Source organism: Schistocerca gregaria, chromosome 8, assembly GCF_023897955.1.
Source record: "Schistocerca gregaria isolate iqSchGreg1 chromosome 8, iqSchGreg1.2, whole genome shotgun sequence".
In the NCBI taxonomy this organism is placed as follows: domain Eukaryota; kingdom Metazoa; phylum Arthropoda; class Insecta; order Orthoptera; family Acrididae; genus Schistocerca; species Schistocerca gregaria.
This window is the reverse complement of record NC_064927.1, coordinates 224,150,296-224,438,653: the sequence shown is the minus strand read 5'-3', so window position 1 is coordinate 224,438,653 and position 288,358 is coordinate 224,150,296. Positions and strand designations below refer to the sequence as shown.

The 288,358-nt window shown below is 40.3% G+C and overlaps 2 protein-coding genes across 5 annotated transcripts; both read right to left on the bottom strand.

The window, feature by feature from the left end:
* Window positions 1-69,915: 69,915 nt before the first annotated feature.
* LOC126285118 (jerky protein homolog-like) lies at window positions 69,916-70,576 on the bottom strand. The gene is made up of 3 exons (XM_049984441.1): window positions 70,570-70,576; window positions 70,362-70,435; window positions 69,916-70,215 (listed from the first exon to the last, which is right to left on the bottom strand). Exons 1-3 carry the CDS (start codon window positions 70,574-70,576, stop codon window positions 69,916-69,918), a joined length of 381 nt encoding a protein of 126 aa, XP_049840398.1.
* Window positions 70,577-71,008: 432 nt separating this feature from the next.
* Window positions 71,009-223,331, bottom strand: LOC126285411 (uncharacterized). 4 transcript variants are annotated; one of them, XR_007551644.1, is made up of 5 exons: window positions 223,270-223,331; window positions 208,504-208,609; window positions 107,548-107,625; window positions 97,849-97,930; window positions 71,009-72,177 (listed from the first exon to the last, which is right to left on the bottom strand). XR_007551644.1 is itself a non-coding variant. In XM_049984772.1 (5 exons), exons 3-5 carry the CDS (start codon window positions 107,617-107,619, stop codon window positions 71,377-71,379), a joined length of 951 nt encoding a protein of 316 aa, XP_049840729.1. In that variant the 5' UTR covers window positions 107,620-107,625; window positions 208,504-208,609; window positions 223,270-223,331; the 3' UTR covers window positions 71,009-71,376. The 4 variants fall into 4 exon arrangements, 3 of the variants coding, with proteins under 3 accessions (XP_049840729.1, XP_049840731.1, XP_049840730.1); XM_049984772.1 differs by having other exon boundaries at window positions 97,853-97,930; XM_049984774.1 differs by lacking the exon at window positions 208,504-208,609 and having other exon boundaries at window positions 97,853-97,930; window positions 223,270-223,330.
* Window positions 223,332-288,358: the final 65,027 nt, after the last annotated feature.

The following is a 288,358-nucleotide window of genomic DNA, read 5'->3' as shown; positions in this document are numbered from 1 at the left end:
CAAGTCCTTTGTTATCTCTGACAGAATTACAATGTTATCGGCGAACCTCAAAGTTTTTATTTCTTCTCCATGGATTTTAATACCTACTCCGAATTTTTCTTTTGTTTCCTTTACTGCTTGCTCAATATACAGATTGAATAACACTGGGGAGAGGCTACAAACCTGTCTCACTCCCTTCCCAACCACTTCTTCCCTTTCATGCCCCTCGACTCTTACAACTGCCATCTGGTTTCTGTACAAATTGTAAATAGCCTTTCGATCCCTGTATTTTACCCTTACAACCTTTAGAATTTGAAAGAGAGTATTCCAGTCAACATTGTCAAAAGCTTTCTCTAAGTCTACAAATGCTAGAAACATAGGTTTGCCTTTCCTTAATCTTTCTTCTAAGATAAGTCGTAAGGTCAGTATAGCCTCACGTGTTCCAATATTTCTGCAGAATCCAAACTGATCTTCCCCGAGGTCGGCTTCTACCAGTTTTTCCATTTGTCTGTAAAGAATTCATGTTAGTATTTTGCAGCTGTGACTTATTAAACTGATAGTTTGGTTATTTTCACATCTGGCAGCACCTGGTTTCTTTGGGATTGCAATTATTATATTCTTCTTGAAGTCTGAGGGAATTTCGCCTGTCTCATACATCTTGCTCACCAGATGGTAGAGTTTTGTCAGGACTGGCTCTCTCAAGGCTGTCAGTAGTTCTAATGGAATATTGTCTTCTCCTGGGGCCTTGTTTCGACTTAGGTCTTTCAGTGCTCTGTCAAACTCTTCACGCAGTATCATATCTTCCATTTCATCTTCATCTACATCCTCTTCCATTTTCATAATATTGTCCTCAAGTTCATCACCCTTGTGTAGACCCTCTATATACTCCTTCCACCTTTCTGCTTTCCCCTCTTTGCTTAGAACTGGGTTTCCATCTGAGCTCTTGATATTCATACAAGTGGTTCTCTTTTCTCCAAGGGTCTCTTTAATTTTCCTGTAGGCAGTATCTATCTTACCCCTGGTGAGACAAGCCTCTACATCCTTACATTTGTCCTCTAGCCATCCCTGCTTAGCCATTTTGCACTTCCTGTCGATCTCATTTTTGACACGTTTGTATTCCTTTTTGCCTGCTTCATTTACTGCATTTTTATATTTTCTCCTTTCATCAAGTAAGTTCAATATTTCTTCTGTTACCCAAGGATTTCTAGCAGCCCTCGTCTTTTTACCTACTTTATCCTCTACTGCCTTCACTACTTCACCCCTCAAAGCTACCCATTCTTCTTCTACTGTATTTCTTTCCCCTATTCCTGTGAGTTGTTCCCTTATGCTCTCCTTGAAACTCTGTACAACCTCTGGTTCCTTCAGTTTATCCAGGTCCCATTGCCTTAAATTCCTACCTTTTTGCAGTTTCTTCAGTTTTAATATTCAGTTCATAACCAATAGATTGTGGTCAGAGTCCACATCTGCCCCTGGAAATGTGTTACAATTTAAAACCTGGTTCCTAAATCAATGTCTTACCATTATATAATCTATCTGAAACCTGTCAGTATCTCCAGGCTTCTTCCATATATACAACCTTCTTTTATGATTCTTGAACAAAGTGTTAACTATGATTAAGTTGTGCTCTGTGCAAAATTCTACCAGGCGGCTTCCTCTTTCATTTCTTCCCCCCAACCCATATTTACCTACTACGTTTCCTTCTCTCCCTTTTCCTAATACCGAATTCCTGTCACAAATGACTACAGAATTTAATCTTTGTTCACCCTTCGGTATGCTTTCCATACAATTGGCTTTGTCAGTTTGTCCCTGGCTAGTAGCTAGAGGGTTTTTGAGCAAGAGGAAAGACTAGACTATTTATAAACATTTCTTAAATGTAGCAGAAAGCATAGGGAGAAATAGTTCAAGAGCAAAATCACAGCAGTATATAGAAAATGTGGCTCTTGTATGAGTGTATCACCAACTTCTCCTTCTGAAATTAAAGAAAATATACATTTTTTTCAAAAATAAAAGCTCATTTTAATTTTTTGGTTGTTGTGTACATAGTTCTGCGCGTACACAACTTTCCCAATAGAGCACGCCCCACTAAGCACAACAGCTCAGGTGCAGTGCTCGTCCGTCTCCACACTATGAGATGGCACTGTCTTAGAGATGGACCAAATTCTGCTTCCGCCGATTCAGGTATTAATATGTAATGCAGCCAATGAGATCGCTGCTAACGTAGAACCATTTCTCCTCACGGATCACAGTCGCGCAGTGATACATGAACACACGAGGTATTATAACGAGTGTACATACCTCTGTCAGTCTGGATTAGTCTGTACCAGTCTGCATTAGTCTGTACCAGTCTACAGTCAAGTTTCAGTCGGTACCTAATAAGATTACCATATTCCTGTACATAGCCATGAAGATAAATGACTAGACACTTTGTCAAGTATCAGAGATATGTGAGAATAAGATTAATGTACCAAGACCAAAGGAACTTCAGATTGTCAATTGTAAATAGCATCCAGAATCAAGTTACGTGAAGTCTATGCTTTTTATTATTTTAATAAATGTGTGTTAAAATTAATCAAATTCTGTTTAAAGTTGGTCACCGTCAATCTGCTACTCTAAGCGTGCAAGTGGCATTTCTATCGTCTGACCTAACGGCAGAAAATAAACACGCCACGATAAGACCACGAGACATGTTGCTGACACTCACCTACTTCGTTAGAGCGACAAGTCAAATAATCTGATAGTGTGTACCGAAGGTCTTACGGTACGCACACCACAATGGTGTTCCCAACAGAGTACTAAAGATTTGTTCTCATGTAATAAGCTCAGACTTATCCGAAATATGTGATGTATGACTGACTCAGGAGAGTTTTTCAGAGAGACTGAAGCATGTGATTGTTAAACCCCTCTTTAAGATAAGTAATAAGAGAGGTTACAACATCTACCTTTTTTTCCACTGCTGACATCATTCACCAAAAGTTTTGAGAAGGTGATGTATTCTAGAATAGTTTCTCACCTTAACAACATCCTTAGCAAATCACAGCTTGCTCTACTGAGAATGCCATTTCCATGTTCATTTACCAGATTTTACAAGCATTAAATAATAAAATAGCACAAGGTGATATCTTCTACAAACTTTTGAAGGGCATTTGACTGTGCGAATCACAATATTATCCTAGATACATTTACATGTCTGAGACTGCCAAACAATGCATAAAGTCATATCCAACCAAAAGAATGCGGAAAGTTGTACCTAGTAATTCAAGAAATGTAATCCAAGGACATAATTCTGAATCAGGAGAAACCATGTATGGAGTTCCCCAAGGTTCAATCTTAGGTCTCTACTGTTCCTCGTGTATACAAGGTGGTCCATTGATAGTGACCAGGCCAAATATCTCACAAAATAAGCATCAAATGAAAAAACTACAAAGATCGAAACTTGTCTAGCTTGATGGGGGAAACCAGATGGCGCTATGGTTGGCCCGCTAGATGGCGCTGCCAAGGGTCAAATGGATATCAACTGCGTTTTTTTAAAAATGGGAACCCCCATTTTTTTTAATTACATATTCGAGTAGTACATGAAGAAATATGAATGTTTTAGTTTGACCACATTTTTCGCTTTGTGATAGATGGCGCTGTAATAGTCACAAATGTATAAGTATGTGGTATCACATAAGATTCCACCAGTGTGGATGGTATTTGCTTCATGATACATTACCTGTGTTAAAATGTACTGTTTACCAATTTCCGGAAAGGTTGATATCATGTTGATGCATGGCTATTGTGATCAAAATGCCCAACGGGCGTGTGCTATGCGTCTTGCTCGATATCCTGGACGACATCATCCAAGTGCCCGGACCGTTTGCCAGATAGTTATGTTATTTACGGAAACAGGAAGTATTCAGCCACATGTGAAATGTCAGCCACAACCTGCAACAAGTGATGATGCCCAAGTAGATGTTTTAGCAGCTGTTGCGGCTAATCCACACATCAGTAGCAGACAAATTGAGCGAGAATCAGGAATCTCAAAAACGTCGGTGTGAGAATGATGCTACATCAACATCAATTGCATCCATACCATATTTCTATGCACCAGGAATTGCATGCTGATGACTTTGAACGTCATGTACAGTTCTGCCACTGGACACAAGAGAACTTACGGGACGATGACAGATTTATTGCAAGTGTTCCATTTAGCGATGAAGTGTCATTCACCAACAGCGGTAATGTAAACCAGCATAATATGCACTATTGGGCAACAGAAAATCCATGATGGCTGTGACAAGTGCAACATCAGTGACTTTGGCGGGTTAATGTATGGTGCAGCATTATGGGAGGAAGGATAATTGGCCTTCATTTTATCGATGGCAATCTAAATGGTGCAATGTATGCTGATTTCCAAGATAATGTTCTACCGATGTTACTACAAGATATTTCATTGCATGACAGAATGGCGATGTACCTCCAACATGATGGATGTCTAGTGCATACCTCGCATGCAGTTGAAGGGGTATTGAATAGCATATTTCATGACAGGTGGATTGGTCGTCGAAGCACCATACCATGGCCTGCACATTCACCAGATCTGACGTCCCCAGATTTCTTTCTGTGGGGCAAGTTGAAGGATATTTGCTATCATGATCCACCAACAATGCCTGACAACATGCGTCAGCGCATTGCCAAAGCATGTGCGAACATTATGGAAGGCGAACTACTCGCTGTTGAGAGGAATGTTGTTACATGTATTGCCAAATGCATTGAGGTTGAAGGACATCATTTTGAGCATTTATTGCATTAATGTGGTATTTACAGGTAATCATGCTGTAACAGCATGCATTCTCAGAAATGATAAGTTCACATAGGTACATATATCACATTGGAACAACCGAAATAAAATGTTCAAACATACCTATGTTCTGTATTTTAATTTAAAAAACCTACCTGTTACCAACTGTTCATAAAAAATTATGAGCCATATGTTTGTGACTATTACAGCGCCATATATCACAAAATGAAAAAAGGGGTCCAACTAAAACAGTCATATTTCTTTATGTACTACACGAAAATGTAATAAATAATGGGGGTTCCTATTTTAAAAAATGCAGTTGATATCCGTTTGACCTATGGCAGTGCCATCTAGCAGGCCAATCATAACGCCATCTGGTTTTCCCCCTTCAAGCTAGACAAGTTTTGTTCTTTGTAGTTTTTTCATTTGACGCTTATTTTGTGAGATATTTGACCTGGTCACAATCAATGGACCACCCTGTATACATGATTTTCTGTCTAATATACAACAAGCAGAATTAGTTCTTTTTGCAGATAATACTAGTACTGTAATCCATCCAAGCATACATACAGAATCAGAAAAAAATGGTAAACAACGTTCTTAAAAATATCATTGACTGGTTTTCTGTGAATGAATGGTCTCACTCTCAATTTTAAAAGACACAACATATTCAGTTCTGCACATCTAGGGGTTCTGCACCAATGATAACTGTCATATATGGTGAGGAAACTTCAAAATTCTTTGAGTTCTAGATTGATGAGTATATAAATTGGAAAAAATGCATTTTGGAAATCCTAAAACGACTGAGTTTCCACATTTTCATTTAGAATCATTGCAAATCTTGGGGAGAAACAAATAAGGAAGTTGACATATTTTTCATATTTTCATTCAATAATGTTATAGAGAGCAATGTTCTGTGGTAACTCATCTTTAAGACAGAAAGTCTTCAATTCACAAAAATGTGCTGTAAGAATAATCACCTTGTGGACATCTGTTCAATAAGTTTGGCATTCTGACAACTGCATACAGTATATTTATTTCCTCATGAAATTTGTTGTAAATAATCCTCTGCAGTTCAAAAGGAACAATGATGTACAGTGGGTTTATTATTAAAGTTAAACTTTCAGAACACTGTAGAAATAACACCACTGGTCAAAATGACTTCAAATTGCAGTGGAATATTTTCAGAGAAGGGGGAAAACGTACAGCAGAAGAAAAAAATAGCTTGAAAATTGAGCAATAGATGGCGCTGAATGTGTCAGAATACGTAAATGAAAACACCTGTCATGTGAATGACCCACTGATGTTGGTATAAACACGCTGGGTACATGGCTTTTTCTCCTTTCACGTCTGTGATGTTCGCCATGACTGTCTCAATGTAGGAACATGCTCTGCCTGTAAAGCTGTATTATAAGAATGATGACTGTGCACAAGGCACTCTGCAGAAGTTCCAGACACTGAAGGGTTTGAAAAAAGGCATTGGTCTGATGAACTGATTCAACGTCAGTGGAAGCAGTGGCCACATCAATGCACGAGGAGATGAGTGGTGGTGTGAAAATGTGTAGTGCATAGAGAATTGCCCAAACACTGGACATACCCATTAGCACGGTGCATAAAATCCTATGAAACATCCTTCTTTACTCTCCATTCAAAATTATCCACGAGCACGAGTTGCTTTCTGTTGACCTGCCAGCAAGAGACCTTTGCTTTCGAATTTCTTGCTCACATGGAATTGGACAATGATTGGCCATGGAAAATTTTGTGGTCAGACGAAGCCCTTTTCCACCTGACGCGATATGACAGTACACAGAATTGTCGAATATGGGCAACGGAAAATTCACATGCAAATCAACCAGTATCACCACTTCATCCTGAAAAGGTCAGTGTGTGGTGTGGTTTATCATAGGGCCATATTTTTTCAAAGACACAGGTGGTTTTGGTCCTGTTACCTGAACCATCACTGGTAAACACTATGAGTGTTTTTTGCACAACCACATCATTCCAGCTCTCCAACAGCATGAATGTGTGGATGGGATCATTTTTATACAAGATGGTGTACCTCCACACATTGCAAATCCAGTTAAGCAGCTGCTGAAGTGCCATTTTAGAAATGCTAGAATTATCATCCGCCATTTCCCTACAACCTGGTCATCCCGATCACCTGATCTTAATCCATGCGACTTCTGGCTGTGGGTCTATCTTACAGATGTTGTGTTCAGTGTTCTGACTGCAAACTTAGCTGCATTGAAGGCATACATTGCACATCACATTCTGAATGTGACCCCAGAAACACTTTGATCAGTTATGGAACATGCTGTTTCTCAATTTCAACTAGTTGCAAAAAACTGTTGACAGCATATTGAACATGTTTTGCGTCAGTCACACAGAAATTAATAATCTGATTTGATTTTGATTGATGCTGTTTATGCAGTTTTTTGTCCCCAGGACAATTAAAAACCTGTTTTTCCCATCCAATGTGATATGACATTGCCATGGTGGATGGGCTTACGTAACTAACAGTATCAAACCTGTACATCCATGCACACTGAGTAATACAGTTTGTTTAATGTCAAACGTACACTTTAGACATTCTTGTATTCTTTTGTTATTAGTAGCCGACCACTATTAAGTTATGATGCTTACATATAATCTATTGTTACATTTTGTAACTATTTATTTTTCTTCTGCCATATATTTTCCGCCTTCTCCAATAATATTCCATTGCAATTTGATGTCATTCTGACCAGTAGTGTTACTTCTACAGCGGTTCGAAAGTTTAACTTTAATTATAATCATCCTTGTCTTGAGTACAAAAAAGGGTGCACAATGCTGCAAAAAATTTTTTTGATCAATTACCCAGCGATATAAAATGTCTGAAAGACAGCACAGTAAAATTTGAAAACAAACTGGGAAGTTTCTCCTTGATAACCCCCTCTATTCTGTAGAAGAATTTCTATTACTGTAATGTGTAAAAGGTGGTGAGTATGAATTACTGACTCACATCTGCACATCTTTTTTGTATTTCTAATAAATAAAATAAAATAAAATAAAAAATAAAAATCTTATAAATGTTTAGAATGTAATCATATGGACAAATTTATTTGCAATGTGAATGTAAAATGGCTTAATCCACATCATTAGGATTTCTCATGCAAAATGATCCATGGAACATGCAACTAACTAATTAGTGTTGTCGCACGTTATGAAACAGTTAGACTGAAGAAGAGTTTATATGCACTAAAACAAGTTCCAAAGCCCAGAAATGAGAAATTCTCAAACTATTTGATGAGATTAGGATTTGTTAACAATGATGATGATCCTTGTCTATGTTATAAGAAGATAAAAGCATCATTGTAGCATTATTTGTTGATGATAGACTAGTTACTGGAGGAACAATAGAGAGCATTACTGAAGTTTTGAACAAGCCAAATCAGTTGTTTGAAATATCATTTAACAGGATATTTCAAAATCAAATGTCATCGAAATTATAATAAATTCACAGGGAATTTTTGTAAATCAATCTACATACACAAAGAAAATCTTAAGATAGTTCAAGTTCGATGATTTAATTACTAGCTACACTTATGGAGCATAGAATGGGAACAGATAAAGAAAATCTTGCCAATGATGAGCCATTGGAATGAACTGAACTCTTTTGAGAACCTATAGAGATATTACTGTATCTTGCAACAATATCCTGTGCAGATACCTGTTTTGTTGTTAATTACTTAAGCAGATTTAGTGATAAACCAACAGTTATTCGCTGTAAGATGGTGAAACTCATTTTTCCACACCAGTACCAAAAAGGAACCCAGCGCTGCTTGCCGATGCTGATCCTGATTATGGAGATAAACATAAAGAACACAAATTGTATGTGCTTCTGGCTGAATAGAAAACATAATGATAATAGATAAAAAATTATTGATGTTGTATTAAATGTGTAATGGACACCAAATTCTTGGGGTTGAATCTACTGTCTGCTGACATGGACAGAACATAGAAAAGCTTTAGCAGAGAGACTGCCCACAGCATCTTATGCTTTGCGAATACCCAGTCTGCAAGGTTTCATGCCTAAAAGAGAGCTATTTTGGATGTATACACCCAGTCATCAGTTATGGAATCATGTTTTTAGAACCAGTGCCAGGGATGTTCAAACTGTCTTCAAGGTACAGAAAAGGGGCATAAAGATAGTAACAAATATTAGTAATAGAGCCCATTGTACTGATCTGCTCAAAAATCTAGAAATTCTAACTGTCCCATGTGAATACATTTTTTCAGGCTAAAATGTAAGAAAATATACTCATCTGTATACTACAAACAACTCAGCGTATGGCCATAAAACTAGATTCAGTCACTATTTGTATCTGAGCAGGAAAAATAAGCTGAAAACACAGAACAGAATGCTATGTAATGGCTTAAAAGTGTACAACAGGCTCCCACAGGAAATTAAAGGTGTAAATGAACTTGATACCTTTAGCCAAATTCTAAAAACATATTTATTAAGTAAAAGCTGTTACACTGTAAATGAATATTTAGAATAATTATATATAGTCACTTAATATTCAGGAGTACCCCATACATTAAACAACACAATATGGCATAATTATAAATACTGTAAGAATAATTATAAGAACTATAAAAATTATAAGAATCCATGTATGTTTATTAAATAAGAAAGATTGCACAAACAACTGATGGCACAAAGAGTGAATAAATCTGTCAATCAATCTGTTAATATCTAAACTACATCCTCTACCAGTGGAGTGGAGTTCTTATCATGCAAGGAGGACATATACTCTGGTACACCCAAAAGCAACATCTTATGGCAACTTCAACAGCTGAAGCAGAATACTGAGCTACCGTCTCTTCGATCCATAATATGTCGTGGATATGACGCCTTGGATAAAAATGTGCAATTCCTGGTTTGAATCACCTGAAAAAACTGTGTATTGACAATCAAGCTACCACAGATATGTTGAAGAATACCTATGAAGGAAAAACAAGAAGAGGCAAAAAACATATTGAAATTCCACAAAAATTCATTCAACAGCATATTGAAATAGTTATAAACTTGAAACATATGGAAAGTTGAAGTCAACTTGTTGACATACTGACAAAACCAGTGATTTGAAGTGTTTGAAGAATTAAAAAGAAAAATAATTATGGAGGAGTACAGAGAGTTAATTATTTTTCTATGTCTTATTGTGTGAAGTGTTCATATACACATATACTCCATGCTTTTTGTTATCATACTGTAGTAATTACTTTTTTCTCAGTCATTTGTTTCTTATACTATCATGTTGCATGTGAATAAGTTATCTTACAGTGTACTCCTTTAAATGTCACCAAATGATTACTTAACATTAAAACCAGAATTGATCAAGAGATAGTTATAAACATACATAGATGTTCACTTGTAGGTGACTAAGCAGGTAAAATTGGTCAGTAGTATGGAGTAAAATATTTTGTTTCAAATATATTGACAACTTTAGCAGGAGAAATGGTTTCTTTTAAAATCTGTCTTCAACACAACACAATGTTTTTTGATCATATGACCCATTTCGTTACCCATCTGGTACCTTCTACAGGCTTCACTTTATGTCTTAATTTGTGTTGCTTAGATCTTAAATTTACAGAATATCATCCACTGGTAAATTATAAATTGGCAGCATACTGTGTTTTATAACTGTAATACATTTTCCTCCTTTGTTGATATGTAAGATGTGTTTTGTGCATAGTTTTTTTTGCCCTTATACATCTCATTTTTATCTTGTTTCCATAATACAGACTAACAAAAGAATTAAAAAAACTTTAGACCACACATTCTAGGAGTTATTTCAGTACTGTTGCTGCTCTGCAAAGGACTTGGAAGAGCAGTTGAATAGAATGGACATTGTCTTGAAAGGAGGATATAAGATGAACATCAACAAAAGCAAAACCAGGATAATGGAATGTAGTCGAATTAAGTCTGGTGATGCTGAGAGAATTAGATTAGGAAATGAGACACTTCAAGTAGTAAAGGAGTTTTGCTATTTGGGGAGTAAAATAACTGGTGATGGCCGAAGTAGAGAAGATATAAAATGTAGACTGGCAATGGCAAGGAAATCGTTTCTGAAGAAGAGAAATTTGTTAACATCGAGTTTAGATTTAAGTGTCAGGAAGTCATTTCTGAAAATATTTGTTTGGAGTGTAGCCATGTATGGAAGTGAAACATGGACGATAAATAGTTTGGACAGGAAAAGAATAGAAGCTTTCGAAATGTGGTGCTACAGAAGAATGCTGAAGATTAGATGGGTAGATCACATAACTAATGAGGAGGTATTGAATAGAATTGGGGAGAAGAGGAGTTTGTGGCACAACTTGACAAAAGAAGGGATCAGTTGGTAGGACATGTTCTGAGGCATCAAGGGATCACAAATTTAGCATTGAAGGGCAGTGTGGAGGGTAAAAATTGTAGAGGGAGACCAAGAGATGAATACACTAAGCAGATTCAGAAGGATGTAGGTTGCAGTAGCTACTGGGAGATGAAGAAACTTGCACAGGATAGGGTAGCATGGAGAGCTGCATCAAACCAGTCTCAGGACTGAAGACCACAACAACAACAACATAGGAGTGAGGAAAATTTAATGAGACAGCAGATTAATTTCAACATGAGACTATGTAGAGCCAGTTTCCTGAACTTTTAATACCTAAGATCAACAATTAAGAGTGATTTAGTGCTAAGAAACCACAAGGCCAGAGACTGGCAATGTACTATATCTGGTTTAATAAGAAAATACATGTTCTGATTGTTCTCTCCACCTAGTTCAGACAGATTTCTTGTAGAGTCTTGTACCAGGAAAGCAAGGGAGAGGATGTTTTTTATGGGTGGCTGGTACCATCTTTCTACAATACAAATACACATGTACATTAACAAGGTTCTTTACTTACATTAACAGGAGGCTACTTATCACCAATGGAGTCCATGTGTTGAGGTACAAGCTCTTCAGAAATAGTCATCTTGCAGACAATATCATTAATCTGGCTATTACAAACTTTAGCCACAGAGCTGGAGAAGTACAAGTCCCACTATGAACACTAATCTTGTTGCAATGTACTGACAGATGCCAAACTGAGATGTGAGTCAGTGAGTCCATGACTGAGTGACAGAGCTAGTGATCCGTGACTGAGTGACAGAGCTAGTGACTGAGTTACTGCCAGTGAGCTAATGACTGAGACCCTCCAGTCAGTAGTGACAGCCTAGACACTTGGAGTCTAGAGGGCATTGGCAGCATGTCGCTTGCGAGTCCGTCTTTGGCCTCTCTCCTGATAGGCGCGCTTGCTCCAGTGCCTACTGTCAATTTTCTTGCTTCATCTTTGCTGTGAGCTTGTGACGGGTTATGCCAGCACAGTTCTCATCCAAAAAAGAGCAATGAACAGCAGGAAGACAACAGATATATGCAGAAGACTTCTTCTTCCATTACTCACATATTTCACACCTTAGCAGTGTCTACATATTTAGATCATCTGAGTGCTTTGGAAGAACCAGTAACAGAAAAAAAAATTAACACCCATACTTCAAGTATGAGACATAAAATTATTTACTATGTTCATACAACATAGACCTTGTAATTATCAAAATAATCCTTTTGATCAAGGAATTCAGATATTAAACTTGCCAACATAAATAATACATACGCAACAATGTTCTGCTCCTACTTGTTCTGTGTGCTTTGTGGAGATATTTTATCATTGTTACATAAGTGTAAGCATAGGATTCATGACAGACAAGATTAAAAACAGTTGCAAGATTTGGAACTGCAAACATAAGTAGATTATCACATTTGTCCAACAACATTGCATTACCCAAATTTAACTACAAGTTACCCAAAAATGATGTCTTTTTGATAGATTTTGGATGCATCACTGTATCTAAGCATGCGCTTTTCATCTACATTTACATTTACGTAGATACTCTGAAAACCACCATACAGTGCACAGTGGAGGTTACCCTGAACTGCTACTGAACATTTCCTTTTCTGCAGAATGAGATTTTCACTCTACAGCGGAGTGTGTGCTGATATGAAACTTCCTGACAGATTAAAACTATGTGTCGGACCAAGACTCGAACTTGTTCTGCCAGTATCTCATCTCCTAACTTCCAAATTTTACAGAAGCTCTCCTGCGAACCCTGCAGAACTAGCACTCCTGAAAAAAAGGATATTGCAGAGACATGGCTTAGGAGAAGGAGAGCTTCTGTGAAGTTTGAAAGGTAGGAGACGAGATACTGGCAGAAGTAAAGCTGTGAGGATGGGGTCTGAGACGTGCTTGGGTAGCTCAGTTGGTAAAGCACTTGCCTGCGAAAGGCAAAGGTCCCGAGTTCGAGTCTCGGTCCAGCACACAGTTTTAATCTGCCAAGAAGTTTCATTTCCTTCCCTGTTCCACTCACAAGTAGAGTGAGGGAAAAATGACTATCTATATACCTCCATATGAGCCTCAATTTCTTGTATCTTATCTTCATGTTCATTATGCACAATGTATGTTGGGAGCAGTAGAATCATTAGGCAGTCAGCTTCAAATACTGATTCCCTAAATTTTCTCAATACCATTCCTCAAACACAACATCACCATCCCTCCAGGAACTCCAATTTGAGTATCCAAAGCATCTCTGTAACACTTATGCGTTGTTTGAACCTTGATTTGAGTATCCAAAGCATCTCCATAACAATTATGCGTTGTTCGAACCTACCGGTAACAAATCCAGCAGCCTGCCTCTGAACTGTTTCCATGCCTTCCTTTAATCCAACTGGTATGCATTCAAACCACTGAAGCAGTCCTCAAGACAGTCTCCTTTTCAGATGAACCACACTTTCTTAATATTCTCCCAATAAATTGAAGTCAACCATTTGCCTTTCCTACTACAGTTTTCACATGCTCTTTCCACCTCATATCACTTTACAACATTATGCTGAGATATTTAAACATCTTGACTGTGTCAAACTGGACACTAGTAATAATGTATCCGAACATTACATGTTTGATCTTCCTACTTGTTCGCAAGGTCCCGGGAGTAGAACAACATTCTATTAGAACTACTGATGGCCTTGGGAGAGCCAGTCCTGACAAAACCCTACCATCTGGTGAGCAAGATGTATGAGACAGGCAAAATTCCCTCAGACTTCAAGAAGAATATAATTATTCCAATCCCAAAGAAAGCAGGTGTTGACAGATGTGAAAATTACCAAACTATCAGTTTAATAAGTCACAGCTGGAAAATACTAACACGAATTCTTTACAGACGAATGGAAAAACTGGTAGAAGCTGACCTCGGGGAAGATCAGTTTGGATTCCGTAGAAATATTGGAACATGTGAGGCAATACTGACCTTACTACTTATCTGAGAAGCTAGATTAAGGAAAGGCAATCCTACATTTCTAGCATTTGTGGACTTAGAGAAAGCGTTTGACAACGTTGACTGGAATACTCTCTTTCAAATTCTGAAGGTGGCAGGGGTAAAATACAGGGAGCGAAAGGCTATTTACAATTTGTACAGAAACCAGATGGCAGTTATAAGAGTCGAGGGACACGAAAGGGAAGCAGTGGTTGGGAAGGGAGTGAGACAGGGTTGTAGCCTCTCCCCGATGTTATTCAATCTGTATATTGAGCAAGCAGTAAAGGAAACAAAAGAAAAATTTGGAGTAGGTATTAAAATCCATGGAGAAGAAATAAAAACTTGGAGGTTTGCCGATGGCATTATAATTCTGTCAGAGACAGCAAAGGACTTGGAAGAGCAGTTGGACAGAATGGTCAGTGTCTTGAAAGGAGGATATAAGATGAACATCAACAAAAGCAAAACCAGGATAATGGAATGTAGTCGAATTAAGTCGGGTGACGCTGAGGGAATTAGATTAGGAAATGAGACACTTCAAGTAGTAAAGGAGTTTTGCTATTTGGGGAGCAAAATAACTGATGATGGTCAAAGTAGAGAAGATATAAAACATAGATTGGCAATGGCAAGGAAAGCTTTTCTGAAGAAGAGAAATTTGTTAACATTGAGTATAGATTTAAGTGACAGGAAGTCGTTTCTGAAAGTATTTGTATGGAGTGTAGCCATGTATGGAAGTGAAACGTGGACGATAAATAGTTTGGACAGGAAGAGAATAGAAGCTTTCGAAATATGGTGCTACAGAAGAATGCTGGAGATTAGATGGGTAGATCACGGAACTAATGAGGAGGTATTGAATAGAATTGGGGAGAAGAGGAGCTTGTGGCACAACTTGACTAGAAGAAGGGATCGGTTGGTAGGACATGTTCTGAGGCATTAAGGGATCACAAATTTAGCATTGGAGGGCAGTGTGGAGGGTAAAAATCATAGAGGGAGACCAAGAGATGAATACACTAAGCAGATTCAGAAGGATGTAGGTTGCAGTAAGTACTGGGAGATGAAGAAGTTGCACAGGATAGGGTAGCATGGAGAGCTGCATCAAACCAGTCTCAGGACTGAAGATCACAACAACAACAACAACAACAACTTGTTCGCATGAACTTCCATTTTTCCACGTTTAGAGCTAGCTGTCATTCGTCACATCAACTACAAATTTAGTCTAAGTCATCTTGTATTCCCCTACAGTCATTCAACTTTGACATCTTACTGTACACAACACCATCATCAGCAAAGAACACAGATTGCTGTCCACCCTGCCAACTCAATCATTAGTATATACAGAGAACAACAATGGTCATAGCTCACTTCCTTGGGACACTCCTGATGAAACCCTTGTCTCTGATGAACACTTGCTTTGGGGACAATACTGGGTTCCATAACTTAAAAAGTCTTTTATGCACTCACATATTTTTGAACCTATTTCATATACTCATTTCTTTGTTAACAGCCTTCAATGGAACACCATGTCAAATATAGAAACATGGAATTTGCCTGTTGACCTTCAGCCATAGTTCACAGTATATCACATGAAAAATGGGCAAGCTGAGTTTCACACAAATGATGCTTTCTAACACAATGTTAATTTGTGGACATCAGCTTCTCAGTCTCAAGAAAATTTATTATATTCAAACTGAGAATATGTTCAAGGATTCTACAAAAAAGTTAGGGATATTTGTCCATAATTTTGTGTGTCCATTATTTTATGTTTCTTAATTATAGGAGTTAATCGTGCTTTCTTACAGTCACTTGGGACTTTGCACTGCGTGAGAGATTCACAATAAATGGAAGCTAGGTAGGGCACCAATGCTGCCGAGTATCCTTTGTAAAATTGAGTTGGGATTTCATCAGGACCTGTAACTTATTTGTTTTCAAATCTTTTAGTTGTTTCTCTATTCCAGGTTGCTTATACAGGAGTCTGTCCAATGGTCAAATTATAGTATGTTTCTACATTTCTCCTGTGTGAACAATTTTTTGAACCCAAAATTTTAAACTTCAGCTTTCATTTTGCTGTCTTCAACTGCCATAGCAGACTTGTCAAGAAGGGACTGGATGGAAACCTTAGACTCACTTAGCGATTTTAAATAGGATCAGAATTTTCTTAGTATGTAAACTGCAATATGAAAATTGCCAAATATGGTATTTTAATTTTGGAATGATGCAATCCAACATGATGTAAAAACAAATTGGGAGTCAGACAATAGAGCACCTATATAAGTGCCTCAGTTGGAAACTAGCACCACAGGTGACCAAGCAATGAATTTCCAATCAGAAATGGGACAAGAAGTGTTTGAGAAATATAGAATACAGGTTTTATACATCATTGTAGCTGTGCATACACAGTAACACTTATTTTCTGGTGGTGGAAAGTAGCCCTCGGGCAGCTGCTTAGGAAAACCTATTGTCACACAATCTTGTAGAGGAAACAGCGACAGCTTTCCACCTAGAACAAGTCCCACCCATCCAATGCCCTCCAACTACCCCCACCAGAAAACTAGTTGAAGCAATTGAGTGAGGTTTCTGTTTTATCTCCCTTCTTTAGCCTTGATAAGGTATATAAACAACACAATTTTTATGTGAAACACTAATGGAAGATTTAAAGTTATGAACGATCCAGGATTTGAATACAGATACATGATTTTTTAAAACAGTGGACTCACCAGCATTACTGCTTTAAAGTTCCATTAATATCTAAAAAACATTTCACACTCTGCTGCAAGATGAATGGTTTTTTCTTGAGACAAATGAAAAATGTATTTTTTGAAATGCATGACACACGGCTGTTTATCTTTTATTACATTACCAATTTTGGTATTATACCATCATAATGACTTAAAATCAATTGTTAGATATATATCATAATATTGCATTGTAATTGTGATTTCTTATGGGCAACATTACTTTTTTCATCAAGCTACCACTTGTGTTTTCTATATACGTATAGCAGCTTACCCGACGCAGCTATAGATGCTGTGACATGTTACTAACAACTGAACTTCTATACCATGACAATGGTATAATACTGAAACCAATAGGGAAATAAAAGACAGTGAAACAGTTGCTTGTTATGCATAAAAAAGTGTTTGTATCTATCATTTACAACTTTCAGGTACAGTGTGAAATATGTAATCATGACACAAGTTACAATACATGATTCACACAGAATTTCCAAACATATACAAGTTGTGGAGTGGTGCTTGTACTGTGGCACAATAAATTTCTGGCATATATAAAAGTAAGTATTTTGAAACCACATATGTTTAAAACCAAACTAAAGACATATCTTGTTAGTCATTCTTTAAAGTTATTAGCAGTGGCGGCTCGTAGGTATATAGTCCAGGTGTCCAAAATTTTTTAAATGGAGGTACATATGAGAGTGCAAACATAACAGTTATGCTTATCAACACATTCATGCAACTTCAGCTGCTATCAATAATAACAATAATAATACGCACAAACTGTCTGAAAAAGAAAGTATTGTTTTTGTGGAATTTTGTTGTTTTATACATAATTAAGTACAGTTTATGGTATTAACAAAATAATGTATAGGCTTTTACTACTCTCAATTTTACATTTTTCTGGAAGTGGGAGTTTTTGTGCTTTTTTATTTTATTTTATTTTTTTATGGACAAATGAACAAGATCCCTAATACATGTATTAGTTAATGAATTAACTTCCAGGCTGAAAATCAGACATTCTGACATTGCACTCACACAGCAACTTATGCTAATTATAAACTTTTTTTGTTAAATGTTTGCTTGCAGTCACACTTATCTGATTTCGCCACTTTCTCAGACAATGGATCTAGACTGAGAGGCCCTAAATTTTCTTTTCTGTTAGTGCTTAATACAAATTCAACAGAGTTCATGTTGACACTGCACAGGAAAGCTGATTCCTACAAAGTAAACAACTAACTCCATACACAGACTGCCATTTGTGGAAATTATTAATCCTTTAACTGCTCTGGATGTGTTAACGCGTGCAGCTTTGTACCTGTCCCTGAATGTGTTTACATGCGTCACCAGTCCTTCTACCTGGTACTCTGAACATTCATAGTGCCAGGTTGAAGGACTGGGTGCGTGCATAAACATGTTCAGAGCACACAGGGACAGGTACAAAGGTGCGCGCGTTAACATGTCCAGAGCAGTTAAAGGGTTAAATCCTAGCTACCAACGAGGTCACTTATCTAGAATTCAAATGAGGTGCTGAGAGCAATAAGGACCAAAAGCACTCATCTTCAACCCCCTATATTTAAATGAATACCAAATAAACCAGAAAGACAGCTTTTCATGAATGTTCAGATATACGTACAATATGAGCCTACAGTACAGATAAACCTGACACATCATAAGCTCAACAAATGTCAGAAGCATGAATAAACGCTACAGTCTCACACTCAACAATGATGTGCTTCATGGTTCTCAGTGCCTACAATGGATTAATTGAATGTATCCACTTATGCATTTACAGATATATGTACAGCAGCCTAGAATACTTAGAATAATACATTAACAGCATCTGAAATGTGATACCTGGAAAGTAAGCAGCTCTTTCGAAAGTGGTAGCTTCAATGAGAGCAGAGGTTGACATTCAACTAAATTAGTTTCCACAGGATCATTTTAGATCAGATGGGTTGGGATGGGGGAGTATTTGCTTGATTCTGTGAGGAATGTGATGAACTCAAGCATTAATTGGTCATTTTAAGTAAACAATACAATCTGCCAGGAAGTTTCAATACAAAAGAAAACATTTTCAAGTTAAACATCTCTGATGTCTTTCACATTTGCTACATTCAGTCATCCGGGTAAGAGATAAAAAAACCACCAATCTTTAGAGGCATATAATAAATCTGTGGTATTACAGATCTGTAATGCTTGGTAACTGAAATTTACACACATAATTTACACATAAACATCTCAAGATAATTGACTACAATTATGGTTCTAATCTAGATACCACAATGGAATACGCACTGGAAAATAAATTATCAGGGCTTTACACCATATATGCAACATAGCCTTACTTCCTCCAGCTATTCCTTCCTCCCTTTACCTCCCTACTCTGACACTAACTAATTGTCAAGGTGACCATGGTGTGGTGTATCCTTGGCTGTTATCAGTGTATTGTTCCTGGTATCTTCCACAAAATAACAAGTAAGAATGTATGATAGTGGCCACTCACATTTTCACCTGTACAACAAAGGATGGGCTATTTTCACGGAATCATGTTCTGGGGTATATAAAACATACAATAATAAATTCATGTGGCTGTAATTTTTAGTTTGCAATTGTAATATACACTGATCAGTCAGAACATTATGACCACTGATCTACTAATGATTTAAACCCATTCAGGCAATAGCAGCATCACCTGGTAAGGAATGACTACTAGTCAGACACAAGTACAATGCATGGAGTATCAGTGAGCATGCTGTCCATGTGTAGAATGGGAAAGGCATGTGATCTATCCGAGTATTCCTGAGGGCAGATTGTGATGGTCTGGAGGCTAGGCACAAGTATTTCAGAAACTGACCAACAAGTCAGGTGTTTGAGTAGTGCTGTGGTATCTTCAATAAATGGTTGAGCCACATCCAGACATCGTGGAGTTAGGTGGTCACCCCTCTTTACAGATGTCGGACATTGTAGGCTGTGCAGATTGGTAAAACAGGACACATGACAAACTGTGGAAGAACTAACATCAGACCTTAAGACTAGGCGAGTACAAGTGTGTCTGAACACACAGTGCCTGAACACTTCCAACAATGGGCCTCCACAGTAACGAACCATGCATGTGTCATTGTTGACACCACGGCATCGGCAACTATGACTGAAATTGGCACATGACCATTGGTACTAGATATCGGCACAGTGGCAGAGCATTGCATGGTCTGTTGAATCCAGATACCTTCTTCATCAAGTCAGTAGGAGGGCACGAATCCATTATTTTCCAGAAGAACATCACCTTGACATCTTTACTGCAGGACAGAGACAAGCTGGATCTGGCTCCATTGTGCTCCAGGAACATTCACATGGGCATCCATGGATCCACTGGAGCTCATGCAAGGCACCAAGATAGCCAAGGAGTATCATACGCTGGTTGCAGACCACGTACACACTTTCATGGTGATCATGTTTCCTGATGGCAGTGGCATTGTTCAGTAAGATAATCCCCCAAATCGTCAGATCTGAAACCGATTGAACACACCTGACATGTGACTGAATGTGGCATCAGAGCTCATTGATCCCCTCCCCAGAATTTATGGGAATTAGATGACTTGTGTGTGCAGATGTGGTGCCATCTCCCTCAAGCAACATATCAAGGCCTCATCAATTCCATGCCATGACGTGTCAATGCTGTTATCAATGCCAAAGGTGGACATACCGACTATTAGGTAGGTGGTCACAATGTTCTGGGTGATCAGTGTAGGTGTTTTTAAGCTTCAAAATTATGCAAACCAACCTCCCATCATACACTATGAATAGCACTTTGTCATATTTAAGTTCTGAGAGCACCCAGTGAGAGACGAAAAAGTGACAATGGCTAACACATGTACTTGTTTGCTGAAACTGCTGCGAAGCACACATGTGCAATTTACTAGTAATTTAAGTTTGTAAAAAATGTATTTTAAGTCAAAATTGTGTAATTGCAACACATTTAATGAAGATCATTTAGGTGGAAATTGAGGAATGTCATAAATGAATATTAAATAAGTATCATACTGGAAATGAAGTCCCATGCATCTTGACAGAACGTAGGGGAACAATGCGGGAGACCCGTAGCACCGGACTAGCCGAGATCCTAATGGAGATGGTTTGCCATTGCCTTCCTCCAACCATAATGGGGATGAATGATGATGATGATGAAGATGATACAACAACACCCAATCGCCTCAGGGCAGATGAAAATCCCTGACCCCGCTGGGAATTGAACCCGGGACCCCACGCTCGGGAAGCGAGAACGCTACCTCGAGACCACAAGCAGCGGACAAGTATCATACTAGATAAATTTCTTTTTAACAAAGTTAAATGATGGGTAGTACAAAACCCATCATCACCTTCTGAATAGGTCTGAGCTACTGACTAAGAAACAAACTAATTAACTAACTAACTAAGCAAGATACTGCCACAGAAAAAAAGGTGAAGATTTGTTTGGCACCAGATATTACAAAGGAGTCTTTAAATACAGGTGCTCTGTATTTAGAGGTATATACTACAAAGAAATAGACTTTATTGTGAGGAAAAGCACTGAATGCAAAAATTGAAAAATGTAGCCTGTGTTAGACCATATGTATGTGGCCGACCTGTAAAAGAATAACGGAAATAACTTAGAGAAAGTAGAACCACAGTATAGTTGAAAGGTAAATTTCAGAATTGAGACAGCATATGTGACAAAATAGAAATTTTGACTGTACTTCCAAAGGGCCACCCATGCTGTTTGTGACAGAAGAGTACAGGAAAAGAACAAATGTTGCCCACTTTTTTTCAAAAATGAGTTATGCATGCCAAGAGATGTAGGATTCTTTATTGTTTAATACAGTTAATCGACCAGTGTGATAATATGAATAGTCAACATTCTATAACCTATTTTAGATTATGCATGCAGGGAAAGAACATGATAATGTCTCTTAACTACAGGGAATAATATGCTTTGCCAGTCTTGTGTATTAAGTTTTAGATTCCTTTTGAGTTGGCAAACAGTGTTGCAGCAAGAAACACACAATTTTGCTTTATTGTACATTGTTCATACTAGTGAAAACCATTGCTTTAATTTGAGAGATTCTGTTTAGTAATGCACGTGTTCTAAGTGATTCATTTCAGTTTTAAAAGATTATTATTTGCGCTGAATGATGAGTACTTAATCTGAGGATGAAAGACAAAGCCTTCAGATTCTAACAGCGGTAGGAAAAGGCAAGTACAAGAATGAATGAGTACAATCATGAAGAAATTAAGGATTCAGTCGAATGAACCAGGAGAAGACTTCAACTGTAAGTTACAGTGTTTTAAGGTAATAAGTGCTAAAGAAAGATCAAACATTATATGAAAGTTTATTGATATGGTAGACTGGAATGAACAATAATTGTATTTGACAGGCTTTGTTACAATACTTCCACGTCACAGAAGTAGATCAAGGGAGAATGAAGAAACAGGCACAGCTTCAAGAGTGTAATATCAGTCGCAGAGTAAGATTTGCAGTGACACGTGTGCATATTTCCAAAAGGCCACACATGCAGCAGTGCTATGTCATCTGCAGAGGGTGCCTCAGATCACTGCCCGACACCACCACAAGCCCCAGTCTATTTAAGGCTAGCCAAGATACACTCAGCCTCAGTTCTCTATGTGTGTTGCTACTGCTCTTTGCATACATAATTGCTTCCTGTTGAATGTTACTTAAATACTGTGTTCAAGTTGTTAATGCTTCTGTGGAACAAAGTTGTGTTCAGTTTACTGGACATGTTGTACTTGTATCAAATTACAACATAATTAGTGAAAAGTGTGGTCCTGTTCTCCATGCAAATTTCAATTCTGGTTGGTCTTGCATTTATTCTCAAGATGGCTCATGGTGTTACAGAGGACATTTTATATTAATTATTCGAACATCAAGAATCACTCATTACAGTATTGCACCACCAATCACAGGTGCTGGAGAATCAAATTCAGATACTTCAATCATTGACTCCTGTCTTGTCTAGTCAGCATGTTCCCCAGTCTCTGTTATCTGCTGTTTTGCCCTCCATGGCCCCCATGGTTTATCCACCTCCCTTTTCTAAATATGATGAGTCCATTGAGAAATAGGAAACATATAAGAAATACAAGGAAACATACAAGAAACATCTGCAACAATACTTTCAAGTCTTTAGGATTACTGATGCTATTTTATGTCATGCCTTGTTCCGTTCATGGACATCGCCAAGAATGTATCAAGTCCTGTGTCAGCTCGCCCCTTTGCTGGATCATCTTCTTTAACATTTGACCAAATGTGTGAACTTGTTTCAAAATACTCCTGTAAGTGCACCCATGTTATTGCATCCTGGGTTGAGTTTGATCATTGTAGCATCAATCTTATCGACCAAAGGCAGCTGAAATCCATGGGTTAACTCATCACTGCCATTTTGTATCTGATGTGTATAAATGGCTGTACGCCAATAAGATGTGTTTAGCTCCGGATTGTATATGCTGTGAAGAAATTCCTCTATGGTAGTAAATACCATCTGGTCACCGATCACAGACCATTGGTTTCCTTATTCAGTCCTTCTGCATCATTACAAGATAATGTGGCACATCACATTCAGTGTTCACCTCTTTTCCTTTCATGTCATAATTAAGAGATTAATTTCTGACCTACGAATCAACACACAAATGCCAATGCTTTGTCCTGCCTGCAGGACAGTCCAGACCGAGGATTTGATCAGAAGGAATTGCTTTGTTTCCACATCGATGTCACCACACATTTGATGGTTTTCCTATAACTAGCACACAGATCATGTATGCTGTAGCTTTGGATCCCATTTCGCTGAAGGTCATACCATATGTACAACATAGCGGGCTGGTCAATTCTCTGTTGAGTGTGGTGTTCTGCTTTTAGACATGGATCATGCAGCCCCTTGGATAATGATTCCCTTAGTACTTTGTTTGGATGTTCACCATTTATTACATACAAATCATTGCGGTGTATCATACACAAAAGTGTTGACCCATTGACAAATGTTTTGGCCTTGCCTGGACAATGACATTATCCTCCTGTCCACAGTTTTTGATGCACCAAGCAGCTCCCTAAGCATTGTTTTCTCCTTGGCCAATGCTATTGCATGCATGGGATCCACTTTTTGGTTGTTGGTTATTGATACATATTCTCATTTTCTGTATGTCACTCATTATGTTTCCACATCCTCAGCTGCCACAATTGCAGCCTTGTCCAAAATTTTGTCACTCAAAGGCTTGCTACAACCTTAATGTCTGATAATGCTCCAAATTTTCTGTGCAAGAGTTTGCGACATTTTGCAATTCCTGTGGTATGTCACATCCTCACCTCACTACTCCATCCACAATCTAACAGTGAGGCAGAACACCTCTTGCAGACATTCAAAAGTCTGATGAAAAACTATATCGCTACCTCTTCATCTGACATTGCCTCAGTTCAGTTTCACTCCTCGTACTGTTACACGTTATTCAGTGAGAAGAGCTCGGCGTAGCTACTTCATGGGCGCTAGCTGAGGACACTGCTACACCTCCTGCATCCTCCATCTGGACATCAACCCATGCAGCCATCGGGTCTCTTCCGCCTGGATTTGGCTGCTTGGGTGCGCAATTTCAGACATTGCCCTAAATGGATTCCAGCTGTCAGGGGCAGCATCTCTGAGACACACACATGGAGGACAGCCTCTGTTTGAGTCAGCATAATCAGTTTTGCTTTGCACAACCTGCTGGGCACTCCTGATGTCACACCATCACCTCTGAGCCCATCCACATCGGGCATCACATCACCTGCTTCCTCAGTTGCTGAACGAGCAGTTCCTCTATTGCTTCTGACACCATCATTAGAAATTCTGTCACCAGTTCCTGAGCAACTGCTGATACCAATATCATCAGAACCATGAGCACTATCACCAGATCTGATGTCTGAGGCTGACATGGAAACAGCCATGGCATCACTGGTGTTGCCATGTGATTTGACACAGGAAGGTGGGCACAGAATGCACCTATGCCCAAAGTACTTCAAACAGCATGCCATCTCAGCCAGAGCCCAGCAAATGAGAAGGACAAACATGGCTATCTCAATAATCCGTGATCTCCCTAAGAGAGGAGGAATGCACCTACTATCAAAAGGCCACACATGTGGCAGTGCTATGTCAGCTGCAGAAGGTGCTTCAGACTTGTGTGTGTGAGATCACTATTGTAACCTGTCAGGGTCCCCAGTGTATTTTAGGCTATCTGAGCTACACTCACCTCAGTTCTCTATGTTTACAGGCACAACTCTTTGTGTATGTAATTGGCTCCAGCTAGATGTCACTTAACTAATGTGTTCAAGTTGTTCCATGAAATAAATTTGTGTTCAATCTACTGGTCATGTTGCACTTATACATAGTTACAACACGAGTGAAAGGTGTTGACATCATATGTGAAATTTCTGTATGCAGAAAAGTCTTCATGGAGTGACAAGGCAATGATTAATGATAGTTCAGAAATTTTTGAAGCTGTGATAATCTCTTAGCCTATTTCCATGGAACTAGGACATCCAAAATTAGGGATGAAGTAGGAATGGCAGTTTATGATAACAACCCAGGTTATGAAGCAACAGGCAAAGGAAAACAGGGAAGGTAGCAAGGATGGAGGCATGGTTGTCTGAGGGAAGCCAAAGATATTCTACTGCAGGTACTGTGCCAGCTTCAACCAAAGAGGATGCATACAGAAGTAAAGAGGTGTATAGTATAAAGATGTAGGATGGAAAGATGCATGAATGGCTAAAGAGGAAAGGGAAAGAGGAGAAGACTGAAAAGTAAATGGGAGTGAGGTTGTTTAACGTAGGTTTAGTCCAGGGGGATGGCGGGATGAAAGGATGTGCTGGAGTGCAAGTTCCCATCTCCGCAGTTCAGAGGGACTGGTGTTGGGTGGGAGAAGCCAAATGGCACATACAGTGTAGCAGGTTCCTAGGTCCCTAGAATTATGCTGGAGGGCATGCTCCGCTACTGGGTATTGGACATCTCCTAGGCGGACAGTTCGTCTGTGTCCGTTCATGCGCTCAGCCAGTTTAGTTGTTGTCATACCGATGTAAAAGGCTGTGCAGTGCAGGCATGTCAGCTGATAAATGACATGTGTAGTCTCACACGTGGCCCTGCCTTGAATTGTGTATGTTTTCCTAGTAGCGGGGCTGGAGTAGGTGGTTGTGGGGGGATGCATGGGGCAGGTTTTGCAGCGGGGTCGGTTACAGGGGTAGGAACCGCTGGGTAGAGAAGGTAGTCTGGGAATATTGCAGGGTTTAACAAGGATGTTACGCAGGTTAGGGGGACGACGAAAGGCAACTCTGGGTGGTGTGGGGAGAATTTTGTCAAGGGATGATCTCATTTCAGGGGTTGACTTGAGAAAGTCATATCCCTGGCGGAGTAATTTATTGATGTATTCGAGGCCAGGATAATATTGGGTGACAAGGGGGATGCTTCTGTGTGGTCTGAGGGTAGGAATATTGTTGTTGGACGGGGAGGAATGTATTGCTCGGGAAATCTGTTTGTGGACAAGGTCTGCAGGATAGTTGCGGGAGAGGAAAGCACTGGTCAGGTTATTGGTGTAATTGTTGAGGGATTCGTCACTGGAGCAGATACGTTTGCCACGAATACCTAGGCTGTAGGGAAGGGAGCGTTTGATGTGGAATGGATGGCAGCTATCAAAGTGAAGGTACTGTTGTTTGTTGGTGGGTTTGATATGGACAGAGGTGTGGATGTGAGCTTCAACAAGATGAAGGTCAACATCCAGGAAGGTGGCTTTGGTTTTGGAGAAGGACCAGGTGAAATTCAGATTCGAAAAGGAGTTGAGGTTATGGAGAAAATTAAGGAGTGTTTCTTCACCATGAGTCCAGACCACAAAGATGTCATCTATAAACCTATACCAGGCCAGAGGAAGCAGCTGTTGGGTCTTCAGGAAAGCCTCCTCCATGCGGCCCATGAAGAGGTTGGCATAGGATGGAGCCATCCTGGTTCCCATGGCAGTTCCCCTGATTTGTTTGTAGGTCTGGCCTTCAAAAGTGAAGTAATTATGGGTGAGGATGAAGTTGGTAAGTGTGATAAGGAACGAGGTTTTTGGAAGATCTTCGGGTGGGCGTTGGGAGAGGTAGTGCTCAAGGGCAGAGAGACCATGGGTGTGTGGGATGTTTGTGTAAAGGGATGTAGCATCTATGGTGACAAGAAAGGTTTCAGGTGGGAGAGGAGTGGGAATGGATTTGAGGCATTCTAGGAAGTGGTTTGTGTCCTTGATGTAGGATGGGAGTCTGCAGGTGATAGGTTGGAGGTGTTGGTCTACCAGAGCTGAGATACGTTCTGTTGGGGCTTTGAAGCCCCAGGATGGTTCTCTTTGTGGATTTTGGGTAATAGGTAGAAGGTGGGGGTACGTGGCTCAGGTGGAGTGAGTAAGTCTATGGAAGCCATTGTGAGGCCTTGTGAGGGACCTTGGATTTTTAGGATTTTCCAGTCTGAATCTACATCTACATCTACATCCGTACTCCGCAAGCCACCTGACGGTGTGTGGAGGGAATGGGATCCTGGGTAACAGCTTTGTAGGTTGAGGTGTCAGAGAGTTGACGCAGTCCTTCTGCCACATACTCCACACGGTCAAGTACCACAGTTGTGGAGCCTTTATCCGCCGGAAGGATTACAATAGAGCGGTCTGTTTTCAGCTGCTTAATGGCACGGGATTCAGCTGGGGTGATATTGGGGGTTGTCGGAATGTTCTTCAAGAAGGACTGGGAGGCAACACTGGATGTGAGGAATTCCTGAAACGTCTGCAAGGGATGGTTTTGGGGGAGGGGAGGAGGATCCCTTTGAGAAGGCGGTCGGAACTGTTCTAAACCAGGTTCAACACTGGGACTAGTATTTGGGGGCTGTGTTTGACAAAATTCTCCCCACACCACCCAGAGTTGCCTTTCGTCGTCCCCCTAACCTCCGTAACATCCTTGTTAAACCCTGCAATATTCCCAGACTACCTTCTCTACCCAGCGGTTCCTACCCCTGTAACCGACCCCACTGCAAAACCTGCCCCATGCATCCCCCCACAACCACCTACTCCAGCCCCGCTACTAGGAAAACATACACAATTCAAGGCAGGGCCACGTGTGAGACTACACATGTCATTTATCAGCTGACATGCCTGCACTGCACAGCCTTTTACATCGATATGACAACAACTAAACTGGCTGAGCGCATGAACGGACACAGATGAACTGTCCGCCTAGGAGATGTCCAATACCCAGTAGCGGAGCATGCCCTCCAGCATAATTCTAGGGACCTAGGAACCTGCTATACCGTATGTGCCATTTGGCTTCTCCCACCTAACACATCCTTTCATCCCTCCATCCCCCTGGACTAAACCTACGTTAAACAACCTCACTCCCATTTACTTTTCAGTCTTCTCCTCTTTCCCTTTCCTCTTTAGCCATTCATGCATCTTTCCATCCTACATCTTTATACTATACACCTCTTTACTTCTGTATGCATCCTCTTTGGTTTGAAGCTGGCACAGTACCTGCAGTAGAATATCTTTGGCTTCCCTCAGACAACCATGCCTCCATCCTTGCTACCTTCCCTGTTTTCCTTTCCCTGTTGCTTCATAACCTGGGTTGTGAGTAACTAAATCCACTTTCCCTTCTTCCCTTTCTTTCCCCTCTCTCCTCACTGATGAAGGAACATTTATTCCGAAAGCTAGGAGCTTAAATTTTCGGTTGTTTTTTGTGTTTCTATCGGCTGTACTGAGCTGAGGTAAGTACTGGCCAGCCCCTCTATCTCTTTGTTAGTAATTGTTTCACATCTTTATATGAGATTTTCCATTAATTAGTTTATGATAACATTCATTCATTTAATGGTAGATCAAGTCATTACAGCAACAACAAGACCAAGAAGTCATATTTCACAGAGGAATTTTTGGTGGAAAAATTGCATTAATTGATCCAAAGAAAATACCAGTATTTTAACATTTCATATGAAATGCATAGAACAGTATCCTGTCTCAGACACAACACAGCTTTTGCATATCCAAGGAATGATAAATGCTCAACCTGTCATAAGTATGCTGTGGAAACGAAAGTGCTGGATGCAGTATCATCTGAAAATTTAGATGATGACCTGAAGAAAAGCTAAGGCTGAAACATTTGACTCTAGAAAGAGAAATTTTCATTGAAGAAGTCAAAAGCCTAATTAAACAGAAACAATCTGCATGGACTACCAAAAATATGTGTGCTTGCCAGTCTTAGGTACTAATGATATCTATTACAAAAGGCATTTGTCTGTTCACTCTTTCAATACTCAATAGCTTTCAAATGCAACTTCAATGCTCTACACTTACACTGAAAATATTGGAAGAATGCGGCCAACAAAGTTGTTTCCTTTTTAAATCACTTTGTGACAGAGTTACTGCACGAGGAAGTCAAACATCTTGAAGTTTTTTTTTTTTATTCATACTCAGCCAGAACATGAATTATGCTGTATCAAGGTATCTTAATTATCTTACTGAAACTTTTGGAGACAGTGAAAGTAACTTCCCCTATCAGAGGAACCTATTTTATAGATTGTGATAAGAATGTGGGACTGATTAACACACAAGCTGCAAGTTCCAGTGGATAGGGTGTGAATCATGATTTAAGCTCAATGTAAACCTAATCTTCTTGATGTTATGATGGTCAGTCAAGATATGATAAAAAAAAACTGGGGGTCATTTCTGAAGAATAAATATTTGAGAAAACGTCCTTTCCCAACAATGCCCATCACAGGGGTAGTCATCACAAAAACATCCTTGTCTCATTCAACAATGAGTAACTTATAATAGATCTTGGATTTTATTGGTGATGAGAGTTTCATACAGACTTCAAGAGCAGCACTATGGAGAATATTCATCCCTTACTTACAGAGGCAAAATATAAAAATATAATAAACTATTTCTTTTAGAACAGCTTTATGGCATAAATCTAATAATACCTAAGATCATAATGAACCATGGCATGGACCTTGCCACTGGTGGGGAGACTCGCTTGCCTCAGCGATACAAATAGCCATACCGTAGGTGCAACCACAACAGAGGTGTATCTGTTGAGAGACCAGACAAATGAGTGGTTCCTGAAGAGGGGCAGCAGCATTTTCAGTAGTTGCAGGAGCAACAGTCTGGATGATCTGGCCTTGTAACATAAACCAAAACGGCCTTGGTGTGCTGGTACTGTGAACAGCCTAAAGCAAGGGGAAACTACACCCATAATTTTTCCCAAGGGCATGTAGCTTTACTGTATGGTTAAATGACTATTGTGTCCTCTTGGGTAAAATACTCCACAGGTAAAATAGTCCCCCATTTGGATCTCCAGGCAGGGACTACTCACGAGGACATTGTTATAAGGAGAAACAAAACTGGCATTCTACGGATCAGAGCACGGAATGCCAAATCTCTTAATTGGGCAGGTAGGTTAGAAAATTTAAAAAAGGTAATGGATAGCTTAAAGTTAGTTATAATGGGAATTAGTTAAGTTCAGTGGCAGGAGGAACAAGACTTCTGGTCAGGTGAATACAGGATTATAAATACAAAGTCAAATAGGAGTAATGCAGGAATGGGTTTAATAATGAACAAAAACATAGGAGTGCGGGTAAGCTACTACGAACAGCATAGTGAATACATTATTGTAGCTAAGATAGACATGAAGTCCATGCCTATCACAGTAGTACAAGTTTATATGCCAACTAGCTCCTCAGACGATAAAGAGATTGAAGATATGTATGACGCAATAAAAGAAATTATTCAGCTAGTGAAGGCAGATGAAAATTTAATAGTCATGGGGGACTGGAATTCGACAGTAGGAAAAGGAAGAGAAAGAAAAGTGGTAGGTGAATATGGAATGGGGGTAAGGAATGAAAGAGGAAGCTGCTTGGCAGAATTCTGCACAGAGCATAACTTAATCATAGTTAACACGTGGTTTATGAATCATGAAAGAATGTTGTATATGTGGAAGAGGCCTGGAAACAATGAAAGATTTCAGATAGATCATATAACGGTAAGACAGAGATTTAGGAAACAAGTTTTAAATTGTAACATGTTTAAAGAGGCAGATGTGGACTCTGACCACAGTTTATTGGTTATGAACTGTAGATTAAAACTGAAGAAACTGCAAAAAGGTGGAAATTTAAGGAGATGGACCTGCATAAACTGAAAGAACCATAGGTTGTAGAGAGTTTCAGAGAGAGCATTAGGGAACAATTGACAAGAATGGGGGAAAGAAATACACTAGAAGAAGAATGGGTAGCTTTGAGATATAAAATAGTGAAGGCTGCAGAGGATCGAGTAGGTAAAAAGAAGAGGGCTAGTAGAAATCCTTGAGTAACAGAAGAGATTCTGAATTTAATTGATGAAAGAAGAAAATATTAAAACGCAGTAAATGAAGCAAGCAAAAAAGCATACAAACATCTCAAAAATGAGATTGATAGGAAGTGCAAAATGGCTAAGCATGGATGGCTAGAAGACAAATGTAAGGATGCAGAGGCATATATCACTAGGAGTAAGATATATGCCACATACAAGAAAACACCTTTGCAGGAAAGAGAACCATCTGAAAGAATATCAAGAGCTCACATGGAAATCCAGTTCTAAGCAAAAAAGCAGGAAGGTGGAAGGAGTATGTCTATACAAGGGCAATGTACTTGAGGGCAATATTATGGAAATCGAAGAGAACATAGATAAAGATGTAATGGGAGATATGATACTGTGTGACGAATTTGACACAGCACTGAAAGATCTAAGTTGAAACAAGGCCCCAGGAATAGACAACATTCCATTAGAACTACTGATAGCCTTGGGAGAACCAACCATGGCAAAACATTTTCATCTGGTGAGCAAGATATATGAGACAAGTGAAATACCCTCACATTTAAAGAAGAATACAATAATTCCAATCCCTACATTCTTCTAGCAACTGAATTTCAGACCTGCACACACAAACATGTGATGCACAGTAGTTAGGATTCTATCATCCCACACTCGCTTCTAAAATATCATGTGTTGAAGACAGTAGAAGGTTGAGTGGTTCTAGAATTTCCGCAGAAATTCTTGAAACACTACAATAGTGTCCAATTATCAGTACGAGTGGTTGTACAGGACCACTGCCCAACATTCGAACACCTGACTTATTTCAGTTACCACTCAGTACTTCATTGGCACACTAAATGAATTCAAGCATCACAGCCTCCTAACAGCCCATCTTATATGGATGCTAGAAGACGTTCTGCTCCAGACCAGGAGGAACCTGGGATACCAACATGATGACTGTGCAGATCATAGTGCATGAAGTACTACAGCATGTCTTCACAAATTGTTTCCAAATCACTGGATTAGACACAGAGGACTTGTTCCTTGGCCAGGCCATTCACCGGATTTGATGACTGTAGACTTTTTTCTATGGGGAAAGCTGAAAGATGTTGTCTACAAGGACATACCAAGTACACCTGATGAAATGCAATGACTTATTACTGTAGCCTACTTGGACATCAACACTGAAATGCGACCACATTTGAATCAGTCACTCCATGCCAGATGTGAGCATTATTGCTGCTGCTGGTGATCATTTTGAGTACAAACTGTGATGGTCAATTGTCTCTTTACTGGTCAGGATCCACATAACTAGTGCTTATTTGTTCTTTAATGAATGCTACTACAGATATTGTACAAGTATCAGTGTGGGAACGTTTCAAAATATGATATGTTGCAAATGACTTGCATTAGAACCCTGCAACCAATACCACTTGCTTTCTAATTTACCCACTGGAGTATTAAGACCAATCTTCCTTCCTTTTAACCGAGCGAGGTGGCACAGTGGTTAGCACACTGGACTCGCATTCGGGAGGACAACGGTTCAATCCCGTCTCCAGCCATCCTGATTTAGGTTTTCCGTGATTTCCCTAAATCATTTCAGGCAAATGCCGGGATGGTTCCTTTGAAAGGGCACGGCCGATTTCCTTCCCAATCCGTCCCTAACCCGAGCTTACGCTCCGTCTCTAATGACCTTGTTGTCGACGGGACGTTAAACACTAACCACCACCATCCTTCCTTTAAATTTATCCTATTTTTAGTTTGTTAATGTGAATAGGCATTGCTTCATTAAAAAAGGTGTATGTTTGCACAAAATAACACTTCCTTAGTATTATTAGAATCTGTTTATTGGCTAATGAGCCCCTGACTACCAATCCATTCTTTGAAAACTGAACATAAATAGCACTTTCCATTTCCATAATATTTGTGGTGCAAGTATTAGATGTATCACCCTGTGTATCCTTGACAACAATTTGTTGTAGAACTTTGAAACACATTGTCAGCTCAAACTGGATGAGTGTTGTGCCAGACAAAACTATACTTGCTGGTACAGTGATGCATTTTTTGGTTTCATCAGGAAGGAGACTGTGTGACACTGTAACACATAGAATATTAGTTCACTTTATTACAATATAAATATGAATATTTACTTAATGTGGTACAATTGATTTCCACAGGAATGTCCTGGGTGATTGCAACTGTGTCTGAATATTAGTCTCGCTTGATACAGATAAATTTACAGGACTCTTCACTTGAAGTATAACTGACATAATGTTAACACTAAGTACTATCTAGGACATTTAATACACTGACAATCTTTCTAAGATGATGTTCTTGTCCTTACCTGTGACTGTGAAATGGGCCGAGCATTCCTCTGTGAAGCTGTAACTAGACCATTAATTGTGGGATGGAGAATATATGGAACACTTGCCTGAGTCAGGCCACTTCCTTGTGTGATTGGGCAAAAGCTGATGTGCAGATCAACTGCAACAGGGGCAAGAACATTAATTTTCCCCTCTTCTCTCATCACTTGTTTCCTTCTGTTACATCATCTAGATGTTAGATTACACTTTCATTTAACTGGCTGAAGAAGTTGATAGATAATTGCTAAGATGTTGACATCTACTGGGATATCGTACCACATACATTGTACAAGAACAAACTGAAGTTTTCCCACATATTCGATCCACAATGAGCATGTCAGCTTTTTCTGATTTAGAAAATCCCATCATCCACTCACAACATACTGTTTGGACAGCCACATACTACTTGACTAGCAGGTTGCAATGCACTCACAAGCATTCTGTAAGCAAAAATAACAACATTGTACCTAGTAACTATGCTGGTTGAATGGCACAAACAAGTGTTGGCATGGAAACTTTCTAAAATACGATATCTCATAAAAGGTGCGCACTAGACTCCTGCAACAAACATTCTAATTTACCCTACTTTTATTTTGTTAGTGTCAATAGGCAAAAACGTATTATTCGAATCTGTTTATTGGCTAACAAAATGAACCCAGACTAACAACCCATTCTGTGAAAACTGCACATCAATATCACTTTCCATTCCTGCAATAATAGTGGTGTAGGTTTTAGTTGATTTTCCTATCAGGTCTCTAGCCAGAAAATAATGTCATCCTGACAAAATATATTGGTGACCCACCTGGTCACCATCTTCAGGTGAGTAAGCCATTGCATTAACTTGCCAGAACTGAAATCAAACCATAGTGGTGGCTCCTTTATACACTGCCTGCAGGTCCACCATGCATGTGCGAATGTAATTGCCCTTTAGCACAAAGCACAACAGCATACTGGTGGTGAAAAATCATGGAAATCATAAATTGATACCAAACACTGTTGACAGCTTTTGATGAACCAAACAATGACCATTGTGTTTTAATGTCAAATGAAACAGGGTTCTAATTCTTACTTAAAGAATACCCTTTATCTATGTTTATAATATTGCCAAATAGCTGGATTTCAATAGCTTCTTTCACAGCCCCAACAATGTGATGCAGGGACAACCATTGGTCCTGGTCTGTAGGAATCATTTGTCCAATATAGGCTTCCCAGCAGTAGGACACCAGAAATCCTCAAGCCCAAATCATCCTTAATGGAGCCAAGCATTGCTCTAGTTTTAGCTGGCAGACAGAATACACTTTTAATATCAAATATCTTTAAAGTGCTTCCTATTTTTGAAGATATACTTCCCAGTAAATGTAGAAACACCACTGATTTGCTTGTATCTTCTGTTGGCTCTTGTGAAGGTCCAATCTGTTGAGGACGACAGATCTGATTGTTGGTATAACCATTCTGCTTGAACACTGCTTTTAGATGATCCAGTTGTTGTGTCAAACTATCTGCATATGAGATGGCATAAGCACTTTTTACCACTGCATTTGGGACACCTTTGTGTTGGTACTATGGGTGACAACTTGATGCATGAAGATATCAGTTTGTATGTGTGCACTTACAATAAACTCTGTGTCCTAGTGACCCATCATCCACCCTATAGACCAAGACATCTAAAAATTGAAGTTTTCCATGCTTTGCAATTTCCATTGTGAATTTAAAATTCAATTGCGGACAAGTAAAATGATATAGGAAATGACCCAGAGCATGCTTCCCATGTGGCCATACTATAAATATACCATACACCAACAAGTTGCTTTTAAGAAAGCATGCTATCATGTTCTGGGGGAACCAACCACTTGCAAAAAAGGTTTTCACCGTCCAAAAAAAAGCAATCAGAATAATGTGTGTGGTCCATCAAAGACACACTGGCAGGCACTTGTTTCGAAAGATAGGTATCCTAACAACTGCCTCACAGTATATTTTTTCCTTGCTGACCTTTGTGTGCAAAAATTATTCTATCTACCAAGACAACAGTAAATTCCATGGCTATAACACCAGAAACAAAAACAATCTACATGCCGAAATGAAACGTCTCACTCTGGTACAAAAAGGAGTTTACTACTCCAGCATTAAGCTGTTCAATGCTCTTCCACTACATATCAAATGTGTTCATACAGAACTGCCAAAATTTAAACAAGTTCTCAAAGAGTACCTGACAGAGAGATCTTTTTATACTGTGGATGAATATTTGAAAGAAAGTGTACATCATTACTAAACTTAATATGTCTAGAACTAGTTCAATTGATTTTATTGAGCATTTGAGCATTATCACAGTTTTTGCAACAACAAATTGGCTGTACCTGTATTTACTCGTGTAGGCCTAATGTCTCATTTAACCTTGTGCTCTTATTTGTAACCTTTATTTGAAACTTTTTTCTGTTAAATAGTTGTTATGTTATTTAGCTGACATTGTATATATTACTGCATTTATAGTATGTCTTACTTAGACTATGTACAATTTGGCATCGAATTGCCCTTGTATTGATTGTAAGTTTAAATTGAAACCTGTACAATTTGACACGTTCCATATCCTTGTGATTGACTCACTAACTGGATCTACGGAACATGAAATAAATAAAAATAAATAAATAAATGAATAAATGTCTTCAGTGCCTTGTCCTCAAGATCTTCCATAAACATTTTGGTGGCTATGGGAAATTATGGACCCTCAGTAGCCACACCCTCAGTTGTTCAAAGAGCTTGTCATTAAGTAAAAAGTACGTTGATGTCAACACTTGGTGACAAAGTTTAGTTGTTTCTTCGACAAATTTTTTGCCACTTAATCTTCAAGAGGAACCCTGGTAGAAAGTGTCACAACATCAAAAATAATGAGTAATCCTTGGGACTGAGACACAAAGACTTCAAATGCCAAATAAAAACCAGTGAATTGGTGATGTGATGTTCACATTTTATGACATGGGGACTGAGAACGGATGTTAAATACTAAGCCAAGTTGTAAGTAGGAGCACCCAAATTGCTAACAACAGGCCAAAAGGAACCCCTTTCTTGTGTACCTTAGGTAAACCATATAATCTTGGTGAGATTACAGCGTCAGGTTAAAGTTTCTTAAGAACATCATCAGATAATGAACTCTTCTTCAAAAGTGAAAGCATCTTGCATTTTCTAAGTTCAGTTGAATGATTCTGGAAGCTTCAGTACGCTGAGTCTGCAAGTAAATTATCAATTTTACATAAACAATTGTCCCATGGAGAAGAACCATTGCTACCATTATTATATCAGAAATGCTGATTTACTATGAAATATCTTATGCATAAAAATTCAGAATACACTGTTCTTTGGCAATAACTGTAAATCAGTAATACTGATTTGCTATGAAATAACTTAACTACAACCAGTGCTTGAGTTGGAAAATATTTTCGGGGGGTACTCACCTCTACAAAATTTTCTATTTTGTCTTGCACTGAACATCAATGTTCGGTAGACATTTTCTGTGTGTTGTTTCTTCTGCTATCCTCTTGCTTCCTTGTAGCCATGACCTGACATGTGGAGCAGGATCAAAAACATCAAGCAGTGGTATCACACATTTTATAAAAATAAGATTACTTGCATGTTGCACATGAAGACTGTTTCTTTCCTTTATTAACTCTTCATTCATAGCACTGAATGACCTTCACACTCAGATGTGGTCACTTGATGTGGCTAGGGCCTCCTGTCAGGTAGACCAGTCACCTACTGCAGGTCTTTTTAGATTATGCTACTTCAGCTACTTGTGTCTCAATGAAGATGATATGATGATGATGACAACACAACACTCAGTCCCCAATTGGAGAAAATCTCCAACCCAGCCATGAATCAAACCCAGGCCCATTGCATGGCATTCTGCTGCATTGACCACTCAGCTTTGGAAGTGAACATGGTTTCAAAGGAAGGGGTATCACATTTGTGTCTGTATACTCCCTGAATCCATTTATGTACTTCCTCTTGTCTGTTAAGTCAGAAACATCACAAAGATTGTTTATACTTCTGTCATCTTTAGTAATGTATTTCTTCAGGTCAATGAGCTGTCACATTTTTCAAGTCTTCGAATAGTGCTTCCATGAATGGGTTTGGCTTTTAAAGAAGTAAGATATGTAGCTTGGCTTACATTTAGCTCTAAGCACTGGTTGAGATTTTCTGCCAAGCTCCTCAAAAATTGCCCACTGTGAATTTATATTACTCTATTATTGCATTGCAGAATTTTTATTGTGAACAGGTGAGATTTCACTGCGCAGTGGGCTTGCTCTAAATATGGACCTGGATGATTTATCATTGAGCATACAACATGTATTGTGCACTTAATTGCCTCATATGCACCTAGGAGTGTGATCTCTGTTTCTTGTAGGTGTGAGGATAAGTCAGAAAGGTATGTTAGAGTATCATACAGTAAATCTAAATTTTTAATAAATTCATTACCAGTCAGAACTTTACATAAACCATTGTATTGCTTCTTTCCTTGTCATCTCTTTTAGGATCATTTGCAGATTGTGAAAAGTGCTTTACTAAGAGCCTATAACTCTCCCGTACTGCTTTGACACTTCTTAGTCTCAATGCTGCCCACCTTATGGTAAATATCTTTCCTATCTTGGATAACAATTACTAACAAAGAGATAGAGGGGCTGGCCAGTACTTACCTCAGCTCAGTACAGCCGATAGAGACACAAAAAACAACCGAAAATTTAAGCTCCTAGCTTTCGGAATAAATGTTCCTTCATCAGGGAGGAGAGAGGGGAAAGAAAGGGAAGAAGGGAAAGTGGATTTAGTTACTCACAACCCAGGTTATGAAGCAACAGGGAAAGGAAAACAGGGAAGGTAGCAATGATGGAGGCATGGTTGTCAGAGGGAAGCCAAAGATATTCTACTGCAGATACTGTGCCAGCTTCAAGCCAAAGAGGATGCATACAGAAGTAAAGAGGTGTATAGTATAAAGATGTAGGATGGAAAGATGCATGAATGGCTAAAGAGGAAAGGGAAAGAGGAGAAGACTGAAAAGTAAATGGGAGTGAGGTTGTTTAACGTAGGTTTAGTCCAGGGGGATGGCGGGATGAAAGGATGTGCTGGAGTGCAAGTTCCCATCTCCGCAGTTCAGAGGGACTGGTGTTGGGTGGGAGAAGCCAAATGGCACGTACAGTGTAGCAGGTTCCTAGGTCCCTAGAATTATGCTGGAGGGCATGCTCCGCTACTGGGTATTGGACATCTCCTAGGCGGACAGTTCGTCTGTGTCCGTTCATGCGCTCAGCCAGTTTAGTTGTTGTCATACCGATGTAAAAGGCTGTGCAGTGCAGGCATGTCAGCTGATAAATGACATGTGTAGTCTCACACGTGGCCCTTCCTTGAATTGTGTATGTTTTCCTAGTAGCGGGGCTGGAGTAGTTGGTTGTGGGGGGATGCATGGGGCAGGTTTTGCAGCGGGGTCGGTTACAGGGGTAGGAACCGCTGGGTAGAGAAGGTAGTCTGGGAATATTGCAGGGTTTAACAAGGATGTTACGGAGGTTAGGGGGACGACGAAAGGCAACTCTGGGTGGTGTGGGGAGAATTTTGTCAAGGGATGATCTCATTTCAGGGGTTGACTTGAGAAAGTCATATCCCTGGCGGAGTAATTTATTGATGTATTCGAGGCCAGGATAATATTGGGTGACAAGGGGGATGCTTCTGTGTGGTCTGAGGCTAGGAATATTGTTGTTGGACGGGGAGGAATGTATTGCTCGGGAGATCTGTTTGTGGACAAGGTCTGCAGGATAGTTGCGGGAGAGGAAAGCACTGGTCAGGTTATTGGTGTAATTGTTGAGGGATTCGTCACTGACGTCAGTGACGAATCCCTCAACAATTACACCAATAACCTGACCAGTGCTTTCCTCTCCCGCAACTATCCTGCAGACCTTGTCCACAAACAGATCTCCCGAGCAATACATTCCTCCCCGTCCAACAACAATATTCCTAGCCTCAGACCACACAGAAGCATCCCCCTTGTCACCCAATATTATCCTGGCCTCGAATACATCAATAAATTACTCCGCCAGGGATATGACTTTCTCAAGTCAACCCCTGAAATGAGATCATCCCTTGACAAAATTCTCCCCACACCACCCAGAGTTGCCTTTCGTCGTCCCCCTAACCTCCGTAACATCCTTGTTAAACCCTGCAATATTCCCAGACTACCTTCTCTACCCAGCGGTTCCTACCCCTGTAACCGACCCCGCTGCAAAACCTGCCCCATGCATCCCCCCACAACCAACTACTCCAGCCCCGCTACTAGGAAAACATACACAATTCAAGGAAGGGCCACGTGTGAGACTACACATGTCATTTATCAGCTGACATGCCTGCACTGCACAGCCTTTTACATCGGTATGACAACAACTAAACTGGCTGAGCGCATGAACGGACACAGACGAACTGTCCGCCTAGGAGATGTCCAATACCCAGTAGCGGAGCATGCCCTCCAGCATAATTCTAGGGACCTAGGAACCTGCTACACTGTACGTGCCATTTGGCTTCTCCCACCCAACACCAGTCCCTCTGAACTGCGGAGATGGGAACTTGCACTCCAGCACATCCTTTCATCCCGCCATCCCCCTGGACTAAACCTACGTTAAACAACCTCACTCCCATTTACTTTTCAGTCTTCTCCTCTTTCCCTTTCCTCTTTAGCCATTCATGCATCTTTCCATCCTACATCTTTATACTATACACCTCTTTACTTCTGTATGCATCCTCTTTGGCTTGAAGCTGGCACAGTATCTGCAGTAGAATATCTTTGGCTTCCCTCTGACAACCATGCCTCCATCATTGCTACCTTCCCTGTTTTCCTTTCCCTGTTGCTTCATAACCTGGGTTGTGAGTAACTAAATCCACTTTCCCTTCTTCCCTTTCTTTCCCCTCTCTCCTCCCTGATGAAGGAACATTTATTCCGAAAGCTAGGAGCTTAAATTTTCGGTTGTTTTTTGTGTCTCTATCGGCTGTACTGAGCTGAGGTAAGTACTGGCCAGCCCCTCTATCTCTTTGTTAGTAATTGTTTCACATCTTTATATGAGATTTTCTATCTTGGATAACCTCTGTCCTAAAGGAACTGCACAGTCATTAGGTTGTATCTGATTCTTAGCAAACATGTATGTGTTATACGAATTATTAAAAAAAAAAAATGATGAAAATCAGCAACACCCTCTCCTTCAATTAGTGTATTGTGAAGAGCTAATTCTAGTCTATGATGCCATATTAGTATATGAGGAAAGAGTTTTTTTTTACATTTCTGTTGTGACACCTCTTTTCTTGCCAAGCATTAAGAAGGCACCATCACAGGTAAATCCAACTAGGTTTTGCTTCAAGGTAAGTTGCATTTAGATTATGTGAATCCAAATTCTTTAGCAGAACTTCTTTAATTGGAAATGCTGTTGTGTCAATCAGCTCTACAAAATCGCCCCAAAAAAGTTTGTATTGGACCACTAACACTCATGGCCACGTCAAACAAATTATTATTATTTTTTAAATGAACACACCATCATTTGACCATATTGGTATTTATTCAATTACAATCTAGGTTTCAGCTTTTTATGCCATTTTCAAGTGATTGCGTTTTATCACTTGAAAATGGCATAAAAGGCCAAAAACCTGGGCCATAATTAAATAAACAACAATACAGCCAAATGGTGGTGTGTTCATTTAAAAATTATTGTATGACTGTTACTCAGCAACATCAACAAATGTCAAACAAATTACTGAGACAAGTTTATTACTCACATTAGTTGGTTCATCTGTTAGTATACTAAGTTTAAAATCACTATACACAAGATGTTGAGCTATTTTCTGCTAGTGATCAATAATGTTCACACGACTAAAAGTGGAATTCAGGACTCTTCCATTATTCATCACAGTAATTTCTTGAAGTTGAATGTGCACAGGAAAATTTGTATGAGATCTACTCAAGGGCACCTGTGCAGCCAGTGCAAAGAAGGCTGGTGGTTGTCTGAAGGTGGCAACTGGTCGTAAGGTGAACGCCTCCAAGAAGGCGTCTGTGGCATCGGCCACACCCGCGGGTGCAAAGAAGGCATTTCTGGCCGAGCCCGCCTAGGCCACATTGCCGTCAAAGGTGAAGAAGGCCGGCAAGGTTCCCACCAAGAAGCCGAAGGCAGTGAGCCTGAAGAAGGTGATGACACCACCAAAGGCAAAGGCTTCATCCAAGAAGGAGTAAGGGGTTGGTGCTTTATACCGTACCACACCCCCCTCCCCCCCCCCTCTCCCGATCTAATTGCGTGCAACAAATGCATGATGGCACAGCTGTTGTGTCTGCCTGCCATGTGTGCAGCTTTGTAGACAGTTCTTAAAACTCTTTTAATAATCTCCAGCCTGTGCATGTTCATTCTCTCAACACCTGCTTCCATTCCATTTTTCTTTGACCTGTCTAATATTGAACTGCATTTCAAATGTGTTACAATTTTCCTATGCTCCACAAATTTTTTTCCAGACTTAACTGCTGTGCCCAATTAGCACCACCAAAAAATCTAATCTCACATTGTACCCACTCTTTAGCTGGCTTTACTCCAATTGCATTCCAAGTTTATACTGAACAGACCAACTGACTATTTTTCACATCCAGTCAACTGTTTCCTCTTAAAATAATTGTTCTGTTTCTGAAGTCCAGCATGTCAGTAACAAAGGTCCAGCCTCATCGGCCATGTGAGTTTCAACACTTTCACTGATACTACTAACACTGGTATTTGAACACACATAACATACTCTCTTACCTCCACCAGAATAATTGACATCCTCAGTTGCTTATTTCAATGCATTTTTCGACGACTTCAAAATTTATAACAATGGTCTTTCTCTACAAATATTATACATGGTTTCAAACTGTTAGCTAGATGGCCATAAACACATGCACAATACCACACAGTATGAACAGAAGGCAAAGGCAACAACTGGCAGGAGCATTACTTGACTCCAAATATACTCAAAGTTTCCACAGAAGTAAAAATGAAAACTGAAGCAGCCGCCCATAACCAAAGACTGGGTCTGGCCAGCCAGCATGTAGTTCAAATAAAAAATAATCACTGAAAATTAAGATGCATATATATGGGCAGTTAAATAATGATTTGTCATTATTAAAAAATATATTCTCATCTTTAATCAGAAATTTAATATTTTATGATAATGTAATTTCCTGTACTGCCTGTATGATGTACCAGAGCTCACATTTTCCCCAGTGCAGAAAGAGGAAAATCATTTTACACCAGTATGCAATACCAGTGCGTAACAGACCAACTAAAAACAGTGTCCACAACACTCATAACTTACAGCAATTTTCAAAGCTGTTCTTTTGGATGCATCCAGAATTTCTCAAAAACAAACAGGTTTCTCATGCAGTCATATAACAAGTTAGGGTATGCCTACTTTTGTCAAAAATTTGTAAAAGAGCACAGTTTAAGTTTAGGCCTACAGTTGACATGGTATTATGAGTTTACAGAGGTACTCGCAAATATTCAAAATTCAAGAGGATGCAAAAGTGATGCAAACAGTAAACTATTATAATTTAGAATTGTGAATTTGCATACAAATATGATACTTGCAGTCTCACACAAAGGAAAATTTGCAAGTCAGCTTTTATATATATTTAATGTGGGAACTGCATGGACTTCTTTACTTAGCTGATTCTGTGGTATCCTCCTACACTAACATGCTGAATATAAACACTGCAGGATTAGTTTATCTCCGTCAAATCTATGAAAATAGTGCACCACCAACAAAGCACATCTTCTGCTTGGTGCAGGTAGACTAATCAAGTGTGACAATACCAGTTATCCCCGGTCACTCAATGAACCAGCAGCATTCTTTGCCTCAATCTTCTGCCATGAGGACAGCAAGATCATCTGCAATCGTAGCAGCCACCTGTAGATGTTGGCAACTACCACAATGGCAGACAAGTCATTGAGGTGAGTGGGGCCTGGCTCCATTGACAATGTCTTTGGACTGATAGTAGTGACTGCTGACGATAACAATCACATTGTCCAGGCACCAGGCTGACGGCAACATTGGAGTAAACAGCTATGTTCATGAGACTTGACATACAAATTGGTGAATTTTACGGTAAGCAGCAGTCTGTATTTTCCAGCACTGCTGATGTTCCTACCTGGATTTCCATTGTTTAGTAATTATTTTCATGTTTCTCTAGTGAGGCTTGTTGCTATTTTGTCTTTTAAGTCTCATATTATTTTCTTGATTCTCCTGAAATTAATGCTATGGCCATCTTTTATCTTGTGGACTGTTTTTAAAGTCAAATACCCTTGCTGTCTTCACTTCCAGCTCATATTAGATGTATACTTACTTACTGCTGAGTTGTTTTCCTGTTCAACATTATGTTCAATTAATCAATTGTTATGTATCTTTTTTGTATTTTTGTTTGTATGTTACTTTAATCTTAGTTTTTGAGTGTAGTACACCTATTTTATGTTGCTGTCTTGTAATTCTCATAACAGATCCTTTAATAAGTGATCACGACATCTGCTTTGTAGCAATTTTCATGACATGGATTTTCTTTGATATTGTCTTCTGTATCCCACTGTTTTGCCTCTCAAGTTGAACACTATTTTCCACTAAGTTGAGCCAACTTCAGATATGTCTTTAGTATTGTCTTACAATGTGATTTTCCTTTGCTATTGTGTTATGGTAATTGTGTGGGTAGTTGGAAATTAACACATCATCGAGGCATAGGAAGGAAAAATGCAGTATGGGTGGGAACATCAGCTTGGTTTTTCAAATGGTAACATTAACTTCACCCACCCTGAGAGAGAATGCTATTTTGGAAGCAAGGCAAGAGGTCATTGCATGAGGGAGATGGCCAAAAGCCGAACCAAAATTGAGGAAACCATTGGTGTGTTTAAACTCTAATGGACACTTCTCCCCATCAATTGACAGAGTAAGCAAGTTTTCAACATAAGATAGAAGTCCAGTGAAAAAAGGTCCGAAAAATGTATACTCCCACACAGTCCATGAATGGAGTGCTTCAAATCCACCAGACATCTCCCTACATCTATCTGCAACTGAACCCTGTTTGAAGGGAGATGAAGGTGGCCAAGTGTGAGAGAGAGACAGAGGGTCACTGAATTGTAAGCCTTGGGGTGACCAAACATTTTAAAATCTAATGAGCCTTTACAATCTACCTTTGGATGCAAAAGTAACACTCACAAAAGAGGGGGGCAGCAGACGGCACAGTAAGAAATAGATTACGTCAGGTAAGTTACAAAAGGTGGGAGAGGGTATATTAACTGTCAAATGTAATACATTTCGCTTTCCCCCATTCCTAAGAGCTGCAGGATGACCCAACATGTGCGGGTGAGTCCAGGGCGGGTACATTGAATGTGGAACATTGACAGGTGGAGGAGATGCAGGTGGAGGAGATGCAGGTGGTGCTGGGACATCTGACTGCTGTCAGTAAGCCCACCAAAGCAAGTGTGTGACATCTCCTGTTGTTCTTATGAGCACTGAGTCTAGGCCATGTTCCCATCATTTTGTTATGCTTATTTGATTCAGTAAAATCTGATACGACATCTTATAATGACTTTGGAGGCAACTGCAGAATCCACAGTGGTCTGTTCAGCACTAGGCTGTAATTTTTCCTTACTCTGCTACCAGTGTTTGTAATAGTGGTGGTTTGTTTATTTATTTGGTGTATTTATGTATCACAAACAAATATTATTACACTTGTCTAATACTACAACTAATATTCTGGGCAAGAATATTGTCTATTGACCCCTCCATCATCACCAGGAATTCTTTTGGATCACCAAGGAAAGATCTCAGAGGACATGGTGAACAGTCTGCTTTTCAGTGACACAGTCACAACTTGGTGAAGTTATTTTCTTCTGCTTGTGCAAAGAGTCAGCACACCTTCCAGTGTTCATTCTTATTCACTTAAGAATGACTAGATCTTGCATGGTACTTCAAAGCCAGGTGGCTTGGTTGATATGCCTGCCATCTGAAATTGTTCTGTTGTAGCATTGCTAATTTTATAATAATATGCATCTAACAGCTAACAGCCAAATCCAAAAACAATGTTAAGAGATTCTTAAGTGAGTAGTTTTCCTACTCAGTAATAAAAATACTATGTAAAATGTGCTAATTTTAATTGACATTTGTGAATTTAGCTGTGAGCTAAGTAAAATTGGTTCCTTATCTCAGGGGTAGAGGGATAAATAGCACAGCAGTTTAAAATTCTTATTCCCTGTACTGGTGGATTTTAATGTCATGAACACGGTTGATCACTGTCAGCAACTGCCAGTAATTTTATTTGACGAAGGAGTCAGTAACAACCACCAGTTGTGACTAGTAAATATATATTCTTCATTGGTTTCTAATATACATTTTCATTTGTAACAGGTCTTAAATGTTTAATAGCTTCTGAAGAAGGATAAAATAGTTATATCTGAACTGGTAAGGAATAAATGCCATTTGCGACTGTTGGCTGTACCTGACTCTTTCATTGAACCAAAAGTATACTAGAAGAATTATTGTAAGCACACGAAAAGTTGGTCAGTCAACTCAGGATTGAAGGTGGGTACAGGGGCAAATTGATTTATCATTGCAGGGTGAGGGGCCATGGTAGAGGGAATATTTTCTTGTTTGTCTTCCAGCACTGGCAAATCATGGACACATCTGTCTCGTACTGATCAGCTACTATGGTATGGACATAGCACTGTGCATTATAGAGACAGTGATCTTCAAATGCAATACATTTTTGTAATAAGAAATTAAATTAAGTCTGTTGTAATGTAACAGGATGAGTAGAAGAAAAATAACATTGTAATAGCTATAATAGTACACATTAGTGACTGTTACTATAGCTAATCTTTTGTGGGTGGGAGATCATAACACACTAATTAGTAATGAGATTGGTACTTGTGTAGCCCAAGGTGCTCCCCGACAATGTCAGTATCGGCTCTTGAGCTAAACATTTTGATGACCAGAGCATTACGGGGACCATGCCTTGTTGCATAACGTTTTGGTGATCATTCATTGTTTGTGATCTTGTCCTGGAGTTGGTCATGTGTTTTAAACTAGCTGATCATGTCTTACAAAATAAAATCATTTGTGATGATAAAGCAAACCACCAGTCTCCTCCAGGCCATCTTCTGCCGCATACCTGGTAGAATTAATTTCCACTATGTGGTTTACTATCTGGGCTGCTATTTAACTGTTTTTCCTAATTTTTAAAGCACCAGGGAAGGAAGCTAGACTGGAAGTATATGCATATTAGAAGCTATTTCAATCATGTTAGATACTTGACAAACACACTTTCAGTTATGTTTTCATATCAGGATGAGTATTAAAGCAAAATAGTAAACTTTCAAAGTATCCGGGAGAACAGGTTAAGATCAGCAGTGATTATGTACATATTAAAGGTACAGTCCTTATGAGTTATGAAATCATAAGGGATTGGGTAGATAGTGGCAAGGGTTAACCCAAGTTTAGGGAGAAACATGATGAAGATGAGACGGTCTGTTGAATCGTTTAGGAGTGGTTACAGGAGGAGTGGGCGGGAGGGGGAGGGGGGGGGGAGAAGGTGTATTCTGGAGATGGATGATGGCTACACTGCCACGGGCAGTAGGATTGGGATTACGAGTGTCATACGGGATGTATGGAGACATGTGCATGGGATTGTGTGGCTGGATTTAAGAGGAGGGTATGGAAATTTTGTTGTCTGAGGGTAAGGTTACGAAGAAGTCTATTGGAGTGGAGAGAACAGATATTCTGATATAGGATATCATATGTATGCTGCATCATTTTATCAGGGGGAAAGGTGTTTCAGGGTTACATTTAAATCACAAAGAAATGAACTCCATTTCCAGAATAGGTGATGTGTGTATTGAAATACAAAATGTCAATTTTGAGAAGGTTTATTTTTAATAAGATGTGATAACTTTCAAATAGGTGGATATTTTGGAGACTAAGGTTAAAAAACAGATTCAGTGGTGGGTGGAGAACAGAGTTGTTTGTTTGGATTGGCCTTATCAGCTATGTCAAATGGTGTGGTGAACTCAGGATTTTGAGGAGAGGGTTTTGATTTGCAAGTGTGCGAGTAGGTAGGATGAGATTAGTGCAAGTGTTGCAGGTAGGTGAGATTTTAGGTTTGGCTATTGCTTGCGAAGTTTTTGTTGCTTGCAGTGAAGACAGACAAGCAAATTTTTGCAATTTTTGGTCATGTTGTCATCATATTGTAGGCATCACTGACTTCAGTATGCTTGTGTTGTTGCTCTAGATGTTTCTACTAATGTTTCCTATGGTGAATAGCCTCCATTTTATATAAATTTGCCTACGGTGTGACTAAGTTTTCCTGACTAATTGAGTATTTCTTGATGTTCCAGGATTGCAGCTGGATTTCAAAAATCTGGCCACAATATTTCAACTGACAACCATTTCCAAGTGAGTTATACACTGTATACTTTTAAAAAGTATAAACTTTACAGCATAAAACTCACCTGATAATGGCTGGATGCTTGCCAGCTGAAAAATCGTGGTAAGATGTCAACTGACCTCATGGAATTTTTCTATGTGCCAGGTTATTCTGAAAACACACTTACTAAGTAGTGAAGTCTATTAACGTACCAGACATGTAGTGCCTTTTGTACAGTTATCTTTCAATTTCTTTGTTGTTGTATTATAAATCAACCCCTTTACTTACCAGTTCATTTTCCCGGAGTTGCTTGGCTGTGATGTTTGTTGTAATATAAGCTAGTCTCCTAAGCTGTTCCACATTTGGATTACTATTCAGTATTGTTGTGTAATCCAGACATAATATTTTCTTTTCTTTCTCTTCAACACATTATTCATTTACAAACAGATTAAATTACAATGGCCTCATTACCAAAATTTTTGTGACATGCTGGATTTGATGGCTTTGGTGTGTGTGTTCCCCATTCATGTATACTGTTTTTTCTTGCATAGATGTGATTGTATCCCCAAAAGCCACATTTTTTCCAATTTTTGTATCATTATTTGATGGACAAGGGTGTCAAATCCTTTGCAGAGATACAGAAACATTGCTGATACAAAATTTTTTCCATCTAATGATGTATGCCAATCTACCCTTTCTGAAACCATGCTGTGATGATACAAAACACTTTTTATTTGTAGTTTCAGGAAAACCTTTGGGGTTTGATAAAGGTTGTTTAACTGCATCAATCTACAGTGGTCCACATCCATGTACATGAGAACTGCCAAATGTGTTGAACTGTGATCATTCCATCACCAATCCAAAAGTCTTGCCACTTTGGTAACACCAGTTCCCACCTGATCATTGAAGTTAAGCAACATTGGACTCATTTAATATGTAGATGGATGACCATCCAGAGAAAATTGGATGCCATGGGCTGACGGATATGGAAGTCACTGATGTGGTGTCCAACTGAAAGGCTTGCTCCAGGCTGGTGTGCCACGAGACTTTATCATCATTATTATTCCATCATTGTGTGACATTTGCATGTCGTGGGGAAGATTCAAAAATCAGGTCCATGGGTACCACATATTTAAATACAAAATCACAAAAATCAGCAGGTGGGAATATGTGCATTTCTGCTCGCCTGTCTTAATTGGCTCAAAAGGAACATCGATAATTCCTATCCTGTATCATTACTGGTGATGAGAAATGGTGTCTTTATGCTTACATAAGGAAACGAGAGGAATGGTTGACTCCAAACACAGCAGAAACTCTCCATACAAAGACCTGTGCATACTCAGAAAAGATAGTGTTATGCATCTGGTGAAACAGCGATGGTGTGGTGTACCAGGTATTGCTTCTCCGAGGTGCAACCATTACTGCCGACACTTACCGTCAAAAGCTGAGATGTCTTGCAGATGCAATCCAAGAACAAAATCCATGACGACTGCACGAAGTGATGCTACTCCATGATAACACCTGCCCACATTCTGCTAGACTGGCAATAAACACTATACAAGATCTGGGTTGGGAAGTCATTCCACTCTAACTTCATTCATCTGATCTTGCAGATTTTCACCTTTTCCATTCTCTGTCAAAGAACCTACAAGGAACTTCCATTCTGGATGAAAATGTTCTCTGAACTTGGCTCGATGAGTTCCTCATCTCAAAACTACATGATTTCTACAGTCACAGAATTCAAAAGTTACCCTGGCATTGGCAGATTGTTGTAAATAAGGAAAAAGAATGTAGTATTGATGACAAAAGGCTCTGTTATGTGTATCTGCTGTGGTGTTTAAATTTATGGAAAAATGCTATGAACTCATGCACCAACCCAACATAGGAGCATTTCCAGGATTTTTGAGAAACTGAGTATCAGTGAAAATTTTTTGTAGTATTGGGTTCAGATGACCCCCTTTCTTGTACACTGGGACACAATCCAACTTACTTTCAGTTTTTGTGGAAAAAATCCATCTCTGAAAGAGCTATTTGCAATGTCCAGGAAAAAATTAATCTCTGAAGGAGTTATTTGCAATGTCCAGCAATGGTATGATTATTTGTTCATTTATTTGCTGGATTGTGTGATTTGATATTTCATCATCAGCTGGTTTTTTGGTCGTAAGTTTCTATAATTTTTTTCTCATTTCATCTTTTGTTACAGGTTTCACTAATGTTGCACTGTATGATTTTTTGTTAACCTTAGTAGTGTTCTTTTTTTGGTTGTTTGTACCTGTTTAAGTTCTCTGACATGTGTATATAATTATCACTGAATATGTTTGTTATTTCTCTACCATCTGTAACAATAATGTCTATTTTCAGTGATTTGATCTCTGCTTCTTTGTTTGGTCCATCTTTTTTCTTTCTTTCACCATTAATGAGATTCCAAGCTGCCTTAATCCTTTTTTCTAATAAAGGCAGTGTTACTTGCTCTTGCTTTTTTTGTCTTTTCCTGTGATAATTAATAGGCTGCACCTTGCCCATCCATCTTGGTTTCTGAAATTTTCTACACTGTCCTATGTTGTACCTTTTCTCATCTCTGTACTTTAGTAACTGCTATAGTAAAATGATAGTAGTAACAAATGAAGCATACTTTTCATTTACATTTTGTTCCTGTAGCGTTAATGTCTAGGGTTTCCTATATAGTATTATTCTAAATATGGCAATACCTTGCTCATCAATGATTCTGCTTCATTTTTAATTCTGATGTTCCATCATTACTCGTGCAAAAGCAGACCAGCTGTCCATGATGATCAGATATCCTGTTTGAATTATGTGTGACTCTCCTATCTATTAATATTAGCAATGATGTTGTCAACAACTGCCTGACTTTTGAGAACTCACTCTTGTAGGTGGTGATAGTGTAACCTCTACATTATACTGCATTAACAATTCTTCAAACTCTTTATCTTGTTTCTAAGCCTTTTCCCATCTCAGTACTGAAGTCTCCATATATTACAATATTTCTCTTCATATCCATTCATAATGAGGGAACATTTTTATTCTTTTTTTTCAGAAAAATGGTAGTCTTGTCATATGGTGAATTGTATACAAAAAACACTTAAATTATATGTCACTGCACCAGCAATTTCAAAATAATTTCTTCTGATTCTAGTATTGTGCTCCTGAATTACATGTTTCATCCTATATTTACTCTTCTTAATAATCACAAATGCTACCAAGTAGTAAATGCACTGGCATGTAAGTGTAAAAATCCTTACAAAACGGAAAAGGATTCTGTAACATGTTAGGCTATAACCTTTTGCAATAATATTACTGTATACATTTATGGAATAAATATTTCATTGACCTTGGCTGCATTGCTCCACAAGATTATGCAACACCCCAGTGTTGAGTGAATACAGAAATCTCATTTGCAAGTCAACTCAATAAAAGAGTTTTCCAAGTGTAAAGCAGGCACAATTGAGCTTTTTGTTTAACTAATCTGTTGCAGACAGGCAGGAAATTAACATGAGACACAATAGCTGACTGAAACAAGAGAAAGATATACCAGTAAAAGCAGAAGACAAATGAATTGCTTTGAGAGATGGACATGTGAAGGCAGCAGAGGATCAAGTACACAAAAAGACAAGGCTCGGTATAAATTCTCAGCCAATGCACAAGAGACTGAATTAAACTGATAAAAGGATAAGATATAACAATTCAACAAATGAAGCAGGCAAAATGGACTACATATATCTAAAAAATAAAACTGATGAGAGGAGCAAAATGATAAATCAGAAATTGCTAGAGCTGTGGAATCATGTGTGAATATGGGAAAGATAGATTCCATCTACAGAAAAATTTAAGAAACCATTAGAGAAAAAAGAAGCAACTAAATAAAGTTTAAGAGCTAAGGTCATAAACTAGTACGAAACAAAGAATGGAAGGGTGAAGGTGGGAGGGACATATAGAAGGCTAGTACAAAGGAAATGTGTGTGAAAACAATAAGGAAGGAAATGGAAATAGATGGTGATGCAACAGAAGAAACAATATTGCAAGAGGAATGTAACAGAGTTGTGAAAGATGTAAGTTAAATCAAGGCCATTCCTTCAGAATTACCATGACCCTTGGGAGAAAATACTACGACAAAACTATTGCATGATATGCAAGATAACTGAGATAGTTGAAATGGCCTAAGACTCCAAGAAGAATGTAATAATTCCAATACCAAAGACAACAGGCACTGAGAGATGTGGACAGTACCAAACCATCAGTTTATTACCTCATGTTTGCAAAATACTGACATGAATTACTTATAGAAGAATGGGAAAACTGATAGAGCCTGCTTGGAGAAAGATTAATTTAGGTTTTGGAGAAATGTGAAATGTAGGAACATACCTATGACTTATATGAGAAGATAGGTTGAAAAAAGGCAAACCTAAGTTCACACATTAATATTATGAAAAAAAAAAAAACTGATTTCTACTCATGACATAAGGAAGGCATTGGGTTGCAGAATGCTAAATATTTAAGCCTTTGGACAAAGAAGTCTTTTTTTTGAAAATAGAAAACACACACACACATTTACACAAAGCACAACTCTCTCTCTCTCTCTCTCTCTCTCACACACACACACACACACACACACACACACACACACACACACGTAGAGCCTGTGCCACTGCGGCCAGAGACTGTGTGTGAGTCGTGCTTGTGTGAATGTGTGTGTTTTCTATATCCAAAGAAGGATTTTGTTTCCGAAAGGGTAAATGTTCAGCCGTCTTTTCATTGTGCCTGTCTGTGACTCTATGATTGTTCTATGTGGAGAGTCGCAATCTATCTTTTTCATAATATTGTTGTGATTCTACCATGGTCTTTCCTTGTTCATACATTTCTAAATGTAGAGAAAGCTTTGGATAATTTTGAATGGATTACACTATTTGAAAGTCTGAATGCAACAGGGATAAAATACAGGAAGTGAACAAATCTACACTTGTTAAGAAATAAAACTGTAATTGAATGAGCTGAAGGCCACGAAAGTGAGGCAGTAGTTCAGACAGTGTTATTTAATCTGCACCATTGAGCGAGTAGTAAAGGGAAGCTAGGACAAATTTGGAAGAGCTACTGAAATAAAACTATAAAGTTTGTCAATGACATTATAATCTTGTCAAGGGTGGCAATAGACTTGGTTCATCAGTTTAATAGAGAGGGGGCAGTGTCTTGACACACAAAAAAGTAAAATAAGGTTACTGGAATGTAGTGATATCAAATGAGGTGTGCTAAGGAAATTACATTAGGTAATGTGGCACAAAAAGTTGTAGAAGAGTTCTGCTGTTTTAGCAGCAAGACAACTAACAATGACTACAGTAGAGAGGATATAAAATGCATACTGGTAGTAGCAAGAAAAGTTATCCTGAGAATAGAAATTTGTTAACATCAAGCACAAATTTAGGTGTAAGGAAGTATTTTCTGAAGTGTAATCTTGTATATAAAGTTATTATAAAAAGGGAATAATTGCTTTTGAAACACTGTTCTATAGACGCATGAGGGAGATTAGATGAGTAGACTGGATAGCGAACAATCAGATACTGAACTGAACTTCAAAGAAAAGAAATTTAAGGTATAACATGAGTACAAGTAGAAATCAACTGATGGTATGTAGATCCTCAGACATCAAGAATTGTCATTTGGTACTGGAGGGAAGTGGGAGGGGGGTGTAAAAATTGTAGAGGGAGAACAAGGCATGACTACAGTGAGCAGTTCAAATGAAAATATGTTGCAGTAGTTATTCAGAGATAAAGAGGCTTCCATGGGACAAACTTGTGTGGGGAGCTGAAATCAAACTATACTTTGGACTGAAGACCATAACATCTGTAAGCTGGTGCCATCTCATTCTGTTATACATCCAGATGACTAGGAACTTCACACATGGAGCTTCATCCAGTGTCTGCCCACTGATACCTACTTCTGAGACCATGTGAGCCACATTTGTTTAGAACTGTATAACACAAGTCTTCATAAGATTAAGGTTTAAGCTGTTTGCTGTGAACTAGTTGTAAGCCTTATCCATTATTTTCCTGGCTGTATCTGTTAAATCACAGCTCTACACTAATGGGCGAAAACATTATGATTACCAGCTCAATAGCATGGATTTTATAAGTCCTAGATAGGTTTCTGGAGGTAAGTAGCATCAGACAGCTATACAAAGGTTATGCAATTCCTTAAATCAAGGGTCAGGAGTTTTTGGTTACATTATTGGTGTCTAAAAGTGTCTCAGATGTCTTCTATCAGGATCATATGATTTTAGTAGTCTTAAAATTTGTGTTACAAATACAACTGATCAGGTGTCCTATTGGTTTAAAGCAAATGTATTCTTGCTGAATGAAAACATAACACAGCCAATGGTTTTTAGTCTAAAAGACAAGCTTCCATCAGATGAGCCACATTATGTTAAATTTTTGGGGGTATATTTAGGTGATATACAGAGTCTGCCATAAAAATGTATACACACTTTAAGAAACAAAAAGTATTACTTATGTGTTTATTTTACATCTAAGATTTGATCACACATGTCGTACAACCTTCAGTTCAGCACATCAGGTACCACTTGCTGATACCATTTGCAAAATAGCATTCAGCAGTCAGGATCATCATAATTAATCGCATGCAGTAATTGCGGAATGTAAACCTTCCACTTTGCAGCTTTCAGACTTCTTCATACATTTTTATTAATAACCCCACTTCACATGCACAATGCGTAGCAGACTTTTGTGGAGCATTAACAAACGTTTACAACATGAGAGCCGATGAAGCAGGACTTATAGCTGTATGCTGTCTTCCAAATCTTCATTTGAGAATATCACAAATCGTTCCATTCAATTAAACTTGTCAATGATGCGTTAAATTGTTAGGCAGGTTAGTGGTTCTGTTTCAAACTCCTGGCTCCACTGACACTGCACTTCAACAGTATTATCAAACTTGAAAAACCACTTCACAATACATTTTCATTGCTTGAATATTGAGTGTTCTCCAGCCGTTTTGTTTTCTCAGTACCAAAATGAAAGTACTAACATCTGTTCAGCCAAAAACCATACTACAACACACTCAAAACTCAAACCGAAAGACAATAATGATGTCTCGATAGAGCCTGAAAAAGAGTGTATACATTTTTCTGGCGGACTCTGTATATCTTGGGGTCAACATGTACATTATATTGGTGACAAATTGTTAAGAGTAATTTATTTGTTAAGGTGATCTAGGAATTGTGTACCTGAAATATATGACAGATCATCATATTTTTCATTTTTCTAAAGCATAATATCATATGGTATTATCTGATGGGATAACTTTAGTTGTGTACATGGCATCCTAATACTGCAGAAGAAAGCTATTAGACTATTTACTGGTTCCTCATATAGGGCACATTGTAAACCTTTTGTTTTGCAAACAAAGAATATTGACAGTAATAAACTTATATACTATGTTTTAATTTATGGGAAGAAGTAGTACTGGAAACACAATGCAGAGAAAATATACACCATTACAGCACAAGAAGCAATACATCTATTTATACTCTGACCCAAAGACTTGTCAAAGTCACTTAACAGCTATGAACTCATGGTTCACAAATTATTTAGTAAGCTTTCACAAACTGTACAAGATTTACTAGAACAAGCATTCACACTAACTGTGCATGACTGGTTAGCAGCCAATCCATTCTACAATGTAGACGAATTTACGAACTGTAACATAAAACTAATGTTAATGACTACCCTATTTCTTTTAAATTATCATCTGTATTGTATTATCTGTATGTGGTGTTATCTATTGCTGTAATAATAATAATAATAATAATAATAATAATAATAATTAGTATTAACCTTATTTCTACAAACTGCTACTGTCAGATAACCTTTGAATTATCAGATCAACTAATCAGTGTCTGTACTCACAGAGAAATGAGCACAACTTCAACAGTTTTGAATACCAGCCACATCTCTATTCAAGCAGGTTGCTATGTAGCATCCAACATGAGAAAAGCATATATCGTCTCTCTATTCTACAACAGTTTCCACTTCTGGTCATTGTGATGGTATTTCTTTAGCCAAGACAGATTAAGGATAGCGATTTAAAAAAAATACAATTTTGAGAATTTTTTATAGTTTAACAAAAATTATCAATTTTCAAATAAAAAGGCAGTCTCTGTTGCAGGTATTTATTTTAAAACTTATGCATCTCACACTAGTGGCACATCTTCAGAATGTCTGTAAGTTAATAACACAACACATATTAAACATTAAATGGAACATAACTAGAGTCATCAAATATATAAAAGGAAACCTGAAAAGTTAAATACATTTTTGCAAAATGTTTTTTTGCAAAAGTTTCTTCTAAAACAAATAACTACTAGAAAGGACTTTCTGTATCCATGGATACAAAGAACCAAGCTGGGACTTACTAGACACTAATACTCACAAGTTAATGGAGAAAACTAATGTGTGTACAGGCTTGCAGTGAACAGGCATATCACACAATAGTAAACAATGACAACAACTGTGCTATGCCGCACGACGGTTGCGACAGCGAGCCGCTTACTGAAATAACATGAATGAATAGTTTACTGCGAGTGCCATTTATGAGCACTAGCTGTGCCTGGTACGTGACCACCATTTAGATTCAGATTCTTTATTCGTCATTCAGCTTTACTACATGTAATAGACTTCATCAGTTCACATAGCCTATTAATTTTACAAAATAAAATTTTACATATTTAAGTTGATATTGGGCATTTCTAAAAATTCTTCTAATGAATAGAATGGATTAGTTAACAAGAAGTTATGTACATTTTGTTTAAATTATTTGTCAGGCTTGATTGGTGCATTCTTAGACAATTTGTTATATATTTTAATTGCCATATACTTATGGCTATTGTTAGTTTTAGCTAATCTATTTTGTGGCAAAGGCAGATAAGTACATGTTCTTGTATAGGAGTCATGCCTTTAATTTGTTACACTTAAATTGGGTAGTTCAGCAAGTATGTAATTAAAGCTGTCAAAAATATATAAATTAATAATTGTAAAAATTCTATATTTAATGAACAATGGTTTACAATGTGTTCTATTATCTACCTTAGCCATTACACTGACTGCTTTCTTCTCGATCACTATAATTTCATTTACTCTTCTGCTGTTTTGCCAATTTCATACCGCTTACAAGGTTATCAAATACATGGTTTACAGATAGGAAAGTTGTATCATCTGCATACATCTACATTTCCTGGTAAGTCATTTATGTGTACAAGGAAGAGAAATGGTCCCACTTTGGATCCCTGCAGCACTCCATGTTGAACCTCGAGTGTGTTTGACAGATGACTTCCTGAACTCACCACCGGTTTCCTTTTATTGAGGTATGATTTGATGAGTTTTAAACTTTTATTACGTATTCCACAGTACTCAAGTTTAGAGAGCAAAAGTGAGTGGTCAACACAGTCAAAGGCTTTGCTCAGATCACATAATTATGTATGATTTCTTTCAATAGATTGTTTGAAATATTGAAACTATCTGTACTGTATGACTTTTCATTTCTTTGACTATTTTAAGAACTTCATGTTGGCCTACCTCTTTAAAGTGTTTCAACAATGATCTGGCCCTATTATGATTTAGGTTTGCACTCTTTAAGATAATCCATATATGTTACAATGGGTTTACTGATCAACTTTTTGATATCATCACCACAGCTTACAAAATATTTGTTGAATGTATCTTCTGGTATTGGGACTGTCCTGTCAAAGTTTCTGACTTCATCTTTAACAGTGTTAATTACTGAGCAGGCTGTATTGCATTGGTTTTTACTATCTTTTATGAGATTTCTGTTGTATCTTTGTTTCGCCAATTGTAACTCTTTCTTATACAGTTTCTTAGTGGTTTTTTCAAGATCCTTAATATCATTAGAATTATTTATTTTGCCAAGGCACTTCAACAGCAGTAGCTTATTTTTTAGATTCTCCAGTTCTTTGGTGTACCACAATTTACCCTTTCGTGTTTCGGGATATTTCTTTTGAACAAGATGGGCTTTTAAAGTATCTATTAAGTAATTGTGGAATGTTTCATAAGCTTTTTGGCCACTGGAATCACAGTTTTCAAATAATTTGTCCCAGTTACTTATGCTCAGCTGGTGTGTTAGTTTTCTGAGATTGTGTTTTGTTAATATTAATGAATTAGATTTTGTTAACTTTTGTGCAGCCTTGCTCTCATCCCCTTTTATAAAATGTCTGTTAACATGGAGTGGTCTGCGAAAACAAAATTCCTTTACCTTGGTGGAGTGCATATCATGAGCAAAGTTGACAAAAGCATTATCCAAGCATGCTTTTAGTCTGGTTGGTTCTGATTTACATGATGGAAGTTGTGCTGCCTTAGCATATTCAGTAACTTATTTACACTAGGTTTGTTACAAGTTACATCAGAGCTTGAATTAAAATCTCCCACAAGTACAGTTACATATTGTTTGTACTTTGTTATGTAGCAGACTACACTGTCTAAATTATCTAAGAAAGTTTTAACATCTGAGTCAGGGGAATGGTAGATATATACTATGACAAGTTTCATTATATCACATATGATCCCGGTAATTTCAAAGTCTCTCTCTACAACTAAGATCTAGTGCTCTACACTCTATTTCATTTGAAACATAGATAACAGAACCACCATTATGGAACTGAGATCTGCAAAAACTGTTTCCATGTTTATAACCTTTTGGTACTTAGTATTGTATTTGTTCTGGTTTAAGCCAATGTTCAGATAGACATAAGAGAGAATACTTATTCTGTGGCAATGACTCCTCCAGAATTTCAGCTTTACTTTTTCTTCTTGGCTTGAAACCATAAAAAAATTATCACTGAATGACACAGATGTGTTTTTCCTTTGGCTCCTCCTTAAGCATTGCTGTGTTGCTGCTCCAGTTGTTGTTGCTTCTGCTACTGCTGCTGCTGTTCTTGTTGCTGTTGCTTCTGATGATAATGATGGTGCTGCTGTTGTTTCGTTTATTTCTGGTGTTTGTTATTCCACAACTGCTATGCCTTTCTGTGAATTATTAACATTTGGGGTGTTCACTTTCATTAATAAAATTTCACATTTGTCTTGCAGAGGTGTAGCTTCACTGACTGCAGATTTCACATTTGAGTCTCCAGATAACACACACACTTTCTGTCCATGAGAAGTATGATTTTTCATCGTCAAACTGCACATTTGAGATATTATTTACTAGTTCTAAGATTTTTATTACTATTATGTTTTTTCCAAGTACATTTAGATGAGAATACTGTGTTGTGTGAAATCTTTTTCCTAAAATGTTGGATGTTCACAAATGTTACATTTTCAAACCTCTTGCAAATATTTTACATCTCTTTACATGCAGTTTCAATTTCTTTATTTACACAGGACCATTCTATCAAGTCGTACGGTGTGGCACTGAAAAAACAATAACATTTGTTCCTCTCAGCTCATACAGTTTTCCTTTTAGTGAGATTAAGAGATTGTTTTTTTTCTTCTTTTTTTTTTTTTCGTTCCTAGCGACATCATTTGATCCCGCCAGGAGGATGGAAAAGTCTTTTTTGCTCAATGAGGAAATCTTTTCTTGACTCATTGACGTAACAGCACTGAATTTTGCTCCTGGTTTTATTGTGCAATTAAAATTAAAATTCTGACTGCTTGTACGCTGAAACTCAGTGGCTATATTTCGCCCGTGGCTAGCGGCACACAGTTCAATTTTACCGGTACTTCCCGTTCCGAGATTACCTGTTTTCTGTCTACTTTTGCAGTAAGCGAAGTCTTGTTTGGTACTATTTATTATGTCTTTTTTGTTAACACATGTCAATATTGTCCCAGTAGAACAGCTAAACTGTGGAAGGTTTTTTGTGAGCACTTTTGCATATGATCTTTTACTTAGCTGCTGCTGAAATGTTCCATGTTTTACCTCATTCACAAAGTTGTTTGGTTTTCCACATGTTACAATCGGACTGTTAACAACACTGTCACAATCCGCAGTCGAAAGAGCTGGAAAGTAATTTTCGTTCACTACATTTATGTTTCTTTCACCGTTTTCTGTATCTTGTATTATCTGTTTCTGTCTTTTGTACTTCACTTCCATCTAATTCTCCGACATATTTGTACTTTCATGCCGCAATTTTGTCATGTTACATTCATTTTTTTTCTTTAAGTTTCTTGATAAACATCTTCAAGGAACTGATAATAAATTTTAAACTAGACACACGTTCACTGAGCTTTGTAATTTCATCCTTACAACTGTCACAATTTTTCTTTTTCACAGAAAAATATTGATGGATAATTAAAAACAACTGTACAAGAGAGTGCCAGAAGTATGTAATTTAAATAGATTAACAGTTATTTAATAATGCCTTAAAAGTAGTCAAAACAAATATAAAATTGAAAATCAAAGAAGTAAATATGAGGTTATAGTGGTGGCTGACAAATGGCAAGCCTACTGGTGGTTACTTAGTCACAGAGGAACTGGCTAGTGAAATTTTTATAAAGTTGTCATCACAGTATCATAAATTTTGTTCCTAGTGACAAGTTGTTCACTGAGACTCAATTCTTCAGAATGTTTCAAAAATGTTATTCCAGATTCCTCTAGTAGAGTTAACTTTTTACCCTTAGTTCCACATGAAGAAACTGTTGGTGGTTTGGCATGCCTGCTAACCTTCTTATGCTCCACAAATGAAGTTTAATTTTTCACAGCCCCTTCTTGTAAGTGCTCATGAAAACAAACATCTTATCTGTCTGAAGTATGCATGAGGGCACTGGATGGATATCAATTTGTAGACCCCACAATTAGCCAAGCAATCTTTACCATGTAGTTCATTATGAACAAGCTCCTTTTTCAGGAGATCTGCAAGCCTTTATGATATGTTACCCACAAATGGCAAAGTGATGTAAGTACACTCAGTCATAATATGAGAATAGTGGAGCATATTATTCATATTGGCTAATTTCATATAGTGCAATGTATCTACAAGACTGGGGTTATAGCCATTACAGTAAGCAATGTATATCAGTTATGAATTTTTAAAACTTGAAATGGATGATTTGAAATATATCACATAGTCTAACAACCTGCAAGAGAGACCACTTTTTATTTGAAAATTTGACTGCTGTTACTGAAATAGGCTGGAAATGAAGAGGATGAAAATGACTGACTTATGAAATTTAACAGAAGAAATGCACACACCCACGTGTGCATGCACCTCATAGTCACCCAACCCCTGTGTTTGCGGATGTACTACATTTGCCATACATCTTCACAACTCCCCCCCCCCCCCCCCCCCCCCATAGAATCAACAGCCTAAACAGACCCACAACCTCTGAAAACTTTAAGTGTCACAGAAGTACTGATCCCTTCCAAAGGCCTTATCTGTTGTCTCTCTCATAAATTCAGTCATACTGGGCTTACAAGAGACCATCTCTCCTCCCAGTCACTACAGTGCAAATACTTTTTGTCACCAATCCTACCAGTCAGACTCAATCCTACCAGTCAGACTCAATACAAAACCAGTACTGAACCCTGCCTCAGTGACAAGTTTGCTCATCAACTTACGGCAACTGTGATCCCCCCCAGATCATTGCCCAATAACTTTAGAACTTCCTAGCCTCAAATCTTGCCTTTTCATCATTCCCCAAATGCCTCAACATGGAAATCGACCATGCAAGCATGCGCACATGTGTGTGTGTGTGTGTGTGTGTGTGTGTGTGTGTGTGTGTGTGTGTGTGTGTGTGTGTTTGTGCTTGTTTCTACATATGGAAAAAGACTCTGACAGCTTACGGTATCTAACTAGTATCATTTCAATGTAACTGCCTGCCACTCAACACCTCCGCTATGTGATCAGTAGCAATGTACCATACCAAAAAATTGTTGTAATTATTTTTAGTAATTTAATTTTCTTCAGTTTATTTTATTAGGATTCTGTGAATTAGATAATGACTCTTTCCATGACCAAATAGATTTGGTTCACATGGTTCCACAGAACCAGAGGAAAAATGTAGCATAAAGTAAAAAGGATGCAAGAAGAGAAGGTCTCAGTCATGAGCAGAACTCACCTGTCACCAGGGAAAGTTCTAGCAGCTACCCTTTGTGATTCAGAAGGCATGTCATTCACTGATGTTCTTCATGACTGAATGACAATGACTGCAGCACAGTACTGTAAGTTATTGGTTACAGAAACACCGAAACAAACATGTCAAATTCAAACAGACACAAAATCCCCTAGATTGGAGGTCTTTTACAGAAGCTCAAAATTTAATGTGGACTTCAATGCAGGATGCTTATAATAGTTTCTACAATGAAACTTTGCCTCGAAACCTGGCAGAAAATCCAAAGAGATTCTGGTTGTATGTGAAGTATGTTAGCAGCAACAAACAATCAATGCCTTCTCTGCACAATAGCAATGGAGATACTATCGAAGACAGTGCTGCCAAAGCAGGGTTACTAAACACAGTCTTCTGAAATGCCTTCACAAAAGAAGATGAAGTGACTATTCCAGAATTCAAACCAAGAACAGCTGCCAACATGAGTAACATAGAAGTTAATATCCTCGGAGTAGTGAAGCAACTTAAATCACTTAGCAAGTCTTTTGGTACAGAATGTATACCACTTAGGTTCCTTTCAGAGTATGCTGATGCATTAGCTCCATACTTAACAATCATATACAACCATTCGCTTGATGAAAGATCTGTACCCAAAGACTGGAAAGTTGCACAGGTCACACCATTATTAAAGAAAGATAGTAGGAGTAATCCACTAAATTATAGGCCCATGTCATTAATGTTAATATGCAGCAGGATTTTGAAACATATATTGTGTTCAAACATTATGAATTACCTAGAAGAAAATGGTCTATTGACACACAGTTGACATGGATTTAGAAAACATCGTTCTTGCAAAACACAACCAGCTCTTTATTCGCATGAAGTGTTGAGTGTTATTGACAAGGGATTTCAGATTGATTCCATATTTCTGGATTCCTGGAAGGCTTTTGACACTGTACCACACAAGCAGCTTTTAGTGAAATTGCCTGCTTATGGAGTATCATCTCAGTTATGTGACTGGATTTGTGATTTCCTGACAGAAAAGTCACAGTTCGTACTAATTGACGGAAAGCCATAGAGTACAGCAGAAGTGATTTCTGGCATTCCCCAAGGTATGTTATAGTCCCTTTGCTGTTTCTTATCTATATAAACGATTTGGGAGACAATCTGAGCAGCCGTCTTAGGTTGTTTCCAGATGATGCTGTCGTTTATTGACTAATAAAGTCATCAGAAAATCAAAACAAATTGCAAAATGATTTAGAAAAGATATCTGAATGGTTCGAAATTTGGCAGTTGACCCTAAATAATGAAAAGTGTCAGGTCATCCACATAAGTGCTAAAATGAATCCTTTAAACTTTGGTTACATGATAAATCAGTAAAATTTAAAGGCCATAAATTCAACTAAATACCTAGGAATTACAATTACGAACAACTTAAATTGGAAGGAACACACAGAAAATGTTATTGGGAAGGCTAAACAAAGACTGCGTTTTACTGGCAGGACACTTAGAAAATGTAACATACCTACTAAGGAGACTGCCTACACTATGTTTGTTCATCCTCTTTTAGAATACTGTTGTGCAGTTTGAGATTCTTACCAGATAGGACTGATGGAGTACATTGAAAAAGTTCATAGAAGGGCAGCACATTTTGTATTACTGCGAAATATGGGATAGAGTGTCACTGAAGTGATACACGATTTGGGCTGGACATCATTAAAAGAAAGGCATTTTTCATTGCAACAGAATCTTCTAATTAAATTACAATCACTAACTTTATCCTCCAAAGGCAAAAATATTTTGTTGACAGAGACCTACATGGGGAGAAATGATGACCATGATAAAATAAGGGAAATCAGAGCTTGTACAGAAAGATATAGGTGTTCATTCTTTTTGCACGCTATACGAGATTGGAATAATAAAGAATTGTGAAGGTAGTTCGATGAACCCTCTGCCAGGCACTTAAATGTGATTTTCAGAGTATCCGTGTAAATGTAGATTGGTTGAAATGGACGCTGACTATTGCAGGAAAGAACTGGGAGAGCATTCCTCACGTCTGCTTCAGCATGACAATTCTAGCCTCATAAAACTCGCTGGGCATTAAAAACACACCTTACAGTCTCTTTTCATTTGAATTCACATAGATGAGGAAAAAACAAGCAACAGCAGTTGTCTTCATTACTTGTGCAGTTCTCTAAGTTGTATTGTGAAGGGATTAAGAAAATACAGTAGAGTCCCACTATTCCGAAAATCTGCCTATGCTGAACAGAGTTCAGAAAAAATACCAATTTTTTAACTTAAAAACAAGATAAATTAAGATGTTTGGGAAAAACATACATTTATTATTATAAAAAGAAGTTAAACAGAGACATACATAGGGCCTAAACTTGGTGAAAATGCCTGAAAACTTATTGGAATGAAAGCTGGTTGCTTACAGTACAGTACATAAAGTACACTTTGGCTCCATTAATAAAATTCTTTGGAATCATTTTCAATAAGTGCTAAACACAGAAGAATACTATTTACACATTCTTAAGACGTAAAGTTAGTCATTTTCTTTTGACAAAGAGCTCTGAATCAACTTGAGGATGCAATGTTCTTCCAGTGTAGCATGAACATATCATCATTTGGTGCTCTATCATCATTTGGTATTTGTTCAACATAGCATAAAGCAAGGTTAAGAGCATTTGCCACAAATGTGTGTGACATAACTTCCATTTGAGTGTTCATCTCCTCCATGTTTTCCTCAAAGTCGATATCAGCTGATGAGCCCAGCACCATTGCTATGATGTCTTAATCTCCATACTCCTGGTGACCATTGATGTTGACAGATTAGATTAGATTAGATTAATACTTGTTCCATAGATCATGAATACGACACTTTGTAATGATGTGGAACGTGTCAGGTTAATGAAAGATGTCTGTACAAGATATTACATTACACAAAATATTGCATGACACTAATGTTTAAGTTAGTTTTTTTTCCCTCCCTTAATTTATATCTAAAAATTCAGCCAATGAGTAGAAGGAGTTGTCATCTAAAAATTCTTTTAATTTATTTTTAAATGTTGGTTGACTATCTGTCAGGATTTTGATGCTGTTTGGTAGGTGACCAAAGACTTTTGTGGCAGCATAATTTACCCCTTTGTGCGCCAAAGTCAGATTTAACCCTGCATAATGAAGATCATCCTTTCTCGTGGTGTTATAGCTATGCACACTGCTATTACTTTTGAACTGGGTTGGATTATTAACAACAAATTTCATAAGTGAATGTATACACTGTGAGGTTACTGTGAGGATCCCTAGATCCTTAAATAGATGTCTGCAGGATGACCGTGGGTGGGCTCCAGCTATTATTCTGATTACACGTTTTTGAGCAATGAATACTTTTCTACTCAATGATGAATTACCCCAGAATATGATACCATACGAAAGCAGTGAATGAAAGTAGGCATAGTAAGCTAATGTACTGAGATTCTTATCACCAAAATTTGCAATAACCCTAATAGCATACATAGCTGAACTCAAGACGTTTCAGGAGACCATCAATGTGTTGCTTCCAGTTTAACCTCTCATCAATGGAAACACCTAAAAATTTTGAAGATTCTACCTTAGCTACAGACTTCTGTTCAAAGTCTGAATTTATTACTGGAGTTGTGCCACTTACTGTACGAAACTGTATATACTGTGTTTTATCAAAATTTAAAGAGAGTCCGTTAGCTGAGAACCACTTAATAATTTTGTGAAAAATATCATTTACAATTACACATCACTTAGTTCTTGGTTTTTGGACATTATTACTATACTTGTATCGTCAGCAAAAAGAACTAACTTTTCATCTTCATCAATATGGAATGGTAAGTCATTAATGTATATCAAGAACAGTAAAGGACCTAAAAACGAACCCTGTGGGACCCCGTACTTGATAGCCCCCCAGTTTGAGGAATCAGCTGTTGTTTTAACATTACATTAACCACTTATTTCAACTTTCTGCATTCTTCCAGTTAAGTATGAATTAAACCATTTGTGCCCTGCCCCCCTCAAACCATAATGATTTAGCTTATCTAAAAGAATTCCATGATTTACACAATCAAAGGCCTTTGAGAGATCACAAAAAATACCAATGGGTGATGTCCGGTTATTCAGAGCATTTAATATTTGATCAGTGAAAGCGTATATAGCATTTTCTGTTGGAAAGCCTTTCTGAAAACCAAACTGACATTTTGTTAGTACTTTATTTTTACAAATATGGGAGGCTACTCTTGAATACATTACTTTCTCAAAAATGTTTGATAGAGCTGTCAGAAGAGAGATTGGGTGATAGTTGTTGACATCCGACGTATGCACCTTTTTATGCAATGGTTTTACAATGGCATATTTCAGTCTATCAGGGAAAACACCCTGCTCCAAAGAGCTATTACATACGTGGCTGAGAATCCTACTTATCTGTGGGGAACAAGCTTTAAGTATCTTGCTGGAAATGCCATCAATTCCATAAGAGCTTTTACTTTTCAGTGAGTTTATTATTTTACTGATTTCAGAGGGAGAGGTTGGTGGAAATACAGTTATTTCAAACTGCATAGGTATGGCCTCTTCAATTAGAAGCCTTGCCCCTTCTAGTGAAGATCTAGATCCTATTTTCTCCACAACATTTAAAAAATGATTATTGAAAATATTTCCAATTTCTGATTGTTTGTTAATACACTTGTCATTCAGTTTTATGGCACTAAAGTCTTCCTGTGCTCTTGGTTGCCCTGTTTCTCTTTCAATAATATTCCAAATTGCTTTAATTTTATTATCAGAGTTACTGATCTCAGACATGATACACATGCTTCTGGACTTTTTAATAACTTTTCTTAGTACCGCACAATAGTTTTTATAATATTGAAGAATTTCGGGGTCAGTACTCCCTTTTGATGTTAGATACAGTTCTCTTTTACAGTTGCAAGATATTCTTTTTCCTTTAGTTAGCCAAGGTTTTTTATATGTTTTCTTGGAATTATGTTTAACTATTTTCTTGGGAAAACAATTTTCAAATACCCTTAAAAATGTATCGTGAAATAAGTTTGCATTGGGTTCCATATACACTTCATCCCAGTCTAGCTGCTTTAGGCTTTCTCTAACGTTTGCAGTATTTATATTGTTAACTGAATGCACTGCTTTGAAATTCTGATCTTATATACTGCATGGAGCTATATCATGTACTGTAACTAGCCGTGAGCTGTGCACCATGATCTGAAAGACCATTCTCAACAGGATAAGCATTTATGTCCTTAAACTTATCTTGGTCTATAAAAAAGTTATCTATCAATATCCTGCTGTTCTTTGTTATCCGAGTAGGAAAATCAATGATGGAGCTCAAACTGAAAGAACTGAGTAATACTACAAGGTCATTCTTCCTATTACACTCTTTCAGGGAATCAACATTGAAATCCCCACAAATGATAATTTGCTTCCCGCTGTCTGACAGATAGCACAATAAAGCATCCAAGTTTTCTAGAAATAGCTGGAAATTCCCTGAAGGAATTTGTACCCATTGATGCTACCCTTTTGCATATCAGTGACAATGTGATGCTCAGACAGGCATAGTACATCTATTACATTCTCAGTTTCTATATCTTCTAAACAATTTTATTCTTCAATCCCCCAATATTTTGATGAAATATACTAACATTATTTTTCATTTTACTTTTGTGAGTATCTTGAACTTTTTTAACATCTTTAGTACTTGCCTGGCTGAGTTTCTCACTGTACACTGATCTTACACTAAAAAAAGAGTTACCACCATGAGATGTAGTTCCTCCCCCCTTTAAATTTCCTGCTATCAACCCAGCCAGTTTACACTTCCCCTTCTTGTTGAGGTGTAGGCCACCTACAGAGTGAATCAACAGGAACCACACCAATGTGTGACCCTGCATCAGATCCAAGTAGCCGTTCCAACTCCAAATTAACTCTCCTGACAGAAGAGCTCAAATGAGGCTGGTCGTGGCACTCCAGAACCGACACAAACCCAACACTGGTATGACTTGATGCCGATGCAATATTTGCCAGGTCACACTCTATGCTGTACCCCGGATCTCTGTCAATACTGTTGCCTGGACCACCCACAATAACCACGGTATCACCCTTAGTAAAGGCTCTACATAGTGAATCTAAATCCTCTATAACCTGCCCCAGTCCAGCACTAGGTTTGAAAAAAATTGTGACCTGGTATTCTGACCCTAATTAATCCTGCACAAGTTGGCCCACACCCCTAGCATGCGAACAACCTAGCAACAAGACTCTCTTTCTCTTTGCAGACTTCCCTACCTTCTTATTCAATTTGCTGCTGAAAGCTTGTTGAGCCCTGTCTACATCTACTTCTGTGAGATGCTCATCAGTTTCTGACTGAGGCAACAGGTCAAACCTATTTTGTACATTAATAACAAAGCTGTAAGAAGAATTTCTTGGCCTGTTCCTTATGCCTGTTGCCACTTCCCACACCTGTTTACCCTTCTCCCCCCTTAACCTGCCCACTTCTCACCTAGCCTCATCTAACTCAGCCTGAAGGGCAGCAATTTTCCCCTCCTGTTCCACAATCTTTCTATCTCTACTGCATAGCCTACAAAACCACTGATGAGTCTCGCTCATTTTCCCAATTCCCACGCCACTACAATGGCCCCAATGAAAAAAGTTACTACACCCATCACACTAGTGTGATTCTACGGCATGTCAGGCACTTTACACTCATGGTACAAATCGATTTTAGTGACAGAAAGACAGTTAAGTTACCGGAAAACAGTGAAAATACGTGTACAAAAAATTAGTCCTACTTACGACAATGTAAACAATGGTTCAGAAGTTTATTACTGGAAATTACTTAAGAGATAACGATACTCTACAGATATAAAGGGGCAGAAAACGTATTTAGCACACTAAACTATCAGTAAATGCAATTAAAATTGCGGTATGAAGTTTAATCTGAAAGCTCAAAAGTTCGGCCTGGCCACGATATGTAAACAAAACGAACTTTGCGTGATTACTGTGAAAATACGCGAATAAGATAAAAACTTTTAATGGTACGCTTGAAGAGCACTATAATTAACATAATAAATTAGTTTAAAGTGTTAGAAACAGTTTATTACTACTAAAATTACTTATCTTGCACGGGAGCTGTGATTCAAACGTCCGTATAGCAGGTGCAGGACTACCAACATTGACAGTAGTTCACTCCTCAAGACAGCGTTATTCTGTGTCCACTGCCACAGTTTTTCTTGACTAGTGAAAGAAGTCACAGTCTTTCACTGGTGTAAAAGTTGTTTCAACAAATTCTAATGCAGGCCAGAGATTTTTCCCTAATTTTTGTAATGCATCTTTAGCAGTGTTATCCCATGCTTCAGCCAACCACTAAATCACAACTTTCATTGTAATTTTCGTACGTTTTGCAGGATTATGATTTCATTTTCATCCTCTTCAAGTATGGTGTGAAGTCGCATTTTTCTGTATTTTTGTTTAATGGCCTGCAACATGCCCTGGTCCATAGGCTGAAGAATTGAAGTTACATTTGGTGGCAGAAAAACTGCTTTGACATCACTACAAACAAGTTTCATTTGTTCTGGGGGGATGGAGCATTGTCTATATACAGCAGAACAAGATTAGACAGTCCATTTTCTCTACTGAATGCAGTCACTTAGGAACTAATTGGTGCTTGAACCATACCTTGAACAAGTCACGCTCAATCCAAGCACTTTCTTGTCTCTTATAATACACACAAAGCAAATTGATATTAATGTTTTTGAACACTAATGGTTCTGCCAATTTGCCTGTTACCATCGAAAGGAGTTAGTTTGTTGCCGAGGCGCTGCTGCAAGCTAAGACAGTTAGACATTGTTTGCCCATTTTAAACCCTGGGGCAGATTTCTCTTCTTGTGAAGCAAGACTTTTGATAGAAAAAGCCTTAAAATTTAGTCTGGTTTCACCTGCGTTGTAAACTTGCTGTGGTGAGCAGTTTTGAGAAAAAACAAGATCTTTAAATTCTTGTAAGTAATTGGCAGCTGCTTCATTGTCAGCTGACAGCTTCTCCCCAGTAATCGTGACCTGTCTAATTCCGTGTCTTTTCTTCCAAAGATCCAAAAAACTCAGCTAGATGAAAATGATTGGTCACAATCCATAAGCTTGTTCAGTTGAAGTGCTTTTTTTATACCAAAGACCCAGAAATGAGGATTCCTATTTGTCTTTCTTGAGTGAACCACAAGAATAAGACCTTGTTAAGTTTTTCATATGATGACAGTTGTTTTTTCCCACTTTTCAAGAGTTATTTCACTTGAAGCAGAACACAACTGCCCAATTTTAACGCGATTTCCTTCAAGTCACTAATTGTTGCTTTCTGACACCATATTATTTAGTATCACTTTCTCGCTTGTCCAGTCTTTTGAACACCTCAAAGTTTTAGTTTTAGTTTTAGTTTTAAAGTACATGAAGAATGACTTTGTTTACTTGTCATGTTTAATGTTTTATGATTGATGTCAAGGTCTACAAATATAAATAAAAAAATGCAGAGTGATTCAGTAAAGTAACTCAATACTCATGGAACAAAGCTTAGCAACAAATTTGCAATAATGTTTTTAGAAAGCGGGAGGAAGAGGGGTAGGTAGGGCATCTGTGCTATAAATCATTGAAGATCACTAGCAGATGTCCCCCCCACTTAATTTATGCCTTAACAAGTCAATGTGTTAATATTATTTATGAGATCTGCCTATTCAGATTGCCAGCTAAACCGAACAGTGTTTGGTCTCAACTAGCTAGGAATAGCAGAACTCTACTGTACATGTCTGATAGATAAAAATATGTTTTTTTGAAGGTAACTTTATACAAAATAATATATTGCTGTTGTAATTTTATTTATCACAAGCAACTTTATAAAAACATATCCCTCAAAGCTGTTTGCCAAATTAGTTTTTGCATCCAACACTGAAATCAGTAGAAATCACATAAAGGACGTAAGTCTAAGTGCAGTCATTAAATATCAAGGCCCAAATATTAACAATTTACTAACTTTATTTTTCACAAACTGTAATTTATTGCATTTTGGAGTTTATTGGGTTTTGGAATTATTTTTACCAAAAGTTTAAGGAACTTATACATTAATGTAAGTGATAAAAACAGTACAGTTTATCATACTGTTTACTGAATTCTGCAATCAGCATCACCTTTCTATTCACTGAAACACACATGGAATAAATCATTTCAGTAATATTTGAAAACTTATTAGAGTCTTTTAATTCACCATTATGATCAAAATGTTTATGTTGAATGCTGTAGCATATTATAAGGTGGAGCACTGAGTTGTAGAATGGGTTCCTCATAAATCTCCTGGATTAAAAATGAAACATCTGTTCTTGTAGAATCTTCTGAGAACTCAGAAGTGGTAGATGATCCATTGTTGTCATCTTTGACCAATGATATTAACTGGCCCTTCTCTATACTGTTTTTAAAGTTCTGTTGCTCATTACATTCTTCTGCATTTACAGCACAATCCTGTTGTAACTGGTCAGTATATTCATTCAAGGATCTGGAAACCTCTGTACCTTCATCTGTCTTTTTGTTGTAAATATATTCATTACACCTATTATGAAAACCTGAGATGCTAGCCTGTTGTATGCATTCCTGTGATGATTCTTTCCGACATTCCAGACTGTGTGAGTAGGCATCACTCTGAACAACAGTACGCTGTTCTTCCCCATGCTCTGTGATTTCATCACAACTCTCTACCCCTCCTGTTGAATAGGGGTGTGCAGACTGATTGTTTTGCTGACAGTTAAAGTTTATGAAAGTTGGGGCTGAATCTGTCTCCCGAACGTCAGATACAGAAGAACTTGTGGGTTCTAGGGTGCTAGATGTATGTGACTGCCTGTCAGAAACAAAATTGTTTCCTTTTTGCTGTTGTAAAAACAACTGCTTGATTATGTGTAAATCAAATTCTTTTTCTGAAAGTCTCATTTGTTCAGCTTCCACACCCAAATCCTTTGCACAGAAGCTGTTATCATTACAATGATATTTGGAGCCCCTGTCCTTCAGCAGCTCCTCAAGCTCCCAAATTAAACCCTGAAAATAAGAGAAGAATGTCAAGTATAACATACTTACAAGTGAACTAAAATACAAGGGTAAAATATGCCATCTTTTTAGGCTGATTATTAAAGCACAAGCAAAATAAAATAACTAACAATATTCGACACTTCAGCAACACCTTTGGAGCAAAAATTTGATAAGGAATGAAAAAAACTCGTGCACATAAAAACTATGAATACACGCAACATTACTCAGAAGAGAATCAGAAGTGTTCATGTTCTGACATAGCCACAAATGGCCAAGCAATTAAAAGTTGGCAGCTGCTAAATAGTAGCCTGCAATATTGACACTCATTAGATAGTGGAAAGCAAACAGTTTCAATAAATACACTGCCCCTTCTATTATTATTGTTTTTTATTTAATGCCTCATAAAGCTTTTCCTGTGTACAGACTTAGCTTGTAACAGAGCAAGATAGGCCCTTGTGCTGTTTTCATATCACAGCCAACTTTAATATAATTATTTTTTCTTTGCTTTATATCATCCTTTTAAGAACACATATACAATAGTTACAAAAAATGCAGTTAATTTTCACTACTGCACTGTTTCATTAAAACTGCTGTTCACTGGATACTTTTCAAACTACTGATGATGATAGTACATTTGGTTCTTATAGAATGGGAGGAGACAGTGGTCATGTGTGCATGAGGTGTGCTTGCTTGTGTGAATGTGTGTGTGTGTGTGTGTGTGTGTGTGTGTGTGTGTGTGTGTGTGTGTGTGTTTTCCCCTTTTTCCTTTCTGAAGAAGGCTTTGGCTGAAAGCTCAATGCATAACCTTTCTTTCTTTTGCTTGTCTCCATTTCAGTGTGTCGTCTTTATGATGAGTAGCAATCTATCCTTCCCATAATATTGTTGCTATTCCACCCTGGACTTTTGATTGTTTGATCTTGCCATATATGTGGAGATATGAAGAAATCATGAGAAACAGGGAATAATACTTCACTGCTGCTTTTTCTGATAGTAAAACAAAAGACTACAATGTGTTTGTAAACTGAGAAGAAAATTGTATTTTGGTGGGTTATTTATACATGAACTCCATACTCTGCTCAGCAGCAGTATATTTAATTTTGTGGTTTTAATATCATTCTTATAGCTCTTACTGCAGACACAGAAATGGATAGATGACAGGTTAAAACTAACAAAACCTCAACGAGCTGGAGGAAATTATGTTATAATAAGAGACCAGTCCCAAAGATGGTAAACATAATAAATGTAGAAGGAGTGTCAGAAGAAGAATTCTGTCACTGACTGCAATGGACTGGATGGCATAACTGAAAAATGATTTAATGATAGTGATGGACGAAAAGTCAAAATCTGATGACACATGTTTGATGGACTGTTTTCTGCCAGGAAAAGATGGCATGCAGATGATAATTTGATGATTTGTAATGGAAATAGTGCAGTGTTAGGTACCACCACAATAGTGACATGTGAAGTGCAACAGCTGATTTCAACCACATCCAAAGTCACATATAAAACATGCATTTACTAAATATTGATGTCCAGATATGAGATATATGTTGAATTTACTAGCAAATACATGTAACTATAGATGCAAACAATAACAAAGGACAATAATACAAAACAGCCAAATATGAGTAAAAATCACCTTAAGCAAATACTTTGGAAATAAGAACTATGTAATAATGTCATATGTATTGAAATGTGCTGCTGACATTGGTAGGAATGAATGTTATTAGCTGTCTCTTTTGTAATTTGCAAAAATATAATCACAAACAAGGAATGATGCAATATAATTTATCAGACATTACTGTGGTCATATTTCATTGTAATATTAACCCAAATGTATTACTATTAAATGTTCTTAAGCTTTTCATGTGTTCAAAGCTACAGAAACAAGTTAATTTGTAAAAACTGTACATTTCATGATGAGGGCATCATTAGGAAATATGTAAACAAATGTAACTTCCTGATAACCAAGTTTTGCCTCTATCATGAAATTCTATACTTAATTTCATCTCAAAATATATTTGGTAGGAACTCTTTATTAACTAGTTTGGCCATAAGTAAAGAAAGAAGTAACTGAATTGTTAAATTCAACGTCTCTTAATTCACTATGAGAACATAAAAGTTACTGTGACCTCTGTATTTAAAAACATTTACTTGTAAATTAGAAGTATTTTGCCATCCAGTTTGTCAGTTCAAAGCAAAAATTTTAATTCTAACCCCACCTGATGAATTATTTGTAATATTAGCTGTTTTCACGAACAACAACAAATTCTTTTACACTTCAGCAGACTTTGAAGTGTTGTTACATTTAAAAGTGGTGGAGGATATGGGATTCTGAATAAGACAGACTGCAGTGCTGATATATATTTCAAGTTTTAGGTGTATCAGGAAACCCACAGAGAGACAGGAAATATAATCTCCATGAGAAACTGATGACAACATTTGTTTGGAATCTGCCAACATCTAACTACATACAACCATGTTACCACAGCTAACTGCAGCCTTAGCTGCACGCCACGGTATTCATGTATTGGAAAACAGAAGACATTTCGAAACACATTTTGTGAGTAACAACAGCGGTGCAAATATAATAAAGTTAGGAAAAAAAATTCATTTTGAGTAGTACAAAACTATCATGTGTGACAAAGTAAATAGTGAAAAGCAAATTGTTTACTCTCCTTTTCATTGGTTGACTAATTTGTAAGTCACTACAATGGTGGAAATAATTTAACTGAAACAATAGCCAAACTTATTAATGGGACAGCCTCCAAACAGTGTCAAAAGATCGATCAGCAGTGTCAAAAGCTTGATCAAAAGATTAGAGAAAACTTTAGAAAATCAGAATGAGGGTCTTAAACATTTTAGGAAGGAATTTAATATTGTCAAAATTGGTATTAGTAATTCCACTGATTGAGTTTGCATTTGAAAAATTTGTTGATTAAATGATGACCTTTTAGCTGCAGTTGACAGGTAAGATAAAAATAACAGGGAAACTGACTTTCGCATCACAGGATGCCTGTAGGTCTGAAGAATGTTTTGTGTAATTAGGCTAATACAAATGGCAGAGATAGAGGTAGAGGTAATCATAGGGGAAAATCTCATAATAGGAACTACAGATCATATCGGATAAATAAAATCTACTTCAATAGAGAGTTTTGAGAGGAAGATTTACCTAGTATAAACAGGGAACTAGATGCAGATATTTATATAAATTTACTTAATGAAACACAAAATAGTATTAAGTTATGAATAATGATAGCTTTGAAAATACTCACTGTGATTTTTGAGAAAAACATGCACTGTTCAGCATTTTCGACAAGCCTATGCAGCCAGCTTTAGCAAAACTTGCTTTACTTCACGCTTACAGAACAGACAATACAGACCATCTTTGCAAAACTTGCCTCATGCATCTGTAGGGGTATTTTCAAAACTTACTTTATGCTACTTAGTTTGCCACAGATGTTAGAAGTATTCCCGAACATATACTCTGAAGACCCAGTAAAAGTTGTCTTTGACATCCAACAAATTAATCTCTGTCAAAGCTCTCTATTGGATAAGTCTTTTACACATGACAGGTATGGTTCTATAACCTGACTGTGGTTATAGATGAGCATAAACAAAGTGTTGGTAACACTATATACACTCCTGGAAATGGAAAAAAGAACACATTGACGCCGGTGTGTCAGACCCACCATACTTGCTCCGGACACTGCGTGAGGACTGTACAAGCAATGATCACACGCACGGCACAGCGGACACACCAGGAACCGCGGTGTTGGCCGTCGAATGGCGCTAGCTGCGCAGCATTTGTGCACCGCTGCTGTCAGTGTCAGACAGTTTGCCATGGCATACGGAGCTCCATCACAGTCTTTAACACTGGTAGCATGCCACGATAGCATGGACGTGAACCGTATGTGCAGTTGACGGACTTTGAGTGAGGGCGTATAGTGGGCATGCGGGAGGCCGGGTGGATGTACCGCCGAATTGCTCAACACGTGGGGCGTGAGGTCTCCACAGTACATCGATGTTGTCGCCAGTGTTCGGCGGAAAGTGCACATCCCCGTCGACCTGGGACCGGACTGCAGCGACGCACGGATGCACGCCAAGACCGTAGGATCCTACGCAGTGCCGTAGGGGACCACACCGCCACTTCCCAGCAAATTAGGGACACTGTTGCTCCTGGGGTATCGGCGAGGACCATTCGCAACCGTCTCCATGAAGTTGGGCTACGGTCCTGCACACCGTTAGGCTGTCTTCCGCTCACGCCCCAACATCGTGCAGCCCGCCTCCAGTGGTGTCGCGACAGGCGTGAATGGAGGGACGAATGGAGACGTGTCGTCTTCAGCGATGAGAGTCGCTTCTGCCTTGGTGCCAATGATGGTCGTATGCGTGTTTGGCGCCGTGCAGGTGAGCGCCACAATCAGGACTGCATACGACCGAGGCATACAGGGCCAACACCCGGCATCATGGTGTGAGGAGCGATCTCCTACACTGGCCGTACACCTCTGGTGATCGTCGAGGGTACACTGAATAGTGCACGGTACATTCAAACCATCATCGAACCCATCGTTCTACCATTTCTAGACCGGCAAGGGAACTTGCTGTTCCAACAGGACAATGCATGTCCGCATGTATCCTGTGCCACCCAACGTGCTCTAGAAGGTGTAAGTCAACTACCCTGGCCAGCAAGACCTCTGGATCTGTCCCCTATTGAGCATATTTGGGACTGGATGAAGCGTCGTCTCACGCGGTCTGCACGTCCAGCACGAACGCTGGTCCAACTGAGGCGCCAGGTGGAAATGGTGTGGCAAGCCGTTCCACAGGACTACATCCAGCATCTCTACGATCATCTCCATGGGAGAATAACAGCCTGCATTGCTGCGAAAGGTGGATATACACTGTACTAGTGCTGACATTGTGCATGCTCTGTTGCCTGTGTCTATGTGCCTGTGGTTCTGTCAGTGTGATCATGTGATGTATCTGACCCCAGGAATGTGTCAATAAAGTTTCCCCTTCCTGGGACAATGAATTCACGGTGTTCTTATTCCAATTTCCAGGAGTGTACTTGATGTGAAACAGAAGTTGGAACTGGTGCAAATGAAATCTTAAGTACACTACAATATTTTCTTCTACATTATTTGGAAGAGAAGTTTAGATGTCACTGGATCATGTATTTGGTAGAGCTGAGAAGGAATTTCAGAAGAAAGAAGAGGTATCACCCTGTGAACGCAGGAATATTCTAGCATAGTTTGGCGAGGTGCTAGTGTGGGGAGAAGAATGGCTTTCCTACAACTTCTAATGAGTTTCTAAGGAAATACTTTAGTCTATCTTGCCTCTCTAAATGATGGATGTACAATCAATAACACACAGACAATGGTAAGACAATGTGCTGTTAAAACAATGTATTTATTTGGATCAGAAGTATGTTGTGACATTTCAAGTAGAACATTCCTTCATTCAAAGCCAAGAAATGAGCTGTGATTATTCCCAAGATAAACATTGTGAGTACAGGAAAAGAAGGATATAAAGAGGCTCATGCATTTCTTTACCATTCCTAACGATGCAGTAAGTTTCTACAGAGATATACTCTCTGCAAATGGTGAGGAGTATCAAGATCATGACAGTTGTCTACTAATTATAAAATCCAGTCTAAGTGCCAAAAATAAAAAAAAAAATCATTTTATTGTCTAAATATGGCTTATGTGTCCAACTTTCATCAGTAAAAACTGGGGTATCTAGTAATCAGTGTGGAAGTGATTTAAAACATTGCCACCAGAATGTGCCAGCTGCTAAGTGCCACCTGTTCTGAAACACAATCCGGACTATGTGCCCATGTTGCTGTTTTTAGTTTGAGGTTCAATTGTGTTCAAGTTGCAGTGATTAGTACTGTCTTATGTGATGGATGAAACAAGAAACCTTCGGAAAAGGGGTGAAGGTAGAGTTTCAAAATAAATAAGAAGCTAAGAGCCAAGGGAAAACCATATGAGAACAATAAGAAAGTTACTGTACCTCAAAAACAACCGCACCTGATGAGATAAGCATATATAGTAACTTCAAAACCTTAGGACTAAGGCTTTTTTGAAGAACTGTGCTTGATTATGATTTTTCTGTGGCATTTTAAGCTAACCTATGTTTAGATTTTGCAGACCATGTTACATTATGTTTGACTTGGTTCCTGGACTGTAGTAGACATACTAACTGTGCAAAGTAGCAAACAAACAGGTTATTTGTGGCAGTTACAAATTACTTAATGCCTCTAATTCCAGTGTTTGTTTGTTGTAGGTTTCATGCAGGTGCTGCTATCAATGTAGAGACATTGCATTTGAACACAAATTAAACATATTCAATCAGTTCTACAAACTAGGTGATAATGTTAAGCAAAACTCCTATTTGATGGGAAATTTAAGTGTATGTAGTATTAGAAGTTGTCATCTTGGTTCTTACGAAGAACCTGAGGAGAATCGCAGACAGGCTAGTGTTTTTTACACAGTTCCTGATGACAAAGGCGGACATTTTCAAGTTTGCAAAAAAACCTTTCTGGGAATACGCAAAGTTAACAGGTGAAGAGTGGAAACCTTGGTTGTGATGTTACCTACATTGAACGTAGGGGAAACAAAAACAAAGAAAGGAAATATACAGCTGCTGATCTAAAACACATTGTTGAACACATCGAAAGTTTTCCCAAGGATGAAAGCCATTACACAAGGGCTAAAAGCTACCTTCTATTCTTAAGCCAAGATTTAAATTACAGCAGAATGCATGAGAATTCTGTTATGCTTTAGCCAAACAGAAACATTAGATATTTGTACTACAAAAAAGTATTGAAAGAACACTTTCCCAAATAGATTTCACCACCCAAGGAAAGATACCTGTACCACATGTGATCTGCTTAGACTCAACCAATAGAGCTGTACATCGTACTTCACTAGAATTTCATCACAGATGCACTGAAAAAGCTAGCAAAGAGATGAAATGTGATCACGTACATTCTACCACTCCTACAAGTCATGCATGCACAATATCCAGAGATTTACAACAGGTTTTCTCTTCGCCAACATTGTCACACTGCCAAATGTATTATTTATGTCATCTTTCTTGTTACAATTTGGGATTGCATATGGCAGATAATAATGAAGGTTTTTTGTTTTTTTATTTGGCATGAGGGCAGGGGAGGCAACGAAATAGAGGGAGACTAAAAGTAAAATTACCCAGAAAAAAAGTTAATAGTGTGGTCTGACAACAGATGCGGCCAAAATAAAAATCAGATTTTATTGTTCCTATCAATATACTTGGTCTGTAATGATTTATTTTACAAAGTTCACCACGAGTATGTTGTCCTTGGATACTCATACTTAACCTGTGACCGAGACTTTGCTCTAATTGAAAAAAGAAAAAGGGTAGAAAAATGTGAAGTTCCTTTGGATCTCATGAGAGTTTTGTGTAATGCCAATAGCAAAACTTCTTTTCTATCCACTATGATGAACGATGATGACCTTTATGACTGCTAAGTAGCTATAGAACATCTCATCACAAAAAAGTTAGAAATTCCCAAGGCCGTTTGCTTCAAGTTTCCAAAACCAACCCGGCGGGGAGGGGGATACCAATGATGTTGAAATGTGGACACACACAAAAGTATTCAAAAAAGGTGTGAAGATGGAAACCATAAAAAGCTTAGATCTACCCCGGCTTGAAGTAACAGCCAGATTGAAAACTGGGAAGGAGGAGGGGTTTAAAGGGATGATACTTTATCTTAAACAAGAAAACAAACAGTTTTACCAAAATCTGACTGAGTGAACACAGCAGCTGTTTGTAAGACTGTAACATTGTAATTTTTTTTAAAAAAATAGTGGTAAATTAAATCAAAATGTAACTTTTTAAACTTTGTAAAATGCATTTATTTTGAAATAAAAGTTGTAAGAACACAGTAACATCCTAACACAGCACTTCTCCAGGTCTGACTGACTTTTCATAAAACTGTAACAGTAATTCCCAGATTTTTATCATAGTAAAATTATTATTATTATTATTATTATTATTATTATTATTATTATTATTATCCTTCCCACACCCCTTTATTTACAGATGCAAGTGGTAGACTTACCCCAGTTTTTATGTTAATGAGGTTGGCACATAGCCGTGTTCTTGTTTTGCTCCATCAACAATTTTGTTGTTGTTGTTGTTGTTAAATGTTTTGCAGTAACTTTACTTTATAATGTTTGTAGATTAACTGTCTTCATTTGTTTGGACTATAAAAAAATAAGGCCATAAAAAAAGAATGCTTCCTGGAAGTTTTTTGCGATTTCCTCAAAATAGCAGTTGTGGTACTTAACCATGGATTTTATGATTATTTGACAGTTTTATGAGGATGAAGAGCCCTTGAAGTTGTGCATAGGAGAAAAAAGAAATATTATTTTAAAACTTTAATGTAAAAAAGCGCATTCAATATTCATGTATCACTGATCAAGTTTGAGCATAAAGTGAGCTTTGTAAAAGAAAACCATTTTCCTACTCTCAGGAGCTGATAAACTAACAAAAATTTTATGTATATGCAAAGCCTGCCTTAAAACACATTCAGAACTGTACGAAATTTGTACTGTAAAAACATTTCCCCTCGCAACTCGCTTCTTAATGAAATAAATGTCTCTCTTGCTTTCTTTTTTTTTTTTTTTTTTTTTTTTTTTTTTTTTTTTTTTTTTTTTTTTTTTCCCCCCCCTCCATGAAGCGAGTTTTGTCATCAAAACGGTCCTCATTTATGAATTAGTGTTAGCTGATATGAAAGGTAATGAAAAGGTAAGTCATGCACTTGGGGGGTGGGGGGAATTTATGATATCAATGATGTTTTTAGTGATATTTGAGATGCGTATAAAGATGGCAGTGATCTGAAGTTGTTAAAGTTGATGATGATGGTGATTTGCTATATGAGGAATTAAATGAGGTAAATTATGCCTAAATATAAAGTGGCAATATGAATGATAATGGGAGTACCATTATTGGTCTTAATGATGATGGAGATACAAAGAGGGAATACATGTTAATCCAATCATTCCAGATGATGATAGTGAGTATCCAAATGTCCAACGTCAAAAGAGAGGAATTGGTGAAGAATAGATTAAAGTAGCTTACTACAGAGTATTTTGATGAATTTAAAAAGCTAATGAGGAAGAATGGATAGTGCATGTAACTTGTCAGGATTTTAGACCAGAAGGTAGAGCTAATTATAAAACAAATGTTGAACACAACTGCAATATCATAGTTGAAAGTTCACAGCCTAATGAAATTAATATCCCTGTTGAAAATGTGAAAGATGTGTGTTTCAGGGAGATTGAGGATGACTTATTATATGAGAAGTAAAATACAGGAAACAATGAAAGGGAGCTGCCTGCAAATACTGAGAGTCCAACTTATGGGATCTCTGGAAAGTTGAGAGATAAAATAAAAGGAGGTATCAATTTTACTGAATTCCCTGTAACTGGGGTTAAACTAAAGTGTGTGAGAGGGAGAAACAGTAAACTAATTACAAAACATGTTCTTCTGTGCTTTAAAATTAATGAGATAGAGTTCATGCAAGGATGCCTAGTGAAGGAAGACCTGAATTAATATCTTAATATTACGCATAGCATGGATAAAAAAAAGTCATAGTTCAATTTGCATGGAATGATAAAAGGGTTATATTTATTGACCCAAGGACTCGAATTTCCATATCTCGGGGCTAAGAAGTAGTTTGAGTTTCAGGATATTATGTGCAAGAGGGAGAGTGCATTAATGATCCTTTTGATACCAAATCTTATAGTGAACTACTTAAGAGCAAAGAAGAGGAAGCAAAAGCATTAAATATAGAAGACAGAACTTGAGGCATTTCATGTGAAAATTGTGATGGTTTCAGGGAAAGACCTGGAAGGGTGAAAGATTATACACGCACCTAGAGATTAAAACTCCATGACAATTTCTTTATAAAGCCCTACAGTATTCCCATTTGCGAAAGAAATGAGGTAGACAGAGAGCTCCAAAAACGAAAAAAATGGAAAATAATAGACTGCATTTGCAGCCAGTACAACAACCTGCTGGTTGTGGTATCAGAGGCTGATGTGGGTATGCATGTTTGTAAAATCATTAAAACTAAGGGAAACTTATATTTACTGGAGGGGATGTAAAAGAAAAATCCCTGTTAGCTGAAAAAAAAAAAAAAAAACTGCTAAACAATGTTTACGAAAATGGAATATGTATGCTTAATACTATCAAAACAAGCGAAAATTCTTATTTGAGGTACTGGAATATAAATGGCTTAAATTTGAAATCTTCCAGAGCCTAAGAACAAACTTTATGATTTACAAATTCTTCTCTCAAAATGTAAAAACAAAAAGAATTATTTGTTTTGCGTCTATATATGAACAAGGAAAAAGTTCCCGGGTTTATCCCGTATATCCCAGTTAAAAATACACTTTCTCCCAGGTGAAAATACACTTTTCCGTGTTAAGTGACAGTATACTTTTCCTTGGAACTGTAAAACTTATTAATCCTTTGAACGGTTATGGTTTTATACACCAGTGTACAATTTCTCAGCAGTTTAGGGGAAAAAAAACTTTTTGGAAGATGTTTGATGTGCAGCAACATGTACACTGCATATTTTCGTGTTTTGAAAGCATAAAGTCGAATTCCACCAAATACCGCATCTTACTTTCCGAAGCATTGAAATAGAGATTGCGTTGCGCTTTTGTAAGCCAGGCACAGCTCATGTCACATGATCTCGCCAGCTGATATTCAGATCGTAGTACAAGCGATCATGTCAGCCAATAGCAACATCACTTAAGTAGTGTGAACACACAAACAGGGAAATTTAATGACTTCAATTAATACAAATGGGGTTGCTACAAGAATAGAAAAGCTTTCACATATAATATTGGTCTCCAAGATTAATAAGCTCCAAGAGAAGCCACAGAAATCTGTTTTGTTTTCATTTGACATGAGCAATAAACAAAGAGGAAACAGCAAAATCACTAAAAGTAAACACAGGTCACGTGGAGACTACCCACCTCCCCACTACAACTTGGACTACTATGTGCATCAGCCCTGGATCTATGGTATTTCCAAACTGGGGCAATACTAGATACTGGCTTAATGTTAGGAAATAGTTTCACATTTCATTCATACGCTCCAGGTTCTTAAACATGAGATCGAAAAGCAGTGGTACGAAATTTTTATACAAATTTGGAATCATCGTATTCTTCCCTAATTTGTGTGATGTCCCCATTTTCTCTCCTTCCTTATTCTAACATACAATCTTGTCATCACTAATTCTGTAACTCTTTCTGCCAGTGTCAAAACTTATTCTCCAGTTAACTTCACTAACCCTGCCACAATCACCAGTTTAGTTATCCCCATGTTTATTCTCCGGTTAGGCGTTATTACGTGTTCGATCATTCGCAAACCTAGTCAACCACATAAACAGCGATTGGCATTCACCCGTTCGGCTTTATTCCACTCATCTCGTATAACACCATCCCCTTTTGTCTGTAGGAAAGTTTATTTCTAGATGTGATGAGAATTATCATACCAGTGACATCACATTACACTATGCATGCATTAAAAAATCAACTTATGATTCATTTGGAAATCAACTTAGAATGTGTTAAAAAATGTTCATAAACCATCAGGGATGCATTTCAACATGATATGAATAATCGATAGATCAATATGTGCTGGGTGCTAGGCACTTTGTGAAGCATGTTTTCTTTTCCTTAAAAAAATATGAATTTGCCACCACAACACCTCCCACACCCCTTGAAATTGCCGCCTGGTGCACGTACCCTGGTTTGCCCCCACCCCCTGGATCTGGGCCTGTTGCGCATGGCGAATCTGGCAGCTTGGGCACACCAGTAAAATTTTTCCTGGGTGCATCTGGCTGCTTACTGCTACTGCTCATACAGCTAACAGCCACCCTTCTGTAGCCAGAAGCAACTCAACTGCACATGTGCATGAACTTGCTCACAGCTGCTTGAATGGATCTAATGTAAACAGTTGTGACTCATCAGCAGCAGTTTGTTGTTATGAAGCATGAAGCATTTGATACATTTTGCTGTTGGCAGCTGCTTGTATGAGCACTGTTTTGTTGTTGTATATGGCGCATTTCGTTTGCAATTTAATTTTTATTTTTGTTTTTTCTCTGGTTCATGTTTCATTGCTGCACTACTATTCTTCAGTAGCGGGATACAGTAACATCCTTTGTTAGAGTATTGGTTCCTACAAGTCAAAATTACAAAAGTTTAACTGAAAACTAAAACAATGAAAATTCCTGGGTGTTTCCCAGTTTTCTCACTGATGAAAAAATTCCATGATTTTTTCTGGATCTCCCAGTTGTCCCAGGTCATATACACCCTGGCTTAGCTCTAATACAATAAATATTTTAAATAAAATTGAAAATTTCAATGTTGCAAGCAGCTATCACAGGGAGAAAAATCTCACGGAGAATGCTGCATACTCCTGGATTCTTCTATAAACTATGAAGTGAAAACAGATTTTAATTGTTTAGATGAAGATTGTATATTCGAAAGCTGTTGGGCAGAGCTTGAAGACCTTAATGTATTCAGTCATTTCAGTTCATAGAATTTCAGAAAGAGCATTAGTCATACCATTCCTCTCTAAATTCCAGTGCTTGCTAGATAAACTAAAGAAAGAAAACAAGAAAAGGGTTGTAATAGCACCTGGTTTCAATATAAACACTACAAATGACAAAGAATCACACCCAGCAACATGCACTGATAACACTGTAACAAATTACTAATTTCAAAATGTATATACATTCTATACAGTCTATCTATCTACACTTATGACTTTCTGATCACTCAGCCTTGTTTGACTCAGTGCCAAAAACTGATAAAAATAATGTGAGAAAACCTTATGTTAAAAGAAGTTTCAATAAAATAAATATTGAAATATTCTTTGAGAAACTAAGTGAAGTTAAGTGGTCTCTTAGGGATGATATTCAACAAATGTAAACTTTAGTACATTCTTGAACATTTTTCTTGAAGTGTTTAATGAAAATTTCCCACCAAGACCACATAGCAATAAAACATCAAGCAAGATAAAATGGATCACACCAGGAATAAAACTTTCCAGTGAGAGGAAAAGGAAGCTATACAATCAGCTGAAGTACAACAAAGATTCTGATTTTGTAAAATGTTAGGAACTATAAAAATATTTTTTTAAAAGTTGTGGAAGCTTGAAACCAAGTGCCAAATAATACATTCATTCTAGGGCAAGAATGAATAAATAATTAAATCAAAGGCAGTATGGTCTGTAGTTAAGTCTGAATTAGGTGTCAAAAATCACAAATGAGACATTTTAAAAATCAAACCTAAGGAACCATCTGTTGTAAATCCAGATCAAATATCTGAGTGCTTAAATGATTTAGATGTAGTAAATTATCAGTGGAAAGTAAATAGTTTTGGATCAAAAGGCAATATCAGTAAACGTCTTAAAAATTCAGCAAAGTCTCAACAAAATTTGTTGAAAATGTCATACTCTCCTTAAAAGACAAAGACTCTGGAGGTTTGGAAGAGATACCCATCAAAGTGATTAAAAAATTTCACAACACAACAGCTCATCCCCTTTCTCTCTCTCATAATAAACAACTCATTTGAGGAGGGTTACTTCCCTGATCTCTTGAAACACAACATTGTTGAGAAAAGGTTCAAAAAATGATATGAGAAATTACTGACACATTTCTATACACCCAGTCACATCAAAGATAATTGAAAAAATTGCTGCTTTACAGATACAATGCTTCACCACCATATCATGCCAAATAACCCATTTGGCTTCCAACAAGGGAAAAACTCATTAGATGTAATAAATAAGTTTATTGAAAAAATTACTTCATTCATTAGATAGGAAAGCTGAAATTGCAGGAATGTTCTGTGATCTTACAAAAGCATTTGATTCTGTAAACCATGCCATGTCGCTTTTCAAACTCAACAGGTATGGAATCAGGGACACTGCTTTGAAGTGGTTTGAATCATATCTCAAGGAGAGGAAACAAAGGGTAATAATCACTTCAAATGGAGCAGATTACTTCTCAGAGTGGAAATTGTGTCACAAGGCATTCCTTAAGGCTCAATCTTTGGACGAACTTTACTCCTGTTCTATGCAAATGACTTGTCTCTAAATATAAATACTCATTTGACCTTGTTCATAGATGATACTTCTACCCTAATTGAAAATCAAAATTCTGACAATATACCACAGAGTGTCATGAAAAAATCAAGAAACATGGTTCTACACTCCTGGAAATTGAAATAAGAACACCGTGAATTCATTGTCCCAGGAAGGGGAAACTTTATTGACACATTCCTGGGGTCAGATACATCACATGATCACACTGACAGAACCACAGGCACATAGACACAGGCAACAGAGCATGCACAATGTCGGCACTAGTACAGTGTATATCCACCTTTCGCAGCAATGCAGGCTCCTATTCTCCCATGGAGACGATCGTAGAGATGCTGGATGTAGTCCTGTGGAACGGCTTGCCATACCATTTCCACCTGGCGCCTCAGTTGGACCAGCGTTCGTGCTGGACGTGCAGACCGCGTGAGACGACGCTTCATCCAGTCCCAAACATGCTCAATGGGGGACAGATCCGGAGATCTTGCTGGCCAGGGTAGTTGACTTACACCTTCTAGAGCACGTTGGGTGGCACGGGATACATGCGGACGTGCATTGTCCTGTTGGAACAGCAAGTTCCCTTGCCGGTCTAGGAATGGTAAAACGATGGGTTCGATGACGGTTTGGATGTACCATGCACTATTCAGTGTCCTCTCGACGATCACCAGAGGTGTACGGACAGTGTAGGAGGTCGCTCCCCACACCATGATGCCAGGTGTTGGCCCTGTGTGCCTCGGTCGTATGCAGTCCTGATTGTGGCGCTCACCTACACGGCGCCAAACACGCATACGACCATCATTGGCACCAAGGCAGAAGCGACTCTCATCGCTGAAGACGACACGTCTCCATTCGTCCCTCCATTCATGCCTGTCGCGACACCACTGGAGGCGGGCTGCACGATGTTGGGGCGTGAGCGGAAGACGGTCTAACGGTGTGCGGGACCGTAGCCCAGCTTCATGGAGACGGTTGCGAATGGTCCTCGCCGATACCCCAGGAGCAACAGTGTCCCTAATTTGCTGGGAAGTGGCAGTGCGGTCCCCTACGGCACTGCGTAGGATCCTACAGTCTTGGCGTGCATCTGTGCATCGCTGCGGTCCGGTCCCAGGTCGACGGGCACGTGCACCTTCCGCCGACCACTGGTGACAACATTGATGTACTGTGGAGACCTTACGCCCCACGTGTTGAGCAATTCGGCGGTACGTCCACCCGGCCTCCCGCATGCCCACTATACGCCCTCACTCAAAGTCCGTCAGCTGCACATACAGTTCACGTCCACGCTGTCGTGGCATGCTACCAGTGTAAAAGACTGCGATGGAGCTCCGTATGCCACGACAAACTGGCTGACACTGATGGCGGCGGTGCACAAATGCTGTGCAGCTAGCGCCATTCGACGGCCAACACCGCGGTTCCTGGTGTGTCCGCTGTGCCGTGCGTGTGATCATTGCTTGTACAGCCCTCTCGCAGTGTCCGGAGCAAGTATGGTTGGTCTGACACACCGGTGTCAATGCGTTCTTTTTTCCATATCCAGGAGTGTATCTAAATGGCTTAAGGCTAAACATTTCAAAAACCCACATGATGAGTTTTGAAACCAAACAAAAAATTTAAGAAATCTGATTTACTCACAATAATAAAAAATGGGAACAATTTGACTCAGTCAGATTCCTAGGAATAAACTTAAGACAGAAATTAGAGTTGGAAGTCACATATAGAATCTCTCTAGCAAATAACTTAAACAGCCTTGCTTTTGCAATGGAAATTTTAGCCAGTGCCATTCATATTGACACCAGGAAAATAAACACACTTTAGCTACTTTGAATCTGTTATTAGATAAGGCATAATTTTTTGGGAAACTTTGGAAACATTACATGAACTTTAAAGTTGCAAACCAGAATCATTCATAACATGTGCACTACACAGCCAAGGGCATCATGTCAACCATTATTTAAAGATATAAAAATATTAACAATCCCCTCTTTATATATCTTTGAAATACGTTCTTCACAAAGTAATACAGTCAATGTAACAAAATTTCATATAAGTGAATTGTAACCTTGACATTTCTACTGCACATCAGACATATGTTCTGAAATTCTGTATGTAATGAGATGAATGAAACACACATTTCACAAAGAATTTTTTAGAACGTGAGACTGATTATCCTTAACAAGTCTGACAACGTAAAATACATGATTTGCCTCTACTTGACATCTGGGTTCCATCAGATTAAATAGGAAGATGAATCCAGAAAATTTACTGCCTTTCTCTTCAATGGGAAGAGGTACCAATATTATATAGTGCCTTTGGCTTAAATTTGTTAGTGGCAGAGTTTAACAGGAAGTCAGATTATGTACTGAGACAAGAAATACTAGAAATCTGATTATATGTAGACCACATTTTAGTCTCAGCCAAGACTTGGAAATAACATACAGAAATTTTGTGGGAAACTGTGACAAAATGAGAGAGGGCAGAATGACATAGAAGCTATCTAAATGTAAATTTGCTCTAAAACAGCTTAAGTTTAAGGGACATACTATCACTTAAAGTGCAAACAATTTCTAATTTCCCTCCTCCTAAGACTAAGAAGTAACTTAACTCATTATTTTTGGTTTAGTAGAGTTATTTTGCAAATATGCAGAAACATAACCATTAAATGCACCATACCTCAATAAACTGCTTAAAAAAATAATTACTGGGAATGGGATGATGAATGCCAATCTGCATCTGATTACATCAATGCATAGTTAGTTAACAGTGAGATATTACACAGACCAAACTTATCCATCCCTTTTTGCCTTACAACTAACAGCAATGATTTTGGATACAGGGTTCAAGTGTTCCAAGAAAAACTTTTAGCTACAGTATGGGAACATCAAAAATTTAGGAATTACTTATTAGCTCACCGAGTAGAGATATGTACAGACCATAAAGCCTTAAGCTATCTTCAAGAAAAGAATATTAGAAGAATTTGCAGTCAACTCAGACATAATCAGAACTGTGATGACAAATGGATATTAGTAAAACATTGTTTGGGGAAAAGGGAACATGGAAAAGTGCAATAGTATCAGGTTTTCAAGGAGATTCTTTTTTACATGTACCGCTGTGACAGGAATAGGTGGAAGGTTTGCTGGACTGAAGAATACACATACACCTTAATACTTTACACTCATACCAGTTTTGGTCATTGTGGGGCCATAACATGTGCTCAAAAAGTACAGGACTGTGTCCATTTTCATAATATTGCCCACGGAGTAACAAAGTGCCTTACATTCTGCGACAGGTGCCAATGTTGATAATTATATCAACAGGAGCCACTTACAGAGTGTAACACCTCATAAGCAGATGGACGTAATGGGCATTGACTTCTAGGGCAATTGCCCAGAGCAAAGAGGAGGAGGGGGGTAGGGGGTCGTCATTGCCACATTTTTCTAATGGTGGACCTATTCTCAAAGTTAAAATGTACCCCATAAAGAAAGCAACCAGCAAGAAAATTATTCAAAAAAATAACACAAAACTACTTTTGTAAAGTCGGTACACTGAAAGACTTACTTTCAGGTAATGGAAGCCAATGACATCCAAAACCTGGAAGTCATTTACAAGCGAACACAACATTAAAGATATTCTCACCTCAGTGTAATCACCAGCCTGTAATCCAACTGAATGATACATGCAGGAAATAGGTCGCCTGTGCAGGACCTATTGTAGGAGGACCATACCAACACTGAAAACTTTTCAGATGTCCTAAACAGTCTGCAACATACCACCACAGGATTCTCAACCTCAGAAATTATGTATGATAAACAACTTGCATATCTGATCAATGAGTTAATGGTATTTCCATTGTGCAAATGCACCTCAGCAGCAGAAGGGGAGGACACTGTTAGGGAAACTATGAAGCAACATAGCAACAAAAGAAAACATGGACATGGTGGTAGGGTGAAACACCCCATATTAATGTTGGCGACTTAGTCTTAACAAAAAGGTGTGCAAAATCTAAACTCATAAACAAAGAATTCAAAAAATTCTTTGCCATACACATTGGCCCCTTTGAGGTTGTGGGAAATGTTCATCCTAATGCATACCGGCTCACCTACTCCAGATCAAGAAAACTGTTTGAGTCTGGAAGTGTGACTCAGCTAAAGTTTTACAAATTTACTAATTAATGTGAACACTGATGTCCACTTTGTTTTTACTTAATTCATTTGTGTTGCGACAATAGAAGAAATTTTTAAGATGAGTTTCATTCTACCTCAGTGGGGTGTTCATTCTTTATGTGTCATGTACATGGCATTCACAGGGGTCCAACCATGTGGCATTTTCTTACATAGCTACACAGATGTCACACAAACACCTTTACTAGATTGTCAGTTGTTTACTGTATGTCTACAAACCTTATTTATGTGTTTCAGATGTCACATTAGACACGCTTACCACACTTTAGCTATATTTAATTTTATATACCCTCTGATGTCATGATGGTTCAGCTATGGGAAAATTCACTGACCCAGCACAAAAAGCTTCAATTTCTTACAAAAACTGAAATTTATTTTAAATTTATGATGCTTTTATGATAGTAACACACTATCTTATGACGAAATATTGTGTTGTGGTCCATCTAAGGCTCCAACAATGAAAAAAGAAAGATGATTATAAGCAAATGTAACAATTTCAGTTAAACTGGCACATTTCAAGGAAATTTTGACTAAGCTCATAAAGATAATACACACCTGTTTCGGTGTTATACGCTTTACACTTTTACTTCTCAGGTTCGCATCTTCAAAAGTGTGTATTGCCACCTCTTGTGTGGGTTATGGCATTCAATCTTTCAGGTATGCTCCTAATTAATGTGGTAATGTCCTGTTGATGAATCATACCTCATTCTTCTAGGAGGGTGTTCTGTAGGTTCTGCAGGGTGTCCAGATAGTGCCGATGGGCTCTTTTCCTCAGCCAGTTTCAAATGTGCTCAGTAGGATTAAAATCAGAGCTTCGAGCAAGTCAACACATAGCATGAATCCCTGTTTCATCCAAGAACTCGTGCACAATTCTTGCAACATGTGGGCGTGCATTGCCACACATTAGTGTAAAACCATCATCAATAAATGGAGTAAGAGGCACAACATGCTCCAAAAGGATTTCCTCCACATACTAATGCGCAGTAAGGTTCCCATGTTCCACAAAGACCAAATCCCTGCTTGCAACTGTATTGATTCCTGCCCACACCTTCACAGGACTACTCTAAAAAGGTGTCCTGTATAAGACTGTGCAAGTGGAATACCTTTCCCATGGCCTTCTCCAGACACTCTCTCTTCCATCAGGTGACCAGAGGCCAAATTGTGACTCACTGGTGAACAACACTTAATCCCATTGTTGTCCTGTCCTGCCAAGATGTTCTCTTGCAAAACACAGTTGAACTGTGCAATGCTCTCTGTGGAGTTCCGGACCTGCAGCAGGTCTCCTTGACAAAAGATTGGCTTCTTCTGGTCTCTTCGAAGAGTTATCTCACTAACATTGATCTCTCAAACCTGGTGGAGTCAATTTTGTGCTACAATAGTGGTGGTGTGAAGATTGCAGAGGAGTTGAAATTATAAGAAGAAGTTATTTCTTTCCAATGTTGCTCTTCTCGGACCTGTACCTAGTCTCCTTGCAGTCTCCAGTTCCCTGAACCTACATAGAGTTGTGGAAATAGTAGAAGGTGTAGCCCTTAACATTTTGTCCACACAATGCATGCTGCAGCTATTTTCAATAAAGGAAAAGCTTTCACAGCTTGTCCAGGGCTTAATGGCATGTGTACTCCAGAAAAATGATTATGACAATCACAAAAAGATCCTATAAACATGTGCGATTGAAAGGGGAACAATTCAATGTACAACAATAAGCACTACATGAGCGGGAAACCATTATTCACGTAACTGAAGCTAGTGCAACAATCAATCAATCAATCTACCTATCAACACTTCATTGTTTGCCTGCAAAGCAATGCCAATAACATACCCTGCCTCAAAAAATTTGTTGTGGTGTTTCACTTTGATTAAACAGATAATTACACAATGATTACACATAATTTATTGGGTGTTGCATTTTTTGTGCCAGTCAGTGTAATTTACTTGATTTATGAATTACATTATTATGGTATTTTGTAAGGTTAGTTTTACAAGAACATTTGAGATTGGGTAATACATAACTCTGACTGTATGATTGTTGAAGGAACTTACTGAATATATTTTGCCATGTGTCTGGCAAGTTATTTGGATCATCTGTTGATGGTGAAAATGCTTTACTTATTTTATTACTGTCCTTGACATTATTTATGCTGTGTGTTGAAGGAGAACACACTTTTTAAGAATTTTATGCCTTAGTACATTAACACATCACACAATTTACTTCTGATCTCATAATACCATTGTTGACTTAAAGAGAATGTGAAAAGATTGGTTTATTTATTTATTCATCCATGGAACAATAAAGGATAGGAAGAATAAATTTATATTTCTGGAAAAAAATACCACACTTTGAGTGTCTATGACTTATGCTACAACACTATGACACTACAAATGTTTATACTTGGAGTTACTGATGTTTGCTGAGTGACAGAAAAAAAAAAAAAAAAGAGTTGCTTCAGGGCTACTGATAAATAACCTTGTGACTTGAAATGAATACTTCGATGTACAGTTATACTGTTAAATCCATACATAGTAATACAATGATAGGAACTTTGAAGAAGTTGGAAATTATTTTGAGGATGTAGACATTTGGTATTACTGAAAAACCCCCATTTGAAGAGATTTTGTTACACAGCTGTACACATTGATTATATTAAGTTGAGAAGAGGTAGGATGAAATGCTAAAACTTATGCTTTCTACATTAGCTTTAGCTTGTGATGAGATGAAGTGAGAGTAAGAAGTGACTGGAAGTGAAGTTGTAACAGTTAACATGCCTAATTTTACAACTTTTTCTTATACTAGCCTTGCAAATGGAGAAGTCTTTGGGAAGACACTGTTGTCGTTATTTGACAGACTACACAGCTACACATGAGGACAAACTGATATTACCTTTATTTGCCATGAATAGTCTCTGCCAAAGCTATTGGCATTCTACCTCTTTATGTGAGAAAGGAAACCTTATCAGATGGATTACTTTTTTTTTAGGATTGGTGAGGAGTAAGATTTCAACTGTAAATTTGATACTCTACTGCTTTCCATAAAAAATATGAATCAACAATACTTATGTTTAAGAGAGAAAAGACTTTGCCTTTCAGTTTCAAACTATTTAATTTAGCTATATTCATTTTGTTTAATTATGTACACATTTCCATACAAGAAAACACACTAACTAAAAATAGGATTGATGGGAATATATTTAAAGATTTCTATGTAAATATGTTTAAAATTTAAACAAATGAACTGATGCTCTGAGTCTGAGACAGGATAGGTGGTTTATTACACAATGGATTGATCCTCTGAGTCTGTGATATGTAAGAGGTTTACTGAGGTAAAGACAAATTTTCTGAGTTTATGATAAACTAGGTGGTTTATTAAGGAAGAGATTGATTCCCCAAGTCTGTGGTAGGGTTAAACATAAACCGATTTTTCAAATCTTCGAAATGTGCAAACTCAGAATAATCTTTTAGAGACATACCTTGAGTTTACAACTGAACATAAAACGCTTGCATCCTAAGCAACTTTGAAAAATCAATTTTGAGGAAAGAACCCACATGCCAACACCACTCTCAGTATTTATTATAATAAAAAAAGGAACCAATCCAGAGTCATGGCGTAAGTCTTTTTGTACTTTCACATATGTGGTTTTATAATTTACTCTATGTCATGCCAGTATTTTGAAGAAATGGTATTCTGTATTTTACTGTATATCTTTCTACATTGTATTAGATGTTTTTTTGCTAATTTTTCCTTATTATGTAGTACTTTGATGACAAGATACTCTGATCTTTAACACATCTCGTTCTGAACTTTACTGCATGTTGTTTCACAATATTTTCTATTTAACATTGTATCTTTTAAAATTTATTATTCTGTTTGGAGATATATTGTTTGCATGTATGACAGAGTGTCAAAAAATAACCGGATTTTTTTTTTTTTTTTTTTTTTTTTTTTTTTCATTTTAATGTGCCCATGCTTGAGTACTGGACAGATCTGACTTTGAATGATGTAATACCATACAAATCAGTCACCTGGTGGTCTGCAGTTGGAGAGAGGCAGAGAATGTGTATGGGTGGTTTATTGTACCAAACACGGATATTATGTTGCAGCAGTGCAAGTGAATTAGATTTTGCATTCTTCTTGACAAAAATCCATCACAAATATTGAAAATATTGCAGCAAGCCTACAAAGAGCAAGCCTACGGGGAAAACACAAGTTTTTGAGTGGCATAAATGATTTAAGAAGAATAAAAATGAGATGCTCCATGCCCTGAAAGGCCCTCAACTTCAATGACTGAAACCAATGTCAACACAACTCATGTCACGTCATGGAAAGACCATCATTTATTGTTAACAAAGATTGAAGAGATTATGAATATATCCTATGGAACAGTTTAACACAATGTACAAAATATTCTAGGACATAGAACAGTTGCAGCAAAGTGGGTGCCTTGTGTGATAAGTGATGAACATAAGACTCACCATGTGATGGCATGTCAACAAAGGAAGGCTTCACCGAGAACCAGATTTTTGTGGACAAGGTCATCACAAGCAACAAATCCAGGTTTCATCATTATGACTCAGATACAAAACAGGACCATCAAGTCCAAGACCCAAAATGGCCATAGGTCAACCTAGTGCAGAAAAAGTCATGCACATTGTTTTATTTGATAAGAAAGGCACTGTGCATGATCACACAGGGGATGAGCAATGTACTGTTACTGCGAGTTACTACTGTGATGTACTGAAGGAGCAATTAAGGAGGAAAACTGCCACATACACCTTATTCACTGTACATAGCATCATGTGACTTCCACCTATTTCCTGGAGTGAAAAAAGAGCTTCAGGGTCATTATTTTCAGAGTTATAGAGAGCTAAACAATCAAATTTCGGGTGAATTCAACAGACTTTCAAAAAGAGGCTTTAGGGGGTGTTTTGGACATTGGACTGAATGCTGGAATTATTGTATTATGTCCAAGGAAGTTTACTTTGAAGATCTGTAATGGAATTTGAATAAAGGTGAGTGCAGATGCAAACAGCACCAAAAGTTACAAAACAGCCAAACATGAATAATAATCACCTTTGGGGAATATTGTGGAAATTAATAATGTCCTACATATTGAAATGTACTGCCAACATTGGTAGAAATGAATATTATCTGGCTCTTTTTCAATTTATCAAACATTACCGCAGGCATATTTTAATAACTCAAATATATTTCTATTAAATGTTGTTAAACTTCTCATGTGTTCAAAACTACAGAAACAAGTTAACATGTTAAAACTACACAATTCATGATGAGGTCATTATAAGGAAATGCAAACAATATAACTTCCTGATAACCAAGCCAGATATGTAAGTTTTGCCTCTATCATGGAATTCTACACTTAATTTCATCTCTCAATATATGGTAGGAAGTCTCTCTCTTAACTAGTTTGGCCTTAAGTAAAGAAAGAAGCAATTGAATTGTTAGACTGAACATCTCATATATGCAAAGTTAGTTCTTGAAGATGCAAAGTTAGTTCTTTTTGCTGATGATACAAGTATAGTAATAACATCCAAAAACCAAGAACTAAGTGATGTAATTGTAAATGATGTTTTTTACAAAATTATTAAGTGGTTCTCAGCAAACGGACTCTCTTTAAATTTTGATAAAACACAGTATATACAGTTCCGTACAGTAAATGGCACAACTCCAGTAATAAATATAGACTTTGAACAGAAGTCTGTAGCTAAGGTAGAATCTTCAAAATTTCTAGGTGTGTCCATTGATGAGAGGTTAAACTGGAAGCAACACATTGTTGGTCTGCTGAAACGTCTGAGTTCAGCTACGTATGCTATTAGGGTTATTGCAAATTTTGGTGATAAGAATCTCAGTAAATTAGCTTACTATGCCTACTTTCATTCATTGCTTTCGTATGGTATCATATTCTGGGGTAATTCATCGTTGAGTAGAAAAGTACTCATTGTTCAAAAACGTGTAATCAGAATAATTGCTGGAGTCCACCCACGGTCATCCTGCAGACATCTATTTAAGGATCTAGGGATCCTCACAGTAACCTCACAGTATATTCACTTATGAAATTTGTTGTTAATAATCCAGCCCAGTTCAAGAGTAATAGCAGTGTGCATAGCTATAACACCAGGAGAAAGGATGATCTTCACTATGCAGGGTTAAATCTGACTTTGGCACAGAAGGGGGCAAATTTTTCTGCCACAAAAGTCTTTGGTCACCTACCAAACAGCATCAAAAGCCTGACAGATAGTCAACCAACATTTAAAAATAAATTAAAATAATTTCTAGATGACAACTCCTACTCATTGGCTGAATTTTTAGATATAAATTAAAGGAGGGAAAAAAAACTAACTGAGGCATTAGTGTCATGCAATATTTTGTGTAATGTAATATCTTGTACAGACATCTTTCTTTAACCTGACACGTTCCACATCATTACGAAGTGTCGTATTCATGATCTATGGAACAAGTATTAATCTAATCTAATCTCACTACGAAAACAAAAGGAGTACTGTGACTCATGTATTTAAAAAATATGTACTTGTAAATTAAAGTATTTTGCCATCGGAATTGTCAGCTCAGTGTAAAACTTAATTGTAAGTGTTTATAATAGTTAACCCATTTTAGTGTTTATTATAAATATGGGCAGATTTTTGTAGCCAGCATGTCAGTCTCCTACCAGATTTTGAGTTGAAATCTATGTGTAACTAATCTGCCAAAGACTGGGGAAAAAAACTAAATATTATGAATGATGGATTTGTAAACAGGAGCCTGAAAAATAATGCCGTGAAGATTTTGATTTTTAAATATAAAGTGTTTTACTAAAAAGCTACAGAGGAATCTGTCATCTCCAACTTACCCTAAAGGAAGGTAACCACATATTAGCAGCATATAATAATAATTGAAAATGTTCAATATGCCAACTGCACCTATGGTATCTCTCATATACTCGCTAATGAATTATATATGCCAGCAATATTCTTATAGTTCTCTCTACTAGCTCATAACAATAACTTATATATTTTTAACACAGTATCTGCATGGAGCTTTGGGATGTGTATGGTCTGGTATTGCATAAAACTTTGCCTAGACCAAAAGATATTTTTTAAAATTTAACCATACAGCACTGAAGAGTTATGCCTCTTCTCATGATTGTATGTTTTCTTGACTACAATGTTATTAAGACGAGGGAGCACTAATTCTACTAGGTGGAACTAAAAAAAGGAATAGACATTATTGAAGGAATCATCCTGCTGCTCACTAGAACTATCAGAAATGTGATAATAACACTACTAGTTCATGTAGTGTTTTACAGAGCTACAATTAAGTAAAAGATAGAAAAAATACTTGCTGCAAAATAAGCGCGTGGCTCCAGGAGGCGCAGGATTTGTGTTGGTGGAAGATAATGACCATAAGCTATTCTGTACTCCTGAAACAGAGTGTGACATCAATTAGTTTACTATAGATAGTAATAAAATATGATTAGAAATAACAAACAACAACAAAATACTAAAGCACATGTTTTCATTTATCTTTGTATTCCTCTATCATTTAATTATTGTTGGGAGTACACTATGAGCACATCTTATATCAAAGCTTTATCAACAGATTTTTAGTGACCTAATAAAGCAATGATATACGATGTGCTCAGCGTTTATGTTGTGGTCGCAGGCCTCCTGCAGACTTTATGTCACAACTTAAGTTCACTGTCGGTGTCAGTCTTTCCATCATTTCCTTGCTAATAGCAATATTCTTAACCCACTGGTTGATATTTATAAACCTTATACTTTGTATGCAAAACTACATCCTTCTTTCTATATTTCTATTCAGTTTTCTTATTAGGTGACCTATAGCTCTCTTTGGCAACTTAATTTCTGCTGTTTGTAACCATTTTATTTTTATTGAATTAATATCTCACTTTCATTTACAAAATTATTTAAGAGGATGGATAAAAATCTACACACCTAGTGGTGGCAGAACACACAAGACAGTTTTAACTGGCAAGCTTTCGAAGCCAGTGACTCCTTCTTCAGACCGAAGGCTGTACCGTAAGTCTCCCCTGACCCACAGTTCTGGGTAACTTTCCCGAAATCTTTTCCTAGCTCTCAACCAGCCGTTTTCCTTCACCCCTCTTCCTTGCCCTTCAACCCTTCTGCTTGAAGAAGGAGCCACTCACTCTGAAAGCTTGCCAATTACAACCGTCTTATGTGTGTGTTCTGCTGCCGCTTGGTGAGTAGATTTTTTATCTATCGCAATAAATAATTTTGTCAATCACTGATTCTTTTTACTTCCATGTATGAAACATGAAATTTTCTACTTTTTAAAGATTATGAATAATCTTCTTCCCCACTTTTTTGTATTTCTGGAAAGAATTTTAATATATAATTGAGAAATTTTTGTTCCTTATATCCAAAATATACGTAATTTTGAAAGCAGGATGAACTGGCTCCTCGTACCCACTAATAGTCAAAGACTGTTTACACATAATGAGGTCTGGTCCTGTAAATGCCAGTCATTTGGTCTTGTCAGTCAAAATACAACTACCACTGCTTTAGTATCACTCTCATTAAACTCTGATAAACTCTTTATATGCAGTTTAGAAACTACAAAACATATACACAGTATATGAGGGTATATAGATGGAATAGGATAGCAGTGTTACATTTCTGGGATCAAAAGTTGGCAAAATTCACTTTGGTGGAGCAAACAATAGACCTGATGAAACATCTAAACAAGTCCATTGTTTACTGGCATTTGATAATGTTTTACGTATTATTTTTTTGAGTAACAATCATACTATGAAAATGACAGATTGCTACTCACCACATTGGACATGTTAAGTCATTGGGGGAAAAAAAACCTACTATACATTTCAACACTCAACTGAAGGGCCCCTTCTGAAGTAGAGAACACATACATATTCACAAGAGCACAACTCACATATACATGACAAATGTAGCTAGCCACTGTGGCTGGACTGAGTTGTAACTGTTCCTGATGGGAGCAGTAGTCCAGTGATGGGAGTTAGGAGAAAGCAGGGCATTGAGGGGGGGGGGGGGGGGCAGGGGTAGGCAAGATGGGATAGAGGAAGACGTGGTACTGCTTGTGGGATCATGCAGAGAAATGCTGGGGATGTGGTAGGAGCTGCTGGGAACAGTCAGGTATTTGGGGAGGGGAGTGGAAGAGGAGGGAAGTAGAGAAGTTGAAAAGCACTAGTGGCTGAGTTGATGAAATAGAAGCCTGTGTTGTGCTGAAGTGGGAGCACAGAAGGGCATAGGTAAGTCAAGAACAGGGCCTAGCAAAAGCTTGGGGAGAGGGGAGGTGGAGGGCGGGGGGGGGGGGGGGGGGGGTTAGGAACCTCCACTAGGCCCTGTCCTTCACTTACCTATGTGCTTGCTTACATCTACTCCACCACAGCACAGCCTTCCAATCCACCAACACACCTAATAGTCCTCTTTCCCTTTTCTACTTCTCTCCTTTTCCACTCCCTCCCCAAACCTCCTAACTGTACCTAGCACACTCCCATAGCAGCACCATGTCTTCCATTACACCATCCTGCCTAACCCCCTCTCTCCATGCCACCTCCTCACCCCACCAGCAGATTCCTGCTCCCATCAGGTGTAGTTATGACTCCTTCCAGCCACAAAGTATGGTGAGTAACAATCTAACTTTCTCACTACACTTTTGTTATTCCATCCTGGATTTTCTGTTGTTTGATATTTTTGAGTAAATTATTAAACCAAGCTATAGCTTTCTGGCTCCAAGTGTGTGCACTGTGAATTGTTTGTGGTGTCAGTTCAAGAATGTCTGGTAAAAGCTGTTCAAAAAACTACACATATCAACAACTGCTTCTCAGTAAATTTATTTCTTAATGAAGTTTGTCATGAATAATGTCCCTTTTTTACAGTCTAACAGCTCAATCCACAGAAAAAGTACCAGCAATAACAACAAACTTTATAAGGCCGAAGTTATTCACTTTCATCCAGAAACACATTCATTATTCAGGAACAACCATTTTCAATAGCTTCCAAAAAAGAATAAAAAGTTTAGGTACCACTATAGTACAGTTTTATAGTAGACAAAATAATTAATTTGTAATCAACTTCTTCCACACAACTGACGAATTTCTTAACAAAATCAACCCTTGTACTCATAATAACTATTTTTCATATCATGAATACTTTGTAATACATGGCATAGTACAGCTATGGCACAGTAACGCAATTTATGTAAATAAGCCTTGTAAGCTTTTTCTTATTTTCACAGTGCTTGGTCACAAGGACCTATGAATTATTAAAGCATTTTACCATATACACATTTAAATGTCTTTGGTAAGCTTGTAATATATGATTCCCAAGTGTATTGAGGCAAGATTTTAATTGGGGCACGGATTTTATTCCTCTTGAGTCTGACCTGATAGCTGGCCATGCTGTGGCATCATTCCCTTGCTACTAGTGATGCATCCATCCCTGTACAGCTGTTGGCAATTAATTTTATCAAATTATTTTATGTAATCTATAAATAGGTGCCCAGAAAATAAATTTATGAAGGCGATATAGTATTTCCAGGAGAAAAATGTATTTATTTAAAAATGTATGCTTTAGAATGTCCAGCACTCTTGTCAGTACCATTTCTGAACATACTATCCTGAAGACTGATCAAGATGAGCTTATTATATGCTACAAGCATGCAGTGTCACTGCTTATGTCAGTCATCGAAATATAATGCACAAAAATAGAATTGTCATCCTAGATACCACTTATCACCCACACCAACAAATTAATTTTCTTTCTTTGCTCATAAACATTAGTGACGAGGAGTAAATGACTAATCAAAGAGACACGACAAAGATGGATGTGGATTGTGCTCATGTGAGGAGCAGAACAGGAAATGGGCAAAGGCAGAAGGGGGAGAGGGGGGAAACATGCAGAAAGAAAGAGAGATGGGCAGATAGACAGTTAGCTTACTCTATTAATGAGAATTCCAAAATGATGGGAAAGAGGAAAAGATTCACAATGGACCAAAAGTTGCAGGAAATAAAAAATATGAATAATGATACAAAGGTGTGCTGTGATACAGACAAATACAACCAATCCAAAACCTCTCAAATAGCTTTCTCATTTTTTGAGTTGACCAGGGAGTGTGATGAACTAGGAATTACATCAGGGACCTGATACTGACAACCATGGTGAAGATTGCGAAACACTGTTCTATATAAGCAGAATGAAAAAAAATCTTGTAGAAATCTGTGTTTGGTGTGTGAATTGAAAGCCCACCAATACACTGATGAGACAAACCATCATTATCATCATCGCTCCCCATGATATTGACGCCTCTTGGAGGTATTGTGGGCACACAACATGCTAAGTGAATAAGCAGCACACAGATGAGGGGAACCATTTAGTGACAATATGGGCCACAAAGAGAGAAATCCAATGACATAAGTGAGTTTGACAAAGCACAAATTGAAGAAATACGCAGAAAAAGGGGCTAACCATCAACTGCAAAAACTTAGGAGGTACATGCTGCCATCTGTTGCTGGGTGTGGGAACTACTGTATACAAGAATTTTGAAGCTCATTGTTACTTGGACATAAGAAATCATGAAACAACTTTTCCTGTGTACCTGCAGGTACAATATCAAAGCATTTCCTTGCATTGACACACTTGGAATGTCATGATTTTGCCCTTTTCACTACACCCTTATACACTACTGGCCATTAAAATTGCTACACCAAGAAGAAATGCAGATAATAAACGGGTACTCACTGGACAAATATATTATACTAGAACTGACATGTGATTACATTTTCACGCAATTTGGGTGTATACATCCTGAGAAATCAGTACCCAGAACAACCACCTTTGGCCGTAATAATGGCCTTGATATGCCTGGGCATTGAGTCAAACGGAGCTTGGATGGTGTGTACAGGTACAGCTGCCAATGCAGCTTCAACATGATACCACAGTTCATCAAGGGTAGTGACTGGTGTATTGTGACGAGCCAGTTGCTCAGCCACCATTGACCAGACTAACAGTCATTGGATCTCGACCAACGCGAGCAGCAATGTCGCAATACGATAAACCATAATCGCGATAGGCTACAACCCGACCTTTATCAAAGCATGATGGTACGCATTTCTCCTCCTTACACGAGGCATCACAACAATGTTTCACCAGACAAGGTGCACATGGTCGGGAAGTGCGGCCGTCTTATCGCAGCATTCACTAAAGAACAATCTCGCTGCACAATTTTGGTGGAAAGGGGAAATGAATATTCTTTCTGTGGCATGCACGTCCTTTTAATTTTTCATATGTATTTCGAAACATACCGTCCTGAAACTGGTTAGAGATGTGAAAGATGTTCTGTACATGCTCCACAAGCCACTTTGCGGCGAACATTCAATCTCCCCTCACAGGTGATAGCGTACCCTGTAAATGTTAAGCTGCTTGCCATGGAGATATACCACAGACCCCAAATGAAGAAATCACCAGAAAAGACGTTTGAAGACTATGTGTTGTGCAACATGGTTGTTAAACTTCTAGATAATCATGTCATTGCGCGGACATGTGGCTAGAAACAACTGAAACACTCGATATTGCAGACTGTGAATCTACAGAAGGCGAAGACACTGACGAAAGTTGCACTCATGAAGACTCTTTGACAAATAGTGCCATGTACCATCATCAATTATCTCTGAAAGTAACACCAGCAACTACAATTACCTTATTGGACAAAGAAAAAACGGTGACGTATTGTTTGAACGAAAGTGGTAAGAAACGCCTACGTGTCAGCACTGTTCAAATTAAGTATCGCTTTGTCCGTTCTGAACGTGAATTGTATAGATGGAAAAAGGAAGTTGCTGGACGACGTAAGAGTCGACTGGAAATTGCTACGGAGATTTATGCGCGACTTTTTGAGCTATTTACCGATGCCAGACAAGTCATTTAGTGTCAGTGACACAACTTTGCGTGATTGGGCGTTAGAGATTGCGAACGCGATAGGCGCTAAAGAATTTACAGCTTCTCAAAGTTGGATTAGTTGCTTCAAAAGATCACATAAAATTGTGGCAAGAAAAATAACAAAATTTGTATCGAGAAACAGGTTGGAAAATGAAGTGACACAAATCGAAATGATAGAAGCTTTTCTCATGAATGCAAGAAATAAGATCGCTGGTTTTTGTGAATCGTACGTGTACAATGCAGATCAGTCAGGTTTTCAAAAAGAAATGCGCGCGAAAAGAACACTGCCATTCAAAGGGGAAAAACATGTTGAGGCGATTGCGCAGTCCACGACTGCACTCACCCATTCATACACTGTAATGCCCATAATTAGTCTGGATGGTTCATTGCTGCCTAAACTATATGTGTCTTCAAGAACCAACTGGACGTTTTGGACAATGTGTCAAAAGAACAATGTTCTACACAAACAATCTTGTGGTAGACGCATCGAAGTCTGGAAAAATGAGAAATGAAAACGTTACACTTTCCATGCGTCATGCTTTTCTTCCGTTCTGAGGGAGACTCGTGGTCAGATCATAAAAGGTCTGATTCATTAAAAGCCCACCCTGAGAAAGAAGTAGAGATACTTCAAATTCCACCCGGCACGACAAACGTTTTCAACCTTTAGACAGACTTTTTCCGTAAATGGAAGGCATTTTGCAGAAAACTAACAGAGAAAATTATTGTGAGCAGATCACTGCAATTTCCTGTCTATCACTGTGACAATATTCTCAAGCTGCAATCAGTAGTACATTATCAATTTTCCTCCCCACATTTTCAGAATTTGATTAAATATGCGTGGCACTCCTCAAAATATACTGATACTATGCCTGATTCAAACGTAACACCAGACCAGTTTTGTCTGCGGACATCTAACAACGTCTGTGATTCGCAGGGCTGTCATATGTCGTCTTTACTTGTATGTTCTTGGTGCACAAAAAACCTATGTTTTGAACATTGTATCAATATTTCACATTTTTGCACTAATTACAAGAAATAAAATTTGGACGTGTTTTAAACTGTAGGCTATATTTATTTGTGTCTATTTCATAGCTATTTGGAAAGAATGTTGTAGATAACATATCAGCCATATTTGTCAACGAATGTTTAATTGTCATACGATCGCTTTCACTGGGGGGAGAGGGGGGGGGGGGGGGGGGAAATCAGCTCTCTCACTGCTGTGGTAGCTAACACCACCTTGTCCCTAGATGGCGTTGGCATAACGTACCGAGAGAGGTCCGGGTTCCACAAGAGGCAGTTATAAGCACGGAAACTATGCGACAATAATGTCTTACTTCATAAAATTGTTTACAGACTTCCAGGTCATGTCAGCAACTAAAATTCTACATACAGACTTCTGGCAATGTTAACTCACAGTGGTAAAAAAAGCAACACAGGTTTCGACATGACAAGTCTGACCATTCCCTTGTAAGATCATCATAATTGTACTTCTTTCTACATTGAAGCTGTAATATTTCTTTAGTGTCCTACAACACTGATGTTATCTCAGAGGCAGATACTTTAGCTGTATCTGAGTCAATGCTTTCAGATCACAGTCAGGCTAGGTGACTGCAGCAGGTAAGCTGGGCATTCCCTCCAATGAGAGAGTGCTACACATGCACTGCCTCTGGTGAGTGACAAAGTTTCATGCAGCTCCCCTAGCCAACATTTGTTGTCTGTCTATGAAGCTATTGAATATGCATCATTACAGTCCCAGTATAATGACTTGCCATTACTATGTAAGACTTCACTTAGGAAATTTTCAATCTACTAAAGCTGGCTGGAATGCATCAGCTCAGGCTTCTCATGCTGCTGTAATTTCTCTGCTTTAGCTTGTAACTTCACAGCTTCACTATTCCACTCTAGCCACTAGATACAAATGTGACTAACAGAAAAACTTGAGACTAGATTAAAGTGAGATACTTACTGCATAACAACGGAACTTGTGAAATATTATTAAATACTGAAAAGTATTACTGGGACACGGAGAACCACACAAAGTATGTATAGTGCCATATCTTTAAATCCCCATATAAGAAATGTGACTGTTCTCACATATGTACATTATGAAAACTATCAGTTTGCACTATATAGAACACTGTAAGGTCTGATATTACACCCCATGACAATGATCACAGACATACTGGAACCTCAGAATTCTGTCAGAAATGAAACAGCACAAGTAGACAATGTCCAAGCAAGACACCTACATTAGAAACCAAGTTCTGGAAAAGCATTTATATCACAGTATTAATATTATTATTATTTCAAGTATTATTATTTTGTCCAAACCCTATGTATCACCAGCTACGTAATTCTGCACCAGGAAAATAATTTTCTTTAGTGATCAAACAATGGAAACTCCAGGTAGGAATATCAACAATGTAGGAAAAGACTGGTTGCTACTTACCGTAATGATGACACGGCAAGTTGCAGACAGGCCCAAGATGCTGGTTGGCGCTCATGTATTTTGTGCTTGCTTTTGTGTGTGTGTGTGTGTGTGTGTGTGTGTGTGTGTGTGTGTGTGTGTGTGTGTGTGTGTGATGGAGGCTGTGGCCAAAAGCTAATGTCAGTGTCTTAATTGTGCCTGTCTGCAACTTGACGTGTCTTTTTTACGGTGAGTAGCAATGTCTTTTCGGACATTGTTGATATTCCTTAATGAGCCTCCTAAGGCAGTTCATTCAGTGTCCTGTCTGTGCAAGTGCACAGGCAGTGTAAAACATGAATTTAAAAAGTGAATGAAGGTACGCAACATTTTACTAAACAAAATGTATTCATAGTTGCGAATATGGACAATCATCAGCTATATATAGGAATGACAATGAAAATGATTGCTGGACTGGGACTCGAACTCAGATTTCCTGCTTATTGCAAGTGATCCTCTCACCATTAGGCTACCTGTGCACACTTCATGGTCACATCCAGTCTTCCATACATTGTTAACCAAACATCTACAACCTGCACTCACATATCCATATTATCATGCAGGGAGACATTTGCAATGAATGTTGCTTGTGTTGGCAGATAAATATGATAATGCAGTGCCCGAGTTGTACAGATGTATAAAGCAATGTTCTTTTGGGCATGCATGCAAGTCTAAAGGAACATTCGTTGTACTTCTGAACAGCACAGGATTTCAATGTCATAATATGTGGCTATTCCTAAAGACGTCCAAATTCACTAGAACTGTCTGCAGCAGAGGAAAAAATAGAACTCGATAACTGTATCAATCACTGCAAATTAAAGCAAATGTACAGTATTTAAGGCACAGAAACAATTGAGTCTCTAGCACTGAAACTAATTAATACTTTATTTGCCACAAGGAAGGAACAGAAACGATAAAATGAACTCTCAATGAAGACAAGGAAAAATCACTGTTTGCTTCTCAACATTACTTTTTATTATTTCTATTATGCACCTCTTCTTAAAATGTTACTTCTCTTTTGTCTTTAATATTCTTAATATCCATTTCCGGAAAAGGTGAACGAAAGTTGAACTAATAATGCAGTGAAGGTCATAATTGGAACTAAAATACAAGTTGGATATTAAGAATTAAAAAATTTTAAACTGCTTAAAAAAGATAGCATGTAAGTGAAATGTTAAACTATGTTACGTAAATAGTTTGTATTTGGATCTGTTTGTTCAAATCTTTATCACTTTAATTATCTAATTCACACAAATTGCAACATACTTCTTACTCAGTATTGTCATTCTCATAATCACATCAGCATTTAGCTTTTGAAGTGACGTAGTATCACAAGCTGTGTGGAATAAAAGCTTTAATAGGTTCTCTTTTTTTGTGCGGGATGTTTTTATATGAACAAGGCTGACAAAATTGAGATTATTTTTAAAATAAGAAATTAATTCTTTGCAAAACAGAACATACGAGAGGCAGAGGCAAGCCAGGTAGACAGAGCTGGAGAGGATAGATCAGAGGGAAGAGAGACAAGAAGGGAGAGAACTTGAAGGAAAATTTATGTACAATGCAAATAAATAATTGTATAAAAATCAATACAGCAATGTAAGCAATAAAAACTAATCCTACCTTAACCTCTCTGGCTGTAATTGTTTCAAAATTGTCTGGTATTCCATTAGCCACAGGACTATTAATTTCCATTTTTATCTAGACAAAAAGACATAAAATGAGATTCATGTACTCGCAACAGAAAAAATTCATACCATCAACATACATACTTTCCTAAGCATGAGCAATAGAAAGTGGTAATCAAATAAATCATCTTAAAGGTGTCCATAATGCATTATCTAACACATTTATTGGATCCATTAAACAAGTTAAGAGGACTTGTGTTACTCTAAAATTCAGCAGGAAAAAAAAGACATTTTTTGACAAGATGAACTTTTCTCACTCCTGCATCTATTGCTGTTGTGGCACTAGTGTCACGGAAAGAGCAACATATATTTGTAATTTTAAGAAACAGTCAAATATTACATTTAGTGTTATCTGCATTAATTAATTTTATTTCAAACAACAACAAAACCAATTATTCTGACTGACATATTCTTCAAAACAATGACAAAAAAGTTTGCTATACACTACAGTCACTTACTTTGTTTCATATTCAGAGGAATTCAGAAGTGTGAAAGCCATGGGTGAGAGGAGATATTGTGAGGTAGTGGTTAATATACCTGACTGTTTAAAAAGATTGTGACATGATGTTCTTGTAGGAACACTATACATAATTTGGACTACTTTTTTCTGGCTTACAAAAAAAAATTTTTTTAAAGTGGTGAGATGCCCTAAAAGATTATTCCATAGCACATTACTGAATGAAAGTAGCCAAAATATGTAGACTTTGATACATTGATGTCTCCAATTTTGGAGATTATTTGGATGGCAAATGTTGCTGAGCTAAGCTTTCTTAGTGTTTGCTGTATATGGAATTCCCAGTTGAGCTGGCTATCTATGGGAACACCTAGGAATATTGTGCACTGAATGCTCTGTAACTGCTAGCTCTCATATGCAATGTTAATCTCTTCTGGGCTTATGTAACTGGATTGGAATTGTGTGTAATTTGTTTTACTGAGGTTTATTGCTAGAGAATTTGCTGTGAACCAGTTCAGCGCATTAGCAAGTGCTTGGTTGGCATTTAACTCTATGTCAGTGGATGTTTTGCTGGCTGTCACTATACTTGTGCCATCTGCAAACATTGTGATATTGCTAACACTGTTTGAGGACAGGGGTAGGTCATTAATATATATAATAAATAGGAGGGGACCAAGGACTGACCATTGTGGAACTCCATGATGTACTGTTCCCCAGTCAGACTCTACTTCTCCTACTTGTAGATTGTTAACACCTAATACAATTTTCTTTTTGTCTTTCTTCTAGATATGATCTGAGCCAGTTACCCATTTGTCCACAGATTCCAAACTGTGCTGCTTTCCCTAAAAGTATTCTGTGATCAACACAGTCGAAAGCCTTAGTCAGGTCACAGAATATGCCAATGGGTAATTTTTTCTTGTCTAAAACATTATTTGTTAGTGCGTAAATTGCTTTGGTTGTAGATATACCTGATATGAAAACAAATTGTTGTTTACTAATTAGTGCAAATTTTTCAAGGTGCTTTACAATCCCAATATATATTAATTTTTCAAAGACTGAAGAAAATTCTGTTACAAGAGAGATAGGATGATAGTTGGAAACATCTGTGAGATCATCTTTTTTGCAGAGGGGCTACACAGTAACACACTTCATTCTGTCAGGGTAGATACCTTGATTTAGAGAGGCATTGAATATATGAGCTAGAACTTTATAGAGAATTGATACAGCTGGCTTTTAGCAGTTTGCTGGAAATATTGTCTACACCCAATGAACTTATTTTTTAGAGAAACTATGGGTTTTCTTACTTCTTGCACAGTTGTGGGAGCCATACCTATCATGTCTGCAGAGTTAGGGAAAAGTTCTTTCAGAGTTTTAATTGCATTTTCTGAAGAGCCTTTGCATGCTGTTTTCTCAGCATCAGTTAGAAAGTACTCATTAAAGATTTTAGCTACAATATCTTGATTTTGAACTAGCTTACCTTCATTGTTAAGAGCAATATTTTGGGTCTTGTTGGAGCAATTTGCACCAGTCTCATTTCCCATAAAGTTTGATTTTATTTGTGGAGTTATTAATTTTTGAGCACAGATACAGTCCTGAATGACTGTTCCATATTTTACAGTATTTTTTATAGTTACTTAAAAGGTTAGGGTCATCTGATTTTTTTTAAACAATTACAGTACCAAGCACCATCATCATGCCTTCCTCAAATGTGTTTCGTTACAATGTTCAATTAAAATGTCCCTTAGGAAAGGTTTTTATAAAATAAAGTAAAAATGTGACTGCACACTAAAGTGAACAGTTTTTTTCTTATTGTGTAGATCGCTGCTCCGATTAACAGTATGTCAGGAATGTGTGATTTATTCATTAATCTGACTTTTTGTAGATAATGAAGTTAGTTGCTTTGAAGTATTCAGATCGCGATAAGACTCCATGGCAGTACAAAGACTAGCAACTTTGTTTTAAATGTTAACCAGCATACTTCACAAGATACAGAAAAGTGTTATCCTATGACAGCAATATCGATGGGTCACTAACCAGCCAACTCAAAAAAATACCTGAGTGTAATAATGTGTAGTGATATGAAATGGAAAGATTACATGGACTTGTAAATTTGCCAGAATCAGTAATAAAACACTGACTGCCACATGCCTAGAGGTGGATGTTTCATCACCACACCCCACTAGACACACAGCATTAGGGCGAGGCTCTGCTGTAGCCACCAGTGGCCACAGTGCAGTCAATGTGCTAAGAAAAGAATCAACAGATTTTCTTCATCTCTATATGTATTGCTTCCCACAGCAACCATGAAGACAAGACTTCAGGGTGGTTGCAAAGTCAATATCTATTTTTAATTTTGATTCTCTTAGGAAGTAGCACATCACCTATTGCTGCCCTGTAATAACATTTATTAATATGTTTACCATTTATGATTCCAGAGCTTGGTTGAGTGAAAGCCAAAGAATTGCTGGTGTACTCACAGCAGAAGACACAGCTAAGATTGACAGCAGGTATGAAGTTTGGCAGTGAGTGGTGCAAGTTCAGAGATTGTGGAGGCCAGGGGCACTGACTTACAGAAAATATTGGAGGGGGGGGGGCAGCATCCTGGGAGTCTTGCCCTGGGAAATTTTCTAAATTTTAGATGAAAAATAGTAAGTTTTAAAGCATTTTAGAGTCATGTGATCAAAATTACAACCCTGAAAGCTGGACTCTCGATAACTCGACACTCCAGGAAACTCTACAAGCCTGACACATTTTTTGGCTTTGAAAAAAGAAACAAAACATAAACACACACAGTATTTTTCATAAAAAGCTGATTTAATTTACAGTAATAATCATGCTTATAGATTATTACAGAGCAGTGAATATATAGCTCTGAAAAGACTGAAATTATATTTAAATAAATCCTAAACTATCATTAAAAGAGTAAAACATAAAATATTGCTGTCGCACAGTAATAGCACTTTGATTAGTAAGTGAAATAGCTAATTTAAGCTTGCTTGAACAAGGCTCAGGGCTCATTAAATAAAAACAATATCTCAAAGTTAATGCTTTAATACAGTTAATAAAGTTAATGCAGTATGCATAATACTTTCAGTCAAAAAGAATGTAAGTAGCAGGTTTTAATTGGGACTTACACCCTAAAAATATTTAAGTAATTGAAAATAACTAATACAGTAGTATAGTATTATAGTAATACAGTACTAAACTAGTACTAATATTTCGAAACCGAAATTTTAACATTGTGTGTGTATTTAATACTCTATTTTATAAAGATTTTTAATATTGCTCTAAAATGCGATTATTAAGGCTAGAGTGTCTTTAGAAAGGTGCAAATGTTGACCGTTTGACTGTATTACTAAAGATGAAGTCGATGACTGGTCAGATATACACTTCATCCAAAACATCTCAGTGGGCATGAAGAACAGCCAAGGTGTTCAATCGCTTCTGTCCCATTATTGATCAGAGATATGACTTCAAATGTCTAACGGCACTAAATGACCTTTCTGCTCTTACTGTCGTGATTGGAAGTACTTGGAGAAGATTAATGCACTTCACTGCTTCACGTAACATTTCTCCAACTGCAGTCTCTTGTGTAATGTACTCTCTTACATCATGCATGTTTGTTAGGACCAGTTGTTTTTTATTAGCGATATCGGCTGACATATTCAAGTGTAAGTGCAGTCTCTCGATGTCTTCGTCATTTTTGAGAAACTCAGTTGATTTTTCCAAATTTGCTTCACCTTTGTTTACTAATAGCAAGCACTGTTGTTCAACTGCAATGGCCAGTGTGAGTCCAGTTGAAGCAAACTGTTCAGTAATGCAAGATTACACCATTTCACAAACTTCAATGTAAATAGCTTTGTAGTATTTCTTTGGAGTTTTGAAAGTGAGCAGTAAGCTGGCTTCATTGTTTTCATACTTCTTTGGTATATTTCGATTCCGAGGAAGCGATGTATCATCAACTTGTGAAGGTTTTTCTTTTAAACAAAATTCCCAAAAGTGTTCAAAACACACCTTCCATTCAATATAAAAATCAAGCCCTCATATTTTTTTCCAGATCGGCAACACTTAGGTGAGGGCATTGAGTATTTTCGTTGACATGCTCCACAGGGTTCATTGCATGGCAATAAAGACATAAAAAGAAATAAATCTTGAATTGTAACATTGACTCAACGTAGCCTGCACATTTGTAACCTGCCTCTGTTTTGTCCTCTGCAGAAAATGTTGCAAAAAACTGTAGAAATTCTTCAAAGTTTTTCAATATTGTCAAGATACTAGAAGCTCACATAGCCCATCGAGTCAGGAAAAGGGGTCGTTGGTCACTGGTGCTCTCAGAGTGTATGCTTCTGAAAAGTCCCATCCTTTTGTTGGATTCCCTTACGGTGTTTATTACGTCCTCATAGACATAAGATGATGGAGACTGTCTACAACTGCCAAGTTTAAACTGTGAGCAGTGCAGTGCACATAACGTGCGTTTGGTTGTATATCCAAAACTAACTTTTTTAGTCCTTTGAACTTACCTCTCATATTCGAGGCACCATCATAGCACTGTCCTCTTAAGCTATCCATTGACAAATCAAGACGAGCAAAAACGTCTTTTAAAACACTAAACAGAGTTTGTGATTCAGTGTTGGGGGTCTTGTATAAGCCAATAAAGTTTTAGTTGATGATTAATGAATCATCGACAGTACGAATACAAATGACACTTGTTCATGACTTGAAGAATCACTTGTTTTGTCAATCGTAAGAGAAAAATGTTCAGTCTTCTTGACTGAAGCCAGTACCTTTCTCAACACAGACTTTCGTAGTAGATCAATGATCACATTTGGAATATTGTGGGACATCCACTTATACCATGAACGCCCTAACTAATCTTTAAACTCAGGCACGATATGTCATTCCTTTGGAGTTCCAACAATTGATAAAAAATTGAGTTTACATCTTCGTGCCCTCTAATCGCTAGTCATTGTCGGCATAGAAATTGCACGGTAGTAAAAATTGTCTCTAGAGCTAAACGGCCTTTCTTCATAACACTAACTGTTCATTCAATTGGGAAGCCACACTTCGGTTAGTGATAAGAGTTTAATTTCAAAACACCTTCTTTATGCGTATGAAGGTGGAATTTTTCGAAAGCCTTTTTCCAGTTAGAAAACCCTATGGAGGTAAATGCATTTTTTTTAAGAAAATTGTAATAGATTTTTAGCATCTGCCTCTTTGCACGTTTTGCAGAAAACTTTTTCGGTAGATTCTTCATATTCTAGCCATGTATATTTGATCAATCAAGACTTCTGAAATGATCTTCCCTTACCGGATAGTCCAGGTTTTGGCTGTGAACGGTTCTCACCTGAAGACGACGAAGCAATTGACGACACAATAATTGTTGGAGGTTGACTTGCAGTATCACCAACTTCTAAGTGCGCCTTTTGGTAACAAATTTATCCATTGCAAGCTTAAGTCACGATACATTAAGAGACTAAAGTAAATGAATAAAATAAGTCATATAAAATAGTCCACTAGACACTGAAGTCCGAACACTAAACACGCTTGCAGCATGCACTAAACGAAACTATTCACACTGAATTCAGTGCATTAGTATTTGTAAAATGACTCTTTCATATAGTGCTCATTAAAAACTGACGATCATTCCACTTGGGACCTGTGGAATGGTACATTAGCTTATTTGTTTTAGTTGTAAATATTTGTCATGTATTGTTGTTTTTCTGACATGTTCCACATTCTGGAGGACCTCCTCACTACGGATCAATTGGAATGAAAGTAAATCTAATGTAATCTAATCTGAATGACTGCGGCAGCAGTGTGTGCTTTATATAGACGAGGCGTCGTAATGTCTCGAAGCGCCAAGGCGACGCGAGGCGGAGGGTTCCAGAGGCTTCTGCTCCAGTCCTTCAGATGTCACCGCGGCCGCAGCGCTGGCCCACCGGCGCCGACTTCACCCAAAGGTTTGCGCACCGGGACACATTCTAAGTGTGTCCGCAACACCGTAACATTATCATGATTCAGAACGCTCGGTTTCAGTTAATCTGCTTACTACCGTAATAATTATCTGTTTTAACTCAATAAAACAGATTTAAAAGGTAACTATCGTCAAACAAGGTAAATAAAATATTCCAACATAATTTTGTGATTTTACAAAGCATAATGTAACAAATAATTTTCTTAAATTACTGGAGGGGGGGGAGGCTCCGCCATCCCCCCACCCCTTTCCCCCGCCCCAAACTAATTTTTGAGGGTGCACGGGACCCTCAGGCTCTGTGGTGGAGGCTAGAGTGAGGTAAGAATGGAACACTAAACCCTAAGACAACAAAAATCTCTCATAAGAAATTAGTGACAACTGGCAGTAGGAAAGATGCAAGTCAATTCTGCTCTGGGAGACCCTCAACTTTCAAATCAGAAAACAATATTGTTCCCAGAAGTAAATTTTCACTCTACAGCGGAATGTGCGCTGGTACGAAACTTCCTAGCAGGTTAAAACTGTGTGCCGAACCGAGACTCGAACTCGGGAACTTTGCCTTTCGCGGGGAAAGTGCTCTACCAACTGAGCTACCCAAGCACGACTCACGACCCGTCCTCACAGCTTTAATTCCGCCAGTACCTCGTCTCCTACTTTCCAAAAGGTATGCAGAAGAGCGTCTGTGAAGTTTGGAACGTAGGAAACGAGGTACTGGCGGAATTAAAGCTGTGAGGACGGGTCGTGAGTCGTGCTTGGGTAGCTCAGTTGGCTGCGGCACGGTAGCTCAGCGTGTTCCGTCAGAGGGTTTAGCTACCCTCTGAAAAAAAAAAAAAAAAAAAAAAAAAAAAAAAAAAAAAAAAAAAAAAAAAAGTGAACGGATCAACGAACAACCTGAACGAGTGTCATGGGACGTCCACCACGAACTAAGTCAACGAACAATATAAAACAAAGGCAGAGCACTTGCCCGCGAAAGGCAAAGGTCACGAGTTCGAGTCTCGGTCGGGCGCAGTTTTAATCTGCCAGGAAGTTTCAATATTATTGTTCTTGAGGTCATCTTTGGACAGAGCCCCTCAAAGTCAGCAAGTCAGCTGCTATGGAAATGGAATTGTCACATCCCACAGTAATGACCAATTTAAAAAATGAGCTATTTTTTGGGCCTTGGAAGCCACATTACAAGCAACACCTGTTCAGCGAGAGCTGGAATTCTGCAAGTTTATGCTTGGTTGGGAAGACGATTAACCCAATCTCTACAACAATACCCTATGATCTGATGAGGCGGTATTTCATGCTGGGTGTTTTGTGAGCTGTCATAATTGTCATTATTAGACAAATTTGGATCCAAATGTAATGTCTGAAAACATGCAATCAAAACCATGGGTAACCGTGTGGTGCAGGATTACGTCAAGCAGATTCACTACCCAATATATAGAGCACACTACTTCAAGAGGCTTCGAACATGTTTATGGCATGTGATTCGAGAATGGTAAAATGGACGGGAATTACTGTTTGTGTAAGATGGAGTTCCACCCCAAAGTGCAATTCCAGTGGCAGAATGGCTTGATGACCGTTTCCATGGCAGATGGATTGGCCATTGAGGAGCGACAGAATGGTCTGCACGCACCCCCGATATAGCCCCATGTGACTTCTTCTTTGGGGCTGGGCTAACAAACAGGTACACAAGTTAAAATGAAAGGATATTAACAGTCTTAAACAAAATATACATGAAGTATTTGAAAAATTCCCAGCTGAGATTTTAAGAAAAGCTGTGGATTCTGTTCCTTAAAGATTCAAGATTTGTTTGGAAAATGAAGGTGCATACATTTAACTTAATAACCAAATGGTACACCCTAATAATGTATTCAATATTAATGAAGCTGCGATAAGTTGTATACTTTTTGAAATATTCATTGTTTCAAACACGTACTGACTTTACAACCACGCTGTAGACAAGAGGGCTTCAAACTTTTTTGATCAAGAACCAAAATTGTCGTTGTGGTGTGGCACCTCGCCCGCACTAGTACCGGTCTTATTAATTGGCAGTATACATAAATTAGTATATGTTCTCACATCATCTAATCTCGTAGCGGCTGCGCTACTTATCACTCTGTCCATGAGGTATGCGTCCAACTTTACTTAGCTCAAGGTCGAATGCGCTAACGTCAATTAAGTCCAAGCACGTCTTAAAAAACTGCTGTAGCGTATCCGGTGACCAATATTCAACTGACTGTAGGCTTGAATAAAGTTTGACACACACAGCGCTGTCTACCGACTCTTCAGGAAACTACTGCAGTGTTGCTTTAATACACGAGTCGTTTGCTAGTCGGTGAGAGCAGATCGTAATGGCCGAGACAATAGCAGATCGCGTCAGTTGTGAAGAGTGCAGATTTTTGCTCGCAAAAGGATCTTCAGGCCTGAAATCTATCGAGGGGTTATGCATAGTGTATGAACCTGAGTGACAAACAACTTCGAGAATGGTGTCGAGAATTTCAAAATAGCCGCACATGTGTTCACAATGAACAATGGGAATGTTGGACCAATTTGTTCTAAGACACCGTTAATCAAGTGAATCAAAAATTTCGAAGTGATCGACCACTGACTGTTAGTAATTCGGCTAATGAATACCAAAATGTTGCTCCAACCTCAGTTTACAGGGTTACCACTGAAAGCATTGGATATCAACGAGTACTATAACAAAGGAGGGTAAGCTGAAAAGTGAAAGAAGTATACTGAGGGTCTATACACGGGAGATAATCTTGAAGGGAATATTACAGAAAGGGAAGTGGACACAGATGAAGATGAAATGAGAGATATGATATTGCGAGAAGAATTTGACAGAGCTCCGAAATATTAAAGTCCAAACAAGGCCCTGGGAGTAGATGATATTCTGTCAGAACTAATGATAGCGGCCAGCCATGACAAGAGCTCTTCCATCTGGTGGGCAAGATGCATGAAACAGGCGAAATACTCTCAGTCTTCAAGAAGAATATAATAATTCCAATTCCACATAAAGCAAGTGCAGACAGATGTGAAAATCTTCATTGAAAATTGGAAAAACTGGTAGAAGACGGGCTAGGGGAAAATTAGTTTGGCTTCCGAGGAACTGTAGGTTAATGAAAGACAAACCAATGTTAATAGCATTTGTAAACTTAGAGAAAGCTTTTGTCAGTGTTGACTGTAATACTCCCTTTGACATTCTGAAGGCAGCAGGGCTAAAAAACAGGGAGTGGAGGGCTATTTACAACTTGCACAGAAACCAGGCGGCTGTTAAGATAAGTCGCATGGAACGGATGCAGTGGTTGAGAAGGGAGCGCGAGAGGGTAGTAGCCCGTCCCCAATATTATTCTCTCTCTACATTGAATAAGCAGTAGAGGAAACCAAAGAAAAATTCGGAATGGCAATTAAAGTTCGGGGGGGAAAATAAAAAAACTTTCGAGGTTTGCTGATGATATTTTAATTCTGTCAGAGACGGCTAAGGATCTTGAACGGGTTGAACATTTTCTATAAAGGAGGATACAAGATGAACATCAACAGAAGCAAAATAAGGACAATGGAATGTCCTGCTAAGGGAATCAGATTAGGAAAAGTGACACAGTTAGAGAAGCAGATTGAGTTTTGGTGTCTGGGTAGCAAAATCAGTAATGATGGCATAATCAGACAGGATATAAAATGTAGACTGGAAACGGAAGAAGAGAAATCTGGTAACATCGAATACAAATTTAATTATCAGAAAGTCTGGAAGTGAAACATGGACGATAAACAGTTTATACAAAAAGAGAATAGAAACTATCGAAGTGTGGTGCTACAGAAAAATTCTGAAGACCAGGTTGCTAGATAACGTAACTAATGAGGAAGCACTGAACAGAATGGGGGAGACAAGAAATTTGTGCCAAAACTCGAACAAATGAAGGGATCGGTTGATAGGACATCAGGGATCACCCATTTAGTACTTGAGAAAGTGTGGGGAATAAAAGTTGTATAGGAAGACCAAGAGATGCATATAGTAAGCAGATTCGGAAGGACGTAGGTTGCAGTAGCTATTCGGAAATGAAGAAGCTCGTACAGGATAGAGTGGCATGGAGAGCTGCAGCAAAGCAGCAACGGAACTGGCTTGAATAAGGTGCAACGTAGGCACCTCAGTCTGCTTTACGATCGTCTTTTATGGAAGTTTCGATGAATAGGTAAGGAGCTATCAGTTTTCTTTAAAATGTATGCTACAGATAATAGCGATTTTAATGTTAATTCCATCATTTCTTCCACACAGCTGAACCTACAGATCACATGTCTTTGTGACAATTGTGATTAGTTTTCTGATTATAGTTTTTACATACCGCCACAACCTAATTCGGCTCTATTATCAAGAAGAACGAAAAACTCGATATACCAGAAAAATAGCAACAACACAAAACTGCCCGAGGCTTCTCGACAATAACGTACTGCGCAGAACAGAGGAAAATCTCGGTTCTGCGCACGAAAATTGACCCCCCTCCCCTCGCCAGAGTTTGACTAGGCACCTCTAGCTGCCTTCTACGGTCTGTGGCGCAGAGATTTCAACGTGCACCACGACTGTAGACAACATACCTGCAAATCAACAAAATGTTGATTATATAATGTTATGAAAGTTCCTGGCAGATTAAAACTGTGTGCCGGACCGAGACTCCAACTCGGGACCTTTGCCTTTCGCGGGCAAGTGCTCTATCAACTGAGCTACCCAAGCACGACTCACGCCCCATCCTCACAGCTTTAATTCCGCCAGTAAAGGTGTGAGGACGGGTCGTGAGTGGTGCTTGGGTAGCTCAGTTGGTAGAGCACTTGCCCACGAAAGGCAAAGATCCCGAGCTCCAGTCTCGGTCCAGCTCACAGTTTTAATCTGCCAGGAAGTTTCATATCAGCGCACACTCCGCTGTAGAGTGAAAATTTCATTCTATATAACTGTATGTTTCTTGGTGATAATTAAAACGTCGAGAGTCGTCCTCGTAGTAAAGCATTGTGGTTCTCAATCCCTTTTGGATTGAGGAGAGTACCGGTAACCTTTATTTACGAGACAGCGGACACACTTTTGAGCGAGATAACATGGCCAACTCGGCTAGTAACGAGAGCTAATAACTATCAATCAATAACGCAGAAGACAGCGGAGAAATCTCAGTGCAAATGCGTGCTTTATAGAAACCTCTCTTCCTGGCATAATTCCAGATAATGTTAATCCAGACAAAAAATTTTAAAACATCGTCAAAAACTGAAAACGAAATATGAGATTGAGATTTCAGCTTAACAGGGCTAAAGAAGAAGGTACATACACAAACTGAACTGACTGTAATAAAAGGGTAAAGATATTTATGGACCACCTCTGAATTGGCCAGTCATGAATTATACGTTATCGATCAATAAAATACAGCGCTGTTACGGTTTGTAGCTCTTGTTGCCATTTTTCCGTGTTTGCAAATTACATTTGATTTTTAAAATCTACGCCTTTTGCAAAATACAACGGTTTTCTTAGTCTTAACTTGACATGAACCATGGACCTTGCCGTTGGTGGTGGTGGAGGGAGGGGGGGGGGGGGGGGTGGCGGCTTGCGTGCCTTAACGATACAGATAGCAGTACCGGAGGGGTATCTGTTGAGAGGCCAGACAAACGTGTGGTTCCTGAAGAGGGCAGCAGCCTTTTTAGTAGTTTCAGGGGCAACAGTCTGGATGATTGAGTGATCTGGCCTTGTAACACTAACCAAAATGGCCTTGCTGTTCTGGTACTGCGAACGGCTGAAAGCAAGGGGAAACTACAGCCGTAATTTTTCCCGAGGGCATGCAGCTTTACTGTATGATTAAATGATGATGGTGTCCTCTTGGGTAAAATATACCGGAGGTAAATAAGTCCCCCATTCGGATCTCCGGGCGGGGTCTACTCAAGAGGACGTCGTTATCAGGAAAAAGAATACTGGCGTTCTACGGATCGGGGATAGGTTAAAGTTAGATATAGTGGGAATTAGTGAAGTTCGGTGGCAGGAGGAACAAGACTGTTGGTCAGGTGAATACAGGGTTATAAATACAAAATCAAATAGGGGTAATGCAGGAGTAGGTTTAATAATGAATAAAAAATAGGAGTACGGGTAAGCTACTACAAACAGCATAGTGAACCCATTATTGTGGCCAAGATAGACACGAAGTCCACCCCTTCTACAGTAGTACAAGTTTATATGCCAACTAGCTCTGCAGATGACGAAGAAATTGTTGAAATGTATGGTGAGATAAAAGAAATTATTCAGGTAGTGAAGGGAGACGAAAATTTAATAGTCATGGGTGACTGGAATTCGATAGTAGGAAAAGGGAGAGAAGGAAACATAGTAGGTGAATATGGGGTTCAGAAATGAAAGAGGAAGCCGCCTGGTAGAATTTTGCGCAGAGCATAACTTAATCATAGCTAACACTTGGTTCAAGAATCATGAGAGAAGGTTGTATACATTGAAGAACCCTGGAGATACAAGAAGATATCAGATAGATTATATAATGGTAAGACAGAAATTTAGGAACCAGGTTTTAAATTTTAAGACATTTCCAGGGGCAGATGTGGACACTGACCGCAATCTATTGGTTCTAAACTGTAGATTAAAACTGAAGAAACTGCAGAAAGGTGGGAATTTAAGGAGATGGGACCTGGATAAACTGACTAAACCAGAGGTTGTAGAGAGTTTCAGGGAGAGCATAAGGGAACAATTGACAGGAACGGGGGAAAGAAATACAGTAGAAGAAGAATGGATAGCTTTGAGGGATGAAATAGTGAAGGCAGCAGAGGATCAAATAGGTAAAAAGACGAGGACTAATAGAAATCCTAGGGTAACAGAAGAAATATTGAATTTAACTGATGAAAGGAGGAAATATAAAAATGTAAATGAAGGCTGTAGAGGTGCATATCACTAGGTGTAAGATAGATATTGCCTACAGGAAAATTAAAGAGGCCTTTAGAGAAAGGAGGACCACTTGCATGAATATCAAGAGCTTTGATGGAAACCCAGTTCTAAGCAAAGAAGGGAAAGCAGAAAGGTGGAAGGAGTATATAGAGGGTCTATACAAAAGCGATGCACTTGAAGACAATATTATGAAAATGGAAGAGGCTGTAGATGAAGATAAAATGGGAGATATGATACTGCGTGAAGAGTTTGACAGAGCACAGACGAATGGAAAAACTGATAGGAGCCGACCTCGGGGAAGATCAGTTTGGATTCCGTAGAAATATCGGAACACGTGAGGCAATACTGACCCTACGACTATCTTAGAAGAAAGATTAAGGAAAGACAAACCTACGTTTCTAACATTTGTAGACTTATAGAAAGCTTTTGACAATGTTGATTGGAATACTCTCTTTCAAATTCTGAAGGTGGCAGGGGTAAAATACAGGGAGCGAAAGGCTATTTACAATTTGTACAGAAACCAGATGGCAGTTACAAGAGTCGAGGGACATAAAAGGGAAGCAGTGGTTGGGAAGGGAGTGAGACAGGGTTGTAGCCTCTCCCCGATGTTATTCAATCTGTATATTGAGCAAGCAGTAAAGGAAACAAAAGAAAAATTCGGAGTAGGAATTAAAATCAATGGAGAAGAAATAAAAACTTCGATGTTCGTCGATGACATTGTAATTCTGTCAGAGACAGCAAAGGACTTGGAAGAGCAGTTGGACGGAATGGTCAGTGTCTTGAAAGGAGGATATAAGATGAACATCAACAAAAGCAAAACCAGGATAATGGAATGTAGTCGAATTAAGTCGGGTGATGCTGAGGGGATTAGATTAGGAAATTAGACCCTTAAAGTAGTAAAGGAGTTTTGCTATTTGGGGAGCAAAATAACTGAGAGGGGTCGAAATAGAGAGGATATAAAATTTAGACTGTCAATGGCAAGGAAAGCGTTTCTGTAGAATAAAAATTTGTTAACATCGAGTATAGATTTAAATGTCAGGAAGTCGTTTATGGCGCGCAGTCCGGAACCGTGCGACTGCTACGGTCGCAGGTTCGAATCCTGCCTCGGGCATGGATGTGTGTGATGTCCTTAGGCTAGTTAGGTTTAAGTAGTTCTAAGTTCTAGGGGGCTAATGACCACAGCAGTTGAGTCCCATAGTGCTCAGAGCCATTTGAACCATTTGAAGTCGTTTCTGAAAGTATTTGTGTGGAGCGTAGCCATGTATGGAAGTGAAACGTGGACGATAAATAGTTTAGACAAGAAGAGAATAGAAGCTTTCGAAATGTGGTGCTAAAGAAGAATGCTGAAGATTAGATGGGTACATCACATAACTAATGAGGGGGTATTGAATAGAATTGGGGAGAAGAGGAGCTTGTGGCACAACTTGACTAGAAGAAGGGATCGGTTGGTAGGACATGTTCTGAGACATCGAGGGATCACCAAATTAGTATTGGAGGACAGCGTGGAGGGTAAAAATGGTAGAGGGAGACCAAGAGATGAATACACTAAACAGATTCAGAAGGATGTAGGCTGCAGTACGTACTGGGAGATGATGGTGCTTGCACAGGATAGAGTAGCATGGAGAGCTGCATCAAACCAGTCTCAAGACTGAAGGCCACAACAACAACAAACTTGACATGTTTCGACAACTATGCTAATCTTCAGTGTGTCATTTTATTTCTGTGAAATATTGTACAAACTTCTGGTTGGTTCTCTATTTTGGGTCTGAAAACTACAATGGTTCAAATGGCTCTGAGCACTATGGGACTTAACTTCTGAGGTCATCAGTCCCCTAGAGCTTAGAACTACTTAAACCTAAGGACATCACACACATCCATGCCCGAGGCAGGATTCAAACATGCAACCGTAGCGATGGCGCCGTTCGAGACTAGAACCGCTCGGCCACTTCGGCCGGCCCTGATATCTATAATGGGCACCTTTTATGTTATGTCTGCGATTCTGAAACTACATTAATGTTAAGGTCGGCCTACTTTTGTCCTCCGTTCCGTAGAAAAATGATTAGTTGAAGCGATACAAGTGCTTGGGGGAAGATATAAAGAAATAAAACGATAAAACTCTAACGGTACGAGTAGATGTCTAGTGTGCCGTTGTTGACATAATTTTTTCCATGTATTTTTAGTATATGTAGCGCAAGGCGTTTGTATATATGTTCCAGACATTTTTTTAAAATAGTGTTGTAGTAGTTAATCTTTGCTCAGTCCGTTATTTCTTCTCATATCATGTTGTGTATGAGAAAATTGAAGCGTACTCCTTTAAACATCACCAAATAGTTACTTGTCATTAAAATAAGAATTTATCAGTTTTCAAACTGCTGCGAATCTGGGAACAGTAGCAATATGCAGATGAGAACAACAACTGTACGTAATGTTTCTAACATAAGTATGACAGCAGTCAAGTAAAACATGGCATGAAAAATTAGCACATCAGAACGTCGCATATGGCAGAGACGTACGAAAAATAAATGGCACTGATTATACTGATGACAAATAAATATGTATTTGATGGTTGTATCTACGCCAAACAATATCGCAAATATCATTCAACAAACGCGAAGAATTCGGAAAATATTCTGGATGTAATTTATGTGGACTTCGTTAAATGAATCACTTATCGTTACGAGGCGCAAGGTGTTTCTTGTGATTTATATATGATTTTTCTTATTTACTAACTGTTTATTTTCTGAAAACGAAAAATTGTGCTGTTTCCAAACTATCACGTTGGTGCATAAGTTCGTAGCTTTTCTGTTTTGCATGTTGGCATTCCAGTTGCTACAGGTTTATTTATGGAGTGTACTTCTTTTTTGTAGTTCACTTTGCTATGCGAGTTTACATACTGTCATTTCGAGATAATGATTGGATCTGTGGACGCTACAGAATGGAGTACCAAGTGGAGAAAACCGAACACTTCCGTCATATTCTTCCGCTTTGAGTTCAATAACTCTCAGGAAAAGAAAAATGTGTCTACGTCTTACGTCTACATCTATGGTTTATACTCTGCAAACCACCGTGAGGTGCATGACACAAGGTACTTCCCAACTGTTTTTACTCGTTACAAAATTATGATCTTTCAACACAAAGACCATTCAAAATTTGAGCGCTGCTCACCGCCAAACGGAGAGAGGCGTGCTGCAAATTACCTGGAGAGTTAGGAAAGCAAATAAATGGATTAGGAAACAGAATAGAATGCATAACTATGATAGTAATGAAAAAAGGGGGAACTGGGCTGGACGGTACCCAGGAAGATGGATGACAGACGACCAAAGGAAGTTATTTTCTGGATGGGAAGAAACATGAATCTGACAACACCAACCTCCGATAAAAGGTAGGCAGATGACATTGGACGATATGCAGGAGCAACAATGAATCGTAGATCCGGATCGCAGTGCATGGAAACATCTATAGAAGAGACTTATTCAGCAGTGGATAATATAAGAGCCTACCAAAATTTTGATACTAAAGATTATTTTAAGAATAATAATTTAAAGTGGTCACTAAATCTTTATCAAACCCACTTTGTTCTTACCCCTCAGAAACTTTCATTTTACTCCATAGGAGTAATTACCCGGAGGTTGTAAACCAAAATTTGCGTAGGAAGGAACAATTTAGTTTACCTTGGGTGAAATGTGTGAGTACTGAATTTAATAATATTTTGCAGCTCCAGCTTTCCTTGCATTCGCTCAAAATTTCGCAAATATGTCGGTTAACACTTTTCGCTGTCTTCTCATTACGACTGAGGAGGAAATATGCAAATGGAGGCATTTACATTAGTGATGTTTCGCAGTAATAGCTGCTATATTTCAGATAGTTTCTGATGTCTCCAGTGACATGAGAAGAGCTTCAAAGATTTTGTTAAAGTAAGTTTAACGAAGAAGGGGCCTTATTTTAGCGCCAAAGCGCAGTGACGTGTCTTAATCCTGCTCGTAAATTGCACGGAGAACATAACGTTTTCGAAATTCTTAGCCTGTTCGAGATAAAGCACCTTCTCTTCCCATCCCTAACTGTGGTAGGTCCCTAATGATCACGCCGTAGACTGTATCATAAGCCCTAACATTTCTTACTGATTAAATTATTTTACGCAAACATCGAGGTAAATGACTTAGCTCCATACTGTGCATAGCTCCTAGCCACGTAACAGTCACCGTCAAACACCTATCAACCACACTTCGACGGTTTGGCAGCAACGTCATTGTAGTTATTTTACATATTGTTGTCTTGCTCTATTTAGATACGAATAAAAAAGACACTCCTTGAATGATGAGAGCTGGGACGAGTCATACGAAGTAATATTTCTTGAAAGGAAAAAGAAGCAGACAGGCTATTGAAGACATGGACCTACTAGAACTTCAGGGCGATAAATAGATTTCTTTCACTTGTTTTCAAAAGGCAGAAACACACAGAGAATCCGTTGTTAGCATTTGTAACAAAATGAGACTTTCTACAGATCAGGCAGTTGTTGGAAAATAGTTACAAGAGGAACATTTAAACAACTGGAAACTTATAACCAATGTGCCGAAATTTTTCAATAACATGCATCCGTCGCGATATTAGAATCTGTGCCCTCTGATCTCCCTGTTGAACAACAATTACCGCAGACCTCTATTAATGTTTCCTAGTACCTTGTGCGGAGGAAGCGAAGCGTTCTTTCGTCTGCACGAGATGTTCTTCATTTACAGCTGTTATCTCCAGTAAGTATAATATTTAATATACATTATTCACCTTAATTACATTAAAAATTATTTGAAGCAGTTTACAATCGCAAATGGGGTTTGCAAGATAAACTACGAGAATTATATCTATCCGAAGTAGTACGACAATATTCTAACAATAATTACTGGTGATCATTTATAAATGAGATTTTTATTTATACTGCGATATGTTTCTGAAATTTTAGCGTTGTGTGGTTGCTACAGGTTTAATGCTGAGTGGTAGAAGCTACGATTGGTAAAAGACACCCACTATCCCTCCCCTTCTTTATTATTTGTAGTTTATGTACGATATATGTACATGAAGTTCAGCAGAATATTCGTCACGACTTGTGTGTTATCTAACACTCTAGTACAAGTAATTCCATAATGACGTGGTTTCCACTGTACACTTTCCGTAATTTCATTCACTGCAGTATTTAAAGTGACGTTCTTCAAGTGATGTGGATATCACAACGATTCTGAGTTTGAAGACGCGTAGCTATGTAATAACCTAATTTTTAAAATGTATACGGTTTTGCTCGTTTCTATCAAATAACGAAGTCTTACAATGTCGTATCTTGGTAACACAAAAAACTAAATGCATTTTTAAATAAGCAGTTCTTACAACTATTTGCATATTAATATTTCATTTTAGCCAACGTTCACTCGTTTTAAATATTATATGTCCACAATGTTCGTTTACAGTGATCATAAGGAAGAGTTAATAATGACGATGCCCCCCCCCCCTCCCTCTCCCTCTGGTGTATTTGGCCTAGTTTACAGGTCTGCAGAACACAACAATTATCTTTTTTCTCTTTAAGTAATACCTGGGAAGACGCTTATTCCATGTAGACGATCAGCTGTCTCTAGCCATAGAAAGATCTTTCTGTTTGACGAGACATGGATATTCGAGAATGTGACGGAGTTGGTGTTTTATGGAAACGGAACTTTGGTATGATTTTATCCCCACTTTGATCCTAATCTTCGGAAGTTCACATTTTCGTATTCGTTGTATAGTCTGTACGCGACTACTTGTCTGTTTTATTTCAGACACTTTGAAGTCCCAGTTTCTCTAAGTTATCTGTTTAAATCTTTTGGCAGTGGGAGCCATACATTATGAACTACAGTCGCTAGAAAGCGGTTTCAGAAAATACGTGGATGAGAAAAGAAAAAAAAATTGATGAAGAGATAGTAGCTGTTTGGTTTTAGAGCGTGCAACACCTACATTATTAGCTACCACTGAAACTGGGTGCAGAGTAGAATCCAGGATTTTGGTCGCGGGGTCTGGTGTGTGTGCGGGGGGGGGGGGGGGGGGGAATGGGTTAGCTCGTGGAAATTTTGTACCACAGTGTCGTCTCCAAATTCTCTAGAGCAAACAAAGGGGTTTTCTTAATACCTTATAATACTAAATACAATAGCAGCCCACCATTCCTGCCCTCACCTCTGACTCGATAAGTTTTTAATGCTAAAATATTAGAAAGTTCGACGTTATTAGTAATAAAATACTAGAAAGTTTGGAGTCTTTAGCGTCCGGAACTCCGCAAGTGACATTTGTTGCTAAATTGGTTGGTTCAAGTAGTATTTAGCGTATCTGACACTAGTGTAAAGTAGGCAAATAATTCCTTACTGATAGTACACAGTTCTTTAGTAGCGTGTACACTGCAATGGACCATTGCAATAAAATTGTGTGCCAGACAGAAACTCGAATCCTGATGGTTACTTTTCGAGGGTTGCACCAACTGATATCCTAGGTTTTGAACTCTCAAGGAATAATTATAGGCAGACAGCAAGGGTGTATTCCGGCTTCCCACGCGAAGTCAGGCTGCCTGTAGTCGCTATACTGCTACAACAATCATTCAGGTCATTTTCAGTTCCTAGTGCGGCTCTCTGTCGTGACACTACTGGATCCTTTCCCACAAGACGCAACTGGCGTCACATAGACAGTTACTACAATCGCGGAGATCGGCTTACATTAGATAAGCAACAAAGCGATAGTGGTGTTAGTTCTGCCGTAATGTCGACCGCCGTTTTCTCGGACACACTGCACGTCACGAGTTTTATTTAGATTGTCGTCTGCTGCAGTTCAGCCATTGGCCGCTTAAAATCAGTTTGCGACAAAGTATCTCGCATTTCCTACATACCACGCAGCGGCTGCTTGCAACATTGCTTCGCGTTACACATAAACCGCCTTTGAGAGGTGATCCGCCGTGTTGTGTATCGCCGAGCAATAGCTGGCAGCCGATGCGGAAAATGTGGCCGATGTGTAGTGGTGAAAGACAGACCTCAACTATCAAGTAATTTTCGTTGGACTGTAATCGCGATTAGGGATGGACGATTATGACTAAGAGAATACTAATTTGACTTTTATTTTATTTAAATGAATCATGTGTATCTCAATAATAGATTATTCGATTAATTGTTGATTTGCGTCTTTATTTTAGGTCCATAAAACATTCCTCTAAAATTATTTTATTATGATTAGCTTTGTTCTACGAAAATTAAAACTCTCTCACGGGTATATGTGTATATTTCTCCTATTGCAACTAGTACAAATGTTGCTCAGGTTTATGAAATACATGATACCATTTTTTATGTAAGCAGAAGCATACACGTATTAAACATTTGTAAAGCTAATTAGTATCATTGTTTTTAACACGGATACTGCAATGAATACGCTTATTAGCATCAACCATTTTCATATGGTAAACTGAGGAATACTAATTTATGTAATCTTTCTCCACTGACAAAGGGAGGCCGCCAATTGTGAAATTCAGGTTCGATTCATACTGCGCATAATAAAAGCTTATGGCCAGGGGTGTAACGTGGCAAAGCACTAAGATGCACTTCTCAGCCGTTGTCGAGAAAATCGACACTTAAAAGAAACCGTTGCGGTGAAATACTCTCTACGATTCATGCTTTCCTACAGCGTCGTGGCGCAGCGGTAAGCGCTCGGGTTCCTAATTCGAATGTTGCCGGATCGAATCTCGCGCCATGAAACTTTTTTTAAGTATTTGTTTTTTGTAATATATATATAAAATTCTCGGCAATCAGTTGCAACAATTATGCATATAATAAGTTGTTGAAAGTCGTTTGTCGTGGAAAAACTGGGCGACTTCGAACATGATTATGTTTTCCGCAAACAAAGTTGTATTTCACAAATGTTATTAACTGTCTTCATAATGTTTACACGTGTAGTTAACGGAAGACGTAGAAACGATATTCCGAAACGAATACGTACAGTGTAAGTCAAACGTTCGAATTAGAGTAGAGACCCCACGATATATATATATATATATATATATATATATATATATAAATTTAAAAAAATTGCATGGCGCGAGATTCGATCCGGTGACCTTCCTATTACGAACCCGAGCGCTTACCGCTGCGCCATGACGCTGTAGGAAATCATGAATCGTAGAGTATTTCACCGCAACTGTTTCTTTTGAGTGTCGATTTTCTCGACAACGGCTGAGAAGTGCATCTTGGTGCTTTGCCACATTACACCTCTGGCCATGAGCTTTTATTATGTGCAGTATGAATCAAATCTGAATTTCACAATTGGCGGCCTCCCCTTGTGAGTCACGAACGGTCGGATGCTGCTGTGTCCCCTTCAATAAAAGACAGTTTTTCAAAATGGGCAGAAGAAGCAATTAATCCAACATATTTATGAGCCACACACTGGATGACATAATACACTTTCCCACTGTCTTCCCGCAATTTCAGGAGATGATTTTTGGTTAATTACAGATTGGTGTAAATAGAGTCGAATTTCAGAGACTAAATCCTGGCCATTTGCTGTTACTGTGGTAGGGCTCTCTGCTCCTGCTGAATGAAACTAATAGGCTATCTCATAAATGCTTCACAAATCATCTTCTGCAGTAGCCTGTAACTGTATTTGTGATTCGTCGACTTGGGCTAGTTTCTTTGTTTGTTTTATCTGAACAACTGCGTTTAAAGTCACTGCCAAGGGACCTTCAAAATGTAGCCGCTTAAAGCATTGATCTAAAGTGGTTGCATACGCTTCCGGGAAATCTGGGAAAATCCCGGTAATTTTTTCATCCGGAGGTTCAAAATGGTTCTGTGCACTATGGAACTTAATATCTGAAAATCGGGGAGGGGGGGGCGGAGGAGGCATGAACTCTCCAGAATTCGAAATTTTTCATTGTTTAGGTTTTCAGTTACATTTTTGTAATACTCTAATAAAGAATTTTACTTTAATCCGCTACTGCTGAATAATCTTATAGCACTAAAACAAACGACAGAATGACATCAAAATCTCTAGTTGCAAAGAAAATGACCCATTTACAACAACAAAATAAAGACAGCAGTGTCAAGGACTAAGCAATACTTTGTAGCCGGCTTGTGTGGCCGAGCGGTTCTAGGCGCTTCAGTCTGGAACCGCGCGACCGCTACGGTCGCAGGTTAGAATCCTGCCTCGGGCATGGATGTGTGTGATGTCCTTAGGTTGGTTAGGTTTAAGTAGTTCTAAGTTCTAGGGGACTGATGACCTCAGGTATTAAGTCCCATAGTGTTCAGAGCCAATACTTTGTAGGCCCCGTTTCGATGCGCGAGACATCACAAATGTTTAGATTTGTAGGAGTCGCGGGAAAATACTGCTGATGGGCGTTTGAGAAGCATTACTTTCAAAGTAAATTTCCTTTTCTGCAAGACGGATTATGTCAGTGTGACAATGTGCGATGAATATGTTAAATCACTGAGCTAACGCTCACTGAGGACCGACCTCATTCAAAACTCAACACTGAGGACCGACCACTTAGAAAAATTTCTGGCCCAGAAGACCAGTCATTTACGCTATTATTTAAATTCTAATGGCACATTTGTGTTTCATGTGTCTTAAATGGTAGCGCTCGGTAAAAAAGACTTACGTTTCAAGAGGAGTTTTTCATATTTATTATAGTTCTTTCATATATTAAAAAGTATGCAATAACGATGGAAATAGAAAAGTATAATTATCCTTTAAAAGAAAGTGCGAAGTGAGTTCTTGATCAATTTCACAGGTAACTGGCTTTTCTACAGGAAAGTATAAGTGCTCTCGACGGAACATGTAATCAGGGAAGTAACCCACAAAATGTTCGTCGTACAGCAGTAAAAATTTATAATTGTGGTTATCAGAAATATTCAGCTGTAATTTAAACTGTGCGAAAAAATTTTCTCATCGGAAGATTGCAGTTCGGGATAGTAGACGAGAAGCCATCGAGTGAAACAAGAGCGATATTCTGGCGTTCCCCAAGCAAATGTTATTGGGCCCTCTGCTGTTTCTATGACTAAGTTGGCAGAAAATCCGAGAAGCCTTGTTACATTGTATGAACTAAATGCTGAGAAGATCAAAACCAATTGCAAAATATTGTAGACAAGTTATCTGTATAATGCGAAGAGTGGCAACTGATTCTAAACAATAAAAAGTGTGAGGTCCTCCACTTTAGTACTAAAAGGAATCCGTTACAACTTTGCTACACTATAAATTACTAAAAACTTAAAGGTTGTCAATTCAACTAAATACCTAAGGATCACAATTACGAACAACGTAAATTGCAACTCACATATAAAAGTTTGGGACTGTGAACCAACGACGACCTTTTATTGGCAGAACACGTACAAGATGCAACAAATTTATTGATTACACTACCTCTCTACGCTTGGCCGTCCCATTCTGCAGTAGGCATGGGATCCTTAACCGAGATAGGATTGATGCACGGCATCGAAAAATTTCACATACTGTAACTAAAAGGTTTTCTTGGAAATTTCTCGGATTTTCTCCCAACTCAGTTATATAAATTAGGAACAGCAGAGGGTCCAATAACATTTGCTTGGGGAACGCCAGAATATCGCTCTTGTTTCACTCGATGGCTTCCCGTCTGCTATCCCGAACTGCAATCTTTCGATGAGAAAATCACGAATGTGTTCGCACAACTGCGACGACGATACTCAACAAGCACGCAATTTCAACAGAAGTAGCTTGTGAGTGACGATGTCAGAAGCCTTCCGAATATATGGAATTGATACTCTGTTGAGAGGATTTACTACTTCGTGTGAATAAAGAGCCAGTTGTCTTTCAAAAGAATGATTTTTCCTGAGTTCGTGCTGTGTGTCAATAGATTTTTTTTCTCCCGATATATTTAATCATGTTCGAACACAGTATGTGTTCCAGAAACAATTGATGTCCGTGATATGGCTCTTTAATTCAGCGGATACTCTTATTTCCTTTCCTACTGGTTTTTCTTAGTGTGAGAACAAAAAGAAAGTCGGTAGTCGGAGTGCCGACTCGCCGCGGCTGTTATTCGCATACGGGTGCACAGACAACGCTGATATAGTCAAGGTGCAGCAGCGACGTTACGGGTAGAACGTTACGCGCGCCCTGTTAGCTCTGTAGTCTTTCTCACACAATTTTACATAAACTCTTACAATTTACAGTATTGTATTGAAAAAATAAAAAAAACATAGCTTCCGCTATATCGCCGTAGATAAGGAAGTTCCCTATGTTCACAATATAGCAAAATATCTTCTATTTGCATGGTATCTACATTAATTCCATTTTCTCCAGATCGGAGACAGTCTAAAGTCTAAAGAAAAATTCTGTATCTTAGCTAAATTTCATTTGCAGCAACAAATGGTAAAATATGTTTGCGTGAAACGTAAAATCATAGCGAGATGCGAATATCACTTTGTGCATTACCATTATCGAAATTTTGGGCACTTCACCACGAAGTGTACGTACACGGCTATAATTAATGTGATTTTGATTTTTTTTTTTCGGATTAGTTTCGGTAAAATCGTTTGAGAAATATTGAAGGGCGTGCGATTCCGTCACCCCAGCGCTTCGTCAACCGGTGCGCCGAAAGCGGAAAAAGAATGTCTGGTTCATTTCGGCTCGCTGGCAGTCGGAGCTCTGCGCCACCCGGCTGCCGTTGTGTACTGCCTCTAGGGATACCAAGGGAATATTTTCCACGCTGTGACAAGCCGCCTCGCTGGCTCCCCTACACAGGTAGCCCCTTTCTTTCTGAGCACACAATTGGGTTCGGATATTTCGTCGAACGAGTGGCTGTATATAGTTGCAAAATACGGAGCTTTGCAACAGCATACGCCGAAAGGAAGCTAACTGCTATACAGTTTCGATTGTTGCAGAGCTATCGGGCATGGTCATATGGAGATAAGGAACCAGCAGTGGTTAAGCCACCATGGACCATAGCAAAACGTTTATAGAACTTTTCATCAGTGCTCTGATGTTCCATATAAAACGCAAACTACGCTAATACAAAGTATATTGTACTTTTAACGCGATTAAACTAGCACACCAATTGTATTACACAATAAAAAGACATATTAGTAATTCTCTAGAACATGTATCCATTCCAAAAACTTTCAGGCAGACTGCTATGAATTTCATCAAAATTTACACACTGTGACAATGGTGTAAAATCAGATTTTTTTTTATATGATGTGTGCTACAGCTGTGAAGCAACAATTTTACTACCGTCATCTCCATTGCCCCGGTAATGCACAGCTAAACTGCGAAGCTTATAACTAGTTTGATTTTATAGTTATAGCAGAAAAACAGACTTAAATGTGTAATGATAAGCCGTGATAAAACAACAGTTTTTCGAGTTGTTTGGACTTTATCTCATTTCCTAGTCATCAAGTCTTCTGTTATTCCCTTCTCCAGACAGTAGTAAATAATTGCAGAACATAATAAAAGATGTTACAAGGCGTATACACTATGGGACAACTGGGATATCCGGGAAAAACACGGGAATTTTTCTACCGGGAAAAACCCGGGAATTTTTAAGAATTCCGCGAATTTTTCGTTCTTTTAGTTTTCAATTTAATTTTTTTACTTTTTACTGGTAATACCTGATACTCTAACAAAGAATTTTGCTTCAGCTATACCGCAGTATAATACTAGAGCAATAAAACAAACAAGGAAAAAACAGATAAAACTTAAGTTGCAAAGGAAATGCGCCATTTACAGCAACAAAACAGCGCGCACACCAGCATCTGCCAACAGCAGATTGTGGCAAAGGCTTTAGGACGAAGACTATGCAATACTTAATAACAAACTGTTTCCGATGGGCGTTGCGACACAACGGTTAACGTAGATTCGTTTGAGCAGTTGCCAGAGGGCTTGTGCACATGTTGAGTCGCGTGTGAGAATTACCTTCTCCCGCTTCTGGCTTCTACAAGTGCGAACAGGTCAAGAATTTCGAGAACGTTATATTCTCCGCGCAATTTACTAGCAGTATTAAGACACGTCAATGCGCTTTGGCGCTAAAATAAGGTCCATTCTTCGTTAAACTTACTGTAACAAAATCTTTGAAGCGCTTCTCATGTCACTGGAGACATCAGAAACTGAGATATAGCAGCTATTTCTGCGAAACAATCAGTAATGTAAATGCTTCCGTTTGTACATTTCCTCCTTAGTCGTAATTAGAAGCCAGCGAAAAGCTTTAACCGACATACTTACGAAATTTTGAAGGAACGCAAGGAAAGCTGGAGCTGCAAAATATTACTAAATTCAGTACCTCACACATTTCACCCAAGGTAACTAGACAACGAGCTTTATCAGCAGTAGCAATAAACAGCCAGATGCTACCCGGAAACATTTTTCTAGCGCACCCAAGCTGCCAGATTTGTGCATGCGCAGAGCAGTCTGAGTTTTAGTGGGATGAGGGGCAGTCTCCAAGTGAACCATGTTTAAGTTTAGTGATTTTGTTGTTTCCTATTCGGTTACAGCTCTCAAGAACAAAACGGATTTCTGTGGCCGGGAGCTATAAAGAGAATTATGGAAGGCCAAAATATGTTATTAGTTTGTTTCCTGATTTTTTATTTCCAGGTTTTTGGTAGCAGGGTACTAATTGCCTTGCAGAACAGTGAAGTTCTTTTTCTCGATTTGCTATAAAAATTAGCTGTATGTTTCCTGCAGAGGCAGTCAATTTATTTGAAACACTATTGGCTAGTGTCAACTGTTTGCGGAATTTCAAGTGCAAGTTGTTATCTTTTGGGACGTATGGCATTATGCCATAATAAAGAACTAAACATGAGATATAATACAGTGCTGGTACACCAAGAAATTTTGATTCCGAAAACCACATTGGAAAGTTTAATATCAGCTTGGGGCCTACTTCTTTGTGAATCGGGACATACGAATGTGCCCTTCAAATCGAATTATTCATTTCGGTATAGTTTACGAAATTCCAATGCTCTTGGAACATCGTCTGTTGTCCTGTTTGTTTTGTGACGTAATGTAAGATCTCTTAGTGTCATATACGTACGAACATACGGGCTATCTACGTCATCGTAGCTGTGCATGCACAGTGACGCCGTTTTCTGGCGTTCTCTGTCAACTGCTGAAACGAATTCTGACAGGTCGCCAGAAAATATTTGCAACTGGCCGTTTGAAAAGCGTTACTTTCAAAGTACTTTTTATTATGTTACGTGGGCGAAAGTGCTTTGAATTTCTTAAATCACAGAGCGTTTGATTTTAATCTAATGCGAGGGCCAGCCACTTGGAAGAATTTCTAACCCAGAAAATCAGACATTTACGTGTAACACACGCAAAAAAGACGAATACTATATGTGAAAGCTTAGCTTTTCTTGTAGCTACACTACGTACATTAATTTAAATAATTAACTTTTCCTATTTGTGTGTTCGCTCTACTTAACAGTGATGTTGCTATACGCTGACTACATCACGTGTCCTATGCTCTGAATGTCTACGTTTACAAAATGGTTCAAGTGGCTCTGAGCACTTTGGGACTTTACATCTGGCGTCATCAGTCCCCTAGACTTAGAACTACTTAAACCGCACATCACACACATCCATGCCCGAGGCAGGATTCGAACCTGCGACCGCAGCAGCAGCGCGGTTCCGGAACTGAAGCGCCTAGAACCGCTCGACCATTCTTAATTTCTCTTTATTGACGTACAAATAAAATAAATATTGTGCTTCGTGAATAAACATCACACTACCTCTAAAGTTTTGGGCTCGAGCTCAATTGATCCCACCAGTTGACATGGCTTCTCCTCATACGTGCTTTGTGAAGGAAGTCTGCCCTAGTGGCATCCAATGATGTAGGGATGTAACTGGTACGAAGGGAAAAAGTCAGGTGAGGATGGTCGAAATAGAGTGGATATAAAATGTAGACTGTCAATGGCAAGGAAAGCGTTCCTGTAGAAGAAAAATTTGTTAACATCGAGTATAGATTTAAATGTCAGGAAGTCGTTTCTGACAGTATTTGTATGGAGTGTAGCCATGTATGGAAGTGAAACGTGGACGATTAATAGTTTAGACCAGAAGAGAATAGAAGCTTTCGAAATGTGGTGTTACAGAAGAATGCTGAAGATTAGGTGGGGACATCACATAACTAATGAGGAGGTATTGAATAGAATTGTGGAGAATAGGAGCTTGTGGCACAACTTGACTAGAAGAAGGGGGTTGGTAGGACATGTTCTGAGACATTGAGGGATCACCAATTTAGTATTGGAGGGCAGCGTGGAGGGTAAAAATCGTAGAGGGAGACCAATAGATTAATACACTAAGCATAGAGGGAGACCAATAGATTAATACACTAAGCAGATTCAGAAAGATATAGGTTGCAGTAGGTACTGGGAGATGATCTTGCACAGGATAGAGCAGCATCAAAACAGTCTCAGGGCTGAAGACCACAACAACAACAACGATTACATCTACAGTGTGCTAAAGGGAAGTTGCAAATATATGCCGAAACACTGGAAAAAATGTATCTGATGAATGCTAACTGTTTCACATCAACTGCTGGATGAAGGCGTGCATGGATGCTGCAATGCAATTTGTATTATGTTGTTACATTAAGTTCGTAACGTTTTTGTTTTGCATGTTGGTGTTCCGGTTGGTACGGACTTATTTATGGATGATCATTTTTTATTTGTAGTTCACTGCTGCTGTTTCAGCTTACGATATTGTCATTTCCTCATTTTGAGCTGTGGACGCAAGAAAATGGAGTGCCAAGAGGAGAATTCGGAAATTTCCGATGTATTCTGTCTTGAGTTCTGTAGAGGAGTGACCGCCAGAAACATCTGCGCCGTGCCTGGGATAATGTCATTGGACGGACCACGACAAGAAAATGGTTTTCTACTTTTAAGATGGGCCGTTTTGGTATCAGTCGCTCCCTGCGTCCAAGGAGATCTTCGGGGTTTGATGAGGTCGTTTAGACGCAGTAATCCATAAGCCAAAATCTCAAAAATCAGCAGGTGGGCATATCTGCATCTATGCTTGCTTGTCATCAATTGGCCTGAGAACATACCGTCCGCTCCTATTCTGTATCGTTACTGGTGACAAGAAATTGTGTTTTTATGCTGACGTAAGGAAAAGAAGCGGACGGTTTGCACAAAGAAAACAGCAACTCCATGTACAAAGACCTGCTGCCGTTTAAAGAATTTCTACCCTTGGGTGTAGCCATCACAGCAGACATTTCTAGTTAACAAGAGATGGCTTGCATACGCAACCCAGTAACAACGATCAGCAAGATTGCGTGAAAGGATGCTACTTCACGATAACGCCCGCTCGCATTCTGCTAGATTTCCCAAAAACGCTATACAGGAGATGGGTTGGGAAATCATTCCGCAGCCACCTTACAAAGGAAAAGGCAAACTGCAATAGTTTGAAGACGTGTAGTCAGGGAGATCGGTTGACCATGAACGTCATCCCGTATGAGCACCATGAGATGGAATCCCGTCCTCACGGGGAAGGTCAAAACAGACCTGGAAAAAATGAAAAAACTCAAAGCAGTCGTGAAGGGGCAATTTTGTTTCCTGAAGGCAGAGTACAAGAGAACGCTGCGATTCTAAACGTAGTCGTAAATTCTCTTTATTGGTCGCGGACGTTCCATTGGAGGAGAGTCATGAAGGGGAGTCAACTCGATGGTTGCTGAGTGCTAGCTTGCTAAGACTCACTGTTACAGGGCCTACAGGCGGATGTTGCTCCAGAATCAGCTTTCTTGTACTGTTGGTCTGCGGAGTACAACGCAGAAAAACGGTTGGAGGTGCGCACCAGCGAACACAGAGGCCGGCCAGGTGAATGTATCACGTGGCGACCAGTCGGAGACGATTTTCGAGTCGACCAAGGAGAAGACGGACGTCTTTCAGCCTTCCCAGTTAGCAGAGGAAGACTCAGGTGTTTGATGTCTGGAGGGACGTAGGGAGTCTTCACGGGAGTACTCTTTCTGTCCTTTCTGGCCTGCCGGTTGTGTAGCTGGTGACTTCTCCCCTTGAGGAGAGAGTTTGATGGCTTGTTGCACAGCTGGAGGAACGGCGATGCTACCTTGACACTGGGTGATTTCACAACCTCAGAGCTGTATTTGAGGTCGCATGTCTGTGTAGCCACGTCTTTCATGGACTAAGATATAGCAAGAACAGTACTGTAAGTGCAGACGGTAGAACACAGGGTTTGGGACTAGCCAACAATTTGCGAGCGACTGGTAAGGAACTTTTTCTTTTGGGCAGCCCTCATTGAGATACATGGGACAATGTTGAGAGGTGGCCGCATGTGGGGAGGGGGAGATGGACAATCACTCTCGTGCGCATCCCTACCACAGGTTACACATTTGGCATTTGGGCACTAAGCAGGAATCTACCTTTTTCATTACCCGATGGACGGCAATGACACGCTGATCAGGGAGGTATGTTTGGATTTTGGCCTCGATCAGACCGTCGAGCAGCCTAGCGTAAATAACACCACGGGAAGAATTCAGAGTTCTATGGGCCTCAACAAGAACAGGATAGCCGTGGAGAAGCTGCAAGCAATAGTTATGCTTCAGAATCAGAAGCAGTCACCAAAAGCAAAATGCCATTCTGTAAACGAGAGCAGGATTTCACAGGGCAATTGCATCAACACTTTCTGAATAATAAACGGAATTACCGTTGTGAAGGACTGGCAGTCTCCAGTACGTGAAACCATGATAAACTGTGGTGCAGCTGGAAGGGTCTTTGAATTGTTAAACATTCCGTTTACGTTTCGTAGTCCTTGATTGCGAAGATGATTGGCTAATTGCGAGAAAATCCCGCATGATTGCCAGCGTCTCCGACGACGCGCTCCTTCAGCCTTAGATGTTTGTTCACAGCGGACGCCACACCTCCCGACACCTGACAGAGGGACGAATCGTCAATTTTGGAAGGTAGCAGGTCAGGCAATCAACTCTCCCCGGGCCTGGCCTGTACCAGGAGCACATGCGAACCCTACCTAGGAGGTACCTGCGAACCCTACCTGTCGATCCGGGGCTGGGAATTGCTAGTTACCTAGTCACCCGTTACGCGTCAGTCACGAAAGCCATAAGTTTTTCTGAATACTGCAGGTGTCAACTGCCTACTCCAACCTGTCTATAGTCTTGCTAAGAGTTTAATTTTCACTTTTTTGATAACCTCCCAGCACATCATATTAGTCATCCCTTAAAGAGGCACATTGTTCCTATGGAGCGCTGCACACGGGATAGAAATGACACCAGGCTATCCTGTGACCCAACAGCTCTGGTGTAAGTGATGGCAGTGAAGTAGCATGTATGTGCCAGTCGGTAGCAGAGTTAAGTGGATCGACGTGAAGACAGGACAGAAAGAAGCTATTGTGTTTGGACGTCCATACACACTCACATTCATGAAATGCAGCCTTAAATTTGTTATGCCGTACGAAAATACACTCTCTGGCACAACTGTGAGTTCTTAGCTTTACTCCAGGAGGAGATGGAGTGGAACTAGATCACGTAATGTATTAGTTCACTTTATTGCGATAAACGAGGGGTCGTTCAATAAGTAATGCAACACATTTTTTTCTGATGTTCCAACACTGCATGAGAGAGAGCTGTGTGCGCTCGGGCGGCAAGCATATCGGACGGGTTTGTTAGTGACGACGACAGACGCCTCGCCCAAAGACTCACTGTGCTTTTGTTCTCTGCCAGGTCTCCGCTGACATTCTGCAAGCACCTATGAATATCTGCGATACTCTGGTTTTCCGCAAAAAGAAATCCCTAACAGCTCTGCTTGGAACGCAACTCCGTTACAGAAGCCATTTTGAAGGCTACGTATAGCACCGCCATCCATCGGAATTCCATGAAACTACACGGGAATATTCCATGACGTCCCGCAACAAAGTCTGCATTTATTCAACCGAAACTGGCGGAGAAAAAACATGTTTTGCATTATTTAATGAATGCCTCTCGTAGATATGAAGATTTACTTAACTTCGTTCAATCTATTTCCAAGGAATATTCTGAATATTTACAGCTATCTCTCAGTATTGAAGTACCACTTGATACAGACAAATTTACAAGACTCTTCACTTAAAGATTATAATAAAACATAATGTTCTGCAGAAGACATTTAAGACTCTGGTGGTCTATGTAAGACGCTGTCGTCTGGTAGCTGACTGAGAACTGGAGCGAGGGTTCCCCTGCTCGACAGTAAATGGACCACCGATGGCGGCGGTGTAGCGAAGCTGCTCTTTGGACATCACTACAAGAACAGTGGTTGTAAAAAGATTTTAACCAATAGTGACCAGAGACGAGTACCATACCCAGTCAATGACAATCGGTTTCAAATCCTATAGGAATTGCTGCTGTCAGCGAATGCAGGTTCATCTAAATCAGTTCCCGAGCGAACCTTGCCAGGTGTCGAATACACTAACGGCCCAATGAGGCGTTTAACACGCGTGGATGGAGCTTGTAATTCAGACTGAAGGTGATCCTGCGACGTTTTGGAGGTGTTTTTCATAGTATGACTTGAGCGCTCTCATTCAAATAAACGTGAATATGAACCAAGATGTTTATTGCAACGTTGTCAGTGATGAGTGAGCTGTGGACACTCCCGTATTCTAGTGTACCGACTTCACTGAGTTGTACATATATATTCCTGGACAGACGAACATTCAAGATCACTTCTGCATCCCTAATGGCCCGCTAAATCACCCGATGTTACTGCCAAAGAAAATGTCTGGGACTCTTTGGATTACAGAGTAGCAAGTAGCTATCAGAGCACTCGCAACTTGGGCACTTTACTGTATGATAACACGGCCGTTGAGCAATCACTGGTAGCAGTTGCTTCCACAAAATATGTAGGAATATGCGTACAGAGTAATCTGAAGTGGAACGACGATATAAAATTAATCTCTGGTAAGGCAGATTCATTGGAAGAACCCTCAGCAAATGTAGACCATCAATAAAGGAAGTAGCTTATGAAACACACGTGCGACCAATCCTTGATACTACTCGTCAATCTGGGATAAAAACCAGATAGAACTGATAGATGAACTACAGAAGATCCAAGGAAGTGCAGCACGTTTCGGTACAGATTCATTTAACAAGCGCGAAAGGGTCGTGAGGATGCTCAGTAGCCAACTCCAGTGGCAGACAATGCAAAAGTTTGCATGAAGCACAGGCGACTGGAACAGGAAAAGGGAGAAGTGATATTGGCTCGGTGCCCCATGTCTGTTTTTATTCTGCGAGGTAATGAGAATCGCCCACTCATGAACACACGGACCAGCTACTACAGAAGCAAATGAAAGGCAAAGTACACTCATGTTCATAAATTAAAGATAATGCTGATAAGTGGTGAAACGATGCTCTGGTGGGCGGTTTGAGGGTTTAAATCACCTTGGGGTATGACCATGCGGTGCATTTGACCTGCGATCGTCGCACGGTGGCGCTGGCAGCAGTCCACATACGCAGAGGTGTGCTGGTGCATGTCAGAGTATGGTGCAGCGAGTAAGTGTGCAGACGTGCTAATGGGGCTCAAAAAACACATATTGATGGCGTTACGAGGGGTAGAATACTAGGGCGACTGGAGGCTGGTCAAACACAGCAGGACGTACACGGGCCCTCCGTGTTCCACAAAGTGTGGTCTCAAGATCATGGCAACTGATTCCAGCAGACAGGAAATGTGTCCAGGCGCTACGTCCACAGCGTACAACACCACAACGAGACCGATATCTCACCATCATTGCCCACAGACGGCCACGGAGTACTGCAGGTAGCCTTGCTCGGGACCTTATCGCAGCCGCTGGAACAGTTGTCTCCAGACACACAGTCTACAGACGACTGAACAGACATGGTTTATTCGTCAGGAGACGTGCAAGGTGCATTCCACTAACCCCTGGCCACAGGAGAGCCCGTAAAGCCTGGTGTCAGGAACACAGTACATGGTGTCAGGTTTTGTTCACGGACGAGTCCAGGTATAGTCTGAACAGTGAGTCTCATCGGGTTTTTATCTGGCGTGAACCAGGAACCAGATACCAACCCGTTAATGTCCTTGGAAGGCAACTTTGTGGAGGTCGTTGTTTGATGGTGTGGGGTGGTATTATGATTGCTGCACATACAGCTCTGCATGTCTTTGACAGAGGAACTCTAACAGGTAAGGTGTATCGGGACGTCACTTTTGCACCGGTATGCCCGTTTTTTCAGGGGTGCAGTGGGTCCCACCTTCCTCCTGATGGATGATAACGCACGGCCTCACCAAGCTGCCATCATGGAGGAGTACCTAGAAACAGAAGATATCAGGCGAATGGAGTGGCCTGCCTGTTCTTCAGATCTAAAACCCATCGAGCCCGTCTGCGATGCTCTCGGTCGACGTATTTCTGCACATCTTCAAACCCCTACGACACTTCAGGAGCTCAGACAGGCACTAGTGCAAGAATGGGGGGGCTATACCACAGCAGCTGCTCGACCATCTGACCCAGAGTATGCCAAACCGTTGCATGGCCTGTGTACATGTGCATGGTGATCCTGCGTCGTGTATGTTCCCTATGTGCCTATCCTCTTAGCTCCAGTTTTGTGTAGTTCCCCGTTGTGTGACATCACATTCTGCAGTTATCCTTAGTTTATAAGCATAAGTGTATTTCAAAACCCCCATCAACAGCTTGTATTTTTGATTTTTGTTTTACTATTCAGATCATTGATCTTCCGACAGTATCATTACAATCAGGTGGTGTAGAAGTCTTGAGTAAGGCACTACAACGTATGGTGTTAGCTGAAATCTGTATTAGGCTAACTGGAGAGACCTCTGAACTGCAGATCATAAGCCCAGATTCTTCTTTCGCACGGAAACTAGTCCGTGTACCGTTATCTTCCTTGACCATAACATCTCGTCTTTCTACATCTGCAAACTACTGAGAAGTGCATAGCGGGAGGTGCTTCTGTACCAGTTATTAGGTCTTCCTTCCATTCCATTCAAGTATGAAGTGCGAGAAGAATGACTTTTTAATGAATTTGAGCACGTTGTAATTACTCTAACCTTATTCTCACGACCCCTATGGGAGTGCTTTGTAAGGGGATTTAATACACTATGTGATCAAAAGTATCCTCACACCTGGCTAAAAGTTCGTGGTGCCCTTCACCGGTAATGCTGGAATTCAATATGGTGTTGGCCCACCCTTAGCCTTGATGACAGCTTCCACTCTCGCCAGCATACGTTCACCCAGGTGCTGGAAGGTTTCTTGGGGCAATGGCAGCCCATTCTTCACGGGTGGTTGAGTTCAAAGAGGAGGGAAGGGATCAAACTACGAGGGCAAACATTGTTCACAACGAAACAATGCCACAAGTATGAGAATAAAACAGATGAGACATATAACACAAAACGGAAAAAAAGGAAAACCACAAGAAAAAAGGAAAGGCAACGAACACTAAAAATAGCAAAAGAGGGCAAGAAAACAACAGAGAGACCCTAGATACAGAAGATCGTAAAACAAGAAAGCAGAGATCACAGTCACAGGCCGACCACGAGAATAAAAAGGAAAAGCCTGTCACTCTGCAGCACACTGAAACCTCCACCCTAAAAGCACTAAGGTGGAGGACACAGAGGGACAAAGGACATGCGCTAGAACTTGGATCAAATGATAAAACCCACACTTACGAATAAAACTTAAAACTAAATCAGCCATTGAGGCGTTGTCAGGTAAAATTAGTGGCAACGAGTCTGGTAACCCAAGATTTCGTTGCTGGGAGTCAAAGTGCGACAGTGCATCAGAATATGGGCCACTGCCAACCGGGCTCCTACCGACACTGAGGCGGGTCTTCACGGCACAAGAGGTAACCGTGGGTCGCCCGAGCGTGGCCAATGCGGAGCCGTAAAACCCTGCGCCGTAAGTCAGAATGCAGGTCAGGTTCAGAAGCCCATCTCCAGAAGCGGTTTCCGCGTAGCCTGTGTGGCCAGCCTGTCGACAAGTTCGTTGCTTGGGATGTCGACGTGTCCTGGGATTCATACAAACACCACTGAACGACAGGACTGGTCCAGGGTATAGATGGACTCCTGGATGGACGCCACCAAAGGATGCAGGGTAGCACTGGTCGATAATTTGTAGGGTGCTCAAGGAGTCGTCGATAGTTTGTAGGGTGCTCAAGGAGTCAGTACAAAGGAATGCTGTTCAATATGGCCTCTGTGGACAAAGGCGAATCCGACATTACCATCACCCATCGAGCCATCAGTGTAAACCACTTCAGAGCCGCGAACACTTCAAGAATCGAGAGGAAGTGACAGCGGAGAGAACGCAGGGTTAACTGAATCCTTAAGGCCACGCAAAAGGTCCAGGCTAAGCTTTGGCCTACAGCTACACCACGGAGGTGTACGTGAATGGATCTCAAAGAGAGGTGGTGAAGGGAAAGGCTCCAGTTCAGAAAGAAGCGATCGCACGCGAACCGCTAGTGTTAGCCCTGACCTGAACCGCAAGTGTTAGCCCTGACCTGGGCCGCCAGTGTGGGAGGTGAGCTGCCGTGGTTGGGAAAAGAAGACGGTAATTAGGAAGTTTAGCAGAGCTATGAGTGTGTGCAACGTAACTGACGAGCAGTTGTGCACGTCTGATCTTCAATGGAGGGACTTCAGCCTCCACCAGTATGCTTGTCACCGGACTCGTCCTAAAAGCTCCTGACGCTAGTCGAGCAAAAGCAATGCTGAGGGTGCCCTAACCATAAAGCAAATTCTCATAGTCAAGGCGGGATTGAACAGGGGCTGTGTAGAGCTGCAGCAACGTAGAGCAATGTGAACCTCAGATGGTGTCGCTCAGGCAGCGGAGGGCATTGAGGTGCTGCCAACACTTCGGTTAAGCTGACTAACATGAGTAAGCCCAGTCAAACCACACCTAAGAATCGATATGTCTCCACTACAGTGAGTGGATCGTCATTCAGGTAAAGTTCTGGTTCCGGATGAACGGTACGACGCCGACAGAAATGCATGACATACGTCTTCACGGCGGAAAACTGGAAGCCATGGGTTAGAGCCCATGACCGCGCCTTGGGGATGGCTCCCTGTAGGCGACGCCCAGCAACACCAGTGCTGGAGCAGCAGTACAAAGCGCAGAAGTCGTCTGCATACAGAGAGGGTGACATGGACGGCCCTACAGCTGCTGCTAGAACGTTAATGACCACTAAAAATAGAGAGACACTCAATACAGAGCCCTGTGGGACTCCATTCTCCTGAATAGGGATGAAACTATGGGAGGCATCAACTTGGACACAGAAAGTACGGCGCGACCGGAAGCTTTGGATAAAAAGAGGGAGCGAGCGGGTCTGGCAGGCCACACTCATGCAATGTGCCAAGAATATGATGTCGCCAGGTCGTCTCGTATGCACCAGTTGACGGCGTCTGGAAAAGGCTGTTTGGATTGGAGACTCGAGGGACACAAGATTATTAGTGGTAGAGGGACTCTGGCGGAAGCGGCCCTGACATGGAGCCAGTAGGCCACGTGACGCCAGGAGCCAACCCAACCGCCGAGCACTATACGTTCCAGCAGCTTACGAAGAACGTTGGTGAGGCTGATGGGCCGATAGCTATCCACATCAAGAGGGTTTTTACCGGGTTTGAGCACCGGAATGATGGTGCTCTCCCGCTATTGCGATGGAAAGACGCCATTACACCAGATCCGGCAGAAGATGACGAGGATATGTCGCTTGTAGTCACATGAGAGATGTTTAATCATCTGGCTGTGGGTCTGATCAGGCCCAGGATCTGTGTCGGGGCAATGTGAAAGGGCACTGAGGAGCTCCCAATCTGTAAATGGGGCGTTATAGGATTCACTGTGGCGTGTAGTGAATGAGAGGACTTTCCCTTCCAGCCGCCGTTTGAGAGTGTGAAAGGCTGGGGGATCATTTTCCGACTCAGGGGCTCGAGCAAAGCGCTCGGCAATCGCGTTTGTTTCGGTAGATAACACGCCATTTATGGTAACACTGGGAACACCTGTTTGGGTCTGGTACCCGAAAACACGTTTGATCTTTGCCCAGACTTGGGAAAGTGCCCAGACTTGGGAAAGTGACGTATGGCACCTAATGGTCGAGATGTATCTCTCCCAACACTCATAGTTCAAATGGCTCTGAGCACTATGGGACTTAACATGTGTGGTCATCAGTCCCCTAGAACTTAGAACTACTTAAACCTAACTAACCCAAGGACATCACACACATCCATGCCCGAGGCAGGATTCGAACCTTCGACAGTAGCAGTCGCACGGTTCCGGACTGCGCGCCTAGAACCGCGAGACCAGCGCGGCCGGCCCAACACTCATGCTTTCGTTGTTTGATAAATTGGCGAATGCGGGCACGGAGCCGTTTAAAGGCTATGAGGTACTCGGAGCCGTTTAAAGGCTATGAGGTACTCCAGGGAAGGGTGCCGCTTACGCCGACGCTCCTTAATTACTTCACCGACTGCCAGCGACCACCAAGGGACTGTGCCTTGCCGGTGGTACAGTAAAAAGCGAGGGATTGCGTTTTCTTCCGCAGAAACAGTTATTGTAGTCACCTGCTCAACCATCACATCGATGTTACAACCATCACATCGATGTTACTGTATGGGGGAGATTCAACAGTGACAGAAGGGGTGAAAGTTTCCCAGTACGCCTTGTTTAAAGTTCATCTCTGGGCAGGCGTCCGTGTGTCTGACGCCAGGGCAGTGACAGGAAGATGGGGAACTGGTCACTACCACACAGGTCGTCACGTGCTCTCCAGTGGATAGATGGAAGAAATCCTCGGCTGCAAATTGATAAATCAATGGACAAGTAACTACCATAAGCCATACAGAAATGTGTGGCGGGCCCAGTATTTAAGAGACAGTAAAGTTTCGACATATGCCTCGACCAGTAAGCACAGTGCCACCCCGCAATGGGTTATGGGCGTTAAAGCCTCCCAAAGATAGGAAAGGTTTAGGGAGCTGATCAATCAGTGCAGCTAATACATTCAGGGGTACTGCAACATATGGAGGAAAATATACATTGCAGACAGTTATTTCCTGCGTCTTCCTTATTCTGACAACCACGGCTTCAGTAGGTGTTTGAAGAAGCACATGTTCACTACAGACTGAGTTTAGAACATAAACGCAAAATCCACGTGACACTGGATTACAGTCGCTACGGTTCCAGTAGTACCTCTCATAGTTGCAGAGAGCAGGTGTCCGCATTGCCGGGAACCAGGTTTCCCGGAGGGCAATGCAGAAAGCAGGTGTAAAGCTTAACAGTTCCCGTAACTCAGCCAGGTGGCGGAAAAAACCGCCGAAATTCCACTGGAGGATGATGTCATCATGAGACTTGGAAAGCATGAAACATTCAAGTTTGCGCCTCAGGGTCACCTGCTACCACCAACGTTTTGCCTGAGCAGTCTATATCCATTTTGTCTGAGGGTCCAGCGAGATCTAGGTCCTCAGCGGACGCCAGAATCTACACCTTATCCGCAGACACAGAGCTTGGAGGTAGCGGTGGTGTGAGTGCCACTACAATTCCCTTGGTATTGGGGACCTTCCTTTTGGATTTCTCCCGATGTTTCTTGGGTTTCCCTGGCTGGGAGGACTTCACTCATTCAGTTTCCGGGACTGAGGATGAGCGTGAACTGAAGTATGTGGTGCAGGAGCAACAGGGAGGGAAGTGCCCCCCACCATCAAGGGGGTAGATGTAGTCTTCTGGCTCTGAGAGGTGACTGGAGTTGGCAGAGCTGATGAGGCTAGAACTGTTGTAGCAGCGGTGTAAGACGTTGTCATCCGTACACGATGTAGGCGTTCAAATTTATAGCCTCAATGTAGGTCAGTCGGTCCAGGGTCTTGTATTCCATGATTTTCCTTTCTGGAGAATCCTACAGTCTAGCGAGCAAGGCGAATAGTGCTCTCCACAGCTGACACAGATGGGAGGTGGGGAACGTGGAGTATTGGGATGTGATGGGCGTCCACAATCTCGACATGTGATGCTGCAAGTACACTGGGAAAACATATGACCGAATTTCATTTAAAGCACTGCATTGGGGGAGGGATATAGGGTTTTACATCACAGCGGTAGACCATCACCTTGAGTTTCTCGGGTAATGTATCACCCTCGAAGGCCAAGATGAAGGCACCAGTGGCAACCTGATTATCCCTCGGACCCAGGTAGACACACTGAACTAAATGTACAACTCGCCGTTCTAAATTGGCGCGCAGCTCATCTTCGCACTGCAAAAGAAAGTCCCTGTGAAATATGATAGCCTGGACCATATTTAAGCTCTTATGGGGCGTGGTAGTTACAGAAACATTCCCCAGCTTGTCACAAGCGAATAACGCCCGTGACTGAGCAGAGGATACTGTTAGAGCAAGACTGGCCCAGATCTCATTTTGGACAAGCCCTCCACCTCTCCAAACTTGTCCTCTAAATGCTCAACAAAAAACTGAGCCTTCATCATCATCAAAGATTCCCCATCAGCTGTCGAACACACAAGGTACTAAGGTGATTTAGAGCTGATGGGGCTAGAACTTAGCCTGACGTTCCTCCTATGGTGTGGCCAGAGAGAGGAACGATTTGTGGTCGTACTTATGTGCACTGAATTGAGCCTGTGAATGCTTAGAGACTGCTGGTGTTTAACCATCAGCAAGAGATGATGTACTACGCTTCACTGTGTGTCATCCACCCTGATGCCACCCACTCCGACCAGAGGCCGCCCCACGGGCGCCACCCAGCCACAGCAAAGGCCACCTGGCAGGATGGCCATTGCTGGGAGTCTCGATACCCCAGGGGATGGGCATCTACCCCTTGGCAAACGTTGGGAGTTAACGGCGTAGACATCAGCAGAGCGATCCCTGTGTGGTCAGGGGGCAACAAGCAACAGGGTACACGGCAGCGCCACCACAACAGACTGTCTACCGTGCTGGATATCAGGTGAAACCAAGCAAACAAGTCCATTATCATCGTCAGCGTAGGAAACGAAACTGCACAGTTGATGGAAAAATACGCACCCACGGTGGTGACGTCGCCCAACAGTTGGAGAATGAGCAGAAGTGCAGATCCACGTCGACGAAGGATGCGATAGGTCTTAGCACATGATGGGCACGATTCACCATGTAAGACACCCTCCCCCAATTGGCTCGCTCTTCGGGAAAATTTTGAAAAATGGAGGTCAAACCCTACAGGGGACCATCGCAAAGTTCGAACCGTGTGAGACTCCTTTTAGTCGCCTCTTACGACACGAAGGAATACCTAGGGCCTTTGTAACCCCCGAATCTGTAGGGGGACATTTGTAACGGAGTGCTGCACTGAGGAGAGGATCGATGTTGGTCGGTGAGGCCTGGCACAAAGTTGACATTCCACAACGTACCAAAAGTGTTCTATAGGATCCAGGTCAGGACTCTGTGCAGTCCAATAGAGGGATATTATTGTCATGTAATCACTCTGCCACAGGCCATGCATTATGAATAGGTGCTCGATCGTTTTGAAAGATGCATTCGCCATCCCTGAAATGCTCCTCAATAGTGGGAATCAAGAAGATGCTTAAAATATCAATGTAAGCCTGTGCTGTGACAGTGCCACGCAAAATAAGGGGCGTAAGTCCCCTCCATGAAAAACACGACCACACCATAACACTATCGCCTCTGAATTTTACTGTTGGCACTACACACGCTGGCAGATGACGTTCACCGGGCATTCGCCAAACCCCACACCCTACCATAGGATCGCCACATTGTGTACCGTGATTCGTCACTCCATCCAAGTTTTTTCCACTGTTCAATCGTCCAATGTTTACGCTCCTTACACCAAATGAGGCGTCGTTTGGCATTTACTGGCGTGATGTGTGAATTATGAGCAGCCACTCGATCATTAAATCCAAATTTTCTCACCTCCCGCCTAACTGACATAGTACTTGCAGTGGATCCTGATGCAGTTTGGAATTCCTGTGTAATAGTCTGGATAGATGTCTGCCTACTACACATTACGGCGGTCTTTGTGAGTCAACAGACGAGTTCAGCCTGTACGCTTTTGTGGTGTACGTGTCCCTTCACGTTTCCACTTCACTATCACATCGGAAACAGTGGACCTAGGGATGTTTAGGAGTGTGGAAATCTCGCGTACAGACGTATGACACAAGTGACATCGAATCACCGGACCACGTTGGAAACCCGTGTGTTCCGTGGAGCGCCCCATTCTGCTCTCTCACGACGTGTAATGACTATACTGAGGTAGCAGATACGGAATGCCTGGCAGCACAATGCACCTAATATAAAAACGTATGTTCTTGGGTGGTGTCCGGATACTTTTGATCACACAGTATATTCCTAGATTCATAACGTAAAGCTGGTTCGCTGGTTCTTGAAACTTTTATAAGTAGGCTTTATCTGGATAGGTTACGTCTATTTTCAACTGTTTCAGTGGAACATAATCACCCACCCACTCTATAGTCCTGATTTGGCGCCCAGTGACTATCACCTGTTCCTTACGTTGAAAGAACATTTGGCCAGAAAGCGACTCAGCTCCGACGACGAGGTGAAAGAAGAGGTTCATAACTTTCTGACATGGCGGCGAGCTGGTATGACATGGGCATACAAAAACTGCCACAGCGTCTACAAAAATTCATCGACAGACATGGTGATTATGTCGAAAAATAGCTAAATGTTCAAGCTGTAAACTGATATAAACCATTGTAGAAATAAACAGGTCTATGTACTTATAAAAAAACCAGAAGACCTTACTTTTGGGATTACCCTCGTAAATTGGATTAACAGAAGAGAGGAAGACTTGCACGTGGGAAACGCTACAAGAAAGGCGTTAGGCTTCGCAGAGAGCCTACTTCCAAAACGATTCAAAAAGCATGCTACTACTTCTGAAATACATCTCGCCAATGTTAAAATTTAAAGAAATTAGGGTACATGCACACCATCGGCAAATGAAATAGGAAAGGAGAGAACTTATTACCGACACTTTCTGTAAGGTGCATGGAACATACAGAGGTAGATGAGGAACCGGTACATAAAAAAGTTTTGCTATTAAAATCATACATAAGAGCTACTTTTACAAGCTCTTTGTCTGGCCTTCGCCCACGTACGCGCACACCATCAGATAAAATAATGCTGACACCCATAGGTAATGCGGAATTCACCAACAGACGGCATGGAGGCGAACCAGACAATACAAAAGGAGGCGGGAAGTATTGTTTTGTCATTAGTCAGGAGTGTTCAGTGACTTCGAACGTGGCCTAGTCATTGGATTTTCATTTGAGTAACAAACCTATCAGCGACTTATCAGTCCTCTTACAGCTGTCCAAGTCGACTGTTGGCGACGGGATTTGTGATACGGAGATGCGAAGAACAGCTGCAGCTAAACTAAGGCCAGGCAGACCACATGCACTGATGGACAGAGACCGTAGAGCATCGCGGAGGGCGCTTGTCACGAATCGCACCACGAAATCAGCATGAAGTTAAAAATAATGGTCTACAATGGTCGAGCGGTTTCTCATACCGAAAACTAAGCGTAGGGAATTAAAAAGAATGGGATAGAATGGTCGAGCAGCTCCTCATAAGCCACAAATCAAGTCAGTGCTAAGCGACGCCTGCGGTGGTTTAACGGCCAGTGACACTGGACTGTGGATGACTGAATTTGGAGTGACGAATCACGCTGTATCCTGTGGCAATCCCATAGAACGCCTTGGCTTTTGACGAATGCCTGGAGAACGTTACCTGCCATCATGTGTAGTGCCAACAGTGAAGTTTATGTCGCGGTACAGGGTTAGTTTCATGTTTAGGATGTCGTACACGTATTGTGCCTAAGAAAATGCTGAATGCAGAGGGATTTGAACACATATTGTAACACTGTGTACTCCTTACAGTAGAGGAACAGTTCGGTTGTTTCACACGACATTGCAACGCGTAATAAAGCAGCATCTGTCGGGCAATAGTTTGTGGGCAGTAATGACCTGCCGGCCAGAGTCCCTACCTGAACCTAATGGAGCTAAAGCTGGAACGTCCACTTCGCTCTAGCCCACAGCGTGCGACCTCACTACCTTCTCCAGTTCATACTCTTGTGGAAGAATGGGCTAGCATTCCTCCACAGACCATCCGACACTTCACTGAAAGTGCCCCGGCAGCGTTCAAGCCGTCATGAAGTCGAAGCGTTGGACACAGCCCATGTTAACGTAGCCTCTCCCCGATGTTATTCAATCTGTATATTGAGCAAGCAGTAAAGGAAACAAAAGAAAAATTTGGAGGAGGTATTAAAATTCATGGAGAAGAAGTAAAAACTTTGAGGTTCGCCGATGACATTGTAATTCTGTCAGAGACGGCAAAGGATTTGGAAGAGCAGTTGAACGGAATGGACAGTGTCTTGAAAAGAGGATATAAGATGAACACCAACAAAAGCAAAACTAGGATAATGGAATGTAGTCAAATTAAATCGGGTGATGCTGAGGGAATTAGATTAGGAAATGAGACACTTAAAGTAGTGAAGGAGTTTTGCTATTTAGGAAGTAAAATAACTGATGATGGTCGAAGTAGGGAGGATATAAAATGTAGACTGGCAATGGCAAGGAAAGCGTTTCTGAAGAAGAGAAATTTGTTAACATCGAATATAGATTTATGTATCAGGAAGTCGTTTCTGAAAGTATTTGTTTGGAGTGTAGCCATGTATGGAAGTGAAACATGGACGATAACTAGTTTGGACAAGAAGGGAATAGAAGCTTTTGAAATGTGGTGCTACAGAAGAATGCTGAAGATTAAATGGGTAGATCACATAACTAATGAGGAGGTATTGAATAGGATTGGAGAGAAGTTTGTGGCACAAGTTGACTAGAAGAAGGGATCGGTTGGTAGGACATGTTTTGAGGCATCAAGGGATCACAAATTTAGCATTGGAGGGCAGCGTGGAGGGTAAAAATCGTAGAGGAAGACAAAGAGATGAATAAACTAAGCAGATTCAGAAGGATGTGGGTTGCAGTAGGTACTGGGAGATGAAGCAGCTTGCACAGGATAGAGTAGCATGGAGAGCTGCATCAAACCAGTCTCAGGACTGAAGACAACAACAACAACAACAGGTGTCTGGAGACTTGATCAGATAATGAATATAACGTATAATGCTGCAGCCAACCACCCGCTGTTTTAAACATAGCGATTCCAGAAAGGACGGTAAATGTATCTGTGGCATTCAGTCGTGTGGCTTGATCTTTGCCTCCCGAAACACGCTGAAAAAAATCACTGGCTCGCTTCAGTACCTAGTCTCAGGACATGGTTAACTCATAGAACAACATAAATAACAAAGAGATAGCACTTCTTACTTTTGAAGTATTCAAAAGTCAACTAAGTAGAGATAAGATTTAACAATCGGTCGTTTTTGAACACTTACATGTCTCCTATTCTCATCCCTGTCCCAGTCTTTAGTAGTAATACGTGTGTCTTTCTCTGACAGTATTTTTATACAAATAATAAGTCACGCATGTACGAAGTTTGGTTGAAATTGCTCCAGGCGTTCCTGAGTTACGCTTTGATCACCCCTTTACATCTCACGCTAAGAGGGATGCTGAGTGTGTGTTATTTTCACAGTAATTTTTCTTCTAGATACAAAGTTATATGTGTACGAAGTTCACTTCTAGCAGTGAAATGTCATCGGGACTGTCATCGGTGAGTCTAGCGAATACGAAAACTACACTCCTGGAAATTGAAATAAGAACACCGTGAATTCATTGTCCCAGGAAGGGGAAACTTTATTGACACATTCCTGGGGTCAGATACATAACATGATCACACTGACAGAACCACCTGTACATAGACACAGGCAACAGAGCATTCACAATGTCGGCACTAGTACAGTGTATATCCACCTTTCGCAGCAATGCAGGCTGCTATTCTCCCATGGAGACGATCGTAGAGATGCTGGATGTAGTCCTGTGGAACGGCTTGCCATGCCATTTCCACCTGGCGCCTCAGTTGGACCAGTGTTCGTGCTGGACGTGCAGACCGCATGAGACGACGCTTCATCGAGTCCCAAACATGCTCAATGGGGGACAGATCCGGAGATCTTGCTGGCCAGGGTAGTTGACTTACACCATCTAGAGCACGTTGGGTGGCACGGGATACATGCGGACGTGCATTGTCCTATTGGAACAGCAAGTTCCCTTGCCGGTCTAGGAATGGTAGAACGATGGGTTCGATGACGGTTTGGATGTACCGTGCACTATTCAGTGTCCCCTCGACGATCACCAGAGGTGTACGGCCAGTGTAGGAGATCGCTCCCCACACCATGATGCCGGGTGTTGGCCCTGTGTGCCTCGGTCGTATGCAGTCCTGATTGTGGCGCTCACCTGCACGGCGCCAGACACGCATATGATCATCATTGGCACCAAGGCAGAAGCGACTCTCATCGCTGAAGACGACACGTCTCCATTCGTCCCTCCATTCACGCCTGTCGCGACACCACTGGAGGCAGGCTGCACGATGTTGGGGCGTGAGCGGAAGACGGCCTAACGGTGTGCGGAACCGTAGCGCAGCTTCATGGAGACGGTTGCGAATGGTCCTCGCCAATACCCCAGGAGCAACAGTGTCCCTAATTTGCTGGGAAGTGGCGGTGCGGTCCCCTACGGCACTGCGTAGGATCCTACGGTCTTGGCGTGCATCCGTGCGTCGCTGCGGTCCGGTCCCAGGTCGACGGGCACGTGCACCATCCGCCGACCACTGGCGACAACATCGATGTACTGTGGAGACCTCACGCCCCACGTGTTGAGCAATTCGGCGGTACGTCCAGCCGGCCTCTCGCATGCCCACTATACGCCCTCGCTCAAAGTCCGTCAACTGCACATACGGTTCACGTCCACGCTGTCGCGGCATGCTACCAGTGTTAAAGACTGCGATGGAGCTCCGTATGCCACGGCAAACTGGCTGACAGTGACGGCGGCGGTGCACAAATGCTGCGCAGCTAGCGCCATTCGACGGCCAACACCGCGGTTCCTGGTGTGTCCGCTGTGCCGTGCGTGTGATCATTGCTTGTACAGCCCTCTCGCAGTGTCCGGAGCAAGTATGGTGGGTCTGACACACCGGTGTCAATGTGTTCTTTTTTCCATTTCCAGGAGTGTATGATTCGACACTAGCATCGGTCGTTATCGAATATTTTTACGTATCATATCATGGCTTCTCATCTGCACAACTTCTCTCATCCCCGCAACTGCTCTAGGGGTGGTAGCGATATATTACTCTCACAGTATTTTTATAAGAATAATGAACCTGGTACACACAATTTGGTTGAAATGGCTCCAGATATTCCTGATTTATGCTTCTACGACAAACCTTTTCACTCCTACCTCCACCCCTTTAGGAGGAAGGTGGTTCATATCTCCACAGACCTTCTTTCCGGTAAGTGATACTGTACCAAATTTAGTTGAAATTGATCAAATGTTCTAGGAGTTGTGGAATATTCATACAACGACTTTTATAGATATACTAGCTGAGTACCCGACGTTGCCTGTATGTCTTTATTCCAATCTTCTATTAGTCCATCTCCTCCTCCCCCCTCTATCAGCTTCCTCCTCTCTACCCTCTGTCCAATCCCTCCTCCCTCTTTCTTTGTCCATATCCTCGATTTCCTTCCTCTGTTTATTTCCTCCTTAGCCTCTCAAGTGTCCATCTCTTTCTTCCCCCTCTGTCTCTCCATCCCCTCATCACCGCTTATCAGTCCATGTTGACACCCCCACCCCAACGAGAGGTTGTTGGTTTTACCCATACAGTATTTCTTTCGAGACAGTAACGATAAATTTGGTTGAAATCGACCCAGAGGTTGAGGACGAGTTTCCTAACCTCCATTTTTTCCCGCATGCTCATGTCACAGATATTTCACTTTTAACATCTTTCACGTCTATTTATGCACATACGACGGTGTTTTTCGTAAGTTTGGAAAAAAGCAAAAAATAGTGTTTCATAAACAACTCACCTTACTTCCCTGCATAGTCTCATTTCAGGGATATACACTTGGTCCAGCGATCCTCCATTCCACCGGAAGAATAGTTCTACCAGAAGAATAGTTCTATCAAACTCCGCAAAATACTCGTTGACGTCGACTATAACTTCCCCATTTTATGAAAATTTCTTCCCAGCAGGTCAAAGTGACATGTTAGGGGAACACGAAGAAGTCAGTAAGGGCGAAGTCTGGTGAACAGAATGGATGAGGAATCAATTCAAAGCCTAATTAAGACAATTTCGCCATTTTTATTGATGATGTGTGAGATTGTCATTATCCTGGTGAAAGAGCACTTTTTGCGCATCTTGGTCGTTTTTAGCCATCGCAAGTTTGTGACAATCGATAGTGGGATCCAGTTGTGGTTTCGTCTTTTTAAAAGCAATGTATGAGAATTATTCCTTGGGAATCCCAAAAAACCATACTAACTGACAAAATGGACTGTCTCCTTCAGTGCACTTTCACCATCCTTTGTCTATAGTTTTGACTGCCGCTTCGATTTTGGAACCAGGTTTCATAGGCAGTCACAAACCAGTCCAAAAGTCTTGAGGATTGCGATTAACCATCGCCAAAAATTGTGTTGAAATGTTGTGCCGACACACTGATCAATTCAGACTGTCAACAGTGAACTCTAGACCACATTGTTGAAATTATTTATACGATCCTTGGAATAATCAAGTTTACCAATCATGAAAGCGCAACAAAAATGTTCCATTTCTTCATGGGAATTTACCAAACTTATCAAACCAAACTCTTATTTTACCTGTGCCTCTAGCGAACTTCGCTCTGCACTTTCGTTTCCACACAGCTCAATGTTCATTACGTCAAATTTCCAGACGTATGTGTCGCATAGTGATGTAATTTTGCAGGTTAGTGGCACATGTGAATTCTGTCTTCTAAACGTCTAGCGAATAGCAGTAATAGTGAGAAAGTAATAAATTAAAAGGTTATGTATAATATGGCTGTTTTTCACACATCCCAGTGGTTATGACGTCAGCCCTTCTGAACAACTTTGTGTCATACAATGATGCATTTTTACAGGCACAGTCAATGATGTATTTGAATACTGTCTGCAAAATATTGTCTGAACAGAATTAGCTGGAGAAGTAATAAATTAAAACGCCACGTCTGCGATAATTTCACTGCGTGAACATTGAAAATGTAGGAAGTGATAAACTTTTTCCATTTCTTCATTTTGTGGTGAGTACAGCGAGAACAAGTCATGAAGGTTTGAAATTGTGTGTTAAGTTTGTTGCAGGTCACTAAGTTGGTTGGTTGGTTTAAAAGAGGAAGAGGAGGGGGGGGCGAAGGGACCGCATTGGTAGGTCATCGGTCACTAGTTCCGAATAAAACGATGCCACAAGGGTGAGAATAAAACAAGCAAGACTAACAACACAAAAAGGACGGGAAAGGAAAAAATCACTTAAATGGAAAAAAGGGGAGAAGAAAACCACAGAAACGCAAGAAACAATTGGAAGACATTAAAACGACAAAACAATTACCATGGCTGGCTGATCATGAGAATAAAAGGAGAAGTCAGCCACTTTTCAACACATTAAAACCTTCACCCTAAAAGCACAAGGGTGGAGGCCGCAGAGAGATAAAGGACATTCGCTAAAACTTAGATCAAATGATAAAACCCACGCTCACGATAAAAGTAAAACTAAATCAGACGATGAGGTGTTGTGAGATAAAATTAGCGGCAACGTAAGATTTCGTCGCAGGGCAGTCAAAGTGGGACAGTGCACCATAATATCGGACACTGTCAACCGGGCGCGGCACAAACACTTGAGAGGGGTCTTCAGGGCGCAGGAGGTGGCCGTGGATCGCCCGAGCGTGGCCAATGCGGAGCCGGCAGAGAACCACAGAGTCTCTGTGAAAGGCCCGCATAGAGGACTGCCACACATTCGTAGTCTCCTTAATGACACGCAGTTTGTTGTGCGTACTGAGGTGGTCCAGGGAAGGGTGCCGCTGTAGAGCTCGCCGACGCTCCTTAATTGCTTCAGCAACTTCCGGGGGACTGTCTTTCGCCAGGGGCAGCCTAAAGAACGAGGGATCGCGTTTTTCGCCGCAGAAACGATCGTTGCAGTTACCTGCTAAACCACCACAGCGATGTTACCATTCCCCGGTGACAGCAGAGGTGAAAGTATCCCAGTCTGCTGACAGGCTGTGACAGGAAGATGGGGAAGTGGTCGCTCGGGACTGGGCTGAGAGAAACGATTTAGGTTCATACCTGTTGTATTCGATCTTGCCCTACTCAGAGACATTCAGCAGCAAGAGATGACTTAGTCCGCTTCATTGTGGGTCATCAGCCCTGATGCCATCCACTCCGATCAGGGACTCTCCCCACGAGCACCACCCAGCCACACACAGCAAAGGCCAACTGGGATGACGGCCGTTGCTGGGAGACCTGATGCCCCAGGAAGACAGGCATCTACTCCTTGGCATACGCGGGGAGTTTACAGATCAGGCATCAGCAGTGTGATCCATGTGTTGTCAGGGGGCTACCCCCACTACAACGGACTGGCTACCGTGCTGGATATTGGACCCAGAGAAATCCAATACTGTCATGGGGGCGAAAGAGGACAGGAGACAAAGGAAGAAGATGACATACTCCGGAAAGTGTATTTGCTCAAATAGTTGAATCGCAGGTGGAGATGCAAAGCCACAACAAGAGATTCAGGAGATCGAATCTAAGGGCACTATATGGATAACTCGGGCACCTCGTAAGGCTTTCTTCCCTGTATGGCCCGCATTTCTGTAGAATTTTGTACGTGGTAGGTCAAACCATAGAATGGGACCTGAACTCATTCCTTTTAGTCGCCTCTTACGACAGTCAGGAATACCTCGGACTTATTCTAACCCCCGGAGCTGCAGGAGGAGTCCCTAAGTTACATTCTCAAATACTGGGTGAATACAGTATGGCTATTTGCGCGTTGTTATCTACGCTTCTTTTTCACCCCCACCCCAATGAGAAGTGGGTGCTTCTTAACCGCCGTACTGCGTCTTTCCAGACAGTACGTGACATGGACAACAAGTATGGTTGAGATCGATGATATACACACAGTCAATTCCATAACATGTAAGGACAGATCGTTAATCATACGAGTTTGATGATGGGAGTATAATTAGAAATTTATCGTGAAATCATAAAATGAGACTATAGTCCAAATGGTGAATGTAGGTTACCGACAGCCAGCAGCGCGCATTTTCCAGCCTTGAACCTACAAGTGCGAAAGACTTCCAGAACACTGACTAAACGCCATAGTTGTCAAACACTGACGCAAAAAAAAAAAAAAAAGGCAACACGCGTCACATGATTAGTCGTGACAGACGCGCAAAGCTACCGTGCTAAGCCCACTTCAACATCTCGAGATCGCCCCTTGCCGTAGGTAGTACAGTTTGTAGGTATTTCTTTGTAGGGGCTATATTTGAAATCAATTTACGATGGTTAGCGAAACAAAAGTGGTCTGAACATTGTTTATATCTATGACAATGCACGGGTAACTTTACGCGTATTCCCGTCCAGGGAGGACACAACCTGTGATCAGCTTAGAGACAGAAGTGATGATACTTTCTTCAAGACCTGACCATCATTTTGCAGGACAATGTTCAAGCACGTACAGTGCAAGCTGTTACTGATTTGTTTGACTGATGGGACTGCTAAGTGCTATACCACCTACTGCACTCCCCTGACTTACGCCGTCGAAGTTCAACTCAAGGAAATACTTCATGGCATTCGCTTCAGAACTGCGACAAATTCATCAGGCAATAGACCGCGCCGCTCGAACTGCCAACACAACTGACACTGCTAAGAGTATCCTACGACTTCCACATCGCTGGCAACGTGTTATGCACAATGCTGATAACTACTTTGAAAGTCAGTAAAACTTTGAAACACTTACCTATTTTGTACAAGTTGTAAATAAATAGTTGCCACTATTAAAGTTCCAACCCTCGTCTATATCTACATCTACATACATACTCCGCAATCCACAACAACGGTGTTTGGCGGAGCGTACCTCGTACCAAAACTAGCATCTTCTCACCCTGTTCCACTCCCCAACAGAACGAGGGAAAAATGACTGCCTATATGCCTCTGTACGAGCCCTAATCTCTCTTATCTTTGTGGTCTTTCCGCAAAATATAAGTTGGCGGCAGTAAAATTGTACTGCAATCAGCCTCAAATGCTGGTTCTCTAAATTTCCTAGGTAGCAATTCACGAAAAGAACGCCTCCTTTCCTCTAGAGACTCCCACCCGAGTTCCTGAAGCATTTTCGTAACACTCGCGATGATCAAACCTACCAATAACAAATCTAGCAGCCCGCCTCTGAATTGCTTCTGTGTCCTCCCTCAATCCGACCTGATAGGGATCCCAAACGCTCGAGCAGTACTCAAGAATAGGTCGTATTAGTGTTTTATAAGCGGTCTCCTTTACAGATGAACCACATCTACCCAAAATTCTACCAATGAACCGAAGACGACTATCCGTCTTCCCCACAACTGCCATTACATGCTTGTCCCACTTCATATCGCTCTGCAATGTTACGCCCAAATATTTAATCGACGTGACTGTGTCAAGCGCTACACTACTAATGGAGTATTCAAACATTACGAGATTCTTTTCCCTATTAATCTGCATTAATTTACATTGATCTATATTTAGAGTTAGCTGCCATTCTTTACACCAATCAGCCGGCCGCGGTGGTCTCGCGGTTCTAGGCGCGCAGTTCGGAACCGTGCGACTGCTACGGTCGCAGGTTCGAATCCTGCCTCGGGCATGGACGTGTGTGATGTCCTTAGGTTAGTTAGGTTTAAGTAGTTCTAAGTTCTAGGGGACTGATGACCACAGCTGTTAAGTCCCATAGTTTTCAGAGCCATTTGAACCATTTTTTTACACCAATCACAAATCCTGTCCAAGTCATCTTGTATCCTCCTACAGTCACTCAACGACGACACCTTCCCGTACACCACAGCATCATCAGCAAACAGCCGCACATTGCTATCCACCCTACCCAAAAGATCATTTATGTACATAGAAAACAACAGCGGACCTACCACACTACCCTGGGGCACTCCAGACGATACCCTCACCTCCGATGAACACTCACCATCGACGATAACGTACTGGGTTCTATTACTTAAGAAGTATTTATTAATCGGATGACATTCAATGATCTTCCACGTTTGAAATCATTGAACTCTTCTGACCGACCCATTCTACTGTTCCTGTTTCTCTACTGCCAACAAAATACTCTTTGCTTCCTTTGATACTAGCGGGTTCCCCCTCTCGTGACATCTAGTGGTCATTTCCGCATTACATATAGGTGTCCGGATAGATTTTATCAGATAGTGTACTTTGAACAGTATTATTTTTTGCAATTTTTAACCCATTATGAAATGAAGCTTATCGTACTCCATAACTACATCCAGTTGACACTCTAACATTGGTTTTCTTTGAAGCTATTTACGCGAAAAATAGAGCTTATTATAGAACACGGTTAAAAACCGAGTTTATACTCAGAGCTTCAGCAGTACGCGCTATCCTGTTATCTGTAGTACTACCGTAGGAATGGAGCCTGGGGAAAGCAAGCGGACGGGGCAGTCAGCTGACCGGACAATAGCCAGGTAGCGAATCCGGGGTTAACTGGTGATTAGTCAGAGATTCCGACGACAGCGGTTCCTACGGTTACCCACAGCACCATTATAGGAATTGATGAGGAAACGGATGAGCAGTCATTTGTCTAAAGACAAAGGACCGATGTATACTGGCACTGTGTGCTCTAATATACTTCATGTGTTTTACAGCCGGCCGCGGTGGTCTCGCGGTTAAGGCGCTCAGTCCGGAACCGCGTGACTGCTACGGTCGCAGGTTCGAATCCTGCCTCGGGCATGGATGTGTGTGATGTCCTTAGGTTAGTTAGATTTAAGTAGTTCTAAGTTCTAGGGGACTGATGACCATAGATGTTAAGTCCCATAGTGCTCAGAGCCATTTTTTTGTGTTCTACAGAAATACATTCGTCGAAATTTATATGGATTCGCAAATTCTTTTTGCAGGCTTTTGCTTCTTCTGGTATATCAGAAATCAGTACTACTATAAGGAGAGCTCAAAAACTTTCCCTTTGAGGGCGTTGCTGCAGCGTATATGAAACGTAGCGCGACTCCGATCTGCGATGCGGTTATGTAAGCAACGACATGTAGGCTCAAGATTATAGTGTCTCATCCGTGTCTCTCTTAGTGCGTGCGGTAGATGCGGAATCGTGAACGATGATGATGTTATCATCAAATGCGCCCAAGTAGGGCTTCCGAAGGGCAAACCCCGGTAGACATCCATCGGATAACGAAGAATGTGTATGGGGTAGCATGTCTGTCGAAAGCCACAACGGGTGCTATTGCTTCACGGTATGGCACGTTGCCACATCGCAAATGTAACGCAACACGAAGTTACACCAACTCAGGAGCCAGACACTAGAGGTGTTTTACCGAACGGGTATATTTGACCCGTGTGCAGTGGTATGATTGCCTCAATGCTCATGGCGGTTTTGTCTGATTGACATACCGAATATGGACTGTTTAATACAGTAAAGCTGGATTTATGGCTTATGGGATTATGGTTACACTACTGGCCATTAAAATTGCTACACCACGAAGATAACGTGATACAGACGCGAAATGTAACCGACGGGAAAAAGATGCTGTGATATGCAAATGATTCGCTTTTCAAAGCATTCACACAAGGTTGGCGCTGGTGGCGACACCTACAATGTTCTGATATGAGGAAAGTTTACCGCCCATTTCTGATACACAAACAGCAGTTAATCGGCGTTGCCTGGTGAAACGTTGTTGTGATGCTTCGTGTAAAGAGGAGAAATGCGTACCATCACGTTTCCGTCTTTGATAAAGGTCGGGTTGTAGCCTATCGCGATTGCGGTTTGTCGTATCGCGACACTGCTGCTCGCGTTGTTGGAGATCCAATGACTCTTAGCAGAATATTGAATCGGTGGGTTCAGGAGGGTAATACGGAGCGCCGTGCTGGATCCCAACGGCCTCGTATCACTAGCAGTCGAGATGAAAGGCATCTTATCCGCATGGCTGTAACAGATCGTGCTGCCACGTCTCGATCCCTGAGTCAAAAAATGGGGACGCTTGCAAGAGAGCAACCATCTTCACGAACAGTTCGACGATGTATGCAGCAGCATGGACTATCAGCTCTGAGACCATGGCTGCGGTTACGCTTGACGCTGCATCACAGACAGGAGCGCCTGCGATGGTGTACTCAACGACGAACCTGAGTGCACGAATGGCAAAACGTCATTTTTTCGGATGAATCCAGGTTCTGTTTACAGCATCATGATGGTCACATCCGTGTTTGGCGACATCGCGGTGAACGCACATTGGAAGCGTGTATTCGTCCGCGCCATACTGGCGTATCACCCGGCCTGATGGTATGGTGTGCCACTGGTTACATGTCTCGGTCACCTCTTGTTCGCATTGACGGCACCTTGAACAGTGGACGTTACATTTCAGATGGGTTACGACCCGTGGCTCTACCCTTCATTCGATCCCAGCAAAACCCTACATTTCAGCAGGATAATGCACGACCGCATGTTGCATATCCTTGTACGGGCCTTCTGGATACAGAAAATGTTCGACCGCTGCCCTGGCCAGCACATTCTCCAGATCTCTCACCAATTGAAAACGTCTGGTCAATGGTGGACGAGCAACTGGCTCGTCACAATACGCCAGTCACTACTCTTGATGAACTGTGGTATCGTGCTGAAGCTGCATGGGCAGTTGTACCTGTACACGCCATCCAAGCTCTGTTTGACTCAATGCCCAGGCGTATCACAAGGCCGTTTTACGGACAGAGGTGGTGGTTCTGGGTACTGATTTCTCAGAATCTATGCACCCAAAATGAGTGAAAACGAAATCACATGTCAGTTCTAGTATAATATATTTGTCCAATGAATACCCGTTTATCATCTGCATTTCTTCTTGGTGTAGCAATTTGAATGGCCAGTAGTGTGGAATACTACTGCGGAATCTGAAAATCCCGAGACTTTGCAGTCCTACGAACTCGTAGATTAAAACTATGCTGTATACTGTCGTTAAAGCAGTGTCCTCACAGATCCAGCAACTGAAGAGGTCTCTATTGTACTCCGTATACAAATGATCCCAACCGATTTGCTCATTCATTTTAATCTTAGGATGCATGACGGGTGCCTTTCAGTTAGAGAGTGAATTAAACAGTCCTTTAATTATATTAGAATCATACATAATTAGACCCTATTTTATGTAACTCTAAAAATACTCAGACTGAACGCTGAAAGGCATAATGTCTGAAATGATGATGATGACTAAAAATGTCTGGAATTAAGAAACATGATAAAATTGTACTTAATACACCAAAGATTGCATGAAAATAGCGTTTTTTCTTAATGCTGCGTACAAAATGCATGAGGTGACTTTTCAGGCCTTTTGTAATCTAATGTTTTAGCAAGCTATGTTCTACCAGTCTGTGAACATTGGTACCTGTGATATTTTTATATTTTTCATTGTTGTATGTGCTAGAGTCTAGCAGCAACAATAATGCACTTACTGATCATTGTTGAAGTTGACCTCAGGCGTGAAAGGTGTTGCTGTCATAGCTGATGTACGTAATTATGTTTGTTGTTCTCCCTGCTTTTGTGTCTTCTCTTTCTCTCTTAGAAAGTAACTATTTAGACCTACTTTCTAACCAAGGAACTTCGTTTTTACAGTATGGAATCATTTAGAACGTCTAGAAAATGGCAGCTTACTTATACTATTAATGTGGATGATCCAAACGCATCAACGATTAATTCTGAATGGTTGGACGAATGTGAATCTAGTACTGCTTCTGAAGATGAACTGATCTGCATTTGGACTTACGTCCTCACAGCTCAGAACTGAAGAAAGTAGTCATGAATCTTCCGGATGTAAATGAAACCTGGCCTGCTAATACAGCGCAGACTGCAAATTTAAGTAATGCAGAGAGTACAAAAAAATGGCTCTGAGCACTATGGGTCTGAGGTCATCAGTCCCCTAGAACGTAGAACTACTTAAACCTAACTGACCTAGGGGCATCAAAAATACACAAAAGGTGGTTGGAGTTACTTCATTATAAATAATAATGTGGATGAAATAGTTCACTGCGCAGATCTGGCAGGACCACGCTCAGCCGGTACCAAAGGTCAAACATGGCGTAATGTCACAAACGAGAAAATCAATGAAGTTTTTTGAATTCACCTAGTAGCTGGGAGTTATACAAGGTGGGGTGTTCCTCTAAGAGAATTATTTCACGACTCTAATGGTAACCCAGTTTATATGGCAACTTTTTCTATAGGCAGATTTGAAGAAATAAGGCGGGCCATAAGGTCCGACGATAAAGGATCTAGATCCCACTCATCAAGCTAATGTTGCAGCTTATGTGGTAAAGACCTTGACAAAGACTCTCAGAGGAAGCTCAACCAATATCACGAGGGGCAACTACTTTACCAGCTTCCCTGTTTCAAGATTTACTGGAGGATAAAATTACAGCAATCGGCGTTCTTGGCCACAAAAAAACACAAATTCCACCTGAAATGAAAACAGTTAAGACACAAGAGGTTCTATCTTCAACACTTGGATTCAGAGCTGATTTCACTATTGAGTTACCTACCAAAGAAGAATAAGAGTGTGGTACTAATAAGTTCCATGCATCTCGACGCCACAGTTGATGAGACTGTCAGAAAGAATAAACCATGAATGATTGATTTTCTAGCAAAACAAAATCATGTGTGTATTCTCTTGGCTAAAAGGTACGTACCTACACTTGCAAAAGACAGATCTGCTGATGGCTGTTTGTTTTATGGAGTGTGTAACGGATATAAATACATAAAACTGCAACCAGTCACTTTTCTGAGCAGTTATTATTCCACGAACTGGTTTTCAAACCTTTTCAAGTTCATTTTCAGATGGTTTTCTGGAAGTTACATCACTATTTCTAGCATTATGCGGGGTGCTGGCTCTGTGACAAGACGGTGGAACACGGTTTAATGTATCGCTATGACTTTCGTTTATCTGTCGATGTGGATTGAAGATTTAGTTCTGTATTTACTCCGACAGTATTTTAATCAGACTGGCGATAACATAAAGAGTACAAAATAAAATAAATAAATGAATGAATGAATTACGACAAGAACAAACTTCAAGTGATCTGATGTCTTATTTCTATTAGTATATTAACGTATAAAACAGTCAGTTTATAAGCAAAGAATTTAATCAAGAGTGGCATTAACATGAATCCCCAGGAATAAAATACAGAGTTATAGTATTTGCAATGAGATACAGGTGTTTGTATGACCATGAACTTAGTATTTAAATTCAAAACAATGAACTTAAGTCAGCAGTGTATATGGAGGTTTGCTATTGTTTTAAATTTAAAGCTGTGTCTCCGTGCAAATACGCTGTATTATTTTACTCCTGGACATTCATGTTAATGCCAATCTCAAAGTATTTGCTCATAAACTGACTGTATAAGTTAATATATGAACAGAAATATCACTTGAAGTTTGCTCTTTTCGTAATTCATTTATTTTATTTTGTGCTCTCTATGTTATCGCCAGTCTGATTAAAATATTTGACCTTATGTCGACTTTAACACATGTAAGAAAGAACAAATTACATCTCTGTGCGACGTAGGCAAAATGGAAGCAGTAGATGGGCACTAACGGAAAACAGTCGCCCGTACTGTAGCAGTAGGTACAAAAGTAAATCTTGCATCCATATCGTCAGATAGACAATATTAATAGCGATACATTAAAGCGATTCATAGCTATACATTAAAGCGTGTTCCATCTTCTTGTCACAGAGCCAGCACCCAGCATTATGCGAGAAATAGTGATGTAATTCCCGGAAAACCATCTGAAGTTGAACCTGAAAAGGTTTGAAAAACGGTTGATGGAATAATAAATAACTACTCAAAAAAGTGAATGGTTGCAGTTTCATGTATTTATATTCAATTAACAGTGACGGGCTCTAAAATATCCGTAATGGATAAGCTTAATTTAATGTAAATGTTATAGCTATAAATGCTTTCTGTTTATTCTCAAATCAACATTCACAATATCACAATGGAAAATCACATAAAAGGAGGATTTTCTTGAAAGACCTGGCCCTAGAACTTCGTCCACATATGAACTCCAGAGCCAAAACTCCAAATTTGCACAGAAATGACCTACAAGCATTGGCTAGATATGGCGTCAATAGGACCTAGGAAATTGATATCGTCCACCTAAGAAAAATTCACAGAAGAAGATGCCTACTGATTTGCATTATACCTCACCAATGTCCAGTGTATATTAATGCTAATATACGTTATTATTATATGCCAAAGTAATACAATTAGAGAGAGAGGGGAGGAGGAGATTAGAAGGTATGTCCAGTTGCCTTACATGTTTTGCAATTGCGAAGCATTCTCGGATCCGCTAATTAAATAAGTTCTAACGTCAAATCGGAAGATGGGATATGTGACAGTTTTTAAGTGCGGAGTAATAAAAATACGAGCTATAATTATGTAACTTGTGTGGTGGGCGATCGTATACCACTGGTTGAGTAGTAGTTTAAATGGTGCTACAAACATAGTTATTTAAAATTTATTATTTATTTTATCCTTTCAGTTGCACAGTTGTTTTTGTGGCCTGAATTTCATCGTTGATCATTTTTAGGTTGTTCATTATTTGGTGATCAGCTACAAAAAGTTCGTGTCTTCGTATTGCAAGTTTTCTTCCTAGATTTCTGCGGTGAAAACCCTGTTTTTGTTCTTGCAAGGAATTTTTCTATGTAACATGTCTTCTTTTCTTCTTGCAAATACCGCCGAGTTCACCAGAAACGAAGGATGAAAACTTGCAATACGAAGGCATGAGCTTTTTGTGCTTGCAAAACAGACAATAATAAACAATCTAAAGTAGATCAACCTCGATCGATAAAATTTGAATAACAATATAATAGCGGAACCTTTCACGAGTAATATATCAGCATTTATAAAACTAGTTATAATGAGATGCCACTTAACTCTTATCTCAACCGAAGTTTCTAACGGAATTCGAAAGTTCTTCAGATGAGTATGGTGATATAAAGGTGTGCAACAAAACGGTACAGCATAACTTTCAGGAAGATATTCCTTACATGTAGAGGAAGAAAATACGTTATTCGGACATGGGGCCTGAAAACGCTGTATTCCCATGTTAGAACTCAGTTTCTTCGATTTGTCAACACGTTAATCGTGGGAAACATTCCGGAAAAGAACGTATTAGCACAGTATGAAACACCACACCTAAATGAAATGCTCAAAGTTAGCTCTCCCATAGTCACGAGTAGTACGTTTAAAACGTCCCATGTTCACCAAGACGACGATCAGTTGCTTCAAACGTCGTCCTGTCGGGTCGCCGTCCTTCTGGAAACCTCTACCGATATAAACGTTGAGCGCCACAGCTATTACCATCTACTAATCCCTGCAGGAAATGGCATCTGTCGACTCCGTATCTGCAGACACTGCCCTTGAACATCTGGTGCTACTTGCTTGATGCTAGTAGGGCAATGGAGATAGTGGCATATCAAAGTGAGAAATGAAATGAATCACGTGTCAACATTACCTTCGTTTAATTGGAACAATAGGCCTAAACACTAGCAATTGAGCTACGAATTAGAAGTTACTATACATTACACTCTAGTCAAACGTAACCTGGAGGCTATTTTGAATAACGTAGAGGCTATTTTGAACATTTCATAAGAAAACGTTTCACGTATGCTGGTTATGTTCCGTTTCTATGTGTTTCCCATTATTAATGCGATTATGAAGAGAAGTAGAAAGTAGCTCTAAAACGGAAATAAGGCGTTGTCGGACCCATGTCCATGTCCATATAACATTTTATTCCTCTGAATGAGGAATGTTTCCAAGTTTGTCCACACTTTTATAACATACAGGGTGTCTCACAAAAAGACGCCGTCGCGGCGGCCCGCTTGCGCCTTTCGCCGCTGCGTCTGCTGGTTGTCACTATGCGTACTTCTCGGACACCAATGCTTTGCGCATGCATCCTACACCGTGCGACTGAGTGTACTGGTGTTTACTTTCAAGATTTTTTGCCGAGTTTCATTGTTTCATATATTGTTGGTAGAAGCCATCCGTGCTTCTGTCCTCTGTCGACTGAGTGCTCAATTGCAGAATCGTATGAAGAATGTCGGCTTGAATCCACAGGAAAATTTCCGGTGTGTATGTTCCCAATGATTCGACGATACGCAGATTAGTGAAGAAATTTCAAAAGACTGGATCTGCGTTACACAAACGAAGGCCTAGAGAGCCGAGTGTTTTAACCAAACATAAATTACACGAAATAGGGAAGGCCTTGGAAAGATGGCCGAAAAAACCGGCGCCGTTTGGCACTTGAGGCTCTTCTGTCATGAGCATCTGCCCACAAACATGTGCACAAACTGTAATTCAAACCATACAAAATAAAAGCAAAGCGTGGCTGCGTTTCTCAGGGTAAGTTCCCGGAACAATCGACGTTGGACCTCCGAAAATCTTCATCAATTACACCAACAACCTGCGCATGATGTGAAAACAGGAGTGTGGCGTGGAATTAGTGTAAGACGAATTATTGGACCAATCTTTTACCACGAAACAATATGTTCTGACAGGCATGTGAACAATATACTGCATTTTTTTCTTCGAGAACATACACCTAATGAAAAGGTGTACGGTTATTTCATGCAGGACAATGGAAGACCACACATCGCCAATGCTTCTGTGACAACAATACGAAGCGTTTTTGGCGATAGGATAGTTGACTGGCCTCCTCGCTCTCCAAATCTAAATCTGCGCGATTTTTATCTTTGGGGAATGTTAAAGCACAAATGTATGCAAACAATTCCCCCCCCCCCCCCCCCCCCCCCCACACACACACACACACGCTCGACGAGTTTGAAGACAGGGTTCGGCTAGTCATTACCCAGATTTCGGCGGCCAAAATTCGTCGAGTGTTTGCTAATGTGTTCAGAATATGACAGGCTGCTCTTACCACAGAGGGGACATGATTTTCATCACCTGCTGTAAAATATAGGTAGGCTTAAGTTAATCGGATGGGACGTTGTTTATGCTCAGTTCAGGAGGAGGGGGGCGCGCGCAGCACACTACAGCAGATTAGTGTCAGAAAGTTGGGCGCGGCGACGGCCGGCGGATGCGGCGGCGACGACCGGTTGCCGTGCCGCGTGAACCGGCCTCTCCCGGGTGTCTTTTGTGAGAGGCTCCGTAATTTATTTCGAGCTATTTTCGAATTTGTTAGATATCATAGGCGATTGTGCGCGTAGCTGTAGTTATTTTAGTTCTACTGCTGACAATTAGAAAGTACACTACTGGTCATTAAACACCAAGAAGAATTGCGGATGATAAACGGGTATTCATTGGACAAATATATTATACTAGAACTGACATGTGATTACATTTTCACGCAATTTAGGAGCATAGATCCTGAGAAATCAGTACCCAGAATAACCACCTCTGGCCGTAATAACGGCCTTGATACGCCTGGGCTTGGGTCAAACAGAGCTTGGATGGCGTGTACAGGTACAGCTGCCCATGCAGCTTCAACACAGTTCATCTAGAGCAGTGACTGGCGTATTGTGACGAGGCAGTTGCTCGGTCATCATAACCTGACGTTTTCAATTGGTGAGAGATCTGGTGATTTTCAATTGGTGAGAGATCTGGTGCATGTGCTGGCCAGGGCAGCAGTCGAACATTTTCTGTATCCAGAAAGGCCCGTACAGGATCTGCAACATGCGGTTGTGCACTATCCTGCTGAAATGTAGGGTTTCGCAGGGATCGAATGAAGGGTAGAGCCACTGGTCGTAACATATCTGAAATGTAGCGTCCACTGTTCAAAGTGCCGTCAATGCGAATAAGAGGTAACCGAGACGTGTAACCAATGGCAGCCTATACCATCACGCCGGGTGATACGCCAGTCTGGCGATGACGAACACAAGCTTCCAGTGTGTGTTCACCGCGATATCGCCAAACACCGATGCGACCATCATGATGCTGTAAACAGAACCTGGATTCACCCATTCGTGCACACAGGTTCGTCGTTGAGTACACCATCGCAGGCAGCGTCAACGGTAACCGGAGCCATGGTCTCCGAGGTGATAGTCAATGCTGCTGCAAACGTCGTCGAACTGTTCGTGCAGATGGTTGTTGTCTTGCAAACATCCCCATCTGTTGACTCAGGGATCGAGACGTGGCTGTGCTATCCGTTACAGCCATGCGGGTAAGATGCCTGTCACCTCGATTGCTAGTGATACGAAGCAGGGGCACGGCGTTCCACATTTGCCTTCTGAACCCACCGATTCCATATTCTGCTAACAGTCATTGGATCTCGACCAACGCGAGCAGCAATGTCGCGATGCGATGAGCTGCGATCGCGATAGGCTACAATCCGACCTTTAACAAAGTCGAAAACGTGATGGTACGCATGGTAGGCATCACAACAACGTTTTACCAGGCAACGCCGGTCAACTGCTGTTTGAGTATGAGAAATCGGTGGGTAGCATTCCTCATGTCAGCACGTTGTAGGTGTCGCCACAGGCGCCAACCTTGTGTGAATGCTCTGAAAAGCTAATCATTTGCATATCAGCAGCTTTCTCCTGTAGGTTAAATTTCACATCTTCGTGGTGTAGCAATTTTGATGGCCAATAGTGTATAAAAGGCACAACTGCCAGTTTAAGATCCTCACTTTTGCGATAGATTTTGCTTAGGCATCACTTCGCCATTAGAGCTTAGTGAGTGGATCAGATAAAATACATCTTCAGAATTATTTGCTGGCAAAAGTTTAATTTATCATTGGGATGTAGCCACACGGTGAAGTAATTTTATAGAGAATAAAAGCCATAGATTATTGCTATTATAATACGTTTGAATTACTTGTTATCCTCATCACTGTATTACTTACGAAAGTAAAGGGACTGTGTTCTAAAAACGGGTGACTAACTTCAATAGAATGTGCAAGTTTTCGTTATCGTATTTGGTAGACTAGAATTTCAGAGTCAATATTCGTTCTGTTATATACTTCGCTATTCGATGAACCTGCTACAGTGTCAGTTGTAACGATTCAGGTTATTCAGTTTAAAGCTCATAATGAAAGAATGTTTATCTAATGTCAACAGCCCGCAGATAAGAGGGTGTTGTAATTGAACTGAATGTTAGATCTTGAAACTAAAGTACAGTTACCAACTAAAGTACAATTACCGCGACGATCGTAGTGGTCGTATAACAGTGCCGGCAGGCGCTATAACACCTTTTTGCTACATGCTGTATGACAGTAGTTAATGTCTGCGTTCGGAATATTAACCTTGAATGAGCTAAAATTGAGACGCAAGGCTACTTCAGTGTTACCACTGCCAAATAGTGCCCTCGTATTTAGCTATATCGCTGCTTGAGATCTTTTAGACTGCTAACGCGTTTGCACAAAAGGTGTTCACTAGATGTGAGTGAGTACACACATACGCAGTAGTTTTTGTCAGACCCTTCTGATACGCTATACGTTAGCACAAAGTTACGGAGGAATTACATTTAACCTTAGGCCTATACCCTTTTCGCATGTGAAACCCACATGAGAAACCCACTTGGTAGGTGGTACATCACAATAGCCGATTCTAACTCCTTTGCCTTTTAGTTTCAGCCACGACTAAGAAAATCCCGGGTATTTACAAAAAAACTCAATGGGGCAAAAAGGGTTCTATTGTTTTTTGTAGATTTTGCATTAACATTTAAACAGTTCAATTTAAATTCTTATGATTAATTTACTCAAACCACTAACCTATTTTTACAATTGCTTTATTAGTGGGAAAATCGATAAATTACACAGCCGAAAGTCGGTAAATAAAATTTTATGTTGGCTTGACGTATTATGTAGAGACTACGTAGTTGTGAAAATTCATGCCCTGTTCCAGTACTAGATCCATATTATAAAGGCGAGTTTACTTTTTTTGGCACATTGGTGAAATGTACTGAACACATGCCAAGGGGAAAAAAAATTCTTTCCATCCACTGGAAGAATTTTCTCTATCTACGGTCTTGCTTGGTCAGAATTTAGGAGAGAAAAGAGCTGAGAAAAATCTATAAATTTCTGAAAACTCCCTGAAGAGACTATACTTTTTAACGGTCTTCACGATTCTCCATCAAGTTAGTTATTTTGTACCGAAGTACAAATATTACTTAACTGTGTTTCTAATATTATATGAAAGGTTAAAACACAATATTAATAAAATAAATTCATGACGGTTTTATTGCAGTCGTTTTTCTAATTTTTGTGTTTAAAAAAGAACCATGATTTTTTTTTTGGGTCGGGTTAAATTACACGAAGCCCGGTTTTAGCATATTTTCTGGCTACTTTTGCGAAAAGCTTTCAACGTCAACCTTAACAAATAGTCCATCACTGTATTCATCTTTTCAAGAGCTTTGGAATGCCGTTAAAGTAGTATAAGTTCCACTGAAAACAAACATACTTGCTGCAATATCTCTTGTGATACATGAGTTAAGAGTATTAGCTATGTAACAAAATTACGTGCCCATTGTGAACTGTATACTCAAAAACTAGTTTCAGCATTTCTAACTGTTCATGAATTAACGGTTTCAAACTTGAGGGGATTCGCCGTTGTTTAAATGAAGTAGAGTGCAGTTAAAGTCAAGCGTACTGGGACAAATGTCGTGGTTCGTTGAAATATGTCACCCGTAAAATATTGCGTAGTAGCGTTATTGACTAGTAAATGTATTTTTAAGTATGCAATGATTCGTAGATGAGTTAATGAAGAAACAGCTTGCAATGTATTAAGTGACTAGAGTGTAATATTGGACTCTCCCGGAAGTCTGTTGTGGGCACAGACTGAGTTCTAGTGTAGCCCGAGGTCTAGGTTAGGGTGGAAAGACATAACAGTTGTGAGTTGGCGAAGCCACGAATGTGAATCCCAAATAAAGTTAGCGGTAACATACTGATCTGTAGTATAGCCTAATACATTTACTTTCGCAACGTATTCAAAAATCTTTGCCATATTCAACGCTCTTTTCGTCACAAAAGAATGTAAGTGGACAACACCTATATTAGCTAATGATTAAGTCGCCACCCAGCATTTTTGCATATTGTGTACACGTATCGCGCACGAATATGAAAAACGCAAGGAGGATCAGCTACGTTAACATCTACGGTATTAATTTGTGGAGAATGCATAAAGCGCAGTAAAACTCACCTGAACTCATGTTCTAGAACTAAAAAACTGCAAACGTCTCTTGATAAAAATGGTACTTAAAGTTCTAGAGTTGAGTACAGCATCAAAAGTGTTCCATTTGCGAGGGACAGATTGTCTGCTCTTGTTGCTGCTACAGCGAAACTAAGCTTTTAGTTTAGGCAACAGTGCCGCCGGCCTGTAGAGGTGACAACAGCGACGCAGCGCCCCAACACTGGCGCGATTAGCCCGCCATGTGGACGAAACGTGCCCGATTATTTAGCGCTGTAAACATAGCGGTTCGCGTCACCTGATCAGAAACCGAATACACCGCGCCCCGCACGCCCTAGCAACAATATTAATTTTACACAAACTGAAGACGAGTATTCACTAACACACGGGTACTAACGTTACGTCACTAAAGACAAGGCTAAATTTGCGTCGAAGACACTTTATGCTGACTTCTAAATAATCCTGCATTGACGGCAGTTACTGAAAAACTCTTAACTCCATTTTGTCAAATTTTACATGGGAATCAAAAACTGTTACTTAAAGGATCCATAAACTGATACAGGAAACGTTGCTACATGTGTAAATATATAGTAGAAGCCTAGTTACTGACAGATCAGAGAAACCCATGCACTTTCAAATCTCTATGATAATGAAGTTACTGGTTACTGGAATTATGGAGTTTTCACAGATAGATTGACGAGGTTTTCATTGCCTACCATCGATAAGAAGTGTTCCTACTGAAGATGTAGTGTGCAAATATAGCACTGTATTTGCTTTACAACTGTAGTTGCTATTTTAGAAATCTAATTCGACAGCCGGCCGGTCTCGCGGTTCTAGGCGCTTCAGTCTGGAACCGCGTGACCGCTACGGTCGCACGTTCGAATCCTGCCTCGGGCATGGATGTGTGTCATGTCCTAAGGTTAGTTAGGTTTAAGTAGTTCTAAGTTCTAGGGGACTGATGACCACACATGTTAAGTCCCATAGTGCTCAGAGCCATTTGAACCATCTAATTTGACAGACCTCTTGAGAAGGACTAATCAAAAGCAGAATGTATACTGAAGGAAAAAAAAACGCAACATAAAGAAATAGTTAATGTAGAGTTATGAAATTTTGGGAATACATTTGTCCAGGTTACATATTTAAATGATTAACATTGCATGATCACAAGGTAATGGAAGCGTGGGATAAAACATTGCAAATGTGAAATACTGGTACATTAATAAGCAGCGGCGCAACCGCCTGAATGTTAAATACAAGCATGCAATGCATGCAGTGTGCTGTGCAGGTGCCGGATTAGTTTGTTGGATGAAGTTATATGCCTGGTGCATTTGATCGGTCAATAACAGGGACGGTTAACGCTGGTTGTTTATGTCGTCCGTTGATATCCCATATGTGCTCGATTGGGAACAGATCTCGTGATCGAGCAGGCCACGGCAACATGTCGACACTCTGTAGAACATATTGGATTACAACAGCGGTATATGGGAGCGATATCCTGTTGGAAAACACCCCCTGAAACCTTTCCTGAATTGCAGCACAACAGGTCGAATCACAAGACTGATGGTCAAATTTGCAGTCAGAGTGGGTGGAATAACAACGACAGTGCTCCCGCTGTCATATGAATCGTACCCGAGACCATAACTCCCGGTGTAGATGCAGTGTGTCTAGCAGACAGGTTGGTTGCAGGCTCTCAACTAGACTCCTTATAACCAACACATGCCATCACTGGCACCGAGGCAGAACGGTTTTCATCACAAAACACAACAGACCTCCATTCCGCTCTCCAATGAGCTATCGTTTGACACTACTGAAGTAGCAAATGGCCATGGTTTGGGGCAGTAGAATGCACGCCACAGGGTATCTGGGTCGGTGTCGTGCTTGAAGTAAAAGATTTGTAACAGTTCGTAGTGTCACTATGGTGTTGACTGGTATACAGATTGCTGCTGCAGATGCAGTATCTCCAGTCTGGCGCATATGAGGCGCCATCGGAGTGCTATTCCAGCATCATCCTCTCACAGCAATGACTACCCACATAGCGCCAAAGCCGAAGATGGTCGTCCCTTTCGGTAGTGCCACGTGGCCGTCCGGAGCTCTTTCTTCTTGCAACTGTACGTTCTCGTGACCACTGTTTCCAGCAAACATGTACAGCGGCTACATTCCTGCCAATTCTTTCTGCAATGTTGCAGGAGGAACATCCAGCTTTTGGTAGTCCAGTTACACGACCCCGTTCAAATTCAGCGAGATGTTGACAATGGCGTTTCTATCACCTTAACATAAACTCAGCTTGTCCAGTCTCAAAGGTAACAAACGCTCAGGTCCGTTACGTGTATTTAAACAAAATACTAGCGCCAGTTATGCAGCTGGCGTGCATTTTGAATAATCATCTTTCAGATGTAACAACACGCCTACCCGCTTTCGTTATTTAGCAAAACTCCTTCTTGGTATGGTGATTTTATCCGTTGGAAGGAATTATGAATGGTCTACGTATCGTTTTTATGTTTAACTAATCACCATGTAGCAATGACATGTAAGATCAATTTTTTATATGTGTATATTATTATTTGTATTTATTAATATTTCACATGCGACATGATTTAAAACATGAAATACAGCAAGAGTTGCTAAAAAATAGAGCACCAACGTTACAACTTTCGATCCCTGTTTTCCACGAATTTCCTCACTGTCGTCGTACAAAAGCTGCTCGGTATTAGCCACCAGAATTCTGAGGGAATGCGCGAGAACCTTAGACCTCCATGTAAATGATATTATTAGTAAATTAAGTATTTTTTAGTTTTTGTAGTTAATATTTTCATGAATGCAACAATTGAAGCAAAGGAAAGAATTAGCATAAGAATAAAAATAAATGTATTGGTCTCTGAGGATGATGTAGCATTAACCACTGAAAGTAGAAATGACCTGTCAAGGAAGTTATTTCAAAAAGCAAAGAAATTAGAAGTAAATGACGGGCACAAAATTCATGAGAGTCAAAATAAATTACAAATCAAAAAGGCGGGAAACCACAGACTATTGACCACTTTTGCAGAAGAAAAAGATTTTAAATATCTAGGGGTGAGGGTGATTAAGAAGCATTATGAGAAACAAGAAGAAGAAGTAAAGTTATAACGGCAAACAGAGTATCAAATTAACTTAACAAACTACTATCATTCAAAATTTTATCAAGAGGAACCAAAATAAGGACTCACGAATCTATTATAATCATACTAGTATTACTGTATATGGTGGAAATATGGAGAACAGATAAGTACACAGAGAGAAAGATAAAGACACAAGGGAATTAAAGACGTTAGCTCTCACTGGGCACTGATTCCAAACTTACATGGTGACAGTTATCGAACTATTTGAAATAAAATCGTCATAATTTCTGAACGGTTTGCGTTAGGGCGTTCAAACCGCACCGTTGGTCGCGCGGCATAATAGGTATTAGTGTGGTTTAGTTTAGCCCACTTTCATTTGGATGGGTTCGTCAGTAAGCGAAATTGGCGCATTGAGGGACCTAGAATCCGCATTTCGCGATAGAAAAGTGTTTTCACCCTCAACGAGTGACTGTGAGGTGTGCAGTGTCCGTCCATCCACGGAAAAATCTTTGCGATATACCTCGCTGGCACCGTGACTACCGAACGGTGAGTGAAGTTTTTGGAATATGATTTCATCCCCTTTACCCAAAGTGACCCTGATTTCGACAAGATGTTGCTCATGCAACACGGAGCTCGACCCCAATCGAAGCACCAAGTGTTTGATGTCCTGGAGGAGCACTATGGGACTCGCATTCTGGCTCTTGGGTACCCACAGGCCACTGGCATGGTCCTCGATTGGTCGCCATATTCTCCGGATCTGAACACATGTGACTCCTTTTGTGGGGCTATATTGAAGACAAAGTGTACAGCAAAAATCCCAAAACCATTGCGGAGCTGAAAACAACCATTCAGGAAGTCATGGACAGCATTGATGTTCCGACACTTCACCGGGTCATGCAGAATTTCGCGGTTAGTTTGCGCACATCATCGCCAATGATGGCAAGCACATCGAACATGTCACAACCTAAATCCGAATATATGTAGGGACGTTTACATGTTGAATAAAGTGTGTACATGGCGTAGTTTGTAACTAATTTACGTGTTTTTTCATATAATTCAATAATTGTCACCCTGTGTATCACACACTACCGATGTAGTGAGCATGCTTATTAGCCTCATTACTCGTGGCATCTCACCGATCCCAGTAAGAGTTTGAGCCTGGTGTGCCATCTGAACTGAAGGGACCCTTAGCCGTGACCGCTGTCATCATAAAGGGTGTCCATTTTAACTGAAGACATTAAAGTATCTCGAAAACTACACATCGGTTCAAAAAAGTTATAATTGCAAATTGTTTGTCTCAAACACCTCACTCCACCCCCTCGTGGGTGGCATGTCTCATAGACACCTCACTCCACCCCGTCGTAGGTGGCAACTTTTGAAATCTTCTGTGCGAACCCCCTTTTCCTATTGCAAATTATGATTCTACGACAAAATCTAAATACGTTTTGTCTGAAGCATTTTCTTCGTCACAGGTGGCGCTGTAACCTTTGGAATAGAAATGACAAAACATTCGTCATGTTACTCAATCGCCTCTGAATATCCATTGGTATATGGGACCCGACTTCCATGCTGCGAGGGCAGGACAAGTTAGTATTTCATAGCTTTTAATTGGAAACTCCACTCGCAACGTTGTTTTCCTCCAACATATCGAACAGAGGACTACTTGACCAGCCACTGTGGCCGTGGTTCGAGGTGAAAGCTACTCTACTTTTCCAATTAGAGTAAGTGTTTAGGTGTAGGACCGCCAACTTCAGTACACTAAGTGATCCGCTTTTCAAATGAACGTACACACGGCAAAATCATCTCTGCCGGAATGTCAGCACAGGCGTGTCTAATGCAGTCGACCATGTCTTCACGGCCAGTTGGCACTTGCTGTTACACATAATCTCTTAAACGTCCCCATACAAAGACCTAGCGGGCCAATTAATAGGGTCACCTCGTGTAAACATGGTCTAATGTCTCCCGTGCTTCAGTTGCGTAATGAGCTGGGAAACCGTCATGCTGAAACCATATACGCTGTCGGACCTCCAGGGCAACATCCTGCAGCAGTACTGGTAGTTCCGTTCCAAAAACGTTCGACATTTGTGTCCATTCAACGTGCCGTCGATAAAATAACGGACCAATAAGTTTGTTTCCCATGATGCCACACCATACGTTAACCGACCAAGGGCGTTGACGATCAACTTGCCGCAACCAGTGGGGACTGTCTACACTCCAGTAATGCGTGTTATGCCGTTTACCGCTACCATGATTTGTGAATGTCGACTCATCGGAAAATAATATCTCTGCAGAGAATGTGGGGGTCTTTTGCATTTGTTGATGTGCCCATTCACAAAACACTACCCGGTTATGGAAGATGACACTATGAAGTTCTTGATGCAGTGACACATGTACGGATGATATTTATGACGATGCATTAGTCTGACAATACTACCTACGGTCATAACGGAATCGCGGTGTTATTGCCGGCCACTTATCCGTGGGTTGTGATGCACTGCCGCTAGTACAGCTATATCATTAGCTTTTCCTGTAACACATTTGCTTCATTTACGTACTGTACGCTGTCATCAGACATAAGGCGTTCACTGCATTGTAAAAGAACGAACGAGAGCTAGCTTTGTCGGGAAAATGTTCGGCATAAAAGGCAACAGCAGCCTCAACATTTCTCCTACATACTCCGTAAACCAGGATCATCAATTTTTTCTTTGCGGTTGCAACATTTATCGTCCATACGTCGTAATTCGCTACTCGGCTGCGGTGGCGTCGAGTAGTCCCCTGTTCGAAATGTCGGAGGCATAAAACGTTGCGAATCGTGTTTTCAATTAGAAGTTATGAAGTACTGCAGCATGGAGGTGGTATCCCAAGTGTTATTAGATATTCAGGGACCACTAAGTAGCGTGTCGTAAATGACCATTGTATACCCATTCATATTCCTCCGATTACAGCGCCGTCTGTGGCGAAACGAAGAAACTGCTTCAGATAAAAGGCATTTAGATTTTGCCGTAGAATAATAGTCTGCAATAAAAATCTGGGTTCCTATTCAAGATTTCAAAGTTGCTACCCGCCAGCCTCGCACGGGATGGGCTGGTGGTCGAGTGTGGTATCGCTGGATGTCCCTCCGAGACAAACAAACTGGAATTAACGTTTTTTGATCGGATGTGTAGTTTTCGAGATATTTCAGTGTCTTCAGTTAAAATAAACATCCTATGAACGTACTATCTGCTCTTTCAGACACATCCGTAGTAGCAGACACCATTTTGATGCTGTGACCACTGCGAACCAAGTAACAAGGGAATTAAAGGCGTTAGCTGCCAGTGGGGATTGATTTAAATCAATGGAGAAAGTTGAAAATTTGTGTCGGGGCGGGATTCGAACACAGGTCTCCTGCTTACTAGGCAAATGAGCTGACCATTACACCATCTGGGAACACGTCACCATAACCGCGCAGAGTACCACTGAACGCCTCCAGTCAGACCGAAATTCTAAACTACCACGCACTACTGATGTAGTGCTCTGCTCTCGTTTGCCTCATTACTCGTCGCATCTCGCCGATTCTAGGCTTTACGCCTCGCCTGGGCCCGTCAACACCGATATTGGACTGTTGATGGCTATATCGCTGGTCGGAGGAGTTTCGTTCCAAATTGTACCGAACCGATGGACGTGTACGGGTATGGAGACAACCTCATGAATCCATGGACCCTGCATGTCAGCAGGGGACCGTTCAAGCTGGTGGAGGCTCTGTAATGGTGTGGGGCGTGTGCAGTTGGAGTGATATGAGACCCCTGATACGACCCTGACAAGTGACACGTTCGTAAGCATCATGTCTGATCACCTGCATCCATCCATGTCATTGTGCATTCCGACGAACTTGACAAATTCCAGCAGGACAGTGCGGCACTCCACGCGTCCAGAATTGCTACAGAGTGGCTCCAGGAATACTCTTCTGGGTTTAAACACTTCCACTGGTCACCAACAACCCCAGACGTGATCATCATTGACAGTATCTGGGATGCCTGGCAACGTGCTGTTCCGAAAAGATCTCGACCCCTCGTACCCTTACGGATTTATGGACAGCCCTGCAGCATTCGTGGTGTCAATTCCCTCCATCACTGCTTCAGACATTAGTCGGGTCCATGCCACGTCGTATTGCGGCACATGTGCATGCTCGCGGTGGCCACTCGATGTTAAGCAGATGTACCAGTTTATTTGTCTCTTCAGTGTGGGATCTGTGAGATGGCGCGAGTAATGAGGCTAATGAACGGGGACATTACGTCAGTAGTGCGTGGTGTAACTTGTGAATTTTGGTCTGACGGGAGGTATGCTACGGTAGTCTATGACGGGAGGTATGCTACGGTAGTCTATGGCAATTATGGTGCATACTTTGTTCGGATGGCATAGCGGTCAGCGAATAGATTAGAAAGCTAGAGGCGCAGGTTCGAATCCCGGTTCGGCATAAATTTTCGAGTTGCCTTACTGATTTAAATCAATGCCCACTGGCAGCTAATGTCTTTCATTGCTTTGTGTTTTTATTCATAGTGGGGCGGGATCGAAATGTTGTCTGTTCTTTCGTAATACATTACAAGTATTCCACATGGCCACCGTTCATCTAAAGGCAGGCTTCAGTACATATCATCAACGCCCGTTCACGTTCAAAAATTCCAGGCGTGTTCTGAATGCCTCGAGTGTCATCCATAATACGTTTCCCGCGTGCATTCACGCTATTAACAAGGCTGGAAGTTTCCAAAAATCTCCACACAAAAAGAAACCAACAGGTTGAAGTCGGGAGACCTATGAGGCCATGGTACTGCCGAACCACGACCGATAGACTTGTTTTTATGTATATGTGGTGTCTGTTCTTTCGAACATGTCCGAAAGAGCAGACAATTCTATGAATTAAGACACAACTTAATTACAGACTCTGGCTGCGAGCGGACACTGATTGAAATCAGCTGGACTGGCGTAGTGGTCAGCGCACATGCCTTGTACGCAGAAGGTTCGACTCCCAGTGTAGCACGAATTATCAACCTTCCCCATTTATTTGAATCACTGCCCGCTCGCAGCCAGTGTCCGTGATTTCTCTGTCTCTTTACAATTGTTTTTTCGAAATGCTATTTACCAGTACACTGGTATCCGCGGAATGATTATAAAATCAAACGGCCGCAGATTATTACTTTGTAATTTATGTCCCACTTGCGCCGTTTCGAAATAAACGTAGCCTTAGACATTAACTGAATTTTAACATTGGCATGACTGCACTTGTGCATACGTCATATCGTGGAAACCATTGGTTTCCGGTCAATGATTAATTGTATTATTAGCTTGTTTCATTGTCCTCTACTCGCCCCTGTCTTTTGTACTTGCTATATTCAAACACCATGTATAGATCCTATTTGAAATTAATTTGGTAAACTATTACTCTTCTAATGGCGTTCTCTCTTTCTTATCCTACAGTAATTGTTAATCTCTACGATATGTATGCATTACACGTGTACTTCAAATTGAGATCAATAGATCAGAATTGAATAAATCAATAAGAGGAATTTTTTTAAAGGAAACAAGTGTTGCGGTTGAAAACGCCAGTGCTCTGCATTTCATTGACTTCCACAACCAAATCTTTTCGTAATGTACACCACAAACAGGAAGAGGTACATTAAAAGCTAGTGTGAGCCAATAAGTGAAAATATAGGCTGCGAGACACGCGGGAAGCCGATAGCTGTGGAAGCCTCACTCCCGAACACAGACACACGGCAAAAAGTGAAATGAGCACCAGTGCAGGTCTTCGGCGACTTGCATGCCGGTGATGAGTATGAAATGATAATGAGGTCAACACAATACCTTGTCCAGAAAATCTCGAACCCGGGCCCGCTGCATGAGATGCAAGCACGTTACGACTCGCTGTAGCATACGGACACAGACACACTGTATATTTGTGCAAGTCGTTCTGCTAAAAATTGCAACGTAACTGAGTATTTCTGTAACTGGAGGAAACAAAACAGCCACATGAGAATATTCGGACTATGTTCTTTGTGCACATCCCAATGAAAGGGCAGTAGTCGCTTATTTCAAACCTGCGTCATTTCGGAGCTTGTGTCTCGACAAGAGGACATCGATGGCAACTATCGTCGAAGACTATCCGCTATTCAACAAGTGACTTGTCTTAATTAACTGTCCGTAGCGATAGAATGTAGTTTCAGTAATGCTCTGTTTTGTTCTGTGAACTATCAGTGACAGTTTCATAAAATTTTTAGCTATGTTGCTTTTATATCTGCTCTACATCGTTTCTTCCGTGTACAAAAATATGGAAACACGACAAACACAACACATTACCATGCCAAATCCGATGTCGGAAAATCGTTGGCATTCTTGAATAACTTCCAGTCCTCTCTAAATGGATATACATTCCTGGAAATTGAAATAAGATCACCGTGAATTCATTGTCGGAGGAAGGGGAAACTTTATTGACACATTCCTGGGGTCAGATACATCACATGATCACACTGACAGAACCACAGGCACATAGACACAGGCAACAGAGCATGCACAATGTCGGCACTAGTACAGTGTATATCCACCTTTCGCAGCAATGCAGGCTGCTATTCTCCCATGGAGACGATCGTAGAGATGCTGGATGTAGTCCTGTGGAACGGCTTGCCATGCCATTTCCACCTGGCGCCTCAGTTGGACCAGCGTTCGTGCTGGACGTGCAGACCGCGTGAGACGACGCTTCATCCAGTCCCAAACATGCTCAATGGGGGACAGATCCGGAGATCTTGCTGGCCAGGGTAGTTGACTTAGACCTTCTAGAGCACGTTGGGTGGCACGGGATACATGCGGATGTGCATTGTCCTATTGGAACAGCAAGTTCCCTTGCCGGTCTAGGAATGGTAGAACGACGGTTTCGATGACGGTTTGGATGTACCGTGCACTATTCAGTGTCCCCTCGACGATCACCAGAGGTGTACTGCCAGTGTAGAAGATCGCTCCCCAGACCATGATGCCGGGTGTTGGCCCTGTGTGCCTCGGTCATATGCAGTTCTGATTGTGGCGCTCACCTGCACGGCGCCAAACACGCATACGACCATCATTGGCACCAAGGCAGAAGCGACTCTCATCGCTGAAGACGACACGTCTCCAGCGTGAGCGGAAGACGGCCTAACGGTGTGCGACCGTAGCCCAGCTTCATGGAGACGGTTGCGAATGGTCCTCGCCGATACCCCAGGAGCAACAGTGTCCCTAATTTGCTGGGAAGTGGCGGTGCGGTCCCCTACGGCACTGCGTAGGATCCTACGGTCTTGGCGTGCATCCGTGCGTCGCTGAGGTCCGGTCCCAGGTCGACGGGCACGTGCACCTTCCGACGACCACTGGCAACAACATCGATGTACTCTGGAGACCTCACGCCCCACGTGTTGAGCAATTCGGCAGTACGTCCACCCGGCCTCCCGCATGCCCACTATACGCCCTCGCTCAAAGTCCGTCAACTGCACATACGGTTCACGTCCACGCTGTCGCGGCATGCTACCAGTGTTAAGGACTGCGATGGAGCTCCGTATGCCACGGCAAACTGGCTGACACTGACGGCGGCAGTGCACAAATGCTGCGCAGCTAGCGCCATGCGACGGCCAACACCGCGGTTCCTGGTGTGTCCGCTGTGCCGTGCGTGTGATCATTGCTTGTACAGCCCTCTCGCAGTGTCCGGAGCAAGTATGGTGGGTCTGACACACCGGTGTCAATGTGTTCTTTTTTCCATTTCCAGGAGTGTATACCGGTCGTGCAGGGTTTTCAAGGGAATCTTAGCTGTACCATTTTTAGTGGCAAGTTCAGGCAACGATGATGCAGATGGATAGCGATCACGCACCCCTCTCTCCAAGTAAAGCACAGAAGCTCAGTAATACTGGGCTCTGGTGACATGGTGACTGGGGTGCCTAAAGGAAGGGCAACAGTTCATCCTCGTGCTCACGTCTTGGAACACAGCATCACCATTGGGGAACAAACGTTGTACCACGAGACTGCCCTGATCAGCCAAGATTGTCACATCATCATTGGCGGTAATGCGACCTTGCAGAGTAACTATGGGGCCTATGGACTACCATGATATGACAGCTCAAATCATAACCTAACTCCTACCATGTTTCACTCTTGGGACGTAAACTCGGTCAGAAGTTGGAAGCAGTACGACACAACGCACCCGACCAAACGACTTTCTTCCATTGTTCTTTAATCCAGGTTTTATGGCTCCGACACCACGTTTTCCTTTTACGGGCGTTTGCATCACTGATGAGTGGTTTTGGAATTCTAGCTCACCCGCTGCAGTTTCTTGCTTACGGAGCTCCCTCCATATTATTTTGGTGCTGGCAGTGTTCGCGTGTGCGACATTCAATTCTGCAGTGACTTTAGCAGCTGTCGTTCCTCACAATCCTCTTCAATGACCATGTGTCACGACCACTCAACATAAACTTTCGTCTGCGTTGCGGCTCAGCGGATGATGCTTTTCCTTTTCCGCATTTCCTGTATGCGACAAAAATCTTCGATGGAATTCACGTAACTCCGACATAATCCATTCACGACTACACGGAACACTGTTCTGATTATGACTCATACTTGCAACATATTGAGGACACTGGACAGTTGCCATTCGTCGTCAAATACAACAGCGCAACCTGCAGGTTTGGCTGGCATCTGCATTTCTGTTCAAGCATGCATTTCTCGCTGTGTATCCATATTTTTGTCCAATCCCTGTACTTCAAAGCGTGAGCCAATAAGTGAAAAAAGAAAGCTCCAAGACATGTGGGAAAGCGATAGCTGTGGCACATCTCCCTCCCGAGCACATACACAAACGTATTCTCTCCCCCCCCCCCCCCCCAAAGGGGCTCGCCTCTCTTTGGCGGGTTCGTACTTGGCTACCATGGGCTGCATGTCTATCCTCTTGCTATTCTTTTTCCCCTCCCTTGGGGAACAAGTCTGAGGTATTATTGGGAGTGTTCTGCATTCTGTCGCTGATGTGAACTTTGTTTTTGGTTCCCTTTCCCTTCCTTTGATTCCCTTCTCCTCTCGTTCCTCTGCTTTGCCGTTTGAGGAACCTATTTTTTCTTCTTCCTCCCTGTACGCTCCTGAAGGCCGGCCCACGCGTCTGATGCACGCGTAACAGGTGACTGGGTAACACATAATATCCAGCCCCGGGTCGACAGGTAGGGTTCGAACGTATCCCCTGGTACAGGCCAGGCCGAGGGAGGGGTGATGGCCTGAGCTGTAACGTTCCCAAACTGCCGATTGGTCTCTCCGTCAGGTGTATGGGAGGTGAGACCTGAGGTGTGAACAATCACCTAAGGTGGGTGCACTCCCGTGTGAAGGGGCCCCCACCTGCGCCATTGGAGACGAAAGCAATCATGGGGGATTTCCTCGCGATGAGTCAATCATCCTCCCCATAGACGCCTACGAAACGTAAACGTAATAAAGCTACTGATTCAAAGACCCTTTCTGCTGCACTGCAGCTCCTTGTGGTCTCACGCACTGAAGAAGGTCAGTCCTTTACCACAGTGAATCCGTTTATTATCCAGAAAGGTGTTGATGCAACTGCTGGCCATGTGAAGTCCTGCTCTCGTTTATGGAATGGCACTTTGGTTTTGGAGACGGCTTCTGATTCTCAAACACAACAACTGCTTGCTGCCTCGCTTCTCCACGGCGGCCATGTTTGCGTCGAGGCACATAGAATTTTGAATTCTTCCTGTGGTGTAATTTCCACCAGGCTGCTTGGCGGTCTAACTGAGGCTGAATCAGGGTGTCACTGCCGTCCATCGTGTAATGAAAAAGGTCGATTCCTCCTTGGTGCCCACCCGCACTCTTTTCCCCATGTTTGATAGGGTGGTGCTGCTGTCCAAGATCAAAGCAGGCTACGAAATGATCACACTCCAACAGTACATTCCAAATCCGATGTGCTGCTAATCAGTGTCACCGTTTCAACTACACTCGCATCTTGTCAACACCCAGCCGAATGACTAACCTGTGGTAGAGATGCACAATCCCTTGCAAAGGAGCAGTAGTTGCTTATGACAAACCTGTGTTATTTTGAAGCTTGTCCTTACACAACAGGACGTTGATGCCAGCTATCGACGAAGACTGCTCGATATTCATTAATTGACATCTAGGAATTAAAGAATTATCCTTTGTGATAGATATGCCGTTTCTGTATTGTCCTGTTTTCTTCTGTTAACTACCGCTAACGCATCCAGTCATACACTGAAGTGCCAAAGATATTGGTATAGGCATACGTACACAGACATAATTACTAGACCCGTATACAGTATCACTGGTGTCGCTGAAGCCAGCAATTTTGAACTGCAATGTGACGGAAAGCGCAAATGACGAAAAAACAGTCGTTTAGCAAAAAACAGCTGTTTATTAACTGATAAAACAGTCGTAAGAAATGGGAATAAACTGACACAACTATGTTACCTTGAGAGTTTTGACATAATGGTCAATGCATGCGTCGTGTTTGGCTGTAATTGTTCGTAAAACAGACGGAAGATACAAGGAAAAGGACATGTCTCAATGCAACCATAACTAGAAACATCTTACATGTTTTTGATTCTGTAATGTGCGTAAGCCCTAAATAATTACCTGGCAGTCAGATCCGAAATACCGACATTATTTAAATACTTCAAGTTTGTTTTTAGGGGTTTAACAATTCAGTATTAACAGGCGTAACTTAGTGATGTGCTTTTAACCAGTTTCATCAACTCCGGCTTTTCTTCGAATGGTATGCTCGTTATGAAAATGTCCCTATAAGTAGAACGTGCGAAATATATATATATATATATATATATATATATATATATATATATATATATATAACGCTCTTCTCATAACAGAACCGTAAACTGTAAGTGTTAACCTCAACTAGATGTAAAAAGTCTGCTAGACTGCAGAATTCTTTAAACGACGTAGTTAAGCTTATAACACCATTCTGTGTCAGAAAATCGAGCTACTACCACGCACAAACGTCCTCACGCCGCCATATTACCTCACCAAACGTCAGGCTTCAGTAAAAGCTACGTATTTGCCAGTTTACATAACGTATGCGCATGCGCACTTAAATACAAAGATATATAAATAGGCAGAATACGGCGCTGTGGTCGGCAAAGCCCATGTAAGACATTTTGTGCAGCTGTTAGATCGGTTACTGCTGCTACAACGGCAGGTTATCACGATTTAGTTGTTCGCCCCCGGTAGCTGAGTGGTGCCGGCACGGCGTGTTCGGTCAGAGAGCTGGGTGGCCTCTATAATAAAAAACAACTGAGCGGAAGGATCAACGAACGAACTTTAACGGATGTGATGTGACGTCCGCAACGACAAAAGAGAGAGAGAGAGAGAGAGAGAGAGAGAGAGAGAGACAGAGAGAGAGAGAAGTGGTCAAAGGGCCCGCTCCGCTCAGGGACTGGGGGTTGTGTTGTCCTAGTCATCATCATTTCATCCCCATCGACGCACAAGTCGCCGAAGTGGCGTCAAATCGAAATACTTGCACTCGGCGAGCGGTCTACCCGACGGGAGGCCCTAGTCACACGACATTTACATTTACGGCTTAGATGAGTTTGAACGTGGTGTTATAGTCGGCACACGAGCGATAGGACACAGCATCTCCGAGGTAGCTATGAAGTGGGGATTTTCCGTACCACCACTGCACGAGTGTACCGTGAATATTAGAAATGCAGTAAAACATCAAAACGTCGTTGCGGCCGGAAAAAGAACCTGCAAGAACGGGGCAAACGACAGCTTTTTGCAGATTTCAATGCTGGGTCATCAAGTGTCAGCGCGAGAACCATTCAACGAAATATCGATATCGCCTTTCAGAGATGGTACTCTTGATGACTGCACGAAACAAAGCTTTACGCCTCGCCTGGGCCCGTCAACACCGACATTGGCCTGTTGATGACTGGAAGTATGTTGCTTGGTCGAACGAGTCTCTTTTCAAATTGTATCGAGTAGATGGACGTGTACGAGTATGGAGACAACCTCATGGATCCACATACACTGCACGTCAGCAGGAGACTGTTCACGCTGGTGAAGGCTCCGTAATGGCGTGGGGCGAGTGCAGTTGGAGTGACATGGGACCCCTGATACGTCTAGATACGACTCTTGCACGTCTAGATACGACTCTCGCAGGTGACACGTATGTAAGCGCCTGTCTGATCGCCTGCATCCATTCACGTCCATTGTGCATTCCGACGGACTTGGCCAATTCCAGCAGGACATTGCGACGCCCCACACGTCCAGAATTGCTACAGAGTGGCTCCAGGAACACTCTTCTGGGTTTAAACATTTCCACTGGCCACCAGACTCCCCATACATAATATTGAGCATAGCTGGGATGCCTTGCAACGTGCTGTTCTGAAGAGATTTGCATCCCTTCGTACTCTTACGGGTTTATAGACAGCACTGCACGACTCATGGTGTCGGTTCCCTCCAGCACTACTTCAGACATTAGTTGGTCCATGCCACGTCGTGTTGCGGCACTTCAGCGTGTTCGCGGAGGCTCTACACGTATTACGCAGGTGTACCAGTTTTTTTGGCTCTTTAATGTATATTGGCGACATAATTACTTGTACGTCCTTATGCTTAAGGCTATTTGGAGCCATCAAGAGCACAATGCAGAGAGCAGGCAAAAGGGGTAGCGTTTAGGTTACCGTAGGTGAATAGTAACGCTAGAGCCGTGCACTGGGCACCTGTCCCTGGAGAGAAGTTTTACTTCACAGAATCAACTGATAACTTCACCCACCAGCTAGACGCCGTCTGAAGGCGTCACTGTAGCAGAAGGCCTCGAAAAGGCACATCTTAGAGGCAACAAGCTTGATACCTGCTCCTGAGAACTACAACGACATTGGGTTTACAGAGTGCTACCACAGCAGTCCCCACTCACAGAAGGACGGAGGACGGGACAAAGTAACGGAAAATACTGTTGTTGCTGGCTATAACAGGAGTGGCAGTGACGTTTATCTTTCAGATGGAAGCTGTTGATACAGGGAGTATACGCCGACAAGTAAAACAAAATTCCCAGTTTTTCCCGGATTTACGGGTTAAAAATTTCACATTCTGGGAAAATACGCTTTTTCCGTGTTAAGTAACAACATTATTTCCCTCAGGATCGTAAGACTTGTCAGTCCTATGTGTTGAGGTTTTATACACAGCCGTTGAACCTCCCGCCACTTTAGGAAACAAAGCCCAGAAAAAAAATGCGTTTTGGGTTCAAAAAATGGTTCAAATAGCTTTGAGCACTATGGGACTTAACATCTGAGGTCATCAGTCCCCTAGAACTTAGAACTACTTAAACCTAACTAACCTAAGAACATCACACACATCCATGCCCGAGGCAGGATTCGAACCTGCGACCGTAGCTGTCCCGCGGTTCCGGAGTGCAGCGCCTAGAACCGCACGGCCACCACGGCCGGCTTGCGTTTTGGGAAGATCTTTGATTTGCAACATGTACGCTGCATATTTTCGTACTACGAAAGTATATAGTCTAATTCCACCAAACACAGAACGTTGTATTGTATTGTATGGAACTGGTGACCTAGAAACGACGGAGAGGTTTCGGCCCCGCCATAGCCCGCAGTGGTACCCGACCTCACAACAGGCTACAGCAGACCACTCACCCAACCGCCGCCTCACACCGAACCCAGGGTTTCTGTGCGGTTCTGTCCTCAGTAGACACCCCGTCCCCCAGCGAACGTCTCACACCAGACGAGTGTAACTCCAATGTCTGCGTTTTCCAGCACCGTAGTTAACTGGGCTAGCAAATCCGCTTCAGACCTCAACATGTAAACACAACAGAGAAAGGCGGTTTCCGAAATTAGGTTTTCCTCTTTCGGAAGATGTGTTGTAAACGTAGTGATTCAGAACATAGGACACGTGATGTAGTCAGTCCATCGCAACATCACTGTTAAGTAGCGCGAACACACAAATGGGAAAAGTTAATTGTTTAAATTAATGTACATTGTGTAGCTACAAGAAAAGCTAAGCTTTCACATATAACATTTGTCTTTTTTGCGTGTGTTACACTTCGATACATCACACAAATGTGCCAGTACAAAGTTTTAAGCAATGACGTTGTGGCAATGATATTTTTCTTGTCCGGTGCAATCCGTCGATCATCTAAAATGAGACTGTCCGCACGTTCAAACATTAAACTAGTCACAGCTGTGTGCGGCCGACCGGCACATGGGGGATCAGACAGTTTCGCGCGACCTTGTTGCGATGATAACAGACGATTCACCCAACGACTCACTGTGCTTCTGTTCACTGTCTGGTCTCCTTAAACAGTCTACAAGCACCTATGAATATCTGCGATGCTCCGGTTTTCCGCCAAAGAAACTCAATGACAACTCTCGGCTTGGAACGCACTTCCATCATACAAGTAATTTTGAAGGCGACGCACAGCTTCGCCACCTCCTGGAACCTCATGAAACTATAGCGGCTCAAGTGGGAATATTGCACGATGTCCAACAGCATATTCCGAAGTTCTTCAAGCGAACCTGGCCGAGAAAAAATGAGTGTTGTATTACTTATTGAATGCCCCTAGTAGTTCCTCTTGGATGTCCTCTCTAGAAACTCTTCACTTTGCACTAGACATGAAAAATATCACTGCCACAACTTAAATATCTGGCCTTCTGGACACGAAATTCCTCTAAGTAGCCGCTCGGTCTAGGGCGTCTTCTCACGGTCCGCCCGGCTCCCCCGTCGGAGGTTTGAGTCCTCCCTCGGGCGTGGCTGTGTGTGTTGTCCTTCGCGTAAGTTAGATTAAGTAGTGCGTAAGCTTAGAGACCGATAACCTCAGGAGTTTGGTCCCACATGACCTTACCACAAATTTCCAAAAATTTCTTCTACTGGCTGGCCCTCAAAGTGTTAGCTTTAAATTAAAATCAAACGCTCTGTGATTTAAGAAATTCGACGCACGGGATTCGAAGCACTTTTACTCGCGTAACATAACTCATATTGCTTAAAATAAAATATACTTTCAAAGCAAAGCTTTTCAAACGACGAATTGCAATATTTTTCTGTGACCTGTTGGAATTCGTTTCAGCAGTTGTCAGTTCGCCAGAAAACGGCGTTACTGCGCCTGCGCAGCTACGATGGCGTGGTAGCCCGTATGTTCGTACGTACACGGCATTACGAGATCTCACATTACGTCATAAACGAAACAGGACATCAGAGGATACTCCAAGAGCATGGGAGTTTCGTAAACCATACTAAAATGCATAATTCGACTTAAACAGCACATTTGTATGTCCAGATTCACAAAGAAGTGGGCTCCAAGCTGATATTAAACTTTTCAGTGTGGTTCTCAGATTGCAGATTTCCTGGAGTATCGGTACTGTATTATCTCAGGTTTTGTTCTTTATTGTGGCATTATGCCATATGTCCCAAAAGATAACAACGTGCACTTGAAATTTTGTAAACAGTTGACACTACCGAATAGTGGAAATGAAAATGCCGTGTGGCTAGGGCCTGCCGTCAGATAGACCGTTCGCCTCGTGCATGTCTTTCGAGTTCCACTTTCGGCGACTTGCGTGTCGATGGGGATGAAATGATGATGATAAGGACAACACAACACCCAGTCCCTGAGCGCAGAAAATCTCTCACCCAGCCGGGAATCGAACCCGGGCCGTTAGGCATCACATTCCGTCGCGCTGACCACTTTTTCTTTTTAGTCACATTTTGTTCGCTTTTGTTCTTTGAATCTGCTCGGGGCGGACATCGTAAGACAACCGTTTTTAAGTTCGTAGTTGATCAATTGACTCAGTTTTTTCTTTTTTTATTACAGAGGGCAGCTAACCCTCTGACCGAACACGTTGAGCTACCGTGCCGGCTATCACTCAGCTACCAGCGGCGACAGCCAATAGTGGTTCAAATAAATTGACTGCCTCTGCGGAAAAGATTAGTTAAAGCCAAATTGTTTTGGCAAATCGAGAAAAATAACTTCATTGTTCTGCAAGGCAATTAATATCCAGCTGCCAAAAACCTGGAAATAAAATAAAATCAGAAAACTGCAATCAATAACATACACTCCTGGAAATAGAAAAAAGAACACATTGACACCGGTGTGTCAGACCCACCATACTTGCTCCGGACACTGCGAGAGGGCTGTACAAGCAATGATCACACGCACGGCACAGCGGACACACCAGGAACCGCGGTGTTGGCCGTCGAATGGCGCTAGCTGCACAGCATTTGTGCACCGCCGCCGTCAGTGTCAGCCAGTTTGCCGTGGCATACCGAGCTCCATCACAGTCTTTAACACTGGTAGCATGCCGCGACAGCATGGACGTGAACCGTATGTGCAGTTGACGGACTTTGAGCGAGGGCGTATAGTGGGCATGCGGGAGGCCGGGTGGACGTACTGCCGAATTGCTCAACATGTGGGGCGTGAGGTCTTCACAGTACATCGATGTTGTCGCCAGTGGTTGGCGGAAGGTGCACGTTCCGTCGACCTGGGACCGGACCGCAGCGACGCACGGATGCACGCCAAGACCGTAGGATCCTACGCAGTGCCGTAGGGGACCGCACCGCCACTTCCCAGCAAATTAGGGACACTGTTGCTCCTGGGGTATCGGCGAGGACCATTCGCAACCGTCTCCATGAAGCTGGGCTACGGTCCCGCACACCGTTAGGCCGTCTTCTGCTCACACCCCAACATCATGCAGCCCGCCTCCAGTGGTGTCGCGACAGGCGTGAATGGAGGGACGAATGGAGACGTGTCGTCTTCAGAGATGAGAGTCGCTTCTGCCTTGGTGCCAATGATGGTCGTATGCGTGTTTGGCGCCGTGCAGGTGAGCGCCACAATCAGGGCTGCATACGACCGGGGCACACAGGGCCAACACCCGGCATCATGGTGTGGGGAGCGATCTCCTACAATGGACGTACACCTCTGGTGATAGTCGAGGGGACACTGAATAGTGCATGGTACATCCAAACCGTCATCGAACCCATCGTTCTACCGTTCCTAGACCGGCAAGGGAACTTGCTGTTCCAACAGGACAATGCACGTCCGCATGTATCCCGTGCCACCCAACGTGCTCTAGAAGGTGTAAGTCAACTACCCTGGCCAGCAAGATCTTCGGATCTGTCCCCCATTGAGCATGTTTGGGACTGGATGAAGCGTCGTCTCACGCGGTCTGCACGTCCAGCACGAACGCTGGTCCAACTGAGGTGCCAGGTGGAAATGGCATGGCAAGCCATTCCACAGGACTACATCCAGCATCTCTACGATCGTCTCCATGGGAGAATAGCAGCCTCCATTGGTGCGAAAGGTGGATATACACTGTACTAGTGCGGACATTGTGCATGCTCTGTTGCCTGTGTCTATGTGCCTGTGGTGCTGTCAGTGTGATCATGTGATGTATCTGACCCCAGGAATGTGTCAATAAAGTTTCCCCTTCCTGGGACAATGAATTCACGGTGTTCTTATTTCAGTTTCCAGGAGTGTATTTTAGCCTTCCATAATTACGTGAATATTTTAATTCACACTATAGCTCCCGGTCACAGAAATCCGTTTTGTTCTTGAGAGCTGTAAACCAAGAGGAAACAGCAAAATCACTAAACGTAAACATGGTTCGCGTGGAGGCTACCCTTCATCTCAAGAAAAGTCAAACTGCAATGCACATGCGCTAATCTGGCAGCTTGGATGCGCCAGAAAAATGTTTCCGGGCAGCATATGGCTGCTTTTCGCTACTGCTGATACAGCCCGTGTCTAGTTATTGCAGCTAAACTAATGTGCCTGCGACGTCACGCCCATCGGAAGCAGTTTGCTGTTATGAAGTATTGCATAGTCTGCGTCCTAAAGCCTTTGACACATTTTGCTGTTGGCAGACACTTGTGTGTGCATCGTGTTTTGCTGCTGCAAATGGCGCATTTCTTTTGCAACTAAGGCTTTATTTATGTTTTCTTCGTTTATGTTTTATTACTGCGTTATTATATCGCAGTAACGGGATAAAGGAAAATTCTTTGTTAGAATATCAGTTCTTACCAGTCGAATTTACAAAAATTTAACTGAAAACTAGAACAGCAAAAATTCCTGCGTTATTCCCGGTTTTCTCCCGGATGAAAAATATTGCTTGGTTTTCCCCGGATTTCCCGATTGTCCCCGGAGCGTATATATCCTGTGATACCAAACTTGGAGTTTGTTAATGTAAAATCCAGAAGCATCTCTACCTACCGAGTACCAGTAGGGGAGGAATCTAAATATGATGGTGATGAGGGCCAGAACGACTCACCAGACTGCTGCTGACGCATCCTGTCAAGTCCTAAAATCCACATCTCTCGTAGATGCCCTGAGACTGTTTGGCGCTGATCCAAGTAATCAACCTGCCTTCAATGGCAATTTGTCTTTCTGCATTTTTTCCTCACCACTCGGAAACTGCTGACTGACTTAACCCCTTGTCTTCCCTCTATCCTGTGTCAGGACACGACAATGTTCCTAAATTTTTAACGTAGCAGTGCTGCTTTTATCCCTTCCCTACATAGCTTCTTCAGTATTTGACTGACCGTCAACTAGTTAAGAGAATGGCAGTTCCAAGTGACTCACCCTGCTCCCACTCAGTGGAGTCCTGATATGTTTACTGAGAACTACGAGATTTTTTCAACAAGTAGCGGCAATTTTGTAATTAGCCCGATTCGAGCAGAGTAATGTGCTGAGTTTCAGACACATATCTGTACACGTCGATTTGCAGTAGGACTTCGGAATATATAATCTGTTCGAACATTATGAATTGCCCAGAAGAAAACGATTTATTGATACGTAGTAAGTACGGATTAAGAAAATATCTTTGATGTGAAACACAACTAGCTGTTTGTACACACTGACAGGAGGTCTCAAATTGATTCCATATTTCTAGATGTCCAGAAGACTTGACACCATTCATCACAAAAGACTTCTAATAAAACTGTGTACTTTTAGTGTGTCGTCTTAGTTGTGACTGGATTTGTGTTTTCCTGTCAGAAAGGTCACAGTTTGTAGTAATCGACGGGAAGTCATTGAGTAAAACAGAAGTGATATCTGTCGCTCCCCAAGGAAATGTTATAGGCCCTCTATTGTTCCTAACCATTATAAATGATTTAGGAGACAATATGAGTAGCCCTCTTACGCTATTTGCAGATAATGCTCTCTAATAAAGTAATCGAAAGATCAAAACCAACTGCAAAATGATTTAGATAAGGTATCTGTATGGTGCGAAAAGTGGCAATTGACTCTAAACAAGGAAAACTGTTAAGTCATCCACATGAGAACTAAGACGAATCAGTTAAATTTCGGTTAGATGATAAATCACACATATCGAAAGGTGTCAGTTTGACTAGATACCTGGGTATTAAAATTACTGTACGAATAAGTTAAATCGACGGAAAGTCATTGAGTAAAACAGAAGTGATTGAAACGATAACAGAGAAAATGTTGCGGGAAACGCGAACCAAAGACTGCATTTTATTGGCAGAGCACTTAGAAGCTGCAAAAGGTCTACTAAAGAGATTTCCTACAATAGGCTTGTCCGTCCTCTAGTGAAATGTGTGGAATCCATACCACATAGGATTGACGGAGAACATCGTAAAAGGTTAATGAAAGGCAGCTCCATTTGTATTATCATTAAAGTGGCTAGAGTATAACAAATGTGGCTATAATGTTAATTAGTTACTGCTGGAATCGGTCAACTAATACTAATGCCCATGTGCTACACTTTCTAGGGATGATCACATTGCAGAGTAGGTATAAATTTAGATTTTTAACATTACTGCATTGCAAAACATGTCTGAAGTGTATCTGTAGAGTGTTAACCATATTGCATATTTAGTCTGTTGTGTGCTGTCAGAAAGGTAATATGTGTATCGACGATTATTTATTTTGTACAGAAGTGGGGCACAGAATTTGTATTAAATTTTGCTATGAGATAAGAATGACGTGCAACAAAGCATTAGACACGTTACATATTTCTTTTGATGAATCTCCTTTGAGTAAAATAAGGGTTTTCTGGTCATATAAGCTTTTCGAAGAAGACCGTGAAGAAGTTGAAGACGTCAAAAGCATTTGGTGCCCAGGCATATCAACTGATGAAATTGTGGAAAATGTGAAAGGCATGATTATGAACGATCACCGAATCAGAAAAGTCATAGATGTTATTGACATATAAGTTGCCTCAACTTTGGGTATGAAACGAGCGATGACAAAATTAGTTCCAAAAAATGTTGAATTTCAAACAAAATCAACAGGTGACGAAACATAGATTTACCGATCTGGCGTAATGAACGCTTAATCGTCCTAGTGGAAGTATTCTGGATAGCTAAGACCGAAAAAAGTGACTTTTGCATCATAATAATGCACTTGCTCACATTTTGTTGGTTGTTAGTGTATTTTTGGCCGATAACAATACTTAATGGTCCCATACACGGTCCCATGGGATTTTTTCTGTTCCCAAAAATAAACAAATACGTTAACCAGCCATCATTTTACAAGCATGGATGAGTTTAAAAATCCATCGCTGAGAAAGTTGACGGCTATCCATAAGATCGAGTTCCTGAACTGTTTTGAGTATTGGAAAAAGCGCTAACTTTCAAAAGTGTTCAGATGACGAGCGGTAAGAGCGCGTTACGCTACTCATATAAAATTGGAAAATCCACAATATCTGGGATAATTTCTGAAGTATGCGAAATGATCTTGATGAAACATCTTAAGGATCTGAGAAGAAAGCACAGGCCACACCTCTTGACAAGAAGGGTAGTAGTGATTCACAAAACTATTTTCCAATATCCTTGAGATGGATTTGTTGTAGACTCTTAGAACATATTGTGAGGTAAAACACAGAGTTACCTTGAATGGAAAGACGTCTTCCATGCCTAACAGGATGGATGCCGAAATCAATGATTATGTGAAACCCCACCCGCATTTTTCTCGCATAACATACTGAGAGATTTGGATCAAGGCAGTCAGTTTCTGTATTTCTTGATTTACAAAAATCAGTATGATCGTTGTACGTTTATTATTAAAACTCCAATTGTATGGGTATCAAGTGAAGTTTGCGAGTGAACTGAGGATGTGTTGGTAGGGGAGACGCAGTAAGTTATCGTGGTCGATCATCAATAGATGTAGAAGTAACTTCGAGTGTGCCCCATGGAAAAGTGTTAGGACTCTTGTTTTTCATGTTGTATACTAATGACCTTGCAGACAGTATTAATAGCAACCTCAGGCCTTTTGCAGATGATGCAGTTAACTATAACGAAGTACCATCTAAGAGAAACTGAATAAATATTCTTTCAGATCTTGATAAGATAGCAGAGTGATGCAAAGATTAGCACTTGCTTTAAATGGTCAACAATGTAAAACTGTGCACTTCACAAAACGAAACGTAGTACCCTGTGACTATAATGTTAATTAGTTACTGCTGGAATCGGACAACTAATACAAATGCTTATGTGTTACACTTTCTAGGGATATGGAGTAAAATGATCGAATAGATTGTCATGGGTGAAGCAGTCTACAAAAGAGATTTATTACAAACCACCCACGTGACCTAGCCTAGAATACTGCTTAAATGTGTGGGAACCAGAGCAAATAGGACTAACAGGGGATACTGGACGTATACGAGGAGTGCCCATTCTTTTAGCTTCCCTGGGCCTGGAATAGGACGAGTATTTCTGGGCTGCCCATACTATACTTAGCAATATAGCAGGGAAAAAAGAAGACTGGTATCGTGCGGTGTAAGTTTCAGATTGATAATATATGCCAATCTTCATACTTTACATAAATTGAATTTTATGCGTTTTTTTCCGGTCATGTGATTCGTTGGACCGATTGATACTTGCTTTGGGGCATATGCATCCCATGGGGCGCAGGTTGGACATCCCTGCCGTATACAGAGAAGGGTAGCATAAATAGTCACAGGTTTCTTTGATCTGTGGAAGAGTTTCACAGAGGTGTTGAAGAAACAGGACTGGCAGACTACGATAGGCGTAAATTATTCTCAGAAAGCCTACTCATCAAATTTAAAGAACTGGCTTTAAATGATGGGTCTACAAATATACTATAACTCCCTCTTGATCGTTCCCGTAGGGATCGTGAGAACAAGATTAGATTAATTACAGCACGCACAAGGACATTTAAACAATCATCCTTCCCGCACTCTCCATATGTGAACGGAACGGGAGAATCCTAATAACTGGCACAATGTTACTTACCGTCTGCCATACACTCAACAGTGGTTTGCGGAGTATAGACGTAGATTGCATCGGTACTCTCAATGGTTAAACATATCAGAAAAAATCTAGAACATATATGTTCTTATATTTCACTTATAAACATTTTTTCTCTAGTGCTGGTGACACTAAGTGAATGACTATCGCCTATCTGGGTAGACATTCACACTTACGGAAAAGACAGGGACTCAGGAAGTTTCACAGATTCCGGCATGCCGCTTCCTTATGTGACAGTAGGTCATGAAGCATTTGCAATGATGGTAAATTTTATCAGACCCTACGGCGGAAATCAGCTGACTTATGAGAAATTGTTAACTTAAGAGCAGGCTGCGGTGGCCGAGCGGTTCTAGGTGATTCAGTCCAGAATCGCGCGCGACTGCTACAGTCGCAGGTTTGAATCCTGCCTCGGGCATGGATGTGTGTGATGTCGTTAGGTTAGTTAGGTTTAAATAGTTCTAAGTTCTAGGGGACTGATGACCTCAGATGTTAAGTCCCATAGTGCTCAGAGCCATTTGAACCATTTGTTAACTTAAGCACGTGAGTGTGTTGAGTATGCTTTTGGTATAGCATGTAATAAATAGAGATTACTACATCACCCATTAGATATAAACCCGCATTGTGCCGAACACATTGTACAAACGATTACATTACTTCACTATTATGTTGGAATGAGAACTGGATTTAACACAAAGACATCTCAGAAGGAAATCTCACAAATATAAATGCTACCCACAATGGACGACCCACTTCATCAGCGACTAACATTCGGGGCTAAACCTACCAACTATTTTGTAAATGAAGCTACACGTGAACATGCAGACCTTATGGTCGATAAAGTTTTCCTATATATTTTTCTTGACTACTCTCCCTTACAAAGGAGCGAAACCAATTCTTTCCCAGGTCGTCGTAAAATTTTATTTTTATGAAATTCTGACGCTATGTCGTCAATTAGTTGCTCGATGTCAATATTCTCTTCTTTGGCTCCACTTAGTTTTCGCAATGTACAAGGAAGAAAAATAAACACGGAAAAAATTCATAAGGTCACGACGGAAATGTGCAATTAACTGAACAGCACATGAGTGCTATCCATCTTACAGCACTCAAAGGGTGTTTATCTGTGCCTAGAGATTTTTTCCGCGAAATCTACGTTAACGTGAGCTTATATATTCGGCTGTAAAGTGAAATGTTAGATACTGTAAAGTGAAATGTTAGACAACAATTTGAAAACGTGCATCAGATTTCTATTATGCGAACTTAGCCCAAGTGCATGCATATCTAATGGAGACAAAATTGGGGGCTGTACAGGAGTCAACAAAATTTTTTCGTGAGAAGCGTCGCTTCACAATAACGTTGGTTCGGTCATTTTTAAACCGATGCACCATTTCTGGACGAAACATTCACTCATTACGTTGTTTCCTTACACTTCGCGAAAGCTCCATTATTGAACGTCACTCAAAAGCTAGGCTACCACAAATTTCGTGCACAATGGGTGCCAAAAACGCTTACAGAGCACGATACAGAACAGTGAATGGGGGCAATGTTGACATGTTGTTAATTACGAGACAAAATTACAGTCCATGGAGTGGGGCCACACAAATTCCCCCCAAAAACCAAGAAAATGTTTGCAAACCTTGTTGATAACGACAGTGTTTTGGGATAGGCAAGGTCTGCTTCTTATTGATTTTCTCGAACGTGTAGCAACCATAAATTCTATCTGGTACTGTCAAACTTTGCACAGCCTTAGAAGAGCAGTTCAAAACAAAGCTGACATCCAAAGGAAAATTGACATCCAAAATTTTGCTTTTGCACGACAATGTCCGACCTTACACAGCAAACCGCACTAAAGAACTCCTTTATTCATTCAAACGGGAAATTTTCCCTCATCTGCCCTACAGCCCCTTGCACCAAGCTACTTCCACTTGTTTCCTAAGATGAAGAAGAACTGGCTTGCAACGCAGCGCTGCCGGCCACTGGTGGCCAAGCGGTTCTAGGCACTTCAGTCTGGAACCGCGCGACCGCTACGGTCGCAGGTTCCAATCCTGCCTCGGGCATGGATGTATGTGATGTCCTTAGGTTAGTTAGGTTTAAGTAGTTCTAACTTCTAGGGGACTGATGACCTGAGATGTTAAGTCCCATAGTGCTCAGAGCCATTTTTTGAACGCAGCAGCACTTTGATGACAACGCGGAACTCCAGGCTGGTGTGGCTCTCTGGATGAAGTCTCAGGCGGCAGAATTTTACGACAAAGGTATTTCAGATCTTGTCCATCGCTATAAGTTCCTCAATATGTTTAGTGACTATGTGGAAATGTAGTATGTCAGTCGCTCTTTCAGATGTATATAATAAAATGTTTGTCTTGTACTTAGTATATATATATATATATATATATATATATATATATATATATATATATATATATATATATATATATATATATATATATATATATATATAATGTCAAAGCGTTCTCTATTTTCTGTTTTACAAGTGACAGTGTTCTGAGTCGCGGATCCATGCAGTAAGCCATTTCAAAAGATTTTTCACTCAAGATTGCAACATCTCAATAATCTACAAAATCCTTAAAATAGCTATAATCCATTCATCATCAGAATAAACCTGATGTAAACATTGCACTATGTATTCTTATGCGTTTGCTGGAACCTCATTGGATTTCCGTTTCACATGAGACTGCAGCCAAGCTGTCTCGAGTACTGTCAAGTATGATAATAAGGGTAAGTTTTGTGCTGTGCCCGTTCACATCCACTTAGCGATAATACGGGACTCCAGCTTTACCGATGCATACTTGGGCAGCACTGGCCGGTCAGCTGGTACAGCTGGCCTACAGTGACGTGGCCAGCTGCAGTTCACACGTGAAAAAGAGACGAGTAGAGGAGCAGTGCAGCTTCAAATGTCATTTAATTTTTAAGCAGAATGAAATAATACGCTGCACATCTCCCACAATACGCTCCTTAGACTACTAGATGAATGCCGCAACACGTTATCGTTTTTAGCTAACGTACTATTGTAATTAAAAACAAGAATGATGGATTGTAATTAAAAACAAGAATGATGGAAATTCCTGACTTACCAAAGGGTAATTTTTCTGCATAAACTGTGTGTAACGTAAGAGAGTATTGAAAGATTTCACTGTAGTTAAATACTGAAGCCACTGAAGGTAGTAAAGTCAGTGGTTTGGCCTCTTCAGCCTTCCTTATCCAAATCCGAGAAATACATTTCAGTTCTGTGTCACTTGCTCCATTGGTAACGAGCCTATTAACAACAGAATCCACGAAGCTAACCAGGCGTAGCATTTTTCTCTTCTTCTTTTATGACGAGCCATTCTATATCCCGCCAGTGACGTGTGAAAAAGTTGCATGTGTTAATTCCAGTACTCCTGGTAGCTTAACAGTTTTGGTACTTCTCAGGCCATATCTTGCAGTTTTTCTCCGGATCAGTTCCGTAGGGGTTCATATTGTAATGGTACAGAAGCAAATGTAAAAATGTAGCATTTGTATGATGTGCTCGATGCTGTGAAAATGATTGTTTTTCATGTTTCTACGATACTTATCTACCTCTGTGGTATAAAATGGTGCACATAGTACAAATAAAGATGATTTGGTTTTTCGTTTTTGCCTTAAAAAATAAAATAGTTAGGTTTTCTTAATTTAAAAAACTTTTATGAACAGTCTTTCATAAAACATCGACAATAAAGAATTTGTAACTTCCTGGCAGATTAAAACTTTATGCCCTTTCTTTCAGGAGTGCTAGTTCTGCAAGGTTCGCAGGAGAGCTTCTGTAAAGTTTGGAAGGTAGGAGACGAGGTACTGGCAGAAGTAAAGCTGTGAGTACCGGGTGTGAGTCGTGCTTAGGTAGCTCAAATGGTAGAGCACTTGCCCACGAAAGGCAAAGGTCCCAAGTTCGAGTCTCGGTTGGGCACACAGTTTTAATCTGCCAGGAAGTTCCATATGAAATGGAAACAGGAATGTGTCCAATATGTAATTAGAAACAAGAAGACGAACATTATTCACAAAAATGGTGATGAGTTTTATAATTACGAGATGTAGGTATTTGAAATTGAGCGAGAAAAAAAATTGATACTGCGGAGGTTTGAACCAACGCACAAATAAAATACGATTACTCTACCGAATGGGTAGAATGCGCTACACATTCAGTAAGCGTATGTTTATCAACTGCGTTATATAAAGGACAGGAAAAACTTTAAAGCCGTTAATCTCTGTAAATTTATGAAAGACAATAAGAACAGTCTATTTCTCGGCACTTTCTGACCATGTTCCAAGAGCGTGTTTCACTAGAACAGAAAGCAGCCTCATTCATTTTTATACTGCGCATTAACTGCGCGACAATCATAGCACAACGCTGCAGAGGCTATGACTGTACACGATTTTATAATCTGTTATCTTAACATTGAAGGAGTAAGGGATAAAGAATTTATTGTCAATGACTTTGGATTAGAAAATAGGTTTCATATCTCCTGTTTAAGTGAACACTGGGCTAGTGAGAGTGAACTTACATTTATTGAATTTGATAAATGTAATCTAGCCAGTAGCTACTGCGGAAAATTGCATTTAAGAGGTGGTGTTTCAATATATGTTAACAAGTCACTTAGCGGTACAGTCAATATATTAGACCTAGATCTGCTGGTATAGTAATAAGACAGTTTTAAGTTTGTTGTAATTTCCCTGTACAGGTCACCTAAGGGTATAACCAATGTATTTTTAGAAAAACTGGACCTGCTGTTACATGTACTTACAGATACTAGATGGATACATTATGATATTGTGATAGGTGGAGATGTGAATGCTGAATTCGATGTTACAACACAAAAACGTACTGTCACTGAACTCCAAAACCTACTAAGACAGTGCAACTTACATTCAGTCAATAACAAGCCTACAAGAGAACATGCATGTCTTGACAATATTTTTGTAAATTTTAAAACAACAGAAGAATCATGCTTTGTGACAGTATTTCCATACTCTGATCATGATTCAGTATCTTTAAATTATACAAGTAGGTTCCCTCTTTACAAGAGTAATGTAAATAAGCTTGTCCCAGAAGTTGTGGTCACTAGACCAGTCACAGATGAGAAAATTGACAGGTTTCGTACGTCCCTTTCTAACAGAGATTGGTTTGGCCTGTGTTATGATGAGACACATTATACTCTAAGAAATTATCTGCCGGCAAAGGTACTATTTGATAGGTTTCTCAAAGCATTTTTGGGACACTTTAATGACTGTATACCAATAAAGAAATGCAAAGTAACTGACAGAGTCCTAAAAGCAAAAGTTTCAAATTGACAAAATACATGGTATACAAAACAGCTGTCTACTATGAAAATCAAGTTATGTTGTTGTACAATATTTATAAAAATCTGAAAACCAACCATGCTAAATTAGCCTATGTTAGATCTAGGAATGAGTACAAAAAAAGCAATTGTGGAGCCAAACAAGCACACAGTCTCAGAAGTATTGAGAAATCCACCAATAAGTGCAAAGCAGCATGGACACTAATAAAGAGTGTCGCCAAAGATAAAAGAAGTGACAAAATTAGTATCTCTCCCCAGGAATATAATGGCTTTTTTATTAAATAAGTTGAGGAAGTAGATCAATTTTTCTGAGGTTTCACCTGGTTTTGTGTTACGAATAGTGAAGCAATTAAAATCAACAGACAGTGTAGACATATATGACCTGTCTTGTAACATGCTGAAGAAAGTAATAGACTGTATAGTGTACCCCCTAACAAATTGTATAAACAAGTGTATACTGGAGGGTTTTTTCCCTGATGAGCTTAAACTGTCTAGGGTAGTTCCAGTACATAAAAAAGGAGATAAAAATTCTGTTCAAGTTAGAGGCCAATATCCATAGTCCCAGTTTTTTCAAAAGTTCTAGAACGCATAATTTACCAACAATTATCTGTTTACTTTGATAACATGGGATTAATAAGTGGATCACAGTATGGCTTTAGGAAAAACCTGTCAACCATTGATGCCATAGACAATGTTGTTAAATACATCCATCAAGTATTTGAAGATAAATGCTTTGCTCAAGTAACTTTTTGCGACCTAAGCAAAGCCTTTGACTGTGTAGAACATATGCTACTACTCGAAAAATGGACTTTTATGGTGTTAAAGGTACCAGCCTTAAGCTATTAAGATCATGTTTACAAAACCATAAGCAAGCCGTCTGTGCTGGGAAAGAAATGTCCAGTATAGAACAAGTTAAGGTAGGTGTTCTGCAGGGATCCATGCTGGGCCCTTTTCTTTTCCTAATAATGATAAATGACCTACCATCATTTATTAAATCCAGAACAGTACTCTATGCTGATTTTCCGAACAGCAGTAATGATCTTAATAGCATTAAAACATGTGTTACTGAGACAATTGAGCAAGCTTCACTCTGGTTTAAAGCAAATGTGTTCTTGCTTAATGAAAGCAAAACCCAGAAGATGGTATTTAGTTTAAAAGACAAGTTTCCATCAGATGATCATAGTTGTGTTAAATTTTTGGGGGTATATTTGGATGATAAACTTTCTTGGAATCCACATATTAAGTATATTAATAGTAAATTGTCTAGGGTAATCTATTTGTTAAGGCGATTAATGCACTGTGTACCTAAAAATTATGTTAGAGTATCTTACTACTCATTTTTCCAAAGCATCATATCCTATGGTATTATTTTATGGGGAAACTCCACTTGTGTGCATGATATACTATTGCTGCAAAAGGAAGCTATTAGGATAATTACAGGCTCACCATACAAGGCTCATTGTAAACCTTTGTTTACTCAACAAAAAATCATGACAGTAATAAACCTATATATTTATTATGTTTTAATCTACACAAAAAAGAACTTTACGTAAAGTAAAACGCAGGGCAAATATACATTGTTACAGCACTAGGACAAACAGCTCTATCTATACGCCCTACCACAGACTGTCAAAAGCAGTTAACAGTTATGAACTTATGGGCCACAAATTATTTAACAAACTTCCACAAGCTATACAAAATTTACCAGAGTAAACAAACACTTTATGACTGGTTAGTTGTAAACCCATTCTACAATATAAAGGATTTCATGACCTGGATATAAAACTGTAACGTTTTTAACAATTCTTTTCTTTTATAGCATGTACTGTACTGTATTGTATTATGTGTATGTCTTTAAGCCATCACAGCAATAGACAATAAAATTATTATTATTATTATTATTATTATTATTATTATTATACCCTCGTTTCTGTAAAACAACAGTGAAGAAGCTCGCAATATGCAATAATGAAAACACAAGTCACACAAAACAACAAGACGTACACTTTTATCTCAGTGGTTTGAGACTGTTGTCAGTGTTCAGTATGACACATAACAAGTGCAGAACTGTTGCCGTACAGGTATTGTTCAAAATTCCGACCAATATGATAATGGTAGAGTCTACAGAAACGCACCGTCTACTGTCTTACACGCTCAAAAATTCCCAGGAGTTTGGCGTACTACTTCGCGGCTGCTCCACATAATACTATAATCCGTTTATCATACGAATAAACCTGATGTAAGCAAAATCGATGATTGGGCGCTAATAACCGCACAGTTGAACGCCCCACAAACCAAATATCATCATCGGATCATCAATACTCTCTTACATTATACAGCTTATGCAGAAAAAATACCCTTTGGTTAAGTCAGGAATTTCCATCATTCTTGTTTTAATTACAATAGTACGTTAGCTAAAACCGATAACTTGTCGCAGTGTTCGTCTAGTAGTTTAAGGAGCATATTGTGGGAGATTTGCGGCATATTATTTCATTCTGCTTAAAAATTAAATGACCATTGAAGCTGTATTGCTCCTCTGCTCGTCTCTTTTTACGTGTGAACTGCAGCTGGCCACGTCTCTGCAGGCTAGCTGTACCAGCTGACAGGCCAGTGCTGTCCAAGTTAAATGCGCCCGTAAAGCTGTAGTCCTGTATTATCGGTAAATGGATGTGAGCGTAACGCACAGCACAAAACTTACCCTTATTATCAAACTTGACAGTACTCAAGACAGCTTGGTTGCAGTCTCACGTGAAACGGAAATCCCATGAGTTTCCACCAAACACGGAAGAATACATACTGCAATGTTTACACCTGGTTTATTCTGATGATGAACGGATTATAGCAACCAGGTATCGACCAGAGCCTCATAAGCTAGGTAGGCTATTGACATGCCCAAAGAAGTAGTAATCCACTGGTGTTCTATTTTGTGACCGAGCTGGCTATGGAACGAGATCATTACAATTCCATTATCTGAATGGGGGGGCTCCATATGGTTCCCAAGTTGTGCAGTGACCGTAAACCATAAAATTACCAAATAAGCAGCAACCAGTTGCAAGATCATGTTTTCTTTATGGAGTCCATGTTTGACGTCTGTTTAAGACAGTGTTATTACTCAGGGAACATACACGTTGAAAGCACCGATGATGGTTGTTAATCAGTTGAAATCAATATACAAAATTAAATAAAGAAAACATGATCTTGCGACTGATTGCTGCTAATTTGGAAATTCCATTATCATCCCCGGTCAATTACAGAGAAATACTCAGAAAACATTCCAGAACAACCTCTAGAAGAATGTCGATGGACTTCTGGCAAACACTGTGGAAACTGAAGAATTCAGGTATCTTTCTTTCCAGATGTCACGTTACATTAAAAAAAAATGAGTTACTCATGATGATGAATAAACCACAGCCAAGACAACCCGGTCACTGCGTAAAATATGTTTTGTGTTTCGCTCTTACAATTTGTGTTTGACGTAAACTGAAAAAATGTTTAATAGCAGTACAATAACTGTAATGTAATAATGTGAAGAACCATTGCCGCAAGAGCACTTATCAGATAGGTATTACAGCCACGGTACTTGCAAATTACTATGAGATGGAACTCGTAACAAAGCATGTCTTTGATGGAGTGTAGTTAACGCGTCTAATCATTCCTGTAAGGAATAGGTGCTTGTATATATTGTTGTAGAGAAAGCTGAATAGAAAAAAGTATTATTTCCCATACCCTTTGTGTGGCGACTGTCTTACTGCGTTTCTGCTGACACTTTATTCGTTGTGTTCTGCTTCGTGACCTGAATATGAAAGTTCAAGATGCCACAGTGACCTCTTTCCTGCAATTACAGAAGGCAGCGCATGTACTTTAGTTAATGAACCTAAATTATTGTTATGATAATTATATATTATCTTGAAGACAATAATTCTTATATACAGTATCGGTATGACAGTTTTGCACAATACCTGCCAGGGAAGCTTATATATATATATATATATATATATATATATATATATATATATATATATATATATATATATAAAAAACAAAGATTCCAAGACTTACCAAGCAGGAAAGCGGGTAGATAGGCATAATAAATAAAACACACAAACACACACACACAATTTCTAGCTTTCGCAATCAATGGTTGCTTCTTCAGGAAAGAGGGAAGGAGAGGGAAAGATGAAAGGATGTGGGTTTTAAGGGAGAGGGTAAGGAGTCAGTCCAATCCCGGGAGCGGAAAGACTTACCTTAGGGGGGAAAAGGACAGGTGTACACCGCACACACACACATATCCACCCGCACATACACAGACACAAGCAGACATATATATGATGTATATAAAATAGAAAGAAACTTCTGCATGGGAAAAAATATTAAAAACAAAGATTCCAAGACTTCCCAAGCGGGAAAGCGCCGGTAGGCAGGCACAATTAAAAAAAAAAAAAAAGTAATAATAATAATAATAAAAAAATCGAGCTTTCGCAACCAGCAGCTGCTTTGTCAGGAAAGAGGGAAGGAGAAGGAAAGATGAAAGGATGTGGGTTTTAAGGGAGAGGGTAAGGAGTCAGTCCAATCCCGGGAGCGGAAAGACTTACCTTAGGGGGGAAAAGGATAGGTATATACTCGCGCACACACAAACACACACACACACACATATCCATCCATACATATACAGACACAAGCAGACATATTTAAAGGCAAAGAGTTTTTTTATTGTGCCTGTCTACTGGCACTTTCCCGCTTGGTAAGACTTGGAATCTTTGTTTTTAATATATACTACTAAATGTGAAATCTGAAGCTAGTGGTATCTCACAAGGCACCTGAGTTATCCAGAATTAGTAGCTTAGAGAATCAGTTAACATATCAGTACAGGCAAACAACTGTTATAGACAGCTTGACAATTTAGCTAAGATCTAACAATATTAAAAACTCGATATTTTTCCGACTTTAGAACAAGTTGTTGCTAGTTGCTTCTTCATTCATCAAGTATTAATTGTATGTCCGACACGTTCTCGGGTAGGCAATTAAGCTTCATGAAAACATTACTTACACATTAAAAACTTCGTAAATATTGAGCTGTCCGAAATTCTCGTTTCTTTCATAAGAGTTTAATTCATGCTTAATCGTGCTGAGGGACGAATAAATGTGGGGTGGAAATGGCACTAGATTAAAAAAAATTAAAATAAAATAAAAGCAGCAGTTTCATGAGATATGGTGTATACCTGAACATAAATGGGAAGATTGGTTCAACTCATTCATAAAACTATAGAGGAGAAGCTCAGGTCATAGCTTTTGTCATGGTTAGGAGAATTAAATCTTTTTAAGATAGATCCAGACAACAGGTCCTTCTACCAAAGAGTACCTCCATTAGTTTAGAAAAGTCTGCAATATGCACTAAGAATAGAGAGTCTGACACAAAAGGACACACTTAGTACACATCTTAAACAGAAACAAACCATTGCAGTAAATAAGATCGAAAATTAGCAGTTGTAAATACCTATCACCAAAACTTGAAACTAAATCAGTTCGAAGCTTGAGCTCTTTCAGTGGCACTGTAGTTTGTGTCACTGAGCACTGGTGTAGAGACAAAGTCCAACATGTAGTATTATTATTGTCAGGAAGGAATTTTAGTGGGTGGAGGATCATGCATCTATATCAGGAAAAGAACACAGCTTAAATTGAGACATGAGCCTAGTATAGTTGGTGAAGACAAACACTTTGAACTATCAGCTAATGAATTAAGCAGTGATTGACATCAACAAGAAATTAACCAATTTGTATGTATATTAGTTAAATACAGTGACAGAAGTGCTAGATGAAGTGTGAACAACAAAAGTTAACGTAATTTTTTGTGTAGATGTAAATGTAAACACATGATTTTCTAAAATTTATGAGGTGATCTAAGAGGTGATCTATTCTGAAATAGCATCCCAACTTAGCAACAATAATATCCTCAGTAAACCACAGTCTGGGTTTCAGAAGAGTTGCTCTACTGGGACTGCCATTTACATGTTCACTCACAAAATTTTTTCATGTATTAAAAGATAAAACAGTGTTGGTTGATATTTTTGCAACCTATTGAATGTATGAATCACAGTATTCTCTTAGATCCAGGAGATTCAATGTATCTATATATTGAAGTTTTCTGGGACTGATGGTACAGCCAATGAGCTGATAACGTCATATCTAACCCAAAGACTGCAGTGTACTAATTAATTCAGCCAATGTAATTCTGACTGAGGTCCACTATTGTTTCTCAGTATGTAATGACCTATGTAATATACAACAAGTAGATTTTTTTTGTTGCAAGTGACACTAGTATTGTAATAAATCAAACCATGCATACAGAAACAGAAGAAATAATAACCAGTGTTTTTAAAACTATCACTGACTGGATTTCTGTGAATGTTCTCACTTTCCGTTTTAAAAAGAAACAATGTATTCATTTCTGCAGATCTAGAGCTACTACACCAATGCTATGTGTAGCACATAGTGAGGTAATAATAAATAAGGTGGAAACTTCAAAATTCTTAGGTATCGATATTGAGGAGAATTGGAACTGGGAAGAGTGCATTTTGGAACTCCTAAAACAACTAGTTCAACCACATTTGCACTTTACAATCATTGCAAATCATGGGGAAGGACAAATCAGTAAGCTGACATATTTTGCATATTTTCATTCAGTGGTATTATATTAAATAATGTTCTGGGACAGCTGATCTTTAAGAAAGAAAGTCTTCATTACTCAAAGATCTCTAATCTGTAAGAATGATATGTGGTGCTCACCCACGATTGTCTTGTAGACATGCGTTTAAGGAGTTGAACTTCTGACTACTGCTTCGCAGTACATTTATTGCCTCACAAAGTTTGTTGTACATAGTCCACTACAGTTATGTACATAATTACATTACCACAAGGAGAAGTGACATTTATTACTCCACATTAGTGTTGTCTTTTGTATTAGAAGGGGCATACAGTGTTACAATACAAACTTTTCATCCCTTACACTATGATATAAAATGTCTGATATATACACTCCTGGAAATTGAAATAAGAACACCGTGAATTCATTGTCCCAGGAAGGGGAAACTTTATTGACACATTCCTGGGGTCAGATACATCACATGATCACACTGAGAGAACCACAGGCACATAGACACAGGCAACAGAGCATGCACAATGTCGGCACTAGTACAGTGTATATCCACCTTTCGCAGTAATGCAGGCTGCTATTCTCCCATGGAGACGATCGTAGAGATGCTGGATGTAGTCCTGTGGAACGGCTTGCCATGCCATTTCCACCTGGCGCCTCAGTTGGACCAGCGTTCGTGCTGGACGTGCAGACCGCGTGAGACAACGCTTCATCCAGTCCCAAACATGCTCAATGGGGGACAGATTCAGAGTTTGCTGGCCAGGGTAGTTAACTTACACCTTCTAGAGCACGTTGGGTGGCACGGGATACATGCGGACGTGCATTGTCCTGTTGGAACAGCAAGTTCCCTTGCCGGTCTAGGAATGGTAGAACGACGGTTTCGATGACGGTTTGGATGTACCGTGCACTATTCAGTGTCCCCTCGACGATCACCAGAGGTGTACGGCCAGTGTAGGAGATCGCTCCCCACACCATGATGCCGGGTGTTGGCCCTGTGTGCCTCGGTCGTATGCAGTTCTGATTGGTATCGTTCACCTGCACGGCGCCAAACAAGCATGCAACCATCATTGGCACCAAGGCAGAAGCGACTCTCATCGCTGAAGACGACACGTCTCCATTCGTCCCTCCATTCACGCCTGTCGCGACACCACTGGAGGCGGGCTGCACGATGTTGGGGCGTGAGCGGAAGACGGCCTAAAAGTGTGCGGGACCGTAGCCCAGCTTCATGAAGACGGTAGTGAATGGTCCTCGCCGATACCCCAGGAGCAACAGTGTCCCTAATTTGCTGGGAAGTGGCGGTGCGGTCCCCTACGGCACTGCGCAGGATCCTACGGTCTTGGCGTGCATCCGTGCGTCGCTGCGGTCCGGTCCCAGGTCGACGGGCACGTGCACCTTCCGCTGACCACTGGCGACAACATCGATGTACTGTGGAGACCTCACACCCCACGTGTTGAGCAATGCGGCGGTACGTCCACCCGGCCTCCCGCATGCCCACTATACGCCCTCGCTCAAAGTCCGTCAACTGCACATACGGTTCACGTCCACGCTGTCGCAGCATGCTACCAGTGTTAAAGACTGCGATGGAGCTCCGTATGCCACGGCAAACTGGCTGACACTGACGGCGGCGGTGCACAAATGCTGCGCAGCTAGCGCCATTCGACGGCCAACACCGCGGTTCCTGGTGTGTCCGCTGTGCCGTGCGTGTGATCATTGCTTGTACAGCCCTCTCACAGTGTCCGGAGCAAGTATGGTGGGTCTGACACACCGGTGTCAATGTGTTCTTTTTTCCATTTCCAGGAGTGTAGCAAAGTAAAATTTGAAAACACACTGAAAAAGTTTCTCCTTGACAAATCCTTCTATTCCGTAAAATTTTCTGCTCTTGTAATGTATAAAGTTTGGTGGGTAGGAGTTACTAAATAATATCTGTAAATTTTAAAAATAAAAAAAGAACCTATAAATGTTCAGCATGTAGCCACATTTACAAATTAATTTGTGATTTGAATGTAAAATGACATATTCCACATCAGTGCAGAATGATGCATGGGACATGAAGTTAACTAACTAACTAACAAATATAACAGATTAAACTAGTGGCATCCTCATAAATTTGCTTCACAGTTTTGGAATGCTCCTTCTACTAAACAGCAAAGAAAGGTAACTACTGCAACAGCGTAAGTAATCAGCCATGTGGCCATAAATAGTGACAGGGTAAATATGATGTAGCTGTCAAAGATCTTGGACCCCCAGAACACTACTGACAAGTAGTTACAGTCAAATCAGATATGGAAAAAATCTGTAAACTGCAGGTCCACAAAAGACTTGTCAAGAACAAAACTGCAAATTTTTCAAGAAAACTTCCAAATCAAAGTTGAGATGGGTATATAGAGAAACTGATGTCAATGAGAAATTCTTTAAGTTCTCAACATTATTTGAGTTGAACTTTGAAAAGTAACCACATCACTTGCAATGTCTCACACAAACAACTAGATAACAGTAGGTATTAGAAAGTCTTCCCAAATCCTTATCCTCAGGTACATGAAAAGGATAGTAATGAGCCACAATTCTTATATTTCTACCATGGGTACAAAAACATTTATAGGAAGGAGCTGAATGCAGTAAAAACATCATTATGACAAAAATAATATACAATACAGAGAATAAAAGCAGTCTGGGAAGTCATTAAATATGAAACAGGAGAGACAAACGAAAGGATAAAAACATACAGATGAAGGAGAAGAACATGGAATAAATGATCCACACTAACAAGAAACTTTCTGAATGAGCATTATTCAAATACTGCAAGGATTTACAACAAAAATTCCCAGAATTAATATGACATCTGTGAATAATTATGCTACAGCTACACTCTAATTATTGACACCCAAGGTGGATGAAGTTAGTAGAACAGTTTAAAACCTAAAGAAGTAAAGTCAGCAGGCTTACGTGAAGTACTAATCCCTAATCTGTGTGCCAAAAGGATACATTCACAGAATACAAACTCTCTCAAGAACATAATAAATGAGACATTAACATAAGAGCACTTTCCAGATTATTTAAAACAAGCAAGAGTTTGCTAAAGAAAAGTAAATACAAAAGATATAGAAAACAACCAGCCCATTTGACAGATTAATGAACTACAGAGAGACCTGACAGATAGTTGCAATGATCAGGCAAATAGGTAGTAAACAAATGCTCCAAAATCTATTCTGAATATGCCTGTAAGAGGATGCTGCAAATGAACCTTAGGGCACCAAAGCTGTATGGTTTACCGAAGCTCCACAATCCAGAAGTGCCAATCCACCCTGTGGTATCCGCATTAAGAACAGTTTAGATTTAGTTAAGAAGTTAACCAATGTTAAGGTTCCAACAAACACAAAATTAGTCTCTTTTGATGTGCATAGCTTGTTTACATGTATTCCAGTGAAAGAATATGTAGATATTGTGTCACAATCATTGTATTCACACAATTTAAATTCAGAAGAGCAGCTAAGCATTGTTAGTGCAGTGGAATGTTGTTTGAATCAAAATTATGTCTGCTTTCTAGGGAGCTACTATTAGCAATCAGATGGTCTGGCAATGAGCTCACCTTTATCCCTCTTTCTGAAGAGTGAACCACTGGCAAAACATGTTATGTATTGGTACAGATATTTAGATGATACTCTTTATATGTGAAAAGCTTCCAATAGGCAACTCTATAAATTTGTGGAAAATATGAACCAGTGGCACACTAACATAAAGGTCAGCATGGATTTGGGGGGAACCCAATATAAATTTCCTGGATATTAGCTTAAAGATATAAGACAGTAACCATAAATTTAAAATTTACCGAGAAGATAACTTCACTGTCACTTTCATCCTGGCTTCCTCTCAACATCCTACAACCTACAAACATGCAGCATTCCATCACATGATCCACCATCTTGTTTATATCCCTATGTCCCAAGATGACTTTGACCAGCAACTTAACACAAAAAAACAGTAGCCATAAATAGTGAATTTGATCCCAACACCATTGATAAAATTTTAGGTATAAAGAGGAAGAAGCAAGCCACGTCCCTACTGTCCCCAACAAGAAACACAAACAGGAAAAAAAAAAAGGTGTAGATTACCTTTTATAGGGAAAACATCAAATAGCATAACTAACATCTTGAAGGCAAAGGGTTTCTCTGTGTTTTTCTATGTCCCTCAGACAAAAGATAGTTTCTTGTTCAATGCAAAAGACAGAAAGTGGTATTTATAAAATCATATGCCATTGAGTGTCAGTCTTGCTACATTGGAAAAAGCTGGGGAGCTCAATCTGTACCAGACTTGAAGAACACCACAGAAGATGGAGTCTGAAGTAGCCTGATTCAGCCTTTGCAGAACATTACCTGAACAATAACCCCAAATACACAATAAGTGTACAAATTCTAAACACAGAGGAAAAGGGGGCCAAACTCGACCAATTAAAAAGTTTAGAAATTAAAAAAACAGATGTATATATCCCCACACCTATTATTAAACGAGCAAACACAATTCAATTATTCACCTCTTTTAGATGAGGTCACTATCCCAGGACAGAAGCAAAACTTTGGGTCTCATCCCATCGGAGTTAAAAATATCTTGGCGAAGCATAACTTTAGTCCAGGCACTGTAGTATAATTGGTGAATGTGTAATAATGAATGTAATTTGTTAAAAAATGGTCATTGATGTAATTGTACATTAAGCTGTGGACTGATACATTAAATTAAATGGCATGTGATGAGGGCCTCCTGTTCGGTAGACCGCTCACACCTGGTGCAAGTCTTTAGATTTGACGCCACCTCAGCGACTTGCGTGTCGATGGGGATCAAATGATGATGATTAGGACAACACAACACCCAGTCCCTGAACGGAGAAAATCTCCGACCCAGCAGGGAATCGAACCCAAGCCCATAGAATTGACAGTCCGTCGCACTGACCACTCAGCTACTGGGGCTGGACATTGATACAGTAAGAAGCTGAGATGATTATCTTTGCCTTGTCATCATGTTTATCTGTGCATTACCATCTTTGGGAATCAGTAATGTACTTGAAAATGGGTTTACAACCCAAAACCTAGGCTGTGCAATAACATTAATAATAAATAGTGAGAAAAGAATAAAGTGGATGGAACAGTAGACCAGAATGACCGAGGAGGATAGTGTTATATGGGATGATTAAAAGTAATACAAAGAACAGTACGCCAGAGCATGCTCGAATGGTGTGCAAAAGTGGACAAGATGTAGAGAATAAGGAGGAACTCAGGAAGATGTGGAAGGAGTATTTTGAAGAACTCCTGAACCCTAATAGAGACCTGGATGAGGAGGAACTAGCTGAGGAGAAAAAAAGAGGAGGAACAGCAAACAGAAAAAAGACCTTACATGGGCAGAAGTGGAAGAGGCATTGGGCAAGATGAAGGGAGGGAAGTCACCTGGTCTGGATGAGCTAAGTATGGAGATGGTGAGAGCAGCACGAGACATGGGGATACAATAGCTATATCGAGTAATGAAAATTGTGTGGAGACAGAAGATGATCCCAGGAGACTGGAAGAAGGGAATAATCGTCCCAGTCTTTGAGTAGGGAAACAGAAAAGACTGCAAAAACTATTGGTAGATAACATTGATGAGTCACTGCACAAAGATTTTTGAGAAAATTTTGGAAGCACAAATTCAGGCAAAATTAGAAGGAAGAATGAGAGAAGAGCAACATGGCTTCAGAACAGGAAGGTCCATGGTGGATCTAATTTTTGCTGTAAGACAACTGCAGGAGCAGCACTATGAATATGGAACAGATCTACTAATGGCCTTCCTGGACATTAAAAAAGTGTATGGTAGTGTATGCAGAAGCAAAGTGTGGAAAGCATGTAGAAGCAAAGTGTAAAAAGCCCTGGAGAACAGAGGAGTAGCAAAACAGATCATTTGGAGGTGGAAGTGTGAGCTGTGTGAAAGTGGGAGGAGAGAGATAAGCTTGGATTGAACAGAAAAATGACTTGAGGCAATGGAAGTGCACTTTCACCATTACTCTTCATTGTAGTGATGGATTATATAATGAATACAGTAGCACAAGTAATTGGTGAAAAGAAGATGAAAGCTATGGTGTTTGCAGATGATTTTAATGATCTGGGGGAATAAGGAGGAGGAAGTACAAGAGAAGTTGGACATATGGGAACAAGCAGTACAAGAATATGCAATGAGATTTAGTATAAGTAAGAGTGAGATGATTATCACAACAAGAAAGAAGGAGAGAGGAACAACTGGGAATAATAAAGGGTGGGGAACGATTTAAGAGAGTGGAGAGTTTCAAGCACCTAGGAAACTTGATACAGGAAGATGGAAAAAATGACAGAAATAATAGAGCAGGGGAGAAAAGCAGAAGCATTTCGGAAGAGGGTCAGAAGCCTGATATGGAGCAAGGATGTACCCCAAATCAGTAAAAAGGATATATGCCGGTCATAATATGTCCCGATCCTGACATATGCATCAGAAACCCAGGTTATGAAAGGAAGAGAGAAAAGCAAAGTACAAGCTAGTGAGATGAAATTTTTGAGAAACTGTATTGAAGTGACAGAGATAGACAGGTTAAGAAATGAGAGGATCAGAGGGTTAATGAAAGTGGAACCATTACAGGAGGAGATAGAGAAGTCAAGGCTGAGATTGTATGGACACATTAGGGGATACCCAGGAGGATACACGAGATGAAACTGGAAGGAAAAAGACCAAGAGGAAGACACAGAGACAGATGGCTGAAAGGAGTAGACAACAGAAGAATGGAGAAGACAAGACCAAGATGAAGACCTGGCCAGAGGCTGGAAACTGTCCAACATGATGATGAGTGAAACAAGGATATAAACAGCATTTGTTTAGTTAATTAATGAATTACTTGAATAGCTGGTGAAGTATAGAATCAGCCACAGTAGAACCCACAAAAATGACAGTTGTTGATGAGGATAACTGTGCCATAAGCATATTCTTACATTTCTCCAAGGTTTGTTGATACTGTGAACCACTAGATTCTACTCAATAAGCCAAAATCATTAGGAATAATAGGGACTGCTGAGGATTAGTTCTGACCATACCTAGCACATAAGACTACACAGAGCAGAGACAACACAATCCTCAGACAAGGCTAAAACTTTTAGTGAAACACTTATTATAACCAAAATAAATCCTTAGGAGAGTTCCTCAGTATAGCATATTGGGACTAATACTCTTACTGATACACATAAATACTTTCCTAAGAGTGTTAATTTTGGGGAAGAAATTGTCTTCTCTGATGTAAGCAATGTTACAGGCAGAGAGAAACCAAGAGAACTTCTTCGATAGAAAACAAATAAAACTCTAATGGTAGCATATTGGGCCTAACACTGTTCCTGATTCACATAATTGACCTTCCCAATACTGTTAGTCATGGGGAAAAATTCCTCTTTAGTGATCACAGCACTGTTATAGTCAGTGGGAAACAAAGATAACTTCTTCCATAGAAAGCAAATAAAACCCCCAAGGAAGTTTACAACTGATCAGTATGCAGTAAAGCTACACTGAACATAAAGAAAACAAATGCTATGAATTTCAGTATGACGAAGAAAAATGAGACTGCTGCATTAAATGCAGTTGGTATTTCTTTAGGTTGTTTAATAAGCATAAAATTTCTAAGACTGAATACTGATTCCCAGTTCAGTTGGTATGAACACACAAAGATACTGGCAAACATAATGTCATCTGCATGTTATGGCCACAGAGTCCTGTCATCAGTATCTAACAGCCAGTGTATTTTAGTTACGTATTATACATATGAACACTCAATTCTTAGTTATGGAAATTCTTTTCTGGGGAACAAAAGCACAAAATGTGGATACCGTTTTCATTTTACTGAAAAGGGCTATAAGTACAATAACTAATTTACTAATAACGCTTATGACAAATAACTGTTCAAAACACTGAGAATTTTGACCACACCTTGTGAGTACATTTACCAGTCAGCTGCACACATAAAAAGTAGCCTTGATAATCAAGTCCATGACCATAGACAAGACTTAGATTGGCCTTACATTTACCAAGAAACAATAAGCATAAAACATGAAACAGCATTTCCTACCAAGCACAATAAATTATCCAAAGAAATTAAAGAGATTGCTAAAACAAACCTAACAGTCACAAAGTAACTTCAATTATGTTTTATCATAAAGACAAAAAAACTTCTATCTTTTGCAACTGAAATTCATTCTTCAATGCCATATGTGTTTGCTTATTCTTGTTCATGTCTCCACTATATCCTTTCTTTCAGGAGTGCTAGTTCTGCAAGTTTCGCAGGAGAGCTTCTGTAAAGTTTGGAAGGTAGGAGACGAGATACTGGCAGAAGTAAAGCTGTGAGTACCGGGCGTGAGTCGTGCTTCGGTAGCTCAGATGGTAGAGCACTTGCCCGCGAAAGGCAAAGGTCCCGAGTTCGAGTCTCGGTCGGACACACAGTTTTAATCTGCCAGGAAGTTTCATATCAGGGCACACTGCACTGCAAAGTGAAAATCTCATTCTGTAGATAATTTCCTGTTGCTGTAGAAACGATCACTGTCATTTATTTCCTTCTCATTCATCCCATCCTAAATAAATTTCTGATGTGCCAACTGAAAAGTCAAATCTATGTAAATCCCCGAATTTGCAATAGCAGAATAAAAACTTCCACAGCCGTGAGAGGAAGATCGAAATTCGGTTTACTCGTAAGAAATGAATATTACTGAAACTGTCGGAACGTCATAAGATAGCAAAGGAGTGCGAAAACTTGGATCATCAATTCGGCATAGAATTGCTAGTACGTGAGGCAGTAGTACCAAGATGTATAATATTTAAATGTTTCGAAACTAATTATAATGCTGCGTGGGAAGAACAACCATCGGTAAACCTCCGAATGAGCTCGAATTTCTCTAATTTTCACACCTTCCTAAATTTACGAGGTAATATGGGAGTAGGTAAAGTGTCCTTAACATTCTTATTGAGACACCTCTCCGTTAAAAGTCTGGATTAGGGCCAACGCAAATCATTCAGGAGAGGAAGAAGACAATAAAAAAGGGCCACGGCCACTAAAACTGCATGGGAGCAAAATAAACTGCTTGGGAGCAAAATACAAAGTGTTGCAAAACTCCACCCCTCTCGGACAGGAAACAACCTTCGTAAAGGTCCAGCGGCAGCGCCTCTCACGGCGGTATTTCTCTATTGCTTATAGGTTGGCAGTGCAGTGCGTCAGTTTTGCGAAGCCAATGGTACTTCCGTGTCACCCATGAGAAACGAGCAAAGAGGGCAGAAGCATTGAATTTCTAGCGGCGAAATTGAAATCATTCTTTCTTCTCAGTTGACTCAAATATTTGACCATTTTTTTGTGAATATGCGCGAGGTAGCGATTACGCTGGGATCTGATAGCAGTGCTTCAATTTCTTGGTTGTGACAAATATTTAACTGTTCCTCACGAATATGTCACGACTTCTGAGGTTGTGATATTTTGATGCGACAGTGTGACGATATTTCCTTCGTCTCTTGCTGGATAACGTCGTCTGTCCTCTGCTCTCTAGCTGGATGGACAGAACCAGCAGCTGACCCCCCCCCCCCCCCCCCCCTTTCGTTCCCATCATACCACGCACTGAGCACTGACAATATTGCTGCGCGAAACACAAAGTACGCTACTCTTCCTGATCTAGTCTTATCAGCGCTTGCCACAGTACTTCTGACATACGTCTCGGCAGTGCTCTCGCGGTTATTAAATCACCGACCTCTTTCGTGTACGTTACGTTTCATTACGATATAAATTTAATCGTCGTTATTTTTTGTTTTGTGGCGATGAATTCTAAAGAACAGTCTTACCGAGAAGGATGAGAACTCTTTATGAATTGCAGCATGAAAAACATAACAAATAAGAATGAATTCAGTCAATTAGGAAAAGTTCACGAATTATGTGAAAGGCACATACGAAAATAATCTAGCTTATGAACTGTTTGATGTGGCATAATAAATTTCACTTCGATCGAGTTTCAAAACTGTCGATTTTAAGCTGTATTGCCTATTGGTAGCTTCAATAGATATTTATCGAATACCGATACCGGAAAAGCTACATTACAAAGTGGAAATGCTCCCATCAGCCACCGCGTCGAGCAACAGCTTGGATTGCGCTGCTAATTCTCATTTTCCGTCATTTGTGTGCGAAATTCATGCACAGTTTGCATCAAAATACTCGCCGGAGATTTGTCCGTTGTATAAAATAGATTTTATAAATTTAGCTTCCAATTTTAGTTGTAACAAAACTGCATTAAATATGGCAATGTGCATCATAAATATCGCGAACATAGACATACGACACCACTACAGATAAATCTGGCTTCAAAGGGGGCGGGGCGTGGGTGGGGAAAGACGAGGCACTTGCAAACATCCCTAGCACCCCCCTTCCATCCCGGAATGTAGAGTACAGAATTTTTATTCATACATTCAATGTATGACCATCAGGTATCTAGCATATAAGTTTTTTGTGCCACCTATAATATTTAGTTGTTATGGCCGCAAATGTCTCGAAACTGAACGACTCATTTGAATAAAAAAAATTCAAATTTCCCGGAAAGATATATGCGGACGCCCATGTCTATTATCACAATGTTAATTTCGCCAAATCGCAACCAAATTATTATCTACCAGCTTAACCTAGACCTCATAAATTTTTATGGAGAGGGTCCACTATCTACCTCGAGTATTGCTATCACAGCGCCACTACCGTGTCGGTTATAGAGATACAGACTGAATTTTCCAATGAAATGAGCAAATTTCTATCCAAATTTCTCAGTTTCTGCTAGCATTACAGAAGCGTTTGATTCGATTCAAATATGCAGATGTTTTTTTCGAAACCTGACAGATTATCTCAAAATTATCAGTATTAATTATCCGATTTTTTCTAGTGTTATAAAAGTTCGTCGCCATTTGCATTTTATTCTATCATTTCAGTATATCTCACAACTCACAGAAATACTATAAGGCGAAACAACATTTGCAAAGATTCAGTTATGCACACAGCATTAATATCTACACTGTTCATTAAAAGTGGTCATATACTCTCGTTTATAACCGATAGTGCCACAACTTAACATGCTGTGTTCTGAGGCAGACATGTTTGATAAGATGGGCATTTCCTTTTTGTACTGATAAGGAATGAAAAGGATCTCTACAAAAATTGTAAGATTTCTTTGTAGTTTGCATTTGAAAATTCCGTGTAACCTTGCAGTAAAGGTCAGTTGGAATTTCTTTTCGACTTCAGTGGAGTTCAGTACAGTGTAATCGTTCTATCTTCTGAGGCAGACATGTTTGAAAACATACGCACATGTACTTCTCTTATGCACAGTAAGCAGTAAAAAGAGCTTCTAACAAGATTCTACGACTTCTACGCAGTTTACTTCTTAAAATTACCTTGCAGTGAATGCCAGTTGGAATTTGTTTTAACTTAAATGGTGTCCGGGACCTCTCCTCCTCCTCCTCCTCCTCCTCACCCCTAAATGCTGATAACGGCCACTTATACATATAATCTATAATGCAAAAAATGTGCGGAGGACAGGTTTTACCCATACCCTCTTACGAACGCTATCGTGGTTCTTTTATTATGCATTCCCCGACCGAATCCATCCACTGTCGTTTCCTACTTTGGAACGACAGCACGTAAGACAGGCGACCTATGAAGCAACTATACCGGTTTGTAACATTGTTTTAATGAAAACATGCCATTTAGCTACCACCGGCGTGAAGCGAGCGAGCCGTGACAGACGAAAGCGCAGTGACAGACGAAGGCGCAGTAGCTGTTGAAAGAGAGGTTATGAGGTACTCACCAACGTGCAGCGGACGAGGCAGCTATGTGAATGTGGATCGCTGCGTTACTACCGCGATTCCCCCACCCTAAGCCCGTGCCAACAGTAGCCGCGCTCGCCTGACCCATTATTGCGTCATTCGATGGGTCGCCGAGGCTCACGAGAAAGATAGTCCGTGGCGCGTCACAGAACTTCAGACGGCAGGTCTTACTGGGTGCCGGAAGTTGTCTCCGTTCTCCCCGATGGGTCGCTTAACTGCTGTTACGTAAAACAGCGCATGTAATCCTAAAATCATCATCTGTATTCTGCAATTGACTCGTTGGACTGTCACGAGATACCTTGAGTGAGCAAGGATAATAGGAGTAGCTCTTCTAATGTCTCTGTTTCAGAGACAGATGCTAAAACTGCACGACTTTCTACTTGGAAGAAATATTTCTCCGAAAGGGAATGAGATGTGCTGCTTATGTTGATCAACTTTTTTTCGCAGATTGGCGATTTTTTGTTTCGTAAAGCACTGAAGGTTTTTTTAAAAGTGTTTGCTCAATCTCCAATGCGATGTACAAAGGACGATTATAGACGCACATTTCGGTATCCTGCGATCGCGTACGGCCAAGTGTACTAACATAGTGGATCCTAACCCGTGGATAATTACCCACTGAGGGGTAAAGGGAAATTTTCTGAGGGGTAAAAGCTAAACAACTCGATTCTGTTTCAGTCACGAAAACAAATTAGTTTCAAAAGATTATTACTATTATAACAATATTGTAAGACTAATATTGATTATATAAGTTATCAATAACTATAGTACTTTTTATCAGTTAGTAGCATTATGGCAGTGGAGGTTACAGGTTCCTCACATAGTCGACCCACTACACACATACGATGCACTTTGTCCCATACTTCGCTGATTATAAGTGAGACATATACCTAACAAATGCTACATATCACTAGAAAATATATTCTCCATATTATAGATAATACCTGCAGTAGTCTAGAAATGGCTCCATTACCTGCTTCGAGACAGATAAATGAATTAATTGCCAGCCAGACATGGCAGTAACTACGTAAGGGCTATTATAGTGCTACAGACATTATTATTATTACGATTACCACTGTTGGTGGCTCTGGTCAGGCACAAAGCATTATCAGCCTGAAGTCTTCCAATTTCTGCCAGTAAAGAAGTAAGGGGTGGAGCAGTCAAGTGATTTATGAACATTAAGTATAGTGCACACTTTTTAACCTAATTAATTTAAATGAGGTTGCAGTGTACAGGTCAAGCAAGTGCCACAATGGAGAGGAGCTATGCAGGGGAAGTATGTTCTGTAACAAGTGTCTATCCTCAGTGTGTATAGTTAGATACGATGCACCACAAATTTCGTCATCCATTGTAACACTGCCCTCCTCCTCACCCCCCTTCCCCCCCTCCCCACTTCCTGGAACACAAAACTGAATATCATTCATCATTTTAAGAAGAAACATGTTGTAAGGAGAGTCTTCCATTCTACAACTTAGTTTGGTGCAAAGTTGGTGATGATGCGAGGAGGGAGGGGGGGGGGCAACAGATGGCCGGGGGAGAGGGTGGGGACACCAGCTAATGTCTGATTGCACTCAGGGGTAATATTCTATGAAAGGTTGGTAACCACTGTATTAACATGTTGTATGTTATACAAAACCAGCTTTGGGTGGGCTGTTCAGCGCTGAAGTAGTGAACACAAAACTACTGTCCATTCTAAGTTAATGATGTAAGCGTGAGGAATTAGTATAAGAAGACATAAGGTTATATAGGTGTCCCAGGAGGAATGGGAAGTCTTCAGAGGTATGGCATGAACGATTGTTTGAAGCAAAAATGTCTATCTATGTAACACGGGTTCTAAATGCATACCTTCACAGCTATAAGCACTTCTTCACCTTTGATACTGTGAAACAAATCTTTTCTAGTGCAAGTTCTTCGTTGTCCATATTTTATGAGGTAGTAGAATGGACCAAAACAATAAAAGAAATGTCCAGTAAATATGGACACTAATGTGCATACCTTTAGAGCTATGAGAGCTTCTTTATCTTCAATGCTGTGAAATAAATCTCTTCTACTGCAAGCTCTTCACTTTCTGTATTTTTAGAGGTGGTACAATAGGTAAAAACAAGGAAAAATGTTTAGTGAACATGGGCTCTGAAGTGCTACCATGAAAGACATCTCATCTAATGAACTAATGCTCATAGGTCTTCATCACCAATTTATTAGATTTTTTGCTTTGAATGATCATTCCTGTCATATCCCTGAATACTGACACTTCCCCGGATACCCTATATGGACACACCAACCAATGCTATTCTTATGTCAGTGTCCGATTTTCTTCATATGCCAATTTTCTTCATATGACATATTGAAAATTGTGTAATTTAATACTATCCTGCCAAGAGTTCCTTGAAATGATTTTCAAGAAAAATAACATTCTTAATAAAGTAGAGTCAAATAAGGAATATCAATATTTAAATACAAATTATTGTTATTTTTTATAAGGCTAATTGATAAGACTGAAGTTCTTTAAGCCTTCTCTGTCCCAGGAAAAATGTTCCCTTTAATGAGCAAAATTTTAGATCAATTTGACATAAGATTATCTTGAGAAGAAGAATGAGCAATTAAGAAGACTAAGCACTTTGTTGCTATCACAATTTCCCACTTATAAGTCTGTTTACTGATTGTTATTGCACTTTAATCACATTTTAGGTTTGGCCTAGAGGAAAATGGAACTTAATTGATTATTAAATAAAGGATTGAAAATATTAAACTGACTCTATCTCTGTTTATAACAGGTAGTTCGGCATTTAGGGCAAACTATCCAGACATATATAATGCCGAGTGTTGCTTTTCTATTTTTCGACCTGGCGACCCTACATGAATAAGAATTTCTCCCTTTATTTATAGTAACACACAAGTCAGAATCCTGTTGTACCATAGATGCATTACCTATGACTGGCAGTTAAATATCTCTTGGCACAGGATAGAATTCTTGTCAATGCACTAGTGTAATAATTAGTCTGTAGAAGATGACTAAATGCTGTAGAAGATACTTGCATCATCATGACTAACTGGCAGGTTTATCATGTTATATGACATTTCATCTACTGTACCACCATATCTTCCACTGTTTTACATGATAACACCACACAATGTTTGTCCACTTTCACACTTTTGTAGAACCAATAAAATGATCAGAATTGGGTAAACTAAGAATCACTTTGTGTTTCTGCTGAAAATTCTCTACACTAAAATTTATTTTGCGATTTTAAACAGTGTAGGTGTGTATTTGGAGCTAAATAAAAGTTGTTATCATTAGCTGTGTTCTTTCAACTAATTTATTTTTGAAGCCTCTCGGTGACCTAAAATATCTGGTTGGAATTAATGTATACAACAGATAATGACATATTTAACACTGAAACAGGTTTCTTACGTTTGGCGTTGTATATTGCTCTGTTTGCAAATGATAACAATGTTTGGTGTTTTGAGGTTTCTGTGTTGCATTTGTATATATTTTCCTCTGTTGGCTTTATGCTCAATGTTTTCTGTTTTCATATATGATATTCGTAATACAATTTTAGCTGCAGTTGTGTGAATTGTTTCTGTCATTATCTTTGCATCTGTTTTGCCATTAGAAATTACTGCAATACCGTTAGAAAAAGTGAGATATTTCACATCGAATTTTCCTCTCCTCTATTCTAGACGGATTCCTTCGATGCTTTTCTCATGTAGCTCTTTATCCCACTCCCCCATGATCTTGTCTACGACCACATTCAAGAGAATCAGTGAAAGCCTATCCCCCTGCCGAACGCGTGTGTTAATTCTTCCCCTCCAGCAGTGGGCATTTCTCCTACAGCTGTGCATCCAACTTGCACCACTATCGCTCTCTCCACGCATGTCTCACAGACCGCCCATCTGTTATGATTGTTCTTCTGAGCGCACATTAATTGTAGATCTGGATGACCAGATGGGGATTTGAACTACGATCTTCAATAATGCGAGTCCAGTGTCGTAACTGCTGTGTCACACAGTTTGATCATTTTGCGTAATGAAAACTCTAAAATCCATGGAAAATTTTCAAAAAGTCGCTTTGGGAAGAGCCACTGAGAAACTCCCGACTCCCTTCATGAAATAACCAGCTCTCAAGGCCTAATTACACACTTTTTAACTTCCTTGCTGCATAATGACTTAGTTTGTGATATCTACTAATAGAGTGATCACAGTATCCCATTACTCCCCATGTATTACGTAGATGTTAATCTACATCTACATCCATACCTCGCAAGCTACCTGACGGTGTGTGGCTGAGGGTACTTTGAGTACCTCTATTGGTTCTCCTTTCTATTCCAATCACATATTGTTCGTGAAAAGAAAGATTGTCGGTATGCCTCTGTGTGGGTTCTAATCTCTCTGATTTTATTCTCGTGGTCTCTTCTCGAGATATATGTAGGAAGGAGCAATATACTGCTTGACTCCTCAGTGAAGGTATGTTCTCGAAACTTCACCAAAAGTCCGTACCGAGCTGCTGAGCTTATCTCCTGCAAAGTCTTCCACTGGAGTTTATCTATCATTTCCGTAACGCTTTCGCAATTACTAAATGATTCTGTAACGAAGCGCGCTGCTCTCTGTTGGATCTTCTCTACATCTTCTATCAACCCTATCTGGTAAGAATCACACACTGGTGAGCAATATTCAAGCAGTGAGCATTTCCTTCGGATTCTTCCAATGAATCTCAATCTGGCATCTGCTTTACCAATGATCAGCTTTATATGATCATTCCATTTTAAATCACTCCTAATGCATACTCCCAGATAATTTATGGAATTAACTGCTTCCAGTTTCTGACCTGCTATATTGTAGCTAACTGATAAAGGATCTTTCTTTCTATGTATTCACAGCACATTACACTTGTCTACACTGAGATTCAATTGCCATTCCATGCACCATGCGTCAATTCGTTACAGATCCTCCTGCATCTCAGTACAATTTCCCATTGTTACAAGCTCTCGATACACCACAGAATCATCCGCAAAAAGCCTCAGTGAACTTCCTATGTCATCCACAAGGTCATTTACGTATATTGTCAATAGCAACGGTCCTACGACACTCCCCTGTGGCAGACCTGAAGTCACTCTTACTTCGGAAGACTTTTCTCCATTGAGAATGATATTCTGCTTCTGTTATCTAGGAACTCTTCAATCCAATCACACAACTGGTCTGATAGTCCATATGCTCTTACTTTGTTTATTAAACGATTGTGGGGAACTGTATCAAACGCCTTGCAGATGTCAAGAAACACCCGCGTCTATGGCCCTCTGAGTCTCGTGGACGAATAGCGTGAGCTGGGTTTCACACGATCATCTTTTTCGAAACCCATGCTGATTCCTAGAAAGTAGATTTCTAGTCTCCAGAAAAGTCATTATACTCGAACATAATACTTTTCCAAAATTCTACAACTGATAGACGTTAGAGTTCTGCACATCTGTTCGACATCCCTTCTTGAAAATGGGGAAGACCTTTCCCCTTTTCCAATCCTTTGGAACGCTACGATCTTCTAGAGACCTAATTATGGATTGTGTTAATGAATTGTTTGTTATTGTTGCAAGTGGTAATTTTTTTAATTACAGAATTTGGACAGTTATAAACCACTTAGAACCTAAGACAAATGTACAATCGTTTTCCTTTTATCTTCCCAGAATTACTTCATGCATTGGCCGATGACCTGCCTCTGTTTATTTGACATCGTCCTCCTACGTTGTGAATTTCGTTGTTGGACAAGAAATTTTGCAGTATTGGTCAGTAGTCCGAAACTTTCCCTGTTGTGTCTAGCGCTTTCTGCGATATTAAGTTTTCTCAAATTTTTTCTTGTCTCTTCTAGCCATCCTGTGGTGTTTTTTAATTTGGAAATGAAGTTAAACATTTTCTTCGTTAGCCTATTGTTGTTCATTCTGTATATATCACTATTAAATTTTAATCTCTTCTTTCTTATTGTGTCTGTGATTATTTTCTATGTTTCAATATAGATCTTCATTTTTCCTCTTTGTCCAGCTGTTATATTTATTCTTTTGCGGTATTACATTTTTCTGGGTATTTTCCTTTCGTTCTTTTGCAGTTTTTTTTGTTCACCTGTTCACCTCATTAATTCAGTGTTAGGCATTCGGATGCATAAAGTGCTTCCAATTTAATTACTGTTGCATAGAGTTTAATTTTTACCTTGAATAATTCTGATCTTTTATTATATCACTTTTGGGCGAGTTTGTATGCTACTTTCGTTTTCTTTGATCTTTCCTTATGTGTGATGTTATCTAACCCATTTGATTGTATCCATTCTCCGAAATACTTAAACTCATCAACTCTTTTGAGGTTTCTGTGTTGCATTTGTATATATTTTCCTCTGTTGGCTTTATGCTCAATGTTTTCTGTTTTCATATATGATATTCGTAATACAATTTTAGCTGCAGTTGTGTGAATTGTTTCTGTCATTATCTTTGCATCTGTTTTGCCATTAGAAATTACTGCAATACCGTTAGAAAAAGTGAGATATTTCACATCGAATTTTCCTCTCCTCTATTCTAGACGGATTCCTTCGATGCTTTTCTCATGTAGCTCTTTATCCCACTCCCCCATGATCTTGTCTACGACCACATTCAAGAGAATCAGTGAAAGCCTATCCCCCTGCCGAACGCGTGTGTTAATTCTGAAAGGTTCAGAAACTTCTCCAGGAAATTTGATTTTTGAATTTGTGTCTGTGAGTCTCTCTTCGACTGTCTGTTGATTTTATCGGTACCTGCGTCTTCCAGTGTTAGGACTACTGTCTGTCTGTCTACAGGATTGTATGTGTTTTTTGAAATCAGTTAATGTAACGTTGCCCATTGCTCTGATCCTGAGGATAGTTTTCAAGCTAAAAACTTGCTCCGAGTACGATCTATTTTTTCTGAAACCTGCTTGATTTTCACTGATTGTGTGTTCTGCTTGATCTTCTATCTTATTCAGTAGAGCTGTGAACATAATTTTGTAGGTGACTGGAAGTAGAGATACGCTTCATTATGTCTATCCTGTCACCCTTCTTATGTAGCTGATGGATTATGGATTGCTTCCAGTCATCCGCTATTCTTTTTTTTTCTCCCAGCAATCTTCAATAACCTCATAAATGGTTTCAGCTGTCCGTTTCCCTCCCAGTTCCCACGTCTCAGCTATTATGCTGTCTTCACCTGGTACTCTGTTGTTTTTCAGCTGGTCATGTATTATTCAGTTTGATAGAGGGATGGTGGTTGTGAAGGTGGGTTTCCCTTTTGAGTCTGTCTGAAAACTAGTCGCTCTTTAGGTTCCTCATGGCATAGGAGACTTTTGAAGTATTTTGCTAGTAACTCGTCACTGTCTTTGTCATTGGTAATCAGTTTGCCTGTTGAACCTTTGAAGTGTAGGCTAACTGGCATGTAACCTGTTATTTCTTCTTTGAAAACTTTATACAAGTTCCTAGTGTCGTTCTGTCTGAAATTGGTATGCATTCCTTCAAATCGTTTTTTGCTATACTTCCATTTCTCTATTTGAATAATTTTTGATGTCCATTTTCTGATCTCAGTGAATGTGTTCCAGTTTCTTACATTCTTGTTCGTGGTTGCTCTTGCTCTTTCACAGTTTCTATCATTGCTTCCCTATTTTCATCCCAGTTTAGAAATTTATTCCTGTTCTCTGACAGAAAGATTGTGTCAATTGTATGGACTTTTCAAATTTAGGGGTTTGGTCTTTTATGTTGAAATTTGGGATTGATTTCAGTTAAAAGTGGTCAGAATCTGTTCCTAGTCCTCTACTGACCTGTATGTTCGTGTTTTCTCTGTTGTTTTGTTTGATTATTGCCACATGATCTAGTTGATGTGAGCCTAAATGTGTGTTAGGAGAAAACCAGATCCTTCTTTCTCCTTGGTAATTTCCTGAAAAACGTTGACATTAGTTTTAAGTCAAATTGTCTGCAGGAGTTAATGAGCCTCAGTCCATTCTTTTTTGTGCATTTGTGTGCAGGAAAATTTCCTACTATTGCCTCGTATTTCTTTTCTCTGTCAATCTGTGCGTTGAAGTCTCCTACGAGAAGTTTTATGTGGTGCTTTGGTGTCTCTGATGTCTCATTTTCTAGTGTCTCCAAAATTGTTTTTCTGGATTTTTTCTGTTGTCATTGTTGGTAGGTGCATGCATATGTATGATGGTACAGCCCTTGTTTGCTGATCCGAATGAGTGAAGTGACATTCACTCTGATTGGGACACAAAATTCGTTATGTAGTATTTTAGATTCCATTTGCCCATGAAGCTGTTCCAAGCATAGTGTCTGTCTGCTTATTCTTTATGGTCGGTTTTTCTTTATAGATCCTGCACCCTTGTGATTTAAATGTGTTCTCATCACTGTATCTGGTTTTCTGAAATGCTAGTATGAGTATGATGCATTTGTTAAACATCTGTCAATTGTTTTAAGTTTCCCAGTCTTTGGTAAAGTACTGATGTTAAATATGCATAGATGTTTCTTATTAGACTGTACATGAGAAGATCTAGGAAGTTCTCACTCTCCCTCACATGATGTTCTAGGCTCTCCACAACTGGATGGCCTAGTTGCATCACTATTTACAGCGATGAAGGATTGTTTACCTGCTGGAGTACTTTTCTGTTCAGTGTTTACTGTTATGTCTTGTTTGAAAGTAAATTAGGAAGGGGTGTTAGCCCGTAGTATATTTATACCGATTTGGATCAAAGAGCATGTAGAATTAAAAATTCCAAGATACAAACTAACATACTAATTTCACAGTATCCTCCAACCAAAATATTTATCTATACCCAGAAGAACTAAATTCTCATTTAAAATATAAAAATCTAATAAATTTTATTCTTTGTTGTTCTGGTCTTCAGTCCTGAGACTGGTTGATGCAGCTCTCCATGCTACTCTATCCTGTGCAAGCTTCTTCATATCCCAGTACCTACTGCAACCTTCATCCTTCTGAATCTGCTTAGTGTATTCATCTCTTGGTCTCCCTCTACGATTTTTACCCTCCACGCTGCCCTCCAATACTAAATTGGTGATCCCTTGATGCCTCAGAACATGTCCTACCAACTGATCCCTTCTTCTGGTCAAATTGTGCCACAAACTTCTCTTCTCCCCAATCATATCCAATACTTCCTCATTAGTTATGTGATCTACCCATCTAATCTTCAGCATTCTTCTGTAGCACCACATTTCGAAAGCTTCTATTCTCTTCTTGTCGAAACTAGTTATCGTCCATGTTTCACTTCCATACATGGCTACACTCCATACAAATACTTTCAGAAATGACTTCCTGACACTTAAATCTATACTCGATATTAACAAATTTCTCTTCTTCTGAAACGCCTTCCTTGCCATTGCCAGTCCACATTTTATACGCTCTCTACTTCGACCATCATCAGTTATTTTACTCCCCAAATAGCAAAACTCCTTTACTACTTTAAGTGTCTCATTTCCTAATCTAATTCCCTCAGCATCACCCGACTTAATTCGACTACATTCGATTATCCTCGTTCTGCTTTTGTTGATGTTCATCTTATATCCTCCTTTCAAGACACTATCCATTCCGTTCAACTGCTCTTCCAAGTCCTTTGCTGTCTTAGACAGAATTACGATGTCATCGGCGAACCTCAAAGTTTTTATTACTTCTCCATGGATTTTAATACCTACTCCAAATTTTTCTTTTGTTTCCTTCACTGCTTGCTCAATATACAGATTGAATAACATCGGGGAGAGACTACAACCCTGTCTCACCTCCTTCCCAACCACTGCTTCCCTTTCATGTCCCTTGACTCTTATTACTGCCAACTGGTTTCTGTACAAATTGTAAATAGCCTTTCGCTCCCTGTATTTTACCCCTGCCACCTTCAGAATTTGAAAGAGAGTATTCCATTCAACATTGTCAAAAGCTTTCTCTAAGTCTACAAATGCTAGAAATGTAGGTTTGCCTTTCCTTAATCTAGCTTCTAAGATATGTCGTAGGGTCAGTATTGCCTCATGTGTTCCAACATTTCTATACACTCCAAACTGATCTTCCCCGATGTTGGCTTCTACTACTTTTTCCATTCGCCTGTAAAGAATTGGTGTTAGTATTTTGCAGCTGTGACTTATTAAACTGATAGTTTGATAATTTTCACATCTGTCAACACCTGCTTTCTTTGGGATTGGAATTATTATATTCTTCTTGAAATCCGAGGGTATTTCACCTGTCTCGTACATCTTGCTCACCACATGAAAGAGTTTTGTCAGGACTGGATCTCCCAACGCTGTCAGTAGTTCTAATAGAGTGTTGTCTACTCCGGGGGCCTTGTTTCGACTCAGGTCTTTCAGTGGTCTGTCAAACTCTTCAGGCAATATCATACCTCCCATTTCATCTTCACCTACATCCTCTTCCATTTCCATAATATTGTCCTCAAGTACATCGCCCTTGTATAGATCCTCTATATACTGCTTCCACCTTTCTGCTTTCCCTTCTTTGCTTAGAACTGGGTTTCCATCTGAGCTCTTGATATTCATACAAGTGGTTCTCTTTTCTCCAAAGGTCTCTTTAATTTTCCTGTAGGCAGTATCTATCTTACCCCTAGTGAGATAAGCCTCTACATCCTTACATTTGTCCTCTAGCCATCCCTGCTTACCCATTTTGCACTTCTGTCGATCTCATTTTTGAGATGTCTGTATTCCTTTTTGCCTGCTTCATTTACTGGATTTTTATATTTTCTCCTTTCATCAATTAAATTCAATATTTCTTCTGTTACCTAAGGATTTCTACTATCCCTCGTCTTTTTACCTATTTGATCTTCTGCTGCCTTCACTACTTCATCCCTCAAAGCTACCCATTCTTCTTCCACTGTATTTCTTTCCCCCTTTCCTGTCAATTGTTCCCTTACGCTCTTCCTGAAACTCTGTAAAACCTCTGGTTCTTTTAGTTTATCCAGGTCCCATCTCCTTAAATTCCCACGTTTTTGCAGTTTCTTCAGTTTTAATCTACATGTCATAACCAATAGATTGTGGTTAGAGTCCACATCTGCTCCTGGAAATGTCTTACAATTTAAAACCTGGTTCCTAAATCTCTGTCTTGCCATTATATAATCTATCTGAAACCTGTCAGTATCTCCAGGCTTCTTCCATGTGTACAACCTTCTCTTACGATTCTTGAACCAAGTGTTAGCTATGATTAAGTTGTGCTCTGTGCAAAATTCTACCAGGCGGCTTCCTCTTTCATTTCTCAACCCCATATTCACCTACTACGTTTCCTTCTCTCCCTTTTCCTACTACCAAATTCCAGTCACCCATGACTTTTAAATTTTTCTCACCCTTCACTATCTGAATAATTTCTTTTATTTCATGATACACTTCTTCAATTTCTTCGTCATCTGCAGAGCTAGTTGGCATATAAACTTGTACTACTGTAGTAGGTGTGGGCTTCATATCTATCTTGGCCACAACAATGCATTCACTATGCTGTTTGTAGTAGCTTACCCGCATTCCTATATTTTTATTCAGTATTAAACCTACTCCTGCATTACCCAATTTGATTTTGTATTTATAACCCTGTAGTCACCTGACCAAAAGTCTTGTTCCTCCTGCCACCAAACTTCACTAATTCCCACTATATCTAACTTTAACCTATCCATTTCCATTTTTAAATTTTCTAACCTACCTGCCCGAGTGAGTGATCTGACATTTCCTGCTCCGATCCGTAGAACGCCAGTTTTCTTTCTCCTGATAACGACATCCTCCTGAGTAGTCCCCGCCCGGAGATCCGAATGGGGGACTATTTTACCTCCGGAATATTTTACCCAAGAGGATGCCATCATCATTTAATCATACAGTAAAGCTGCATGTCCTCGGGAAAAATTACGGCTGTAGTTTCCCCTTGCTTTCAGCCGTTCGCAGTACCAGCACAGCAAGGCCGTTTTGGTTATTGTTACAAGGCCAGATCAGTCAATCATTCAGACTGTTGTCCCTGCAACTACTGAAAAGGCTGCTGCCCCTCTTCAGGAACCACTCGTTTTTCTGGCCTCTCAATTGATACCCCTCCGTTGTGGTTGCACCTACAGTACGGCTATCTGTATCGTTGATTCACGCAAGCCTCCCCACCAACGGCAAGGTCCATGGTTCATGGGGGGTTTTATTCTTTATTTGTCTATAATGTAGAAACCAAAACTCATTTTTTTTAAAAAATAACAATCTAATACATTTTTCTCTTTATAAATAAGTTCTGCTAAACCTTGTGTATCTATACCATCGATTCGTTATTTTAATTAAAAAAACTTAAAGGAACAGTGTAATTGTAAATGTTTTAATTTTGAAATTTCAAATTTCTTTTTATACAGATTCATCTAAAACAAAATGAACACCAAAACTGAGCAATTTCGAACGCAATTTTAACTAGACAGGCTCTGATGGAATTTTTTATTTATTTAAATAAGAATGGAATGAAGAAACAAATGAAGAAAGAAGTGAAGAAAGGACTAAAATATAAAAGAACTTCGATCAATTTGTAAAACAAAATTTAAAGAATTATTCCAAACTTAATAAACCAAAATTCATCGGTCTCATTGGAAATCGCATTGACAATATTATTAATAATGATAACAATAGTGAATTGAATAAAATAACTAGAAAATATCTTCATAAAACCTGTAAAGCGAAAAGAAATAGTAAAAGAGAGGTAGTCGCTCTTATCAAAAGATCTGAAGATAAAATTAATAATAACGACAACGATTTGATAAAAAAATCATTAAATGATCATTGTAAATTACATTAAAAGAAAAATTTAAAAAATTATCTAGACATAACAAACGACAATCTACATTATCAATAGATCTGAGGGTTCAATTATTATATCAATCATCAGAATTTTTTCAAAAGGTAGTAGATAAATATCAAGAAACTAAACAAAAAAAGTATCAGTTATTTTTCCATGTTTCAATATTCTAGATGTTGGCAATTTTTTCAAATCACCGAAATGAATTTATAGGAAAGCTTGTGTTTTTAAATCAAGAATAATAACTTATGGAATTAATAATAATCATAATATTGTTGGGCCACAAGAATTTTTCAATCAAATTAGAGAAGAAATAATCATCAAATTAAAGAATATTTTAATAGCAAGTAGGCAATTTAAGTTACCATGAAATTTTATTGTAATTTTAAAAGACAAGATGCCAAACATGAATTTAATTTAAAAACAAGTAAACATGTTTTATAATGAACAGATTTAGATGATTATTATCAAAAATAAAAAAATTACCTATTAATTGATATGGAAGAAATGTAAGGGAAAATACCTGGTTCACCTTTATTTTATATAGATAGTTTAGGATTAATGTTAATTGACACAATCCTATTTTTGGTTGTTTTTATATTGATTTACCAAAAGAAATTAAAGATAAAAAAGTTGTAGATATTATAAAAAAATGAAGATCATAAATGTTTCCAACATTGCCACATACAATGTCTTACAGATAATAAGACAAGAAATGGATTACTTGAAAATCTATGTATATGCAGATTTCATGGTCAGCAGATCAAACACCTTACTCATCCTGCAAAGAGCAATCAGCCAACTCAAGAAGAGGGTACAGGATAACAAAATGGTATTTAACACAGGGAAAACGATAAAGATGACATTCCACAATGGAGGTTGAGAAGCTGTGGAGGACAGACTAGATCTTTTGATGGAACCTCTTATGACAGACAGTAGCTTCAAATATATCTGACTGACTCTGAAAACCACTGCCAGATCATTCCAAATACATGCAAAATCCTTGGCAGCAGCTGCCACAAAAGCAATGTTTGACATCAAGGCAATATCCAGACTGTCACAGCCATGACGTTTTGCGCCGCTAAAATTGTTCTCATTACAACCTATGAAACAGATCTCATTTCAGAAAAAGTTGATTCTAAAAGACAGAAGGACTCAGGAATCAGTTAAATAACACTTCTTGAAAGCCACAATAGGTGTTTTCAAAATACACAAAGTCAAGACTAGTATGCAAACTCTCCAGAACCCGTTTTCATAGAGGAAAGCATATGAGGCTCCCATCTACTGACAACTCGAATTAGCTCCTACGTGAAAGAAAGAAGAAGAGAAGGGAAATTTGGCTGGACTTTTATACAACAGAAGCCATGACAAACAGATCCTGGACCAATACAAATCAGGAATCCATTGCCTGGTGAACTCAATAGCAGTGCATGGATACCACCACAAAATATCCAAGAACAAGAGTTCTCATGACACCGGCAGCAACTGTGTGTGTGAATTGTGCGACCAACCCTGGCACCATTACCATGTGACCAGCTGTAAAAAACGAGTAAAATAACTGGTACAACTTTGTAAATAATAAACAAAGTGAACTCTGAAATATGGCGAACAAGGTGTGGTATCACAAAGTTTTATAGTTTATGTAACTTATGCACAACTTGTGTGCATTCATTCTAATAATAATAATAAAATGTTTTCTGTGGGCATTAAATCTGAATTATATCCTGTAGATAAAAATTCACAAAGAGTTAATAACTATAAAAATATTGAATTAGTATTAGAGAAAATTTTTGAAATGAGAAAATTATATTTCCAGGTCAGTTAACAGATGTTCCAAAATTTGAAAAGAAATCAAATATTTCAATTAATGTTGATGGATATGAAAGCAATAAAGAAGAAGGAAGAGTTATCGTATATTCTCTTTACCACACAACAATAAAGAAGATAAATATGTCACTCCTCTTTTAATTCGAAATGAAAATATTTCCCATTATTGTTTGATAAAGTATCTATCTACACTAACTAGTTCACAAGGAACTAAAAAAAGTAAAAACATTTTTATTCAGAAGAAAAATCAGACAGTCATGGAGACTACTGCAAAGAACATAAAGAAGTAAAACACAGATATGGCTGTAGAAGGTCAAAAAATTGAGTTTGTAAATTGTAATCATATATTAAGGGTACCTTTAGCAATTTAGGCAGATCTCGAATGTTTATTGTATGATATTAACACTTGCAAACCAAACCTTAAAAATCTTCTATTATCACATATCTAAAACATGTACTGATTTCATTTATTTATTATGTTAAATATTCTGATAGTGAATATAAAAATGCTGTTGTGTGTACCGGTCAAGATTCAGCATAAATATTGTTAAAATGAGAAAAGAAGAATTTAGAGAAATTGCCAAAATATAAGGTCGGAATATTAAAATCATAATGACAAATGAAGATAAAATAAATTTTATAGATTCAGAAACTTGTTCTATTTGTGAAGAAGAATTTAAAATGGCGAAAAGAAAGTAGAGATCATTGTCATTTAACTGAAAAATCTATAGGAGCTGCATGTGTAGATTGTAATCCTAATTACCAAAGTACTAAATGTATTCCAATTTATGTTAAAATTTAACAATTTGAGACATTAATTTGTTTATCAAAGAAATAGCAACAGATATCATAAATAATCATGCTATTCCAAATAATGAATAAAAATACATTTCTTTTAGTAAATATGTTGAAGACGGATTAGCATTAAGATTTTTAGATACATTTCAACTGTCCTCTAATCTTACAAAAGAGGAATCATAACATGTTGAAGTTGAGCAATTAGATTAAATAATAAAAGAGGATTTTATCTATAGAAATGTATGGATTCTGAAGAAAAACTACAAGAAACTAAATTACTCGAAAAGAATGTTTTATTTTAGACTTAATAGCGACAATACTTCTGATGACGTTCATAATTGAGCAGAAACCTCTTGGAAAAAAACTTTAAACATTTAGACCATTATATAAAATTATATAGTAAATCTGATGCTCCAATACTGGCAGATATTTCCACATATTTTAGAGATACAAATATTAAATCATAAACTCGATCCATCTTGGTATTTTAGTGTTGCAGGATTATTTATCATTCTATGTTAAAAAATGACAAAAATTGAATTGGATTTATTAAATGATTATGATATGATTTTATTTCTTGAGAAAGAAATTAGAGGTGGAATTTCTCAACATATTGAAAGACATGGTAAATCAGATAAGAAACATAAGAAAATTTTAAGTCAACAAGACAATCATATACATTGAATATTTATATGCAAGTTGTTTATATGGTTGGGAAATGTCTGTTTTTACCATTTAAAGATTTCAGTAGGTTAGTGCTAAAATGTATTAATGCTGAAAAAATATGTAACATGTCAGATGATAATAAATATTGTTATGATTTAGGAGTTGATTTAGAATAGCTAGAGAAGTTACTTAAATATGTACCAATAGGTGCAGAAGGAGAAAATAAATTATAATGAACTTTAAGCAGTAAAGAAAATATGTTATACACTATAGAAATCTTAAACAATGTTTAAATCCTAAATCAAAATTAAAGAAAATTCTTTAATGCTTATCATTTGAGCAATGAAATTGGTACAAGAAATACTTTGATTTTAGTGCAGAAATGAGGAAAAGGATTTCCACTAGTTAATGAACAATTCAGTATAAGAAAAACAAGGGAAATTATTATAAATAGACAAAATATTAAAATGAAAACAGATCCATGAAGATACTTGACATGAAATATGGACAACAATGATCGTATACTTTCAGAAGATTTTGAACATGTTTTTAAGTCACCCTCAAAAAAAATAAAAAATTCACCATATTTATTATGAGACTTTTATTATATGCTTAGATATTAAAATCAAAAAAGAAGCAAAACAATTTCACAAGCTGGTTACTTATGATGTTCTAACATCAATTCGAAAACATGGCAGTTATCAAAAATATAAATGTAAGATGACTCTGTAAAAGCTAAATATATCATTTAAAAGAATTGAATAAAATTGAGGATGATTATATAAAAACGTCAGAGGAACAATTCGATAGAGCTACAGAAATTGTATATGAAAGGAATGAATGAATAAATGGAATATTACCAGATGTTTTTACTCAATCAAGCAAACGAAATGTAAGATCGACTTTCGTTATTTTAAGAATGCATGATTTTAATTATGAATATTACGTTTTTCAAACACATATTAAAAATGTACATAATGATATAGATATTATCAGAAATAGACATTTATATTATAAAGAGTTAATTATGTACCAAATTCAGTACATTTATATCACCAAATGAAAGAAACATTAAGAATTATTTCCCACCAATATTATTCTATACTGTCAATAATTATTCATGAGAAGTATTGATTAATGATATAATGAATCTTTTTCACCAGTTTTAAAGCTCATCTATTCGCCTTGCTCACAAAACTTCAACTTATTAATAAAGAATAAGATTGGCTCCTATTTGTTGTTATTGCCAAAATTCAACTGTTAATAAGCATTTTACTAATGAAGCTGGTTTATGTTCTTCCTGGTTTCCTAGAATATAAAACTAATTATTGAAGAACTTTTTTGTAATTAAATATAAAGTAACATTCAAGATGATTTTTATATACATCAAATAAACAAAAATCCATAAAACCATCTGACACCCCCAACTTTAATTTTCAAATCCTCAAATTACATTAAGTCGTTTTTGTTAAACTTTATCTGAAAAATAAAATAAACTCTGCATTCTTTAATGATACCATCAACGTTTTGAATATTATATGAATGTCAAACATGTTTAAATTATCTATTATACTTTTAAAGAATAATGTTAGTCTTATTTACCCAACTGTTTTCCGAATTATCAAAGCCTAATCATTCAATATATTCCTTATTCACTTTCTTATTTAAAACTTTTTTAACGAGATAAATGTCTGTAAAATTTGTTTTCAATATTACTTGCACTTAAACAGATCCTTTTATATGTTCACATTTCAAACTTTAACTTATATGTGATTGGAGTAGAATGAATAATTTCAAAACCTTCTATTGACCAGCTGGCAGTATATCCTTTTTCAAAAATTCCTTTCAATTTAGTTATTCATACTTTGTCACCAATTTTATATTTAGGTTCATTATCTAACAAAACATAAACAGTTTTCAGTAAGTTATTTTTTCTCTTTCTTTATATCTTTTGACCTCATGTTCATCTTTGAATGTTTTGTGTTACTTTATTCATCAATAAATTTAGAAACTAAGTGAACTCATTTATAATTTTCTTGGTGAGGAAATTCTTTCCACATTTTTTCTTTTAATGTTCTACTAAATCATTCAATACTTTTAATTCACTAAAGGTTGAATAATGATCAAGGTTAAATTTTTTCATCAGTTCATCAAAATCTTTATTATAAAGCTCTTTAGCACTATCTGTTTGTAAATATTTTGGTGATCTAGCGATGGATATATTTTCGAAAGAATCAAGTATATATTTACTTTTTTTATCTTGAAATGCAATAACTCATACAAATTTTGAAAAACCATCTATTACAGACAGAAAATATTTATATCCTCTATTTATTTTTTTAAATTCCGTTGAATTTTCCAGAGTACACTTTGACTAAATCAACTTGCTATAAATCATCTATTACACTAGTAATTAAATTTTTCTTTTAAAATGTTTTCTCCTTGGTTTATGATATTCTTTAATTATTTGCTCACAAATATTTAACCTGTTACTAATTTTGTATTGAATTTACACTTTTTACTTTTACATACTTTACAAAGACCTTCAGTTCTTTGTCTTCGATTTTTGGTTGTTGAACTATGAGGATTAAGTGTTTCAGTAAACTTATTATACTTCAAGCAGCAAATGTGATTTAATTCTTCAACTATATAGGATAAAAATGATATATTTACTTCATCAAATGCAGTAATCTTTACATAATCTGCAACAGTTTAACATAAACTTTGAACGTTACAGCTAGAAAATATATATTTCTGCACTATTTTGATTGATTGGACCCCAGGAGTTACTTTGTAAAGTCTGTCAAGGCTACTCATCCAAATATCTTAATTATCAAATGCTGTATCTTCTTGTATGTTTTTCGCTTACAGTTACAACTTTTCTAAGTATAATCATGTTCATTAAATTTATGTATTTGTTGCTCACCTCTTGTCATGAAAGTCAAATTAATAATTTGTTTATCATATTCTTTATGATGAAGATTTCTGAACTCATTTTAGTATGGAGTTAAATCAGGTTTTTAATTTTCTTTTCTGTAAAGCATTTGCTTAATGTCTTGATTAGTAATATAATTATTGAGCCATGTTGAATACTTGTTTATTCGGATTTTGTAACAAGAATTGATAACTCATTGTGTAAATACTGTTTGTTCAGTACAACTTTGGCATCTATTGGATCATTTACATTCGCAATTTTTCTACCTTTATAACCAATATAACTTAAAAATGGCATTTAATTCTTTCTGATATTGTTTAATTACATTACATTACATTTAGTGATGATTGAATGTTTGTGATTTCTGACTGAAGATCATCAAATTCTGAAATGAATTCGTTATTATGTTTTAGTTCTCATGATTGAAGATCTTTTATTTCTTCCAAAACTTTATTGAGTTTAGCATATAACTTATCACCAAAAATTTCCAACCATTAAATTTAAAATATCGTTAAAGTTGTAATTCATGTGTAATAGTTCCAAAACAGACACAAATGTCCATAAATTACTTCATCAAAATTTTGTACTCTTTCAATACTGTAGTATAGATTATATTTTTCCAAATACTTTACAAGTTGTTTAGGTGTATTTGCTCCATATGATTCAAAAACAAATTTTGTATTTTTATTTTTTTAACAAGTCTGATGGATGGCAACATGATTTGATGTGTTTAGATTTACTACTTGGCATTCTAAATTTTTTGGTTTATTGGGTAATTCATCAGTCATAAAAACTGGACAAAGATATTTAATTTTTAATTGTTTAACTGATTCTTCTATGAGGAAAGGATCATTCAATGTTGTAGTTATTTCTTTGAAATTTTTCTTCTACCTTTTTCTCTGTATTGCTAGATTATGTCGTTTTTGTTATTCTAATTCTTTATCACTTTCTTTATTATTTATAACTGCATTTGCAATCGCTGCAGATCCACCAGCAAGGGAACCAAGAGTAGTTAATATGGTAGTGCAGTCAAAAGTAATGGCAGAAACCCACATTAATGTTGTGTTAGTCTTTTACCTTCTTTCTTTTTTTAGATATTCAACAGTTTTTTTTCTACCACTTTTAATTTTTGTGCATCAGTAAAAAATGGTGGAATACTTTTTGATTGATCGTTTTTGAATTTAAGTTTTAGCGATTTTAGTTTAATTTTGCCACAAAAAGCAGAGTATAATCAACTGTAATGTTACTCATTTAAATAGATAAAAATTAATAAAGCACTATTTTATGAACCCCAATTTTCAATACTCAGTCCTAGCTTCCATTTTCCATACATTATTCCTCTAACTGCAGTTGAAGCTATGCTTTCTACTAAGGAAGTGACACTTGGATACATCCTCTGTTTTGCAAATAATCTAAGCTTTTTATCAGCTGCATGTTTATTTCGAATTTTTCATTATCTCTATAAGAAATATCATGTTCTTTACGAGCTTCATCTACTGGATTAATTCCTTGATCTCCTCTAGCGAATCTTTCTTCTAATTTGGTTCTTCAGGAAAAAATTGCTAGTTTGGAAAATGCATTTCAAATGGTAATTTATTAATTAAGGTACTCACTAATCCTTATGCATATTTTCACTTTTCCAAAATGTTGTGTGGTAAACTATTCAAAAATTTAATTAAGTAAGCAATTCCTTTGGTGTCATTAAGGGGTCACTGTATGTCCTATTCTGCCAACGTTTAATTATCGAATATTGTGACCCATTATCTTGGAAACTTTTTAAAGACACCAACTTACAGTTTTCCATAATTATTGAATGCAAATTTCTAAATATACTGAAGTAGAATTATGACTAAAATGGTATTGTGGGACATGTTATCTTCTTCTTCAAACACTCAATTTTTTGACAATTTTGTAACGAAATGTATATAAAAGCAAAATAACACAGGATATTTTAATTATTATAGTTCCATAGATGTTGTATCACACACTTGGCATGGCATGAGAGTTTTGTGTCTTTACAATCAGTACTTTTTTTGAAAATAGGTCAGTTATTGTAAAAAACGTATTTCGAGATATTGAGGTTTAAAAGTTTTTATTACAAATTCTTATATAGGCTTACATTTCTGCATCTTTTATGCACTAGAATTGCCCTGGCCCATAGTCTGTCTCTTCTTCAGTTTCACAACAGCCCAGTGCTTGCCTCCTCCTTTTCTCTCTTGCTTCTTTTGTCATTTGCTGAGCAGCTAACTCTGCTTCACGTAAATGAAGCTCATCCAGTTCCCACAATCATTTACCTGTGTTCTGTCCAGATCTTACCCTTAACTTTTCCAGAACCTTAAGTCTTTCATAGTTCCCACCATTAAAAGTTATTACAGCATCAGACAGTGCTAACGTTAGTCATAAGGCCAAAAAATACACTTTTAGGCACATGACACCACACATTATTGAAGGACTCATTCACATTCTGGGGCTTCCCATGTAAACACTTCTTTATTCGCTCAGGATTTGCCAAATCTCTGTAAATAGGTTTGATTGCCTCCATTACTGCAAAAGGACTACAATGTTTAACGAAAATTCATGCAGTGTGCCAGAAAATTCAACTTGCCTTTATTAGCACCAAGTGTTTGGTGTAAGTGGAGGCAAAGCATGACATGGCTTTTCATCGGTTGATATTGGATGAAAGAAAGTGCTACAGACAGCTCTTTTCATCTTGTCTAAATTGTCACAGTTATCTCTAATCGCCTTCCCATAATATTCCTGTCATTCATCAATTACTTTGTCTGGTACTCTTCCAGCACACTTTATTGCCTTACCGTCAGACAGTGTTGTGTTACCCAGCTTGCTTCTACATCAACATCTATCTACATCGATACTCCGCAAGCCATCTGACGGCGAGTGGCGGAGGGTACCTTGAGTTCCTCTATCGTTTCTCCCTTCTATTCCAGCCTCGTATTGTTCATGAAAAGAAGGATTGTTGCTATGCCTCTGTGCGGGCTCTAATCTCTCTGATTTTATCCTCATGGTCTCTTTGCAAGACATACATAGGAGAGAGCAATATACTGCTTGACTCCTCGGTGATGGTATGTTCTCGAAACTTCAACAAAAGCCCGTATCGAGCTACTGAGCGTCTCTCCTGCAGAGTCTTCCACTGGAGTTTATCTATCATCTCCGTAACACTTTTGCAATTACTAAATGATTCTGTAACGAAGTGCGCTGCTCTCCGTTGGATCTTCTCTATCTCTTCTATCAACTTTATGTGGTATGGATCCCACACTGCTGAGCAGTATTCTAACAGTTGGCGAACAAGCATACTGTAACCTACTTCCTTTGTTTTCGGATTGCATTTCCTTAGGATTCTTCCAATGAATCTCAGTCTGGCATCTGCTTTACCGACGATCAACTTTATATGATCATTCCATTTTAAATCACTCCTAATGCGTACTCCCAGAAAATTTATGGAATTAACTGCTTCCAGCTGCTGACCTGCTATATTGTAGCTAAATGATAAGGGATCTTTCTTTCTATGTATTCGCAGTACATTACACTTGTCTACATTGAGATTCAATTGCCATTCCCTGCACCATGTGTCAATTCGCTGCAGATCCTCCTGCATTTCAGTACAATTTTCCATTTTTACAACCTCTTGATATACCGTAGAATCATCCGCAAAAAGCCTCAGTGAACTTCCGATGTCATCCACAAGGTCATTTATGTATATTGTGAATAGCAACAGCCCTACGACACTCCCCTGCGGCACACCTGAAATCACTCTTACATCGGAAGACTTCTCTCCATTGAGAATGACATGCTGCTTCTTTTATCTAGGAACTCTTCAATCCAATCACACAATTGGTGTGATAGTCCATATGCTTTTACTTTATTCATTAAATGATTGTGGGGAACTGTATTAAATGATTTGCACGTGTCAAGAAACACCTGTGTCTATGACCCTCTGAGTCTCGTGGATGAATAGCACGTGCTGGGTTTCACATGATCGTCTTTTTCGAAACCCATGCTGACTGCTACAAAGTAGATTTCTAGTCTCCAGAAAAGTCATTATACTCGAACATAATACACTCCTGGAAATGGAAAAAAGAACACATTGACACCGGTGTGTCAGACCCACCATACTTGCTCTGGACACTGCGAGAGGGCTGTACAAGCAATGATCACACGCACGGCACAGCGGACACACCAGGAACCGCGGTGTTGGCCGTCGAATGGCGCTAGCTGCGCAGCATTTGTGCACCGCCGCCGTCAGTGTCAGCCAGTTTGCCGTGGCATACGGAGCTCCATCGCAGTCTTTAACACTGGTAGCATGCCGCGACAGCGTGGACGTGAACCGTATGTGCAGTTGACTGACTTTGAGCGAGGGCGTATAGTGGGCATGCGGGAGGCCGGGTGGACGTACCGCCGAATTGCTCAACACCTGGGGCGTGAGGTCTCCACAGTACATCGATGTTGTCGCCAGTGGTCGGCGGAAGGTGCACGTGCCCGTCGACCTGGGACCGGACCGCAGCGACGCACGGATGCACGCCAAGACCGTAGGATCCTACGCAGTGCCGTAGGGGACTGCACCGCCACTTCCCAGCAAATTAGGGACACTGTTGCTCCTGGGATATCGGCGAGGACCATTCGCAACCGTCTCCATGAAGCTGGGCTACGGTCCTGCACACCGTTAGGCCGTCTTCCGCTCACGCCCCAACATCGTGCAGCCCGCCTCCAGTGGTGTCGTGACAGGCGTGAATGGAGGGACGAATGGAGACATGTCGTCTTCAGCGATGAGAGTCGCTTCTGCCTTGATGCCAATGATGGTCGTATGCGTGTTTGGCGCCGTGCAGGTGAGCGCCACAATCAGGACTGCATACGACCGAGGCACACAGGGCCAACACCCAGCATCAAGGTGTGGGGAGCGATTTCCTACACTGGCCGTACACCTCTGGTGATCGTCGAGGGGACACTGAATAGTGCACGGTACATCCAAACCGTCATCGAACCCATCGTTCTACCATTCCTAGACCGGCAAGGGAACTTGCTGTTCCAACAGGACAATGCACGTCCGCATGTATCCCGTGCCATCCAACGTGCTCTAGAAGGTGTAAGTCAACTATCCTGGCCAGCAAGATCTCAGGATCTGTCCCCCATTGAGCATGTTTGGGACTGGATGAAGCGTCGTTCAGCACGAATGCCGGTCCAACTGAGGCGCCAGGTGGAAATGGCATGGCAAGCCGTTCCACAGGACTACATCCAGCATCTCTACGATCGTCTCCATGGGAGAATAGCAGCCTGCATTGCTGCGAAAGGTGGATATACACTGTACTAGTGCCGTCATTGTGCATGCTCTGTTGCCTGTGTATGTGCCTGTGGTTCTGTCAGTGTGATCATGTGATGTATCTGACCCCAGGAATGTGTCAATAAAGTTTCCCCTTCCTGGGACAACGAATTCACGCTGTTCTTATTTCAATTTCCAGGAGTGTATGTTTTCCAAAATTCTACAACTGATGACGTTAGAGATGTAGGTCTATAGTTCTGAACATCTGTTCGACATCCCTTCTCGAGAACGGGGAAGACCTTTGCCCCTTTCCAATCCTTTGGAATGCAACGCTCTGCTAGAGACCTACGGTACACCGCTGAAAGAAGGGGGGCAAGTTCCTTTGTGTACTCTGTGTAAAATCGAACCGGTATCCCATCAGGTCCAGTGGCCTTTCCTCTTTTGAGCGATTTTAATTGTTTCTCTATCCCTCTGTCATCTATTTCGATATCTACCATTTTGTCATCTGTGCGACAATCTAGAGAAGGAAGTACAGTGCAGTCTTCCTCTGTGAAACGTCTTTGGAAAAAGACATTTAGGATTATCTGCCAAGTCAGTACATAGAGCTTTACTTTCGAATTCATTGAACGCCTCTTGCATAGCCCTTCACACACTACATTTCACTTCGCATAATTTTTCATTGTCTGCAAGGCTTTGGCTATGTTTATGTTTGCTGTGAAGTTCCCTTTGCTTCGGCAGCAGTTGTCTAACTCAGTTGTTGTACCACGGTGGCTCTTTTCCATCCCTTATGATCTTGCTTGGCATATACTCATCTAACACATATTGTACGATGGTTTTGAACTTTGTCCACTGATCCGCAATACTATCTGTACTTGAGATAAAACTTTTGTGTTGAGCCGTCAGATACTCCGAAATCTGCTTTTTGTCACTTTTGCTAAACAGAAAAATCTTCCTACCTTTTTAATAGTTCTATTTACGGCTGAAATCATCGATGCAGTAACCGCTTTATGATCGCTTATTCCCTGTTCTGCGTTAACTGTTTCAAATAGTTCGGGTCTGTTTGTCACCAGAAGGTCTAATATGTTATCGCCACCAGTCGGTTCTCTGTTTAACTGGTCAAGGTAGTTTTCGGATAAAGCACTTTAAAAATTTCACTGGATTTTTTGTCCCTGCCACCCGTTATGAACGTTTGAGTCTTCCAGTCTATATCCGGCAAATTAAAATCTCGACCCAGAACTATAACATGGTGGGGTAATCTACTCGAAATATTTTCCAAATTATCCTTTAAGTGCTCAGCCACAACAGCTGCTGAGCCAGGGGGGCTATAGAGACATCCAATTACCATGTCTGAGGCTGCTTTAACTGTGACCTTCACCCAAATTATTTCACATTTCGGATCTCCGTCAATTTCCTTCGATACTATTGCACTTCTTATCGGTATAAACACGTTTCCCCCTTCACTGTATAGCCTGTCTCTGCGGTATACATTCCAATCTGAGTTTAGAGTTTCATTACTCTTTACATCTGGTTTCAGCCAACTTTCTATCCCTAGTACTATGTGGGCATTGTGACCGTTTATTAGTGAGAGCACTTCTGGGATCTTTCTATGGACACTCCTGCAGTTTCCTATTAGCAGATTAATATTGTTATTCCATGTTGCATTTTGACTACTCCTACCTTTCCGCGTGTCAGGAGGCGTCTTGTCGGGCCTAGGGAGGGAATTCTCGAAACTAATAAACCCACATGTGCACTCCACATGTACTCCGCTACCCTCGTAGCCGCTTTCTGCGTGTAGTGCACGCCTGGCCTATTCTGGGGGACCCTACATTTCTCCACCCAATAGCGGAGGTCGAGAAATTTGCACCCCAGATCTCCGCAGAATCGTCTGAGCCTCTGGTTTAAGCCTTCCACTCGCCTCCAAACTAGAGGACCGCGATCGGTTCTGGGAACGATACTATAAATAGTTAGCTCAGATTCCACCCCGCGAGCGAGGCTTTCCGCCTTCACCAACTCCGCCAACCGCCTGTATGAACTGAGGATGACCTCTGAACCCAGACGGCACGAGTCATTGGTGCCGACATGGGCAACAATTTGCACTCGGGTACACCCAGTGTACGCTAAGGGTAGCGTCTTTGATTCATAATCAAAACGTCTTCGGTCCCAGGTTCGATCCCCGCCACTACCTAAATTTTGATATATAATCAGCATTGGCGGCCGAAGACTTCCGGCATAAGAAGTCAGCCTCATTCTGCCAACGGCCTCGTCAAAGAGGGCGGAGGAGCGGATAGAGGTTCAGGGCACTCTCTTGTCCTAGGGGTGGGAAATTGACCCTAAAGGCGGAAGAATCAGCAATGGTCAACGACATGAGGATGCAGAAGGCAATGGAAACCACTGCATTAAAGACACGTAACGTGTATCCGCAGGACATGTGGCCTGTAGTTGAAGAAGTGTCATGATGATATCTCCATTGGCAAACGATTCCGGAGTAGTCCCCCATTCGGATCTCCGGGAGGGGACTGCCAAGAGGGAGGTTACCATTAGAAAAAGATTGAATAATCAACGAAAGGATAACGTTCTACGAGTCGGGGCGTGGAATGTCAGAAGCTTGAACGTGGTAGGGAAACTAGAAAATCTGAAAAGGGAAATGCAAAGGCTCAATCTAGATATAGTAGGGGTCAGTGAAGTGAAGTGGAAGGAAGACAAGGATTTCTGGTCAGATGAGTATCGGGTAATATCAACAGCAGCAGAAAATGGTATAACAGGTGTAGGATTCGTTATGAATAGGAAGGTAGGGCAGAGGGTGTGTTAGTGTGAACAGTTCAGTGACTGCGTTGTTCTAATCAGAATCGACAGCAGACCAACACCAGCAACGATAGTTCAGGTATACATGCCGACGTCGCAAGCTGAAGATGAACAGATAGAGAAAGTGTATGAGGATATTGAAAGGGTAATGCAGTATGTAAAGGGGGACGAAAATCTAATAGTCATGGGCGACTGGAATGCAGTTGTAGGGGAAGGAGTAGAAGAAAAGGTTACAGGAGAGTATGGGCTTGGGACAAGGAATGAAAGAGGAGAAAGACTAATTGAGTTCTATAACAAGTTTCAGCTAGTAATAGCGAATACCCTGTTCAAGAATCACAAGAGGAGGAGGTATACTGGGAAAAGGCCGGGAGATACGGGAAGATTTCAATTGGTGAGACAGAGATTCCGGAATCAGATACTGGATTGTAAGGCGTACCCAGGAGCAGATATAGACTCAGATCACAATATAGTAGTGATGAAGAGTAGGCTGAAGTTCAAGACATTAGTCAGGAAGAATCAATACGCAAAGAAGTGGGATACGGAAGTTCTAAGGAATGACGAGATACGTTTGAAGTTCTCTAACGCTATAGATACAGCAATAAGGAATAGCGCAGTAGCCAGCACAGTTGAAGAGGAATGGACATCTCTAAAAAGGGCCATCACAGAAGTTGGGAAGGAAAACATAGATACAAAGAAGGTAGCTGCGAAGAAACCATGGGTAACAGAAGAAATACTTCAGTTGATTGATGAAAGGAGGAAGTACAAACATGTTGCGGGAAAATCAGGAATACAGAAATACAAGTCGCTGAGGAATGAAATAAACAGGAAGTGCAGGGAAGCTAAGACGAAATGGCTGCAGGGAAAATGTGAAGACATCGAAAAAGATGTGATTGTCGGAAGGACAGACTCAGCATACAGAAAAGTCAAAACAACCTTTGGTGACATTAAAAGCAACGGTGGTAACATTAAGAGTGCAACGGGAATTCCACTGTTAAATGCAGAGGAGAGAGCAGATAGGCAGAAAGAATACATTGAAAGCCTCTATGAGGGTGAAGATTTGTCTGATGTGATAGATGAAGAAACAGGAGTAGATTTAGAAGAGATAGGAGATCCAGTATTAGAATCGGAATTTAAAAGAGCTTTGGAGGACTTACGGTCAAGTAAGGCAGAAGGGATAGATAACATTCTATCAGAATTTCTAAAATCATTAGGGGAAGTGGCAACAAAACGACTATTCACATTGGTGTGTAGAATATATGAGTCTCGAGACATACCATCTGACTTTCAGAAAAGCATCATCCACACAATTCCGAAGTCGGCAAGAGCTGACAAGTGCGAGAATTATCGCACAATCAGCTTAACAGCTCATGCATCGAAGCTGCTTACAAGAATTATATACAGAAGAATGGAAAAGAAAATTGAGAATGCGGTAGGTGACGATCAGTTTGGTTTTAGGAAAAGTAAAGGCACGAGAGAGGCAATTCTGACGTTACGGCTAATAATGGAAGCAAGGCTGAAGAAAAATCAAGACACGTTCATAGGATTTATCGATCTGGAAAAAGCGTTCGACAATATAAAATGGTGCAAGCTGTTCAAGATTCTGAAAAAAGTAGGGGTAAGCTATAGGGAGAGACGGGTCATATACAATATGTACAACAACCAAGAGGGACGATCAAGAACGAAGTGCTCGTATTAAGAAGGGTGTAAGACAAGGCTGTAGCCTTTCGCCCCTACTCTTCAATCTGTACATCGAGGTAGCAATGATGGAAATAAAAGAAAGGTTCAGGAGTGGAATTAAAATACAAGGTGAAAGGATATCAATGATACGATTCGCTGATGACATTGCTATCCTGAGTGAAAGTGAAGAAGAATTAAATGATCTGCTGAACGGAATGAACAGTCTAATGAGTACACAGTATGGTTTAAGAGTAAATCGGAGAAAGACGAAGGTAATGAGAAGTAGTAGAAATGAGAACAGCGAGAAACTTAACATGAGGACTGATGGTCACGAAGTCAGTGAAGTTAAGGAATTCTGCTACCTAGGCAGTAAAATAACCAATGACGGACGGAGCAAGGAGGGCATCAAAAGCAGACTCGCTATGCAAAAAGGGCATTTCTGGCCAAGAGAAGTCTACTAATATCAAATACCGAACTTAATTTGAGGAAGAAATTTCTGAGGATGTACGTCTGGAGTACAGCATTGTATGGTAGTGAAACATGGTCTGTGGGAAAACCGGAACAGAAGAGAATCGAAGCATTTGAGATGTGGTGCTATAGACGTATGTTGAAAATTAGGTGGACTGATAAGGTAAGGAATGAGGAGGTTCTACGCAGAATCGGAGAGGAAAGGAATATGTGGAAAACACTGATAAACAGAAGGGACAGGATGATAGGACATCTGCTAAGACATGAGGGAATGACTTCCATGGTACTAGAGCGAGCTGTAGAGGGCAAAAACTGTAGAGGAAGACAGAGATTGGAATACGTCAAGCAAATAATTGAGGATGTAGGTTGCAACTGCTACTCTGAGATGATGAGGTTAGCACAGGGGAGGAATTCGTGGCGGGCCGCATCAAACCAGTCAGTAGACTGATGACCAAAAAAAAAAAAGACCCAGTGCTCTCTATCGCCGCTAGCAGGGCCTCCTGCACATCTCGGATGAGACCCCCCAGCAAGCAGGCAGAGTGAACACTGGCCTTCTTCCCCGACCTTTCCGCTATTTCCCTAAGGGGCTCCATCACCCGCCTAACGTTGGAGCTCCCAATCACTAATAAACCCTTTCCCCCGTGTGCCTGCTCGGACCTTGCTCTAGGAGCGGCCGCATGTCCACTCACAGGCAGAGCGGGCGATGCCACACGGCCAGCCTCCTCATTGACCCTCCGCCTCGTGCGCCACGAACGCACCTGAACCCGCCACTCCCCTTGGGGAGAGGGTGGCCCAACCGCGCCTGGTACCCGCGAAGATGTCTCGACAGCAGGGACAGTGCGTGAAGCATGTAACACGTGGGGGTGTACCATGCGAGGCACCAGACTCCCCACTGCCGCTAAACTCCGAGGCAGCAGCCTGAAGACTGCTGACCGCGGCCATCAACACGTTCAGCTGTTCGAGAACAGTGGCCAGCTCCTCCTGCGTCCGTACGCAGCAGTCACACATCCTGTCCATCCTAAGAAATCAATTTACTGTAGAGAGTTAATCAACTTTTAACTAGACTGCTAATTCACTAAAGACGACTGATAGTTGACTAAACTGTGATTGCTAGACACTTCTTGTAGAAAACAATGAAAATAGCATTACCTGTCTCTGGACTGTATTCAAAACAAACACTAGTACACCTGGCACTGTGGCTGACTAAAGGGTCTCTCTCTGGCTGTATTCAACACAACACGAAATCTGTGGAACACTATTACCAGCACTCAAAAATTAAAGCTTCGTAAAAGCAAAAACACACGGAAGAAGAAATGACAGTTAATAATTAAATTAACGTAGCTCGCTGCACAGCAGACGTGACGCAAGCGGCAGTTACGACGACACTGACACTACACAGACGTGTTCCCATCCCTTTCTTGACATGTCCAGCACACTCTAGTTTTTGTATAGGAACATCATATGGCTTACTATTTTGTACTGTAATGAAAGCCTTGCTCTCTCCACACCTAAGTGACTCACGTATCTGACACCTCTCTCCTTCTGCGAACACTGGAAAATGTTAACTGCTCCTTTTACCTCCATTACTCCACTTATGCCATCGTAATTTTTTATAAACTGCTGCTTATGAAGTAATCTGTTCTTCCTTGGCAGTACTTACTGAGACTTCAAAATCCAAAACTTTCCCAGAGTCAATTTACATCATTATCGTTATTGCCACTCACTTCTCCTTCCTTCACAGCTTGATTTTCATTAGTAGGACTATCAACTGCTTCATTGCTATTTGCTGCTACAACAGCAAATTCATCTTCTTCAATTTGCATAGGCCTATTTACTATGTCTTTAACACCTTCAATTTCTTTGTTTGTCTCATTTACTGCGTCCCTTCTATTTCCTCCACAGATTATGCCTATGTCCGATATGCAAACCTCTGCAGCAACGAAATCTGCACCTGTAAATATAGACGGGTCCAAAGGGACAATCTCGCATTTACGAAATCAATTTATCGCTGTAGACGGTACTGCTGCCAGCAGAAATGCCTCTCCAAGAAACTTACTGATTTAAAATTGTGTTATTAACCTTAATAGGTTGTTTCGGAGAAAATTTCACAAGCTCTGGCAAAGAATGTTTTGTAAGGTGCCATAAATGATACATCTAGAGGTTGTAGTTTGTGGCTACAATGTGGTGGCAAAGACACTACGGTTGTATGAGTTTCTCTGTTGTTTTTTATGAAGTCTATATTTTTTGTGTGGATGGCGTGTACATCCAGAACAAGTAGGACTTGATCGTCAGCTGTAGGTTTTGTGTAATTCAAGAAATGATCAGACCATTTCATGGAAATATCCATCTGCATCCATCCACTGTGATGGCAGGCAATTATTTGCAAATAATTGGGGTGCAAGTGGAAACAGGGAGACATGGGAGATGGTCAAAGAGAGCAGGAAGGAGGAGAGGAACAGATAGATGGGGGGGGGGGGGGGAGAAGATCGACAGAGAGAGGGAAGGAGGAAATACACATAGAGAGGGGAGGTGGAGATGGACAGAGGGAAGTGGAGCAGGGAATGGACAGTAAGAAGGAGAGGAGGCGATGGATGGAGAGGGGGAAGGAGGAGACTGACCAATAGAGAGTGGAGAAGGAGGTGTGTGCAGCACATGTGACATGTGTGTACACAGGTGGTGATTGCATGTAGAAAGAACAGAGAGAGGACAGGGAAGGAGATACAGAAAGGAGGGAGGGGGAGATGGACAGAGAAGGTGGATTAGGAAATGGTCAGAGAGAGAGGGGGGCAGATGGAGGGAAAGAAGGGGAGAAATAGACTGATAGAGAGACAGGGAGGAAGAGATGGGCAGAGAGACTGGGGAGGAGGAGATGGGCAGAGAGGGGGGAGAGGAGATGAATAGTAGAGGGGGTGGAAGGAGATGGACTGAGAGGGGAGAGGGGAAGAACATGGGCAGGGAGAGATGGGAGGAGATGAAGCGACAGTGGGGTATGAGGAGATTAATAGAGATTGGGAGGAGGAGGGGGAGAAGAGTGAGAGGGGAGGGGGATATACACAGAGAGAGTGGGAAGTGATGAACAGAGAGAGGAGATGGACAGAGAGTGGGGGAGGTGGAGAAGGACAAAGGGAGGAAGAGGAGGAGATGGACAGAGAGAATGGGAGGATGAGGTAGACAGAGAGAGAGCGAAGAATAGATGGACATATAGATGGAGAATAACAGATGAACCAAGAGAAGAGAGTACCAGAAGAACAGAGAGAGCTAAGAGGAAGAGGTGGACAGAGGGAGGAGGAGATGTACACAGACAGGGAAAGTGGGAGATGGACAGAAAGAGGGGGTTGGAGGGCAGAGAGGGGGGAGGAGGAGATGGGCACAGAGAGCAGGAAGAGACGAAGGGCAGAGAAAGGGAGAGGGGTAGATAGGCACAGAGAGGGATAGGAGGAGATGGGTAGAGAAAGTGAGAGAAGGAGATGTACAGAAGGAAGGGGGAGGAGGAGATGAGAAGAGAGAGAGAGAGAGGAGAGAAGGAGAAGGGTAGAGAGAGGCAAGGAGGTGAAGGTGAGGGGGAAATAATCATAGGGTGGGGGAGGAAATGATGGACAGAGAAAGGAGGGATGAGATGGCAGAGAGAGGGAAGGACTAGATGGACAGAGAGAGAAGAGGACTAGATGTATAGAGAGAGGAGGGAGAAGATGCATAAAGAGAGGAGGAAGGATGAGTAGGACAGAGTGAGGAGGTAGGGTGATATGGACAGAGAGAGGTAGCAAGAGGAAATGAGCAGAGAGAGTAGGAGGAGGGGGGTGGGCAGAGATTGGATGGAGGAGGTGACGGGCAAGGAGAACAGACAGGAGGTGATGGATAGAAGGTGCCACACACAAGCTACAGAAAAAGGCCATTACTGTAATAACCAAAACTGACAGATACATTCAAATATCTGTTTAATGCAATGGGATTTTAGTTACATAGTGTGACAACCTTTACAATTATACATATAAAAAACGTGATAATTACTGCAAAAACAGCTGCTGTAGCCGTGACACAGGAAGAAGGTACAGAGTAAACTACATTTACCAAGAAAGAATAAACAAAACTCTAAACATCAGTTTCTACCATGGAATATAATTAAAGATTATATTGTCTATGTGGATTAAGGTCATTACTAAAGCAAATTTATTTATAATGTTAGTAAAAACACATTTTAAGTAATGTATTGTATAAAGTGAAGTATGCTGAGAAAACACAGAGTAAGAATTTGGTACAAAAAGGGTAACAGAAGTAAATAATAGGAACAATAATAATAAGTCATACTTTTTCCCCCATACACCAAAGTTCAGCTATTTATAATCTTTCTTTTCATCCTCTTTGTGAGCCCAACATCTCACTCATTATGGAGGCAAGCTGACTTTGTTTGCTAGGCAATCAAATAAGAAGTTCCAGTACACAAAATAGAAACTATACACAATCATCGTGCTCCTGGTATCAGCAAGTAGTATGTGTATGTTATATGTAATATCTGCACTGATTGGTGTTTATATATGAACGAACTATGTTCCACTACCTTTGTACATTATGAAATAAATTCTTTATAATAAAGTGGAAACAAAAAGCATTCCACACTAGTTATAAACTGAAGTAGGTGGCACTGTTTTTAACAGTCTGGTCTCGTATTTGGGAAGATCGGAGTTCTAATCTACATGAGTCATCCTGATTTAACGTTTCTGTGGTTTCTCTTAATTACTTCAGGTAAATACTGGATTGATTCCTACTATACGTCAAGGTCGACAAGCTATCCCATCCTTGCCAAAATATATCGGTAAGTATGTAATTGCATGTATATATGACTTATGTTTCTTGTTACTCATCTATATTACCATGATCTGTCCAATATTCTTGTAAAAGTGGTCCACATATAAATGATACAACAATAACAAATCTACTACAACTACTACTATTACAAAACTATATTTTGGTTGACATAATTGTTGGCAACGAGTAACACCCACAAAAAACTCCCTTGTTTTGGTCTGTATTCCATGCACTAAGTTGGCATGTGTGCTTTCTCTGTTACAAGCTACCATCTCAGTTGTGTATGCTTATTATCTTATTCGGTACTCTAGACAGACTCCTGATTTGTCAAAATGTTGGTAGTAGTGGCATAATCGTTTGCAGACTCAGTAACTGTAGCTTAGAAGTTCTGCTTGTGAGCAGTCTTCAGCTGTCGAACTGACTTCTACACGATACTTTGGTAAACATTCAAATAGATACAGGCTACATAATTTTTTAAACAACAATGTGCAGTTTTCTGTTAGAACAGACTGCAAGAAAGAAAATGCTGCGAAGTGGTGTTAAATGAGTAGTTTCATTTTCCTCAAGGGAAAACAGGGTAGTAAAATTTAGTGTTTATCGGTTGTGATGAGAGTACTACTGCGGAATCTGAATCGCCCGAAACCTTGTACTTCTACCTGTTTTCAGTTTAAAACTGTGCGAAAGACTGTCTTTGAATCTAGTATTCCCATATATACAGTAGCAGGAAAGGTCTTTCAAACTCCCATGCCAATGATCGCAATCGGTTTGCCCGTTCATTTTAAGCGACTTCAATTCCCAATCAAGGCGTTTTGGCAATATCAGTTAATCACGGCTCAAGTGCAAAGAGGGAGGCGGGAGGGGAGGAAGTAGAGAGAGAGAAAAGGGAGGAGGAGATTAGAGCATATATCCAATTCCTGTACGTAAGAATTGCGAAACATTGCCAGTTTATGCACTCCATTTACATATAAGAATATTAGCCTGACAGTTTTATCAGACAAAGTTATGTTCAATTACCATATTATGATCGAAATTTCTTCTTCTGGACTGATGTATTCCCTGACGTTAAATTGACCAGTAGGGCAGATTCGAGTACGTTCAAATGGTTCAAATAGCTCTGAGCACTATGGGACTTAACATCTATGGTCATCAGTCCCCTAGAACTTACAACTACTTAAACCTTACTAACCTAAGGACATCACACAACACCCAGTCATCACGAGGCAGAGAAAATCCATGACCCCGCAGGGAATCGAACCCGGGAACCCGGGCGCGGGAAGCGAGAACGCTACCGCACGACCACGAGCTGCGGACATTCGAATATGTTTTCTCCCATAACCTACATGTCATTTGGCGCCCACACAGAAATAAGTTAATTTTCCTTGGGTTTCTGATAACCTTTAAAAAATAAATCTGAATCTAGTGATCGTATTGTGGCTTGTTATTCATTTTAAAATAAGTGCTACATAGACTTCCCACTGTAACAAAAATATGCCTCCAAACGTGAGCATGACATTCCTTCAACAGGTACGCGTGTCTTGCAATTTGTATCAAGTAAAGCGCTCAAGCAGTTTTGTATTTCTTGTTACAGTAGACTTAGGACTTAATAGAAGAATTTACGTTTGAGATGGACACTGGGCAACCAGAACATTATGACCACTGACGTATTATCGATATAAACGCGTCCAGGCGATAGTGGAGTCACCTGGCGAGGAATGACTGCTAGTCAGACACACGCACGGTGCATGTAGTATCAGTGGTCGTGCTGTCCGTGTGTAGAGTGAAGAAGGAGCGTGATCTATCGAGGGAGTTTGTCTGAGGGCAGATTGTGATGGCCGGGAGGCTCGGCACTTCGGAAATTGTATGGTTTGTCGGGTGTTGGCTGACTGCTGCGATGAGTGTCTTCAACCAAGGTGAAACCACGTGCAGACGTTGTCAGGTTGCGCGTCCACTTGTTACAGATGTCGGACATAGTAGGTTGGGTAGACTGATAAAACAGGACAGGTGGCGAACTCTGGCGGACCTAACACCGGACTCTAGGCTAAGCGCAAATTGAGACGCGAATAGCACGTTCTGCACGTGTCGCGCGGGTCCAACGCATATTCAGACGCGTACACATTGCGCGCGCCGGTTGGCGACGCTCTGCGCTGACAGAAACGAAGCGCACGCACTCTGTAATCCTTCTCAAACGATTTTACAGGAACTATTCAGTAAAAATATTTCATTTTTACCTTGCTTGTAGCATATGTCAGCATCGTGGCGAAGTGCCCATCATCTCGCCAATGGTAATGCTTACTGTAGTGTCGATGACCTCCTGAATGGCTTTTTTCAGCTCAGCAATGTCTTTGGAGTTATTGCTGTACACCCTGTCTCTAATACAGGCCCACAAAAAGGACTCGCATGTGTTCAGATCCGGAGAATATGGCGGTCAATCGAGGCCCATGCCAGTGGTCTCTGGGTAACCCAGAGCCAGAATGCAGTCCCCAAAGTGCTTCTCCAGGGCATCAAAGACTCTCCTACTTCGATGGGGCCTATCTCCGTCTTGTATGAACCACATCATTTCGAAATCTGGGTCACTTTGGGTTATGAGAGTGAAATCATCTTCCGAAATCTTGTCATCAAGGAATATCGCACCGATTATTCCGTGACTGGACGTTGCACACCACACAGTTGAGGGTGAAGAGACTTCTGTATCGCGAAATTCGGATCTCAGTCCCCCATACGCGCCAATTTTGCTTATTGACGAACCGATCCAAATGAAAGTGGGCTTCGTCTCTAAACAAAACTCTGCAAGCGCATACTAACTCCCATCGTGCCCTGCGGCCAACCGTGTAGTTTGAACGTTCTAACGCAAACCTTTCAGAGTTTGTGACGATTTTATTTCATATAGCTCAATGATCGCCACTCTGTATTTAGAATCGTGGAGGGCAGCATCCCGTGCATTTGAATTTGCCGAGTCTGAAAATAACTGTCAATTCATATCCTGTTTGTAAAACAGGGCACTGGTGACGGCGATATTGTAAATATTTTTCAATGTGAGGATGGAAAATATCTCTGGAGAACGTACAGGGTGGCCATAATTAAAGTGCAGCTACTCACACAGGTTCAGCGCTGGGTTGTAATTATCAAATGGCAGAGAAAGTAGGTGCATATCCTAATGCGTTAGTGCAGAAACGATTTACGCTGCAAAAAAATTAGTTCCAGTTTTGGCCACCAGGTGAAAATCTGGCGCTGTGAATACAAGAATGACATATAGAAATGTTTCCTCATGTAATGGATCAGGAACGGGATGTGAGCATAAAAGATCAGCAACTGACAAAGGCATAATGCTCATATATTATTAACTACTGCTTACACAATTTGTTCGATATGAGCATCGAAGATGGCTACGAGATGCTGCATCTGTAAAACGACGCGATCCTCAGCTGCCCGCAGCAGTTAACGGTGGAATCTGAGCAACGTGTTCCTGTATACTGGCCTTCAGATCAGATAGAGATCGAAAGTGTTCCTGCTAGACGCGTTCCTTTAGCTAAATTCAGAGCCAAAAGTAATATGCATTCTGAGCAGACGATTTTGCAGATCATGCACCTGCAAAACGTTTGGAGACAACACGTTCGTGGAGGCTACATTAAGCAGATCTTTCATTGGGTGTGTGGCATGAGGTGTTGCCCCATGTTGCATTAAAGCAGTGGTTGTCACATAGTTGCGCTCTTCGCAAGAGGAACTGCAGGCCTGTGTATTCTCTTCAAAGAAGAACGGACCGAGAAAAAAAAGCTGCTTGTGAAATCACACCACAGCACATACGGCAAGTGCAATGACTATATGTACAGCACACACGCTTTAATAATACCCCAAATTCGGCAGTTATGTGTATCCACTGTACCCTGTAGTGTAGAATGTGCCTCGTCACTCCATGGAATATTGCTTGGCCACATGTAATCAACTTCGATCCGTGCCTGAAACCGAAGGGCGAATTGAGAACGTTGCTGCAGATCGTGAGGTTTCAGTTGCTGCGCCGTCTGGATCTTGCACGGGTACCGGCGAAAATAGACAACAACTTTCCGTATTGTTGACGCTGGACGAGTAATTTTCGTGACACTGCACAAGCGCTAGAAGTACCCATCCCACGTGCTGTATGGTCAGTTTCAACACGGCAACATCTTGAATACCTCCACCGGGATAGGACGATTTGCTCTTCGAATGTCACTATCACCTTCTTTACACCATTTAATGACAATGGGCCTCTCAGACCTTTCAGTCGACGATTCTCTCTCAACGCAGCACTGTAACTGCTGCCATACCCGTATAACAGTATCACTAACAGCGCGCCGGCCGGAGTGGCCGTGCGGCTCTAGGCGCTACAGTCTGGAGCCGAGCGACCGCTACGGTCGCAGGTTCGAATCCTGCCTCGTTCATGGATGTGTGTGTTGTCCTTAGGTTAGTTAGGTTTAATTAGTTCTAAGTTCTAGGCGACTGATGACCTCTGAAGTTAAGTCGCATAGTGCTCAGAGCCATTTGAACCAACGAACAGCGCACGACCATACTGTTAAGTCACGTTATGGCTTTTCAGATGATAGCGTGGCTGTTATACCGTCATACAAACGGTGTACAACGTCATATTTGCACGCTTTGGCCAAAATTAGAACAAATTTTTCCAGCTTAAACCGGTTCCGCAGTAACACATTACCATATCTATAAAGTTTCGCTGACATACGATAAATACAGCCCACACCGGACCTCTGTGAGTAGTTGTACTTTAATTATAACCACCCGATGGAATGTTAACATTATTCAATGCGCGACATCTGAGAAATGAATTAACCAACAAAATCGTTGAAAATTTCGTTATCTAATTCACCTAGTCTTTAGTTTTGTTTATAGTTAAAAAATGGTTCAAAAGGCCTCTGAGCACTATGCGACTTAACTTTTGAGTCATCAGTCACCTAGAACTTAGAACTAATTAAACCAAACTAACCTAAGGACATCACACACATCCATGCCCAAGGCAGGATTCGAACCTGCGACCGTAGTGGTCGCTCGGTTCCAGACTTTAGCGCCTAGAGCCGCACGGCCACTCAGGCCGGCCTATCGCTTTTATTTATGCCAGTGGTTTGTATGAGGGCATATAGAGAATGGAAAAAACTGAATGATTTGTGTGACAAAGGAGAGTTTCCACAGTCATTTCCTCTGGCTCTTTGGGTACCAAGGTTGGGATTGACGGGCAACGATTGTAATTTGTAACAGGCTGCTGGTGGACATATTTGGCAGAGGAATTTTAGACGTCTCTGCGTCAGTGTTTCAGAAATGAGACAAATTACATTTATGATAATCTGAATTTGTGTTGACTGAAGGGTTGCATAATAAAAGACGAGTGATTTACATCCGCCATCTGGTATGTCTTTTGCCAAAAAAGTAAGCACTTAGTGCATTCGTATTAGACAGGAGCTAGAAAATAACGAAATGGGGCAGGGCCGGGACTTAATCAGTGGAATGATAGATAAGGTAAGACGGTGGAAAACTGCGTTCCTCGCGCTATGTATGTGAACCAACGTTCTTTATTTGAATATTTTAGTTGTAACGGGGTGCTCAACGAAAATAATTTTTTTGAGTGAGAATAATTTGCCGCACTGGATGTCGTAACATTCTTTTATTTTACTTTTCCCAGTATTGTGTGGTCACTTTTAAGTGAGTGCATAATCAGCTCGCAAGAGGAGTTGCTATAGTTAGCACAGCGTGGTGTTATAACTGCAAGTCGTGCGTTTCGTCACAGTCTATTCAAGAAACACTTGGTGTCATGTTGTTGGTAGGCATTTCAGTAATATATCAGTAAACCCCTGATTCTTTAAAAATCGATCTTCCAAGTACAAAACAGCTTCAATCATCTGATTAAAAATGGGTTCATTTGCTAAATATACTCTAAGACCGAAAAGTAAAAACGTCGCTCCTCGGAGGAATTATCCGAATGGGGCGGAAATCGGTACATGTGATGTACCTGTACATAAAAACAAATGATTACAATTTCAGAAAAAATTGATTTATTCAATACGTTAATAACGTTTTCGTCCACATCTGGGCCTTATGCAAGCGGTTATTCGGCTTGGCACTGATTGATATTGTTGGATGTCGTCCTGAGGGATATCCTGCTAAGTTCTGTCCAATTCGTGCGTTAGGTCGTGGAAATCCCGAACTGGTTGGAGAGCACTGCCCATAATGCCCCTAAAGTTCTCAATTGGGCAGAGATCCAGCGAGCTTGCTAATGAAGGTAGGGTTTGGTTAAACACGAAGACAAGCAGTAGTAATTCTCGCGGTGTGCACGAGGGCATTATCTTGCTGAAATGTAAGGTCAGGACGGCCTGCCATGAATGGCAACAAAATGGGGCGTAGAGTGTCGCTGACATACAGCCGTGCTGTTTCGGTGTTGCGGATGTCAACCAAGTGTGTCCTGCTATGAACCGAAAAGGCACCCCTGACCATCACATCTGTTTGCCGGGCAGTACAGCGGGCGACAGTGAGTTTAGTACCCCACCGTTCTCTGGGGCCTGGAGACACGTCTTTGACCTGAAATCTCTTTGACTGCAGTAGAATTATCTCCAGCGATGAGTTCCACTTCGAACTGAGCCCCACGTCTGTAGACGCTCGAACCAATGTTTGCTCACAGAGGGAGTAGGGTTTTCTTGAGCCTGGAGGTGATGGGCCAGCCTTTCCCAAAGCCTCGTAAACGGGTTGCGGCCGAAGCCTACACGGCGGGTGGTGTTTCCAATATTCGTTGTAGAAAAGACACATAACATTCTGTCAGGCAGCAGTGCCTTACAAAAGCGTAATAAGCAGGAACAGGAAACGGCGTATGAAAATCCCTACATTTTGGTCCTGATTCTTATTAGCTGACAGGCTATACGTTAAATAATTTCGACGAGAGATTTGCGGCTCGTGAAAGCGAGGAGTCACCCGGCAGCCCTTCTCAGTTGGAGAAGTTGTGTGACCTCTTGGTGGGAGGAAGGGGTGGTATAGTATACATAAGAAGTCGGGAATATGTGATCCTTAGTGCTGTACGGAAGACAGGGGACCCGAAGTACGTTTCAGCATGGAATTCTACTTAACACTTTCCTGTTTATCTCCGCAAATGTTGCGGATTAATGAATGTGGATTTGTTTGGTAAAAGAAGGCACCATAACAGAGCGTGTAATCGTTATTATCTGGAGGTGTTGTTGAATAAAAGGGGCTGATCTGGGTAGGGTTAATTTGGCGCCAACAAATTTCATTTGTTTCCGCGAAAATTTTTAAAAGCAAGAAAGGTGTATTAATACTTGGCATCCCGTCTACAACAAGGTCATTAGAGACGGGGCACACAGGCTCAGATTAGTGAAGGGCAAGAAAGGAAATCGACCGCGTCCTCTCAAAAGAGCCATTCTAGCAGTTGCCTCACGTGATTTAGGGGTATCACGGAAAACTTAAGTCTGAATGGTCGGACGCGGCTTTAAACTGTAGTCCTCCCGAATGTGAGTTCCAAGTGCTGATGACTGCGTCACTTCCCTCGCCAATATTTAAGTATGGTTTTTTACCAGGCTTTCCCTCTGTTGACTTCGAACTGAGTTCCAGTTTTGTTGTGATGATAATTATCAATGGCAAATGCTAACAGCCATTTGAAGATCGTCTGTTGAAATGTTAACAGTGAATATATTCCAGTCCAGTGGTCGGATCGCGGAATTTTCGCTGAAAGCAGTTAGACGGCTACAGGGAGTTTAATTACTGCTGTTGAGTTGTGTCGTTTAACCTTATGTCACGGGTCAAAGCGAGGCCGGCGTCCCTTAGTTGGACTGATTTGTTAGTGTAGCAGGACAGATAATTAATCAGGGTGAGCCAACAAATGTTTCCAATTAAGACCGCCGAGTACACATGGCGTAATTTGCGTTGCGCGCAGCACGCACCGACAGTGTGTGGATTCAGACGGCGGTCGTGAATGTTAAGCTCACGTGAGACCGTAAGCTCCAAGGTACGGACGGAAGGAACGTTTCACCATCACCAGCATAAGTCTTGACTGTAGTCTAAATATATAAATTTGACGGGTTCTACCAGTGACCATCGAACTTGTTTGCTCAAGAATCAGTACTGACGTAGACACGCATATGAAACGATTACATTTTTGATTGGTAACTGACAGGAGTCAGACAAAAATGTGAAAACGCCATGGGAAATGGATGCATGAACATAAATGCAGATGTTAGTTTAGCCTACAGGTTGTGCTGTTGTATTTTGCCACGACCGGCAACTGTGTACTGTCCGGAATAAGTCGCAAGTGCCATTCGTGGCCAAAACAGTCTTCTGTGTAGATGTGAGTGCTTTGTACACGTACGTGACTTCGAACGAGGGCAAATTGTTGGTGCTCATATGGTGGGTGCTTAAGTAAGAAACATAGCCGAAGTGTTTGATGTTTCAAGAGACACCGCATCGAAGATTTATACACTTTATAGCGAAAATGGAGAAAAACATTACCCGCCGCGTCAGTGTACGTTGAGGGATCTTGAAAGACAGTGACAGAAGAGGGCTGTGACGAAAAAAAAAGAGGACGACAGGTGCGAAAATCACTGCACAACTAAATGTCGCACTTGTGAACCCTGCGAGCACCAAAACAACACGAAAGGAGCTCAATAAGTATGGAACTGGAATTGCAAACCGACTCATCAGTGATGCAAATGCCCGTGACAGGTGGTGCCAATCTCACAAGACCTTGACTGCGGGCCAATGGAAGAAAATTAAATCTGTGGTAAGTTCTATGGGTCCCAATTGCAGAGGTCGTCAGTCCCTAGTCTTGGACACTACTTATTCTAACTTAAACTAACTTACACTTAGGACAACACACACACCCATGACCAAGGGAGGACTCGAACCTCCGACGGGGTAGCCGTGCGAAACGTGGCAAGGCGCCTAAGACCGCACGGCTACCCCGTGCGGCTGGCAATGGAAGATAGCCTTTTGTAGGACGTATCTTGTTTCACACTATTTGCAACTTCTGGCCTACTTTACATCCGAAGAGTGAAACATGTCGAGAGTTGGTGATAATTTGGACCTCCATATTATGGTATTCCATGAGTTCCATGGTCACTCTGCAAGGTCGCATTGCTGTCAAGCATCATGTGACCATTTTGGCTGATCAGATGCATCCCACGGTAAGTTGTTCCACCATGGTGATGCTGTGTTCGAAGACGGTTGGTCCCCTATCGACAGGCCGGCCCCTATGGCCGAACGGTTCTAGGCGCCTCAGTCCGGAACCGCGCTGCTGCTACGGTCGCAGGTTGGAATCCTTCCTCGGTCATGGATGTGTGTGATGTCCTTAGGTTAGTTAGGTTTAAGTAGTTCTAAGTCTAGGGGACTTATGATTTCAGATGTCCCATAGCGCTTAGAGCTATTTGAACCATTTGAACCCTATTGCACAGCTCGCATCGTCCAGGTCTGGCTCTGTGAGCACTAGGATGAAATGGAGTGGAGTAGGATTATGATTGGTGCACGTACACCCCTGCAAGTCTTTGACAGAGGAACTGTAACAGGTCAGGTTATCGGGGCGTCATTTTGCACCAGTATTTCCGCCTTTTCAGGGGTGCAGTGAGTCCCACTTTCCTCCTGATGGATGATAACGCACGGCCCCACCGAGCTGCCATCGTGGAGGCGTACCTTAAAACAAAAGATATCAGCCGAATGGAGTGGCGTGTCTGTTCTCCAGACGTAAACCGCATCGAGCACGTCTGGGATGCTCTAGGTCGACGCATCGCTGCACGTCTTCACACCCCTAGAACACTTCAGGAGCTCCGACAGGCATTGGTGCAAGAATGAGAGGCTATACCCCAGCAGCTGCTCGACCACCTGATTCAGAATATGCCAACCCGTTGTGCGGCCTGCGTACGTGTGAATGGTGATCATACTGATGTCGGAGTACATGCGCAGGAAACAGTAGCGTTTTGTAGCACATTTGTTTCAGGAGTGTTTTCTCAACTCATCACCAATACCGTGGACTTACAGATTTGTGTCGTGTGTGTTCTCTATGTGCATATGCTGTTAGCGCCAGTTTTGTGTACTGCCACGTTGTATGGCCCCACATTCTGCAGTTATCCTTAATTTATGAGCATGAGTGTACATTCGTCGGTAGTGATGCGTACACAAAGTATAAAAGGGCAGTCCGTTGGCGGAGTTATTTTCAGGTGAGTCATGTGAAAAGGATTTCTACAGTATTGCGGCCGCACAACGGGAATTAACAGAATTTTAACGCGAAGTTGTAGTTGGAGCTAGACTCGTGGGACATTCCATTTAGAAAATGGGGAATTCAGTATTTCAAGATCCACAGTGTCTAGCGTGTGCCGAGGATACCAAATTTCCGTCATTACCTCTTACCAGGTATACGCAGTGGTCAACAGCCTTCACTTAACGAACGAGAACAGCGACGTTTCTGTAGAGTTGTTAGCGATAACAGACAATCAACACTGTGTGAAATAACCGCAGAACTCAATGTTAGAACTGTGCGGCGAAATTAGCCGTTAATGGGCTATGGGAGCAGATGACAGACGCGATTGGCTTTGCTAACAGAACGACATCGCCTGCAGTGCCGCTCCTAGGCTCGTGACCATATCATTTGGACCTTAGACGACTGGAAAACCGTAGCCAGGTTAGATAAGTCCAGATTTCAGTTGGTAAGAGCTGATGATAGGATTCGAATGTGGCGCTGACCATAGGAAGCCGTGGACCCAGTTTGTCAACAAGCCACTGTGCAAGATGGAGGTTGCTCCATAATTGTGTGGCGGTATGTGGATTGGAGTGGATCCTCTTGTCCAACTAAACCGATCATTGACTGGAAATGGACGTATTCCGCTACTTGGAGACCATTTTCAGCCATTCATGGACTATATTTTCCCGCACGACGATGGAACTTTTTATGGATGATAATGCGCGATGTCACTGGGCCACAATCGTTTGCGATTAGTTTGCATACATTCTGGACAGTTCAAGCGAATGATCTGGCCACCCAAAACGCCCGACATGAATGCCGTGGAACATTTATGGGACAGAATCAAGAGGTTAATTCGTGCACAAAATCCTGTACCGGCAACACTTTAGTGATTATGGACGACTACAGAGGCAGAATGGTTCAATACTTCTGCAGAGGACTTCCAAAGACTTGTTGAGTCCATACCATTTCGAGTTACTGCATTATGCCGAACTAAAGGAGGCTCGGCACGATATTAGGAGGTATCTCATGACCCTTGTCACCTCAGCGTACAGCACACTTGAAAATGGTTACAGTGCCATAGTGCAAAAGATAAAATAAAAGGACATTCTAATTAACGGTAAGAGACCCAGTGCCGCAGATTACTGTCATTCAGAAGATATTTAAAATAGAAATGATAATTAATCGAAATTTTCAGCCGCCAACAGGTGTTGTTAATATACCCTTAGAAAAATTGTGCAAGACTGTGCTTAAGCTGACACACAATATTTTTTAGCGCAACGTAATCTGACTTTCAAAAATCCTCACAAAAGAGTGGCCCTGACTAACATTAACCTATACGTTTCACAAATCGCTTACTTACAAAAATCTTGGTTACTCGAACTACTGCAATACAGCGAGCGCCACTACTGCCAGCTAAATAAAAGATTCAAACTACGGAAGGCACCAACTAATGATAGGGATTAGTTAGCAAATGAAAGATTTTAACAGAGAACAAACAATGTATTTACCTTAATATCATCAAAAGTCATAATATATATAGCAGTTCATGACATCCAGCCTTACAAATTTCAAAACTCCGCCATTTCTCTCCCCACATCCACCACTGCTGGCGGCTCACCTCCAACTGCGCAACGCTACGCGCTGTTCACATCCAACAGCCCAACGCTACAATGGCGAGTATTACAACAATGCCAACCAGCCACAGACTGCACACAGCACAGCCAGTGATCTTCATACAGCGCGCTACGTGGCGTTACCAATAAAAAAAACCTAAACAGCCTACTTACAACATTATCAGCTGTCCCCATTGAGGTATATCAACAACACCTGTTGACAACTGAGGGTTTCGATTAATTATCGTTTCTTTCTAGAGAAGCTGCAAGATCATCATTGGTATCTGTTCTTTCGGAACAATTACTAAATAGTGTTCAGGCTCTCAAGATCTATGCTTATTTGTCGGTAAATCCATTTCTTCTTTAAAAAGCGAGTTTAGTTTAGAGACTGACTTTTTAAAGAAGTAAATGAAATTATTCACAGGATCACTTCCAGAGAATTTCTCGATCTGTTACTATTTTGCAGTGTCATTGTTTTAATGGTGTACCGTGCAATACCCTTCAGACATGCATGTATGTCTGAAAGAACAGATACTGCTATGATCTACAGCCGTATGAAACAGAAGAAATGTATTCGTAGATGCGAATACATTTATTCTACTTCGCGATCGTTCCAGTCTTGAATAGCACGAGGGAGAAATGAACACCTACATCTTTCTAAGTGAGATCTGATTTCTCTTAATTTATTACGATAATCACTTATCTCTATGTAGGGGGGTCAGCAAAGTATTCTGGTGTTCGGAGGGGAAAGGTGGTAATTAAAATATTGTGAAAAAATCTCGTCGCACCGATAAAAGCCTTTGTTTTAATGATTGCCTCCGCAACTGGCTTATCATATCTGCGACACACTTTTGATTGTTTCGCGACAATATGAAACGAGCTGCTGTTCTTCGAAGTTTTTCAGTGCTTTTCGTCAGTTTTGTCTGGTAACGATCTCACACCACGCAGCAGTACTCCAGGACAGGGGAGGAAAGAAGGAAGATAAGGATTTCACGCCCCGACGACGTCGTTGTCATTAGAGAGAAAGCAGAATCTTGTAATGATTCAAGGATGGGGACGGGTAACTAATGTTCGTGCTCTCTAAAAGGAACTATCCCAGGGTTCGCCTGAAGCGATTTAAGGAAACCGTGGCAAACTTAGGAGGGCCGGACGGGGATTTGAATCGTTGTCCCTCGAATGCGGACTCACAAGCGTTGTGTGGACAGTCTCTTTAGCAGATTCATTGCATCTTCTAGGTGCTCCGCAAATAAAACACAGTGTTTCGACGCCTCCCACAACATTTTCAATGTGATGGTTACATTTGAAGCTGTTTGTAATTGTAATAAAGTTAGCAGCAGATTTAATGTGAAGCTGTAATAACTTCAATTTTTGAAGCCGATTGCTTAAAGAATGTGTTCGTAATTAAGATAACTGACTCTCTTTCTGTCAGCATTTGAAAGAACTGCACAAGAAAAATACTTTTCCTTTGTACGCACCGTCGTGTTGCTGGTAATACAGATGCCATGTAGCGTCAAAAGTGGGCCACTCTGGGAGGGATTAATTTTCAGTATCAGAGGCGCCAAACCTGTTAGAAAGTGGGGCCTGAATGTTCCTAGCACATACCTTCCGCTACAGCACCGACGTTCCACTCGTACGAACTCGCAGCCAACCGAGCAACTGATGCACGAAGCACTCCCTCAACTCAGCTAACGCCCATCCATTAACACACGACCTCCGCCAGACCAGACGCTGCCACTCTCTCCTATCAACTTAGCACCGTTGTTACGAAGTCTGAGATTCTTGGCGTGAGTCTTTAAATCTAAATCTACATGACTGTTCTGCAATTCACACTTAAGTATATGGCAGAGGGTTCATAGAAACACTCTCGCTCTATTTCTCTATCGTCGTTCTCTCGAACAAAATGGCTCTGAGCACTATGGGACTTAACATCTGAGATCATCAGTCTCCTAGAACTTAGAACTGCTTAAACCTAACTAACCTAAGGACATCACACACATCCATGCCCGAAGCAGGATTCGAACCTGCGACCGTAGCGGTCGCGCGGTTCCAGACTGAAGCGCCTAGAACCGCTCGGCCACACTGGCCGGCGCTCTCGAACAGCACCCAGGAAAAACGAACACATCATAATGTTCATTACTCCCTAGGTAGATAGGCGTCAATACAAAATTTTCGCGTTCGGAACAGGAAACTTAAGATTAAAATTTCTGAAAAGTTTCGCTGCAACGAAAAGCGTCTTTGTTTTACTGGCTGCCACACCAAATCGCGTATCACAGCCGTGACACTCTCTTCCTTATTTCGCGATGATATGAAACGAGCTACTCTTCTTTGAATTTTTTCGATGTCCTCGATCAACCCTATGTGGTGACGATCCTATATAGCACATCAGTACTCTTATCAGAGAACGAACAAGCGTAATGTAGACTCTTTAGTGCATTTGTTGCATCTTCCAAGTGTTTTGCCCAATAAAACACAGTCCTTGGTTTACTTTCCCCTTCTCTTTATCTTTGTGGTCATTCCAATTTAAATTGTTCATTATTGTTATTCCTAGGTATTTAACTGAATCGACAGCCTTTAGTTTTGTGTGATTTATCGCGTAACCGAAATTTAATCGATTTCTTTTAGTACTTACATGGAAGACCTCACACTTTTCATTAGAATCAACTGTTACTCTTCGCACCATGCAGATAGCTTGTCTAAATTATTTTGCAGTTGGTTTTGATCATCTGCAACAATCTGAGATGGTTGCTCAGATTGTCCCATAACGCATTTATATAGATTAGAAACAGCAACAGGCCTATAACACTTCCATGGGATCTCCAGATACCACTTCTATTTTACTCTATGACTTTCCGTCAGTTACTACGAACTGCTATCTTTCTGATAAGAAATCATAAATGCGGTCGAACAACTGGGGCGATAACCCATAACCACGCAATTTGATTAAAAGCCACTTGTGACGAACGGTATCCGAAGTCTTTTGGAAGTTTAGAAATATGAAATCAGTTTGAGACTCCCCGTCAGCAACACCCATACTTCGTGAGAATAAAGGGCTAGTTGCATTAGAGCAATGTTTTCTGAATTCGTGCTGACTGTGTGTCAATAGATCGTCTTCTTCAGTTCATTCATTGTGTTCGAACGCAGCATATGTTCCAAAATCCTACTGAAATCGACGTTACTGACGTGAGTCTGTAATTCAATGGATTACTCATATTTTCCTTCTTGAGTATTGGTGTGACCTGTACAACAATCCAATCTTATGTAGGCATCTTTCGTCGAGCGAGCGGTTGTGTATGATTGTTAATTACAGAGTTATTGTATCAGTATACCGACGATACCTGCTTCTGAGTTACTCATGTTGGCAGCAGTTGGTGATTCGAATTCTGGAATGGTTACTTCGTCTTTTTTGGTGAAGGAATTTTGGAAAACCGTGTTTAATAACTCCGCCTTAGCGGCACTGTCATCTGTAATATTACCATCGCTGTCGCATACTGAAGGTATGGACTGTGTCTTGCCGCTGGTGTACTGGTTCAAATGGTTCAAATGGCTCTGAGCACTATGGGACTCAACTGCTGTGGTCATTAGTCCCCTAGAACTTAGAACTACTTCACATACATCCATGCCCGAGGCAGGATTCGAACCTGCGACCGTAGCAGTCGCACGGTTCCGGACTGCGCGCCTAGAACCACCGCGGCCGGCGGCCGGCCTGGTGTACTTTACATGCGAATGTCTTCGTATATTCTGCCACATTTCGAGAAAGTGGTTAATTGTGGAATCCATTAAAAGCATCTTGCATTGAAGTCTACGACAAATTTTTCTAGATCCGTAAAAACTTCATCAATTTTGGGGATTTTGTGTCCTTTTAGGTATGGAAAGTTTTTTCTTTGCTTCTGCAGCTATAGTGTCTCCTGTCCTGTGTAAAAATTACTACGTAATAGCAGCTGCTTTGGCAGCGGAGTAGTTGTGGAGTCAGAAGTTTTTTTTTTTAATTAGGTGAAAATTTGAGACTGAACCGAGAGCTGTATGAAATCCGAAGTAGATAACTCCAAAATATATAACGAGACATAGAACGTACATTGAAAAGACGCCATAGGAGGGGGAGTGATCATTCAAATCAACAAAAATATTGGTCTGTTGAGGTTGGAACTTAGTCTGACTGGAACATCTAGGCGTGAGTAACTGCCTAGGTGAACAGAAGTTAATTATCGGATATTTTCACTGGATGATCGACTCCGCCGTAACAGTTGTAGGGTCACTCAGAGGAAGTTTACGCTCAACAGCGCGAAGTACGCCTATAATGCGACTTTAACCCACCGAGTATAGACTGGGACGTCTGTGGATTCATTCCAGGTGGTATGGACAGTGGTGTGAAGTAGTTCCGAACACAGTTTTCAGAAATTGTCTTGAGCAGCTAGTTCGAGAACCCTCACGGAATGGAAATATTTTAGACCTTGTAGCTGCAAAGAGGCGTGACCATGTCAGAGAACTGTGCAGCGTGCGCTAGTTTTGTGATCCCGTTGTGCAGCAAAGGGAGGGGCGTCCTTATGGGAATGGGAATCATTTCGCTCCAGTATCGCTGTCGTAACTATTGAATTGCTGCCTATCGAGAGAAGGTTAAATCTGATCGCACCCTCGATTACCTAATACAACAACAGATAACGTGACCCCAACTAACGGCAGAAAGTTATAAGTAAGGAATTTTGAACATTAGTACTTGGAAACCAGTTTCTTCTCGCCATGAAGTGCGTTCTACCCAGTGGATTATTTTCTGAAATGTTATAAAGAAACTTTGACATGTGGCGAAATATTTAAGTGAGGCATTGTTGATCAGCTACTCTTCAGGCGACAACGATAGTGCTGTGCACCTTCGCCCAGATTCTCATCCATGCCCTTGAGACCGTCGGCTGGCTCAACAATGAGAGACACGAGTGCTGCATTGTCATACCTACGAACCAGATCTTAATTTCAGCCAACGCGCCGTAACGGTGTTCCTGCAACTCCCAGGAAATTTTTTTGTAACCCGATGGAACAAGTAGGCACTGGAAATTTAAAGTAATAGGGTTACAGTATACTCAGGATATGTCGAGCTCCGTTCTGAAGTTGTGATCGGTACATATCGCCTTCTGTTTACGACTGACCGACCCGGCGACCTTTCGTATTTCGTGTGTCAGTGAGAAACATATAACATAAGGATTGTTTGAACATGAGCCTCTGTATAATGTGCTTTCACGTATCTTTGTTTTTTTTTTCCCCTTGCCGTAATTTATGCCATAGCTGCTGATCAACCGAGCACGCGGCAACACGTGACTAAAAGTTGGCAGCCATTCGAGTCGATACGTGAACATCTTTCCCCACAACGTCCCCATGCCCTTGAAGGTCAAGATCTTTTTCTGCTTTCCTATTCCGCACCTTTGTTAGAACAATGTTTTGTAAAAAAATGTCTTGCTATTGTAAGCTTTATCGCAAGGTTTAAAAACCGAAACTTGATTTTGATAACTATCTGAGTGTGTGTGTGCGGGGCCGGGGGTGGGGGGCGTTGTGTGGCTGAAGAAGCGCGTTTCGGCACCTAAATTTTAGAAATTACGCACTGGTACGAATCATTCTAAATTCGCAAGATACCGCCGCGACTAGCTGTGTGTTAGGGGTCTGAAACATTTGACTTCCAAGTAATGCATTGCTTTTCAAATTTGGTTCTAGTGTCTGTGGGAAAAATCCTGAGAAAAAGATCACTGACATTATTTTCAGTACAACATTCTCCTTGAACCTGTCTCGTGCACAATATTCTGTACTCGCAATCTGCAAAGAATCGGATTTGAATCTGAGTCTCAATGTTTCGATTTACGCTTCTGTTCATATCTGATAGCCATTGAAAAAATACCTAATCTTGTCTGCCCTGTCCCGAGTGCTTGGTCAGGAGATCCTCTTCTGGCCTTCTGTTGACCTTGCTTGTCTATAGGACGTAAATCGTATCGGACAGTCTTGCTCTCTATATCGAAATAAGTAGTTTCCTTTAGCCGTAAATGATTCGCGCTTGTCTTTTCGCGGATTGCGCCCACAAAGTGACCTTTCATTGAATTATAGACAGTACTACTAAACGCAAGCGCAAGTACATTGAACAGTATAGCATCATAAACATGACCATATGGGACCACAACATGACCATATGGGCTTGGTGAGAACAGGTCACCAGACCGGTTCTAGAAACAAAATGCTCTTCCGAAAAATGGTTAAAATGGCTCTGAGCACTATGGGACCTAACTTCTGAGGTCATTAGTCCCCTAGAACTTCGAACTACTTAAACCTAACTAACCTATGGACATCACACACATCCATGCCCGAGGCAGGATTCGAACCTGCGACCGTTGCGGTCGCGCGGTTCCAGACTGAAGCCGGCTACACCGGCCGGTAATGCTCCTCCATATTCGGCAATATATTTAAATTAAGTATAGAGCTTTACGTGTAGAAACCGCATCCAGTTACTATTTTACAGTTTCGTAAAGCAAATCTAAAGTTGCGTCCAGAGGCATGGGTCTCGACTAGATCCGAATTAGATGTAATTTTTAAAAAAATCAATTATTACTGATTAAGTTATTTTAGGGAAAACTGGTTTGCAGCCATTTGAAGCTTATAGAATTCAGATAAGAATAAGATTTATCAGTTTACGTGGCATTTTAATGTTAGAGATAATTACAGCTCAGCGTTTCATAAGCTACGGCCAACTGGATTAAATTTGTACCATTTTTTACCATTTTTCAAAATACGGGACACAAAGAACACTACACATGAAACAGACATTGTAATATTTTACATCTACAGTTACTGAGTGCTTTAGAAAGCGAAAATGTGTACCAACTATGGCCTGTTAGAGAAAAATTTCAATTTTATGCTGGCACAGCGTACGCTGCCTTTCAGGATAGTTTGAGACCATTCTTAAAAACCAAGAATTTTACCTATATCTAATGCTCAGAGTAAATTTAGATCGTGTCATAAGGAAATCGGATGTTAATATGAGGTAGAAACAAACAATGTATTACAGGTTTACTTTGAAATATCAAGATATTTGTATCGTCGTTGTTTAACTTAAATCACTAGCCAGAAGCTGTCTTCACAGTCAGCGCAATTAAAATATAACCACAAGACTATGAGCATGTTGGAAAAACAACTGAAATACTAACTAGAATTCTCAGAGGTACTAAGACTGTTCCTATTAGTACAGAATAATGCAAGTGGGTGGAGCAGCCGCCATTTGAAACAAAAGTGGTAAGTGCTACAAGGATATCCTCACGTAAAAAGTTTCCCTGATTGACCGAATCAAATCGTAAAGCATGCATGCATTCACAGAATATCGTATCATTAAACATACACAACGAGACAGCAAAACAATAAAAATATGCGATATCAAAATTCATTTCTGTATTTATTTCTGGTTTCTTCGAAAACAGTGCACAACAAACAATTTCTAGTCATTTTCTTCGTTTAGGCTCGTTCGTTTATCAAATAGAAATTTCTCGACACAGAAAATTACGTTACAACATCGTAAAGAGTGACAGGTGAATACTTTATTGATACTTTTAAATTTTGGCCACGAAATAATATTTATCAAGTTCATAAACCCAAAATCAGGATCTGATTTGTTCATATCATTTTTTGCTGTAAAACATACTTCTCCATGGGATGATTCCAAAGAATTTACCGAGCGAGGTGACGCCGTGGTTAGCACACTAGACTCACATTCGGGAAGACGACGGTTCAAATCCGCGTCCGGCCATCCTGCTTTTGGTTTTCCGTGATTTCCCTAAATCTCTTCCAGGCAAATGCTGCGATGGTTCCTTTGAAAGGGCACGGCCGACTTCCTTCCCCATCCTTCCCTAATCCAATGGGACCGATGACCTCGCTGTTTGGTCTCCTCCCCCGAATCAACCAACCAACAAAAGATTTTTCATCAGACATTCGACCAGTTTCCTGTGGTTTCCAAATTCTTAAATGTCAATTCCGCAACCTTAATTAGTGGCTTCGAAAGTGTCTGCGATTCAAAACAGGAAAAGAAAGCATTTGGGGGTAGTAACTTAGGTCTTATCAATAGAATGAAGCAAACATATTTTAACTTCAGTAAATTTGGGGGGATTTACGGTCACTTATCCACTTAAGTTCATCAAAAATATGGCAATAAAAGATGGCAGCATTTCTGCAGGTACCACATTTGGATGAAATGGGTTGTTGTGGCAAAGCTAAATCTGGCAGTATATCTCTAAAGGCGGCAACAGGGACGTGTGCTTTCAAGAAGTACCTTCATTAGGAAAAAAGTCACTATAGGTCTCAATTAATGCAGAGTTATCAGAACCATGTATTTTGTGCGTCTACTCATCTTATTTATGAAGGACAGAAGCGTGGTTGTACTTTAGGCGCACTGTTTCAACTAGACTATGTAGCACATGGGATAAATATGTAACACTCTTTAGGTTAGAACAAAATATTTTAATTGCTTTCTCAGTCTTCACCGTAAACGGGGCAACATCGCTGATGAATAATAGGACGCTTTTTTATTTAAATTTATTGGCACGAAGTATATCGACCACGACCGACATCTACCGAGCCGAACTGGAGCGCTTGAGCTACTATGAAGTTTACAGACTGTAGCACAATTCGCCAATTTACTCATGTTCTGCACTTTTTCCGTGATTTACATGGAAAAAAGCATCATTAAAAGATGCTATCATACATGTTTTTGCAATGCGCCGAGACCAAAAAAATTATACAATATGCGTTATAAATGTCTAAATGCATGCAGTTATACCGATGGAATGTTCGAAATATGCAGTTACACCCCAAATGGCACAAACATGCAAATATGGATGCAACCCTCATTTGCATGGAAATCCGGGCTCTAGTAGTAATACAGATCGAGTCGGCAAGTCTCCTATCGTAAAATTAAATACATTTACCGACATCGAATCTGTAGATTCTACATCCACATCCACATCCACATCCTGCAACTTATTTATGAAGCGCATGACAGAGGGTACTTTCCACTGTTATCAGGTATTAGGCAGAGCTCCTACGCGTTCCATTAGAGTATGTAGCGCGGAAAGGATGACTGAAAAACTGTCTTAGTGCGGGCTGTAATATATCTAATTTTGTCTACATGGCTCCAGCAGGAACGGTACGTTGGTGGCTGTAATATATTCCTGGATTCTTCACTTAATACAGCTTATTGAACCTTTGTAAGTAGGCTTTCGTGGAATAGTTGACGTCTGTCTTCAAGCGTTTGCCAAGTTTAGATTTTTCACTATTTTGTTCCCTATTTTTAATATTTTTCCCTCCTAAAATGTTACAAATATATGCTCAATTCTTTGTACACATGTAGTTCACTATATACCATCATCTCTTCAAAAGTGACAACTGAGTCGGTGCTCCAATGTTTTCTAGATAATAGCTTAAACAAACAGGTTCGTTTACTGCGATCTTCCTCAAGAACCTAGCAGGAACACTACTTGTGACCTCACGGATCTTATTCTTAGTTCGTGAAAACTCTGTGGTTTACTGCGACACACTTATCCCTTAGCTCAGCCCGTTAATAGACGTCGCACGGCCTGAAGTCAGGACTGCGCGCTGGCCATTCTATGGGACTTCAGCGACCTATCCAGCCTCCTGCGAACCTTTCTTCAAGTCACTGTCTTACAGGCAAAGCACAGTGAGCGGAGCTCTATCTTGCATAAATAACAGTTCGTGTAACTTGTCCCATTCAGAAGTCGTGCCGACCAGTGTGGCCGAACGGTTCTGCCGGCACGGTAGCTCAGAGTGTTCGGTCAGAGGGTTAGCTGCCCTCTGTAATAAAAAAAACTGAGTTAATCGATCACCAACGAACATAAACGGATGTCATACAACGTCCGCCCTGAGCAGATTCAACGAACTAAAGCGAACAAAATGAGATAAAAAAAAGCGGTTCTAGGCGCTACAGTCTGGAACTGCGCGACCGCTACGGTAGCAGGTTCCAATCCTGCGTCGGGCATGGATGTGTGTGATGTCCTTAGGTTAGTTAGGTTTAAGTAGTTCCAAGTTCTACGGGACTGATGACCTCAGAAGTTAAGTCCCATAGGCTCAGAGCCGACATTTTCCTGTCATACCGAAGTCAAGAGCCTGCCTCATATCTTTATGTCCACGACGCTTCTGATAGTCATTAATTGTCTGTGGCAGTATTTAATTGTTGTTGCATCCAGAACAGCTGGCCTACCATGTTGACCCCTCCAAAACCGTTGGATCTGAATTGCAGACTGCCACACTTCAAATATTGCTGCAATTTTGGCATGCTTAATCGTCCTGGCATCTCTGTGGGCTCAAAGGAACATTGAAAGCTTTACAGGATCTGGAAAAAATGAAAAAAATGACGTAATTAAGTGTAGTAGTTAGCAAGTAGCCTCCTTTTTAGGCTAATTACTATGAAGCGAAGACTGTCATCTTCTTTACCTATGACTGAGCGCACGTTATCATTCTGTTTGATATCCATCCAATTATATTTGTACCAATTGACTGATTGCAAACAGTTTAACATTTCTAAATCACGTTTCCAACTCTGTACAACTTTAAACTCTTATCGAGATCCGGCCGAATATTTGTGCATCTTTTTTCAGATATTGTTTCGTTACGAATAACTGTATCACTTGCAGATAGTCGATGTTATTACTAGTACTGACTGTCAGGTGTCATTAATGTACGACATGGACAGCAATAGACCCGATACACTTCGTTACTGAGCGTTAATTGTACATCTGGCGATGACTGCGCGTCCTAGATAACATGCAGCGCCCTCCGTACCAAGAAATCCCAAGTGCTGTAGCAAATTTCATTTGGTATCCCATATGATGATTATTTCTGCACATATCTCAATGCCAGTAATACTATTTCGCAGTCGTCTGTTGGCCAGGTACAGATAAGACGTAAAGAGAGTACTGTGTCATGTGAGACACTTTCCTTGAGTAGTCTCTTAGTAATTTCCCCCTTGTCGAGCTTTAATAACCTTTTTCGATGGGACATTTAACCCTCGTCTTCCGCACATCACTGTTGGTCAGACATTGCTAACACATCTTGAGGAATGTTATTTCTAAATAGAAAGTATTACATTTTTCGAGAAAAAGAAATGCTAATGGTTCAAATGGCTCTGAGCACTATGGGACACAACTGCTGTGGTCATTAGTCCCCTAGAACTTAGAACTACTTAAACCTAACTAACCTAAGGACATCACACACATCCATGCCCGAGGCAGGATTCGAACCTGCGACCGTAGCAGTCGCACGGTTCCGGACTGCGCGCCTAGAACCGCGAGACCACCGCGGCCGGCAAAAAATGCTAATGGTATATTGTTTTACTAAATAAAAAAACTGATGTGAAAAAACTTTTACTGCCTGGACTGCAATTTATAGTTTACAATTAACGCATGATGACTTGTTTCAATCGCTTTCAACAGCCGTCTTCAGGTCGTTCAAAACGTAAAAACGAGTAGAATATGCATTGAGAAACATAATTAGCAACAGCAATGCAATTACATGCATTCGTATTATGAGCCAAGATTAAGAAAATACATAGATAAAAGCGTCATTGAGAACGAGCCAGGTTGTAAACCATTGTCTCGCAAGACACAGATACACTACTGGCCATTAAAATTGCTACACCACGAAGATGACGTGTTACAGATGCAAAATTTTACCGACAGGAAGAATATGCTGTGATATGCATATGAGCATTCACACAAGGTTGGCGCCGGTGTCGACACTTACAACGTGCTGACATGAGAAACGTTTCCAACCGATTTCTCATACACAAACAGCAGTTGACCGGCGTTGCCTGGTGAAACGTTGTTGTGATGCCTCGTGTAAGGAGGAAAAATGCTTACCGTCGCCTATCGCGATTGCGGTTTATCGTATCGCGACATTGCTGCTCGCGTTGGTCGAGATCCAATGACTGTAAGCAGAATATGGAATCGGTAGGTTCCGGAGGGTAATACGGAACGTCGTGCTGGATCCCAACGACTTCGTATCACTAGCAATCTAGATGACAGGCATTGCACGAACAGTTCGACAATGTTTGGAGCAGCATGGACTATCAGCTCGGAGACCATGGCTGCGGTTACCCTTGACGCTGCAGCACAGACAGGAGCGCCTGCGATGGTGTACTCAACGACGAACCTGGGTGCACGAATGGCAAAACGTCATTTTTCCTGTTTATAGCATCATGATGGTCGCATCCGTGTTTGGCGACATCGCGGTGAACGCACATTGGAAGCCTGTGTTTGTCATCGCCATACTGGCGTATCACCCGGCGTGATGGTATGGGGTGCCATTGGTTACACGTCTCGATCACCTCTTGTTCGCATTGACGGCACTTTGAACAGTGGACGTTACATTTCAGATGTGTTACGACCCGTGGCTCTACCCTTCATTCGATCCCTGCGAAACCCTACATTTCAGCAGGATAATGCACGACCGAATGTTGCTGGTACTGTACGGGCCTCTCTAGATACAGGAAAGATTCGAGGATTAGGGTGGCAATCATTAAAGCAAAGTCGTTTTCCCTTGGAGCAGGAGCTTCTCGTGAAATTTCGGTCAGCAACTTTCTCCTCTGATTGCGAAAATGTTCTTTTTGCGTCCACCTACATAGAAAGAAATGATCTTCATGCTAAAATAAGAGAAATCAGAGCTCGCACAAAAAGATTTAAGTGCTCGTTTTTCTCGTGCGACATTCGAGGGCAAAACGGTAGAGAAATAGTCTGAATGTGGTTCATGAACCCTCTGCCGGGCACTTAATTGTGAATTGCAGAGTAATCATGTAGATGTAGATGTAAATTGCAGTAGTTATGGAGAGATGAAGGGATTGCACTGAACAGCCTGTTGTGAAGAGCTGCATCAGACCAGTCTTCGCACTGAAAAAACAACAATGTCCTATCCGACATAGGGCTACGTCTGTAACGGCCTCGTCATTTACGGCGTGTTGCAATCTAATCTTCCTTTCTCGTAAGCTGATCATATGGCGGGAGCGACAACGGATTACTTCTCTCAGGGTAGCGCCGCTTTATTCGGACCGTTGGGCATAAGACAAATTTATTACTCTTTAATGACCTCTTTTACGACGACGTATTAAATTCTAAACAAAAAATATTGACTTTCATACGTTGACAGTTGGCCATTCTTCACAGCCCTCGCTAACAAAAACTAGAAAAGTCGGTTGTTGCTCCCTCACTCACTGCCTCCGGAGTTACGACGACAAAATTCGACTTTCTTCAGAATCATTTCCGTGACTGCTTTCGTTACCTATTATCAATGTTTATGAAGTATAGCGGCCATTCGTTATTTAATGAGCATTCATATTTCTTTGTGGCGGCAGTTCCAAATATTTCGGGCTGTGAAACTTAAAACAGATCACTTTTGGGACCCTTAACTTGCGCCCATACTTTATTGGAATCGCGGTTTCTGTTTGTTAAACGTTATTTGGGTATCTTTAGCGCGTGAAAGCTATTTCCCAGGGCCGGATCAGGCGTTTAACTGTTTTTATTCCTTTTGCGAAATAATTCAAAATTTGAACTCTTACAAAGGGGACCTAATGGGCAGCTATTTTAGAGTAGGATTTGATGGCCAGTGCCCTTACATCAGTTTCCTGAAGATATGGGATACAATTCTCAAAAGGACCAGAAAAAATTCGCCTTTGAAAATTAGATTTCCAAGTGCAATTAAGAACAAAACATTTCCATCAGTCAAGAAGACTTGCCGAAAGCTGAGTGTGATGCGTCTAACTCTTGCAACTGCAAACTCTCTGGTTCGATCCTCACTTTTTAAAACTTTAATTAGAATTAGTTGAATTCTATATTTATTATAAAAAGGAAATGTTAAATAACAAAAATGGATTATAATTTTTAATAACAAGTTGTTTTATTTTTAATTACCAATCACATGAAAATAAATTCAAATTTGGTACAGACATGCGAAATGCTTTATTGTTAAGTGAAGAAGATATATACTTAAATAATAATGTTCAGTCTATAGGAACAAAAAATGTTTTGTTTTCTGTGTGATGTTTTGGATTTTTGCAAAAATTTTTAATTTCATGCTATTACTAATAAAAAATAAAAATACTGTTTTTATTAAAATAATTACAGTTTAGTATTTTTAATTAACATTTTCTCGACTTTCAAAAGGCGTTCGAGTCAGTTCCGCACTGTCACTTGCTCCAAAAAGTGCAAGCATACGGTCTATCCGATGACATATGCGATTGGATAGAAAGTTTTCTAACAGGCAGGGAGCAGTATGTCGTCCTGAGCGGGGTGACTTCAACAGAAACAAGCTAACTTCAGGTGTGTCCCAAGGCAAGGTAATAGGTCCGCTGGTTTTTACGATTTACATAAACGATCTGGTTGATGGTATTGACAGAGGCATTAGACTGATGCCGATGATGCTGTAGTATATAGGAAAGTAGTATCACACGAAAGTTGTGAACAAATCAATGAGGATTTGCATAAAATAAATGTGTGGTGTAATGACTGGCAGTTATGTCTCAATATTAGTAAGTGTAACCTACTGCGTATAACAAGGCGAAAATCCCCATTAATGTACGAATACAAAACAAATGCCCAGTTTTTGGAAGCGGTAACATCCGTCAAGTACCTGGGTGTGACTGTTCGAAATGATCCCAAATGGAATGCCCAATTACACATGTAACGGGTAAGACAAACTCTAGATTGCGGTTTATTGATAGAACCCTGAAGCGATGCAGTCCTTCAACAAAGGAAATAGCTTACAATACGTTAGTTCATCCAGTAGTAGAGTATTGTTCGTCTGTATGGGACCCTTACCGGTTGGGTCTGATTCAAGAGGTTGAGAAGGTCCCAAGACGAGCGGCAAGATTCGTGACTGGTATATTTAGCCATCGCGGGAGCGTTGCAAATCTCATAGAAATTTTGAAGTGGGACACTTGCAGATAGACGGCGCGCAAAACGGAAGAGGCTGCTCACTAAATTCCGAAATTCGATCTTCACCGAGGATGAAGAGCATATATTATTACTAGCAACTTTCAGAACACGCAATGATCACCATTCAAAGATAAGGCAAATTAGAGCTCGTACTCAGGCGTTAAGACAGTCGTTTTCCACTCGCGCGATCCGCGAGTGGAACACAAGGGGGGGAATATGACTTTGGCGGGAATTGTGCCCTCCGCCACTCACCGCTTGGTGGCTAGCGGAGTATATACGTAGATGTAGAATTTAAATAAAACTGAAAAAGGCAAAAGTCCTGGGTTCGAGTTACAGCCTGTCTCTCAGCTCTAATCTACCAGGAAACGAAAAATGTTGCGACTATTGAGAGTCAGACCAAGTATTTGGCCATGAAGAGACTTAACGCGCTACACAATCAGCTAGGGTGAATGTTATTAACTAATGAAATGGTTTGTACTTAACAATCCTCAAAAGTATTTTTTAACTGCTTTAGCAAATCCTTAAATGTCCCTCCAGAATTAGGTTTCCCGTGGTTTTTCTAAGTCATTTAATAAGAACGTCCTTCGAAAAGGACACCGCTGATTTCCTTCCCTACCCTTCCCCAATCTGATATTGTCCATAACGACCTCGACATCGACGGGACGATAAACTCCAGTTTTCTTCCTATCTGAGAACCGGGTCATCCAGTCAGTAAGAGCGGAGTCTCAGGTATAACGCGCAGTATGAACATTTCACATACACAGAACTATACGAAATGTGAAAGTAATAAGAAGTGACAAGGGAATCCGAATCATAATTTTTTCTTTTACATTATGTCACAGAACTTTTAGCGGTACATCTGTGGGGCTTTTGTGGAATACTATGTTACCCACACCAACATACAAATGACACTGCACCAGAAACTGTCTTTGGTTTGACAATAAACAAAGAAACTCCTTGAGTGCCAGGTTCGTACTTGTCATAGAAGTAGTACTCCGAAAATACTAGACAGGAGATGAATACCATGACACTTGCTATGAGTAATCCAACAAGTGCACTGAGACCCCAAAATTGCCACAGCCAGGAAAGAGTATGTTAAAGTATGAACAAATTTCGGCTTATGACAAAGAATGAATGGATTCGAGCATTTTGCATAATGCTTTCAGCTCTATCGGATGCGGTTTGTCTTCGATAGTTTTTAACATCTACAGGTATGTTAATGATATGTTGAGACAATGGATAAAAGAAATAGAGTTGATGACTAGCTTCTAATAGCTGACAGCGAGTACACCCATAAAGAAGGCATTTATAAATTAAATATAACTGACGAGAACTGTAAATAAAAATGACTTAAGTCATAGCTTTTAAAGGTGAAGTCTCAATCCCAAGTAAAATTGTAGTAAACGACCAGAAAGAAGAGAGAAATTAATAATTCAACTTCTTAGGAAGTACCATCTCCTTCAAAAACAAAAAAGAAATGCCTGATAGAAATGAAAGATTCACTTATGTTAATGGGACCATATGCAGAACACTGACCAAAAATTAAGGAAAGAAATTCTAATAAAGTCCTAGGAAACAACAGTAACACCAACTATGCTATATGGCAGGGATGTTTGGACAATAAAAGATGAAAATGACAGAAGAAAACAAGCTGCGGAAATTAATCTTTTAAGAAGAGCAGCTACTGAAACTATGTGATGTGATAAGAAGCACAACAATCAGAGAAGGAATAGGAATTTAATGTACAAATAAACAAGTCAAGATTATAGCTGTACACTATGTGATCAAAAGTATCCGGACACCTTACTGAAAATGAACTTACAAATTCGTGGCGTCTTCCATCGGTACTGCTGGAATTCAATATGGTGTTGGTCCACAATTAGCCTTGATAACAGCTTCCACTCTGGCAGGCATACTTTCAGGCAGATGCTGGAAGGTTTTTTGGGGAATGGCAGCCCATTCTGCACGGAATGCTGCACTCAGGAGAGGTATCGATGACGGTCAGTGAGGACTGGCGCGAAGTCGGAGTTCCAAAACATCCCAAAGGTGTTCTATAGGATACGGGTCATGCCTCTGAGCAGGATAGTCCATTACAGGGATGTTATTGTCGTATAACCATTCCGCTACAGGCAGTGCATTATGATAAGGTGCTCGATCGTGTTAAAGATGTAATCGCCATCCCCGAATTGCTCCTCAACAGTGGGAAGAAAGAAGGTGCTTAAAATAAAAATGTAGACCTGTGCTCTGATAGTGCCACGTAAAACAACAACGGGTGCAAGCCCCCTCCAAGGAAAACACGGCCACACCATAACACAACGGCCTCCGAATTTTACTGTTACCACTATACACGCTGGCAGATGACGTTCACCGGGCATTTGCCATACCCACACCCTGCCATCGGATCGCCGCAGTGTGTACTGTGATTCGTCACTCCACACAACGTTTTTCTAGTGCTCAATAGTCCAATGTTCACGCTCTTTACACCAAGCGAGGCGTCGTTTTGCATTCACCGGCATGATGTGTGGCTTACGAGCAGCCGCTCGACCATGAAATCCAAGTTTTCTCAATTCTCGCCTGACTGTCACAGTACTTGTAGTGGATCCTGATGCAGTTTGGAATTCCTGTGTGGTGGTCTGGATGGATGTCTGTCTGCCTATTATACATTACGACCCTCTTCAACTGTCGGCGGTCTCTGTTAGTCAACAGACGAGATCGGGCTGTACGCTTTTGTGCTGTACGTGTCCCTTCACTTTTCCACTTCACTATCACATCGGAAACAGTGGACCTAAAGATGTTTAGAAGTGGGGAAACCTCACGTACAGACTTGTGACACAAGTGACACCCAGTCATGTGACCACTTCGAAGTCTGTGACTTCGCTGAGCGCCCCATTCTGCTCTCTCACTATGTCTACGATTGTTGAAGTCGCTCATATGGAGTATCTGGCAGTAGGTGGCAGCACAATGCGCCTAATATGAAAAACGTATGTTTTGCGGGTGTCCGGATACTTTTGATCACATAGTGTAAATAGATAGTCTATCACATGAATGAATGAAAATAAAATGGCTAAAGTAATATTGAAGTATTGGCGAATAGCGAAGAGATGAATAGGCAGGCTAAGAAAGAGATGTAGACACCAAATTGAAACTAACCACAAACAATAGAGGTACTGAACAGGAAGACGTAAAAGGTAAATTCGTAACTCATGAAGAAAGACAGAGAATATTAGTATGCTATGTGAGGGGTTAGCTGAGCATTTAGCTCCTTCATGAGAAGCTACGAGATCCGCACGCGGTGATAGATCGCTCCAAATGAGATCATGGGAAATAATAAAGCAAAGTCACACAACGTATTACTATTTAAATTGCTGAATTAACCAGGGTTGGCACAATTAAACACGAAATGCATTAACCAGGGGTGCACAGTTAAACAGGAAATATGGGTTCCACAAATCACATAGATGTGATTAACTTCTACTGGTCCGGTTCACAGTCAACGGCGAATATGATATCGTTTAAAAAGAAATCACATAGATGTATTGATATAGGCTACCATCAAGCTACTAAATGAAACTAATGGTCACTGTAAAAATCTGATTTATTGTTGTTGTGGTCTTCAGGCTGGCTCTGAGCACTATGGGACTCAACATCTGTGGTTATCAGTCCCCTAGAACCTAGAACTACTTAAACCTAACTAACCTAAGGACATCACACACATCGATGCCCGAGGCAGGATTCGAACCTGCGACCGTAGCGGTGATGCGGTTCCAGACTGACGCGCCTGAACCGCACGGCCACACCGGCCGGCTGTGGTCTTCAGTTCAGAGACTAGTTTTATACAGCTCTTCATGCTACTCTATCCTGTGCAAGCTTCTTCATCTCCCAGTACCTACTTCAACCTACAGCCTTCTGAATCTGTGTAGTGTATTTATCCCTTGGTCTCCCTCTACGATTTTTGTTTTATTATTTATTGTTAGATACATTAATGTGATCGTAACCACAGAATAAACAACACAAATCATTACAAAATGTTGAAAGGGTACAAAAACAGGTACCAAAGATCTTGGCATGGGTTGATTTGAGTAGAAATGATACAAAAGCTGTGTCCAATGGTTGTTGAATCAGCTGATAGCGTAAAGACAAGGCCCATAAAATTACGTTCAAGCGCGAGTTCTCTCGCCTAAGTGCATATTGAGTGCTGATAGTTTACTGTATGGATTAGTTCAGAAAAACGAATCTTGGACGTGAAGTAAATAATTTCGCGGTCCCTTCGTCATGACA

What these genes read in the sequence shown, in the direction of transcription:
- LOC126285411 (XM_049984772.1), bottom strand. Translation starts at nt 107,619, where the DNA reads ATGGAAATTAATAGTCCTGTGGCTAATGGAATACCAGACAATTTTGAA. An exon ending in TTACAGCCAGAGAGGTTAAG is followed by an intron (nt 97,931 to 107,547) that starts GTAGGATTAGTT and finishes ACTCTGTTTCAG; the next exon opens with GAGTACAGAATAGCTTATGG. An exon ending in AGCCACGCGCTTATTTTGCA is followed by an intron (nt 72,178 to 97,852) that starts GCAAGTATTTTT and finishes TCTTATTTTCAG; the next exon opens with GGTTTAATTTGGGAGCTTGA.
- LOC126285118 (XM_049984441.1), bottom strand. An exon ending in AAAAGTGGGAAAAAACAACT is followed by an intron (nt 70,216 to 70,361) that starts GTCATCATATGA and finishes ATTTTCATCTAG; the next exon opens with CTGAGTTTTTTGGATCTTTG.